The following is a 272763-nucleotide window of genomic DNA, read 5'->3' as shown; positions in this document are numbered from 1 at the left end:
CAGAGTTGCCCAAAGGACTACACCTGTAAGATGACAGAGGGAGACCTGCGCCCTGCCTTAATTGATACCCTTATTAGACTCTCCACCATGACTCCTGGCATTTGGGGAAGGACAGAGACACCAGGAAGTAGAATGAGGCGAGGTGTGTCCAGAGCTGCCTCCTGGAGAAGCTCAGAGAGCCAGATGTTCACAATTACCTTCACACCCAGAGGTAAATTTATTAGTCTGGTCTTGGACCACAGTCTAAAAATACTCTGATGCAACTAGAATATTACAGGGTCAGAGAGGGCAGCATCTCAGGTCACCAGATGAGACCAAGTTCATTCCCTTTCTCTTGTCTGGGCAATTCAATATGATTAACGTGAATATGTTTTAATTATTTTTTAGCAGAAACTTTTTAATGACAAGGTAGAGACATCCCAGCGTCTCTGTTCATAGGAAACTGTTTATTTCCCTCCTTTCTGTTAGAACTTACCTTGACACTTAGTCTAAATTTAATCTATACCTAGTGGTTGTCTATTACCTAAACTGAATTTAGCCAGCCCCATTTTTAATCTGTAATCTAAGTGACACACTAAATTGCTACCATGTCAGGCCACAGATGAGAGAAAATAAAGAAAAGGGGGCTGGAAAGGAGCCTTGCAGGGGCTGGGGAGTAGGTCAGCTAGGAAATGGTGTTTAGTCAAACTCCACAAAGGAGAAAGAAACAGTGTGCAGGTGGTCGCGGGCTTAGGGAACACCTGCGCATGAGGAGAAACACAAACGGAGGGGTCACTGACTCTGTTAAAGGGGGGATTTTAGGAGCTGCTAGTGTCAGAGCCAGGAGCCTCCTGCTCCCCGCCTCCCTTCTGGTCCGGTGTTGGCCACGTCACTGGCTTAACTAGCTCTTCTTTCTGTCCCAAACACCAGGAGCCATCGGTGGCCATGCTTCCAAACGCGAACACCACCACTATTTCTACCTTAGCTGCTCCAGGCCCCTGCAGGGTTTTGCCCAATTTTCCCCCCTCTGGCTTACCTCGTAAAGGATCCTAGGCTAGGCAAGACTGGTCAAATTAAATTCTTACTAGGGTTTAAAATAACCAGTAGTGCCAGCCCTGCCAGATCCTGCTGACTTCCCTTGTCTCTTGGAAGAGAGGATGCTTCAGATCCTTTGTCCCATTATTCACAAAAGGGACCCAAACGTGCTTCTTTGGCTCCTCCATTACAATTAGATTTTCTTAACTTGTTGAGGTGCTTCTCAAAACGCCTCCGTGACATCGCTATCACCTGGGATGTTCATTAAAATGTAGGTTCACGGGCCACACCCTACATCCACTAGCATCTCTAGGGGTGGAGTCCACTTTTCTGCATTTAACAGGTTCAGGTGATTCTTAGGTGAGGCGAGCCCTCGGCCTAGGATTTGCAATTTGGCGAACTGACGAGCTTTTCAAAATATCAATTCCTGCTCAAGGGAAAACGCTTGAGCTGAGTCCAGAAGTCGGCAGGTACCATTTGCTGGAAGCCACCAGGGGCCAGTGCTTCTACATCCATCATCTCTAATGCTCTCATAAGGTACCTGTTATACCCATTATACGGATGAGAACATTTGCCCAATTTATTAGGAGGTGGTGCGTTTACATCCAAACCAAAGTCCAGCCAGGTCCACAGTTTTGTTTTCAGCTGTCCTTCTGTGTGTTAGGCTCAGATGGCTAACCGAAACGCTATCAGTAAGATGGCAGTGGTGGAGATTGGAACAGCCATCAGTCCTGGGGATGTGCACTGTTCCTGCGCATGTCACCTGACAGGTCCTTTGCCTGGTGCTTTGGTTTTTATTAGGGTGTTTGGGAACTCCAGATTGTTTCCTAAGTGTTCTGGAATTGGTAACTCTCCAGCCCACTGTGAAAGGGCTCCTTTTTTGTCACTGGTTTCTTTGTTAGGAGGAGGAGGAGTCTGTGTTGGGGGGCCCATAGATTGGATTCAAGCGAGTCCAGGTTCTTTATCAAAAGGCCTCTTTTTGGACCCCCCAGGAGGCAGATATAGTGCTGAATTAAATGCGAATTAGTTCAGTTTGCACTCGGTTGAGTAATTCAAGCCAAAGCTGGCTTTTGGAGGGTCTAAATTATCCCGATCAGTACTGATTTTCTGCTTTATTTAAATATGTTTTGGCCAAGTCATGCTGGTAGGATTAGCCTGCAGGCCTTGCTGCCAGCTAATAAAACAGGCAAAAATAGCTGAAGGAAATAGCTGTAGCTGCAGGAGGCAGGGTCTGGATCGGAGACACTGACTCACGCTGGGCTGCAGGAAGCTGGGGCGGGGCTGGTCCAGGAAAGTAGCCCTCCCTGTTCAGGTGGTTGCCTCTCTTCCACATGGCAGTCTGAACCCCACTAGAACATCCCCAGCACTTGGTCAGTGCTCAGTAAACTCACTTTATGGAACCAGGTACATATTTAACAATACTCTTAACAAGGACCTTTCCTCCTCTTTCTGGGAGTATTAAGAGGGCTGGCATTTCCTACTCCAGGACAGATGCCTGACATAATAGAAATGCACAGCTTCTTTGTGGGGATGAACCCAATGACAAGGCAGCACACATAATGGTTTATATTTGAGCACTGGCTCTGCAGTTATGGTCCTTGTTCCAAATCCCAACTCTGCTAAACGCCAGTTGTAGGGTCTGGGATGTTACTTAGGAAATCCAAGGCTCAGGTTCCTGTGAAACATCAATGATGGTAGTATCTATTTCATAGGGCTGTTATGGGGGTTAAATGAGGGAATGCAAGGAAACTGCTTAGTGTAGAGTCTGGTACATAGTGATAATAATAATAATAATAATAATAATTCTGCTCAATAAACAGAAGCTGTTAACCCAAGGCCCACAGTTCCCCTGACAGAGGGCGGCAGTCTCCTTCCACATCTCAAATCACCACCTGGGGATCATCTCTTCTTGGGAGAGGATAAGAGGCCCCGGAGACTGGAAAGCCCAGGATGCCAGCTCCACCAGCAATAATGTTTGTTGGCAGTGTTTACCCCAGAGCACCAACCCGCCCCGTCTTTCCCTCCGTGAGGTGGGCAGAAGTGTTTGCCAGTCTGCAGAAAGCAGACTAGCTCAGGAATGCTTGGTGGTGAGAAGCAGGCTCCCTTCATGCCTCTTAATCACCTACACTCACCTAGAACAGAGATGAAACCCATCTGGGTTTTTTTTTTTTTTAAAGATTTTATTTTATTTCCTTTTTTCTCCCCAAAGCCCCCAGTACATAGTTGTATATTCTTCGTTGTGGGTCCTTCTAGTTGTGGTATGTGGGATGCTGCCTCAGCGTGGTTTTGATGAGCAGTGCCATGTCCACGCCCAGGATTCGAACCAACAAAACACTGGGCCGCCTGCAGCGGAGCGCGTGAACTTAACCACTCGGCCACGGGGCCAGCCCCTCCATCTGGGTTTTTTTTTTTCATTCAAAATCAGGAGAATTCTTAGTGCCAGCTACCCCAGTCAACACAGGTTCCAGATACGTACGTTTTTTAAATTACGTTTATTTAGCTTATGTACACATAAAAGAAATCACCCTCTGATCCCACCCAGCAGAAAACATGCACAAACCCAAGGTATACACGGAGGGAAGGGGCCCCAGCCCCAAGTTAGTGGTTGGGATGGTGCAATCCTGTTGAGTCACAAGCCCCGGTCAGGAGAGGCTGGACTGAAGGTTGGGCAGGCCGTCGTAGCCCCCGCCACTGGCCCTAAAATAAGCGAGCGCCATAGCCAAAGGTCTGTTTGATGCCCTCAAAGTAGTACCGCTGCCAGCCCTGCCGCGTCCTCTCCTCCTCAGGGGCAGGGATGCCTCGGCCCTCCATGCACAGCTCAGTCTCTCCATTCTTGTCAACGAAGGTCAAGGTGATGGTGGCAAAATGTCCTGGGGAGAGGCAGAGGGGAGGGAGGTTTCGGATCCAGGGTTTCCAGCCGGGTTTGAGACTAAGGGGAAAAGGAAAAGTTCTAGAGGGTAATGGCAATAAACAAATGTGCTTGCTTACCTTCTGGCCAAGATTTAAACCTCCACTTCATCACAATGTGTTTCTCAGGGACCTATAATAATCAGAGTAGTCAGCCTATGCCACAGATTACCACCGACCCGATCCCAGCTAGGATTAGCCATCTGCCTTTCGTACGGAGTCTGCCACCTGTGCGATTATACTGCTTATGAGGACAAAGCAGACCAGAGAGATGGGAGCTTCTGCAGTGATGTTGGCTGCAGCTTCTCCCCCTACTCCTAAGTCGGGTCTGGTCAACTGTGCCCAGCTGAAATTTCAAGCTGCAAATGGAAAGCCACAAGCCACCAATGTATATAACCCCTCTTCCACCTTTGATTTCTCTAGGAAGGACTAATTTACTCCACTAAGGGAAAAATTCTAGAAAAGCAACAGAATTCAACTCAGCATTCTTTTTTTTTTTTAAATGGAAGTATTTATTCCAAGTGCTGCTTTTTTCCCCCCTTTGGTGAGGAAAATTGGCCCTGAGCTAACACCTGTTGCCAATCTTCCTTTTTGTTTTTTTCCTCCCCAAAGCCCAGTACATAGTACGTGGGACACTGCCTCAGCATGGCTTGATGAGCAATGCTAGCTCTGCGCCCAGGATCCGAACCAGTGAACCCCAGGCCGCCAAAGCAGGGGACGTGAACTTAATCACTTGGCCACAAGGCCAGCCCCACTGCGGCATTCTTTTGAGAAACAAAAATGAGGTTTTACTAACCAAAGAGATTAAAGTCTTAGATTTTACCTACAGAGCTGAAAAAAGGAGACAAGTTACTCTTCTGACGAGAGAGGCTATATCCTGGGCCTGGGGCTGGCAGGTACTCACCAGATCAGTGAATTCCCCAGAGACATTGCCATCTACCAGGTGAAATTTCCCACCTTTGTCTGCTTCTAACATTGCAGGAGCATGAGTGAAGGCCTGAACGAGCTGTGGGGAAAAAAGGCAGTAGGGAGAAGGTGCATGCGCTCAGTGGGACCAAGGAACAAACGCCAGCTGACACCTACGTGCCTCAGCTCTCATTTCCAAAGATTACACTTTGCCCAATGACCAGGTTCAGGTTCTAGTCTGTTCCACTATAGGCCAGGCTTCGACTTGAGTAATTCTTTCTGAATCTATGATGCCATTTCTCCAGATCTATTCACTTTTCTAACAAGAACGAGTCTCAGTGGTTCCTACTTACATGACCCAAAACTAGTACAGAAGAGAAAAAAGAGCGCAAATCCACTTTGATAAGTGGGCTGAACAAAAGCGTTTTTCCTCTGCCTCTGCTGATGTGAGGAAAGCCACATGGTTCCCCTCATCAGCACTTCCTCTGCAAGCTGAGGGAAGATGCCACGACCCAAGTCCCCTGGAATGGGAGATGCCATGAGGTCTGAAGATTATACCTACCTCTTGGGTGGTCAAGACTCTATAGAGCTCCTCTGGTGATGTCAGGAAGGTTTCTCTAAGGGTGATCTTACAAGTGGGGATTTTGACACCAACAGGTCTGGTCTGGGTTTTTGAAGGAGCAGACTTATTAGCCTGTGGAAACGGCAGTGAAAACTGTCAATTTAGAGTCATGGTGATACCTCGATTAACATGGCTCTAAAGATAGACCTGCCATAATCCTCACAAACTTTTTCACCTCGAAGGCTAACTATTCCAGGGCATTGGAGGAAATTTGTGTGTATGGGTGTTTCAGTCATGGGGGAAACTTTCCCAGAAAATCCTCAATTCCCATTGAAAATCACCACTCGAGGTGAAGGAAGACTGATTCTCTTTTAAAAACCCAATGGCCAAAGCACACATCAAATCATTAGGCATTTCTGTAGGGCTCAGCCTCTCAAACAGAATTCCTATGCTTAAATAGCTGGAAGCAGCCCCGCAGCCCGAATATCCTTCACTCTGCTGACAAAAGGGCAAGAGGGCTGAAAACCAAGTGCTGAGCCTGAGCCATACAAGTTCCAGCTCCAGAAAAAACAGTTGCTCACCTTGCAAATGGGCTGAATGCCATCAATTTCCTGATAGGTGAAGTTAGTGATCTAACCCCTGATACCTTGATGAGACCTCTAGTACCAAACAACGAAATATAAACTCTCTAGTTACAGATAATACTGAAGACATACATGGCTGAAGACCATGCTGTGTTCATAACCTAACTGGTTTAAATGAAATCTGGAGTCAGACTTTGAAGTCCCCAGTGGCTTGCATTTGCTCTGGGAGTCTGTTCTAATGAATAAAAACCAGGTTAAAAATGCGTCGACAGACTCTCAAAAAAGCACCATGAACGGCTCATAGGCTGCTCTGGCTTAGAGGTTAGGGTCGGAGAGAAACAGCTGAAATGCGGAACTGAGGAGGCGGCAGTGTCTCCACTCACTTTCCGAACAGCCTCCCACCCCAGCCGAGGGAGTACCCTTTACCTTGCGCTCCTCAGTCTTCGGTGCTGGCTGCCCGGTTGGGTCTACTGAGTCTCCATTCATTGTGGGCAAAATCATGCCCTGCGTGAACTCTGAAAAGATAAATCCCGGCTCTCGGAAGTTATTTCTTAGTAGCTGATATGGGCCTTCATTATGGTTTGACCAACACGGCCATCTTAACCCAGAATGAGGTCATGACAAGGAAAGGAAGGGTCTACCTGCTTTGCGTCTTTACCTTTGGTCTATGCCAGACAGCTATCTGAGTGTGTGCTATAGAATGCAGTACCTTCGCTGGCATTATTCTAAACCTGACTCAGTCAGAAGCATTACATCTTGTTAAATGTACACGAGGTCTACTACGGATGGTGGCCAATGAATGTGGTGGCACTTCCAGTGACGTCAAGAGCGGGGCAAGATGCCCATGGATGCACATTAGCCCCCCTTCTCCACTCTGCCTTACCTCAGTGGAACGGCCAGAACTCATTACGGCACCAGAGCACTGGTTCCCACCACAAAACTATCACCTGCTCTGCTGGTTCCCTTTGATGGTCATTAAATGTACTCCAAACACCACGACCACTAGCAGACCTGGCAGGCTAGGGGAGAGCTGAGCTCACTGCTTTCTAACAAGCCCCTCAACGTCCCTGCAGGCTGCCTGTCCAGGACTGGGCTCAAGGAGCGAGTGTGGCGGTGCCAAGTCTTTAGATCAGTGCTATCCAACACAAATGTAACGGAATTTTAAACTTTCTAGTAGCCACATTAAAGAGTTTAAAAAAGATGAAATTATAGTTTTAATAATATATTTAACCCAATATTTGCAAACTGTCATTTCAATGTTATCAATATCAAAAAATTACTGAGCTACTACTTCTTTGTCTTGGGACCAAGTCTTCAAAATCCATTGTGTACTTTAGACTCATAGCACATCTCAGTTTGGACTAGCGACATTGCAAGTGCTCCACAGCCAACATATTAGACAACAGATCTCTAGATCTTTCGCTTACTCAGTTTATAGACTGACTGCGAGATGAAATGAGCCCCCTCCCCCCAAATCTTTACCCATTTGCCAAAGAAAGGACTGTCCAGCCCCTTGGCCAGAGCCTGACAGTGGAAAGCTGCCTCCTCAAGGCACAGAACTACTCAAGGGGTACCTGTTTTGAGAGTGCTGATGTAAATTCCCATGGCTTCTCTGAGAAGTTTCACCCCTTCTTCCTTCATTAAGGCCACGAGATTTGTGTCAGGCTCATCTTTGGCAAGGCTCACACTAATCTGAGTGAAAGATCAGAAGTAGGTGGTAAATAACTTGAGGGGCACCCACATTGTGGAACGTGGGTGCTGAGCAATCAGAGAACTGCTGACATTTCCAAAGGAAATGCCTGAGGGCTGGGGTATTCGTGCAATCCCCACTGAGTGTTCCTTCTCGAGTTCTCTCTGCCAAGGCAAAGGTGGCTAATGTTAGAACCCAGGCTACTAGCTAGAGCGAAGTAGTTAAATAAGCACAAGCTGCTCTGGAAGCTCCCACTGGCACCACAGACCTAGAAAATCATCTGTAAACCAGGGTTCTAAATGCTTGGGTCAAGCCTGGCTTTAATCTTGAATGACAGGTCATTTTCCTCATTTGAGAAGAAGATGTGGAAGACTCAGATGAGGCATTAAGCAGCACAAACCTCTACTTCATCCACGCTGTTTTCATCAGACAAATTGGGGATCTCCACATGTCCCTTGTACTGTACTCCAGTCTTAGAGGTACCTGTCAAAAGCAGTGCAATGTCATTAGTCTCCTCCTCGCAGGGGAAGTCTTCTCTGGAGTCCTAACTACTATTCTGCTTACAATCCTTTTGGATAACTTACCTGACCCTCTTTATTCTCAGAGAATGCCACATGCCAGATGCAACCAAACCCTCCTCACCTGCGCCCCCACCCCAAGAAATGTCTTTCCTCGTCAGATTTCTTGAGACCAACTGTGTAACTACAGTGTGGGACTTGGGACTAAGAGCGACGTGGATTCGGCAGCAGCATCAACTCTGCCAGGGAGGACTTGGGTCAACAGCCAATACAGTCAGTCCTGCTGGGATGCTTGTTTCGAAAATACAAATCTGTTCCAATGCGACTGATTTATTAGGGGACAATTTGATCATAACATGAATTTCATGTTTGCTTATATGTGATTTAATCCATGAGAAACACTAGGTGGACACAAAAAACCATACCCAGCTAAAGTGAGCTGTGTAGAAATACATGAAACGCACACACCTCAAACATTTCTCTGCCAGTGACCTCAGTTCACCATGTGTGTTATGAGCCAGGCTATCCACAAGTGACGTGGTAATGTTCCTCCTGATTTCAGGTGACCCGCCTTCCACCACTTCACAGCAACCCACAAGCCGCAACCCTTCTGACGCCTACCTCCACAAGTAAACTGCAGGTCTCTTTCAAGGTAAAGCACCACATTTATTGGATTACTTATGCATTTCTTACCATTCAACACATGTGAAACTGTGCTACCAACTTTTACATTCCTAACTTTTAAAAAATGTGTCACCGATGAAGCTTTTGCAGGGGTTGTGTTGTGTCCCTCAGCCCATCTTCCCTATAAACCTTATGATTTTTATTGAGTGATTTTGTATTTGGTGATTTTCAGGAACACATATCTCACGTTATAGCAGAAGTGACTTTATTTCAAAATTAGCTAACAAAACATTTATCTTCACTTCTCTAGGACTCAGTTTCTCGAGCTATAAAAAGAGGACTGGACAAGATGATACCTTCTCCAGACTACTAAGCTCGAGCAGTTAAAAAAAAAAAATCATGAACACATATATCTTTTTCCTTTTTTATTACCACTCACTTGAGAAGTGTTTAACGAAGCACAAATTTATTTTATGCTTTGCCCCATACATGTGCTCCTTTACTTTTAGTGCCTTTTAAAATTTAGCCTCCCAAATGTCACTGCAGTATGTGCATGGCCCTAATTCTTTGCTAATATCATCAGAGAAGGAACATTAAATTACAGGATAAAACTGCCCCCAATTCTAGTCACATACTAGCTTCATTAGCACAGCAGTCTGAACTGGAGAGAGAAAAAAAGATCAAGACCAAAATAATCCCCCTCCGCACTTTTAAATCATCCAAGAGACACAAGTAGCTAATCTGAAGATATGTCACCTTATATGTCCCAGTACAGACCAAGGCCCAATGATTCAGCGGCCCAGCTGTTTCACAGGTGGGGACTCATGAAACTCTGAGGAAAACCATTTAGTGTCCCAGAGGCACAGAAATTCCAGCATCCAATACTGCTTTCTATACGCCTCCAAAGCAGCACCAGCTATCTCCCTTGAAAAGTTCATAACCTCTCAAAAATTATCCTCCCAGCCTCCTCAACAGGTCCATCAAAACGCAGTTAACGTCTACCCTAACAGCCCACCAGACTTACCTGTCCAGTTTAGTTTGATGCTCCATTCATAAAAGAAGATAAGTTTGCCTTTGCGATTGTTAATGGATGCCTCTCCATCAAGCTTATTCACCTCTGTCACCTCACACTTGCCTTCCTCATTTTGCACCTGCACTGCCAGGAACAGCGTTTTCAGCTTATCCGTGGACCAATTTGAAGCATCCCTCTCTGTCCTGCAAAACAGAAACAAAGCTATGGACCAGCAGGCAAATGGAGGATACACTGCTTGCTCCGTGCAAGGGAATCCAAGGCTAAAGGAGGCCTGACAAATAGTTTGAAAAGAACACAAAACCCTCAGTCCCACTCTAGTATGTCCTCTCCTAGGAGACAAGGAGTCCCGGAACGTCTATAAACACAACTGCTGTCCAGAACCGTTACAAACTAAATGGGAAATTATGCTTTCCTTTCTCAGCATGATGGTGCTGGGGTCACTATCCGACACTTTCACATGGTGCCCCCATTTGACCAAGTGGGAAACTGTACACATCCTGCTAGGATCAGGAGCACAGACTGGGCCACAGAATGCAGTATTTAGCCAAAAGGTCCAGTGAGGAGTAAACCAATAATCTTGACCTGTCAAATGCAGGCTGTGCTGTAAATGCCCTTCACCTTCTGTGCCCTCCAAATGGCCATGAAAACAGTCTAAGTCCAGGGCTTCAAAACAAAAATTAGGTCAAGCACTCTGTGTATGTTAAGAGGAGGCAGGATGAGATGCTGAGAAGAAAAATCACTATGTGCCTCCCAACTTACTAACTAGTTGAGAAAACAGCAAAAAGAGGGGCAACAAAGTAAAAATACAGTAAACACGGTATGAACAAAGTTCAGTGGAGATGAAAGATAAGGAAACATTACTTCCGAAAGATTTCATGAAGGAGGCTAGGCTTTTCAAAGTGGTTAAGTTATAAAATCCATGATTGCCCGGCAACCAGGGGCACTGCCTGGAGTTACAACACAACCAACTTAACAGTTCCGGGTGAGAGGCCATGGCGTCTTCAGCATCACTGAGCTCCGAGCACCTACAGAACACGTTCCAAATCTTTGCCCTCTGGACTGAGGTAGTGGTCCCCTATGACCCACTTTTAATTTCACCCGTAAACCGCAAAATGGGAATTCCAGCCCTGTGGCCCCGAGCCTAACGCTGCAATCTCCCAACACAACCCAAGGCGGTCTGGGTCTCGCTGACTCCTCCGGCCACGTGTGGGAAGCACCTCTCGTGTTCAGGCTGGATGCAGCAGCTAGGGGGTTATGTTCTCGTATCTCTGAAACTCCTCCTCTGGAGCGCAGTCCTCTACGTTGCCCCCCGACCCCCAAACACTGAAACGGAGGCCGGGGGGTGGAGGGACCAGCGACTACAGCCCCCTGAAACAGGAAAGACCCACCCCCACCTCCGGGCAGGGCTGCCTCGGCCCCAGCTCTGTCCCGGCCGAGGTTCCAGGGACCCTGCGACCCTGGCTCGGCCGTACCGCTCCCGCGGCCTGGCCCGCTGGCCCTCACCAGTGCCAGTTGTTGACGTTGGTGGCGTCGGCCCGCTCCTCCACGATCCAGCGTGGGTCGCCCTCACCCCACTTGGCCATTGGCTCTCCTACCGCGCCGCCACCAGCTCCCGAGCAGCCACAGTCACAGCCTCAGGACCGCTTGGTCCCAGCCACCCGGCAGCGCCTGGAAACTACTAGAAGCGACCGCAGAACCTCCTGGCTTGCTTTTCCCTCCACCCCCCCCGCCCCCTCCCCGCCTTAACTTCCGGCTCCTCCTCGCTTGCACCAGGTACTTCCGTTCCACCTCGCCCGACCTTAGCTTCCGCCTGTTCTAGAGTTCCTCCAAGCTCTCTCAGGTTATCCCCAAAGGGGCCCGAAATGCAACCGCTCACGCGACCATTCTTCACCCGTAGGGACACAAAGAACACGTCCCATTGTTTCCCTGGACCCTGACTCGGCCCTGCTGAGCCTCATGGGAGTTGTAGTCTTGTTGGGTGACCCGCTGGATAACCGCAGAATGTCGCGCTAAAACTATAGGAAACGACCAGGCACGGTTCACTGGGGGTTCTGGGAGCTGTAGTCCACCATCCCCGTGGCCTGTTCGGGCAGCGCCTGACGGCAGAGGAGGAAGGAACTACAACTTCCATCAGGCCATGCGGCCTCTTACTTGACTCACATTCTTCCCCCTCCCAACCTCCCCGGGACTATCCCCTTCCGCCGGTTTTCTATGCCGCAGAGCCTGACTAGAGAGGCTGGTCCAGCGGCAGAAGTGTCTGGCGCTGTGCTGAGAGGGAGGGCTCGGTGTGGAAGAGGTGAGGGTGTCTCAGACCGCTTCGGCCGTGAATCTGGCTGAGTCCAGCCTCTCCGCATCCTGATCCTTTCGCCTGCTGTCGGAGGCGTCCGTAGACCCCCCCAGGCCTGACTCTTCTTCCAGTCGGAGCAACCGCTGGGCCGGGAGCCGGGGTACGCTCGGGGTTGGGGCTGTGAGTGAGCCTCGACGTTTGATTTTGAACGAGCATTTCCCTGGCCAGGGATCTGCCGGGCTGTGGCGACTGCCGGAGATCCGTGGCTTCCTGGACGTTCGCCCGCAGAGTCTTCCTCGTTTAACCCACATTCTTTGGTCTCCGTTCATAGCCTCACCGGTGTAGGCCTGGCTCGGAAGATGATGACAGAATCTGCATCTGACTTCTCAGCAGCTCCTTTTGGGAGTGTCCTCAAGCAGGGAGCGTGTTGGTTGTAGATTTCTTTTGCGGATGCCTCTGTTTTCCTTACTTTGTCATGTTCCTGTTATCCCCTCGGACCTGCTACCCTGTCTTGTGGGCTTTGAGTTAAACTGCTGACGATAAGGACAAGCCTCTGAAGTATTTTAAATCATGTTGAAGCACCTTTCTCGGTTACTCTTAAAATTGTACCTGGTTGCTTTATACCTTCTAGAGCCATTAAATCATTATCTCTTCGCTTGCCCAGTAAATCCGGGTTCTGATTTGGGACTAGAAGTACAAATTGGTGTCAAGTATCCACTGCTGTTGAATGGTTTTAAAAGATTCCAGAAATCGTGGATTATTGGGTGTGTTAGACCCATGGTGTGCCCAGCTGTAGATATTAACAGATATTTATCTACTGTAGTGAAATAATGACCTGCCCTAGGTGTCCCTAGAGGGAAAAATAGTTAGAACGACCGTGCAAGTCAGAGTGAAATGATCCAGGTGTCAGAAAACCTGGATAATAGGAGCAAGTAGCAAGGTGGGTGTGATACGTCATCCTTTTGTGCCTCATTTCCCTCACTGGTGAAATGGCCGTGGAATCTGCCAGGCCTACCGTACAGAGTTGTTCTGAGGATGAGAAAATGTCTTGTGAACTGGCACTTGTGCCAGCTACATGTACATGCTGTATGCACACCTTCAGTGTTTGTGATGGCCACTAGAGTTTTTGTATCAAATTAATTTTTTTAATCTTTATGATTGCTTAAAAATATTTTCTTTCTAGCTTTTCCCAAGGTACCATGACGATTTATTAATAACAGTTAATACTGAGCATTAATTTTGTGTCAGGTACTAAATATGTATTAACTGTTTTAAGCCTCACAGCAATCTTGTAATGTAGGTTTCTATCGTTAACGCCCATTTTACAGATGGGGAAACCGAGATAGAAAGATGTCAGTAAGATATCCTATACTAAAAATAACTAACATTTAGTATTTACTTTCTGCTAAGCGTTTTGTTAAGTGTTGCCTAAGTCCTATATATTCTTCACTGCAACCCTGTGAGGTAGGATATGAATTTTGCGAGGCTTAGAAGTAAAACTATTTAGCCAGTGCTCAGAATTGGAGAAACCAAGGTTTGAACTCAAGGCTGCCTGACTACAAAGTCTATGCTTCTGCCACTGTGAGGGATGATTTCGTTGTGTCTGCCAGCTTTTTTATTTGGTTTTGACTCCTTGGCATTAAATATACAAAAGGATTTTTACGCCACATCTGGTTTCAGTAGAAGTTGGTTAGTGGTGTCTGCCATGGGAAGGGATCAGACGGTAGACAATTCCCACCGTGACTTTCCCATCCCTACTTCCCCTGAAAAGAGCAGGAAGTGAAAGTCAAGTACGTTAAGGGCCGTCAGAAGCCTCCTCAGCAGGGCTGCCGACAAGCTTCTGTTGAGAGAGGCGCTATTGAAGGAAAAGCAAATTGATCCTTTAGAGTTGACAGTGTGTAGTCTTTGGAGTTATTTTTGATGTTGTGGAAGTTTTGGTACCCAGCTCTTGGCTTAAACCAGTTTCCTCTCTGATCCAGGTGGCATTGATAGTTTAGTTTGTAATTAATTCTAGGGCAAAAGTTATTTTTCAGAGTGAAATCTAATTTTAGAGTAGTTATGAGAGGGACTTGTGGTGTTTTGACTGAATCTTCATATGCTTTCATTTCTTAGCCCTGCCCTCATTTCCCAAATTTTGGCCAATGCATGTTGATAAATTAATCATGATTTGAAGATACAGGCAGAATAATTTGGCTTCTTTTAATTGCTTTCATTCTTTCAGGCATTTAACAAGCATACATGAGAGCAAGATATTTGTCAGTTTATTTCACTGTAGTATTCGTAGAACCTCGAACAGTGCCTCAGAGATGGCACTCGGTAGATACACGTTGAATGCACAAGTGCAGTTATTAGCTGTTTTGTTCATATTTTGATTGATGTTGTGTATTCAGCATGGTTCATGATGCATTCTTATAACCCTTGCTTGCCTTGCATGCTTACCTTTATACGTACCTATGCTGAATACCCCGCTCTGTTGTAGGGTCCTTCAGGAGAGGGACTGTGTCTGGCACTTTTTAAATGTCCCTTACAACCCCCGAGAGAGTGCCTTGAAGAAAGTAGGTGTCCTGGAAAGGAATGACTACTTGTGGGTAATTAGAGGATCGAAAGTATGCTTTGATCAGTTGGACACCCAAGGATCTGGTTTTATATGGCAGGTTCAGTATGTGCTTGACCTGATTCTTTTATGCATCCATTTTGTATGTAGTGGGAGTTTGTAGTGAGGGAACCTAATGATTTCAGAGCTCTTTTGGGGGGAATCCAGAAAGGGACAGACATCTGTCTTCCTCTCACTCCAGATGAATCGGACAAAGGGTGATGAGGAGGAATATTGGAACAGCTCCAAGTTCAAGGCTTTTACCTTTGATGATGAAGATGATGAGCTGTCACAGGTAGGTTTCCATGAACTGTTGCTGAAGGTCGCACCCCCCTGCACACTGCCACTCTAAAAGTCCTTCCCCTTGCGTCCTCGGAAGCCTGGCTTTGACCCTGTCTCCATTAGGCTCAGAAACGTTTGGGTCGGATCTTTAGGAGAATCGTCCTGGAGAAGAGCCCTCCGAAAAAAGCCAGAGGGACTGTAAAAACCAGCTCTCTGCCCTCTTGCTTTCCATTCTTGACATGATTCATTGCTTGCAGGTTTTTTTTTTTGATAACTCCGAATCTTTTATTATGTAATAAAATTTGTTATTTTTGAAAGATGGACTGAATCGGAAGTTTTGTCTTTATCGAGTCAATTTTACAAATGGAGAAACATTCCGTTTTGAAGAGATGGATAAACTCACTCAGGTTTACACAGCAGGTCGTTGCCAGGAGTGTGATTAGAACTAAAAAGTGGGTTTGAATCTTCCTAACTCTTTTGTCACTGGACTGCAATGTTAGCTAAAAAGCAAATTGTTTTCTTGGCAAATATCTAGCAGGCTAGGCTTTCGATTCAGAGGGTGAACTTGTTGGCCATCTTCAAGTCCCAGTTCCTCAGCCTTCTTGGTTGTCAGAGAGAGGGGTGGGAAGTGGCGATTGCCTGAGTGCCCTGCCTTATGTCCCTCTGCAGTTAAAGGAGTCCAAGCGAGCGGTCAACAGCCTTCGAGACTTTGTGGACGATGACGATGACGACGACCTGGAGAGAGTCAGCTGGGGCGGGGAACCTGTGGGAAGTAAGTAGAAGAGGCCCTAGGAGGGGATCCATATTCAGGGTTCTTGTTACTAATGAAGGCTCCACTTGTTTGTCTCCTCGGTGCTTAACAGGAAAGGGAATGAGGATAGATTGTTTTCACATGAGTGTATACCTGGACATGTAACCCCAGGAGAAGATAGACTTGGGGAGATACAGCAGTCATGCCCATATGACACTCTAGGTCTGCTGTCCTAGGGCCGATGCTGGCTGGCTGTTTCAGACTCACTTGGGGTGCATGTTAAAATTAGGTTCCTAGGCCTCACTGCAGAGACTCTGATTTAATGGGTCTCAGGGCTGGGGATGGTGGCCTCAGTGTGCAATAAGTACTGCAGGTGCTTCTAATAGGCAGTCATATTTGGGAACTACTGGCTTAATTGCTCATAACTGCCTGACAGAACCCACTTCCTTCACCACCAAGTCTCACTGTCTAGCTGTTATATAAGACACACCACTTATACCACCTTTGCAGAGTCCAACCTGATTTTGAAGAATATTTTTTGAAGTTTTTTTCATAGGAAATACTGCCACATAATTTAAAAATCAAAAAGTACTTAAGGGGCCGACCCTGTGGCCAAGTGGTTAAGTTCACACGCTCCACTTCGGCGGCCCAGGGTTTCGCTGGTTCGGATCCTGGGCGCAGACATGGCACTGCTCATTAGGCCATGCTGAGGCGGCTTCCCACATGCCACAACTAACAGGACTCACAACTAAAATATACAACTATGTACTAGGGAGATTTGGGGAGAAAAAGCAGAAAAAAGAAGATTGGCAACAGTTGTTAGCTCAGGTGCCAATGTTTTTTTTTTTTAAGGTTATAACAGTTAACATCCTTGTGAAATTACAGTTGTACATCATTATTAGTCATGTTGTAGGTACACCACTTCACCCCTAGTGCCTTCCCCCCACCCCCCTTTCCCCTGGCAACCACTGATCAGTTCTCTTTGTTTGTCCATATGTTAACTACCACCTATGAGTGGAGTCATACAGAGTTTGTCTTTCTCTGTCTGGCTTATTTCACTCAACATAATACTCTCAAGGTCTATCCATGTTGTTGTGAATGGGACGACTTTGTCCTTTTTTATGGCTGAGTAGTATTCCATTGTATATATATACCACAACTTCTTTATCCAAAGATTTTTTTGTTGTTTTTCTCCCCAAAGCCCCCCAGTACGTAGTTGCATATTCTTTGTTGTGGGTCGTTCTAGTTGTGGCATGTGGGATGCTGCTTCAGCGTGGCTTGACGGGCAGTGCCATGTCCGCGCCCAGGATTCGAACCAACGAAACACTGGGCTGCCTGCAGCGGAGCGCGCGGACTTAACCACTCGGCCACGGAGCCAGCCCCTCAGGTGCCAATCTTTAAAAAAAAATGTACTTAAGGCATAACAGTGAAAATTTCCCTTCCACACTGTCATGCATCCACTCAGTTCTCAGTCCCTACCTCCCCAAAAATAACCCTGTTGTTTGCATCCTGGGTATTTGTCTAAAGAATCTTTTTACATTTGCAAATGCATGTAAGAATATATATTCTTGGGGTCCAGCCCAGTCGCATAGTGGTTAAGTTCAGGTGCTCCGCTTCAGTGGCCCAGGGTTTGCAGGTTCAGATCCCAGGTGCAGACCTAGCACTGCTTGTCAAGCCACACTGTGGCTGCATCCCACATGAAATAGAGGAAGATTGGCATGGATATTAGTTCAGTGACAGTCTCCTTCAAGCAAAAAGAGGAAAGTTGGCAACAGATGTGAGCTCAGGACCAATCTTCCTCACCAGAAAAAAAAAAAAGAATATATATTCCTACCCCCTTTTCACAGAAGTGGCCCTCTACTTTATACCCTGCTCTTTTCACTTGCTAATACAGCTTAGAGCTGTTTCCAAATCACTGTATAAATAGCTTTCTCATTGTCTCTCCTTTTTTTAAACAGCAGCATAGTCTTACATTGTATGGACTTACCATAATTTATTTACCCAGTCCGCTGTTGATGAAGTTTAGATTGTTTCCAGCCTTTTGTTGTTTATATTGCTATCTATAATCTTATATTCTGCCCATATGTGAGTATATGAAAGGTCAGTTCTTGGAGTGGGATTTCTGGCAGAGGGGATTTGCATCCGTATTGGACAGATGTTGCCTAAGTGCCCTCCGCAGAGGTTCACTGATTTGTGCTGGCTTCACAATGTTGGAGGGCTCCTCTTCCCCCACCACTTTGCCAACACAGGCTATTATCAAACTTTGGATCTTTGTCAATCTGCTAGGGGGCCAGTGGTATCTCAGTGTACTTTTACTTTGTAATTCTCTTATTAAGAGTGAGCTTGAGCATCTTTTCATGTGTTTAATAGCCACTTGAATTTCCTCTTCTGTGATTCATTTATTCCTTTCCTTTGCCCCTTTTTCTGTTAATTAGTCTATTTGATTCTATCCTTTCTTCCCTGCCCGGATTTTTGGAGTCCCTGTTGGCCAAGGGACCAGGGCCTCTGGTGAAAAGCGTTTGAATTTGTTAGAATGCCTGTTATCCAGGGTCTATTTTGGCTGAGAATGACTGATGTGGTTCTTACTGTCTCACAGGTATCTCATGGTCCATCAAAGAGACCGCTGGTACCAGTGTGTCAAACCATGAAGGCCGCGAACAGCTAAAGAGCCGAAACAGCTTCTCCTCCTATGCACCACTACCCAAACCTACTTCTACCTACTCCCTGAGCAGCTTTTTCAGAGGTAAAGAGTGATAGTTAAAGGGACGGGGAGTCCTCCTTTTCTTTTTTCAGAAAAACACTCAGACTATAATTTTCGTTTACTCTGGAAGAAAAAGATTATTGAGGGATAAAGAATTGTCTTTGGAGCTGGCAGCGGGGATTAGGAGTGGGAGAAATGAGAGGAATTCAGAGGGCTTGCAGTAGGTTTTCTCGAACACGATGAACAAAACTGACGTTAACCCTGTGACAGGTACTGAAGAAATTTGCCTAGGGCGAAATTCCTGCCCACCCCCGTGCATTGCTGGTGGGAATGTAAAATGGTGCAGCCGCTGTGGAAGACGGTATGGCAGTTCTTCAAAAAATTAAATGTCGAATCACCATAGATCCAGTACTCCAATCTGGGTACATACCAAAGAGAATTGAAAACAGGGGCTTGAACAGATACTTATATACCAATGCCCCTAGCAGCATTATTCAGAATAGCCAAAAAGTGGAAACAACGCAAATGTCCATTGACTTATGAATGGATAAGCAAAATATACATGCAGTGGAATTTTATTCAGCCAAAAGGAAACAAAATTCTGATAGATGCTACAAGATGGATGAACCTTGAGGACTTTATGCTAAGTGAAATAAGCCAGATCCAAAAAGACAAATATCGTATGATTCCATTTCTATGGAATACCTGGAACAGTCAGATTCAGAGAGACAAGTAGAATAGTGGTTACCAGGGGCTGGGATAAGGGGGAATGGGGAGTTATTATCTAACGGGCGCGGAGTCTCAGTTTGGGATGATAAAGTTCTGGAGATGGATAATGGTGATGGTTGTACATTGTGGATATACTCAGTGCCACCAAACTGCAGACTTAAAAATGGTTAAAATGGTAAATTTTATGTTATTTATATTTTACCACAATTAAAACAAATTTCCTCCCTGCCTTTTTTTTTTCCATGGCACCTCAAATTTCTGAAGTTAAATAAAAGCGTTTTTAAGCCTTCGGTTCCCACATTTCAGAATAAGGTTCTGTATATACTACGTGGTTAACCAAGTCTGAATGGCTCTGACTTGATCTGTTCACCTCTTCCCTCATGTGTTCTCTACCTTTAGGGAGAACTAGACCTGGAAGCTTCCAGTCTCTTTCTGATGGTAGGCATCAACTCTCTTCTCCTGATTGCTGTGGGAGCTGTTCCTGATTTGGGATATGGTCTGGGGAGTCATGGGAAAGGGTGGTAATTATGATGATTAGATGAAGTTTCTTCTGAATCTACCATCAGTATTAGAGAAATTTTCTGATACTGAGTAAGGAGGATCATTCTGGCTACAGGGGCAAGGAGGGACTCCTAGGGATGCTGTGTTTGGAGAGGAACCGAGATCTCCTCTGGGCCATAAAGGTACCTTGGGAGCCCATAAGTCAAAAAATATGTGAGAAGGAAGTGGTAGAAGAAAGGAATGACAAGAAGATGATGTCCTTCTGAACCAGCTGCCTGTTCTTTTTCAGCTTTGTCGGACACACCTGCCAAAAGCTATGCTCCAGAGCTGGGGAGACCCAAGGGGGAGTATAGGGTGAGTTACGTCTTACAGCGGTGTCACACTTTACACACTGTAGAATGCTTTGATGTATGCAATCTTGTTTGATCTTCCCAACTTTTTGAGTAGGTATTATTTTAACCCCTTTTATAGATGAGAAAACTGGATTTCTAAACATTAGGGCTTACCTGTGGTCTCACAGCTAGTAAATGGTAGAACCTGGATTCAAAAATCTCTATTTTCTGATTCAGTCCTAGCCCTCTTGCCTATTATGCTGTCTTCTAAGTTTTTTTTTTTTGAGGAAAATTAGCCCTGAGCTAACATCCGCCACCAATCCTCCTCTTTTTGCTGAGGAAGATTGGCCCTGAGCTAACAGCCATGCCCATCTTCCTCTATTTTATATGTGGGACGTCTGCCACAGCATGGCTTGATAAGCAGTGTGTAGGTCCGTGTCCTGGATCCAAACCGGCCAACCCTGGGCTGCCCAATCAGAGCTTGCAAACTTAACCGCTATGCCACCAGGCTGGCCCCCGGAAGTTTTTGATCATCCCTGTGGTCTGAAAACTTGGTGGAGCTCATATTTCCATGAAGCACATAAAAAAACAAATTGATTCATGAGGAAGAAACTATATCGTAATGTCCAGAAAAGGAACATTTCTCCCTCTTTTCTTCTTTTGACAAAGCCATTAACAGAGTCCTAAATATGACTAATTGCATCTTGGGATTGAAGTCTTAAACCAGTAGGCACAGGATGACTGTTTTTGTCAGGCGGCTCATTCCCTCTTTGATCCACCTCCTGCTTATATTGTCGCTGTTGTAGTTCTTTCAGAAACTCAGAACAAGACCATCCCAGTTCTTCATTTTTTTCATCCATTCCCTCCCACAAAATGTCTCCTCTTTAGGGACTAAGACCGTGAATTTGAGGTGAGGAGCTGGCACACTGATAATTCACGTGTTGCTAATATTCCAGGATTACAGCAATGACTGGAGCCCCAGTGACACAGTGCGACGCCTCCGGAAGGGCAAGGTAAGGCCACTGGAGAGAGAATTCTTAGGGAATTTTTTTGGAAACTGGCCAGCTTGTTCCACAGGGGGGATTTCTCGGACTCTCTCTCCAGTTCTATTTATTAAATGAAGTGGCTTTCAGGAGGAAAATAAATCCGCTAAGATGGAAAGTGAGCTGCAGAATTTGTGATTCTCCAGGGTTTAGCGTTGCTTTGATCAGGTAGTAGGGAAAGAGTGATGGATGAGACGGAAAAGTACCTTTCAGAATGAGAACGATCTTTCACGTTCTGTGATCCATTGTGAGTTAACTTTTGTTTATGGTATGAGGTCAGGATTGAGGCTCATTTTCTTCCCATGTAATTCTCCATTTGTTCCAGCACTATTTGTTGAAAAGACTGTCCTTTCTCCTTGAATTACCTTGGTGCCTTTGTCAAAAATCAATTGGCCGTATATGTGTAGGTCTGTTTCTGGGCTCTTGATTCTAGTTCATTTGCTTGTCTGTCCTTACGCCATTGCCACAGCCTTAATTAAATGTAGCTTTGTAGTAAATCTTAAATTAGGTAATATGAGTCTTTCCACTTTGCTCTTCTCTTCCAAAATTGTTTTGGCTATTCTGGATCCTTTGTATTTCCATGTAAATTTTAGTAACAGCTTGTCATCGTCTGCAGAAGAGCTGCTGGGGTTTTGATTGGGATTGCTTGAATCTGTAGATCAGTTTGGGGAGAATTGACATCATGATAATTAATGGATCATAGACCTCAATGTAAGTGCTAAAACTATAAATTTCCTGGAAGAAAATATAGGTGAAAATCCTTGTGACCTTGGATTAGGCAAAGATTTATTACCTGGGACACAAAAAACATGACACAAAAAAGAAAAAATTGATAAAATGGACTTCATCAAAATTAAAAACTTTTGTTCTTTGAAAGCACTGTTAAAATGAAAAGCCCACCACCATAGCTGAGAGAAAATATTTGCAAAATAGATGTATTATAAAGGATTTTTATCTAGAATATGTAAATAATAAATTATCTTCAGTAATAAGAAGATAGACAATCCAATAAAAAATTGGCAGAAGATATGATCAGTTAAATCACAAAAAAGATACATGAATGGCCAATAAGCACTTGGAAAGATGCTCACCATTATTATTATCAAAAAAGGGTGAATTAAAACTGTGAGGTACCAGTAAACAGCCACTAGAAGGGCTAAATTTGGAAATATTGATCGTACCAAGCGTTGGGAGCGTGTGCGGAACTGGAACTCCAGTAACTGCGAGCAGGAGGGTAAAATGCTAAAAGTACTTTGGAAAATAGTCTGGCAGTTTCTTACAAGTTAAATATACCCTTAATTTCACTCGTAGACATTTACAATCTAAGATAAATGAAAACATATGTTCATACAAAGATTTGTACATAAATGTTCATAGCAGCTTTATTCATAAAAGCTCCAAAAGTGGAAACAACCCAAATACACATCAGCAGGTAAATGGATAAAGAAATTGTGGTATGTCCATACAATGGAAAACTACTTACCAGTAAATAGGCACAAACTACTAATACTCACCACAACACATAGGTTCATCTCAGAAACATAATGTTGAGTGAAAGAAGCCAGATACAAAAAAAGCAGGCAGATGTTGTATGATTCTATTTTTATGAAATTCTAGAAAAGGGGAAACTTTAGTGACTGGAAACAGATGAGTGGTTGCCAGGGCCTGTGGATGGAAGGAGGGTATTGACGTTAAAGTAGACAGGGAAGTCTGGGGCGATGGAAATGTTCTGTATCTTGATTGTGGTAGTAGTTACATGAAATTATATAATTTCAAAACTCACTGAACTGTATACTTAAATAGGGTCGATTTTACTGTATGTAAATTATACCTCATTAAAAAGAGAACAAGTAATCCTCTACCCACTGACTTGGGTAAGACTTCGTCATGACATTGGCGTCTTCTCAGGCACAGGCCGAACCAAAGAGGGTGTGGTGGGAGTCTGCTCTCACAGAGTGCTAGGGACCTAGTGTAAAAATAGACTCTCCCTGGGGTCATTTCCTTTTATTCTTGCCCATTCTTCAGTATTCACTGACAAAGGAATATAGGAAATGGCCTTCCTTGCACACTAATTCTGTTCTTATCCCGCCAGGTCTGCTCGCTAGAAAGATTCCGCTCCTTACAGGACAAGCTACAACTCCTAGAAGAGGCAGTAAGCATGCACGATGGAAACGTCATTACTGCAGTGAGTTGTGGGTTTCGTTTGTTGTTCTTTTCATTAGTTTCTGAAACTCCAATCAGAATAGACTCTAACATTTTAGGTTAAATGTCAGGTAAAGATCCTGGATTCCCTTTTGAAGTGTAGGAGTCTCGGTAATATGCATTCTAAGACTCAGTTGGCAGGATGTACATTGTGTCTTGGACTCTTGATTATGATCAAGAAGCAGTAGGTTGGCTGCTCTGTGTTCTAAAAACTAACCTGAGGGAGGAGAGATGTGAGAGCAGTCTCTCTCAGAGGGAGGTGTCTCTCGCCAGTGTGGACACGGGCATGTGGACTCCCAAGACACAGCTCAGTCCCAGATATCTATCACCTGTCTTTCCATCGCATAGAGAAATCTGTTATCTGGACCTGCAAAGATTCTCCTGAGTTGCTGACCTCAGTCTTAGACACCAGGTGCTCAGGGCAGGGCTTTGTGTTTGAAAGGTTGCACAGGGTAATTCGTTCTTTGTTCTCTTTTCCTGTAGGTTCTGATCTTCTTGAAGAGGACGCTGAGCAAAGGTGAGCATGGTTTAAAGGAATTCTTCAGTCTGCAATCTTCAGTCCTGCATTTGAGGGGAGAATGGCACGTGGCTTTCATACTAGAATTCGCCAGTGTCAAGTGTGCTTCAGAGACGGCTGGGGTGGCCTGAGACTTCAGAGTACATCACGTGTCTGAGGGCAGTCGTCATCCTTTGGTGTGATAACTACATTAACTGCAAACCCCGCCTTATTTACTGGACAGACAGATGGCTGTGTTAGTTTGAGGAAGTCAGGTGATGCTAAGTGCCTGCTGTTTGGGTTGATGAGAACTGAAAAGCTGACTCAATGGCTAAGAGTTGCCCTGAGCCATGGAGTAGGTTGATGGTGGAATGAGTCTTAGGGATGGCTACCATAAAAAAACCATTCCTAGCCTCTGATCAACTTTGAGGAGTTAACGTTTGGAATGTGTGAGGAGGGAGACCAATTTTCACTTGAGTCATAGGCTTTAATCTTTCCCCACCTAACTTCTTCCTGCCAGAGATCCTCTTCCGAGAGCTGGAGGTGCGACAGGTTGCCCTGCGACATCTCATTCACTTCCTTAAGGAAATAGGGGATCAAAAGCTGCTTTTAGACCTCTTTAGGTAAGAACTGATCATCTGGCCCGTAAAGTTTATCAAGTACTTTGTTCAAAGCCCTCCAAGGGATACAGAGAAAGAGAAGACCCTGTCCTTTTTTTCTGGAAATGGTTTTTAGACAAGATACTGAAATGTGATAGAACAACTAATAATACACCATAGGTTGTGATAAGGTTACAGTGTAGCTGGTGGTTAAGGATCGGGCTCTGCTTGGCAGGCCATGGTCTCATAGGCATCCCACATATAAAGTAGAGGAAGATGGGCACGGATTTTAGCTCAGGGCTAATCTTCCTCAAAAAAAAAAAAGAATCAGGCTCTGGAGTCAAACACACCTGCATTGAATACTGGCTCCCCTTGGTTCAAAGAGTGAGCAAGTTACCCAACCTCTCCAAGCATCAGTTTTCACATCTGTAAAATAGAGATGATGATACCTGCCCCACAGGGCCATTATGAAGATTAAAAGAGTTAATGTTGTGAAAAGCACTTGGCATAATGCCTGTTCCATAGTATTAATATTTATTAAGTATTTTCGTATAAAAGACCTAGAATGAAGGTATTTTTTATATCACTTGGTGCCCAGTGATGGCAGTGAGAAGTACAGTGAAAGAGCAGAAGAAGAAATGATAATTTTCAGTCAGGATACCCCAGGAAAGCCTCATGGAAGCAGTTAGGAATTGATTTGGGGCCAGGAGACTAGGTTGGATTCGGATAGGTGGAGAAGTAAGAGCATGTCTGCTGGGGGCTGCGGGAGTGGGGAGGGGCGGTGTCTTCTCTTGTGACTTCCTTCCCTATCTCATTCCGATCAGTGGGGACCATTTCCTACCCTTAGAGTAAAATGGATGTGTATTATGTCCTTTCTTCAATGTCAGGGAAGAGGTTGGAACCTCTCTTTAGGCTGACATGTGGCACACGGTAACTCCAGTGACTCCAGTACAGTGATGAGCTGCCCTGAAGACTCAGGTGGGGAAAGCAGGTCACCTGGTCAGGGTCAAGATTACAGATGGTTGGCCAGGAATTTGCAGAAGACGTTCATCAAGGCAGGCTATTCGCTCCCTCCCTCCCTTTCTTCCTTCCTTCCCAGTGAACAAGACTTTATTAAGCATCACCTCTATTGCCAAAGCAGTGTTGTTAATTATAGTGGTCCATTCAAAGTAAGAAGGAATCAGAAGACAAAAATCCTTGTGCTCCAAGGCCTTACTGCCTTTTGGGGTAGACAGAACACGTTGTATACTGTATGTGAAAACAAGAGAGAACAAGAGAGAAAATCTGTTTCCAAGATTGTACTGCCAGAGAAGAGTGCTTTAATCTTTCCAAAAAAGGGAAAAAACCATAAGATTACTGTGGCCTAAGGTTTTGTGGAGGCTCTGAGCCTTTCTGCCAGACGTGTTAACATGACAAAGTTATTAGTGCCCTGCAAGGCCTTCTTGTCCTTGCTTTTCGCTCAGCTAGAGAGATGAGGGGAGCAATGACATCTGATTCACCGTGTGTTTTCAAAGGGCTGCTGGTGGTAGAAAGTTTAAGAAGAGAAGGGCTTATTTTGTGTATGGAGGCAAATGAGTTTGACTTGTGTCCTCCTAGAGCAGTCATCCTCTTTTGTGAGGTTCTGCTGCCACACGTCAATAGATAAAAATGCCCTGCTGCCTTCTGCTTCCTCCCAGGTTCCTAGATAGAACAGAAGAGCTTGCGGTAAGTGTGGCCTTTGTTTCACTTGGGGACCTATTTAACTGAAATCTAAGCCAAAACCCAGGCTCCATGACCCCAGTAGGATTGAGCTATCTCCTTTCCTTTGGTATTGATTGTATCCAGAAGAGAGGGGCATCTGGGAAGCCTGAAAACTGAATCCAAAGGATGTACTGTTTTGTTTCTTTCTGTCTGCTCTTTTGATTGGGCCCATGAATAAATATTTTTTTGAATAAATGAATGAAAACTGGCCTGATAATTTGTAATTTATTTTTTAGTTTCTAGTTGTTTTCAATTCCTGGTTTATGGGAGCTTTTGGGTTTTGGCTTCTAATGCTAAAGAAAATTTTGAAGGCTAAGAGGGATAAGAAACCAGATATAGGTCAAGAAGGAAGATAGGTCCAGGTGGTGGTGTACCCAATACACATTTTGGCTGAGAGCTCACTGATCGGGTATTAAAATGGACTTTTGGCAGATTTTTACCATCATGGAATGAACTCTTGGAATACGAGAATAAATCTGAAATTTTACCAAAAATTTAATTGTATTATTGAAACTTTAGTGATCCATTTTTAAAAGTTTGACATTATAGTGCAGGCATAAGAATTTCTCAGTGCCATCAATGGCATGATTGCTGCCTGCACATTTGTGGTGATAGCAATGCTCACGCTCAGCTGGCACATTTAATAATATTGTGACCTTCTTTGCCCAGCAGAGGATAATTCAGGAGAATGTTTTTCAGTAACATTTTGTAAAAGGAACTTGTACTTCCTAATACTTGAGGCATGGTCAAATCTCAAAACTCCTTTATCTTAATCAACTGAAAATGATTGGCAATCTGTAGTAATCATTTTGAAAAACTTTTTGTTTACATTTTTAATCTCCATAGGTTTGAATCTATGAGGAATTTTCTTCATACAGCATTCTTACAAAGTTTTTTTTTAAGTTCGATTAGTGAAAACAAATGTGTTTTGGGTAACTCATTTTTATCTGAAACTTTCTTATTTTCTTTATATTCTCTATTATGTTTGAATTGAAGATGATTTATCTTGCACGTTGTATATAAATTTGGAGTTTTCCAACCTCGTAAACTTTGGAAGTGGCAAAGCTCATAGTCTGCTTTAGTTTATCCTCATAGAATATGAAGATTTCCCAAGTAGGACTTTTTCTTGAAAGACTTAATGCCAAAAAATTATAGCTCTTAAAGGTTACTTTCTTTACTATTAGGAGTGATTATATACTATATATTTTATATCAAATATTTTACAAAGATTAGATTATGATATAATGTAATCTCTGTTATTCTGTTTTCTGTTATTTACATTTTTATACACATTTCTTGGCTCTAAAAGGATATACTGTCCTTCCTAAAGCCGCTTCATTCTCTTAATATTCATATTAACTGTCAATCTGTTTATTTTTTAACTCTTGGAAAGTTTTCAATAATTATATGTAGAATTACAACTTTCACAATCATTCATTATTGCATCATTTAAACTTCAGTTCATTTTTTACTTTCAAAATACAAAGCCCATCAGATTTTCTTTTGGAGTTACATGTGGAAGCTGTAGTATTTGAATGTGAATATTTAGTCATCAACAGTGAATCAGAGTGACATGCCCTATTCGTGTTACTGGCATTGTTAATTGTTAGATATTTATAGGATCATGCTACCATTGATCATGTACGAGGTCAAGGATGCCACACATAACGTTGAAGTAGGCATTTAGCTCTTCGGCCTTTCCAAGTCTCAGACTGAAGCAAACGCTGGTTTTGATTAAATACTGAAGCTAAAGCCTAACTTCAGAGTAAAGCTGGGTGCTCTGTCTACGTAGTGCTTCACTGTAGGTCAGCGCTGTCCAGCAGAGCTTCCTACGATGGTGGGAATGGTCTATATCTGTGCTGTCCGATAGGGTAGCCACTAGTCACATGTAGCTATTGAGCACATGAAAAGTGACGAGTGAACTAAGAACCAGTGCAACTGACAGGTCATATGGCCTCTGGTAAACAAAGAGAAATTAGAAAATAAGAAGTTTCTAATTAAGAAATTTAATTAATTTAAATTTAAATATAAACAACCAAATGTAGCTATTGGCGACTGTATTATATATTGCAGTTATAGATAAACCAAAGAGTGATTTTTGCATCACTCTTTGCCCTTCCTCCATCCCCTCACCCAATCCACGCCCAGAAGGAATCTCTGATAGTGAAGAAGTTAGTTTTTAAGCATGGAAATTCTACTTACAGAGCTACCTCGCCCTTCTAAGGAGACAGAATAGCTCAAAACCTTTCTCTGTTTTTTGTAGCTATCCCATTATCGAGAGCACTTGAACATTCAGGACCCTGAGAAACGAAAAGAATTTCTTAAGACCTGCATTGGGTAAGTATGGGGGAGAAATCTTTTTAAGTATAAGTACTCTTACATGGAGGAATTAGGAGACTAAAAGAAAGTGGAATGGATAGATAGTTGAAGGGAAACGCTAACAGTGGATCATACAGCATCATTAAAGATTGTCTCATTCACTGGTTCCAAATGCTGCTCCCTAATAGAGTTTTCATTGATTGGTGACAAATTGAGAAAAATAAAGACAACATAGAGAGTTTTTTCTTTTTCTTTTTTTTTTTTTCAAGATTTTATTTTTCCTTTTTTTCCCCAGAGCCCCCGGTACATAGTTGTATATTCTTAGTTGTGGGTCCTTCTAGTTGTGGCATGTGGGACGCCACCTCAGCATGGCTTGATGAGCAGTGCCATGTCCGCGCCCAGGATGCGAACCGGTGAAACCCTGGGCTGCCACAACGGAGTGTGCAAACTTAACCACTCGGCCATGGGGCTGGCCCTGAGAGTTTTTTCTAAAGCTAAATTTATTTAATTTGAATGACTTCATTGTATCTGGGATTTTTTTCTCTCCTTTTTTGGTAGTAAAATGGGTTGTAATTTTTTTTTATCACCTTCTATACTAAAATAAAAAGTTGGCAACACTTTATATATTTTTTTCAATATTACTAATTCTTGAAACCTCAAAGTTGAAGAACCACTGATTCAGTGCAAGCTTTCATCCAGAATACAAATCCCTGTAAAAACCAGCCCCACATATTCTTCCAGTGACGGGGCGCTCTCTGCTCTTGGAAGCAGCTCATTTTATTGTTGGACAGCCTTCATTATTGGAAAGTGCGTCCTTATATTGAGCTGAAACTTGCTTCCCTGGATCTTTCCAGACCCATCTAGCGTCACCCAGTAAGTAGGGTGTGTGGCAGTAGTGCCAGGTCCACTGCTCCAGGGTCAGTGTTCTCAGTTGTTTCAGTCATTCCTCATGCGACATGATTTCTAGGCTTCACATTTACAAATTTGTCTCTGACAATACAGTCCTTAATTTTAATGTTCCAAATAACTGAGCTATGTCATATGGCCTCTAGTAAACAAAGAGAAAAGTTAGAACAGTGAAATAACTGGAACTATTGCTGTCTCCCTTTATCTCTTCTAACAAGTGGCTGTGGCTCACACTTATCTGGGACAGTATAATTGAATTTTCAGAATTCTTCCCGGAATGAGTAAAGTAGGGGAATAAGGCAGCACTTTCTAAAGGATAGATCTGTGAGCTGGGAGCTTAAAATCTGGCTTGTGTTCTGGGCCTTACCCATTGACTTACCATATGACTGTTAGGCAAGACACTGTTTGTCCCTCAACTTCTTCATCAATATGATGTACTGTTGAAGATGGGACCCTTGACATTTGTGGAGATCTTAACCAATTTACAAATGTACCACCATGCCATGTAATTTAATTTTACCTTATTGCTCTGCAATAAAAAATGGCTAACAGATGTAAGTGCCCCTTAAGGAGAGTTAAGTATTGACATTGAGCAATGACATGAACCGCAGTGCTTCCCTGGGATGTGTATGATGGACAGTTCACTAGGCCCACTCGCTAGCTAATGTGACTCATTCACCAAATGTTCCAACTCCCACAATGAGAGGACTCTAATTAATTCCTCAGCAAAATCACTAATGACTATAGGTATTTTATGGACTTTCAGGATTCCTCTTGAATTGGCAAAACCTTAAATACAAAATCCCAGCCAAAGATGTACTGTACTTTCTGCTTTCTCTCTCTCTGCCTTTCAGGGATGCTGTAAAGGTGAATTGAGATCAGATTTGTGACGCACCGTGAACCTCTTATGCTTACAGTAGTGATTTAGTTTAGTTGGGTTTGTTTCCTATTTGAGTGGAGAAAGAGGCACTAACCTTCTGGCCCTCTGTCAGTTTGCCATTTTCAGCAGAAGATTCTGCACACATTCAAGACCATTACACGCTCCTGGAACGTCAGATCATTATCGAGGTGAGACTCCTCATCTCTGCATTTTCTGCTTCAATGCCCGTGCTCAGTGCCATTCAGCATGTAGAAGACTTCTACGCTCTGCCCGTATATGTCATTTCCTGTTACAGTCCCTGAGAGCCTTTCATTTTCTCTCTCTGCATGATAGCTCCCTTCCCTCCATTGTTCTCAGGCATCCCTTTTCTTCTCATCTGCTTTTAAGTTGGAAGTATTTTCTCTTCATCCCAGAACTCTCATTTCCTTGCTACTTCTCTGGTCTTCCTCCATCTAACTTGTCATCATTTTATGAATTTTAAACTCCCCTGGGCTATGCTAGGCAATTTCTTTCTTTTTTCCTTCTTTGCCTCTAGGGTAGGGAACAACTGCTGTAGTATTAAAGGTTTCTCTCCTGCCTCTACTCCATGGACATTGTTCTTTTTTTTTCACTTGGCTTACTCCGCCACAGGCAAATGACCGACATCTAGAAGCAGCGGGACAGACTGAGATCTTCCGGAAGCACCCCCGGAAAGCTTCCATCCTCAACATGCCATTAGTGACAACGCTTTTCTACTCCTGCTTCTACCATTACACGGAGGCTGAGGTACAGGCACAGTGTGAAAGAAAGATCCTGCACACCCTCACTGCACGAGAGGAGCTTAGCTTGAAGCCAGTATTTCGATGTACTCTGTGACCAGTGGGTGCATGTAGTTCTCGGAAATCTACCTAGAATCTCCCTTGGCCCTCAGCAGGGGTGAGCCAAGAGGGGAAAAGGTTTGTGAGGGCCTGCGTGGCTTCCAGTGAGCTGGCAGACTAGCATAGCACATTCCGTCTCACCACTGCTGGTCCCATGGCAGCCTCTGTTCAAAGGTCCATAATTTCAAATGGATTCGCACCATGTAGAGAAGAACAGCAGGTGTTAGGCATCTGTAGGTACTTTTTAAAAAAATTTTTTTGAAGAAGCTTGAATTTAATGATCAATGATCATAGGTGGACATGATCCTAATGATCATAGGATTAGCATAAAATTGGGAAATACTCCATACCTATCCACTCCCGTTAAGCCGGGTTGTGGTGATATCCAGTTAGACCCAGTGGAGCTTTTCTCTTAAATTAATTTCTGGGTTTAAATGGTTACAGAGTGAAGTGTAGAATGTCTGGGTGATGGACTAGAAAATGGGAGATTGGGTGGTATTTGGGCAAGTCAGTAGCACTAAAATTCCTTCTCCACTTTCATCCTAGGGGACATTCAGCAGTCCGATCAACCTGAAGAAGACATTTAAGGTAGATATAAATGGGTCAGTGTTTGGTAACAGTAATAGTAACTACATGGAGTGGATGTTGCTTTACTGTACCTGCACAGTAAGTCCCTCGACGTTCGAGGTCCAAGGTAGAAGGGACCGAGTTCAGGGGAAGGAGAACGCCTCGGCTGGGTGGCCTGCAGCAGTGCGGGGACCGGGAATGAAGGCGTTCTTCATGACCTGAGCGATTTCTGGATTGTAAGGGGTGGAATCAACACCCGGGAGTATTTGTGCCTCTCCTCTCCAGAAGTCTTGAGCACCTCCCCCGCTTAATTTCCCCTGGTCTCTGCGTTCTAGATCCCAGACAAACAGTATGTGCTGACAGCCCTGGCTGCTCGCGCCAAGCTTCGAGCCTGGCATGATGTGGATGCCCTCTTCACCACAAAGGTGAGCCCTGGACTGTTGCGTGCTGCTCACACCACGGAGTTACCGTCTTGCTGTCCCATGCCTCACAGGAGTCTTAAGTTCCAGTTACTGCTTTACAGTTCCCCCCCTACTTTTCATTTTCCCAAATTTCAAACCTAAAGAAAAGTTGAAAGAATAGTATAATGAACAGTAATAGTCTTTATCTACTTCACTAATTTATTAATATTTTTGCCACATTTAGTTTCTCTTTTTCTATGTTTTCTCCATGTGTATAAGAAAAAGAGAAAGCAAATATGCCTTTTTCTTTGCTGAACCACTTGAAAGCAAGTTGCAGACATCATGACACTTCTCCCTTAAATACTTAAGCATTTTCTCATTCGTAACCACAATATTACTATCACTCTCAAGAAATTTAACATTAATATAGTAATATTAGATGTAGTCTATATTTAAAATAGCTCTTAGGGGCTGGCCCCGTGGCCAAGTGGTTAAGTTCACGCGCTCTGCTTCGGCAGCTCAGGGTTTCCCCAGTTCAGATCCTGGGTGCGGACATGGCACAGCTCATCAAGCCATGCTGAGGCGGCGTCCCACATGCCACAACTAGAAGGACCCACAACTAAAAAAATATATATACACAACTATGTACCAGGGGTCTTTGGGGAGAAAAAGGAAAAAAAAAATAGCTCTTTAGCGCTGTTTTGTGTTCATTTTTGTGTTTGCTGTCAGGATTTAATCAAAGATCTTGCATTACATCTGGTGATCATGTCTCTACTGATTTACATTTTAAGTATCCATTTTTCGATTATGGATTTGAGAATTTTCTGTTTTTCCATTTTGTTAGTTATGTAATTAGCTGTGTTAACTACCAGAGCAATACATGCATGCGTCAAAATGAAATACTCTATGAAAATATAGAGGAAAGACTGAAGTTCTCTTCCATTGACCACCTGCTTCTATCTCACTCCCTTCCTCAAGGGAAACGCTGTTAAAAATTTGATTGGTAGCTTTCCAGAACTTTCCTCGTGAATTTACAAATACACCTCTTTATATAAATATAAAGATGTAGAGGATAAGATTTTTCTACCCAGATAAGTTCATACTACAAGTATTACTAAGTAAATTGCTTATTTCATTTAACTGTGTTTCACAGACTTTTTTCCTGCGTTACTGCCTCCAGATCTAAGAACTTATTTCATACCTCTGACTCCTTTCTACCCCTTTAAGTTCCTTGACTTTTCTTTTTTCTTTTTCTTTTTTTTTTTTTAAGATTGGCACCTGGGCTAACAACTGTTGCCAATCTTTTTTTTTTTTTTTCCCCTGCTTTATCTCCCCAAATCCGCCCTGTACATAGTTGTATATCTTAGTTGCAGGTCCTTCTAGTTGTGGGATGTGGGATGCCGCCTCAACGTGGCCTGATGAGTGGTGCCATGTTCGCCCCCAGGATCCGAACCCTGGGCTGCTGCAGCGGAGTGCTCAAACTTAACCACTCAGCCATGGAGCCGGCCCCTCCTTGACTTTTCTGAAAAGCTCATCTCTTTTCATTTCTCTACCCACCACCTCCCATCCATCCACTCTCACCACCATGTTATTCTGCTCTGACCATAAAATGTAGGGGGACTAGCTCAGAGTGTGTCGAGTATGTCTGGCCTAGCTACTGCTGCCCCACCTTCCTTTTTCAGAACTGGCTGGGCTACACCAAGAAGAGAGCACCCATTGGCTTCCATCGAGTTGTGGAAATTTTGCATAAGAACAGTGCCCCTGTCCAGGTAATGGTTCCTAAAGAGAGTTGGGTACAGGATCCTCTTGTAGACCTAACTTTTAGTCTCTTACTGGTCAGTGATGGTAGACTTGACCTGCTCTGGTCTTATCTTAAAGGCAACATAATGGCTGTACTGGATCTTGAGATAGAAAAGGCCAGAGAGGGAAGTTCTCCTCTGCCCTGTAGAAGTAATCCTAGATGGCTCTCTCTGAGGGATGTCTACGGTGTTTAGCCCGTGTGGACCACTGACACACCGTTCAAATGACACAGAAGGAGAGCTCACTGAGAAAGGACATCAAGGAGAAATGGGCACAGCACTGGATCAGATCTAGAGTGTGCCTGCTGCTGGCATAAGGCTCTAGGATAAGGAAGAATGCACTCTTCCCTTCTCCACTGGGGGAACATGGAAACACTGCATGGAATCTACCTCATTTCCCATTGCAGAACTAATCCTGTGGTTGATGATGCGAGTTGGAGATGTCAGATTTTGAACTCTTCTGCCTTCTTCAGAAATCTTTTTCTACCTTTTAGAGCTCTGTGTTTTATGGGTCTGAGAATGATAAGTCAGAAGTACCTCTTCCCACAGATATTACAGGAGTATGTCAATCTGGTGGAAGATGTGGACACAAAGTTGAACTTAGCCACCAAGTTCAAGTGCCATGATGTCGTCATTGATGTAAGTCCCCAAGAAAGAACCCTGAATTAGACCCTCAGCAAAAAGTGGGGTTTATTCGCTGTCCTCCATCCTGAGATGCTTCCATCAGTTTTGACTTAATGGACAAAATGGTCTGGCAAGAGGTAGTTTGGAGACCAGCATGCCTGTATTATTTTCCCAGCCCTCTGGCTGATTTCTTTGCTTTTATAAATTTGTTGCACTCGGAGAATTCATAGACTGAATCAAGCCACATAAGCTCTGTAGACTTCTCTCCAGCATGAAGTTCTGCGGGAGCTTGACCCCACTTTCATTTCACTATAGCCTCCTGGCCTCTCCTTGAACCTTGGCTCAAAGTGGGAGTGACAAAAAGAAAAGGGCCTTCATAGAGAAGGCTAATGGGGGTTTGTGTTGTGTGTTTTGGTGTACAGACTTGCCGGGACCTGAAGGACCGTCAGCAGTTGTTAGCATATAGGAGTAAGGTGGATAAAGGATCTGCAGAGGAGGAGAAGATTGATGCCATTCTCCACAGCTCGGTGAGCAGCTCCAGCTTACCCTCCGGCAGTCTCAGGAGACAGTTCACAAAGTAGCATCAAGGAGACATTCCCAAGGCCTGGGTGGGATTGCAGTTAGCTGAGCCACATGGAAGTAAGGGTCTCCTGTGGGACTAAAGGTCAAAGGCACTACTTTGAGCAGGAGAAATTACTCCTGAGATGTGGGATGATATAAGGGTAATCTGGGGAGCTTGGGCTGAGACTTCACTGTAATGTTCTGATAATTGTTAAACATAGCATGTAGGAGGGACTAACTGCTGGAAGTATAGAGCGAAATGTTACAGATTCAGAATATCTAGACGGTATAGTTTCCTGGGGCTGGATATGACCTACCTGGGGGAAATAAAACAGTTTGGGTGAAATAGGTTTTAGCTATTTGGGGAACACGTCTGGCTAGTCTCTCATAGCATGAAATTGCTGAGCTTTTTGTTAATATGGAGCTTAGTTCCCCATTAGATATTTTGGGACCTACCCTAGGGTCATCTAAAGCTAGTGGGACCTGAGGAGGGCAGAACCAAAATAAATGCCCTAAATCAGGCTTGTAAGATACCGCATGGGTGTTTAATCCATCTCTGAATAATTGCTAGCTGTGAGCCTTGTTTTATTGCATTCCCTCTGCCTCTCTGTAGGGATCAGTGAAAACTGATCATTGTTTGTTCTTTCCACAGCAAATTCGATGGAAGAATTAAATGGCATTAGCTACCCTGAAAGCTGCCTCATTTCTTCCTTTCCTACCTGTGAAAGTAGAGAGTGCTCTTCTGTGGGAGAGTTCCAGCATCACATCGTTTGGGCCCGAGGTCAGCAGGCAGTACCTGCTTCCTCTTGGGACAGAAGCCAGCGCCTGGGCACAGACAGCTACAGACAGACCTTCTGTCCAAGGCCATCATCTAAGGGCCAAGACCTAAAGCTTTGACTTATGAGAAGGATTCTCTCCACCTGGTGCTCACGTGAAGGTGGGAGTGATTTCTAGATTGAGCCCATATTGGGCAAGATCTCTCTTGGTCTGAGAAACGTGACTGCTCCAGAAAATAAGTCTCCTAGACTCAGAGGTACAGGTGTCATAGGGTGGCCTCTCCATTCCCTCAGCTAATTGTGACCCTGGACTTGGTGCTGAACATTGGCAGTTTGCTCTGAATGAAGTCAGCACAGAACTGAAATGGCTCTCTCCCAGGGGCCTCAAGAAGGGCTGCCGGTGTTGCCAGGACCTGCTGGAGGCGCCCTCACCCCAGACTGCACAGAGCCCTCCCTGTTATGACAGAGATTGCCCAGACGTTGTGTTTCTTCAGCCAGCGTCCATCTGCCGCCCCAGTCTACCCTCTGTCCAAAAGCTTGATTTCCTCTCTGACCTGCACACTGAGATGGCCTTGTGTGAATGATGAGAACATCCCCCTTACCTTTTCCTCTACTTCTCCCACCCCAGACCCATAACCTTATATGGAGCTTGGATTCAGCAGTGCTGGACAGCTCTCCCTTTATGCATAAATGTCGTTATTTTACTAGGAGCTTCCAGAAGTTTCACCAGGGCTAAACTCAGCAGCATTTTTGACTCTTAGGATATTAAGATGGAGGTTTTAGTTTCACACTTGGTTTTCAAGAGAATATTCTGTAATGCTAGATTCTTGCCCTCTACCAATATTAGCCTCTCTTCTCTGTGACTGAACTGGGTTTCCTGGACACGTCTAGTCTCCTAATAAAGCTGTTTCTTCCTTGGTGCCTTCTCTTTCTCTCCTGGTTGTTCTGTGCAGAATAATGAAATAATTGCCCTGTCTCTTGGGACCACTACAAGTCTGCCTCAGTCACTGCATTCAGCAGCCTATCAACACATGTTCGGTTTTGGAGTAACTGCTTATGGGAAAGCAGGGCCGTGTGGTTAACAGAGGGAGCACTGAGCTGGGAGACTAAAGACCTGGCCTCTTGTCCCAGCTCTACCACTGTCAAGCTGTGTGACGCTGGGTGAGTCCCTTTCTCTCTGGACTCGTTATCTTCATCTGTAATAGGAGGGCGTGATTCTCTCAGAGCTTATCTATGTTCCTGTGACTGGAGTGGGTGAAGTGGTGGGAGGAAAAGAGAAGATGCTCATACGGAGGCACACGGCATGCTTTAGGGCAATGTGGTTCTCACCTGGAGGCAATTTTGCCCCCAGGAGATGTGTGTCAATGTCTGGAGACACTTTTTGTTGCACAACTGGATGGTGCCACTGGCATCTAGTGGATACAGGCAAGGGATGCTGCTAAACATCCTGCGATGCACGAGACAGCCCCTACAATGGGGAATTATCCTTCCCAAAACGTCAGGAATACCAATGCTGAGAAACACTGCTTTAAAGGAACCAGACTCCAACTTTTGCTCCTCCTCTTTGTAATCCCCTTTGCAAATTCCAGGTAACCTCACATTTCGTTCCTTTCCTGATCATCTCTCTTGCTAATAAGGAAACAGGAGCTTAATTTGCTAAGTTGTGCTAAAGTTATTGGCTCATCTTCAGAGAAACAGTTGTAACTTTATTAACTAGTCTATCAGGGTTCATTTAGAGAAGCAGATTGCTAGGAGTCAATTGTTCCCTCTCTCTCTCGCATCTGTATGTGGGATTCATTACAGGGATTTGACCTTACTCAAGTATGGCAGTTGGTTAAACAGTCTCTGGAAGGTTGTCTTCATGTCTGGCAGTAGAGCTGGAAATCCATAGGGCAGACAGTAGGGAAGGGAAGAAGGGTATAAAGTGAGGGAGAGCAGGGACAGCCTGGAGCCCATGGGAATGGACGGGAACCTGTGTCAGTGTCAGTTCTTACTGCTTGCAACCTTGATGAAAGGGGTGTCCTGCAGAAGCTAGCTGGTGGTCTTTGTCACAGAGCTCAACACCCCTGGGCCAGGAGTGTGAGAAGCTGCGGGAAGACCCAGAGGAAGGTGTCGCAGGCTCAGCTGCTACCCCAACCAACAGAGTCACCAGCAGTTAACTGAAGTGCCTGCCGACCTTGCAAGCATAACTACAAAGTGGCTGCTGTTTCACTTCCACCCTCCAGATCTTGCACAAAAATCTTTATGCATTCTCACTGGAAACATACAGGGAAGGGAATTCTGGCAAATCTAGGTCAGCCTAGCCAACTTGACATATTACAAAGCCATAACCACTGAATCCCCAGTTTTGAGAATGTGTAAGTGAAGGATGGGCCTAGGATCCATGTTGGTACAAGTTAACTGGTGCTGTGCTTGTCATGCTGACCTGGGAAGTGTTGAGCCGTTCTTTCCTTTAGAGCAGGAAACTTCACTTGCAACATTTTAGTCTAAGGAAGTGTTTGTTAGACTTGAGAACTTGCACGTGCCTCAGTTCAAGTGCTGGAGACTGCTTTTAAAGAGATTGAGAGGGTGACATAACAGCCCTCCTCTAAAAACGATTAAAGAAGGCAGACATCAAAAGTCACGTATTGTATGATTCCCTTCATATGAAATATCCAGAAAAGGTAAATCCATAGAGACAAAAGCAGATTGGTGATTGCCAGGGCCTGAGGGCAGGTGGGGAATGGGAGGACAGTAATCCCTCCTTATCCACAGTTTCGCTTTCTGAGGTTTCAGTTACTTGTGGTCAACTGAGGTCCAAAATATTAAATGGAAAATTCCAGAAATAATTTGTAAGTTTTAAATTGCTTGTCGTTCTGCGTGGCGTGATGAAATCTTGTGCTGTCCTGCTGCATCCTGCCCGGGACATGAATCATCCCTTTGTCCAGCTCCAGGCTGTACACACTACCCGCCTGTTAGTCACTAGTAGCTGTCTCGGTTATCAGATCACTGTCTCGGTAGCACAGTGCCTGTGTTCAAGTAGCACTTTACTTAATAATGACCCCCAAGTACAACAGTAGTGATGCTGGCAGTTCGCATATGCCAAAGAGAAGCTATAAAGTACTTCCTTTCAGTGAAAAGGTGAAAGTTCTCAATATGGGAAGAAAAAAATCGTTGTCTGAGGTTGCTAAGATCTACAGTAACTTTTATTACAGTGTATTGTTATAATGGTTCTATCTTATTATTAGTTGTTAGTCTCTTACTGTGCCTAATTTATAAATTAAACTTTATCATAGGTGTGTATGTATAGGAAAAAACGTAGTATATGTAGGATTCAGCACTATTCACAGTTTCAGGCATCCGCTGGAGCTCTTGGAACGTATCTCCCAAGGACAAGAGGGGACTCTTGTAAATGCTTAATTGGTGTAGGACTTCCTTTGTGGGGAATGAAAATGTTTTGGAGCTAGAGAGAGGTCGTGGTTCCACAATGTTGTGAATGTACTGAATAGTTCATTTTAATTGGCTGTGTTATGTGAATTTCACTTCAAAATTTTTTAATTTACAAAGAGGATTAGAGATGAGTAGTTTTGAATTCTATCTCAATTTCGCCATTGCTATAAAATAGATTAGTTTTGAATATCTTTGATTTCTGTTTTTCCAACTTTATTGAGGTATAATTGACAAATAAAAGTGGTTTATATTTAACCTGTCCAATGTGATGACTTGATGTGCATTGTGAACTGATTATCACAATCAAGTTAATTAACATATCCTCACCTCGCATGGTTACTTTTGTGTGTGTGGTGAGAACACTTAAGATCTACTCTCTTAGCAAGTTTCAGGTATGCGGTAGAGTATTAACTCCAGTCGTGTTGCTGTACATTAGATCCCCAGAACATATTCATCTTATTCATTGATTTCTTAAACACAAAAAGTTGGGGTTGGAAAAATAACTCCTTGAGTAGTGCTAAGATCTGTACGATATTCCAGTCTGCAAAAAGTCTAGAAATCCAGACTTTTTCTTGGGAAGAGGAGGGTCCCATACTGTCCTGATGGAGCGCTCCCGGAAGCCATGAAAGGAGTTCATGTCCTCATGTTGCGGTCAGGAAAACCTCTAGGTGGGGCTGGCCCCTTTAAGACTCAGAGACTGAAGTAATCTGGTAGCTAGGAGTCATTATGACAACTTTCTTGGGTAATTCTCCCTGGAAATGTAGATCCTACCCTCCAGGGCCAGAAGTACTGAGGAGGAGCCATCTTCTGAGTTTGGTTGGTAAGAGATATATGTAGATGAGCTTACACATCTCTGGCTTCATGTTCTTTTTCTTGTTTTTGCTGAGGAATGTTTGCCCTGAGCTAACATCTGTTGCCAATCTTCCCCTATTTTGTATGTGAGCCACCACCACAGCATGGCCACTGACAGACAAGTGGTGTGGGTCTGCCCCCAGGAACCAAACCTGGGCCACCAAAGCAGAGCCAAACTGAACCACTAGACCACTGGGGCTGGCCCTCTGGCTTCATTTTCTAAAACCTAGATGTCCCTGCCCGAGACAGGAGACCGTGATATTTAGTTTGGGGTCTTTTCTACCCTATGGGGAAACACAGTTTAGTGAAAGGGAAGAATTTCTTTGAAGTGTGATCTGAGTGAGTGTTCAGCCCTATTTCTAAAATCTAGGAGGGAATGGAAGGGAGAAGGTCCTGGCCCAGGAGCACCTGTGAAACCCATTGCTAATGCAAATGCATCAGCTGAAAAAAGTGCCCATAGCCTATGCAGAGGAACATTACTTTGGATTTTTGTTCACGTTTTTCATGAATCCAGGTTTTCCTGATTCATGGGTAGCCAGTGCTTGGGAATCCTCCAGGCCTCAAACTCAGATGGAGAAGCGGATGAGAGCCGCAGGTCAGAACTGGAAGGGGAGAGGTGCTTTAGCCCGTCATCACGAGAGCTTGTGACTTGGGCACTCACACTCTGCTGCGCAGACTCCCTCTTCTTCCAGGACAGGGAACCAAATTGATTGGTATCTGTCGCTGCAGGAGATGGTGGCTTGGAAATGGACTTGCTAAAGGACCTTGAGTCCCTGCAGTTTGAGTATGGGGTTCAAGAGGAAGACCACTGCTGGCTGTATTTGCAGGGCCGTTCTCGGGGGCTCATGATCAAGGCCTGTGCCCACGCAACCTTCTTCTGCAAGCTACTCTGTAATTTGAGGTAAGCTAGATCTCCGAGGTCAGGCAGATGGAGAAGAATCTCACTGTGGAGAATCCAAATGACTTAAACTGTTTATATTGGAGGATAACTTTGGCAGGGGGAGTGTCTTCCTACCTTTTCCAACCCACAGTCAATCATTCCTGGTCTGAAAGCACCAGGGAAATGCATAGCAGGTTCCCTTGGCTGTCGTTATGTAATAGAGCAAGCTTGCGTGATTTCCTTTCAGTGGGTGAATTGATTAAATGATCAATTCATTCATCCATTCACTCACCACTCATTGGGACCACCAGCTTGTCTTCCACAGCTACCGATGACTAGCTATTCCATAGCTATTGGCTGAAAATGGGGTTGGTTGGTTCTTTGGGGCTGAACTAATAGTGGAATTCTCCCTCAGGAAAGCCACTTGGGACACTGGGGGTCCTTATGGCCAGGTGACTTGCTTGAAACCAAGAATACTGATTGGCAGAGAAGCTCTTAGTCTGGCCCTGGCTTCTGATATCTTAGTACAATGTGGCTTCAGATACTTAAATAGGAGCCATGGGAGAGCCAGGTACCTAGGACCAGGATCCTGGATTCTAAAACTCCAGGTTACTCCTGGAGCATTTGTCCCCGCCTCAGTCAACTTGTCTCTGAATTAGATCAACTCTTAGATGGTGGGACTAGATCTGAACTGAACATGTTACAGATACAGCAAGGAGGCAGGCTGCTCACTGAGCTTGCTAAATGGCTGACTGGTAAGGATGCACAGACCTACTGGTTGCATCCCACATGGGTGGTGAGAAACTAATATGTGAAACCTCCAGGAGGCATTTTCTATTTGGAAGGATCAGGCACTGAGAGAAAACGCTCTCCTTTTAACCAAGCCTTCAATAGAATGGGGCTTGTGATGCTTATCTAGAAACTCTAAAGCTTTAAGACTCCAATTTTTACAGAAATACAGACTGTAAGATTGTCATATAACAACATAAAACAATCCCTTATGTATTCAGTGTGTGTTCACCTTGGGCCAAGGAAACAGATCCAGAACCAACAGTCAGTGAACCTCTGGAAAGAGTGGCCTCAAACCTTTGATCCTCAATTTCTCAGATCTGTTTTCCCTTATAAACCATTTACTTTTAGAAATCATAAGATTTGCAAAAAGCTAAGTTACCTAATTTCCTGGATCTGTACAGAACTGAACTAGCAAACTGGAACGAGTAGGTGTACAGTAGGAAAGGGGTGCCCTTATCCTGATAGCGATGACGCTGACAGCTGTCTGCATAGGAAACAACCCATGGAGGAACCGGCCCACAGTGTTCCCAGACGATGTCTGATAGTGGCTCTTCTCAATGACGGTCCTGAGTCAATGAAATGGTTAGATATTCAGACCTTGTGTTTAAGAAGGCAGGGAAATACACAATACATGTAACAAAAAAATGTTCATTTAAAAATGTTTTAAACAAGTATTGGTTCCTTGAAGGAGTATGCTTTACTTTCTGGAAAATTCACTCAGGCGTTGCTGGATAAGTGGCACATAATTGGAATGCCTTATCTCTGAAGTCCTTAAGGTGCCACCATGCTGCCACATGAGAAAGTTAAAGCAGAGAATGTCAGAGGTGGATGGCAAGAAGAGCTACAGGGTGTGCGTGTCCTTATGTATGTGTCTGTGTGTTCATTCCCCAGAGAATCTTTACATGAGAAGCAAACTTCCAAATGTCTCTCAACTGGATCTCTTCACACTCCTGACGATGGTGCATTAAAGGTGGGCATCATTGGAGGCGGCCGCCTTGGGAAGCAGCTGGCTCATGTACTGTTTCAGCTGGTCCCCATCCCTGCTGAAAGTCTGCGGATCTCCACTCGGAGGCCAGAGGCCCTGGGTGAGGAGCAGTGTGTGGTAGGAAGGGGGGCTTGGGTGTGCTTTTAGGTACTGACGAGGACATTTTGAAAGAGTCATTTGAAAGAGGAATCCTTGCATGCAGCATGCTCGTTCTCAGCTTGCCAGCCCTGAGACAAGCTAGAAAGATAGTTTTTTAACGTGTTCCTAAAACAATTTTCTTCTCCACTTAAATGTTTTTTTTTCCTTTTTCTCCCCAAAGCCCCCCAGTACATAGTTGTATATTCTTTGTTGTGGGTCCTTCTAGTGGTGGCATGTGGGACGCTGCCTCAGCATGGTCTGATGAGCAGTGCCATGTCCTTGCCCAGGATTCGAACCAACGAAACACTGGGCCTCCTGCAGCGGAGTGCACGAACTTAACCACTCGGCCACGGGGCCAGCCCCTCCACTTAAATGTTTTATATCCATCTCCCTCCTCTGTGCCTTTGGTGGTGAGATATCTTTCTGGGTCTTTGATACAGAGAAGCTTTCCAAACAGAGTTCAGATCTTCTAACTGGACCACTTAGCAACTGCTAGGTATTAACCAGTTCCAAACATTTAGACTTGTGTTTTTAAAAATAACATTTACTGAATTTTAAGATGCTTTGTAATGATATCATTTGTTAATCTACGGTGAGAGCGATCAGAACAGTGGTTATTTCTGGGGAGATTGAGAAGAGGCCCAAGGGAACTTTCTGAGGAGATGGAAATGTTCTATATCTTGAGAGAGGTATAAGTTACGTGGGTGTATGAATTTGTCAAAAATGAGCAAACTAGGGCCGGCCCAGTGGTGTAGAGGTTAAGTTTGCAGACTCCACTTTGGTGGCCCGGGGATCGTGGGTTCCAATCCCGGACAAGGACCTACACACTGCTCATCAAGCCATGCTGTGGTGGCATCCCACATACAAGAAATAGAGGAAGATTGGCATGGATGTTAGCTCAGGGCCAATCTTCCTCACACACAAAAAAAGAGCAAACTATATACTTCAGATCTGTGTGTTATGCTGTATGTAAATTATACTTCAATGATTTTAAAAATGTAAAATCACATATGTATATTATAGAAAATTTAGAAAATTACTCTATAGGGAAGTAAATAATAACTACCTATAATCTCCTTACCAGAATTATCATTTCCTTCCCATTTTATTCTCTGATTATGTCAGATTATATTCAGTAATTGATACTGTACAAAGTTGTTTGTGTCCTGCTTTTTTCACTTAATGTTTTATGAGCATATTCTCATATTATTTAACATTCTTCAAAATCATGATTTTAAGGTTGTATGGTATTCCAAAGTATGGCTGTATGATAATTTATGTAACTGTGACTTATGTAGTTGGACTTCCTTGTACATAGTTTTAAAAATAATATTACCAAAGAATAGGTACAGCTTTCGTAAGATATAATTTGTATATAATAAACCGCACATTTTTAAAGTGTACGCTTTGACATTTTGACACGAGTATGCACCTGTGGAACCATCAGCGCAATCAAGGTAATGAACTTATTGATCATCCCCAAGTTTCCTTGTAATTTCTCTCTCGCTACCTCCCTGCAGCCCCCCGCCCACGAAACCACTGATCTGAATTCTGTCACCACCGATTAGTTTGCGTTTTCCAGAATATTATCTAAATGGCATCAGTTTGTACTTTTTCTGATCTGACTTTTTTCACCCTGTGTAATTACTTTGAGATATATATCCACGTTGTTTCATGTTGATATTCTTTTTATTTCTGAGTATTTCATTACATGAATAATTCACAGTTTATCTATTCATCTGTTGATGGATATTCAGGTTGTTTCCAGTTTTTGACTATTATGAACATTTGCAAACAAATATTAGTGTGGACAAATGCTTTAATTTTTCTTGGGTAAACACCTGGGGGTGGAATGGCTGGTCATATGGTAGGTATACTTTAATTTTCAAAGAAACTTCTACTATAGGCTTTCAAATTGACCTCCAAAAAAGGTTGTTTAAGAATAAAATACCTTGGGATAAATTTAACCAAGGAAGTGAAAGATCTGTACAACGAAAACTACAAGACCTTCTTGAAAGAAATCGACGACGACATAAAGAGATGGAAAGACATTCCATGTACATGGATTGGAAGAATAAACATAGTTAAAATGTCCATACTACCTAAAGCAATCTACAGATTCAACGTTATCCCAATCAGAATTCCAATGTCATTCTTTACAGAAATTGAACAAAGAATCCTAAAATTCATATGGGGCAACAAAAGACCCCGAATTGCTAAAGCAATCCTGAGAAAGAAGAACAAAGCTAGAGGCATCACAATCCCTGACTTCAAAACACACTACAAAGCTACAGTAATCAAAACAGCATGGTACTGGTACAAAAACAGATGCACAGATCAATGGAACAGAATTGAAAGCCCAGAAATAAAACCACACATCTATGGACAGCTTATCTTTGACAAAGGAGCTGAGGGCATACAATGGAGAAAAGAAAGTCTCTTCAACAAATGGTGCTGAGAAAACTGGACAGCCACATGTAAATGAATGAAAATCGACCATTCTTTTTCACCATTTACTAAAATAAACTCAAAATGGATCAAAGACCTAAAGATTAGGCCTGAAACAATAAGTCTTCTGGAAGAGAATATTGGCAGTACACTCTTTGACATCAGCTTCAAAAGAATCTTTTCGGACACCATAGCCCCTCACATGAGGGAAACAATAGAAAGAATAAACAAATGGGACTTCATCAGACTAAAGAGCTTCTTCAAGGCAAGGGAAAACAGGATTGAAACAAAAAAACAGCCCACTAATTGGGAAAAAATATTCACAAGTTATTTATCCGACAAAGGGTTAATCTCCATAATATACAAAGAACTCACACAACTCAACAATAAAAAATCAAACAACCCAATTACAAAATGGGCAGGGGACATGAACAGACATTTCTCCAAAGAAGATATACGGATGGCCAATAGACACATGAAAAGATGTTCATCATCGCTAATCATCAGGGAAATGCAAATCAAAACTACACTAAGATATCACCTTACACCTGTTAGAATGGCAAAAATATCCAAAACCAAGAGTGACAAATCTTGGAGAGGCTGTGGAGAAAAGGGAACACTCACACACTGTTGGTGGGAATGCAAACTGGTGCAGCCGCTATGGAAAACAGTATGGAGATTCCTCAAAAAGTTAAGAATAGAAATACCTTATGACCCACCCATCACACTACTGGGTATCTATCCTAAGAACCTGAAATCAGCAATTCCAAAAGTTCCATGCACCCCTATGTTCATCGCAGCATTATTCACAATAGCCAAGTCATGGAACAAACCTAAGTGCCCAGCAACTGATGATTGGATAAAGAAGATGTGGTATATATATACAATGGAATACTACTCAGCCATAAAAAAGGACAAAGTCATCCCATTCACAACAACATGGATAGACCTTGAGGGTATTATGTTGAGTGAAATAAGCCAGACAGAGAAAGACGAACTCTGTATGACTCCACTCATAGGTGGTAGTTAACATATGGACAAAGAGAACTGATCGGTGGTTGCCAGAGGAAAGGGGGGTGGGGGGAGGGCACTAGGGGTGAAGTGGTGTACCTACAACATGACTAATAATGATGTACAACTGTAATTTCACAAGGATGTTAACTTTCATAACCTTAATTTAAAAAAAGGAAAAAAAAAAAAGGTTGTTTAGGTGTAAACTTTCACCAGCATTGTGTAAGAACACCTATTTCACCACATTCTTGTCAATTCTGGGAATCTCTTTTTTTAATCACGACTTTAATATACCTTTTAAACTTTTCTTGTTTTAATATATCTTTCATTGAATATTTTTATGGGCGTATTGCTATTTCATCTTTTTTGAGTTATTTTTGTCCATTTTTTCTGTTGGAGTGCCTTATTTTTCTTATTGATTTGTAAATGTTCTTTCTATATTAAGGAAACAAAAAAATCTTACCACTCAAGGCAAATTCCTTAAATCTCATCAATAGGACTAGAATATATGATATTTCAATAAAGGGCATATATTCTTTGGGAAGTAATATGTTTATTAATAAAAAGTTCCATTTTTATTTATCATGTTGTGTAAAGAAGCAAGAATTCAAAATTTTCAGCATCAGCTTCTATGCACTTTTGAGAACAACACATGAAAGAAGAATGTACGTGTTTTCTAAAGTTCCTCTTTGTCCTATTCATCTTCCAGGTTTATGAGTACCCAGACACCCTCAGCATCAAGTTTATCATGTACTCATGGTGATTAAGATAAGCACTGACCCCTCCAATGTCTAATATTCTGTTTTGCAATAACACTTACAACATATTGCCATATGTGAGTTTACATTTTTACTTTTGAAAATCCATATTGCAATAAGCACAATCAAATGATTAACTACCAATGAGTGTTTTCGTGCAACTACGTGAGTTATCTCATTTTCCTCTACATTTATAAATATCTTATTAACATTAAACTGTGTATACTTTACTGAAACTGTAAGTATATTTTCCAAACTCCTGCCAGCCTCGGCCCTAGTCTTCCACTCTTTCCCACCAACCCAAGCCAGTTAGCCATGTAACTTTGGGCAAGTCACATGACTTCTGGAAGCCTCGGTTTCCTCATCTAGAATAAAGGAATGATACTAGTCTCTGCCTCCTAAGGTCCTTGTGAGGAGTCCCTTAGATCACGTACATAAAGTACACTGTAGATTATCAGGCACATGATAAACCTTCAGTGAATTGGAACAGAAGGCTTCTTTCAGATTTTTTTTCTTCCTAAAAAAAATCTGAAAAATTCTAGCATTTGGTCTGAAAGTAAGATAATGGGGAATTACCTGGAATCTCAAGCAAGGCTGTGGTGGCCCTAGCTGCTTTAGTAATGGCTTAGGCACTGCCCTGCGGCTTTTAGAAGACATGGGCAATCTCTTCTGATGGATGTGGCGACAGACTCGAGATCAAATCCTCCTCCTCCTCTCCCCGCGGGTGCCGTTCAGGTCCGACTCAGCTCCACTGTGATCTCTGTCTTCCTTTATCCCTCCAGCTGAGTTCCGGGAACTGGGAATCCAGTGCTTTTATGATAACCCTTCTCTGGTGGTCTGGGCCGACGTCATATTCCTCTGCTGCCTGCCATCTCAGCTGCCTAAAATCTGCATGGAAATTAACAGCAGCCTTGACAAAGCCTGCATTGTGTACAGCTTTGTGGCTGCCGTCCCAATACCCAGGTATCTTGTTAGGGTGAGCATGGAACTGGCAGAACTGCTGTGTCCTCATCTCTGACTTCTGCCTGCCCCCTCCAGCCCAGCCCCTACTTCTTAGAGCGGGTCACTCCCAGGTGTGAGGTGGAAGCAGCTTCCTTGGCAGACGGACCCAGCCACCCTTTCTACTTGTGTTTTCCCCACTTCTCCACGAACAGCATTCGTGGGTGGGACATTTTCTTTGATGTGCAGATGTTTACAATGGCAATACAGCATTGCTTGCCACTACTGGAAGCTGACTTGTGTTCCCCTAGTGCATCAACGAGAAGGGAAACCACCCGTCAACAGCACGAAAAGTGATTGAGAGCATGGGTCAAATACTATTTTTGTATCCCTGGTGTCTTGCCCAGTGCCGGGCACATGGTAACATGCAATAAGTGTTTGCTAGGTGGGTGGCTGAACACTCCCGTAACAAGCAGGGCGCTCAGCGCAGACCCACACCCACGTTTGCCTCGGAGCAGGGCTGTGCTGGGGGGTCTGTAGTTGGGTTGGATGGGAAGGCAGTGGATCATGTGGTGGTTTAGTCCAGTCCTGGCCCTGCACTCCCTGTCCTGGTGGCTTTCCTTCCAGGTTGAGACTGCTACTGAACCATACCAGTATCCTGCGGCCTCACTATCAGTGTGGTGATTCTGTCAACATCTGGGGGTCCAAGAAGGACATCACAGCTGCTCTCCAGGATCCTGTGATTCTTCATGCTACCTGCCCCTACAATCCTGCTGGTAATAGCTCACCATATTTTTTGGCACTTGTTTGAAAATTACCCTCCTCTTGGACTCTTGCTATCTTATTAAATCCGTGTGTGTGTGTGTGTGTGTGTGTGTGTGTGTGTGTGTTGGGGTTGTGTGGGAAAGTACAAGCTAGATACATTCTCAGCTATTTAGTTTTGTAGGGGAACAGCTTTGGTGGCAAAAAGCAGCCTTTATTAGGGAAAGTTGAGAAGTCTGATTATCTGGACCGTTTAGGGATGAACTGGAAACAATTTAAACAGGAGGATGCAGTGTCTGGGACTAAAACGGCTTTTCCCTGCTCTACTCTTGCAGTTTTCCCTAGTCCCTTCTTATTGACAAGAATCTTTCTAGAGGTTTTTAGAGATGCTTTTGCCATTAGCGATGTCTGCAGTAGTTCTACCTGTTGTCCTGTGGTAGGGTCAACACACACTGCGTTATAAAGGGCACAAGCAGGGCTCTTGGCCTAGGAAGGAGTAGTGTTTGCTTATCCTGAGGTTCATATGACCAGCCCGTCTTGGAAAAAAGGTGGCCGTGCACTGTCTGGGTTCGTCCTGGGTTGCCCGCAAACCTTTCAGGTGGTGCTAACTGGCATTTCCTTCTCATTGCTGTGTAGGGGGAATTGTCCTCAATATCAAGTGGCTGGAGGGAGTCTTCTATGCCGCCCTGAACGTCTGCAAGGCCAGGGAAATGCCCCACTTACAAGTGCTGCAGCTTCTGAACGGACTGTTCCTCTCCGTGCACTTCGAAAGCTGTGGGAAAGACGGAGCGTCCTGCCCCAAATTTCAGTTAGTAGATTTTGTCAGCAAAGTCTACGCCAAGAACCTACCTCAGAGAAGGTAAGGTATCAGACAGCTAGCCATTCTAATTTCTCCCACTCTTGTCTTTTTTTTTTAAGATTGGCACCTGAGCTAACAACTGTTGCCAATCGTGTTTTTTTTTCCTTCTGCTTTTTCTCCCCAAATCCCCCCAGTAGATGGTTGTATATTTTAGTTGTGGTTCCTTCTAGTTGTGGCATGTGGGACACCGTCTCAGCATGGCTTGACGAGCGGTGCCATGTCCACGCCCAGGATCTGAACTGGCGAAACCCTGGGCCGCCAAAGCGGAGTACTTGAACTTAACCACTCGGCCACGGGGCCTGCCCCTGTTGTCTTAACAGATGCTTTTTTCCTTTTTCCCTTTCACATTATCTTAAAAAATTTATAAAGAGAATACATTCTTGTAAAAAATCCAACTAGTGGAAAAGTGAAAGCCCTTTTAGCCCCAAAATACTATTTCCTAGACTTTACTTCTAATGGTTTTTGTATTTTTGTCTTTTTATCTTTGCCTTTACAAGCATATATTTATATTGTCATTATATTATAATGTGTATGCAGATATGCATTTTACTTTTGTGAGGAAGATTGGTCCTGAGGAAGATTGTCGCTGAGCCAACATCTGTGCCAATCTTCCTCTATTTTGTATGTGGGACACTGCCACAGCATGGCTTGATGAGTGATGTGTAGGTCCACACCTGGGATCCAAACTCACGAACCCTGGGCTGCCAAAGTGGAGTGCACGATCTTAACCACTGTGACACTGTGTTAGTAATCATCGATGGCCTGTGACATTTTCAGTTTGGTGATTTTCCTTCCCCGATCCTTGTTCCCTTCACCTCTCTCTTGTGCTGATCTCTTTCCTGGATCCCTCTTCCTTTGGTGTGGTTTACTCCTTCACTGTGGTAGATCGTATCCTCCTCCAGTAGCTTCCTTAGAAGAGGATGCATAGGAAGCAATTTTTAAAGACTATGTCTGAAGATGTTTTTATTCTTGCCTGCTATTCTATTGAGAACATAGCCAGGGATAGAATTCTAGGTTAAAAATAATTTTCCCTCAGAATTTTAAAGGCATCGCTCATTGTCTTTCAGTGTTTAGAGCTGCTGCTGAGAAGGTGCAGTGCCATTCTAATTCTTGAATTCACCCTTTGTCTGAAACGTGTTTCTTTTCTCTCTGGAAGCTTATAGGATCTTTTCACCTCAGTATCCTGAAATTTTATGATGTGTCATGATGTGGGTCTATTTTAATTCACTGTGTTGGCCTCTTGATGGGCCTTTCCTTTTATTCTTTTTCTTTAACTTTAAACAAACTGTGAAATATAACATACACAGAAAATGCACATTCCATAAATTCATAAACTGTTTAATGAATTATTGTAAAGCAAATACTCATGTAACTGCCACCCATAGAAGAAAGGACACCAGTGGTCCTTTTGATTTTGGATCGCAAGTTCTCCAGCTGTATCTTTGATAATTTCCTCCCTTCTCATCTGTTTTCTCTATTCTCTCGTTCTGGATATGTTAGTCAAATGTTAGACCTCCTGAACCAATCCACTGATTTTCTTCCTCTCTCCTATTTTCAGTATCTTCGTCTTTTTATTGTGCTTTCTGAGAGACTTCCTCAACTATATTGTCTTTGCTCTCATATTTTGAGCATATTTTCATTTTTGCTGTATTTTGATTTTCAAAGATTTTCTTTTTTGAAGATCCAAATATTTTTTTTTTTTTTAGATTTTTAAAATTTTTTCCTTTATCTCCCTAAAGCCCCACAGTACATAGTTGTATATTCTTCGTTGTGGGTCCTTCTAGTTGTGGCATGTGGGACGCCGCCTCAGCGTGGTTAGATGAGCAGTGCCATGTCCGCGCCCAGGATTCGAACCAACGAAACACTGGGCCGCCTGCAGCGGAGCGCGCGAACTTAACCACTTGGCCACGGGGCCAGCCCCTCCAAATATTTTTTATGTGGCATCCTGTTGTCATTTCACTAGGCAATACCATCTCTTATCCCTGTGAGAATATAAATGATAGAGTTTTTCCTCTGAAGAGTTTCCTCCAAGTTGCTTTCTGATTATTTGTTTTGGTCTCTACCATTCATTTTAGAGGGTTTCTTCAAGTGTATGGAGAACCTTGACTGTTTGCTCATATTTAAGATCCTGGTTACTGAAAACTTCACTGGCAACTCAGCGTTCGCTACTGTGGTCTTTACTAGAGAGAGATTTGGTAAGCTGTTTCCTTGGGAAACCCTGAATATTGATATCTTTAAGTCTTTGGGACCCAACTTGGGTAAAGAAAGCTGTGTGTGTGTGTGGAGAAAGACAGGTGGTCTTATCACTCAGTATGTATTTTTTCACTTTATTTCTCCCCTTTTCCGCAAATTCCTGCCCTCAAGAGGCCTATGGTCCCCCTGTTCAGAGACCCTCTGTCTAACCCTCTCCAGAGAATACCACTGCTGCTGGGGAGAGGGAGGGACACTCTCTTGATTGTGCAGCGTTGGGAGTACCATTACTGGGAGGGTCTCATCTTTTTAAGATTTTTCAACCCGTCAGCCTGTTTGTAGCCCCATCTCACCCTCACTTCCAGATGTACTGGTCCACTGCGTCCCGAGTCTTGAGGGCTCTGTGATGTAAATGGACTGCGCCTTGGCTTTCCCTGTTGCTGACTCAGGATTCAGCTCCATGTCATTTTTTGGTCCATTTTCTTTCTAGCTTCCAAACTTGTTGCTCTTGTGTCCTCTCTCTTTCTCATTTTATGTTCTTTGCCTATTTTTCTTTTCGATTGTTTGCTTTTATTTATTGTTTATAGGAGGTTTTCAGGAGGAATATGTTATGTGCACTGGAAATATTTTTCATTTTATTTCTCTTTCTTTTTGGTATCTTTTGCTGTTCAGAGGATTCTAATTTTTGTAGTCAAAATTGTCAAATCACTTCTTTATGGCTTCAGGGTTTCAAGTTATGAAGACCCTCTTCATCCAAAGATATTCTATATTTTCTTCTGGTATTTTATTTTTAAAATATTTAAATAATCAATTTGGGATTTTTGATATCTTTTATTCATTTTGGAAAGCCAATTGTCCTAACACTATTTATAGAGTAGCCAATCTTTTCCTACCAATTTGAAATATGATTTTATCATTGATAAACTGCAAGATATTCATGGGTATATTTCTAGACTCTATTCTGAACTGTGGATCTATCACTCTATTCCCATACTATAATTAATTACTATACTGTCCACCTATACTTTGGCATCTGGTAGAGCAAGTCCTCTTCATTATTATTTTCCAAAATCTTAATCCTTCTCACACGTTTATTCTTTTATGTGAACTTTAAAAAAAATAACTTGAAAAATGAGGAAAGTAACAAAAGTTGGGGCTGGCCCAGTGGCATAGTGGTTTAAGTTCGCAGGTTCGGATCCCAGGTGTAGACCTATGCACTGCTCATCAAGCCATGCTATGGCAGCACCCTACATGCAAGACAGAGGAAGATTGGCACAAGCGTTAGCTCAGCAACAGTCTTCCTCAAGCAAAAAGAAGAGGATTGGGGGCTGGCTCCGTGGCACAGTGGTTAAGTTTGCATGTTCCACTTTGGCAGCCCAGGGTTTGACAGTTTGGATCCCGGGTGCAGACACGGCACTTCTTGTCAAGCCATGCTGTGGCAGGCGTCCCACGTATAAAGTAGAGGAAGATGGGCACAGATGTTAGCTCAGGGCCGGTCTTCCTCAGCAAAAAGAGGAGGATTGGCAGCAGATGTTAGCTCAGGGCTAATCTTACTCAAAAAAAAAAAAAAAAAAGAGGTGATATGGTTCTGGGTAAATATAGATGGATGCTGATGAAATATTCTTGCCAAAAAAATTGAACCTGAATTTGATCAAGTCTATACATATAATTACCTTTTTATAGGAAATTCAAGAGACAGGAAAGTGTTAAGTGACTATGAGATATAATCAGCAAAATCCAGAATGTGGGAAACTTTAGAAGACAAACAACCCAATTTCTTCAACAAATAAACAGAGAAGAAAAAAAGAGGAAGGGGACCTTATAGATTACAAAAAACTTAAAAGTCACATTAACCAAAATGCAGGTATAGACTTGGTTCCATGTTTTTCCCCTCCTGTAATTAATGTTGTAAACGACATAAGTAGATTTCCTAATGTCAAGCTTTCCTTGCATTCTTAAATAAACCCTATGTAATAATAACACTTCCAGATGTTTCCTTGAAATTTATTTAAGATATTTACATCTACACTCATGACTGAAATTGGTATGTAGTTTTCAAATTTGGTATCAACGTTGTATTAACTTTATAGAATTAGGAAGCCTTTATCATTGCATCATAGAACAGTGTAAGTAACACAGAAATTACAGATTTCTTGAAGATTTGACAGAACTTAACTGTAGATACCTCTGGCCCAAATATCTTTTGGGGGAGGTTGAAATTTGACTATCTTTTCAGTTTTTCTAGTTTATGATCTATTCAGATTTACTACTTTTTGAGTCAATTTTGGTAATTCCTAGCAAAAATATTTCATTTTTATCTGGATTTCAAATTTGATGGCATAAAGTTGTACTTATATTTTCTTTTTTTGGTGAGGAAGATTGGCCCTGAGCTGACATCCATTGCCAATCTTCTTTTTGCATGAGGAAGACTGTGCCTGAGCTAAAATCTGTGCCAAACTTTCTCTACTTTGTATGTGGGATGCTGCCACAGCATGGCTTGATGAGTGGTGTGTAGGTCCACACCCTGGGATCCGAACCCACGAACCCCAGTCTGCCAAAGTGGTGCATGCAAACTTAATGACTACACCACCAGGTCAGCCCCTGGGCTGTTGTTTTTTAACTCAAGCATTTCCATTTTTATCTTTTTTTTTTCCTGCTTTCTCTCCCCAAATCCCCCAGTACATAGTTGTATATTTTAGTTGTGGGTCCTTCTAGTTGTGGCATGTGGGACACCGCCTCAGCGTGGCCTGACGAGTGGTGCCATGTCCACACCCAGGATCTGAACCAGCAAAACCCTGGGCTGCCAAAGCAGAGCGTGAGAACTTAACCACTCAGCCACAGGGCTGGCCCCCCATTTTAATCTTTAATAATTAGTTCCTTCCTCTTTTCTTTTGCTTTATTTTGTGGTTCTTTTTCTTAGCTTCTTGAATTAAATATTTATGGCTCATAAGATTTCAGTCACATTACTATTATAAAAATAATAAGAGCTAAGAATGTTCATCTAATCTCTTTAGCTATGTGCTATTGGCCTTTGAAATAACGATTACATTGTTGGGCACAAAGTCCCTGTGTTATTCAAATTTGCTACATCTTGCTACTCAAACTACCTGGGATCCATGCCATCATCTGGGAGTTTGTTTAGAAACACAGAATCTGGGGCCCCACCCTAGATATATGGACTCAGAATCTGCATTTTTACAAGATCCCAGTGATGCGCACATTAATGTTGGAGAAATACTGCTCTACATTCTCTTTCATCAGATCTGTGAGAATGAGAGGGATGGCATATTAATATTGTCACTGTAATTGTGGTTTCTGAAATTCTCTATGTTTCTAATCATCTTTGTTTTATAAAGTTTGAAGCCATATCATCTGATGAATAAAAGTTCATAATTTTTATATCTTCTTGGTGGATTATACTTTTTAATGGTATCCCCCCTTTTTTCACTTAAACTTTTTCTTTTGAGATTCACAAGCAGTTAAGAAATACAAAGAAATCTTATGTACTCATTTATCCAGTTTCCCTCAATGGTACAAATTATATACAGATATTGTAAAGCTATAGTACAAGACCACAACCAGGACTTCGACAGTGACACAGTCGAGATATAGAACAGCTCTATCACCAAGCCATCCTGCATGCTGGCCCCTCCTCCCCAACTTGGCAACCATTCATCTGTTCTCCGTTTCTATGATTTTGTCATTTCAAGGCTGTTATTTAATGGAATCACATAGTCTGCAACCTTTTGAGATTGACCTTTTTCATTCAGTGTAATTCTCTGGAGATTCATCACAGCTGCTGTGTGCATCAATAGTTTATCCCTTTTGATTGCCAAGTAGTATCCTGGCGTGGATGCACCACAGTTTGTTTAATCATTCACCTGGTGAAGGACATCTAGGTTGTTTCCAGTTTTTGGCTATTATGAATAAAGCTATGAACATTCATGTACAGGTTATGGGGGAACATAAGTTTTCATTTCTCTGGGACAAATGCTCAGGAATGCAATTCCTGGCTCATATGGTCGTCGAATGTTTTTCATTTTTATTTTTATTTTATTTTTTGCCAATCTCCCTCCTCCCCCTCCCCCTCCTCCTCCTCCTCCTTCTTCCTCTTCTTCTTCTCCCCAAAGGCCCCCAGTACACAGTTGTGTATTCTAGTTGTAGGTCCCCCTGGTTGTGCTATGTGGGACGCCGCCTCAGCATGGCTTGATGAGTGGTCCCATGTCTGTGCCCAGGTTCTGAACTGGTGAAACCCTGGGCCACCAAAGTGGAGTGCACGAACTTAACCACTCGGTGACAGGGCCGGCCCCTGAATGTTTATTTTTTTTAGTCACTGCCAAACTGTTCCTCAGAAGTGGTTGTACCATTTAAAATTATCACTAGCAATGTATGATCCAGTTTCTCTGCATCCTCATGAGCATTTGGTGTTGTCACTTAATTTTATTTTATCATTACACCTATAGATTAATTTGTGGAGACTTGCTGTCTTTATTATGTTGAGTTTTCCCATCTATGAACACAGTATGTCTCTCCATTGATTTGCATCATCTTTGATTTATTCATCAACATTTTGTAGTTTTCAGTGTGCAAGTCCTGTACATGTTTTGTTAGATTTACACCTAAGTATTCCTTTTTGTGTGTGTGAATGGAATTACATTTTTAATTTTGGTGCCCAAGTGTTCACTGCTAATATATATAAATACAATTGATTTTTGTATGTTTATTTTGTATCCTGCAACCTTGTTGAACTCATTTATTAGTTCTAGGAGATTTTTTTGTGGATTCCTTGGGATTTTCTACATAGGCAATCATGTCATCTATAAATTGGGACAGTTTTATTTCTTCATTTCCTATCTGTATGCCTTTTCTTCCCTTTTCTTGCCTTAGTGCACTGGCTACAACTTGCAGTATTATGTTGAAAAGAGTGGTGACAGCAGAAATCCTTGCCTTACTCCTGATCTTTTTAACACTGTAACAACCCTATGTCTTAATGCTTTTTAAATTAATATTACTTAAATTATTTAAATTAACAAATTAACATTGCTCCATTTTCATTTGCATATTAACTTCTACTTCTTCCCCTATACAGTTGAACAGGGTGTCTATTTTTTTTTTAAGAGGATATCTTAAAAGAAATGAGATCTTCTCCATTCCTAATGTCCATGATCCTCTTATGTATTCTCTTCCTAAATCAAGGAAAATATACTGAAAAGGATGTGGATGTCATTATTGTAATCATTGTTTAATTATGAATTCCTCCCCAAACACACTTAGAGAAATGTACATAAGTGTGAAAACTCATCATAAGTAAAATTAAATAAACATTGAATAGTTCCAGCTGAATTTTAAATTTAACCGTGAATTTTGATTAGTTTGATAAGAAAATGAAGAACTTTTTTTCCAAGTGGAGGAAAACTTTCTTTAAAGGAAATGTTTAACAGCCTAATCAGATATATGGAACAGACAAAAAAAGTAACAGTATTTATTTATTTTTCACCCCAGGCCTTTCCCCTGGTTTGATCTGACTGCTGTGCAACTCAAGGAAACTCCCTTTGGCCAGCATCTCTCAACCAGGACTGCTCTCCAGGACCACCTTACCCAACTATATTGTGATTCATTTGGTGTCTCTCTAACCAACGAACAACGGCCAGTGGTTTGCCCAGGCTCTCCTTCCCAATAAGCGAACAGACCTCAGGAATCAGGATTTTTTCTCCCTCTACAATGGTTGTGCCCTGACCATCACAATTGACGGAGTCATGTGACTGTATGGTGTTTGCCATATGTTAGGCACTCAGGAATCAGAAATTGTACTGATGGCTCTTTAAGATGTAGAATAAAACAAGAGGTCCTTTACATTAGCATATTTGGCTATGTCTGGCTTTTGGAGGCAACCAAATGAAACTACCTAACTGGACACACTTCAGTAAGCTGCTTCCCCAGGAAAGCCTTGTTAATAAAAACCATCTCTCGTGTAAAAGCTAAATTCAAGGAGTTATAACGTCATTATTGGACAGTTTCATACTGTAGTGTCCTTCCTTTAGCAGTATGTAGCTGACAAATGATGCAGCTTGATTTTCCTCTCATTTTGGATAGAGAAGTAAAATGTGTGGTAAACATTCTTAATTGAATTAGACTCATTTCATGTTTATTTCAGCTATATATGACTGTTATTGGTACTATCTTATTTAAAGCAGTTTGCATTTGAACCATTTAAAACCATAAAACCATTTTAAAAAATAGCTGGCATTTATATTAAATGGCTAAAAAAATTTTTCAAAATATAGATCATACTCCTACAATAAGATCTATATTTTATTTCCTTATATTTTGGAAATACTTTGTCAATTATAAAAGAGTAGAAAACAACAGCAGTGAGCATCAAGTTGAGAAAGGATGACACTGACTATGCTGTCATTGAACAGAACCATTGTTTGCTAAACGCTAAAGTGCTTCTGATCAAAACCATTTACTATACATGGAAACCACCATGGTCTTAGGTTAATCATTTATGTTTGTCCTTTTTGCATAATTGCGAGCTAGGCAAACTCAATGGTGTGGTGTTGAATGGTTTGAGATAAAATTTTGTTAGTTCAATCTGGGAAAAAATTAGGTTCAACATCAAACATTAACACTTGTTATGAATGCTAATTTGAGGCGCTGTTCCTTCTCTCACTAGGAAAAGAAAAAGAAATGGATTCCTCCGAGTGTTCATGCAGGTGCAGGGCACTGGACAGGGTACAGCACTGCCCTTCTGGCTAAGGGTAGCCCTATAGTGGTTTGTAGGATTAAGAAATGAGATGGGGAAGAGGAAGTGCAGTTAAGTCTGTAAAACTAGAGAGGAACTGGCATCATTCAAGCAACAAGAAATATTTTGTAATTTGGAAAATGATAAACAGAAACCTCATTAAAATGGAGTCGAGAGGCCAAAAGGGGGAGCTCTCACACCCCACTTTGACAGCAGAGCCCAGCAGGAGGAAGAAAGACTTCCTCTTGACTGGCAAGCGGCTCCGCCAAGGACAGCCTGCCAGAGCTCAGCCAATGATAAACCACCGCACTTCGAACTCTCAATTCCTCCAGTGGACTCCTCATTTATAACAGCCCTCCCAAATTCCTCTTCGCCTGTATAAAAGGGTTTTCTCTTCCCCTTGCTGCTCCATACTTGCACATAGCCTGCCCTGGTTGCAGATCCTGAGTTGCAACTCTTTGCTGATCCCAAATAAATTCATTTTTGTGGGAGAAATAACTGGCTATCTACTTGTTTAAGGTGAACAGCAATTTCTTTTGAGCAGTCCAGTCATGGGTAGACTCTCGCCTGAATTTCATTTTATAAAGGTCTGGAAGGCACCACATAAAAAAAAAACCTATGGTCACTGGTACTTCTATAAGCCATGTTATTTGTAAGGATAAATAGAAATATAAAAACATATTTAAAAAAAATTTTCTCTGATGCCAAAAGGGAAAAAGAACTTCCCTCTCCTTTTTCTTAAAATATTTCCTTTAGAAAACTTGTAATTTAAATCCTTTTTCTCTGTTTTTGAGATTGGTGTAAATCTTTTAAAAAGCTGAATCAGCTGTCTGCCATTTTAACATCCCAGGACTACCTTCTGGTGGGCCTTGGAGCTCTCTCTGTGGAACGTGAGGACCGAGGAGGAGAGCACCTCGCCTCCCTGACCTGGAGTTTGGCCTAAGTGCCTGGCTCCAAGTAGTAACTTCCTGGTTGTCATAAAGAGATGGAGAGGTTTTATTTTTCTTTTGGACGTGGACAGTTAACACGTAAGTTATGGATTGTATCTGCCGGGCAATATAAAAGGTTGAGATCTCCTTGTCTTTGCAACTCTTCAGCAGCTTACCTGTGACGTGCATCACAGTCTGATTTCATGCTGACTCAACAATAAAACTGTTTCTTTTCCTGCCTTTGTGGAGAGGATTATCTGGGTTGGCAGGAGACTTTACCTGTAATTCTATTTCCCCAACATGTTCTTACTACCAGATACCGATACTAGAATTTATCAGGAATTCTTACAATTACCCAGAAAGAGAAATATTGCTATCTCTGTTTTAACGAGGGGCTAAATTGATACACAAAGAAAGGGAAGGTGCTGTGAACGGGTGATAGAACTAGGAGCAGGCCAGCAGTTCTGACTCTGATCCTTAATGAAGAGGAGAAAAAGAAAACCCAAAAAGACCACACTTCTTCCCCCAAGCGATTTAGTTTGATCTTTCAAGCTAAGTGAAATGGCTTTTCCCTATGGTTCAAAGTAATATAATGCTTCCTTCTCTTCAGGGGCAGTTATTTGTGGAGCATAATCCTCTAATCTGGCTTCTTTCACAAATTCAGAGAAGGTCAAGGAATCAGATTTTACCCCAGAATGACCTTTTTGCTCTAAAAATAAGCCAATATTGTCCCTATAGGGAAGGGCGATGGTGCGTCTGAATAATGGCTCTTCAATTCCCAGCAGCTCCCGAGTTTGCTGAGAAATTACCTGAAATACAAGGATAATTGTTTAATGGGACTAACCTGGAAATATAACTAAATCCAAGTTTTACTTAGTGTCCTAGGCCCCTTGAATGCTAACCCCTTTAGTTATTTCTAGGGGAAAATAAAATAATGAAATAACACATTGAAAGGCTAACTAAGCTGGCCTTATTTGATTTATTATCTTTTTAAAAGTACCATTTAAAGATGTTTCTAGGCCCTTGCATCAGATGGCCACTGAAGGGTTAATTTCTTTCTTTTCCCTCAGCAATCTGACCAACCATATGAACATATGATAATGTTCAGATTAGGAACCATGACTATCTTTGGGAAAGTTAATAAATAACTTGTCTATAAGAGGCTCAGTTAATGTGCAACTAGAAAAAAAATCATTACTCAAATAGTTACTCAGTTTCTTTGACTAAAAATAAATGCCAAACACTAAAAAGCAGACATTAAAGTTCCAGCTGTTTTATTAGCCTTGCATCCCAAAGGGAATACTAATTGAGGTCTGTAGCAATTGAGGTTTCTAAGATTTGAGATCCAAATTACTACAGGAGGCTCTTAAGAATTCTGATTTGTAATTGAGGCTGCTCAATGCTCAGCACCTTGCACCTCAACTCTCCTTTAGAATGCCCCTTACCGGAAGAGGTTATTTCACAGATTCACTGAGGTTTACATATGGTGCCCCAAGGAAGGACCTTGTAGTCATAAACACATTCAATATTAACCAAAAGAGCTATGTGCTTACTGTTGGCCGAAAGAGGCCAGTACTGTTGAATATTCAAATGTAGAAATTAAAGGTGTTATAAAGCTATTGGTTACATGTGGAATCAGGAAATATAATCTAACCATCTCTTCTCTACTTCAGTGATTCTTAAGGTACATCTGAGGTTCATCGATGGACCATAAGGGTCCTCTCATGGGCTATAAATTAATCTAAAACTGTGAGTTCTTTCTTTAGTTCTGATGAATAACAAGCAACAGACTTTATTTTTGCCTAAGACTTAAAGTAACTTACTAGCAACTTACTTGGGTTAGTAAGGATTATTCAAAATAGGTATGCATGAATGTACATGGATTGGAAGAATAAACATAGTTTAAATGTCCATTCTACCTAAAGCAATCTACAGATTCAACGCCATCCCAATCAGAATCCAAATGACATTCTTTACACAATTAGAACAAAGAATCCTAAAATTCATATGGGGCAACAAAAGACCCTGAATTTCTAAAGCATCCTGAGAAAAAAGAACAAAACGGGAGGCATCACAATCCCTGACTTCAAAACATACTACAAAGCTACAGTAATCAAAACAGCATGGTACTGGTACAAAAACAGGTGCACAGATCAATGGAACAAAATTGAAAGCCCAGAAATAAAACCACACATCTATGGACAGCTTATCTTTGACAAAGGAGCTGAGGGCATACAATGGAGAAAAGAAAATCTTTTCAACAAATGGTGCTGGGAAAACTGGAAAGCCACATGTAAAAGAATGAAAATTGACCATTCTTTTTCACCATTCACCAAGATAAACTCAAAATGGATTAAAGACCTAAAGGTGAGACCTGAAACCATAAGGCTTCTGGAAGAAAATGTAGGCAGTACACTCTTTGACATCAGTATTAAAAGGATCTTTTCGGACACCATGCCTTCTCAGAGAAGGGAAACAATAGAAAGAATAAACAAATGGGACTTCATCAGATTAAAGAGCTTCTTCAAGGCAAATGAAAACAGGATTGAAACAAAAAAACAACCCACTAACTGGGAAAAAATATTTGCAAGTCATATATCTGACAAAGGTTTAATATCCTTAATATATAAAGAACTCTCACAACTCAACCACAAAACATCAAACAACCCAATCAAAAAATGGGCTGGAGACATGAACAGACATTTCTCCAAAGAAGATATACTGATGGCCAATAGGCACATGAAAAGATGCTCATCATCGCTGATCATCAGGGAAATGCAAATCAAAACTACACTAAGATATCACCTTACACCCGTTAGAATGACAAAAATATCTAAAACTAATAGCAACAAATTTTGGAGAGGTTGTGGAGAAAAAGGAACCCTCATACACTGCTGGTGGGAATGCAAACTGGTGCAGCCACTATGGAAAACAGTATGGAGATTCCTCAAAAAACTAAAAATAGAACTACCATACGATCCAGCCATCCCACTACCGGGTATTTACCCAAAGAGCTTGAAGTCAGCAATCCCAAAAGTCCTATGCACCCCAATGTTTATTGCAGCACTGTTTACAATAGCCAAGATGTGGAAGCAACCTAAGTGCCCATGAACAGACGAATGGATAAAGAAGATGTGGTACATATATACAATGGAATACTACTCAGCTGCAAAACAGAACAAAATCATTCCATTTGCAATAACATGGATGGACCTTGAGAGAATTATTTAAGTGAAATAAGCCAGCAAGAGAAAGATAATCTGTGTATGACTCCACTCATATGAGGAATTTAAAACTATGGACCAAGAACAGTTTAGTGGATACCAGGGGAAAGGTGGGGTGGGGGGTGGGCACAAAGGGTGAAGTGGTGCACCTACAACATGACTGACAAACATTAATGTACAATTGAAATTTCACAAGATTGTAACCTATCAATAACTCAATAAAAAAAATAGGTATGCATGAGGATTATTAGAGTTTTCTAAATATTCTTTTTTCTTTTTAAAGATTGGCACCTGAACTAACATCTGTTGCCAATCTTCTCTCTTTTTTTTGGTTCTTCTTCTCCCCAGAGCCCCCAGTACATAGTTGTACATTCTAGTTGTAGGTCCTTCTGGCTCTGCTGCATGGGACACCGCCTCAGCATGGCTTGATGAGCAGTGCTAGGTCTGTGCCCAGGATCTGAACCAGCAAAACCCTGGACCACTGAAGTGGAGTGTGCAAACTTAACCACTCAGCCACGGGGCCAGCTCCCTGAGTATTCTTAATTCCACCTTCCAGGATGGTGGCCTACACTCAATGCTTGGCCTCACTGCAGAGCATCTACTTCACATGGTTTCAGGCAGATATTTGTAACACCTATAGTTTTCAAGAAGATTCTGTCATTACTATATCATCGTTGTATCTTCTGGCGATTATGGTTTTTGAAGGCTGCTATTCTTGTTCGTATTTGTAAATTACTGACGGCTTTGCTTCATCATTACTAATTTATTGCAGACTGTTTAGTTACCTTAGAGTATGTAACTATGCACATTTGCAAAGTTGGAACCTATAATTTACTTTAATTAAACCTAAAGACGTAATTGTGTGGTTTCAGTATGAATTGCCTGTCCCACTACTATTAAAGCAGGTGTACAGTTTCCTTAAAAGCTGCTTTTTGGTTCACACCACAACATGGGTCAATCTTAAATGCATTTTGCTAGGGGAAAGAAGCCAGACTCAAAGCTTCCATTTATGTGACATTCTGGAAAAGGCAAAACTACAGGGACAAAAACCAGGTTGGTCGTGGCCAGGGACTGAGGTGGAGGGATGAGCTGACTACAAAGGGGAAAACAAGGGGAATTTTAGGGTGATGGAATTGCTCTGTATGGTTCTGTGCTGGTGGATATGTGGCTCTGTGCATTTGTCAAAACCCACAGAACTGTACACCACAAAGAGTGACTTGACTTTATGCAAATTTTTTAAAAAGCCAGGATGTTTTGGGAACCCATGATGGAATATAGGCTGTGGACAAATGAATCCAACTGTATTACAAAGAAAGACATCATCTCACTGAAGGGGGCAGAGAAGAAAGGAGCTGACCTCAACAACTTTAACTTTAAAAACAGCGCTTTGTTCAGGTAGTGTAGGCTAAAGACAGAAAGAACTGTACACAGACGCTGACTCTATTTGTCAATTTGTTTCTCGTAGGGATACCTATTTATAAGTAGGGAGAGCCAGGTCTCTCACTGTCAGAAAAAGGAGTTGTAAAGAAGCAAAATGGGGTAGGAAGGATGGGAAGATTAGAATGAACCCTGTGGGGCTGGACTAGAGCCAGAGATATCAGCATGAACTCATGCTTACAGATATATGATAGAAATTTGTGTACACTTGGGTTAGTACATACATATATTTCCTACATCTTTCTGCTGAGAGTGTCTAGAAGCAGTGACATCCCAGCAGCAATAAGCACAACTGGTGCTCACTTCTTGGTTTCTTTTTTTTTTTTGAGGAAGATTAGCCCTGAGCTAACTACTGCCAATCCTCCTCTTTTTGCTGAGGAAGACTGGCCCTGAGCTAACATCCATGCCCATCTTCCTCTGCTTTATATTTGGGACGCCTACCACAGCATGGCTTGACAAGCAGTGCCATGTCCGCATCGGGGATCCGAACCAGCAAACCCCAGGCCGCCAAGAAGCGGAACGTGTGCACTTAACTGCTGTGCTACCGGGCTGGCCCCCACTTCTTGGTTTCTAAGCACAATTCTCTAATAAAAGCAACCAGGGCCCTTTGGAGACACAGATGCTTCTATGGCTGCAGCAAGCAAAGTACAAAATGAGTCTGAAGTAACGTGTAGTGCCAGAAAGCGCTAAAAAAAATAAGGGGAGCATGTCAAAGGGCACAGGAGCCAGGCTGAAAGAGCTCCCAAATGGGGGAGAAGGGACAAACACAGAGAGTTCCTTAAGAAGAGTTCCAATTAAACAGAAGGAATGAGGGAAATGGAAAATCATCATTAGGACAACTTGGTAATACTGCTCTAGGCAAGATCCACTGATGGATGCTAAAATCAGCGGGCAAAACTTTAAGGAGAAACAGGATATTTGCATAGCTTCAAACTTTCTCCCCTAAAATATTTATTACTGTGGTAGTTTTACTATACGTCCATAAACTCTTTGATGCTCCTCCCTCCAGGAGGTGGAGCTTAATCCCCCTCTCTTTGAGTATGGGCTGGACTTAGTAACTCACGTCCGGTGAACAGAATATGAAAAGGGAAGGAGTAATTTTAAAGTGAAGAAACCTGGCAGACACCACCTTAACCAAGCGATCAAAGTTAACATCTCCAGTAATAAATCAGGTTGATATCATGTACTCCCTGATGGGATGAGATGAGAAGAGCTCATCACCTCTGTGACAGTCTCCCCCAAAAAGCATAACCTCATGGGAAACATGAGACAAACTCAAATTGAGGGAAATCTACACTGTACCTCTCCACTACTCTTCAGTGTTAAGGTCATGAAACACAAAGAAAGATCAAGAAACTGTCATATATGGGAGGAGACCAAGGAAACATGGCAGCTAAATGCAAGGTGGTATCTCCAGTTGGATCTTGGGACAAAAAAAAAAAAAAAATCAATGGAAAAAATTGCAGAAATTTGAATAGAGTCTATAGTTTAGTAGTACTGTACCAATGTTAATTTCTTAGTTTTGATAAATGTACCATGGTTACATAAGATGTTAACAGTAGGGGAAGCTGGATTAAGAGCATATAGAAACTCTCTGTACTATCTTCGCAACTCTTTCGTAAAACTGAAATTATTTGAAAATTAAAACTTAAAAAAATATTTTGGGGCAAGCCCCACTGACCTAGTGGGTAAGTTCAGCACACTCCACTTTGGTGGCCTGGGTTCAGTTCCTGGGTGAGGACCTACACCATTCATTTGTCAGTGGCCATGCTGTGGTGGTGGCTCGCATACAAAAAGAGGAAGATTGGCAGTGGATGTTACCTCAGGGTGAAGCTTCCTCTGCAAAAAATATATAAAAATATTTTTGTCCAGTGATAATTGCTGACATGTTGTTATGAATTTGTGCTGTTTAAATAGTTTGCCACAAGGCAAGTCCAGTAAAATTGCTGAGATGTTATAAAGCTTATTAGGCTATATGTTGTAATATAAAATCACACATATGAAGGGGATAAGCAATTCATTTATGTTCTTCTCCAAATATTTATCACAGAGTTCTTTTGTTCTTGATGAACAGTTAAAAATATTTTCCAAGACAGAAGCTGAAGAAAGTGTAACACTGTCTTGTCTATCTTGTCCCTAGAATAGAGATTGACTTTCTCTCCCCTTTACCCAAGCTAATGCATCACTACAAATGGGAAGACAGGATGGTGGTTTCAAGGGATCCCTCGGCCAGGTGAAAAGAAGAATTAGTGTGTCTTTCCTCTTGCATGCCTCACCGGTCTCCCCTACACATTTAGCTCTTCTCTGGTCATCTCAGGATGTTGCAGGAAGGGTAATGGGAAGGGTGAATTATTTCTGCAGGTGAAGGATGAGTACTTGCAAAATTAAGAAAGTAAAAGGAAGTTGAAGAGAATAGAAATTGGCCATAAATTAACTGCAAGCCTTGTAAATGGGGTACACAGTTTGAATGGGGTTCAGTTTCTTAGCAGCATGTCCAGAATTCTGTACTCTCAAGCAGCCTGATCTTTCCCCACTCCTCCCACTCTCCCAAAGCCCACGAATGACAATATGGGAGAGTTAGCATGAACAAGGTAACTACATTGCTGAAGTGTTGCTATGGGATAAACTGTGGATGTCCTGGGTGCTATCATTAGAACGGTGGGATTAAAAATGCTTGGTACATCAGCATATTATATCGGTATATCAGCATTAAGGAAGGTACCTATGGCATACTTAAGTTCATGTATGGTCTCTAAAAAGTTACCTGTGTCATGGTGTATAATTGCTTTTTTATGTGGACCTAAGTATCAAGCAAAGCTTATCTAACATGACTTTAAATGTCTTGATCTTTATGTTATTCTAGTGACCTCAAGGAGAGGCCATTTTGTCTGGTGACCCTGATAGTAAGTATTCTGAAGTTTGCTTATTCAAACTTTTCAGGATATAAGGATAGGTCACGGGGTTCATCATTTACCCCTGAAGATTTCAGAAGACTTTTAAGATCTCTTGTTTCTTGCAAGACCAGAAAAAGCAAACTTAGAATTTTTATTATTGCATGTTGATACTGTACTTTTGGAATTAGAATGTCCAGGAAGCAAAATGAATTGGCAGACTCTTAAAAATGCTTTCTCATGATAAATAGCTGAAATTCTTGGTACTTAAATGTTGCAGGAACTTAATGTTGGACTACAAGTGACTATTTTGCTAATTCTGTTCACTATTTTTATCTAGAAAATTTAGTATACTACAAACCTAGGTAGAAATGAGAACTATAAATACACTGCATCACCTTTGAACATAAAAAGAGTAAGATACTTATCTGGTAGTAATTGGTGGCTACGTGAAGACATGGTTGGAAATACCAATTTGTAATAAGTGATCCTTTTCGACATTATATATATATATATGGAGGTTCATGTTACAAAATTGTTCATTTAGAAAGGCAATACAGTATAGTGGTTTAAAGACAGTATGGATTGGGAAGTCACACAGAATGGATGTGAATCCTGGTCTTAAACTTACTATCTGAATGACCTTGTATAAGTGGCTTCATCTTTCTGGGCCCACTTTCTCTTCTGTAAAATGGGGATTAAGTGAAATAATATATGTATGGTACCTAAAACACACTAAGCACTCAGAAAGGATAGCTATTATTAGAGTTCAAGAGATTAAGTGTTCACTTAGGACCATGTGTTTAATAATTTAAAAGAATTTCTTTATATCTTGTTGCCAGGAAAGGCCTTAGGTATTAACAAGTATACTTTTCTTATTTTCTAAATCATATGACTCATGGAATTATATGGTTCTAAGGCCTGATCGAGAGTCACCTAAGGAAAAAATTCCAGGGCCTACCCTAGACCTAATGAATCAAAATCTCTGGAATGTGGAGCCTAGGAATCTTTTAATTTCTTTTTAAATCTCACGTGATTCTGAAGACTATCCAAGTTTGAGAAACACTGAGGCAGAGCCTTTATGGGCAAGAGTATATGAATGAAAACACTGGTATGTTGGGGTGGGGGGTATTAAAGGAAAGGTTATAAATGAGATTATGTACATGAAGCTTTGTAAACTATAAAACACTATAAAGGGAGGGTGCTGTGATGTAAAGAATCATAATTATGCACTGTTGGTGCTGGAGAGATCTTAGGAAATTGAGGTCCAGAGAGGTTAATGCAACTTGTTTCAAAGTTAGGTAGCAAAGCAGGCAAAACACTTTGGGTGTTGTAAAAGTGTGAAATGGTTGTTAGAATGGGGGGGGGTGTCCCATAAAACATATGAGAGCTTGGGAAGAGACGTTATTGTGGGCTGGGAAGGTCAGGAAAGACTTCACAGGGAGATGAGAATTGAGCTGGGTCCTGAAGGATGATTAAGATTCATAGTAGTCAAACAGGGGAAGGGGGAACTGAGCAAAGACAAGGGGGAGGGATGCACAAGACAGGTTTGCGAGGGTGTAAGTTAGACCTGTGAGGCTGGAGCAGAAGATTCACAGAGAGGAGTAGTAGGGGAAAGCATGGTGGTTGGAGAAAACTCGTGGAGGGCCTTGAATACTAAACTAAGAAGTTGAGACTATGCTGTTAGCAGAGGAGATCCAAAGAATGTTTCTTAGTACATAAATAGTTGGAAGGTGAGAGTCTAAAAGCAGAGCCTTTGAATCCAAAGGGCCTATGGGCAGAGGCTAAAAGCAGGCTACTGGAATGTTCTAGGTATGAGATGATAAAGGCCTGGAACAAGTACGAGTGCAAAAAAACAGATGCTATAGGAGGAACTGACAGTTCTTGGGATCTTTGTGGGGATCAAAGGAGAGAAGAAGCAACCACTGTGAGCCTGGGGGATTGGGAGTATGATATCACCGCCAACAGAAACAGAGGCCAGGCTGGAAGAAAAGAGGTCGGTTTGAGACAGATGGTAGCACTGTCACAGTGCTCTAGAGGGAAACTTTATGCACAACTCACCTTCATGTCCTCAAAATCTGTTATCCCCATCTGAGGGAGGTTTGAACAGTTCACATAGATGAGTTTTCGGCCACTGATGAAGTTTGTGGTAAAACACTCCTGTCAGTACAATGAGAGCATCACTCAAAAGATATAAGGCAAAGAGCAAGAAGAAAAGAAAGAAAGGAAGGAAGAAAGAGAAAGGTAGGAAGGAGGGAAGGAGGGAGGGAGGGGGAAGGAAGAAGAAAGACAGAGAGAGAGAGAAGGGAGGGAGGGAGGGAATAAGTCATACTTGTCTCTGGTTCTATACCGAGAAAAATTTTAAATTTAACTTTAAATTACATTCAAATTTAATAATAATCCCTCATATATTCCATCTAAGCTCTTGGTTAAGTATCATGCTGCTCTGTAATTCTTTTCTTGGCATGATACTTGTGTCTCAATTACGCTTCTAAGGATGGGGGTACAAACCATTTCAGATCCCGTGTTGTTATCCAAGAACATAATTGGCATCACTGAAATAAAAGGATTCACCATATCTTTTTAATAAAACTATTTTTGATTAATTGGCTATTGAAATCAATACTGTTAGGTGCTCATGATATATAGGACATATTTGGGGGCAGACACTTAAGATTAATAGGACAAGTTCAAGTTAAGGGAGCTGCCACGAAAACAACTTGGTAAAGTACCAAAAAGTCTACCTTGGACGAAATCTACTTAAAAAATAGTTTTCTATGAAAAGAAGCCTATATAAATTTCTTAGTGTTTATTCAAGGATTTCAGAGAACTATAATCACTGCAAAAAATAGGCAAAACAAACAGATGTGACCCTCCATCCCTCCTACCAAATATAAATATACATCAGCAGAAAGGCCAAAATTAAAATCCAAGTCACCTCTAGCAGAGACCAGGATTTTCCCATACTCCTTCTGGAGAAGATGAGGTGAGAGCTCAGCGAAGGATAGAGGAATAAGAGGTAGAAGGATGAGACTATGTGATTTCAAAAAATGTTCCTTTTGTATACCTTGTATTGAGGGAAGCCTAGCTGGCTAATCCACTCTGCAACTTTCTCCGGGCTCCAGTCAAGATACTCAAATTGTAGCTCAATACTTCCTTTTGGCTTGGTTTCTTTGCGTCCCAGTTTCTTCAACTCTGGTGACAAATCTACAACTTTCTTTTCACAGAAGGACTCTCTCAAATCCCTCTGAGATTCTGAGGGATCTGAATATATGTCATTGTCTGTAAGTTCAAACAGTTTCTGGGGTTCTTGAGGAAACTCATAATCTGTACTCACAGAGTCTACTTCACTTACTGCAAGAGACTCTATCACAGAGTCTTTAGCAATGTTTTTAGTTTCTTTTACGGACAACTTTCTTCTTTGATGGTCAGAGTGCTCTAGCTCGCCCTTGTCTACAGAATGCTTCCATTTGATTGGTTCTGGCCCATCTTCCTTGGAAAATTCTACATATGTCTCTCTTCTAAGTAGTGGTTTGGCTGTATCTGGTAACTCTAGATCTTTCTCCTTAGTTGTCTCTGTTTGTGTCTTCTCTTGAACCTCTGGTTTGGTCTTCTGTGGTAGCACGTGACCTGTTTCCTCCGTTGATCTTTTCGTTTTTTTCCTTGGAAACTCTGGTTTAGTCCCTTCTGGTGGCTCTAGACCTTTCTCCTCAGTTGACTCTCTCAGTGTCTTGTCTGATTTGGACTTCTGTGGTGGTGCTAGTTGCGTCTCCTCAGTTGATTTTCTCTGCTTATCTTTTTGATCTGCTGGTTTAGTGTCTTGTGGGGGCTCTAGAACTTTCTCCATATTAAACTTTATTTGTGTCTCCTCTTGAATGTCTGCCTTGGTCTTTCCTGATGGTTCTAAACCTGTTTCCTCTGTTGGTTTTCTTGTTTTTTCCTCGGAAAACTCTGATTTTGTCTCTTCCAGTGGCTCTGGAACTTTCTTCTCAGTTGACTTTCTTCGTGTTTCCTCAGTAGACTTACTTGGTTTCCGGTCTGGAAATTCTGGTTTAGTCTGCTCAGATGGCTCTGCCCCTTTCTCCTTGGTTGATTTTCTTCGTGTCTCCTCTGCAATCTCTGCTTTAGTCTCTTCTGGAGGTGCTAGATCTGCATCCTCAGTCGACTTTCTTGGTTTCTCTTCTGGAAACTCTGGTTTGGGCTCCTCCAATGGCTCTGTCCTTTTCTCCTCAGGTGACTTTCTTTGTGTTTCCTCTGGAATCCCTAGTGTGGTCATCTTTGGTGGCTGGAGATCTGCCTCTTCAATTGATTTTCTCGGTTTCTCACTTGTAAGTTCAGGTTTGCTCTGCTCTAGAGGCTCAAGAACTACTTTTTCGTATCGCTTTATAAATGATTCCTCCAGAACTTCCGGTTTGGTCTCCTCTAGTAACTCTAATCTTGTCTCACTGATTGTGGCCCCTGGAACCCCAGACTCGGTTTCCTTTGGTGGCTGTAGATCTATTTCCTTAGCTGACCCTATGAGTACATCCTCTGTAAGATCTGCTTTAGCACCCTCCGGTGGCTCTAGGTCTGGCTCCTCACGCTTTTCATCCATAGGGACCTCCAAATCCTTGAAAAGCTCTTCTCCCATCTCTCTGGATGTCTCCGACTTTACCTCTTGGGGAAGCCCTGGCTCAATCTCACTAGAAAGGACTATCTCCGATTCCTTGGGAATCTCTTCCTCCGGGGTCCCGGGTGGTCTTGGTTGTGAGCGCACACTCTTAGCACTCTTTAGCGCCTCCTCTTGAAAGTTCTCTTCCTCCGTCCCTGGCTGTGGCTCCTGGTCACGTTCTTCAGGCAGCTTCGGGCCTGCCTCTGCCGCGCCGTCTGGTTCGGCATCCTCAGCCATTTTGAAAGACCCGGGCAGTTCTGGTCCCTCAAACTCCAGGTCTTCACCTGCATCCGGCTCGGAATCGTAGTCTTCAGGGACTTCGGCCATGATGTTGGCTGGCCGACGCGCCCAGACCTCCTAGCAACCCCAACTTCCGATAGCGTCTCTATGGAGACCACGATTTCCGGCCGGGTCTTCCGGCACCTTCCCCGGTTTTGTTTGTTCTTTCAAGCTCCGACTTTAAAAACCCGCGAGCAGAAGCACGCGGTAACCGTCCCCGCGCCCGGGCGCCAGCCTCCGCCGGCCGGGGCTCCCGCGACCGCTCGGGCCGGCCGCTGCCCCTTCCGGCCCGCGGGCTCCGCTCGGCTCTGCCCGGCGCGCCGCCGCCGCGCTCGCCCGCCCTTCGGCTGTTTCCGGAGCCGCTCGCGGCTGGCGGCGGAGGCGCTCCCGGCGCGGGCTGCAGATGTCGGAGCGGCGGTTGGCCGAGAGGCCGGGCCCCTGGAGCCCCGCAGTGGGCCGAGGGCCGGCGGCCGGCGGCGGGGACGGCCCGGGCGTGGAGGGGAGCCAGGCGGCCGCCTCAGGTACGCAAGGCCGGGGCGCCGGCGGGTGGGTGCCGCCCGGCCTCGGGGTCCCGCTCGCGGCGCGGGGCTCGGCCGCGCTCTGCCCGCAGCCCCGGCGGAGCGGCCCCTCCTGGGCAGCCCCTGCGCGCGCCGAGCCCCTGCCTTCGCTCCCCTCGGCCGCGACCCCTGCCCTCCCGGGGCCCTGGGCTTCGCTCGAGGTCACAGTATGCTCCGGTTTCGAAATGCCTTGGTTCCTGCCCCGCTTCCTTTCTCATGTCGGCCCAAACGGTGGCGAGTGCGCCGCTCTGCCCCTGCGCCGCCTCGGCTCCAGCACGCCCGCCCTTCGCTCCTGGGCGGCCGGCCCAACCCCTGTGCCTCGGGGCCCCCCGCTTCGGGCTCCTCACCCCCATCCCCACGTGTGTCCACGGCCCCAGCCTGTCCATGCGCCTCTCTGGCTCCATCCGGGGAGGCAGCCTCGCCTCCCTCTGTATAGACGCCCCGTCTGCTCCAGCCTCCCTGCACGCAGGCCCCCTTGCCTCGCCTCCATCCTCTTCCTCGCTGAGAGTGAGAGGGAGGAAAAGCAGGGCTGGAATAGGTCAGCCCTGGGGTCTTTTGCATGAACATAGTGGCCAGAGCAAAGGCAGGAAGTAGGGGCTGAAATAGGAACTTTGGCGACCTCTCTGCTTCTGCAGGACCCGCCTCTTGTTCAGGAGACTGTCTCCGTTTTTACCCACGCAAGTGCCTCCGTGTGGATTGCTTCAGTGTCAGGGTCCAGAGGCTGCAGGGTCCATGTGTCACACTTTGACCTTTCAGACTTCCGTATGGATCACCACATGGATCACCACACACGATGTAACTAAAAGGATGCCCTTTTGAAATACAAAAGGGTAGGGAGAGAGAACTGGTCTCGCTAAATAGCAAGCATAAATTAGTTTTCCAGGTCTGAAATTAAAAGACACCATAAAGTATAGCTGTAGACGTGGGGCCACGGCGCCTGGGCTGGAGTCTGAATCGTCAGTTTACTAATTAAGTGACCTTGGGCGAGTCATTTAACTTCTGTCTGTTTTCTCATCTGTAAAAAGTGGGTGGTAATAGGACCCGCCTGGTCAGATTGCAGGAAGGATTCCCTGAGCCACTCGCTGTCTGAGGCACTTGGTGTCTAGCCCAGGGTGCATGCTGTACTGGTGTTATCCACTATTATGAGAATAAGGTCTGTTTTTGCTCACCCGGACTCCCTGTGCTGGCAGAGGAGGTGTTCTTGCATGTGCATCCTCCTGCACAGTGACTTTCCCTGTCTTAACTTCTGTCCCAAGCGTCTCCCATCTCCTGATGCTGCTTCGTCAAACAGCTGCCCGCCCACCTTTGAATCTCTTGGCTTTTTCTTGTCTTTATGTTCTCTTACTTTAAAACATTTACCAATTTTTGTCCTTTTTTCTTATGAACTCTTATACTTTGTAGTAAATTAAAAATTGATGGTATGCATTTAGCATTATAGCGATAGAAATTGTAAGCATAATTTCTAAAAGATTAAGCAAATGAAAACTCAAAGTCTCATAAACATCTGTTCCTTGCATGTGTCAATATTTATAAATTAAAGAGTTTTTTTTTTTTACTTCTTTAGATCCTTGTTTGCTTATGGCGGACATACTCAAGCATTTAAAATAAAAAGGCCTTGAGAATAGTCCAGGCATATGTTGGAGGGGAGTGGGATTGTCTCTGAGTGTGTCTGTTCCCCTCCCCGATTCTGACTGGTTCCTGCGTTCACTTTTTCTCCTCAGGATATTGATAGAAATACTATGGTTACTTTCTTCCTCTTGCCCTTAGAAAGCAGGGTGAGTGTTGATTTCTTTTTATGTCATATAGGGGTTTGTTATTGTAGCCCAGAGCAAGCTCTTCCCCTTGAGGTACAATTTGTTGCTAATAAAATAGCCAATAAAATAGTAATGATAGCTCATGTTAATTGAAGGCTTACTCTGTGCAGAGTGTGGAAATTTACTTGTATTGTCTGACTTGATCCTGTCAACAGTCATTTTCTTCCCATTTTCCAGAAGAACACACTACAGCCAGCCGAGAGAGCTTAATTTATTTGCCCAGCTTAGCTGTGGAGTTCTTACTGTCTATTTGAAATTGTCACCTTGTTGGGATGAAGTTTACAATTGTTTATTTTTATTGGCCATTAATCGAGCATTGGTACTCCAGGGCAGGCGATGGTCTTCGCCCTCAAGGGGTTTTTAATTTGGTGAGATGGGAATACCACAGGAACAAAAATCAACAGTTCAAAACATTATATAATGGGGTGTCTTTTATTACAGTTCTTTATGTACTTAGCCCCAAGAAACCTCCTTGAGGGTAGGAACAGAATCTGTCTTGTCTGTTTATCTCCTAGAGCCCTTGATGTTGTGTTGTGGAGGTTCTGTAAATATTTGCTGGATTGTGAGACCAAGTCTCAACACAGAGACGTGGAGGAGCATCAGATGAACATGAGGAACTAGGGTTGAGATGATCAAGAATGTTCTTTGGGTTAACGCTGTGGTTCTCAACAGGGAGCGATTTTGCCTCCCCCAGGGGACATTTTGGTTGTCACAGCTCCGGCGGGGGTGGGCGGGGAGAAGGGGGGTGCTATTCCTGACATCCAGTGGGTAGAGGCCAGGGATGCTGCTAAACGTCCTGCAGTGCGCAGGATGGCCCCACAGTGAAGAATTATCTGGTCCCAAATGGCAGTCGTGCTGCTGTTGAGAGACCTTGAGTTAGAGTTAGGCGGGGTTTCCAAAGCAGAGTGGAAGTCGTGCATTTGGCTTGGCCCAGAGTTGTCTAGGCTTGGGAGTAAACTCAAAAAACTGCTTCAAATTAGGAGTTTGGTTGATTGGATCCTTCTGCCTCCTTCCTCTAGAAAATGATGCAATGAGTGAGCATTAGAGGCCTAAGACAGAATGAAATTAGAAGAGGTTTTGATCATCCTCTCTTAGAGGGAAGACAGTAATAAGAAATGGGGTTGGCCATTCAGTTGTTGTTGAGTTAAGGGGTTTGATTTTTCAGTGTATCTTATTCTTTCAAAGCAGGAATTTGTAATTGTCCAGAATAACCATAACTTGTTTTTTAAAAATATTCTCTGCAGAGAACACCTTTTGAGAGTCTTCATGTTTGTTACTTGAGGTTTTGGTGATAAAGTAAGAAAAGTGTGTATGTTCTTTTGAACTAAGCTCTCCAGTGGTCATAGTGTTCTTAGTGTTTTATGAACTGTAATTGTTTTTAATAGTCTTACTTGGGGCACCTGGGTCCTTCAGTCCCCATGAGAAGGGAGATAGTGCTCCTTATATAGTGAAACTCTTGAGGGATATATGTTGTATCACTTAAAAGCAGGGCTTTTTTTTTTTTTTTTTGAAGTTTAGGGAGCTTTGGGGAAAATAAAGGGCAATGTCTGTTACGGCTCTGAAGTCAGCAGAGCTTGGTTTGGTGTAGATGACCCTGAGAGCTATCCATGCATTTAGACGTTAAGGACTAGAAACAGGTCAGGTGAATTTGCTCATGATTCTTACGTAGGACTTAGAGCAGTGCAATAAGTTTTTCTGCAGTGATGGAAATGTTGCATATCTGTGGCTATTTCAATTTAAATTAAAACTTAAAAATTGGGGGTTACCATATTGGAACAAAAGAGTGGAAGTCTGTGCCAAGAGCCCTTATGTTTTTGGTTTTCCATGTAGTTTTATGTCAAAATGGTATAAATCTGTCTGCCTGTGGTTATTTTTTTTCTTCCTGTGGTTGTGTTTTTATGGTGTTGAGATAGCCAGTTAGTCCTGAGATAGCCAGTTACTCCTGAGATAGCCAGTTAGTCCTCTGATAATTCAAACCATAATAGTACAACCCAAGGTTTCTAATTTGAATGACCACTTAGGAGCATGTCCACTCATAAGAGCTGAGAAGAAATTGGATCACCTGGTCTCTGGATAAGGTTGGAATATAAACTTAGCCAGTTTCTTTTTAAGCCTCTTGAGCCTGTGACCACATAACTTCCTTTTGGTTCCTCTGCTCTTGAATCTGTAAGGCCAGGCTAATTATCTCTTTGCAGCCTGTTTAGTGAAGGGGAAGTCCCATGAGATCTGTTCTAGAGAACTCTGACCTGATATTCAAATACTTAGAAAAGACCTGCTTTTTGATTCTCTTTGTACAGAAAGTACAAAATTCATAGTCAATTTAAACTGTAGCGTGATTAGAATGTCTGAAACTGTATTCTGGTAACACAGAAAGAAAACTTCATATTTAAAAAATTGTTAAATATAAATAAGCCATTTTAAGAAAGTTTCTTTTCTTCCCCTTTACCTTTGCTTTAGAGGCCATCAATTATAAGTTGAGTTCTTCTGCTTTTTTTTTTTTTTTTTTTGAGGAAGATTAGCCCTGAGCTAACTGCTGCCAGTCCTCCTCTTTTCTCTGAGGAAGCCTGGCCCTGAGCTAACATCCGTGCCCATCTTCCTCTACTTTATATGTGGGATGCCTACCACAGCATGGCTTGCCAAGTTGTGCCATGTCGGCACCCGGGATCCGAACTGGCGAACCTCGGGCCGCTGAAGCAGAACGTGCGGATTTAACCGCTGCAGCACTGGGCCGGCCCCATAAATTGAGTTATTCTTGAGCTTCCATTTTCTCTTCTCCATTCATTGTTTCAAGACTGGCCATTCAGGTACCACAGTCATGATTTTTGCCACGTTAGAGAATACATTCCAGTATTATTTGGTTATTGTATTTTCTTTAAATTGACATTTAAAATTTTGATTCATTCTAAATAGTATCCATGATATTACTAGTTTGATATATCAGTTTTTCCTTATACATGTTAAAATAAATACATACCAATGCTGTGGCATCATGCCATGCTGTGATGGCGTCCCACATACTAGGTGGAGGAAGACTGGTATGGATATTAGCTCAGGAACAATCTTCCTCAAGCAAAAAGAGGAAGATTGGCAACAGATGTTAGCTCAGGGCCAATCAGTCTCACCAAAAAAAAAACCAAAAAACACCCATACCCATAAAAATAAAATAAAAAAATTCCCACATACCATCTAAATTTGCAAAATTTGTCCTGGTTTCTCCGATCTCTTCTAGGAGTACTTGTAGAATTGGTCTATATTTGGCTGACATATTAAAAGCTGTACTATAGAAAAATTGGCTTTTTCTGTATAGTCGGCTAAATTTCCCTAAATAAATTTAGGATACTAAGAAGCTGTGTTTGTATGTGTTTTCTCTCTCTTTAAAATAGGACTGCATCTTCCACACTTTATTCTTCTAGAAGTAAACTTATATATTTTTCTCCTTTTCTTACTTCCTGCCTCTCTGAATCCAGTTACAAGTTGTTTTACTAGTAGTTCTTACATAATTTAGTGTATACGTCTAACCATAAAAATCAAAAGCAATATCTCTTTTCACTTTTTTTTCCTGCATACATTCAGCTGTTAAGATGCTATGAGAAGTGGCTCTTAACAAGAAAAATGCTCACCCTAACTTGTAATAAGGGAAATGGAAATCCTAACTACTCCGGGTAGTGCAGTATCTCCCTATGTTGGTGAGGGTGTGCAGAAACAAACACTTCCATGCATTGCTGATGGAGTGTAAACTGCTACAAATGCTGTGGAGGGCAATTTTGTCAGTATGCGTCACAATTGCTCTCATTGATCCAGGAATTTATCCTATAGGTTGATTCATGTGCCTGTTTAATGACACAGGCACAAGTCTATTATGGCATTGTTTGTAATGGCAAAAGATTAGAAAGGACATAAATATCCATCAATAGGGAACTGGTTAAATAAATTATGGAATATCCAGCCAATGAAATATTAATTAGCCGTAGAAAAGAATGAGGAAACTTTTCATATACAGTTATGGAAAAGTCTCTGAGCTATAAGTGGAAAAAGCAGTGCACAGTAGTATGTCTAGTATGCTCGTTATTTGTGTTAAAAAGAATATATAATGTGTGTGTATACACACACTGTTTTTACGTGTGTAAAATATCTCTGGAAGACTACACAAAACCTAATAACATTTGTTACTTTTGGAGGTGGGGACCGAGATGGGAAGAAGTTTTCACTGTACAGTCATGTGTTGCTTAACAAGGGGGATCCATTCTGAGAAATGCAGTGTTGTGCTAACATCATAGAGTGCACTTGCACAACCTAGATGGCATAGCCTACTGCACACCTGGGCTGTATGGTACTATCATATGGGACTGTGATACACAATGATACACTCTATGGTGTGTCATTGACCGAAATGTTGTGTAGGGCATGAATTTTTTATGCTTTTTGAATTTTCAATAATGTGGATGTATTACTTATTCAGAAAAAATACACACAAAGGTGTCATGAGATTCTTCACTGTGTTTATATTGTAAGTTAGAGCCGTTCTGTACCTCTCTGTTGCCTTTCTGTTCATCAGGAATGGACCTTTTCTGTTTTTTTTACCCCAAATGAATTTTTTATGAAATACAACTTGTAAATCTCCTAAGGGATTCATTTTATGTTATTCTTTAAATCCACAACTGTCTTACATCATTTTTGTGCTAATTTCGTTTGTCTAAAAATTCAGCCTTATTGAAGTCTTTGTTAGGATCTAAGCAAAAGGACAAGTCAAAGGGATATAGGACCACTACTTAGATAAGCTGATACTGTTAGCTAATGACAGAAAGAAGGGAGTTTTTAAACTTCTGTTTTGTTTCCGTTTTATTCACTAAGGTATCTTCAAACTGAAAAAGGTAGAGAGGCAATGTAGGTTTCCGTTTTGAGTAATGGCAGACTAGGTAATTGGGATCAGTTCTCCCAATAGGGACAATTAGAAAATAATTGTCGGAATTTAAACATCTGCTTAAAGGTCCTGGAGAGCTAGCCAGGTAATGAACAATTACCAGACTATGATCCATCTAAGGACAGAAGTATAAAGACGAGGTTCAGGGACAAGAGTCCATTTTGGGGCTCCTTTCTCCTCTGAGGGCATATACTAGATACCTGAGGGGGGAGGCTGAATGGCAAGGCTGTGAAAGTGCCTCTCCAGACTAAAGCATCAGGGATAAATGCTCAGGACAATCAGGTAGTGGGAACCTTAGTGAACCCCCCCTTCCTCTGGGTTAGGACCGTGAAAGGCCACGTTCTAGAAGTAAGGGTATATTAGAAGTAGGCCATTGTAGGGACTTCAGCTCAGCTTCAGAAACATCCAAATTCATGAAATTAGATCACGGTGACCCCAGGGTGCTAGTACCCCCATGTGTGTGGAAGAAGCAAAGACAAATCTCTGAAGGATCTTTGTAGGCTTCAAATTATTTCTACAGACTCACTCTGTGAGAACAGTGTTTGGCACATATCAAAAATGACCAGGCATGTGAGAAGAGACAGTGTGAACAAAAATCAGAGGAAACAACAGACAGTAAAAATGGATCCATAGGGGACCCAGATTTTAGAGTTACCAGATATAGGCTTAAAAATAATTATATTTATTATGTTCAAGGAAATAAAAGACAAGTTTGAGAAATTTGGCAGAAAGTTGAAATTTATAGAAATAGAACCAAATAGAAATTCTGTAATTGAAAAATACAGACGAAAATTAAGAACTCAATTGAGAGGTTTAACAACAGGTTTCTACGCTGAAGGAAGAATAGTGAACTGGAAGAAAGGTCAGAAGAAAACCTCCAGAAGGAAATACGTAAAAATCCAACAAGGGAAAATTTAGGAAAGAGAGAAGAGATGTAGAGGTTATGGTGAGAAGGTCTAACATTTGTATATTTGGAGTCCTAGAAGGTGAGGAGAGCAAGAATGGGCAGAAGCAATGTTTGATGAGATAATAGCTGTGAATTTTCCTAAACGAATAGGATTTACAGATTGAAGAACCCCCATGTACCCCAAGTAGGATAAATGCAATGAAATCCATAGTAGGTACACATTAAGTTAAAACTGCTGTAAGAGAGAAAATATTAAAAGTGGCCACAGCAAAATTACAGTTGCCTTCAAAGAAATGGTAATTAGACTGATAGCTGACTTCTGCACAGAGCAGTGAAAGCTACCTTATCTTTAGAATACTGAAAGAAAATAACTACTAATATAGAATCTTTTTAAAAGAGAAAAGAGTTTTCAAGAATGGAGATGAAATAAAGATATTTTCAGGCGATTGAAAGCAGAATTTATATCACCCGGAGACCTACACTAAAGGCATAACTAAATTCTTCAGGCAGAATCGGAATGATCCCAGATGGATGGAAGATTGTGATTTAATCTCATTCATTAACGCGGATGCAAAAACTCATCACCAAAATATTCGTAGACTGAATCTGGCAATATACATGACCAAGTTGAGTTTTTCCAGGAGTGCAAATTTCCTTAACTGGATAAAGCATGCCTACAAAAAACCTACCAGCAGCAAACTGAATGGTGAAGCTTGAAAGTTTTCCTCTTGAGATTGAGAATAAGACAAGAGTACCCGCTCTTACCACTTGCTGTTCATCATTTTACTGGATATTCTAGCTAGTACAGTCACGCAAGAAAAATAAAATACATGAGGATTAGAAAGGAATTCTGTTAAATCTGTTGTTTGCAGATGATGACTCTGTACATGGAAAATCCAAAAGAATCTACAAATAAATTATTAGAATTAATATGTTTGGCCAGATTGCTGGGTACAGAGCCAATATGCAAAATTTCACTGTGCATGTATATATCAGCAATGAAGTTAAAAAAAAATATAAAAATATTATTTACCATAGAGTAAAGAAGGTTCAAACTCCTAGGAATAAGTCTCAGAAAATATATGCAAAACCTTTACGCAGAAGACTATAATACGTTATTGAGAGAAATTAGAGAATATCTAAATAAATAGAAGGATGTACCATAGTCTTAGATCAGAAGACTAGATACTGTAAAGATGTCAGTTCTCCCTAACCTGATTTAGAGATAAAATGAAGTTCCAATAAAAGTCCCAGCAGGGTTTGGGTGGGTTTTTTGGGGTGGAATTTGACAAGCTGGTTATAAAATATATGTAGAAATGAAAGACCACAAATAGCAGAGATACTCAAGTAAGAACAGGACAGAAAGATTTGCTCTATCAGGTATCAAGACTTATTTTAAAGCTTTTACAGAATAGTCTGGTAGCCCCTAGGAATAGAATAAAAGCCTGGAAACAAAATCTTTGATTTGCAACAAAGACTGTACCGTGGAGTAGAGGAGAAAGAATGGTAAATGTTACTGGGACAATTGAGTATCCTGAGAGAAAAGAAAGAAGGAAAAGAAAAAAAGCTTGATCCTTACCTCATACACCATACCCACAAAAAAATCAACTGTAGTTGGATTGTAGATCAAAATGTGAAAGACAATACAATAAGCTCCTAAAGATAATAGACAAGAATATTTTCTTGATCTCAGTGTAGGGAAAGATATCTTAAACGGGATACACAGAGACTAATAAAGGAAAAGATTGATAAATTTTGATTACATTAAAATTGAGAATTTTGGTTTGTCAAAGCACACCATTAAAAGAGAGAGGAGGTGAATCAGAGTATTTATAACACATATAATTGACAAAAATTTTGTATTCAGACTCCTATAAATAGTAAAAAGACAATCCAGCTTTTAGCTTTTGGCTCAGAGGAGGCTAAGGTGCAACTTTGTTTTTTTTTTTTTGAGGAAGATTAGTCCTGAGCTAACATCTACCACCAATCCTCCTCTTTTTGCTGAGGAAGACTGGCTCTGAGCTAACATCTGTGCCCATCTTCCTCTATATGTGGGACGCCTATCACAGCATGACTTGACAAGCAGTGAGTAGGTCCGCAGCCGGGATCCAAACCGGTGAACCCCGGGCCACCGAAGTGGAATGTGTGAACTTAACCACTGCACCACTGGACCAGCCCAAGGTGCAGCTTTCTTTGATTATCCCTAATCTGGGTTCAGCCAACGCCAGCCACCTCCACTATGCTGTGTAAGTTCAACCCCAACAAGGTCAAAGTAGTATACCTGAGGTGCACTGTTGGGAAAATAGGTGCCACATCTGTCCTGGTCCCCAAGATCAGCCCCCTGGGTCTGTCTCCAAACAAGTTGATGATAACATCGCCAAGGCAACCGTGGTTGGAAGGGTCTGAGGATTACAGTGAAATTGACCTTTCAGAACAGACAGGCCTGGATTGAGGTGGTACCTTCTGCCTCTGCCCTTATCGTCAAAGCCCTCAAGGAACCACCAAGAGACAGAGGCAGAAAAACATTAATCACAGTGGAAATACCAGTTTTGATGAGATTGTGAACATTGCTGGACAGATGTGGGAATAATCTTTAGCTGGAGAGCTCTCTGGAACAAAATCTTGGGGACTGCCCAGTCTGTGGGCTGCAATGTTGATGGCTGCCACCCTCATGACATCATAGATGACGTCAGTAGTGGTGCAGTGGAATGCGGTAGAATGACTTGAATAGGCACTTTACAAAAGAGGATTTCTAAATGGCCAAGAAACATGATAAGTCATCAGTGATATGCAAACTAAATGAGCATAAACCCACCAGAATGGCCCAAGTGAAAAATATTAAGATAACCAAGTATTGGAGAGGGTACAGAGTAATGAGAATGCTCCTCAGTGGTAACAGGAGTGCATATTTGGTACAACCCCTTTGGAAAATAGTTTGGTATTATCTACCAAAGTTTACCACTCAAATTTCTGTGACTCAGCCATTCCATTCCTAGGTTTATATCCAACATAAATGCATGCATATGTGTGCTGAGAGGCCTGTACAAGAATATTCGTAGTAGCATTATTCATAATATCTAAAAACTAGAAATAACCCAAATTTCATCAACAGTATATTGATAAGTTATGGCATATTTATGAAATATTATACCGTGATGAAAATGACCAAAGCTACGCTCAACAACATGGGTGAATCTTCCAAACATAATGTTGAGTGAAGGAAGCTAGACTTAAAACGTTCTGTATCATTTCTCTTCACATAGAGTTCAGAAAACAGGCAGAATGAAGTAGCACTGTTTAGGAATGCATATTTAGGTGACCCAACTATAAAGAAAAGCAAGGAAATGATTCCCGGAAGTTAGGATAATGGTTAATGAGGAAGGGAGGGGATAATGATGGGGATCGTCATGGGTGGGGCTTCTGGAGGGCTAGGAATGTTCTGTTTCTTGGTCAAGGTAGTAGTTATATAGGTGTTTGTTTTGTGATAATTTATTGAGCTGCACCCTTTTGTGTACTTTTCTGTATGTGTGTTATATTTCACGATAGAAAAGATTTAAAGAGGAGTCAGTGTGTAGTGTAGTTATTAAGAGTGCTAGCTTTGGATTACTTGAGCTCCTATCACTTCTGTTCCTGTTTGCTGCTCATCTTGGGCAAGTTACTTGATTTTGCTGAGCCTCAATTTATTAAACGGTAAAAAGGAAGTAATAATAGTCTCAACTTCAATGGTTATGCAATTAGTGAGAGTCAGTGAAGATTCAGTAAGATCGTGCCTACAGAATGCTTAGAAGGCAGTTCGCATATGGTAAGTGATCACCAACTCTTGGCTATAATAATAAAGATGATCAGAATGAAGACAGGATGTCTAGCTACTTTGAGTTCGGATTTCTGGACTCAGGCAAATTCTATCCAGATATTTTGGTCAGAGTTCTTGCTTAGAAGCGGTAGAAACTAATTCTGGCTGCCTTAAGCAGAAAGAGGGTTATTGGCAGGATCCGGGAGGCTCAGCACACTGTTAGAAGGCTGAGGAGGAGGCTCTAGAGGCTGAGCCCCAGCTATTGGGTCAGGGCTGTTTGGCTGCCACTGGGTGAATTCTGTTTCTTGTTTCACTCCTATTTCAAATTCCTGCTGGGAATATTTTAGGTCCTATGCTTGTTCCCTAACTTCCTAGGGCTGGAAAATGATTCTCACTTCTGTTGTGTACGATTTACAATGTCAGTACCCCCCAGGAGGAGAAGGTCGAGTATTTGAAAGACAAAAGGTTGACAGATGACTACTACCTCTGGGGTCCTGAAAGAACCTGCATGTGTAATGTTGTGCCATCTTTGAGGAGGGTCAGGGACTAGGAGTGAACCTATGTGTCAGTGATCCTAAAGGGGAAGAGAGGTCAGAAGCCAGAATCTGTAGACATTAAACTTGATACAGCTTTTCACTGAAGTTCTAGAATACATCACAGATGGTGTGTGAACACTTAGTAAAGAAAATAATGGTTGCCAGGAGCAAGCATGCACACACTAAAAACAAATTTGACCACCTAATCACTTTCCAATTGAGCCCTCTCTACTCTGCCTGAGCTATCACTATTAGGTTGTCACTGTCTCGTGAACTTCTGCAAAGGCCTCTGGTAAAATCCATCCTATGGACAGCTGCCATAGAATTCTACCAAAAAATACAACGTTGACCATGGCATTTCTCAGCTTAAAATAACTGATCCCCTGTGGGATAAAAGGCCCTTCACAGTCTTCCCTGCCGGACTGAAAGCGTCATGAGGGCCAGGAGTCTTTCTGCGTCAGCGCATTCTCTCCAGTACCTCGCCTGGGGCCCTGCACTTGTAGGAATTCACTCATACCCTGTGATGGGACCTGTGTTTCTTGGCTCTCTCCCTGCACCTTGCTATATGCACTGAACTGGTATGGTCTTTTATCAGTTTGTTTTACAATATTTATTCTTTTTTAATTTCTGTGAAATGCTTTTTAAATATTTCAAAAAATGTTTTCGTGTACAATACAATATTGTTAATTGTAGGGACAATGTTGTACAGCAGATCTCCAGAACTTATTCATCTTCTATAATTGAGACTTTATTCCCATTGATTAGCAACTCCCATTTCCTCCTGCCCCCAGCCCCTGGCGTCTGCCATTCTACTCTGTTCTGTGAGTGAGTATTTTAGATACCTCATGTAAGTGGAATCATGTGATATTTGTCTTTCTGTGACTGGCTTATTTCACTTAGCATAATGTTCTCAAGGTTCATCCATATTGTTGCATATTGCAGGATTTCCTTCTTTTTTAAGAGTATTATAATATTCCATTATATGTATATACACCGCATTTTCTTTATCCATTCATCTGTCAGTGGACATTTAGGTTGTTTCCACATCTTGGTCATTGTGACTAGTGCTGCAGTGAACACTGGAGTGCTAATATCTCTTCAAGATCCTGATTTAAATTCTTTTGGATAAATACCTAGAAGTGGGGTTGGTAGATCATATGATATTTCTATTTTTAATTTTTTGAGGAATCTCTATACTGTTTTCCATAGTGGCTGCACCGTTTTACATTCCCACCTGCAGTGTCCAAGGGTTCCAGTTTCTACACATCCTCTCCAACACTTGTCTTTGGGTTTTTTGATAATAGCCATTGTAATAGCTGGGTGTGAGGTGATATCTCATTGTGGTTTTGATTTGCATTTCCTTGTGGTTAGTGACATTGAGCATCTTTTCATATACTTGTTGGCCGTTTGTATGTTTTCTTTGGAGAAATGTCTCTTCAAGTCTTTAGCCCATATTTAATTTGGGTTAATGGGTTTTTTTGCTATTGAGTTGTAGGAATTCCTTATCTATTTTGGAAATTAACCCCATATCTGATATATGGTTGGCATATTTTCTCTCATTCCATAGGTTTCACTCTGTTGATTGTTTTCTTTCCTTTGCAGTAGTTTTTCAGTTTGATGTAGTCCTGCTTGTCTATTTTTGCTTTTGTCACCTGTACTTTTGGTGTCATATCCATAAAATCATCACTAAGGCCAGTGTTATGAAGCTTTTCCCCTTTGTTTTCTTCTAGGAGTTTTACAGTTTCAGGTCTTACGTTTTTAAATCCATTTTGAGTTGATTTTATATGATGTGAGATAAGGTCTGATTTCATTCTTTTGCATGTGGATATCCATTTTCCAACACCATTTGTTGAAGAGGCTGTCCTTTCCCGTTGTGTATTCTTGGCACCTGTCAAAGACCAGTTGACCATATATGTGTGGATTGATCTCTGGGCCCTTATTCTGTTCCATTGGCCTATTGTCTGTCTTTATGCCCGTAATATACTGTTTTAGTTACTGTAGCTTTGTAATATGTTTTGAAATCAGGAAGTATGATGTCTCCAGTTTTGTGCTTTTTTTCTTAAGATTGCTTTGGCTATTCAGGGTCTTTTGTGGTTCCACATGAATTTTAGTATTTTTTTATTTCTGTAAAAAATGTCATTGGGATTTTGATAGGGATTGCATCGAATCTGTAGATTGCTTTGGGTAATATGAGCATTTTAACAACGTTAAGTTCCAATCTATGACCGTGGGACGTCTTTCCATTTGTTTGTGTCTTCATTAATTTTTTTCATCAATGTTCTGTAGTTTTCGCTGTGGTGTTTTTTCTTATCCTTGCTCTTGCTCATTCAGTCCTGTCTGCCTGCAATGCCCTTTTCCACATGACTTGGCCAAGTCCTGCTCTTCTTTAAGACAGATTAATTGTCATCTCTTTCAGGAAACCTTTTTTGACACCTTTCTTCCCTGAATTAGTTAAGTACCTTCTGTGTTCCTGTGATGTTTAGGGCATAATTCTATTCTAAATAACACCACGTTTATATTGCAGTTGTTCATTGATGAGTTTCTTTTCCTCTGTAGGCTGACATCTTTGGGGCACAAATCATGTCTAATTTAACTCTGTATTCCCAATATGGAATGCAGTACTTGACACACAGCAGGGGCCCAGTAAAGGTCTGTTGAATGAAGCAGGCAAAGTTGTTAACTCAGGATTCCCTTTTTGATGTGGTTGCTGTGTATATAGTATATTTTGATTTTGGTAAAACATTTGGTGAAGTGATATCTGAAGGGCAGATTCAGTGGGCTGCTTAAAATGGATAAATATCATAGTTGAGTGAGGAAGATAGATTAAACTGTTTGTATGGTATGACCTCATGTTTTTAACCAAAAACAAACAAACAAAGCATAAAAGAGTTTGTTTTGGGCCAGCCCTGGTGACCTAGTGGTTAAGTTTGGTGCACTCTGCTTCTCTGGTCCGGGTTCAGTTCCCCAGGTGTGGACCTACACCACTTGTCAGTGGTTCACATACAAAATAGAGGAAGATTGGCAATAGACACTAGCTCAGAGCAAATCTTCTTCAGCAAAAAAGAGGAAGATTGGCAACAGATGTTAGCTCAAGGCGAATCTTCCCCGGGGGCGGGGGGTGGGGGGCGGTGGTGGGAAAGAAAGAGTTTGTTTTGACATGAAATATCAAAGGACTGCACATTAAAACAGTAAAGCCTCATTGTGTTTTATCTATCAGATTGGCAAAGATTGTCAGGAATAGTGTTAGGAGACTATGGCAAAATGGTCACACTTATCACTGCTACTAGAAGTGAAATTTGGAGAAAAATTGGGCAATGTGTATATGTATAAAAGTCTTAATGTGTAGACAAGACATTTCAATTTGTCCTAAGGAAATAAAGTAAAAAGAGGTTATTATATGAAAACAATGCTCTAATGCTTTAAAAATGAGGAGTGCAAATTAAGATTCAGATACTATTCCTCACATGTCAAGCTCTGTCATCAAAGGGAGGAAGCCGTAGGGAAGCAGGCACGTACGTATTGCCGATGGGAATGTAAAATGATACAATCTCTGTGGAGAGGAATTTAGCCTTAGAAATTCTACTACTAGGAATTTATCCCAAAGACACCCTGGCAAAAATATGAACTGTGCTCAAGGCATTGTAGCACAATTTGTAACATTAATAGGCTGGAGATAACCCAAATGTCCACTGGTAGGGACATCACTCTGGTGTACTGATGGTCCACCAAGGTACAGAAGAATGTGTATTTTTTCCTCTAAGAAAAGGGGTAAAATATGAATATATGTGTATATATTTGCTTATATTTTCAAAAAGAAATAATGGCAGATTAAATTAAAAAGCTGATAAAAGTGGCCATCTGTAGGAGAAGAGAAGTTAGACTTCTCTGAATATTCCCTTTAAAAAAAAGTTTTGACTTTGGAAACATGAACATGATTTATATCAATATAAATGAATAAGTAATCAATCCAAAAGAATCTCAAAAAATCAAAACAAAATGAAACAAATGAGCCTTGTGGCATAACCAGAAGTTGGTGGCAAGACCACACATGGAATTATTAATTCAAGTAGTATTTCAAGTTTTAAAACAGTAAAATTTGAGAGAATATGTCCATTAGGATATATCATAGGGATAAAAATAACTGCAAATAGATCTTAACCTCCAATTTAGTAACCATATTCTTAGTAATAATATTATTCTTTTTTTGTTTGTTTTGTTTTTGAGGAAGATTAGCCCTGACCTAACATCTGCTGCCAATCCTCCTCTTTTTGCTGAGGAAGACTGGTCCTGAGCTAACATCTGTGCCCATCTTCCTCTACTTTATATGTGGGACGCCTACCACAGCATGGTGTGCCAAGTGGTGCCATGTCTATACCCGGAATCCGAACCGGTGAAACCTCGGCCGCCGAAGCGGAGTGTGTGAACTTAACTGCTGTGCCACTGAGCCGGCCCCATAATATTATTCTTTTAAAACTATTATATTTACATTGTAGAATAAAGCAAATATGTTTTTATGTGGATATTATTAGGATCTAGGATTTTCCACAAAAGAGACCAAGAAATATAAAAATAAAATTAAATGTAGCTAAAATTCCTGAATTAGATTCAGTTTGAATTGGATTTAATCTGAATTGGAAGTATGTGGATGAATTCATGACGTGTGTGCGTGTGTATGTATGTATATTTGTGTGTGATATTTTACCTAATTGTGGACTCATGAAGAAGAACCAGTACTCTTTAGAGATGGCTGATTCCAGGTCTGGGGCAGGGCATTTATAAGGTGAGCTTGGAACTTGTCTGTAAACAAGACCACTGCGGTCACATTAAAAAGACACAGAAGCCTACTCTAAGGAGCTCCCACTGGCCAAAACTAGAAAAACTTGAAACACATAAAATATTTGTTAAAATCCACATATTTCTAACAATACTTCAAAAAATAAATAAATGGAGATTGCCGTGGTTCTCACTCAGTATTCTGAGAATTAGGAAAGACTCAAGCCTTTATCCTGCCTTTCTTTTATGAATAATACTTGATGAGGGGAAGTTATTTTTTTATACAAGAATTTAACTAATAAATATAGAAAGTGCTAGAATTAGAAAAATCATTTTCTAGCCTCTAACGAAATGCTGGATCTATTTTAGACAATGATCGTGAATGGCTGCTAAAGCCATTAGGTGACTTGGGCTGAAAACAAGAACCCAACGATCAGTCGTTACCCCATTAAAGTTGTGAGGACCACACACGATGTGCTTTCTGATGTGGTGCAGTGGGAATATTACATGCTCCGTGTCTGGAGTATTCTTGCGAGGACAAAACTGAACCAAGCCTCTAGGTCAACACTATCCAGTAGAATTTTCTTTGGTGATGAAATTGTTTCTGTGCTGTACAGTACAGTAGCCACTAGCAGCTTGTGACTATTGAGTACTTGAAATGTGCCTAGTGAGACTGAGGGACTGAATTTTACATTATGTTTAATTTTAATTAATTTAAATTTAGCCACATGTGCTAGTGGCTACTGTATCAGCCCAGCTGTAGATCTCCGACCAGTTTACAGGTAACACAGTGGACAGAAGAATCTGTTAAGGTGACACCATGAAAATGCAAGCAGCCAGATTCAGAATGTGCAAAGTCTGTAGGTCACATGATATTTTAATTTTTATTTCAACAAATATATTGTATGAAAAACAATGGAGTGAAGATTGTTATAAATTAAGAGACTTAAGATACATATAAGCTAAATTTAGTGTGTGAACCTTACTTGGATCCTGATTGAAACAAACCAGCTGTTAAAAAACAATCTGTGAAACAATTGGAGAAATTTGAACATGGGCTGGGTTTGAAACGATATTAAGGAATTGCCAGTTTTGTAGGAGTGATAATGATATTGTACCTATGTTGAAAGTCTTTTTCCTTCTTTTGTTTTTTCCTGAGGAAGATCTGCCCTGAGCTAACACCTGTGCCAGTCTTCCTCTATGTTGTATGTGGGTTGCTGCCACAGCATGGCTGCTGATGAGTGGTGTAGGTCCGCACCCAGGAACTGAACCCAGGCCGCCAAAGCAGAGCATGCTGAACTTAACCACTAGGCCACAGGGCTGGCCCTGAAAGTCTTTTTCTTTAGAGATATATTCTAAATGGATGTAATGATGTCTGGGCTTTGCTTTAGATAATGCACTGTGTATGTGGTGGTAGAGCAGGGAGGCAGAGGATGGATGAAATAAGATGTAAGATGTTGTTGAGAACATAGGTGACAGGTGCATGAGTCTTCCTTCCACTGCTAATTTTGTGTATGTTTAAAAATTTTTTAAAATAAGAAAGTTTTTACATAGTAGTAATTAATATAATTATAGTATATGAAGAATAACAAGGAAATAATTTACTCAAAATTCAGAATAGGGAGAGAGGTGATTGGGAAGGGGCGTTACACAAGGGAGTTTTAAATTTTGAAGTACTAGTAATTAACCTAGTTAGTGAGTATGCAGGTATTGGTATTATTAACATTTTTAGCTCGGTGTCTACTTTTCATGCAGTGTTTCGTATGTATGATATATTTCACAATAAAAAATAAAAAGAAAGAGAGCTTATTGTTAGGACAGAAAGCAGTCTTACAGAATCTGATTGCAGGAAGCACAGTTGGACCTCATGGGAATTAGAAAGTGGTCAGGTAGCCTCTTTGCATCTGTGTTCCTCCTGGACCCCGTGGTCCCTTGTTGCTTCTCTTTGCATGAATGCATCATTTTCCTGTCTCTGACAGTTGTCTTCTCTGCTTAGTCATCTGCTTTTGTCTGACCTAGAAAGCTTCTCGAAAATGGTAGGCTCAGTCTCTGACCCCACTGAAGCTCCTCAGACTGTTTTATTCTCTGATGCCATCTTCAGGTATTTGGGAAGAAAACTGGACTGACTTTGGGCAGGTGTTCACCCAATGAGCTATGGCCAGCATAGTGTATCATGGTCACAGGGCCTGCCCCTTCCGAGGCTGTGAACAGGGAAAGTTCTTAAGAAAGGGTTGTAGACACCTCCAGTGCAGCATCATTGTCAGTAAAGGTGGAATATTTGAAACAGCCTCCAGCTTTAACAATAGAGGCTTGGGGATTGGTTAAAGAAATTATGGTATAGCCTGTGGGATAATATGCAGCCATTTAAAATTGTGGTGTAGCCCCATGTTTACTAACCCTGAAAAGTCTTCATGAATAATGTTTGATAACATTTTGTGCATGTCCTTTCAGAAATATGAATATAAACAAATATTTATATATATTTGTACTGAACCCTACAGTAAGTGGAAACTCTGAAACATTAATGGAATAATTAGTGAAAACTGTATTTTGGAGAATCCTGAGCTAGTAAGTATCACAATCCAACTGACCAACTCATGGTACAGTATTGTCCAGTAGAACCTGTGGTCTCCATGCGCACACAAAGTTGATGGCTTTGGATAGGGAGAATACATAAATATATAGATGTATATACACCTATATATGTACACACACACATGTCAGTATATGCATAAATGTACTTCTGAAAGGATATGCGCCAAAATGTAAACAGTGGTTATCTTTGCCTAGTGGGATTGTGGTTGGTTGTGTTGTTTTTTGCTTTTTTTTTTTGGCTTATCTTTATTTCCTGAGTTTTCTACACTGAATAATGGATTATTTGTATATCAAAGTCTAGAAGGGTAACTGTAAAATGTTTTCTAATCTGTATTTAATGTGTTCTACAATGAGCAAAGCATATGTTAGTGTAATCTCAAAAAGCTAATTTGAAATAAATAATATGGAAATGTAAAGTCCTGCATTTAAGTTAAAAAGTCAATTATTTTCCAAAAATCTGTTTCAAAAATAGAGCATAGGAGAGTCTGGGCTTAGACGAAGTGTATTTTTATAAGCCCTGGAGATCTTGATTGACTTATTTAGGTCAACGGTAAGTTTTCAGTTACAAAAAACCTAGTGCCTGGTTAAGGTATTACGTCAAGAAATACTGCGTCCTTATTAAGAGATCATTGTCTCAGTGTACTCTGCATGGGTTAGGTCACATCTGACAGAGTTGTCTGTTTTAGCGTTCTTTCAGTGGGACAAAGTGAAACAACTAAATGGTCAGCATCGTCAGAGATCTAAGGGATGATTGAGAGAACTGGAGGGAAGTTCTGGTCAGGCTGGAAGGAACTTGCTGGAATGTGATAGCAGGCTGTAAATATTTGAAAGGATATTGTGGGGGCAGAGTGATCAAAGAGCAGAATTTATTAGGACACAGATTTTACTTAGGCCAACGTAGGGAAGAACTTTCTATTCTCATTATCCGTCTGTGAAAAGGGTATCTTCACTGAGTGGCAACATCTGACGATGTCTTAGACTCAGTTCCTTTGTTGAGAGGCGTAAAGAAAAGCTCACTCCTCCTGTGTTTCTCCTTGACTCTCGCACTACTGCCACACTCACAACACTTTTTTTTTTTTTTTTTTAAATGTTTTCTTTTTTTTTTTAAGATTTTATTTTTTCCTTTTTCTCCCCAAAGCCCCCCGGTACATAGTTGTGTATTCTTCGTTGTGGGTTCTTCTAGTTGTGGCATGTGGGACGCTGCCTCAGCGTGGTCTGATGAGCAGTGCCATGTCCGCGCCCAGGATTCGAACTAACGAAACACTGGGCCGCCTGCTGCGGAGTGCGCGAACTTAACCACTCGGCCACGGGGCCAGCCCCACACTCACAACACTTTTGACACCAGATGTGTGGGGTTTTTTCCCCACACCAAGCAATTCTGTGACACCAGCTGGGTTTCTACAATCTAACTCAATTTTGACACTCTCTACCTGGAGATGGCGTCAGATCCCCCAGCTTTAAGGGCTTAGTCCCACAAGTCTGCACCCCCTGCACCCCTCCTCACTTCAAAGGTCAGTTGCAATTAGTAGGTCCCCAGGTTGCCTACGACTTCTGTCCCACTTGGCTACAAATTGGAAGTTCCTGTGACCCACTCCTCCTTGGATTCGATTATTTTTTAGCTCACAGAACTCAGGGAAACACTTATTTACGTTAACCAGTTTATTAAAGGATACAGTAAAGGATGCAGATGAACAGCCAGATGAAGAGATGCAAAGGTGAGGTCTGGGAGGGTCTGGAATGCAGGAGCTTGTCTCTGTGGAGTTGGGGTGTGTCAGTGTCCCAGTGTACAGATGTGTTCACCAACCTGGAAGCTCCCCAAACCCCCATACTTTTGGGATTTTTATGGAGGCTTCATCACGTAGGCATGATCAATCCTTAACTCCATTTCTAGCCCCTCTCCCCACCTGGAGAATGGGGGGTAGGGCTGAGAATTCCAAGCTTCTAATCAGGGCTTGGTGTTTCTAGTGAGCAGCCCCCATCAGGAGCCCACCAACAGTCACCTCGTTAGAACAAATACACTGCTATCACCCACGAAATTCCAAGGGATTTAGGAACTCTGTGTCAGGAACCGGGGTCAAAGACCAAAAGATTAGAACAAAAGATGCTTCTAGTGCTCTTATCACTTAGGAATTATAAGGGTTTTAGGAGTTCTGTGCCAGGAACTGGGGGCAGAGACTAATATATGTATTTTCTATTATCTCACAAGAGGAAAATTGAGTGACATAAGCTGTAAGGTCGCTCCACCTAGAAGGGTGTGAATTGATGAAAAGAGAAAGATCTTGTTCACATACATAAAAAGAGACTAAAGTTGGATCACAGATATTTGCCTGTCATTTGCACTTTTATGTTGCTACTAACCTGAATCTTTCAGTGTTTGAGGTTGTATTTGGTATTGAGAAGTCAATTTGGGGCTTCAGTTTCTTGCTGTCTTAACTAGAAGAGGTTAAACCAGGGGTTATCTAAATACACTGAACCATATGCTTTTCTGAGTGCTCAAGGAAAGACTAAGCAAACAAACCGTAAAACTTAACAGCTCCTAATGGTTTAGAGCATGTGCCTGGGTTTGAATCCTGTCTATATCTCAGTTTTCTTAGCTGCCAATGGCTATGAAAATATCAGCCATGGGCTTGTTGTGAGCTTGGGGAACATGGCCTTCATTATGCATCTCACCTATGTACTCCTTGAAGGCATCTAACGTTTATTCAAGAAATCATTGGTGAGTGAGTGAGTAAGTAAATGAATGAAAGTAGAAAAATCCTTTACCTGACCTGGATATAGTGATGTGAGCTTATTGAGTGTAGAAGTGACACTATCCTTTGGCACTGAATCCCGGTTCGTTGCATCCTGCATCCCACTCTGCCCTCTGTGTTCTGCCTAATTTAATCATCTGCTTTTTGAGAAGTGTGATTCTTGAATTAGGAGTAATTCTTTGGGGACTTGTTTTAGAAAATGACTTATTTTTTTATGAATGAGTTATGACTGTCTGAAAATACTTAGATGTGATGACTTGGATAATTGATGTACTGGGCATCCCAGAGTATAAAGTTTGTGCCCAGAATATTTTTGAAATGAGAAAGTTGGTTGAAACTACCAGATTTTTTTAAAGGTACAAGATAATTATGATTGTGTTCCCTCTCAGATATTGAATTTTTCTTCCCCTGATTTTCTAGAGAATGAAGATCTAGAAAACACTAAGGTCACCTCTCCAGTGGCTCCTGCCTCTGATCCAGAAGCCAATTCCTCATCCTACAGGTAGGGACAGTTACTGCATTGGATGAAATGTTTCTAGAGGTTTTATCTTCTGAGATCAGAATTGATGCAAGAAGTGGGCAATGACTTTAAGGGGAAGACAAGTTGAAGTGAAGGGTATGGATGATTTTGTTGTTAATTAATCAACGCTTTAAGTGTATTTAGGAGCAATGTCAGATCTATTTCAGTTATAAAATTTTATCTTACCCTTAGAGAATAAAACTGAAACAAATAGTGCAGTGTCTTCATTTATCTTCTCCTGAAGACCAGGCTCAAATGTTAAGACATTTAAAGTAGATCCCAGGTGGACTTGCAAGAGAAAGTGTCTGGTTTCTACCCATAAAATGCATGCACATACACACACACACTCTGTCAGACACACTCACACTCCGACACACATGATTGGAGGTAGTTTTTTATTATGTAATTTTCAGATTAATTCATTATGATGACCTTCATGTTGTCATTCTTAATTTCCTTCTTTATCAATCTTGTCCACCCGTCATCATTGATATCAACGTGTATAACAGAAAGGGAACAATTGTACTGAGCCCTAGAATGAGTGGGAACCATGAAACATTAATGGAATAATTAATGAAAAACTATGTTTTGGAGAACACTAAGCTAGTGGGTATTATAGTTCAACTGACCAACTCATGGTACACTTTTGTCCAGTAGAACCTGTGGTCTCCATGCCCACACAAAATTGATGGCTGGGGTAGGGGGGAATGTTAAGATATTTTTAAAATCTGTTACTTCCTTTCAGATGACATGATCTTATATATAGAAAACCCCAAAGAATCCATAGAAAAACTATTAGAAACAATCAACAACTACAGCAAAGTAGCAGGGTATAAAATTAACATACATAAATCAGTAGCATTTCTATACACTAACAATGAACTAACAGAAAAAGAACTCAAGAACTCAATCCCATTCACAATCGCAACGAAAAGAATAAAATACCTTGGGATAAATTTAACCAAGGAAGTGAAAGATTTATACAATGAAAACTACAAGACTTTCTTGAAAGAAATTGATGACGACATAAAGAGATGGAAAGACATGCCATGCACATGGATTGGAAGAATAAAAATAGTTAAAATGTCCATACTACCTAAAGCAATCTACAGATTCAGCGCTATCCCAATCAGAATCCCAAGGACATTCTTTACAGAAATTGAACACAGAATCCTAAAATTCATATGGGGCAACAAAAGACCGTGAATTGCTAAAGCAATCCTGAGCAAGAAAAACAAAGCTGGAGGCATCACAATCCCCGATTTCAAAACATACTACAAAGCTACAGTGATCAAAACAGCATAGTACTGGTACAAAAACAGGTGCACAGATCAATGGAACAGAATTGAAAGCCCAGAGATAAAACCACACACCTATGGACAGCTAATCTTCGACAAAGGAGCGGAGGGCCTACATTGGAGAAAAGAAAGTCTCTTTAACAAATATTGCTGGGAAATCTGGACAGCCACATGCAAAAGATTGAAAATTGACCATTCTTTTTCACCACACACCAAAATAAACTCAAAATGGATCAAAGACCTAAAGATTAGGCCTGAAACAATAAGTCTTCTAGAAAAGAATATAGGCAGTACACTCTTTGACATCAGTTTCAAAAGAATCTTTTTGGACACTATAACTCCTCAGTTGAGGGAAACAATAGAAAGAATAAACAAATGGGACTTCATCAGACTAAAGAGCTTCTTCAAGGCAAGGGAAAACAGGATTGAAACAAAAAAACAGCCCACTAATTGGGAAAAAATATTTACAAGCCACTTATCCGACAAAGGGTTAATCTCCATAATATACAAAGAACTCACACAGCTTAACAACAAAAAAACAAACAACCCGATCAAAAAATGGGCAGAGGACATGAACAGACATTTCTCCAAAGAAGATATACGGATGGCCAATAGACACATGAAAAGATGTTCATCATCGCTAATCATCAGGGAAATGCAAATCAAAACTACACTAAGATATCACCTTACACCCATTAGATTGGCAAAAATATCCAAAACCAAGAGTGACAAATGTTGGAGAGGTTGTGGAGAAAAAGGAACCCTCATACACTGTTGGTGGGAATGCAAACTAGTGCAGCCACTATGGAAAACAGTATGGAGATTTCTCAAAAAGTTAAAAATAGAAATACCTTATGACCCAGCCATCTCACTACTGGGTATCTATCCTAAGAACCTGAAATCAGCAATCCCAAGAGTCCCTTGCACCCCTATGTTCATCGCAGCATTATTTACAATAGCCAAGACATGGAACCAACCTACATGCCCAGAAACTGATGATTGGATAAAGAAGATGTGGTATATATACACAATGGAATACTACTCAGCCATAAAAAAGGACAAAATTGTTCCATTCACATCAACATGGATGGACCTATAGGGTATTATGTTAAGCAAAATAAGCCAGACAGAGAAAGACGAACTCTATATGACTCCACTCATAGGTGGAAGTTAACATATAGACAAGGAGAACTGATCGGTGGTTACCAGGGAAAATGGGGGGTGGGGGGTGGGCACAAAGGGGGAAGTGGTGTACCCACAACATGACTAACAATAATGTACAACTGAAATCTCACAAGGTTGTAATCTATCATAATCTTAATAAAAAAGAAAAACCACAACGTGATACCATTTCACACCCACTAGGATGATTATAATCAAAAAGACAGATTATAACAAGTGTTGGTGATGGTGAAAAAATTGGAACGCTCATGTATTTCTGATGGGAATGTAAAATGGTGCAGCTGCTTTGGCAGTTCCTTAAAATGTTAAACATAAAGTTACTATATGGCCCAGCAATTCCACTTGTAGGTGTATACCCAAGAGAAATAAAAATATCCACATAAAAACTTGTAAAAAAAAAAAAAATCTGTTGCTTCTTGAATTCTGTTTAGAAGTTCTTTCTTTTTACCTTTATTTATGGAGTGAAGCTTTTCCCCCAGAATTCAGATGATGGAAGATCATAATGATTAATATAATTATAATATAGTTGCTGGTAATAATGTAATAGCCGTACTTTATTGAATGTTTCTCTGTTACAGTGATAAAAGAGTTACTTTTAATCAAATATTTCTATTTTCTCAATACTATATAGGTGTTAAAATGTATTCTCTCATTTAATCCTCATAGCAACCCTAATGAAATAAGTATACCTGTTGTTTTTTGTAAGATAAGGAAAATCAAATACTGAATTCAATAATTTGCCCAAATTCACACAGCTTTAGGTTTGTTCAACTCTAAAGCTTATTGTCCTAAGTAGCAATAGAAGGGTTTTGAGTTCTGTGCTTAGAGCAACTGGGTTATTATATGTGACAATCCTTATAGAAGACATGGCCTCTTCAGGGCTTTGATTATTTGAGACCATTCATGTTCTCATCAGATCCCCTGAGGAGAGCTCCTTTCTTTCTTCCTGCCACCACCCTTTCTCTGCACATGTTGATTTGAAGGATCCTTGGGGGATGGGTTTTGTCACAGAACTGTTTTTTCCTCCTAAGAGTAAATAAATTTTTTTTCTCCTCTCCAAAGCCCCAGTACGTGGTTGTATATCCTAGTTGTAAGTCGTTCCAGTTCTTCTGTGTGAGCTGCCACCACAGCATGGCAACTGACAGACAGGTCGTGTGGTTCCGTGACTGGGAAATGAACCTGGGCCGCCGAAGTCATGAGCACTGAACTTTAACCTCTAGGCCATCAGGGCTGGCTCGTAAATAAATTTTTTGAGCAAGGAGCATAGAACATTCTTAGACAAAAGGAGATTTAATTTTAAAGTTTTGTTTCTGAAATCTAGAGTGAAGAAGAAAATCCCGCGAGCGTGATGTCTAAAGTATAGTGTTTATGTTTGTGCATACTGGAAACGGAAACAGCTCTATCTCTTCTAGTGAGGCTGGCTGGCTGGCCAGACTCTCCCCTTCCTGTGGGATGGCCTCTCTGTTCCGGGTCAGCACAAACCAGAAGGCTCACTGTGGGAGTTTACCTTTACGTGGTTTATCATCAGCATCTAGTCATTTGCAATTGATCTTTCCCAAAATATCTTTCATTAATTCTTCAGAGCATAAAAGGCTAAGTGAATATTAAATTTATGTGGCTGTTGCATGTCCTCTTTAAAATTTTTTTTTTATGAGCAGAACCATATTTGTGCAGATATGCACAAAAGAAGAGACTAAATTTTAGATGCCATGTACAGTAAGGTCAGGCTAGTGGTTCAGATTAACTGTTGTATCCTCAAATTCCAAATGTTCCTCTTTTGTTCCCAAAGAAAGTTAATTTATTCATTTATTCATTCAACAAATATTTATTGGGTGTCTACTATGTATTCATTTAACAGATATTTATTGAGAGCCTACTTAGCTGGCAGTGTTCTGGGCGCGGAAGTTACCACATATGAACGGACAATCCAAGTCTCCAGTCTCATGGAGCTTATACTCTAATGGGGGAGGCGAACAGAAAACAAGCATGTGTCATATTTCATAGAATCTAGGTTGCCACCAACTGTAAGATGCACTGTTATTTTATGTGCTACTAAGAAAGGAAAAAATGGCTGAGATAGAGAGTCTAATAAGAGACTCCCCCATGGAGCTGGGACACCGAAAGCCTGCACCTTGGGTGAAAAGATAATCAAGGAAAGAAATCCCTCCACACAGAGAAGGACAGCAAGGAGATTTGAATGTCTCAACCTTGGCACAGTGTAAGAGCAGGAAGAGAAATCTCCCTGAGAATATGAACCACAAGTCTGCAGTCACCAGTTTGTTGTCTAAATTCACTCTACCAGTGTTGTCTAAACAAAACCCTTAAACAGAACTTAGGTTCAAGTTGACCTAGTTGGTAGCACTCCCGAGTACTGGCAGAAGCAAACACAAATCTCCTGGGGAAGCACTCGATGTCAGTCCAGGCCTGTGGCAGTTTTAAAACACCACCGATTTTTAATACAGCTCAAATCCCATCTTTCAGTTGTATTAAAATCTGAAAACAAATAGGCATCTTGCAATCAACAAAATATGGTACATAGTATGTAGGCAATAAGGAGCACAATGAAGAGAAGTGAAGCAGGGTGAGGGTGTAAAGAGTGCTGGGGCCAGGGAGGGTGACCTGTTTTAGATACAGACATCTGGGAAGGTACCCCAAAAGTGATGGCTGAGCAGAGCCCTGAAGGAAGGAAGTCATAAGGTAGCTAGGGGAAGAGGATTCTGAGTAGAGGTGACAGCAGGTACAAAAACCCTCAAGTGGAGAGTGCTTGAGGTGTTTGAGGAGTCTCAGCATTCAAGAGGCCACTGTGACAAGAGTGGAATAGGCAAGGTGAGATGAGGTCATTCTAGGAAATGGGGTCGGAGCGCAAAGGGCCTTATGGTTCCATATGACAGGCTTGGCTGTGGATGCTGTGCAAACAGAGGGAGTAAGACCCAGTCCTTGCCATCAAGCTCACCTTCTAATAGAGGAGACAGATAATAATAAATTGTGTCAAGAACAAAAATGGACCGTAATTTCTGTGTTTACGAGGATATGGGGGGCCAGCCCTGTGGGATAATGGTTAATTTCAGTGCAGTCCACTTCAGGGGCCTGGATTTGCAGGTTCAGATCCTGGGCGCAGACCTACACCATTTGTCAGCCATGCTGTCGCGGCAACCCACATATAAAGTGGAGGAAGACTGGCACCGATGTTAATTCAGGGCTAATCTTCCTCAAGCAAAAAAAGAGGAAGACTGATGACAGATGTTAGCTCAGAGCTAATCTTCCTCAGCAAAAAACAGAAAAAAGAAAAAGAAAACAAGGATAAATAGGCTCATAGCCTAGACCAATTTACAATTTATACAGGATTACCCAAGCAAACCCATAAAAATCCAACAGTATCCCACAGCTCTAACTTTCATAGTAACTACCTCTTGTTTGTTCTGAGGTGGGTTGGAGTGACTTGGATATTCCAAAAGTTGGCTCTGTTTTATCTGAAGAAGAGGTAATTTATAAAGTAGGAGTGAGAAACAAAGAAACTAATGAACACCAAAATAAGCCCTCTTTTTCCCCCTGTGGTTTATAGTACTGTTTTCCAGTGATTTACTCAGCTTTTCTGAGGAAACTGTGCCCTAAAGCAGTGGTTCTTAACCCTTTACACCCTCGAAAATTATTGAGGACCCCAAAGAATTTTTGTTTATGTGGGTTCTATCTATCAATGTTTACTATGTTAGAAATTAAAACTGAAAAATCAGAAAATAGTTATTGATTCATTTAAAAATAACAATAATGAACTCATTACATTAATATAAATAACATATTTTTAATGGAAAACAACTATTTTCCAAAGCAAAAATAATTTAGTGAGAAGAGAGATGTTGTAAATCTCTTTAATGTCTGGCTTAACAGAAGACAGCTGGATTCTCAGATCTGCTTTGTGCGTTCATTCTGTTGTGATATCCTGTGTCGCGTAGTCTCTGGAAAACTCCACAGTATAGTCTTGAGAAGATGAAAAGGAGAAAAAGGCAAATCATATTTTAGAGTTTTTATGGGAAAGTTTTGACTTCACAGCCTTCCCTGAAAGAGTCTTCAGGACCTCAGGGGTCCCTGGACTGTACTTTGATAACTGCTGCTTTAAAAAATCTGTGCCACCTTTTGTTGGCAACAGTTTTCCGAGAGGCCTGGGGTATTGTGCGACAGCCCTGGCACTTGACTCCCTTCTAGTCTCTCTGGGAGCCAGGAGAAATGGAAGAGGGCATAAATTATTTCCTTGCTTCTTTAAAACTAACTATTCAAATAGTTGTCTTTTAAGTGATTGGAATGGTAGATTAATGTGCTTAAAAAAGAAAAGAAAGTGATTACCTTTTTTTCTTACCCAGTGCCCTGGGAATGGTGTGCTATCAGCGATAGGGGGTGAAATGGCACCGCTGGGAGACTTTGCTCTGGGCTAATCAGTTCGCACTTCCTTTATTTTGGTGATCAATTTCTGCCTTAGGCCTCCTTCCTTTGCTTCTAACCAGTGGCTTTAGATACAGAACAGAACTGGGATTCTAACTTTCCTTTTTTGAAATTCTGTGTAGAGCAAATGGCATGGGTCCCAGAATGAGGAATGAAACCAGACCTGCAGTCCATCTTATGACGGAGTTGTGTGTTTCCCATGGTTCTTGGAGCCTGGGACCTGGCTTTGTTAGTCTCTGGGCCCTTACACACTGTCGTCGCTTTATTGTGGGCCAGTTCAGCCCTGGGCAGAGATCAGCTAAAGTGACAGTAGATCTAACTAGCAGAGGAAAACAGAGGTTGTGGGGGGTGTCTTTTGAAGGTTGCTTTATTTCTGAGTTTCTCCAGGACTGTCGTGCCTTTTAAAAGAGTCCTTTAATTGACATGCTCTATTCCTCTGAGAGGCCACAGATGGTATCTCCAGGGAGTGAGGATGCCGCTGAAGATCTGCGGAAAGCAGCCAGTGCCTTGGAGGCTCAGGCCCTGGTGGAACAGGAAGTGCTGCCTACAGACCAGGCCCAGGTCCTCAACAAGGTAAGGAGCACGTTCTCGCTCTCTCTTTGAAAAGGAGTTTGTGGCATCAGAACTTAGAGACGTACGGACAGGTTGGAAGTGAAAGCACTGTGAGGGTGGCTCGCAGAATTCTCTTTGCTCTTTAGGGGCCTCTCATTTTTGATTATTTGAAGAATGATGAGGTATATCTCCCACAGAGCCCGTCACTGTACTAGCAGCCAGTAGGCACCTATTCAGAAAATGAAGTGTTAGAATGAGTGTTTACGTGTTGTCTAAAATCCTCTTGTTGTGAGAAGCCTTAAACCATTGGACTGTGTTTTAGCCTCACTTTTCCTTGTGGTAGATCTACTCAGTATTTATGGTAAAGATGCCATGGAAAGGGTACAGATTGCAGTGTTCTCCTTGCCATGGAGGAATGGCTTGTTTGTATCCTTATTAACATATGTGTTATAATAACAAATGGTATTAGTGTCAATAAAGACAACACCAAGCATTGTAATTACATTTGTATAATACTTTATAGTTTACAAAGCATTTTTATCCACAGTACTTCATTTACTCCTGAGAACAGCCCTGTGAGATAGCTCCCACTATGTCTCCATTTTACAAATGAGGAAACTGAGGCTAAGAGCTGTTAGTGACTTTGCTAAGGCTATGCAGCTAATAAGGTGCAAACTAAATTCTTTGTTAGCCTTCTGGAGAAGGAAAGACTCATTCAAGCAAGTTAGCCAAAGTCTGATTCACCTCATTTAGCAATGGAGATAAGAACTGAAGGACTTATTCTCCAGAAATAGATGATTATGAGAGTGTAGTCTGGGAAGATTACAAAATTTATTTATTATGTCTTGTAAATATAATTATGGTCTCTTAACTGGACTGCTGTCTCACTGATGTGCTCTCCCATGTTGGCAGTAGGTGTGCATTTCTTCTTCAATTGCCTGCTCCTGAGAAGGAGCGGGACATTAAGGCACAATAGCATGAAGTAGGAGCAGTAATCTGAGTGATTTGAAGTGAAACCCACTAGGGAGAGCTTGCAGGCTCCTCCCATGGGTTAGCAAGGGCTTTGAGCATCAAGTGACATTTGTACTCTTGCATATAGGTTAGATGTCTGGCAGCAAATATACTCCTTAAATGCAAATCCCGGGTCTGATCTAAGGGGAAATTGTAATTATTTTTAGAACAATGTTAGTGGATGGGACAACCTATAGGATAAGGAAGGTGTGCCATGGGTGAGACGGAGGGGACAGAGAATGTAAACCGGTATATATATATGAACCAGTATTCTCTCTCTGCAGTGCTTGGTGAGTTGATTGACAGTGATCTGGAAGTGACCTTTGAATGGGAATTGTAGCAGAGGATGTATGGCAGAGTGGGAGCTGAGCTAACCCCGGGGGCAAGCGCTGTCATGAGAGGAGCTGCAGGGAGATACTGTGCAGGCCGAGGCGAGACCAAGGCATGGCCTGGAAATGCTGCTGATGCAGAAGTCAGCAGCAAGCCTTGAGGATGTTTGCAGATGAGGCTTTTATAAAGGGTCTGGAGTGGGAAAGTTGGAAAAGGTAGGAGAGAACAAGAAAGAAGCTTTAAACTAGGTAACATTTTGGTGGCATTAAAAAAAATTAGTAGAATTTATTGGTAACCTGTACCTGGAGGAAAGAGAAGGAATGCTGACAAGCACATTAGGCTTTGGGTTTGGAGAGTGGAGGTAATAGGGCAGGGTTGGGTAGCCTTCATTTGGAAAGAGGCTAATTGGAATCTGCCACTCTAGTATGTCCTTTAACCAGAATTCTGTTGTGCAGATGGCCAAGTATCAAGTTCCACAAAGGTCTGGGGACATCGTTATGATCCAGTCTGAGCACACGGGAGCTATAGATATTCTTTCAGCTGATTTGGAATCTGCAGATCTTCTGGGGGACCACAGGAAAGGTGAGATCTTTGGGAGTGTAGAAAATGTTTCTTTTGTTTCCAATGGGTACTTAAAGAAAGGCAGGCAGGCAGGTAGAAGGAAAGAAAGAAAGTGACTTGTGAAAGGAAGTCAAAGAAGCCAGTAGAAAGAATGTCTTTGACTGTGACGCCCTCCCGAAGCAAAATGCCAGGTGTGGCGGCATTTCCGCTTGTTTCTCATTAGTAAGCTGCCTGTCCTTTCAGTCTCCCCACCTCTGATGGCTCCTCCGTGCATCTGGACCTTTGCCAAGATGAAGGAATTCAAAAGCAAGCTGGGCAAAGAGAAGAACAGCCGTCTGGTGGTGAAGCGGGGTGAGGTGGTGACCATCCGGGTTCCTACCCATCCAGAGGGGAAGCGTGTCTGCTGGGAGTTTGCGACCGATGACTATGACATTGGCTTTGGAGTTTATTTTGACTGGACCCCTGTAACCAGCACTGACATAACTGTGCAGGTCAGTGATTCCAGTGAGGATGAGGATGAAGATGAGGAAGAGGAGGAGGAGATTGAAGGTAAATTTAATTTTAACATAATTCGCAGTTTCCTTTTCTGGCTCAACCTAGTTTCTGGTGACCACTTCCTGTGTTGTACTAGTCCTCTTCCTTAGAATGCAGGTGGGGAATCCCTTTCAGCCCTGAAGCTGAGATGAGTGATGCAGGCCAAAGTCAGACCCTCAAAGAACATTCTGGTAGGGTTGGTATCGATTCTTTTCCTTTTATTCAGTACCTGCTGTTTCCCCAGCATCTCCCTGGGGACAGGGTTGGGCCGAGGGCAGGGAGAGGGGTGGGTCAGTGCTGCTGTATGAGAGGCAGGGTTTTTCAGATCACGTATAAACCTGAGATGATTTTACATTTCTCTCTTAGTTTTGAGATATTTACATTTATTCTTGGCCTGGAAGCAAACTGGGTGATTACAGTTTGCTAAATGGATGCATTCTCTTTCCCCTCCGAGCTGTCACAGCTGGCTGACTACTGTGACCTCTTTATTTCATGCCTAGAGCAGTTTCGAAAGTAGTTTCTGTGCTCTGGGCCAGTTGTTACTTTCAGTGCCTGCTCAGGATGGCCCAGGGACATGTTTTTTTTTGTAACATAAGAATAGATTCTGGGGCTGGCCCCGTGGCTGAGTGGTTAAGTTAGCACGCTCTGCTTCAGTGGCCTGGGGTTTTGCTGGTTCAGATCCTGGGCGTGGACATGGCACTGCTCATCAAGCCATGCTGAGGCGGCGTCCCACATAGCACAGCCAGAAGGACCTACAACTAAAAGATACAACTATGTACTGGGGGGCTTTGGGGAGAAGAAGGAAAAAAAAAGGAGATTGGCAACAGATGTTAGCTCAGGTGCCAATCTTTAAAAAAAAAAAAAAAAGAGTAGGTTCTAAGCACTGGCTTTATTCTTTGGTTTTCCTATATAATCTTAAAATCAATCCCTTAACTTGCTTCCACATGAAAAAGCAGGTCTGCAGGGAAATCTTAAGGTATTTAGGGAGGAGAACCTCAGATCTTATTTGCTGCTCTTCAGGAGGCCAAGTGAAAGTTCTAGGTCACTCTGTGCAGCATGTCTCCATTTCCTGCCTCCATTAGCTGGTTCTTTCCACTGTTGAATGAAAGGATGTCAGAATCGTACTTTCTCAATATCTTTTTCTCCTTGGAAATGTTGATACTTCTGGAGCTGGCGAGTCAAAGTCCTTGTCTCTCAGTGGAGACGTCATTGGCATTTGGGGTGCCATGCTTCTTTGTTGAGCAGGTACTATCCAGGTGTTTAGCAGTCCTGGACCCTTGGGCACCAAATGCCAATATCACCCATTAGTCACTGTGATGGCCAAAAAGGCCACCAGCCATTTCCAATTCCTGTAGGAGGGCGATAGCATCCCTCCTTGGCGAAAGCCGCTAGGTCACCTGGTTCATCCTCTGACCTTCCGGTAGGACTTATTCAGTCTCTCAACTCATATTGAGACATTCTGCCATTTTGCTCACGCAGACCCTGTCCCAGTTGGAGATGTGGAGAGAGGCTCCAGGAGCTCCCTGCGAGGTCGCTATGGGGAAGTCATGCCTGTGTACCGGCGGGACAGCCACCGAGACGTGCAGGCTGGCAGCCACGACTACCCCGGTGAGGGCATCTACCTGCTCAAGTTTGACAACTCCTACTCCCTGCTGCGCAACAAGACTCTCTACTTCCACATCTACTACACGAGCTGAAGGCTGGCTGGGACGGGAGGCAGGTGGGCGTTGTGGGCTCGAGCAGGCTGCCAGCTGGGGCCTCTTGTTTTGGATAGGCGAGAGCTAAAAGTTAAGTGTGAGGCTCCTGACCCTCACGCCCTGCCTGGCATGCCTGACTGTCGCCCCCATGTAGCTTTTCCCCCTTCTTGGCTTCTACAGGCGGTGGTGTAGTACCCCTGTTCTGTGGTCCCTCACTCATGCTCTTCTTGCTTCAGACTCCAGCAAAATCCCTCTCCGAAGGAACCCATAAGGCAAGAGCCTAAAAGGAAGTCGAGTGTTGTCTTTTAAAAATAAGTTTGTTTTGGTACAAGGTGTATTATTCGAATGGCTGCTCCCTCCTCCCCCGGTGCCTTTATTGCAGACGCGTTTAGTGGCGCCCACTCTCTTCGCTTTTCAGAAGTGCTAGAAGAGGGAAAAGCACATTGTCCATGAAGGAACCCAGTCTCTTGGACGGAGGCAGCTCTGTCCAGTCTCTCACCACTGCCATATTCCCGCCTGCCGGTTCTTCGTGGTCTCTAGCACAGGCTGGGAGCCCTCACTGCCTTTGGAGGGGTGTTATCAGTCCCGATGGTTCGACTCTGCCTCTTTGCCTCCTCTCCTCCCCTTCCTAAGCCTGTCTTTGCCATTACAGCAAGAACTTCTGTGCAAGCTAAAGTGATGATCCATGTGGTCTAAGATCTTCTGGGAAGAAAAACTGCCTCCATCACTTCCTGCTTCAAGAGCTAGTGTCCCTGACCAGGGCACTGGTGGTTGACGGGGAAAGGGTGGAAATTAGGTGCTGGCTTGATCTCAGAACTCACATCTTTGAAAGTCCAGTGTTACAAAATTGTTTTTTTGTATAATCAAAGAGATGGAAGGTTAAAAAAAAAACCCAAAAACAACACTCTAGATTCCCCACCACTTTTTTTTGTCTTTAGAGTTAGAGGGTTATTTAGAAATTTGCTTTGGAACCAATTAGACTTCCACAGCTTCTGGATTTGGGTTTCTTGCATTGAGGGCGTAAAGCTTCAGGTGTGCAGAGTCTCTTCGGAAAGGTGATAATGAAGCGGCACTGTTGCTGCTGGTTGGATTTCTTCTTTGCCAGGCCAAAGCTTGCATTTCCCTGGTGATGGCCTTTCCCACTCCATTCACCCTGAAGCCCAGAGGGCCACAGGGTGCTGCAGCCAGTGGTCACCAGAGCCGCAGGGTCGGGGGTCTCAGGCAGATGGGGAGGCAGAGAAGGGACCACTGTGGTTGTCTGTACCTCCTTGTTTCTTATTCCCTGTGTCAAGTCTGTTACTGCCGTAGAATTTTGAGGAATAATTAGATTTATTTATTACTTTATTTATTTTTTTAGCACATTTCATTTTGCCTTTGGAACACTTTCCATCTGTTTCTCGGAAGGCTTCCATCTGCTCTGAGCCATTGAGACCACCTCTTCTGTGGAGTTAAACATGATGATTTTAGGCGAAGTTGGGAAGTGATCATGTTCCATTCCCGCAGGTCAGTCCTGTGATGCTTTGGGAGAGTCTGCCCCTTCTGAGATGGATCGTCCCAAACTACCCCTGCATTCCCCATGAGGAATTCTAGGTTGTGAGGAAAGCTGCCCATTCTCCCAGGATTGAGTGTGGAGGAACTGACTAGCCCATCAGAGATATCCTGTGATTCCAGGATTTCAAAGTCCTTTGCCTACTCTGAGGTGTCACCTTCTTCACGAGGTTTCCTTTGTCTCATTCCTCCCTCGTGTGGGTGCCTCACACCAAGGCTTTCCTCCCTCTATGAGCAGGAACTCACAGAGCAGGGCTCCTCCAGTAGGTCTGCAGTAGCATCTCTGTCACGAACAAAGGGCAATATGGCCTGCACCTTCCGTTCCCCTGGGTGCAAAGCCTCGAGTAGGATAGGATGTTGTGGATGGTCATAGCATCCCCCTGCTCTGAGCAGCATCGTACATCCATTGTTTTATATTTGAGTGCATTTTATAGAGGATTACACTGGCCAAAATTTATATACCTTGGAAAAAATTAGAAATTATTTTAGCGATTGTCTATTTGGGCGGTAAAAAGCAAACTTGCGTGTCATCCCGTCAGACAGCTGAGTGACCACTCTTTCACCACTGAAGTTGAATCCTGCCTTAGCTAATTGAATGAATCTTTATAAAAGAATTTTCTACTGAGCTGTTCTCCAGTTAGCTAAAGCCTTGCTTAATTTTTCTGTTTATTAACTTCTGACTTTCTCTTAAAAAGGAGCTCACAGGCCACAGCAAGCTCCGTGGGATAACACTTATTGTTTATTTTTGCCATGAGATTCTCTGTACTTATTTTCTTTGGAATCTTAGTTCTGTTGCATCAGGGAAGCCTGAGGGACTTGGTCCCATGGCCTCTGTGTGCCCCTTATTGTCTGGTCACTTTTGAAGTCTTGGACATCGTTACATTTCATTCTGTACTGGTGTTCACTAACAATCAGGGTTTCTTTGTTCAATTAGCACAAAATAGCTATTTTCACCGTCTAATTCATTCGCTATTCTCATAATAAATTTCTATAATTACTGAACTTTAGGGATAAACTATTATTTACTGAAGCACAAGTAATAATATACTGAGAATATCCCAGCCCAGCAGATCCTAAGAGGTAGTCATTTCCTTAGTCTCTCCCAGTCCAAGTTTATAGAGCCAGATAGCAAGATGAAAATCACTTGCTTTCACCCCACCCTGTTCTCTAGAGCACAAATAAACATGAACGTACAATCGAAAGAAAGCGCATCATAGTGGGAGAGAGACTAGAGTTCTCTACACAGAGTGGCTGAGCTCTTAAATTCCTTCAATTTCTTTAGTTTTGCTACTTTTTGCTGGAGATGGGGCTTTTAGAAAGGAAGACATGTTTAAAGTGTTAATTTTTTTCCAACATTTTATTATGAAAAATTTTCAGCAAACAGTAGAAGTCTATAGTAAACACCCTTAGGTATACCTAGCACATCGATTTTATAATGCTAAACTGCTAATTTTTAAACAAAGATGATTCCACAATTCTCTTGCCTTTCACAGGGGGCAAATTAGCGTATGTTCTGTGCACAGACATCAGGTGTCCTGTGTCAGAGAGCTCCTGGGTTTTAGCAGACTTGTTTCATTCAATGTGTATTATCTGGGAGGTGGTCCTCATAGAAAGGTTTCTTGGTCTCCATCTTTCAAAACTCATGCTGTGTTTCCTCCCGCCTCAGGCCATAATTTTTGCTGTTTTCTTCTTTAACTGGCATGTCAGCGTGAGGGTAATTGTGAAGCTGCTCTGGAAGGACTACAGTCTCTGTTGCTTTATGACACATCCTCAGGACTCTGAAATTAAAACTCAATCCTCAGACAATATGTAGCTTTATAATAGAAGTAAGTAGCAACTTGAAATTAGGCCATTCTTAGTTATTCTTTTCTTCATTGATTCATGCACTTTAAAAGTATTTTTATCTGTTATTTAGTAAAGAAAATCTCAGACTTTTAAAAAGTATATATTGTCCCTTATAATATGTATATGGAAGAGTTAAATCTGAAAGCTCTCTGTATTGTATTAATCACTGGGATTGAATATTATTGTAAAACTTATCATTTATAGAAAGATCTGAGTCTGTATGTCTTTTTTTCTTTTTTGCTGAGGAGGATTTTCCCTGAGCTAACATCTGTTGCCAGTCTTCCTCTGTTTTGTATGTGGATCGCTGCCACAGCATGGTTGCCAATGAGTGGTGTAGGTTTGTGCCTAGGAACTGAACCTGGGCCACTGAAGCAGAGTACGCCAAACCTAACCACTAGGCCATGGGACCGGCCCCAAGTTTGTATGTTTTTGATGAGCCCTACTCAGTCCCTCTTTGAAAGAGTTAGGTGAAACCCAAACCTACAGTCTGTATTTTGATATTTATTTTTTAAGACGACTTTTTTGCAAAAGGTTGCCTTTTACCCCCAGAGTATATGGGTCTAAGGTACAGAGTTGCGTGACCCTAATATTTACATAAAAGACAATTGTTTTAGAGGAAGGGGCATGAGTGAAACATGAGAACATGAACCTTGAGAACTCCCTTTTTAAATTGATAGTAAGGAATGAAAACAGAATAAAATGAGGGGAAGAGAGAAAAGCTATCAAATGTATCCTGGAATTTTTCTCATATCCTGATTTCGTTTAGTTATTTCATTTGCATTTCATTAGTTGGAATTGTTCTTTAAGCCAGAAGCCTCACTGGTTCTCATTGTGCTTGTCTGAGAAACCCCAAACCCACTTTGCTGTCTTTTCCAACAGTGTCGACTTTAGGGGTATTTTTGAGTAGGTCTCCTCTGCTAAGTGTAATCCTGACCTGAGCATTGATTTCATCTCTATATTCTCTGGAATTTACAAGTCTGGTGCCAAGAAAAAAGATGGTGAGATCAGAAAGAGGCTGGGAGGAGTTCCAGTTGTGTCACTGTAGCCTTGGTTGGTTATGACTATGGCCAGGAAAGGGATGAAATAGGTTAATTTTGACCAACATCACAGAAGAGCCTCAAGCCACAAGAGTATGTTTGTGAACAAGCTGTGCTCCCTGTAGGCCGACCTCCCTGTGGGGTGTAGGAATCACCATCTTCTTTAATCTGTGTGGGATGGTCATACACACAGCAGGAAATGGAAGCAAATGACACAGCGTGGTCTCTCTTTTAGAGCTTCCATTTAGAATTTCTCCTGGGTCTAAAAGGTCCACATCAGCCTCTTTAACTAGTCTCTTTCCACTTGGCCAAAAGTGTAGAACTCCTAGAAACCTGAATCTGCTAGAAAAGGGAAGAGCACCATCCCAATATAATCTCAGTGATTGAAAAGAGTTAGAAAGTGAGTTTCTGTCTGATAAAAAGGTCATTTCTTTTTTGTTGTTGTCGTTGCAAGGGGTAACTTGTTAAGGGATGTATTAACAAGAGAGCAAGTCATCGTGTGTAGGGAATGGGTGCCTAAAACCAATCACAAGCTGGGTGCTTTCCACCACCCCAGTATATCGCAAGTATCCATATGGCCGAAGTCCCAGTCTTCACCTACTTGGGATCCTATCCACACAGCTGAGAGATGGACTAGGCTCCCTCATTTCTCTGATGTCTTAATTGTGGTATTGTTTAGCCCTGGCAGCATGGTCTCCAGGGCCTCTGGTTACCTGATTAACCAGAATTAAATAATAGTGTGAGTTGAGTAGATAAGGCAATCAACCTTGGTTGGAAGTAGAGCAGGGCAGGGATTATGATTTACAGTTTCGTGTTGGGATAGCTGAGTGACTCGTGTATTACCGTGCAATTGGAACTCTTGGTAACCTTACCAAATGAGTGAAGAGGATGTGACAGTGCTGTACGGATGAGGACAACAAATTAATTGAGTTGAGTAATAAACAGAGCAAGCCGTCCATCTCTGGGCACTATAGTCTGTCACTGGCTGTAGTGCAGTTTCATTGTGAGTTTGCAGCTCCTTAGCGTTCTCTGGAGAACCCCCCAAGAGCTGGTTCCTGGTGGCCTCTTTTCGGGGAATGGGGGGAGGCACCCAGGCGGGAACTGCTTTGGCTCAGTTGGTGCCCGGTGATGGTCAGTGGCACCCCTTTGCTTTGTCTAACCTGTCCAGCACCTGTGGGCACTCCTTTAACATTGATCCAGTTATTTAGATTATGAGGCTGGGCAGGATTTGGGACCTAAAGTGTGAGAAAAACTTTGCTAAGTGTTGTGTCGCCGGATTTGAGAAATCACTTCTCCATCTGAAGTGTTGCATTGTCCCTGTCTGAACCGCGAAAGCCACATACACCCCTCCTGTTTAAATCTCTTGTCACTAAGCTAGGAAAACCCAATTGCCTAAAGCCCCCATAGTGGGGTTCATTCACAAATAGTCATTTTCTCAAAAACTAAGTCCAAAGGCAAGGCGCTGGCTTTGAAAGTATTTGTGGTTCTGGTCACTGGTTTGAACTCATGATCAGATTTCTAGCATATGTGCTTTGATTTCTTTCAGTCCCCAGGCGTGTTGACTAGAGTTAATTTCATAGCTTTTCTTCAATCTAAGAGATGAAGAAAAGGTGCCCCAGAAATCTAGAGAGACAGTCTTCTTTATTAAATTCCAGTTTTCTGTCACTTTAAGCAGGTGGTTTTGGCTTATCTAGGGGTAAAATAATATATGTGAAATGACTTCTGGGGGACAAAGTACATTTGCTGAAAGTTCTGATATAGGGTCATGATTAATCCTAAAGTTTTAGTTTGAAGTATTCTAGTATATGGGATTACAGAAGAGCCCTTAACTTACAGTCAATTTAAGGAGCTCTCTTCCTGAATTCTCTTCCTCACTCAGGTTTGAAATACCTCTGTGTAAAAATGTTCCTTGTTATTGGTTGTTGTTGTTGGTGTTTAGGTTCAGGCCAAGAATCATCTGGAAAACATTATCTTCATTCCTTCTCTTATGTCCTAAGCAGTACATTTTACTAAGAAATTCCATATTAAATACTCTAGTAAGATCCCTTTCTGAGATTATTGTCCCATAAATGAATTTGTTTTCATTTAATAAGTTGAATTATTTTCATTTAGCCATATTCAAGAGCAGATAAAGTCTGGAGAAAGCAATTTTGTGACCCATGACTCTGATGTACCCATTTTCCCTTAATAATGGGAAGTGTTTTGAAATTCCCAGAAGAAAGCTGCTTTGTAATCAAAGCAATGGATTATAAGAAAGCCAGACTTTTGGATAATTGGAATAGAGGGAGGTGCTTGAAGATTCCCTAAACTACTTTATGCCATTTACTTACATTTCTGAAAGGCCTGCTTTGGTGCCATGCACTGAGATCTATGAGTTGACTGAAAGATAATCATGTTTTCTTGGTAAATGTTTAAACAACTGACAACCACAAAGGCCTTTCCTTATTGGTCTATATCATGCACTGATGCAGACATTACAAAAATGGGTCCAGAAGGGAATATCACAGTCTTTTCTTTAAAATACAAAAGTATCCCAGCCACTCATTTATTACAGTCAACTTGTTTTACATGTCCCCCATCATGAGAAATGCTGTCAACATCTCCTATGATTTCTAAGTTAAGAGCTCTGTACCAAATGTTATTTAATCCTTATGTCCTGCTGAGTGGTTTTGCCTTTAAAATATATTTTACCACCCTGTGGCACTGAATGTGTTACTGTGATACACAGATAATCCTGAGCTATGGTTCTTTAAATAGTTCTGTTCTTGTGTTTTTATATTATGTAACAGTTTTGTGATGCTTTTGTGCATTCTTTGTCTTCTCTTCCGAGTTTTGAAATCTATCATAAATAAACTTTTTCACTATGCACCTGAAACATTTGAATTGTATCTTAATGAACCTGGTTTACATTAAAAATTTTTTATTCATCTCTCCTCTGCATTTTAGGAGGAAAGGTATTCTATAAATCTATGTGAATTATTTTATAATCTATTAAGATTATAAAAATTAACAATTAAGAAAAAATTTGGAATAAGATTAATGATAGATCTTTCATGTGCATTTAAATTTATGGCAGAGTATTATGAACTAGGAGCTGGGTTTGGCCCAAAAGCAGAAAAATTGGGTTTAGAGTGATGATTACTAAATAGAACATTATCGAGTTTTGTCAGTATTTGGTCCCCAGTGATGTTCATTTTCCAATGAACTTACTTACTCTGCTCAAATTTGGTTCCAGTACTTTGGACACCAAGGTAATCATTAAGACAGTCTGGGTGATATTAATTCAGCCTATTTTCATTTACAAAAATGACACCATTAGAGATCTTTGACATCTCTTAAAATACTGCCTCTGTACATCCCTAGAGTCTGTTACGGAATGAGAAGGCCTCACATCTGAGCAGGGAGGGATGCCGTTTATATTTTCTTTAGCGATATCTGTGGTTCTAAGATGAGCCTAGTAGATTTTTCTCTGCTTTCCTTGGCAACACATTTTAGAGGCTGACGTATAAGGAGGAAAGATTTGAAATAATTGTGAGTTAAATGAATATAATCTGCCTACTAAACTGTACCACAACCAGCAGTAAAAAGCCCAGGCAGGCTCCATGTAGCTAGGGATCTGTAATGAGTTACATTTGGGTATGCTGAAGGTAGTATGTCACTGCTAACACACAGCATACTGAAGATGATTTAACTTTTGAAAGCACTCATATGTGTCTTGTCATTGACCCTGACATAGTTCAGGATGATATAGGGCAGCCCAGACTCTGCAGCTCTTGCTATTCAGCCTGATGCTCTTCACTCATGTAGTTCTGGCTGAAACTCAGCAGCCATCTTACTTCAGGGTTTTCTCCCAAAGTAGAGCAATGCCTGCTAGTGATCTTGGAACCAAGAACTAAATAAGTTATGTTTAAAAGTTAGGAGGAGCCAATAAAATGAGTACTTACTTTGTGGACGTGTGTATGCATCTGCTTGTCTAATAAGTTTACTTTCCTTAATGCATATGTAAAATTGCTTTGGAACAAAATCCTATTATCTATTTTGCTTTTTCTCAACTATTTCTTGGCATCACCTCCTTCCTTCTTTCATCCTTCTGAAGTATTTGCCAAGACTTGCTACTTCCACTGAGTTAGAAGACTCTCCGCATCTAAATCCCAGTATCAGGCCACTCCCACTGTGGGAAGGCCTCGCTGTAGCCTCTCGCTTACCAGGATCAGGCGTCTGCTGATTGTTCTTCACAGACCTGACGACTGATGTGGAAATGAAGGACTTGACTTTTACCACTCACTTGGCCTTTAGAGAGAAGCCCCTACTAGAAAATATCCCCTAAGCAGGTGATGGTCTTGGATTGAGAGCTATAACTGGCCCCTGAAAATAAGAATTTTTTTGCAGATGAGGGAGCTGCAGAAGGGGAAGTTTTCAAAACCCTTTAGAGAAGCTTAATTATTGCTAAGCCTTGGAGCCATCTGGCCTGACCTCTAGAGGAAAGTCTATGCACTTGGGGAAATATTTGCTCCTTCATGACTTTCTAGGGCCCCTGAAAGAACAGAGAGACATTCTGGGTGGGGGGAGGTTAGCCAGCCAAGGTTGTACAGGAAGGATATCTTTCAATTTAACATGCACTTGTGGAGCAAGGCTAGTCACCTCGCTTGGTACTGGGATAACAGTGGGTCGGGAGTGCAGCCCTACAGGAGCTTGAGGGAACTCTGCTCTCATGAAAGGGAAATGCTGCATTCTCTTACTCTCTAGAGCACAACTAGGTTCCTCTGGGAGTAGAGAAGAGGGTTCTCCTCTCTCCCTTGTAGCCAGTCCCAGGGCTCTGGAGGATGGTTCCCTATGGGGAGGAGCTGAAGCCTGCAAAATCTCAGGTCTCCACGTTCCTGAACAGCAGGGCAGCTCCCCATGTTGATCAGGACTCCAGGGAGGTCGCAGGGCTAGAAACATGATAGCCTCACTCTGACTCAGAACTGCAGGCCCCACAAACCAGACAGGCTGCTCTCTCGTCAGCTGTGGTCATTCAGTGAGGCCCCAACCGCTACTCATCCCATTGTCCCCTCCTCCCCCATGCACTCCTTTTCCATCCCTCAGTTGATCATGAGCTGGTGGCTCCCCTGGGCCTGCCTTCTCTCTGCAGCTCTCCCATTTCCGTCTCCCCAGTTCCCCTCACTTCCTCCCAGCCTCAGTCCCTGAAGCTCACAAGGAGATACCAGGAAAGTTGTTGCAGGCCCTTGAGAGCAGAGGTGGTTCTGGGTTGGTTCTCTCCTTGGTTCTAAGTGAGGAAGGTGGCAAAGATGGCTTTGAGATGAGCTTGTGTTGCTGTAGACTTTGGAGAGCTCCCACGGCTTAGGTTCTAGCTTTAAAATACAATAATCTCCTTCACAAAAACATCATGAGACCAGATGGACTGTTGACCTCCTAAAGCCAGTGCAGCTGAGAACCACAAAGGTTTAGTCAGTTTCTTCCCCTGGGTGGTGCAGGTAATCAGTGTGGGGAAAGTGCAAGAACCCAGCACTTTCCAGGTGAGACACCTCAGAGGAGCCTGGAGGGTTTCTTTGGCTTAGACACACTTCTCTTATCGTGGGGAAGGACAAGTTTGTCTGCGTTTGGGGAAAACCAGATGAGAAAGGAGGACCTCAGAAATGTCACCGACTCCAAGGATCTCTGCTGAACACAGGAAAAGCCAGAGCATTTGTTCTCTACCCTTCCCATACACCCAGGGTTGATTTTCATGTTTCATTTGACATAGAAAACTCCTGTTTAACCAAAGGACCTGAACTATGAGAACTATGAGACGTATGGGGAAAATATGTAAAATGAGTTTTGTGCATTCAATGAGGGATCCTCTTTAACTGATTTTGATTTCCTTAAAATCCATTAAGCTTTTGCTAGGAGTTTTAGGCTGGCTGATGGAGCCCCAGGTTAAACAGGTTAATATTTTGCTACTGCTTAGGAGACCTGAGTTGAAGTATGTCAACTCTGAGAAGTCATCTTGGCTCAGACAGAGAGATAGGCAACAGACTTATTGAGTGGTAGAATTAGAGCTGGCCATTAAATTTTCAGGAGTAAGTGGAGGGACATACGCTCAGTAAGAGCAGGAGCCATGTGTGCCATATTCCCCATCACACAGCCACACAGCCCAGCTCCCAGCCCGTGGGAGTCCCCTGGGAGGGCTCCCTGCATGCTGGAGGCCTGAAGGGAGGGAAGTGGTAAGTCCATTACTAGCTGGAGTAGGAGAGCCACCAGATTTTCTTCTTCCGGGAAAAGTCACACTTCAGCCCCTCATTATACCTAGTTCTCTCTAGAATTATTCAGGGCAGGGGGGAGTGGTCTCAGGTTGTCTCTGTTTCTGTACTTTGTCCTAGTTGTGGATTCTTTCTAGTTCTCTCACTTCCCAGAAGTCTCTTGGGCTTCTTTCTCTGTTGCCTGGAGATGAGACTGGGAAGAGGGAGGGGGCGGGGTGTGGTAACCTCAGCAGTGACGGAAATTATTTCAGATTATTTGCGCTCCCAAAGGCACCTGCTGGTGAGAGGCAGAGCCAGCTGCTTCCTTAATCCCAGGAAAGTGGCAGCAGCAGCACCCCATCTGGCCAAGCCTAGCCTCTAAGGCTGGCCTGCTGCTCTTCGCTGATTCTGCCATCTCTCCAGGGCCAGGGAGGCACACTGCTTGGGAGAGTTGGAGCATGGCCTGAGGCGTGGGGCCGCCCTCCTTTCCCCAGAGTTCATTCTGTCTTTAAAATCCACAGGAGCTTTAATCACCTTGTTTCAAATGTCAAAATCAGGTGACAGTTCCTGATCCCCAGGCTGAGCAGATTAGCCTCATCTCAAGTAAAGCCTTCTTGAAGAGAGCCCAGGTGAGGCTTATCTAGCCAGGCAAGTGAAAGGGTCCAGATGGCAGCAGGGCAGGACAGGAGGTACCAGTGAGTCTCTCTCATCGCTGTCTCATCTACCTTCCTGTGCTTCTGCCTGGGCAAGCTTGCCCTGGGAACAGGAGTGGCCCACTTTGACCATTGTAGAGCCTGGAACCCAGGTCATCTAAGAGAGGAGAGACCACAAAGGAGCCCAGGAAGAGAGGGAAGAACTAGGTGCTCTGGGATGGGGCTGAAGAAAAGGGACTCGTGGCTGAGAAAGGCGGCTTCCATTTCAACCAGACACATCTACCTTAACTCCCCGTTTAAACCTCAGCCAGGCAGGGGGAATGAAATCTTACATATGGGACGTAAGGGTCATCTTGTTTCACTCCCAGAAGGAATCCCAATCTCCCTACAGTATTTCTGCCAAGAGGTGATCCTGGTTCTGGGTGAATACTGCCAGGCATGGGAACCCAAGGTAGACTGTTATCTTATTGGTCTCCTGAGTTAGCCTGGTCAGTAGCTGTTCACACTGCTCTCGGAGGAGTCTGCCTCCAGTTTCCAGGACCACTCACAACAGGATTTACCCTAAGTGCCTAATCCTGGGACTGGTCCAGAGAATGCTGCCCCTGAAGATGAAAGACTGGGTTGAGAGCCGACTTCCTTCTCAGTGCTGCAGTGGAACACTTAACAATGGTACCATTCCTAGCCCGGGGAACTTAGCTGGTCACAAAATGCTTTCTTTCCTGCTGCTTCTATCTGTTCTGTTCTGGATCTTGTCTGATCCTCTCAGGCAGGCTTTTGGGCTTATTTCTCTTCTTTGCCCTTATAGGTCCCAGGGGCCAGGCCTACCACAGGGTGGGCAAGTGGCTGGCTGACTTCCTGTCCCAGTCCAGAGACAGGAGGATTCCAGCAAGGAATCTTCCGGAACCCAGCTCAGCTCAGCCTTAACTGAACAGACTTGGCTTTAGTAAATTATCAAATTTCAGTGTGGGCATTCTTTGGAGTCAGATAGAGTAGAGAGGATGGGAAGAGGCGCACAGACTTCCTTATGGCGCTCTGGTGAACTTGTCAGGCATTTTAGTCTATATTCTCGCTTCATCTTCATGATTACATGACATAGATAGTAGGTAATGTTCCTGCCTACCTCTCTCCCAGCATCCTCCCACCACACCATGCCTGCATTTGACAGATGAAGGGACTGAGGCAGAAAGAGGTTCAGTAAGAAGGCAGATCCAGGGCTAGAGTTCAAGTTCAAGGGCTAGGAGTTAAAGTCTCCTGCCTTTCCAGTTAGGGCTCATTCATTTCCAGGCCTGTTCAGCCCAGCCAACTTCTGCTCCTGCACCCCCTCCCTGTTCCTGCACCAGTGGGGCACGGTTTGAGGCTAGGCTCTCAGCTCAGGGGGTGTATCCGGCTGCCGGCAGGGGTGAGACACTTGGAAGGCCTCCAAGGCTAGCAGCGACTTGTTGATGCGGCTGATGGTAGGGTAGGGAGTGAGATCCACCTTGAACCTATGGCAGAGAAACACCCATGTAAGCCAAGGTCTGCAGGGGCACAGGGAGAGTGCCCTGTGGGTGGCGAGGCAAGCACAGGGGCAGGGCTGGATGAGGTCCCAGCCCTGTCAGGCGGGGTAGCCTTCTTCCCAGGCAGCTCTCTGGGGTTGGGTAGGTCTTGTGCAGTATCATCTGGCATCTCTGTTAGCTCCTGTTCCCATTCCAAGCAATGGCTATTTAATGACAACCTGCTACATATATGGCATACTGCTGGGCGTTTATATATACAGATTATTTCTCCACTATGTCATAAGCTTCCCAGGGACAGGGAATGTGTCATACATTTCCATATGCCTAATGGTGCCTGGTGCGATGCCTTCCACAGAGAGGTTCTCATTCATGTCTTACTGAAGGGCTGATGGAGGAAAGCAGAGGTAGAGCTCATGTGGGGCAGACATACTGCATCTGGGGACAGCAGGCTTTTGGGGTGGTTTTTTCTAGGGGTAACCACCAGGTGAGCTGCCTCCTCCTAGGAGAAGGGGCTATGCGGGATCACCTGGGCTGTGCTGGGCATGGTAGGGGGCATTCCACTGATTTCTGCCCTGTCTCTTCCAGGTCAAAGTGGCCGGGGTGGCCTGGCACAGGGGGCTCCTTGGCCACTTGGGGAGAGTCCCTGCATGAGATGCTACCTCAATAGTGGAAGTCGGGGCCTGACTTGGGAGGAGGCTGGGCATTTTGAGGGGAGGAGCCAAGAGGAAGAGGGAGGGTGGTGGGGTCCTCTCTTACCTTTCAGCATTTGCCACCTGAGGCACTAAGCACAGATCAGCCATGGACACCTGAAAGAGGGTTGGGTGGATCTGCATCATGGTGTGCACTCGACTCAGACTGGGCTAGGTGTGTCCACTGGTCACAGTACTGGGGTGCCAGCCCCTGACGTTCCCATATGCTTCTGGCTCTTCCATCCATCCACGTCCCACCCCCCCCACCAACCCCAGCCCGGCCTTGTCTGGGTCTGTCCCGAGAACTGATGCCCTTCTCCCAGACCTGGCTCGTTGCCTGGACAACCAACTCTGGGTAGCCAGCGAGAGTTCAATAGTGCTTGTTAAAAACTGCTATCACAGGCCCTTAGTGAGGGCTCCCAGAAGGGACCAGTGCCTCAGGGTGGGGGGTGGGGGGCCTTGGAACCAGAATTCATATAGGACCAAGGCCTTAGCCTATAGGAGTCAAGCATACCTGACGCCTAGAATCTCAGAAATGAGAGGGAACAGAGACATCGTCTAATATAATCCCTTATCTGATGCCTGGACAACCTCTTCATCTCAGAGATGAGGTGTTCAGCTTGAATACTTCCAGGAATGAGAAACTCACTTCCTCATGAGGAGTTCCCCATGAGCTAACTTCTGCTCGGCAAAGAGAGGATAACCTTGGGTCTTGGAAGCCCCCACCCCACCTGCAGATGCCTCCTCAGGAAGCTCTCTGAGCAGCGCCTACCCTGGGTTAGAGGGAGATGGCTGAGTCTAAGTGGAAGAGACTGGCAGCCTGAGGTTGGCAGGAGGGCAGAGCTGCCATGGGCAGGCCTGGGGGGGCTTACCTCATTTCCCACACAGTACTTCCCCGCTGTGGTCTGCAGGATCTGCTCCAGAGCTGTGGGGAAGCCACAGGAATAATCTTACTCTGGGCACAGAGAAGGAAGATCTGCTTTTCTGGGCCTTACCCTCCATAGTTATGAAATGGGCGGCTATCTAAGTGACTGGCTGGGGCACGTGTGCTGGAGGGAATGTGACAGCCAGATCTGAAGAGTTGTAGGGACATGGGGACAAGATGATGTCTCCCTGGGCTCCTCAAGCCCAGCTGCCATCTCCTCCCCCAGAGGGGACAAGACATGCCACTGGCCAAGGCAGCAGCTCTTACACCGATGGGCTGGCACTTGGCTGGCCTTGGTTTCCTGGCTGGAGTGGGCAGTGAGGCAGACATCAGGCCATCCAGCTCCCAAGGGCTGTGGGCCTCAGGTACTGAGCTCCTGGAAGTGCTAGAGGTTAAGGCCAGGTTCGGATGCCGCCCAGCCCACTGCCTCCTCAGCCCTGTCCCCATTCCCTCATCCATGCCTCTCTCAGGACCAAAGAGCCTGGGAGGCTGTTTCAGATGTCCTAGGCCCTGGACTTGGGGGCCATTTCTCTAAAAGGCTACCCTGGGGCAGCTCGCCGGAGTAAGGACTCACCATTAAAGCCAAAATTGATGGCCTCCTGGGCCCAGGTCAGCTGGTTCTCCTGTCCCACTTCCTTCAGGACAGACAGGTTCTGTGCAGCCCAAGGAAAACCTGTGATTGGCTTTGGGGGCCAGGCTGAGCCTGCCAGCGCAGCCAAGCCCCTCAGGGGAGCTCAGTTCCGATGTGTCCCTGGCTGTGCACCTGTCCCACCCTGAGCTCTGTGAGCCAGCTTCCTCCTATCAGGGCCCTGAGGTTGGTGATCTCAGGCTGCCCCAGTGGTCCCTGTGGTCTGGAAGCCTGTGACTCTGGCAGAGACGTACAAGGGTCGGGGCACAGGATGCTGCCTTGGCTGTGACGGGTGTGCCACAACTCAAGGCCTATCCCTTGCATCCAAGCCTTCTCCCTTACAAGGTCTCTTGTGGGGAGAGGGAGTGTGATAAAGGACAAGGGGTGGGATGGGGCAGGCACATAGGACTGGCTTTCAAGAGATTTGGACTCTGGTTCATCCTTGCACCCCTGGAGCCATTTCATTTCTGGGCTTCACTTTCCTCATCTGTAAAATGGGGATGTCTGTCTGCTCCAACCTCCTTTGTTGAAAAAGATAAAGTGACATGGGGGTGGGGGGCACAAGTGCACAGTCAGGAGTCCTGGGCTCTGGTCCTTGCCCTGCCACTACTTAGCTGGGTGACTCTGCAAAGTCACTCCACCTTTCTGGGGCTATTTCCATATTTGCAAAATCAGGGGTTAGCAGAGCTGAATTGTTTTATTACTTATTTTTTAAAAAACAAAATCTTGAGCCAGCCCTGATGGTCTAGTGGTTAAAGTTCGGCACTCTCACCACTTTGGCGGCCCGGGTTCGCTTCCTGGTCGTGGAACCACGCCACCTATCTGTCAGCTGCTATGCTGTCGCGGCACCTCACATACAAGAACTAGAACGACTTACAGCTAGGATATACAACCATGCACTGGGGCTTTGGGGAGCAAAAAAATAAAGTAAAATAAAGTCTTGTGAGAATCCAAATCTCTGATACAGAACAGATGAAAGGGAGGCTGCTCTGGCTAAAGGCGGGAGGCCTGGCCCCATGCTGCTCAGCCTCTCCCTGCCACCTGGCCCTTTCCCACCTTGACCATCTCTGGATACGTCCTTGGAAACCCGGGGCTTCTGAGAATGCAGCTGGGGACCCAGTGGAGTAGATGATTTCTGGGATCCCTCGCCTCCTCTGCCACGTGGTCTAGATCTAAGACCCTGAGAATCCCCGTCTGCGGCCACCCCCACCCCCAAGCTGGGCACCTCGCTGTGGGCTCTCCACAGTCATGAGGCGAGTATCTGAAGGTAAGAGCGTGTGAGGGGAAAGGAGTGTGAGAGGTGTGCAAGTGCACAAGCACCACACCTGCAGAGGCTGGATGCCGCTGGCAATGAGGTCGGAAATCATGCGCACGTGGGCCCTCTTCTTTGGGTCCTGAGGCAGGAGTCGCGGAGTGGGCCGAGTCTCCTCCAGGTACTCAATGATGGCCAGCTGTCCAGAGGGGAGCAGTGAGGCACGGAGAGGGCCCGGGACCCCTGGACCGGCGGGGACAGGGCCAGCAAACTCCTCCTCCTCCTCGCCCTCCTCAGCTGGGGCCTGTGAAGCCAAGAGGCTCCCCAGGGAGCTGAGCCCTTTCTGGACCCCTGTCCTGCAGTACTTGGTTCCCCATCTGCTCATTTTCTTCACTTCCCAAAACAACCAACCCTCTCTCCCTCCCGCCTTCGCTCCCTCTGACAAATGTTTATCGTGCCCCTACTAAGTGCTAGGCCCCAGACACAGGCAAGGAAGGCTGGGAGGTCCTCTCGTTAAGGGCACCGTTCTCACGAGGGTCTCCCAGGCCCTGCACTCACTGACTGGCCAATGATGGTCCCATCAATCTTGAGGGCCGGCACCTGCTTCATGGGATTCAGTTTCTGGAATTCCTCAGAGAACTGTGGAGACAAGGCTCTGGTGGGCTCAGCAGCCTGGCCTGAGTTGGCTAAAACAGACCAGGCAAGCAGGAAGACCCCAGGCCTCTTGCCCACCTGCACCTCCCTGCCCTGGGGAAGGCCCTGGCTCCTAGGCCCAGGGGGATACCTGGGGGATCCATGCAGTAGGCCAATCAGGGGCTGCTGAGCTACAGGCTTCATCCCAATGGCCTGGCTATGTCTTTTCCCTTTATCTCACACTGTGGCCATCAAGGTGCATCCAGAGGGCCCAGGATGGGGCAAGGACCCACTCGTCACCCACCCTCCTGGGCTCAGGCACTGAGAGGCCAGGTGTGGTACGGAGCTTGGAACCTGGGCCTTTCCCATGGCTCCTCTTGCTGCACAGCCAGCCACCCTGTCCCAAAGGGAAAGCCAGCAGGTTCACCTCTCTGGGCAGAAGTCTGCAGCCCCCAGCCAGATCCCTCTCCAAGGTCTCTAACTCCCACACTGTGACCTGGAAGTGGCCTCTTTACCTGTTGTCCCCCATCCTTTATGAGGTTGATGGGTATCGTTTCATAGTCAATGCTTTTCAAGGCCAGAGCTAGGAGAGACCACAGACAGCAGGGTCGGGGGTCAGCCTCTCGCTGAACTTCCCAGGGCGACAGGAGGCTGCAGAGGGAGGCTTCTTTCTGCACACTGCTGGGTGGCCAAGGCCTGCCTCGGCCCTATCCCCTTCTCTCCAGCTTCCCTTGTCGCCGCCCGCTGCCCTACCCCAGGTCCAGGATGCTCTGCCTCTCATGCCCCTGAACCCTTAGAACCTTACTCTCCATACCCCCAGTGGGGCTCTCATGCCCCTGGGTGGTGCCATAAAGGTGTGCTTTTTGGCACACCGTGGGCTCCTTGAGGATGGCAGGGAAGTGTCCTGTTCACCTCTGCCCCCTCCAGGGCCTTAAACAGTGGTGAGCAGGGCTTGGAGACATGCACTTGTTCCCCCATGAAGGCATCTAAGGGCCAAGGGAAGGTGCTCAAGTGACCATACAGGGCGTGCACAGGCAGCTTACACTCTTTCTGTTTAGAGAAGAATCCCTTTCTAATCCATTTTCTCTGTTCTCAGAGCTGTTTACTAGATTCCAAGCTGGGCATGAGGCCCCTTTGGTAGTCTCAGAGCATTTGCTGTGATTCTCAGTGACCAGATGTCCCCTCCATCCCCTTTGAGGTCTTCCCCTGGCAAGGTGGGAGTAGAAATGCGCAGTCAACCCTAGTGGAGAAGAGCGAGTGTGTATGCATGCACACTTGTGCATTAAAATATAGTGATGGCGGTCTCAGGCAAGGGCAAAGGAGAGAGGGGAGGAGGACGAGATGTGTCACGGTCTAAAGAGAGCCTGGGGGACACGGGGCTCCTCCTCAGTGCTGGTCAGCTCCACTCTGGAGAGTGAAAGTGGACGGGGCCAAGCGGCAGAGGCCAATGCACGGAGGCCCTACAGAAATAGTGCTCATGCTGCTCAGGCTCCTGGCCCAGCCAGGGCAGAGGCTCTGGGCCCAGGGAAGGCATCTTCTTGGAACAGCGTGTCCTCTGGCACCCAAGTGCTCTTGCCCACTGATTCCAGCAAAGAGCAAGTGACTGTGGGATGGGGGAGGGTCATGGAGGATGGCTTCCCAGTTAGCGCCAGGCTCCTAGAAGCGTGCTGCCTGGGTTCGAATTTCCTTACATGCATTTGCTAGCTGTGTGGCCTTGGGTAAGTAACTTCATGAACCTTGCTGCCTCAGTTTCCTTATCTGACAGGCAGCATGATGTAGTAGTTAAGACCATGGACTCTGGAGCCAGATTAGCTGGTTCAAACTCCAGCTCTGCCTCTTACTAGCTGCATAATCTTGGGCAAGTTATTTAACCTCCTTATGCCTCAGTTTCCTCATCTGTACAACAGGGACATTGTACTATTACTGCCCTCCTAGGGTTGTTGAGGTTTAAATGGAACTATGCACATGCAAGCAGAGTTCCCCCTCAGGTGGAGCTGCTAGGACTATGACCTTTGCCAAGGGCTGGGCGAAGCCGAGGGAGGGAGGGATCAAACTAGGACGAAACCAGAGGGCCCCGTTTCTGCTTCTCCAAAGCCTCTGGGATTAACACTGGCCAGTTCTGTTTAATTGACCAGATCAAATAAGATAAGAACCGAGGGAGGCCAGCTGTTCCCTCCAGTTACCAGGGACCTGTGGAGTTTGTGAGCCTGCTTTAATCTGGTTGCTAAGGGGGTTTGGAGAGAATGTGAGAGAGGCAGTGGGCCCAAGAGAAAAACCACCCTCCCTTCCTGCGCCCCCCACTCCCCCTGCCCTGTTAGATTTCCTAGGAGCAGGTATGATTCAGGGCTGAGGGCTCCAGGAGACTGGGGTGCTGGTTGCTGGGGTGCTGCCCTGTCTGGCAGGGCCCTCCTTCTGTCCCGGGCCAGCTTTTCACCCGGGGCTCCCTCCCCACGTAGGCTCTTGGAGGAGGTACAGCTCTTACCAATTCGAACTCTCCATGAGCAGGAGCTTCGGAAATAGGAATAGAGGATAGGCTGAGGAGAGAGAGGACGAGGACGCATGTTAACCCATGCTTGGTGGGTGTTCAGCCCCAGGAGCCCAAGGAGAGGAGGCAACTGCCCCCAGACAAGGGGCTCCAAGCCAGCGTTGTTTCTTCCCATCACGCCAGGCCTACTTTCTCAGGCCTGCATCCAGGCAACTCAGGCCAGACTCAGAGCTCTCCGGGTCAGAGGCCTGGGAGTCATGTGGAGCCCCTCGGCTCCAAACTGCCATCATGCATTCCTGAGGTCTGAGGGACCCCGAATGGGGCAGCCAATGTGCAAGTGCCTTCCTTACCTTGCCAGACTCGGTCATGGTGCTGTGGTGACCCTCGGCCTCTCAGGGAATGTTTCCTCTCACCCAGCTGCAGGGCAGGGGGCGGAACCCTGAAGGCGGATCCCATGAGCCAATGGGGAAGCTGGGGCTAGACAGGCATGAGGGGACCTTTGACTCTGGAGACAGGGGATCTCTTTCCAATTTGTGGGAAGTTATTTTATGCTCCTAGTGGAGCCAGGTTTGGCGTCCTGGGCAGACAGGGTGGCCTGGTTTTGAAGCAGTAGTTCAGGTGGTGCAGTGGGCTGGGAGCTGGCAGTCCAGGGGTCTGGTCCCCGTGCAGGAACTAGCTCTGCATGACCTTGGACCAATCCCTGCCTTCTCTAGTCTTTGGCTCCCTCATCTGTAAAATAAAGGGTTGCCCTAAAATGATAGGTTAATTCCTTCCAGCAGTGGCAGAAAGACCAGGAATTCTGTTTTTGAAGCTTTGGTACTCATCTCTTTCAATTCACCACCCACCAGTCCTCCAAGCTCTCAGCTGGTCTCATAAAAATAGCTGGAGGATATGCCCATTGACTCCAAAGCTGAGGTCACAAGCTGGCAACCCAGTGTTCTGTTTGGTTTACACTGTATTTAATAATGTTTCAGTTAGTTGCCAACATTAAAAAATCAGGATGTTTTCTATACAAATCCTGTTGTCTGTTTTTTCTTTAAAAAAATCTGGAGACAGTGGACTCCGGTTCCTGAGTAGCAACAATTGATCAGAGCTGATTAAGGGCCGCCTTCAGTCAGGGCAGGCGTTCTCTGATCTGCCAGGGCCCCCACCTGGCCCATTTCTCTCATTTTTATTACCTTGAGGCCCCTGAGGCAGCTGAGTGTCTGACCTCTCCTCTAAAGTATAAGGGACTCAAAGTTAATTTCTCTGGTGCTTCTTGGGTAAACCATCATTTCAAAGCAGGACCAAGGACAGAGTTACCAGTAATTAGCACTCACGAATCTTCTGGCAGACACATTTGTATCCAGATGGATGAGGGAGAACTCAGTGGAATTTCTTAGATCAACCCTGTCTACCATCCCTCTGACTACAGACATTTCACCACAGTTCCCTCTCCCTTCTGCACCCCTGCCACACCAAGCTGCTATCTGACTCTGCTTTCACCATCCCTGAACTACCAACTCTGTCTTCTAGGCGGGCAAGGGCAAGGGCATGAGTGGGAACCTGGGCCCTCTCAAGTTGGTTCCCGAGCCTGGGTGTTCCAGTCTGTACTTTTGTGGGAAAAATGAAGATGGGCCTGGCATGGAGGGCAGGTGACAGGCAGTAGGTGTCCTTGGAAGGGGAGGAGTTGGGTGGCCACAATTGGATGTGCCCTATTGGGAGGTGCATCCCTTTCCTTACCTGGTCAGGCTGGAGGAGCTGCTGGGTCCAAGAGACGGGGACTGGTAGTGAGGGTTGGGACCACTGAAGAGCCAGGTATTAGCTTAGAATCCTTGAAGAAATGCTTTATCTAAATACTAAATGTTACACCTTTGACCTGTACTAAGAGTGACCACAGAGTCACACATGCCACTGCCCTCAAGTTTCCTCCTTATGGGCCATCAGGAGACATGATGGAGGGCAGTTTCTGCTCTTTCTCTTACTGACGATAACCATCTGAGCCATGCCACATTCCTTTTTGCAGTTGTAGAACTAAATTTTAAGTCCAAGTATCCGTCTCATCACCACTCCTGAAGGAATTTGCTTTCCAATTCAAATATGGATTCTGACCACTCTAGCAGATTTTATTTTTAAACACATGCTTTTAGAGGATTCCTAAAATCCCATTTGGGAGTGGGAGGACTATCCATTACTAAAGTGATGCTATATCCTACCTGATGTGCCTGCCACCTTCCTTGGAGCTACAACAGCAGTCCTCAAACTTTAATAAGACTCATCTGGGGCGCTTATTAAACATGCAGATTCTCGGGCCCCCGCTCCAGTGACTGATACAGCGGCTTCGAGGCGGGCCCAGAAAGCTGCCCGGGTGACTGTGATGATTTAAAGCAGCACTGCCTCCCCTCGGCCCTGGTGCTCTCTTAAAATGCAAACGACCCTAGAAGACCGTCCGTTGACTGTTAAGACCTGTTGGGCCCGCCGGCTGGGAAAGGAGCACGCAGGGCTTTGCGGAAGAGGGAAGCGAGGGCCGACCTTTGGAAGCCCTAGCAGAGGGCTTCGGAGAGGTAGGCGATGCGCGAGGTACTGCAACTGCAGCCCGCCCAGCACGCCCCACGAGGGCGCACCGCCTCGGACGCACTTTCCCCTGGCCTGCAGGCGCCCACACGAAGCGCGCAGGCGCGGGGTTGGGGGAAGCGGGGGCCGACGCGGCGCACAGCATCCTGGGAGTCGTCGGAATTGTGGGCAGCGCCGAGCGGCTCACCTTTGACCCCACCCCCCAGGGTTTCTCAGGGTTTCTAAATAGCGCCCCTCTCCCCGGATGCGTGGCACAGACCTTCCCCGCTTGCATCTCGCACTTCCAGGCCAGGCAACTTCGCCCCTGGGACTCTCCGACTTGTCGACGATCGAGGCCCAGTGAGACCCGACACGTCAGAACCTAGGCGTTCGTCTGGGTAAAGCGAGGGGCTGGACGAGAATGATGTTTGAGCTCTCGTTTAGCCCGCCCCGCCCTGCCGCCACGCCCCCACTCCCGGCGCTGCTGGGAGTTGCAGTTCCTTGAGCCCGTTTTCCCCCGTTTTTCCCCGGCGCCCGGGCCCTCGCAGCCCGTCATGCTCTGCGCCACTAGCCGCTTCCTAGCGGCGACGGCGCTCCGCGCCCAGCCCAGAGGCCGGGGCCCCGCGCTCCGCTGCCGGCGCCGGGAACTACATTTCCCAGGGCACCCCGAGCCGCCCCTTTGTGACTTCTTGACGGGGCAGCTCGGAAGACCCAGCGTGCCTGCGGGCCGGAGGGCGATCCTCAGGAGGGGAAGGATGCCGCCGGCGGTGGGCGGGGGCCTGGCAGGGTCGGAGCTGCGTGCCCGGAGGGGCCGCTGTGGGTCCCAGGCTGCTAGGGCCGTAAGTCCGGACGTGGCCGTCGAGGCTGCAGCGCGGAGCCACAAACAGCCTGCTCCGGGCTCGCGGCACTTCGAGGCGGCCGGCCGGTGGGCCCTGCTGGCCCTGGTGACGCTGCTGTCCTTCGCCACCCGCTTCCACCGTCTGGACGAGCCGCAGCACATCTGGTGAGTGACAGGAGGAACTCCGCGGGCGCCATGGCAACCGGGAGGAAGGGGACGTGCCCTCTGATTGGCCCGGGGGCACGGAGGGGGCGGGATTCACAGGAGGGGGGGCGGGGCCGCACTGGAGGGGAAACTGAGGTTTCTGGTGGCTGCCTCTGGCCAGGTGGTCTCTGAGAGGAATCTTTTTGCTGTGGTGGGTGGCAGTGGGATTCCTCAGGACCTGAGGAAGCAGACCTAATGTCTTGCAGGTTATGCTGCAGTGTCTCACCTGGTTCTCAAATTGTGTCTTTTAAAGATGCTTTGAACTTTCCAACGAGAATTGGAAATTCTTAGTACAGATATTCCTAAGCTCTGAGTTCCTAATCTGCAGGATTTCCAGGCATCAGTGGAGGGAACAAATTCCTAACTGGGTACCCTCGTTCTCGGGAGCAGGGACAACTTGTGTGTCCAAGGATGGTGACAAGAGTCCCAGGAAGCGGGTCTGGAGTCATCCTGTGAGGAGAGACTTATTTTCTTAAAGTTTTTGTTTTGTAGGACTCAGTTTCAAGAGTCAAATTTCATTAGCTAAGCTTAAAATTTTCCAGCTGGAAGGAGGAAAAGTTTTATACAATCTGATAATGGGTAATTTGTTAGGCCAACAAGTGATACCATGTTTTCTTAGTATTACCGAGGAGAAGGTTAGTGTAGGGGATGTTAGAAATGGAACTTCTTGACCAAAACTCAAGCAAGCAAGCTAACAAACCCACGGAGGGTTCTCCTACTTGGAAGTTAATAAATTAGCTTGATACTATTTCGTGAGTCCTGGCAGAAGACATGAGACTTGGAGGCCAGAGACAAAGGACTTATTACTCATGGCACAGGAAGCAGGATGAGCATCAGCATATTGGATTCAGTTCCCAGTGCCCTCCAGGTTGCACAGGGTGGCACTGTGGGCTTACGTGGATGAGTGTGTACACAGTGGGTAGCCTTGCAGCTAGGGAAAAACAAGCTTGGGGAATCTCTGTTTTACATTAAGCAGTAAGCAAGCTTACTCTTTGTCCTGGAGAGACATTACCTCATCTCTCAAAGTTGCTTGTTGCAAACACAACTCTGAGAAGTGGCTCAGGTGAAGTGCAGTCAGGGCCTTGCATTCCTGCCCCACCCAGCAACATGCTTGAAAGTGCAAGAGACTCACGGAGGACTGTCTCTCCCAACAGTCTCACCCCTGGATCCTACACTGTCTTGACTTCTAGCAAATTTTCACATGAATATGCAACTCTTTTGGCTACTCTGATTAAGCTGACTGACAGACGCAGGAGCCAAACCTATTCAGTTTGTCTCATACAGCATTTAATTAAGGCTACACTCAGTGGGACTCATAGCAGTGGGATGAGGCCAACTTGTGGTGTTAACCTCAACCATGCCATCCAGGGTTCTGGATTCAGCCGCCTGTGAATAATTGCCTGTGCGTGGGTGTGGGGAGGACCAGTAAGTCTTAAGACAGCTAGAATGTAGTCTAAGCCCAGTCTCTTATCCATTATGATCTGTGCACAGGTGTTCAGACTGACCTGTGATCTTTGGTGTCATTGCTAATAATTACAAGTCCCTTCGTTAAAAAAAAAGCAACTCCCATGCCCAATGGAAAGACATTCCATGGCCCCTTCTTCCCCTCCTAGCCTATTACCTGAAGAGGTGCAGGTCACTCCAGTTCAGGAACTTTTGTTAAATTCCATTTGGATCACCATCAGATTTGACTTAGATCACCATTACAGTGGTTTGGTTAAGCCACTTAGGCAGTGAGTATCACTGAGTAGTTGCAGCTTCAATTGCTATTGAAGGCATAACCTAAGGCCCCTAAGGTGTCAGGAGAAGTGTTTCTATCAGTCAGACCGACAGAAGGTTGTGCTGGTCTGTGTGTTTGCGCACACATGAGGGAGGTCCATGTTTGGGAGCTGGTGTTGATGGCATCAGGCAAATCCGAACAGTTCAAGACTGGCCATGTCTACATGAGTTTTTCTGATTTCGTAGTGGGATGACAGACTGCCATCAGATTGCCAGCTAGGGCTGTCACTTATTTGTATGATATGAATGTTTTGCCAGGCTGGGTGCTGGGCCTAAGGGACAAAGAGACCATGTTTCCCTTCTCTTTACATTTCCAGGAGTCTAAGATGTTCCCTTCCCAGGTGCCAGGGTTGTTTCTTTCCTTCCATTGTCATATAATCAGTATGTCCCACTCTAGTAGCTGTAACTTCACCTTTTCCCCAGTTATCCTCTACATCCAGACCTCTTTACCAAAGGCGTTGTTAGAAAATTGACAGAGACTCATTATGTCTCCCACATTGGCCCGTGTGAGCCACTGTAGGGGGACTTGACAAGCTGTGTACTCAACCAAGTGATCATTATCTTTATGCTCCAGGACCGTGTCACTCCAACAACAAAATCTAGGTGACTGAAGGAGAATTAAGTTTGAATCCCATGGGACACCCCCTCCACTCTGCCCAGGCTGATCTGGAGTTGCTGTTAGGGGAAAGAAAGACAAATCATACCCAGGAATGGTTGGGGAAGAATCTCAAATTTTCAAGATACGTTATATAACTCTCTACTCCTTTTGTCCTGATCATGACGCAGTTGGTGGCCAAGAGGAGATGAACCCTTTCTGATGATGGCTACATTAGGTGATCAAACTGCTTTACTAAAGTGTGTGAGCCAGGAGGAGGTGAGGGAAGTAGAAATCTTTTTGAGACGACTGTTTAGGGCTTGAGAATATCACATGCCTGTGGATGGCAGGGAGTGTGGAATGTCATCAAAGACCTTGACTATTGGCCCACTCTTGGGTGGTCATTGCAGAAAAAGTTACACCGTTGTCAGACTAGATGGTTTGGAAAGCCAAAAACATGACATAGTTTAGTTTCAAGGGCCACAGTGGTGCATCTAGAGTCAGATCATTGGACTGGAACAACATCGTCAACACCGTAACCAGAAAAAGTGTCAGCAGCAGTGAGGCATCACTGATAGACTGGAGAGGGAAACAAAGTCCTAATATGGTCAATTTCCTTGGAGTGGGCAGGGTCAGTGCCCTGTGTAATGTGGCTTCCTTTACTGCAAGGCGAACAGGCCAGCTTTTGGAGGTGTCACAAGTCACCACAATGCAGTGATGGCTTCTGCTTCAGAACATACAGTCCTTTACTTTGTGCCCCGTCTACCATGGTAGATGGGTTTCTGTGCCTGGGGCGTTGATGAATTCAGGTGGCAGTGGCAGTAGTCTGGGTGGAGCAGGCTTGATGAGCAGCTTGATTCCGGTCAGTCTTACCAGAATACTGCCCCTTACGATAGGCATCTACGTGAGTGAGCCAGATTGTCCCATCGGCAGGCAGCCATGACTTTTTCCCACAGTTCTTGACTCCGAAGAGGAGTTTTTAAAATTTCTCAGTATATAGTTTTACATGTGGTACCCCAGATGGCTAGGCTAGTGGCAAAAGCCCAAGAGGCAATAAAAATGTAACTTGTCTGTTTCTTAGGAGTACTGTCTAAGGCAAGAGTGATGGCTTTCAATTCAGCCCATTGGGCTGATCAACCATTTCTGCAGTCCAGAGCTCTGGCCTTCCAGAGTTGTCCCTGGGGCTGGATGACGGCTGCTGCCCAATGGACACCATCAGCTTTTAAAGTGGCCTCATGGTCAGTGAACCAGGCACAGGCATTGAGAAGAACCTCTGTGAATCACACGCCCCACTGAGCCAGCGGCTTTGCTTTAGGTAGCGGAGTGGGAGATAGTTTCTCCCAAAGAGAGTGCTGGCATCTCTTCACGTAAAATCAAGATGCCGCTAGGGCCGGGGTGGCTATCCTCTTGAATATACCATTTCCATTTGACCAGCGAGGCTTGTGGAGCCCTTCCCTTGTTATCCAGAGATTGCAAGTTGACCCACTGCAAAGTGGCAATGCCAGTCCAAAGAGTCCTAAGGCCTTCATGGGTCAGGCGCTTAATGTCAGCAAGAACTTAATGGTAGGTTAATAGCTGCCCCTTCGAAAAAGTATGTACTCGGTGCCTGCGTCCAGCAGATGGCGCTGTTACCCTGGAGAGTGGCCTCTTGCTAGCAGCCATTATGTTTTTGAAGCTGTGATTTCCCTTTCTCTTCTCAGGATTTATATTGTTTCTCCTGGACCACCTGGGAGGGGACAGGATCACCTCTCAATACGTGGCAGTCACTCACTGGGCTAATCCTCTTTGACACTTACAGGATCAGTACCAGTTAGACATTCAGCAGTGGGAGCCACAATAGTACAAGGGCCCTGCCCACAAGGTCACTACACCTTCCCTCGCCTGCTGGGAATTGGCTCAGACCCTATCAGTTGAATTTGGGCACTTTCTCCTCCTTGAACTAACGAGTCTGATAGGCCTGCGTTAGGAGCTACGATGTCAGACACCCAGAGATTATGCCATTCCTCAGTGGGGAGTGTGGGGAGTGTGGATGCAGGGGTGGGAGGAGGCTTTTTTTCTCCTTTTGCCCCTTGATAGGCGTGGCACTGCTTCCTCCCAGTGTACTCCCCTGCGTCTGATGCGCCCCCTTTTCTTTCAGTCCCCGTGCACACTATTCTGGCTCTCCCTGCAGTCCTCAGCACCTTTCGTAACCATTGTGCCTAGGAAACTCCCCCAGCCCATGGGATTGAGCAGGGTGGAGATCTGGGCCCCGTAGCCAATGGAGCCCTGAGTTTGAGTCCCTCTGCTCCCTGCAGTTCCCCAGCGTGCCAGGATGGGTGTGTGGCCTTGAGTCCCCTTTAGGGACAGGGAGACCTGGGCCCCACCTTTTATCATCTTACTCTCGAAAGCAACTGAGATTGTGGTGTTGGGATCATGGGCGAGAGAGGGAGAGAGTGGTTCTGAGGCACTAAGCAAGGCATGCTCACTTTTGGCTTGAGCACAGGTACAAGGATCTTTCAGTGTTTTCATTTTACCCACAGTTCTATGTGGATAACAAGGTTCTTACTGCTGGTGCCATTTATGTCAGCTTTGGAGAATCTTGATTCGGGAGCTGCGTCCATATTGCCTTTTGGCTGGGGCTGCTAGGTTTGCCATCCTGTTGTCATGATTACATCTCTTTCTCCTTTTGCCCAGAAGATAGTGAGCAGTAACCGAGGCAGCATTCAGCCGGTTTGTTTCACTCCTGCCTCTCTCCACTCAGCCTCATTAATAGGTGGGACGTGGAGACTCTTTCTGCCTCCCTTGCCCACCACTTGGGCAAGAGCATTCACTGCCAGATTCGAGGGAGTCTTCTCATATCCCCTAATCCAGCCTGTGGGGGCCCTTGTCCTTTCTCTTTCAGAAAGCTATGTCTTAGTGTCCTACGCTTGTCACCAAAAACTGTCAGGGTCCCGGATTTTATTTTACCTTACTTGCAAACTAATAAGTTAGCCTGTCTCGTTTATGGATGCCGGCAGAAGGCAGAGTCTTGGGTCAGAGACACGGGTCTTTATTTTTCATGGCACAGCAAGCAGGACAAGCATCAGCATGTTGGCCTCGGTTCCCCTGCCCCCCAAGTCCCATGTGATACCGTGGGTCTGGATGAATGCCTGCACATGCAGTGGGTTGCAGCACAGCGGAGAAATACTGAACTTGAGGAGTCTGCTGTTTTATAATAAGCAGTGAACAAGACAGCTCTCTGTCCCAAAGGGAGAGATGCTAACTCTTCCCTCAAGGTTCCTTGTTGCAAACAGAACCCTGAGAAATGGCCCGAGTAAAGAGCGGTCAGGACCTTGCGTTCCTGGCATACCCTCCAAGGTCTGTAGGAACAAGAGAGAGCCAGGGAGGCTGTCCCTCCCAACACAAACACGCAGTAAAAGCAGTAAAAGCCGAGAGGAAATGGAAATATCACTACTAGTTTTACTTGGGACATTTTTGCAGTAAAAACCTCATACCTCTTTGCCAGTGTTTCCAAACAGACTTCAAAACTAACTGCAAATGTTGAGACAGTTTAAATGGTGCCCAGCGTGTGTGGGAGGTTATACTCTACAGCCTTCTTCCACGTGTGTTATCTGACGTGCACCCTGACACCTCCCTGTGAGGGGGACATGGCAGATGCTATTATTGTCTTCGTGGTGTAGTGAGAGAAGAGACCCAGAGAGGGGGAGTGATTTCGCCGGGTCATGCTGTGCGTAAGTGGTGGAGCTGGCGCTGGATCTCTTCTTTCTGCAAGTCTGTTTTGTCACACTGCCTGGAAGTTATTTCCCTCTTTGACAGCACCATGCCACTCTCCTCACTTCATGTCAAACAGTGTGCTTCGCAGATGCAGAAGTAATTTACTCTTCTGCCTATCTGTTGGACCCACTGAGTGAAAAAAAGGAAGAACTCTACATTTTGGGGAAAAGCATGTTTTGTCCCTAATGTTGTAAGTTGGTAATAACTACGTATGGAAGCTGACCTGGGGTTGGATAGCCGCTAGGAAGCACCCATTCTGAGCTTCAGGGAGAGACTGACAAACAGAAATGGCCAGCCTCTGCTGGATAACTGGGCTGCTGCTGGAAAGCCCTCATGCAGGGTGTGAAAAGTTTATGTGGTTGAGTAGAAGAACAAGGTTTTTGCATTGTGTTTAAAAGCTAATGCATTAGAATCGCTTATTTACTTGCAAAATAATTTGTGCATTGAGGATAGGTTTTAGATAGGCTCTTCATAAGAAAGTCCTGAATTTTTATATACTGGTTAGTTTATTATAATAAGATGAGTGAGTTTATAGTCAGCAGGTTAATTGTCACAAGACTGATGAGCAAAAGCAGACTCCTGTGACAACCATGCTTTATTCATTTATTTATTTTCATTTATTTATTTATTTTGGTGAGGAAGATTGGCCCTGAGCTAACATCCGTTGCCAGTCTTCTTCTTTTATTGCTTGAGGAAGATTGGCCTTGGGCTAACAGCCATTGCCGGTCTTCTTCTGTCATTGCTTGAGGAAGATCAGCCCTGAGCTAACATCTGTGCCAGGCTTCCTCTATTTTGTATGTGGGATGCCTCCATGGCATGGCTGATGAGTGGAGTAGGTCTACACCCAGGATCTGAAACTGTGAACCTGGGCTGCTGAAGTGGAGCACGAGCATCTTTAACCACTTGGCCACAGGGCCAGCCCCATGACAACCATGGTTTAAAGGCTCTTACCAATCAGTAACCCACAGTGTAGTTTGTAATAGCAATAGTAATATAGTTTCTAGTAGCAAAATAGGCTCAGGGTTAGAAGTGAACAGACTTGGAAGGAAACTCTTACTACAAACCTTTCTATAGTATAGGAAAGCTCTTGTGCTTTTAAAATAAATAGAAACTCAAGATACAGAATAAGTGTAGATTTAACTTAATTTTTTTTGTTGTTGTTGAGGAAGATTGGCCCTGAGCTAACATCTGTTGCCAATCTTCCTCTTTTTGCTTCAGGAAGATTGTCCCTGAACTAACATCTGTGCCAATCCTCCTCTATTTTGTTTGTGGGATGCCACAACAGCATTGCTTGATGAGCAGTGTGTAGGTCTGTGCCCAGAATCTGAACACACAAATCCCAGGCTGCCGAAGTAGAGTGCGCAAACTTAACCACTATGCCACCAGGCTGGCCCTAACTTAAATTTTTGATAACTTGCTTGGTAAATATTTGCTGACTTTTCTTATCTATCTAAATGAAGGTTAACGACCAGCTTCATATTTTGCTTCCTCAAATCACTTGTCAAACCTTTTTTTTTAATCCAAATTTTCTCATGAATTGCTTGAAACTCATGGGCTGTGGTTTTAACAGTAACTTTACCCTTGCTTTCTTAAGGGTATGTGGGTTGTGTGATAACTTAAGGTTCTCATTTCTCTTTCTGTTTTCCCTTTAGTTGGGATGAGACTCACTTTGGAAAGATGGGAAGTTACTATATCAACCGCACTTTTTTCTTTGATGTGCACCCACCTCTGGGAAAGGTGAGCAGCATGGTGAACGGCAGCTCTCTCCTAGGGTTGGAGCCAAGTCTCAGGTTTGGATTTAATTCTTGGGCCTGTAGAAAGAATTCCCTGACGTTCCAGACAAGCTGCTTTCCTGGAAAAGTTTTGGTGTTTTTAGGAGTCCTCTGCACTCAGAAATGGAGAGAGTGTCTGTCAACTAATGGATGGATAAACAAAATGTGGTGTATCTGTACTGTGAAATTTTATTCAGCCATCAAAAAGGAATGACACCTGCTACAACATGAATGAATCTTGTAAACATTCTGCTAAGTGAAAGAAGTGAGACACAGAAGGCCACATATTATATGACTCCGTTTATATGAAATGTCCAGACTTGGCAAATCCATGGAGACAGAAACTAGATTAGTAGTTGCCAGGATCTGGGGGGAGGGAGGATTGAGGAGTGACTGCAAATGGATATGGGGTTTCTTTTTGGGGTGATGAAATGTTCTGGAATTAGGTAGTTGTGATGGTTGCACAACCTTGTGAAAATACTAAAAACCACTGAATTGTACACTTTAAAAATGGTGACTTTTATGGTATATGAATTTTATCTCAATTGAAAAAAGAAATGAGAGAAGGAATATGTTGCATAACGCAGAAATAGCTTGGGGAGCTGATAGTCTGCACCTCCTTTCCCCTCCCCGCTCCCAGCGTGCACGCTGTTTGCCTGGTACCTCTCACATGTTTTACAATTAGAAATTCTGCCAGTCAGAGTTCATTTTACTCTTTTAAAAACAAACTCCTCTGAGAAGGCTAGTGAATTAGCTGTGGCGTTCTCCCAGTCCTTTCTTCCTAACTGTAGGCTGAGATCTTTGGCATCAAGGGGACGAGAATTTGCCTGTTATGAAGTGGAGGAGGGATCTGGAGGATGGAGTAATTAGGGATGAAGGCAGCTGTGGTAATCTGTGACAGATGGACCTAGAGATGCACAAGAGCATGGGATAGGGACAGGGAGAAGGCCCTGCAAGTGGGAGGGATGGAGAGGGAAGTGGGATGGGTGGCCTATTTCAAAATTAGCTCTGGGCCCAGAGAAGGAGTAGAAAATGTTATGCCTCTACCTGTCTCCTTTAGAAGATAACAACAATAAAACTAAGAGCAATTGAACACTTAGTCTATTCTGGTCACTTTAAATACATTGTCTTATGTAATCCTCAGAGCAACCCTATGAAGTAGGTACAGTTGTAACCCCATTTTGCAGATGGGGAAACTGGGGCACGGAGAGGATAAGTAGTTTGCAGTGGGAGGAAAGCTAATAAGCGGCAGAGTCAAGGTTCAGACTGGCTTAGAGTTTGCCCCCTTAGCCATTGCACACACCGCCTTGTGAACTTGCCTTGCCCCGTATGCGGACTACATCTTTTACTACTACAGGATTAAGCTACAGAACTTGAGGAATGTTTGCATTGGGCTAGCCTGGGAACCAGATCTCTGATGGAGGAGAGTTTTCATAGGAAGCCAGCCTTGTCTTTCAGCTGGGCACTTCCTGTCCGCCTTTGGGGTCCCCTAGTGCTGAGCACAGAGCAGACATGCATGTGGGAAACACTCGCTGATTGGTTTTTACCGAAGCCTGCCCATCCTCACACCTGGCCCCTGTGTGGAGGGAGAAATGGACGCTTCTTTCTAAGGCTGCACCCCGGGAGTGTTCTGCCTGTGTGCCCACCTGACTTATTTCGTGAGGGTCCTGTGCTCTACCTGGTTGAAGGAGAGTGATGAGCAAAGTAGCTGTTATAGGTTCTGAGGCGAACCCAGTCAAAGAATCAAAAAGCCCCTTGCAGTGGCGAGTAGGAAGTTTTCTCCTGCAGAACTGAGGCCAGCACCTGCTGCTTCTCTCTGGCCCCCAGCCCTGGCCACCTGGGGGCCCCAGTCACATGGGTGCTTTGAAAAGAAAGAAAAATATGTGCACATTGTAAGAGATGTGATCAGTACAGAAGGAAGTAGAAGGCCAAAAACTACCTTTCCCCACATTCCTGTTCCTCAGAGGTAACCATGGTCACCTTTGTTAACAGTTTCCGATATATCCGCTCAGAAATTTTTTGTACAAATATAAGTGTGTATGTATTTATATACGTACACATGAACAATTTGTATATACAAATGGGATCAGACTAAACTTGTTCAGCAACTTTTGTTTTAAACATGGTATATCTTAACTTCTTCCCACATTAGCACATAAAAATGTACCCCAGTCTTTTTAATGGCTGTTTTCCATCATACAGATGTGCCATAAATTCTTTTACCCCTCTTCAATTGGCTTTTATGTTATTTCCAGTTTTTAGCCATTACCAAAGACATTGCATTGACCATCCTTGTATGTCTATCTTTTCATAGTTGTGCAGGTGTATCTAAAAGGTTCTCAGCAGCCAAACTAAAGAGTCAGAGGATATGCACATTGAAATTTCTATTAGATATTGCGAAGTTTTCCTGCAAAAATATTGTAATCATATATACTCCTACCAACAGACTGAGGGGGCTTGCTTCCCCCACACCATTGCCAGCACTGGTGTGATCATACTTTCCAAACTTTGTCAATTTGAGAGTAAAAAATGATCTATCACAGTTTTTATTTGCACGTCTTGATGAGTTAGGTTGAACATTTTCTTCATGTGTTTATTAACCATTTCTATTTTTTCTATGAATTCGCCCATTTTTCTAGTAGATTGTTCTTTTTTCAATTGATTTCAATGAGTCATTTAGTTAGGAAATTAGTTCAGGGCTTCTTTTAACTTTAAGGGAACTGCCTTTTAGTGTCTGTTAAGTGCTTGGCATAGTACCAGGTGTTACCTACAGCCTCACCTCTAACCCTCACAGCCCTCTGCAAGGAGGGTTTTATTGCCTGTAGTTCAGAGACATTGTCATCCACAACCAGAGAGCTAGTTATGGGGTACTGAGATCCAAACCATCTGTGCATTTCTTTCTACAGCCCAGCCCAGCAGCCTGGGAATTTATGCTAGCACCAGGTGGGTTTGTCCTCTGAGATCCCAGGTGGGAAGGGGCATCCATTTGATTGTCACATGTCAGTTTTAGTTCATCTAGGTATTTGGATGGCTCTGTCTTTTCAATATCTTATATTACTTTATATTAAATTAATTAAATTAACTTCTGAACCCTGGGATTCTTCTTCTAAAACAAGGCTTTATAATTTTTTGCTGCTGGAGTTTGGCTTCTATACCTTGACTTGGAACTATAGAGAGTGACCCTGTTTAGAACTACTTAAAGAAAAAAGTGGGCTGGTTAGTGGTCCAAATCCAGGCCCCCACAAGCAGTGTTGCTGGGAGGGCCTTTCCTTCCCCAGCCAGTGTATTCTGTCCTTCCACGCAGCCTAACCTGAGCCCGGGGGTCAGGCTGGGGCAGCCTGGACTGGTACAGATGCTTCCTATTTGCTGACAGTTTTTATATTTTAGCTGCTTCTGATTGCTTGTGTGGAACAGAGTATTTTACACTGTTGATGGCCAAGGAAAGACAGAAAGGAAGAAGCTGGGCCTCAAGAACGTCTTGAAGGATGCATGGCTCGCAGTCTCGGTGTATAGCTGATTTGTTCTGGTTTGGGACATTCCAAGGCTGCCCTCCTTTGCAATATTGGAAATGGGAGAAACCAGTGCCTTTTGGCATTTTTTCCATTGGGACTGTTTTCTTCCCCTCTGGGGAAATGTGTCTGTCTTTGTGCATTTCTCTTTCCCATTTTCTTCCCTTCTCCTCTTCCTGGTGTTTAGCTCCTTGGCCGCTTTTCTCCCTCCTCATTCTGACTTGTAACCCCAATTCCCTTTCAGTGGGCCCGTCTCCCAGGAATCAGCCCCTGCCCATGGCCTCCGCCATGAGCTGTCATGTTTTATTTCATAGCAAATGAAATAAGGCTGAAGGAGAGAGCTGGCCCTTCACTGGCCCTGCCCTTCCAGTTGTGGGATTTTTTCTTCCTAAGTGTTCAGTCTGCACTGTTCCCAAGAACTTGGCCTTGATACAAGGGAGGATTTGTTCCAAGCAGTGAGCTCTGTAGACAGAAGATTCTTTGCTCTGCAACAGCTGCAGGAGGAAATGTCACATTGGCAGCTCCTTCCGTGGACAGTTGTCAAGAGAAGCCAAAGTCTGGGTGCAGCTGTGGGGAAGTTCAGGGGACAGAGGAATCTCCTTACAGGTCTCTCATCTTTTTGTTTGTTCTCCTTTTCTCCTCAGATGCTGATAGGTCTTGCTGGCTACCTGAGTGGATATGATGGTACCTTTTCCTTCCAGAAGCCTGGGGACAAATATGAGCATCACAACTACATGGGAATGAGAGGAGTAAGGCTTCCTGACTTGATATAGATTGACTCAACCCTGGGGCCACACTGAGTCAGAAATGTTACAGTTGGAAGCCCTGGAGTGGTGGCAGGTGTAGATAAAGGGACTTTGGGGTGGTGGGGGAGGGGAGGAAGATTGGAGCCCCATCCTGTAGTAGAGATTCAAGTGTGGAGATTCAGAACTGGGGTGGGTAAGAAGGGAAGGGAGGCCACAGATACTACAGAGATTAGATAGATAGGAGCGAGCACACACTGTCGCCTGTTACCTGCCCCCGTGAGGCATCAGACTTCAGGTTGGAGAGCAGCCTGAGACCCAGGCAGCCAGGAGTCTCCTACAGCCCTGACTTTGGCAAGCTACCCATTCTTCCTCTCTGCGGCCAGAACTGCTTGAGCATTGCCTACCTCTAGGGCCTTTTTTTTTTTTTCCTAAGATTTCAGTATCCTACGTCCCTGTCACCAGGTTCTTGCTTCTTTCCCCATGAAGGTTTCAGGCACACACAAGGGGTTTTCCAGTCTTTTAAGGGAGGCCTTGTATTTGCTTTGAGTCCCACTACCAGCCTTGATGGAGGGTGGCAGGGCCTAAACACCCCGCTCTATTGAGACCCCATACTTGTAGCTAATGAAACCTGCAGAAACTGACTCCAACGTGGAGCTCTCAGAGAAGGCGGCATTTGCAAGCTCCTTTCCTTGAGGAGCTCAGAGCACTTGAGATAAATGCTGTGTGCTTATTTGGGCTATCATTGGATGATTTGCATGGTTGTATCATACCATATTAAACAGGGAATGTCCCCTACCCTCAAGTTCATGTTCTTAAGTGATTCTGTGTCTTCCTAATGACTTTTGAACACCACATAGCATACATAATTGGATATAGCCTGACTCACTGCGGGCTTGCTATGGAAACTGAGACAGCAAATGTAACAGCCTTGTTCCCTTTCACACTAGGACACATTGCTTTCTGTTGACAAAAAGTGACAACAGAAATGTGAGAATTTCCATTCCCCTGGGCTTGTTTGTTTACTTTTGATGAGCAGGTAGGGAGGTAGAGATATGGCTGGTGGTTCAAAACAAAACAAAACAAAACAAAACAAAACAAAAAAACAGCCCTCCAGCTGCTAAGTGTCAAACAGTCTTTTTTTTCCAAAATCAAAATACAACCTGTAGATTAAAAAGTGGTTTCTGGTGTGATTGAAGAAAAGAGCCAAGGGAGAAATGACATTAGAACTCTCTAAAATATCAAGACACCTTCAAGGAGGTCTTTTTCAACTTGTACCCACAGTTTTGGAATGGAAGGTAATGTTTATGGAACACTATCCACCTGTTAATGAAACTTTAGCTCATTTAATCTTCAGAGGAAAGCCTATGCGGTAGGAACTCTTATTTTTCACATTACATAGATGAGGAGGCTGAGATTCAGAGATGTGACTTTCTTGAGGTCACAGCTAGCAGTGATGGGGCAGTCCAACCCTGGAGTCCCCCAGTTGAAACCACTGTGCCATCCTGCCCACACCTTGCTGAACTTTGCTGATTTCATGTCAGTGCACAAGATGGTGCTCAACGGAATATAAGTGTTGTTGATTTGATGCTTTAAGAGGCACTACCCCTTTCTTATTTATAAATGGTCCAGGTGATTTTCAATCAGCAAGTCATGCCTTCATCAGGGTCCTCCATCCTTTTTTTTTTTTCCCAGAGATTTTATTTTCCTTTTTCTCCCCGAAGCCCCTTGGTACATAGTTGTATATTTTTAGTTGTGGGTCCTTCCAGTTGTGGCATGTAGGACGCTGCCTCAGCATGGCTTGATGAGTGGTGCCATGTCCGCGCCCAGGATCCGAAATGGCAAAAGCCCAGGCCACCGAGGCAGAGCGCACAAACTCAACCACTCAGCCACGGGGCCCCAGGATCTTACATCTTAAACATTAGTTTGTACTAAGTCAAGTAGGTCCCTGATGCTTAGTTTAGCAGGTTACTTGACTGCGTCTCTTTTCCTTCTGTAGTTCTGTGCTTCCCTTGGTTCCTTGCTGGTCCCCTTTGCCTACCTCACTGTACTGGAGCTGTCCAAGTCCCTCCCGGCAGCACTCCTCACGGCTGCCCTTCTCACCTTTGGTAAGTTGTCCTGTACCACCTTTCTTGGGAAATTGACTGCCACACTATAAATATAGCTGGAAATCAATATGTTCAAGGGGCCCATCTATGGGCCTGGTTCTTAAGTAACTTTAGGATTGGGTGAATGTGCTACAAATCTCATTTTATTCACTGGTTATACTTACACATATAAGTACTTGTATGTAGCAAGCCTTTATGTTATTGGAGGGGAGCGTTGGCATGGGTAATCCCAAGGAATAGATGATCTCCCACTTATCCACATTTGAGTTTGGAATGGACAACGAGATAAATTTGTGTGTTTGTGTTTGAAGGAGGCTTACAACTCTAATTATGCTTCTCTTAGGTTACCGTCAAGATTAGTTTGCATTCCTTAAAGTAATTTCAACTGAATGCAAGGCAAATGCCTCAGAAGTAGCTGGGCGGCAGGGGATAGCAAAATGGGAACTTAAAATATTTTCTGTGGGTAATCCTCACATGGATAAATGAGAGATGAGCCCTAGAAATTGATCCTGTTGCTATTCTTGTTCTTATGAAAGCGAATTCATGACCTCATAGAGCTTAACATTTAAAGAAGTCCGGACCAATTTAAGTGGGTATTTTAGGGGCAGTTCTGGCTTTGTTTTGACAGATATCTTGTGAGATTATAGGGTCTCCCTGTCGAGGACTGGTGGCTTTTTCCTCATGTGTTTAATTTCCCTTTTCAGTTATTTATCCATTCAGCATTTATTCATTTTTCATTCAACAGCTATTTTTCAAGCATCTACCCTGTGCCAGACCACTTTTTTTGGTACCAATGAGGTGCTTTGCCATCATGTAGCTTACCCACTAGTGGGGCGGACAGTAAATAAGCAAGTAAATTAATGTCTGTAATGTGGCATCTTCAGCAGTAGATGCAATGTAGGAAACAGTGTGGGATAAAAGAGAGAGTAGTGGGGATGATTCCATTCTATGTAGGGTGCTTGGTGAAGAGCTTCCTGAGCAGGTGGCCTTAAGTGGAGACCTGAGTGGAGCGAAAGATTAAGCCACACAGGGAACTGAGGGAAGAGTGTTCAGGCAGAGGGAGCAGCTTATGCGGTGTTCCTGGTGAAGGCAGCATGTGATGGATTTAAGGAGCAGCAAGAAGGCCAGTGTGGCCAGAGTGGAGGGAGGGAGGCAGCGGGTGGTGGGTAGGGGGACCATGCAGGCTCTGGTGACCGTCACAAGGAGTTTCTTAGTCTGAGTGAGATGCGAAGACATTGGAGGCTTTAAGCAGGGGCATGATGTAATGAAATTTGTTTAAAAAAAGTCACTTTGGCCTCTGTATGGTGAAGAAACTCCCAACAGAGACTCCGTGTAAAATGGTGAGGCCCTATCCCAGTGTAGGCAGTCTGTGGCAGAACTCCCTTTCTGACGGTGGAAACAAGGAGGAGCCCTCATCTCGGGACTGCTCTCTCTGACTGAATGACGTGATCCTTTCTTGGGTCAAGGGCCTGAAAGCAGTGTGAGATGCTGTTTCATATCGTTGGGCTTTGGTGTGCTCCAAAGCTGTGGCCTTCCACCTACCCCCCCGATGACTCAGTGATGACTCAGTGGCCCATCTGGTCTTGACTGCACAAATGATTACATGCAATTAGTTCAGGGGGCACCATTTCTTATTGCTGGGGTGTTTGGTTCTCAGGGGGACCCCTCTCTGGTTCCACTTTTTGACCACTGAGCTCATGTTTTTCAGACACAGGATGCCTCACTTTGTCCCAGTACATCCTCCTTGATCCCATCTTGATGTTCTTCATCATGGCTGCCATGCTGAGCATGGTCAAGTACAACTCCTGTGCCGACAGGTCAGAAACACCATTTTTGGGAAGGGGGGTCAGAAGCTGTGGCAGCTCCAGAATTTCTGTAATGGACAGGGACAGGGTGGGTGCCTCGAGGACTTGTCTTGAAGCTGAGTTTAAGGCAAGCACACTTTTTTTTTTTTTTAACTTAGATTGCCCATTTTAGATCATAAAAATAGATTTTTAAAAGTTTTCTATGCTTTTTTTTTTTGCTTTATATAAGACTAAGAAAATGTCAGTTGTCTCTTTCAAGAATATTATTATTATTTTTACAGAAGGGGTGGATTTGGGTAGGGGTTTGTAGATAGTATGGAGGGGTCCTAATGCCTTCCCCCTGCCCCATCTTATAAGCCACCTCTTGACACCAGTGCTAATTAGGAGATCCCAGAACAACCTTATCCTTCATGTTGTCTGTCCTGGAGGGGAGGGCACCAGGATTGGTACTACCTGGGAACTCTTTGTCTCCCTGCCCTTGGTGGTTGCAGCCAGTCCTGACCTAATGATGGGAATAATGTCTATATCGCTTGGCTTGAATGGTCCATACCAATCAAGAGGGTCCCTGCAGGCCCTGGTTGTTCTAAAGCTGTTCTGGAGGGCCTGATCGTCCTCCAGAATGGTCTTTTCCGGATCGTCCTCTGCCTCGGAGAGAGTAGAATAGGTCATTCAGTCTATTCAGACCAAAACAGCTGGCTCTGCCCAGGGTTTTCCAGAAGTTGGCTTTGTTTTACCATGGCCAAACTCATTATGTTATGCTAATAAAGCCTGATGCGTGACCACCAGCCCTCTCTGGCTTTGGGTTATCTTCTACCGCATCCACTTCTGCCTGCCATTTCTTGAATACATACTATGTGCCAGGTGCTGTGCTGAGAGCTGGAGGTACACAGGTACATAGGTCTTGGCTAGTGAGGAGCCGGGTGATCAGAGAATTGCAGCACAGAGTTCTGGGTGCTATAGGTATAGCAAACCTTGGAACCGACTCCTGGGGTTAGAGCCATGCTCCTCTGCTTGCTAGCTATATTACTTAACCTCTCTGTTCTTCAATCTCCTCATGTGTAAAAAGAGGGTAATAATAGGACCTACCTCATGGGGTTGTAGTGAAGGTCAGAGAGTCAGTGTGTGTAGAGTGCTTGGAACAGTGCCTGACACGTAGTAAGCACTCAGTAAATGCTGGCTTTTACCAGGCCAGAGGTGACACAAAGGAGAGGGCTGACTGAATCCAGCGGGCTTCCCTGGATTTTCCTTTTACTTCTATGTGATTGGTCACTTCTGGAGAATGAACCTCTTGCTTACTTTAAGCCCTGTGCTTAGCCAGGAAAGCTGTGGCCCCTCTCCCCAGAAGAAGGTCCTGCTCACTCCCACACTGTGCTTCCTGCAGTTTCAGGGGCTTCACTGACCACCCCCTTGGAGCCGTGCTGTGGTCCCCTGGGGTTGGGAGCCCTCGAGATGGAGGGCTCAGCCCCGCCTCTCAGGGTCAGAGAACCTCTGCCCATTCCCACTGCTGCCCTTGCTTTGGGGTTTGATTCCAGCTGCCAACTGCTCTCTATCTTGTTGGTTTGCAGGCCCTTCTCTGCCCCCTGGTGGTTCTGGCTCAGCCTGACTGGCATTAATCTGGCTGGTGCTTTAGGGGTCAAGTTTGTTGGCCTCTTTATCATCGTGCAAGTGGGGTGGAACACCATTTCAGACCTTTGGCACCTGTTTGGAGACCTCAGTCTTTCACTGGTGAGAACCCAAGTGTTTGTAGAAATGTCTTTCCTCCCTAGTATTGCTCACAGAGCTGGTGGCCTTTCTCCGCCTCTGCTGTAGGCAGTGGAGTGGCTGTGTTCGGGGCCTGAGGTGGGCTGGATCCTGCCGCCCTCTGTAGGCAGCACAAGAGCAGGAAGCGGGCCATTGCTGAGAGGCTGGAGAGGTGTAAAAAAGGGAGAGGATGGACTGACATCCTTGGAATTCTCTTGCAGTGTTCGTTTCTGTGTTGTTTTTAAAATGCTCTACAAACTACCCAGTCAGGGAATTCTGTCCACCTGGGTTCATGCCAAATATATGGCAGATACTGACTGCATGGGACCTTAGGTAAAATGGTGGGATGACTTTCTGAATTTACAACTTTCTTTTCCTGATCCAGGGTCTCCAGATTTGGAGGCCAGTAAGGGCCTTTAGGGGTTATTACACTATTGTTTATTAAGAGCTGATTTTATGCCAGGCACTATGCACAATGCTTTACCTTCATATGTCATTTACTTCTCATAACAGTCCTGTGAGGTAGGTAGTTATTACCCTTTCTTTACAAATGAGGAAACTGAGACCTCAAGAGGTAATAACTTTCCCAGGGTCATATAAATAATAAAAGGTAGATCTAGGATTCAGACTTAAGGGAGGCTGACTCCAGGCCTGAACTTCTTTGCTATAATGCATCTCCATCACCTCTGAACCAGAGTCCCAGCAAGTTCATTTTTTCATTCAGAAGATATAGACAGACCATCCACTGAGTGTGAAACACAGAATATGCAGATGAATAAAACAAAGATTCCTGCCCACTAGAGACAATGGAGAGAGAGAAATAAGTAAACAGGCAATTACAACCCAGCCAGCAAGTGCTGTGAGAGCAGAGGACGGCACCAGCCCAGTCTCAGGTGATCCAGGAGGGCTTCTGGGAGGCAGCTGAGGCCTGAAGTTAAGATAAGGAGCAGTTGTCCATGTGATGAGTGGGGCTGGCACAGTACAGGGAGCATGGGAAAGTACAAGGATTTCAGTGGGACTGGGATGTAGAGGGGACTAATGAGTGATGATGCTGGAGATGCAGGCAACGCTTTGTCAGCAGCACAGTGACAGCCTGGGGTCCTGGGTGAGGGCCTGAACAGGCAGCATTGGGCTTGCCCAAGTTCAGTCCCCTGGAGTGCTTGGGTGGTAGGGTGTTATGGAAAGGCTTAGGGTTTCCACATATTCTTCTTTCTTTTTGGCCATTAGTGTTTTAATTTTTTATGATATGACTTATTTATAAAAACTTACATATTATGCACATATAAGGTATAAGGAATGCCCAGCACCCCACCCTGGCTCTGTTTGCAGGTGACTGTGGGAAAACACCTGACTGCTCGCATCCTGTGCCTCATAGTGCTACCCCTGGCTCTCTACACGGCCACTTATGCTGTTCATTTCATGGTGCTGAATAAAAGGTACAGCAGCGTCTTCCCCGCCTCTAGCGGCTGGTCTTTTCTTATCTCTAAGCCTGTGGATAAGCCATGTGATTTCCTGGGTCTGTGGTTGGGATGATAGGAGGGAGACCCAGGTTCTTCTTCCTGTTTATTTCTTCCTATGTTCTATCTTTTGGGTATCCAGAGGACTCAGAAAGGCCAGCACGCCGACCTGAAGGAAGAGGAGAATTTCCTAATAGCCAAATTGCCCCTTACCCCTAAACAAAGTTCCCTGTGCTGAGCAGGGATGGGCCGCCGTGAGGCTGTGCAGTTGGAGCGAGGATAAGAACGCCAGCAGCAGCTCCCACTTCACAAGTGGCTACTAAGTGTCAGGAACTGTGTTCAGCATTTTGTGCTCATTATCTCATTTAATCATAACCATTTTGATTTAAAAAAATTTTTTTTTTAAAAATCTTTCAAAAAATCTTCTTTTGATTTTTTTTAAATCCTCAATTTATAAATGAGGAACTGAGGTTAAACAGAGTTAGGTACTTCTGAAGGTCACCTGGCTAGTAAGTGGCTGAGCTGGGATTTGGACCCCAGTTTCTCTGACTCCATCACTCGTGTCTGTCCCCCGATACCACAGTACCACTCTGCTTGTACCTCTTTTAAACTAACTGCACAGAGCAGGGTTTCTAGGAAATCACAGGTTCACTCCATTAACTTGGCTCTCTTCTGCTCCTCCTTTCCCCACAGTGGTCCTGGTGATGGCTTCTTCAGTTCTGCCTTCCAGGCCCGGCTTTCAGGAAACAACCTTCACAATGCTTCCATCCCTGAATGTGAGTGTCTCTTCGGCCTTTACGGAGGTAGAAAGGCAGAAGGGTTTCCTGGGAGTTCAGTTGGAAAGCATGTGTATGATAGCTTGAGTTTTTTTAGCCTGTAGATGACAAAGTGGGAGAAAGATCCAGTTTGAGTGGTATGAGCACTCAAGAGAGGAAGTCGGGACACAGGGAGTGCAGAGGAAGACGTCCTGAGCTACAAGCTCTTTGACCCTGAAGAAGAACTCTCCATTGTGGCTGTGGAAGCATCCAGGCCTGCTCTGTGGGAAGGCCAACCAGAGAGAATCTGGTGAAAGAGCAAGGCCCTTCAGGGCTCATAGTCAATTTCTACCACAGTATTCTATGACTCACATCCATTCACTTATTCACAAATAGTAACTGAGCAAGTGTTAGCCACATTGGAGGCTGTGGATGGATGCCTTCCAGAGTATGGAGTCCGGTTTAGAGGATGTCTACCTGATATGACCACGTGTGTTAAGTATATAAGGAGGGGACACAGAGCTATGAGAACCGAAGGATGTGAGAGATCACTCCTGTCAGGAGGTTGGAGGGATCAAGGGACATAGAGTAAGTTGCCTTGGACTCAGGCCCTGGAAGAATGGGTAGATTTCAACAGATGGAGAGGGAGGAGAGGGCGTATTGAGCAGCAGGGACAGCATGATCAAAGCCAAGAACTGGGCAAAACCTAAGGCACAGTGTATATACAGAGAAGTGCTGGAAATAAGGTTGAAAAGATAGGTTGGGCCCAGGTTATGAGTGTTTGAAAAGTTTGGATGAGGTGTTTGACTACATTAAACAGACAGTAGAGACCCATTGGAGGTCTTTGAGCTGGGAGGAGGCCAGAAAAGCTGTGCTGTAGGGAGATGACACTGGTCGCAAAGTATAGGATGGCTAGGGCTGGGTGGGATTGGAGGCTGGGGTGTCCTCTGGGAAGCTACTGCAGGGACTTGAGTTGGGCATGGTGGTAGCAGCCACAGGGAAAAGGAAACTGGCACATACAAGGAGATTGGACATGGAAAGAGAGGAAGAAAGATGTCACTGAGGACTTGAGCCCAGTCGCTGAAGGCTTGCCTTTCCTGGAGGCAAGCACTATGTATTTTAGCCTCCCTACTGCCTTGCATGGTGACTAGAACACAGTGGGCCTTCCAAGACCATGGAAAGAATGAGAAATAGGAAAGCCGGTGAGAAATTTGGTTTTGAAAGGCAGATACTGAGTTCTGCATTTGAGAGGTTGACTTTCGGATGCTTGGGGAAATCTGTGTAATGGAGCCAATAGGCTTGTGGCTGATGCTTTCAAAGGAGGAACCAGCTGAGTAAAGTGGTAATTAATGCTGTGGCAGTGGCTGTGATCTGTAAGGAAACTGTAGAAAGAGAAAGAGGACAGGGCTGAGGTGAGGTCACTGGGGAATGCAGGAGGAAGGGGGTAGAGGAGGAACAGTCCATGAGGCAGTGTGGAGTTGAGAAAGGGGAACAGAGAGCCTTTCAAGAAGCAAAGGTGGTCAGCAGTGTGCAGGGCTGCATATGTTGGCCTGCGTGAGAACTTAGAAAAATGGAGCTGTGGAGTTTAGCAAATTCCTACTCGTTATTTAAAATGCCTGGCTCAGCTCTGATCTCTCCCGTCAAGCCAGACTCTTCTTACTCTTTGGGCGAGAATTCATCTTACCCTGCTCTGGGCTCCCACCATGTCACACATTGTCACACCTTTGCTGGAGCGTTTGCCCACTGTGCTGTGCTCATGAGTGTGTGAAGCCGTCTTCCCCAAGACTGGGCTCTGCTGGGGCTCTAACCAGGCCTCCTCCACCTTTGGATCCACTGTGTAATTGATACAGTGTGTTGACCAAATGAATGAACAGAGGAAGACAGAGGAAGATCGCTGGTGGACCTGTTTCAGTGGAGTCGGGGATGGCTGGGCAGTCAGTTTATGGGGGCTTGAGAAGAGGGGCAGTAATAAGGAACAGAGGCTCCTCAGTAACCCAGGGCCTGCAAGAGGAGGGGATGCTCTTGGGTAAGCTATTTACTCGGGTGGTTTTGTTTTTTTAAATTTCATGTAAAAAAACCCCAAACACCATTGAATGGTTACTTCATATGGTGCTAGATTCAAAAGGCACAAAAGGATGTATAGTGAAAAGTTTATAGTCTGTTATAACATCACATCTTGGAGAGTATTCCAGATGAAGACATAAAATGCTTCTTCCTTCTTTATTCCATTGAGTGTACATATAGACTTTGACTGAAGGACAAGTTGTTGCTAATCTTTTGCTATTATAAACAATGCTTTGATAATAACATTGTTAGTACCCAGCTTCTTCTGAAGTCCTTGGGAGGGAGCGGGGCGCAGGGCATAAGTGAGACCCCGTAGTGGACTCCCTCTTGAGTAGGCTCCTTTGGAGTGAGAAGGCCACTGTGCCTGTTGCTTTAGGATCCCTGGGCCCAGTGGAGTCTGTTGGAGCGTTAGTGAGTCCTGTGGCTTCCGAGGCCCCTACCAGGCAGGGGCAGCCTCTAGCACTGTGCCAGCTCCCACCCTCCACTGTCTTCCTTCCCCCCAGACCTGGCCTATGGCTCTGTGATCACTGTGAAGAACCTGCGGATGGCCATCGGCTATCTCCACTCCCACAGGCACCTCTACCCCGAGGGCATTGGTGCCCGCCAGCAGCAGGTCAGTGAGCCTCTGTGCACCTGTACTGGAGCAGCACCAGACTGGTCGCCATGACAGAACTCACCATTCTCTTTCCTGCCTCCTGTCCTTTGCCCGCACTGTTTCTGCTGCTTGAAACATTCTTCCTCCTCCTGCACGCTTCTCTTTCTTCTGGCTAACTCCTGCTTCTTTAGGCTTCAGCTTAGGTGTCCCCTGTGACCACCATGACTCACCTCTACCTAGTGCCGGGTTAGGTGTCTCGTATGAGGGGCTTCCCCGGCACCCTTTGCAAGCCTGTGTGGCAACCGTTTTCACATCAAGTTGTGAGTGCTTCCCTCCTCCTGTCTCTTTGCTATTTGATTGCTAGCTCCTGGAAGGCTCCGCTGCCTAGCACAGTGCCTTGCATGAAGGGGATGATGAGTAGAGTGTAGTGGTTATAAACACAGACCTGACAACCAGACTAGACTGTCTGATTCCATTAGAGTATGACTCCTTAAACTTTCTGTACTTCAGTATTCTCATCTTTAAATTGGGGAAAATAAATAGTACCTCTCTCGATCCTAGGGTTGTTGTGAGAATTAAATGAGATAATACGTGTAAAGTGGACATTGAAAGGTTAGCCATGAGTGTTATCTGAATGAGTAAGCGACGCTGTATCAGTGTGCATGTTAAGGAGCTTTAGGTGTGGCTGTGGTAGATGGTACCCGAGAGAGAGAAACAGGATGTTGGAGAGGTTGGTGGGGCCAGATTGTGGAGTGGCCTCACATGTTACAGTAGATTTGACTTCATTCTGTAGATACTGGGGAGGCATTGAAGGTTATTAAGGAACGGCAAGATGCGATTAGATTTCTAGTTTGGAAAGATAGCTCCAGTAGGAGTGTGATGGATTGACAAGAGAAACAGACTGGAGGCAAGGACCCAGATAGGAGGCAATAATCATGACAGAGGATGGGGAATGGAGGCAAAGACCATGGGGATAGAGGTGGGAATTGATTCAGGAAACACTGCATAGGTCGCATGTCAGGGCCTGAGAACTGATGGATGTCAGGGATGAGCTAAGTCCAGGTGTATAGTTTGGAGGTCAAGGTGTATGTGTGATAATGCTGTGTCACCATAATCAGAAATGGAGGAGGCAGAATGGCTCTGGAGATGAGAGAGTTTCCTTTGCGTATTTTAGGTCTGGGGCTTCTCTCAGGAGAGAGGTGTGTGTGTAGCATATGGGTGTTAGTGACACAGTGGGATGGTGACATTGCCCAGAAAGGGTGTGCAGGGGGAGGAGGGCCAGTGAAGGAACCCTGAGGAGGAGCAACATGTAAGGCAGTGTTAAAGGCGCTCAGAGTGGTGCTGTAGAAGAGGCTGAGAAGGAGGGCGTGAACAGGGAGGCTGGAGGAGAGCTGGAGGGGATTCTCCAGGAGGAGGAGATGGGCAGCGGTTCAAGGGCCACAAGACCTCAGAGAAGGTGAGGACTGAGAAAGAGGCCTGTGGACGGCGACAGAGGAGCCCTGCAACTCTGACCAGGATAGTTTCCTCGGAGTGGGGAGGGCAGAAGTCTCAGAGGCAGGGAGTTGAGAAGTAATGAGGGATGAGGAAGTGGAGGGCACAGGGCAGGCTCTTGTTCTGAGAAGCTTGGAAGGGAAGTTTCTCTTCTTGCAAAATGATCAATATCTTAACTTTGCCAGAAATTTTGCTTCTCAAAACACTTCATTATTATTTCCTAGTTTCCTAGAAAGTTGACGCAGAGTATTGGGTTTTAGTATCAATTTCTCATTCTTGATTCTCCACTTATCTCTCGCTCAGCGGTTCTCAGCCCTGGCTGCACTTTAGAATCCCCTGGAGAGCTTTTAAAAAGTTCTGATGCCTCAGCTCCACCCCAGAGGTTCTGACCTAATTATCTAGGATGGGGCCCATGCAGTGTGCATTTTTGTTTTGGTTTTAAGGTCTCCGGAAGAGTCTAAGGTATAACCAGGGCAGAAAACCATAGCTAGGCCTTCCATGGCGATACCTTGCTACAGGTGTCATGTAGAAGATAAAGTTAGAGACGTGGTGACAGGAACATCTACACTATGCAAAGGGCGAGAAGGGCCAAGTTCTGAAAGGCTCTGTTAAGCTTGCAGCCCCCGTGTGGAGGCATGAAACCATGATGGTACTGTAGAGAGAGCTCACTGGGCCAAGGCATAGAAGTGTCTGGCTTTGTCATTGGCTGAGCCACTGAGCCTTTCTCAGCCGCTCTCCTCCTCTGTAAATTGAGGGGATTGGATTAAATAACCTCTAGTGGCCTTCCTTGCCCTGTCATTTAATGTCTTGTCAACAACTCTAGGTCTTGATTTTTAAATGTTTTTAAAGCATAACGTTTATAAAATAAAATTAGAAAACATAGAAAAGTATAAAAAAGAAAACAAAAGCTACACGTAATCCCAGAAGATCAATGTTTATGCACATAGTTTGATGGACAACATCCTGTTGTAATAGGATACCTATGTTCCTAGGAGACCTCATGTTATAAAAAACTCTGCTCTAAAAACAAATGTTTTAATGGGAAAAAGAGGCCATGGACTACACTCAAAATAAAGAAGTAATTTTTCTTATAGGAATTTTAATAATACTGATTTTTGTAAAAAAAAAAAAAAAGCAAAACCCAAAATACAGAGTACACGCACGAGCACCACAAAACCTTAACTTCTTTGAGCAAATCCAAGCTGGGTGGACTATATGTAGCTTTTGTTCAAGAGTGTGCACTTAATTTCTCTATGGCTCCCAAAACTTTTTAGCTTCTTGTATATTCTTAATACCATTATCCCTCTTTTTTTTCTGAAAAAACAAAAGCCGCTGAAACAAAGCAGCCACAATACATGTGTACTTCTTTTCCTAAATGCTAAGTCCAAATCTCTTTGCAAGTAAATCAGTCATGTTTTGTCCGATTGGAGTTATAAAACTCACATCGTAAGAGAAATGCCTCTATTTCTGTTGTTTCTGCGTATTTATGTACTTGTTTACATAACTGGCATAATTGTATATGTCTCTATCCTGGGAGCATTGATTGTGGTTCGCTGCCTGGGGTTGAATTCTGTCTCTCCAGCTGGTAAGCTGTGTGACCTTGAGCAAATTACTTAACCTCGGTTTCTTTGTAAGTAGGGTGAGGGTGAGCACAGTACATACGCATAAAGAGAAGATTTGCCCAGCGCTTAGAACAGTGCCCAGTGATTAGAACAGTATGTGGCGATAAATGGTAGCTATTTTTAGCGTCAGCATTTTATAAGCCTTATCCTGTGCTGGTGAAAAAAGCTCTGAAGCATTTCCTGTGGCTGTGTAGTATTCTGTCCTGTGGGCATACCATCATGTTAACTTCCTCTATTCTTGGACGTTTATACTGTTCCCAGGCTTTTGCTGTTAGATTAATTGCGGCATTACATGCATGTGCATGTGCACATACACACATATAATTTTAAAAAATAAGTGTTTACAAAATCGCCATGGGCTAAAAACTTTAGGCTTCTAGGACCAGATATTTATGGATCTTTTTAGTTTCATTTGACCACATTCTAGAAAATATAATAGCATGAATTTTTCGTTTAGAAAGTTTGAGGCATGGTCTTAATTACTTTTTAAAATGAACTCTTTGTGTGCTGGAGTCTGTTCCCCAGGGTATTGTGGTTCCTCCCTCTAGGAGGCTGGAACTTTAAAGCAAGATGCAGAGAGATACAAAGAGACAAATCAAAAAGGCTCACGTGGGAAAAGACCTTTAAATGTGGAAGGAAGGAGAGAGTTTCGCTCACTGTGCAACTTCTGAGCCCCACTGGGAAACACGGGCTCTCGGGTTGGTGGCTGGGGATTCTGAACGAGGCTTAGCAATATTGGTTTGCTGTTGATTGTCCTGTGGCCGGCTGTGCTGATAGTGATGGTGTCCTCCTCTCCTCTCCTCCTTCTCCTCATCCCCACCCAGGTCACCACCTATTTGCATAAGGACTACAACAACCTGTGGATTATCAAGAAACATAATACAAACTCAGGTAATGTGGTAGGGAACTGATGCTTCTTGTGTTGTTACCTACTTTGAGCCCTCCTTAACGTTTCTCATGCCTCCCCAAGAATGCTACTGTGATGGGCTTTCCTGAGCAGTCTTTGACAGCATCTTTACTGATCTCAGTTACCTTCAACAGTTATTTATTGAGCGCCTACTATGTTCCAAGCACTGTTGTCAGCCTAGGAGATAAGCAATGAGCAAGACAGATAAGATCTCGCTCTTGGAGCTGTCCTTTTGAAGCCAGAGAGCAGGGCCAAGGCTCAGACTTAATCCAGAAGAGGTTACCTGAACATGCTGCCAGGGGCTGGTGAGTGGCCCCAACTGAGGCTGCTGAGGGCAGCCCCATGGCAGCTGCTCTCATTGCTAATTTAGAGCATACCAAGCCTCGCAGACCTCAGCATATGGTGCAGCTCAAGTTGTCTTGAAATGCAGAGTGCTACATTCACCCCGGGACTGGGGCAGTCAGTTATAGATGTGAGGGCCTGCCAGCCCTGTGGCTGGGCTTGTCTAGGCTGGGGCCTGGGACCTCACTTGGTGCCTGCTGGTCTGCCCCTGACTGGCCGGGCAAGGCTGCTCTGAAGCACACCTCTCAGGCTCTCAGGGCTTTACCACATAGGCTATATTCGGATCTTCCTTTCTTTGGTCAGACAGCTAGCTACCTGCAAGCTGTGCCTTCTGCTGCAGCTGAGAAGAGGACAGAAAGCATCTCCTGCTCACCTTCTGAGCCCCTGCTGATTGTCCTCTGCCACAGGTATTCCCTGTGACTCCTCAGCAAACACCACCTGGCTCAGTCTGTCTCGAGTCAGCTGCTCCTAAGCCTTTATGGGGAAGTGGGCAACTGCTCATCTAAATTCACCTTCTTTGTTCCTTTCCCCAGCTCCTTTCATTGCTGTGGTTTTTAGACTAGAAATGTGGCATACACAACCACTGTCTCTGTATCCTACTTCTCAGTAATATACAGGATGACACCATTGATCAGGGTCTCTTTCTATACTTTTATAATACTGGTGTTGATTGTGTTTTGATCCAACAGGCCAAACATAGTGGTCTATCACAATGAGGGGTTGTAAGGGAAGACCCGCTTTACTTCTGAAGTCATGTGGGCATGGACCAAATCTTTCAACATCTCTGGTCTGTTATTCCATTGTGGCTTCTTGGTTAATGTGGTTACATTTCACCCACACAACTAAGGATTGGTGTGAAGGCAGATAGCTACAAGCACTTGAGAAGTGGGAACTGTATAGACTAAGGTATTTGTGTTTTTGATGGTTATAAACACCCCTCCCCCTCAAATCCATGTGAAATAAAACTTCCCTCCCCATTGACTTATGTGGTTTGTCATCTTGCTGATTAATCTTTTTAAGAGACCTTGAAAGCCAACATAGTTATGGGCATCTCTACAGCTGAGCTATCTAATTCTCTTGAGAGCCGGTGATTTGTGCTGGCAAATTTCTCTTTCCTGACCTTGAGTTTTAGCCTCTCACTGTTTGGGATGGAAATTTGCAAGGATCCTTCTGTGTTGCTATTATTACTGCTGATTCCTTTTCCATTGTCATCACCTTTCTAGATCCTGATTGGTCTTCTAGATGATACGGAAGTAGTCCTTTCATTTCATCATTTTCTTCGCCTCACACATAGCAGGTGTATGGCCAGACACAAGATAATCACTAGCAAAATGCACAAGGTTTACCATTCAGTTTTTGGGAGAGCTGGGCAACTGGTCGTTTGCATGGAGTTAATCTTTCGAAGACTGTATTTTCACTACTGAATGGAAAATCTTATTATTTGGCTTCCCAGCTTAAAAATCCTCCAGTGGGGGCTTCAGTGACTGTCAGATAAAGGCCACGTTTCCTAGCCTGGCATCCACAGTCTGGCCCCACTTGTTCACATCCTCATCTATCCCACTCTCCTTCCTGCTCCCCGACCTTAACCATACGAAACCGCTTGCCATTGATCACATGAGTTTTGTTCTTTCATATCTCTGTGCCTTTCCCCGACTAGTTCACCTGACAAGATTCTCCCCCTCCTCTAAGAGTCTTTTCAAGACACCCTTCTCTAATCCTGAGACAGTTGGGGGCCCTTTCTCTTTGGTGTCACAGTACTCTGTCGGGGCCTCTAGTACATACCACATTGTACGATAACTCTTTACCTGTAGGCCCTCAATTCATAGTAGCCTAATGAGGGAATGATTTCAGATATCAATGTTCATTTCTTCTTGGCAGATCCCCTCGACCCTTCTTTCCCAGTGGAATTTGTAAGACATGGAGACATTATTCGACTGGAACACAAAGAGTAAGTGAATTTTCTGTTTGGGATAAATGAGTGATGGGCACCAGAGGTAGGGAGTTCTTTAAAGATGGAAACAAACAAAAGTCCGATTTGCATGAGGCTCTAGTAAATGGAACCAGACTGCTGTGCTAGACATATTTAAGTTGTCCTTAGTCTTTTATTTGGCATTTTATCTCTAGGAGTGAATATGATTTGAACTTATTCATGTTTAGAGGGTGTATGATATTGAGAACCAGGCAGATCCATCGACTCTGACCCTAAACGTGGCCCTAAGGTGAATTGGCTGAAGAAAATGGATCCTAAAGATTACAGGGCTATCTTAAAGATTATGACTCCAACTTTGGAGGAACTAAGGTGATTGACAGTGGAAGGAATTGTGAAATTACTTAAATAAAAATTTATTGACTTAAAAAAAAATACTGCTGTGCTAGAATGGGAGAAGTATCTCGTGCAGCCTGATGAGATGAGCAGGCCGGCCTCTGCGGCCTCGTTTGGCCTTGGGGAACTTTGAACGTGGAAGGGACCTTTCAGTTTCCCTTTTCCTAGAGGAAAAAAGAAAAAATTTGAGTTGCCCAAAGCTGCTTCTGAAGTGGCTGCCTTTAGGAAGATGACGGAGTCTCTTTCTGAGAATATGGCAAGCTAGTTTATTTAACCAGTGTTCTCACTGAAAATATCTAAAATGCTGGAATAATATAAAAACATCTTCTTGAAAACATAAAAAAACTTACAGTAAGGAGTTACGAGACCGAAGTACCTTTCACTTACTCTAAGTGAAAGGGGGACTCCCGAGAAATAAGTGGGGCGCTGCAGCCGCTTTTGCCTTGATCCCACAATCTGGAGTTTTGACAGCCTCTTGCGAGAAGGAATTTTAAAATCAAAGCTCTAGGCTTACCCAAAGTGGTCAATTTATTAAATGATTCTTCCCCCAAATTTGGAACCCCAGAAGACTTGTGGTAAGGATAAATCTGCCCTATCCACCTGTGTCTGGGTGACGCTACTTTGGGACAGAGCAGAGTGTGTGTGGGAGGGCTTGGGCAGGGGGCGGGGTGGGTGAGGGGACCATCTCTGCCTCCTGAGAAGTTGTAACTACCAGTTGATCCTCACATGGATCTGCAGCCCAAATTCATTTCACCTGGATAGTCTCCAAATCTTCAAGCCGTGAACTTAAATGAATGTGATCACAGACCAGTAATGTTGCCTAGGTGCCTGGCTAAAAGCAAATGAAAATCCTCTTTGGGAAAGACGTTGTCATCCTTTCCCATAAGTAGTTTTTCAGTGACAGTGAATAGTACACAGTAAAAAATAACTAAGCACACAAGGAAATAGGGTACCATGTGCAAAAACGAACAGGAACAATAGCAGAAGCAGCCCTAAAAAATTTCATATACTAGAATTATCAGATACAGATTTTTTTTAAAGCAGGGGTTATATATATAGAAAAGCTATGAGCAGTGGTTTTTTCTAGTTGGTAGGATTATGGATAATTTAAATTTTTATTTTATTATTAACTTTATTTTATTAATAAAAAATTATGTATTTTATTTTTTGCAAATTTTTACAATGAAATTTACTTCTTATTATGGATAAAAGTAAGGATTATTATAAAAAGCACGAAGTAAATAAAAGCTAAATTAAACCCCCACAGATCCCCACTTTATAAAACTGGTGATGGGAATAGAAAGAATAAATGGGAGGGAGGAGGTTTCCCTATCTTAGGCATAGAGTAGAGATTACAAATTTTAAATTTCTTCTCCTCAAACCTACCTTACAAGGCAGGCAAGCTAAGTGCTTCAAAGCCACCAAACGTGTTGTCACACCTCCCCCAACCTGAAGTTAGTTAGCCCCTTTCTTGGCATGGAGTCCAGTATCTTACTGTCTGCCCCTCCTGGTTTGGGCAATTCTCCAATTCTCTGGATATTTCTTGTGAGTAAATAGGCAAGAAGTTCCTGATATGTTGGACTTAATAGCTCAGATTCTAATTGTTCTTATCCTAACAGATGATTCTGAATATCCTTGGAAAAAGAAGAAACATTGCACATCTGTTTTCTTCAGGATAATGGCGCTTCTCTCTTTTAACTTCCAGGACTTCTCGGAACTTGCACAGTCACTATCATGAGGCCCCCCTGACACGGAAGCACTATCAGGTCACTGGCTATGGCATAGTAAGTGAGCAACTGGAGTGTGAGCAGGATGTAAAAAATTGTGGGGCCTCGCCTAGGGCCTTGTGGAACACGTGGTGGAACACATTCTCCCCCAAATTCTGGAATGTTCCTAAGAATTGGAGGCTGCACAGGAACTCTCTTAACATTTGGGAACTTTTTGGCCAGGCTTGCTGTGGGAAAAGCAGCCTGTGAAGTCTGTTTGTCTCCATCTCTCTCCTCTCATAATAGCCATGCCATTTTTATATTCTGACACTTAATAAATGTCAAATATGAATACTATTTGGGTTCCTTTTAAAATCACGTTGGGCATAGAAGCCAAAGATCCACAATATGACCCCGGATGAATATATAAGTTTATTCTTTGCCAGATCCCAAATTCTCATTGGCTTTATTTTTAAGGATTACTTCCCTGATCTGCAGACGGATGTTAACCACATTGCTTTTGGATTTTTACTCCCTTGGGGTGATGCACTTAATAGAAGAAGCTCTGTGAGTCTTATGGCTTGGGGAATAATTTGAAAACAAAAACAACTGGTCGGCAACTAGACCTATGACTATGAATTACGTTCCCCTCCAGGGGCCTTGGTGCATCAGTAAACATTCTGAATTCCTTTAGACGGACTTCCCAACCCTCTTTCTATTGCTTGTCTCATAGTATGCTAGAACCAAGACTCTGAACTTCATCTTTTTCTTGTGGGCATCTCTCGAGGCGAATTAGACACAACTGTCTTAATTTCCAAATTATAATATCCAGACCAGACCTTTCTGGCTTAGATGAGTGAGTGTCCAGATGGCCAAGGCAATGGATGCAAATGGCCCAGATCTATTTCTGTGGGCTCACGATGGTGTCTTGAGTTTGGTCTACAGGCAGAAACATCTATTTAGGATTTAAACTCTAGTCCTATGAAGTAAAGAATTGGACTTCAGATTCCAGGAGTTATACTACTTTTCTTAGTTGTAACAGTGAGTGCTGGGGCAATGTGCATCACTTGGAATATTTCTATGGCCCTCTTGTTCCCTTTCCCACCTCAACATTGAGGCCAATTTGGTCTTTGACCTGTGTAATGTGGTGACATCTGAAAGGGTGCACCATCTTCCTTTTCTGACACATCTTCTCTAAAGTCGTCTTACTTTCTTTGTATTTTTTTTCTTGATTTATGTGGCAGAATGGGACAGGGGACTCAAATGATTTCTGGCGGATTGAGGTTGTAAACAGAAAATTTGGAAACCGGATCAAAGTGCTGAGAAGTCGGATTCGCTTCATCCATCTGGTCACAGGTTGTGTCCTGGGCTCTTCAGGAAAAGTCCTGCCCAAGTGGTGAGTCTCTGGGGTTTTGATGTCCCAATCGAGGCTCATGTTTTCCTTTCACGCTACAAGGAATATACCAAAGCTTCCATTTCCCAGTTGTCAATGTTCACCTCATGTTGCTTATTTTTGGTGGTAGAAGGAAGGAGAAAAGGTATCAGGTGTGTTATAGAGCACCGAGCTCCACACCTCCTTTGCTTTTTATGTGTTTTGATAGTTGAACATTCATTCATCTGGCTTGTGATAACTCTCTGGATCTATGTATCTTTCTAAAATGGGAATACTGTAAGCCAGACTACTCCCAGGATAGTCGTGGAATAGAAAAGTGTGAAATTGAAAAAAGCGCGGCCACTGGGTTGAAAAGAGAGGGGCTCCATGGATTTAAGAGCAGTTGACAGTGCTACTCTCTGGTGGGTTTCAGGTCTTCTGAGAGACATCTGTCACTTTTCACAGGGGCTGGGAGCAGTTGGAAGTTACATGCACTCCATACCTGAAGGAGACCCTCAACTCCATCTGGAATGTGGAGGACCATATCAATCCCAAATGTGAGTGAGGTCACTTCCTGGGCTGGCTCTGAAGGGAAACATTTATAAGTGACTCTTATCTTAGAAAAATAAACCTTTATAGACTCTGCTGCCACTTTGTCTTATTGTTGCCATTTTCTTCCCTTTTTAAACCTGATCTCGTCATATGAGTTGTCTCTATAGGTAGCTCCTCCTTCTTCCCGTCCACTTAACCTTCCATTCACCCTCTCCCTAAAGGGACCAATGACCTCACTCGGGGCCAGAGCTAGTGCCTGTTCTCATTTTCCTTACCTCTCACTGGATTTGACTCTTCTCCTCCTTGCTGCCTGTAGTGCAGGTCCATCTGTCTCATCTCCTTCTGGGCTCTTCTATCCCCTGCACCATAGGCACCTCCCCACCTCAAGACTTAGAGGCTTATGTCCCCACATAGAGCTCCTCCCCTCCCCACATCCAGCCAACACTTTTACAGAAGGTGACGGCCACAGCCCTTGATCTGATCCCCGTGTCTGTACTCCCAGGCTCCAAATTGACATTTCCACTTTAGTGTCATCTTCAACTCAGTGAGTCTTTGGGTTTGTTCTCTGTCCTCCTAAACTACCCCTTTCAAGCTTCTGCTTGATTTCTCCTCTCTGTGCTTCCAATTTCATTCGTTTTACCACCTAATTCACAAACCAACTAATTAATTGACTAATTAAACAACTCTTTACTGACTGTGATGGGAACCATGCGGGGCCCTGGGGATATATTGGTGAATGAGATAGACTTGTTCCCTGTCCTCACAGACCTCTGCCCAGCAGGGAAGAGCAGGGAGCCAGGACTGCAAGGAAGGGTGACTGTACCGAGAGCCTTGGCAGCAGGGGGCGGGCCTCATTGTCTGTTACCTTGTATGTATCAGAGTGCCTGATGAGTGCTTCCTGCAAGCTGGATGAGGGGTCAAGCCCTGGGCCACGCTTTCTTCTGCCTCCTCAACAGCCACCTACTTGTTAGTTGGTAGTCGGCTTGTGGGGAAGGCTGCACTCAGACTCTGGCAGCAGTGTGCACGGCCACGAGAGAGAATGTGTGATGAAAGTTTTCTCTTCTGTCATTGCTTTTTCTAGTGCCAAACATCAGCCTGGATGTGCTGCAGCCCAGTTTTCCTGAGATCTTGCTGGAGTCCCACATGGTGATGATCCGGGTACTGTGGCACCCTCCCATTTGGTGGCTTCTCTAAGAGCTCTTGGCTATCCACGAATGTGGATCACAAATCAGTAGCCATGGTATAGATCCACTGCCCCCTTGTGGAGGACTCTGAAAGTGTTTTCACTTACTGGTTGACTTGATCTTCAAAGGCATTTCCCTTATCACAGAATGATGATGATGATGATGATAACAGCGATGATACCAGGGAACACTTCCGTAGCTCTTATGTGCCAGGCACCACTCTAAGCACTGTACCTTTATTCACTTATTTGAAACTTATTACAATCCTACAGGGGTTATTGTTCCTGGTTTACAGATGAGGGAATGGAGGCACAGAGAGGGTAAGAAACTTGCCCAAGGTCACACAGCTAAATGTAAGAGGTGGATCCAGGCTTCAAAGCCAGGCTTGCAGGCTTTCAGAGTCAGTGCTAGTTACCACTACGATCCTCTGCTTTTAAGTGAGTCTCATCTGTTCAAGTGGCAGAGCCCCTGAAAATCAGAGTGCTCTTGGTTGAAGATCATAAGGCATTGACAGTTCATTCCATCATATGAAATCAGGATCAATTAGGATGAATAGTGCATTTGAGCGTGTTGTTTATGTGCAGCATAAAATCTGAACCATGAGCCCACTCCTGTTCCCAGAAAGAAGCACACTGTGTAGGGGGCGTGGTTTATTCTTTGTAGGTTCCCTAAGACTCATCATCTGTACTCTATCATTAGTAGCTGGCGGCAGTCGTTGCATCAAAGGTTTAAGACCAGTTGAGAGAGGAAATCTTTAAATTGAGAAAATTCCACCTACCAGCTGAAATTTTACCCTGTGAATTGGAGAAACTCTGCTGCAGTTTTGATGTTAGGGGGACCCTTCCCTCTGGTTTAAGGAAAGCCAGCGTTCTGCAGGAAGCACGTTTAAGGATCGCTGTGTCTGAAGCCAGGTCTGTGGTGCTCACTCTGCCCGCGGGGTGCAGAGCGGGGCGGCAGTCAGGATGTCCCCTGCTGAGCCACTGTCACGTGGACTGCCCTGCAAGTGACTGTGTAAGCAGCACTCGGTAAATACAGTTGACTTATTTCACCAGATTAAATTAAGAAATTCAAATTTTGTCATTTCTGCACATTGAGAGGTGATGAGTTGACATTAAACAGTCTCTGGGTCACTTCTTCTCTGACTCTCTGCTTGTAGCTGTCAGTGTGTCCTGATGGCGCAGCTCTTTTGAATATGTGCCTGTCAGTCAAAATATCATTCTGGGTCTCAGTAGGATTTTAAGACTAAATCTAAATAGTCTCATTTCTTCTTTCTGTCATTGTCTAAGAGGTAGAGTCAAGAAAGAAAAGGGACATAAGGGACCTTTCTTATTCAACTGATGTAGAGTAAGGATGGGGAGAAAGATCAAAATAGCCTAGATGACAGAAAACGCAGGGGAGAGGGCTTTTCTGCTTGCTGAGTGGAGGGCCTCAGTCCCGGGCGGAGAAGGCCGCTGTCCCTGGTAAGGTTAGCTGGAACAGGCTCACTCTAGATTTTATGCATAGAGAACAATGTGCATGCAGATACCTATAACGGTTTCAGATTTTTCCTCCTTTCTGTTTCTTGGTTTAGGAAAGGAGCTGGATTTCTCAGAGTTTAGTGTGGTGAATAGGATGCCCTTTTTTACAGCTCTCGCTGGAGTCCCTGAGTTTGGGACTGAACTGTGCTGGTTTAAAGGAATTGATTTCCCTCAGCAGCTGCTCTGGGGTCCAGAATGATTCCTTCTTTTTTCTGAGGCCCATCAGATGGCCATAGTGATTCAAGGGCTGTGCAGCTGGCCCCTTTGGGCCTGACACCCCCTCTGACTCTTTTGACCTTGAAGAAGCAACCCAGCCACCATTGGGAGGCCTGCAAGTGATTCCCAACCCCTCAAGAAGTTGGATTAATAGGGCACTGGGTGGTGGTTCACTGAACCAGACCTTCTGGATCTTTCTTGGGTGGTTCTCAACGGAGGGCGATTTTGCCTCCCAGCAGATATTTGGTAATGTCTGGAGTTGTTTTGGGCTGGCATAACTGAGGGGTATGGGTGCCCCTGGCATCTAGTGAGTAGAGACCAGGGATGCTAAATGTCCTACACTATACAAGACAGCCCCACGCCAGAGACTTTTCTAGCCCGGAATGTCGGTAGTGCCAAGGTGGAGAGACCCCCCTCTCCCTCAGAGCACCCCGCTCCTCCTCTCGGGAGATGCCGTCTCAGCTTGTCCTGATGAGGTGACGCCAGGCCTCGTGATTGGTATCCAGGATCCTGATCCCTTTCCTTCTTGCTTTGGCGAAGGCCTGATCTTGTGTGGAGACAGGTTGTTGGATAACCTTGGCTGCTGGATTAAAGGGGCTGAGTCTGGCTCTTCAGGCTAAAGTGTGCATTCTCAGCCGTGTGCTGTCACTCCCAGCGGGTAAAATGTGTTCTTGGAGTGCAAAAAATCCTTAACTTTTTAATGTGTAACACATAGATGTTCGTACAGTATTTAAGCAGATTTACAGTATAGCTATGGTATTACAATGTCATAGAAATGCTAGGACAAACAGTCTAAGAAGTCTTGGGAAGAGGGGAAGAATGAAAAGAAGTTGAGAAACACTAGGCTAAAGTAACTTTTTCCAAGTCCAGGAACTCATTAGAGTTTCTGGTCTTCTGTTTGAAATTGGCCTTCTGAGAGAACAAATAAGGCAGCCCTGATTTTATATCCCCTACCAACGCCCTCGACCCCCTATCCTTCTTCTGGAAGATGGGTGTATGTTCTGTGCTGATAGGAAACACTCTGTCCTTCCTCTTTCTCGCCAGCATGGAGGACTGTACCTGGTGGAAACGGAGGCTTGCTCGCGGGGAGCAGTAAGGTAGCTGTGTAAGCAGGTGGACAGTGGCTGAGGATGAGCACCTGCTGCTTCCCAGCGAGGGAGGCACAGGACGGGGTTTCTCTCAACACTTGGCCATATATCAGAGATACCTGTGCCCCGCATTTCTGCCAGCCCTCCAGATCTCGGTCGTGACTAGCTTTTCCTTGCCACCTTCCTGCAGGGGAACAATGGCCTCAAACCCAAGGACAACGAGTTTACGTCCAAACCCTGGCACTGGCCTATCAACTATCAGGTAGGGCCCAAGGCTGGAGCTCCTCCCAGGAAATGGAGCCAAGAAAGAGACCCTGAGACTTGGTGGAGATGGGTTGTGCTGGGGTGACAGGGTGCGGCCTTGCCTAGCACGGGGTGGCCAGAGACGGGGCTCTGTTTTCTGCCCTGATTCTGACCCAGCCTTCCCAGGGAGCCCGCACAGAATTTGCACATTCTGAGCATCCTGTCCAGGCTCCCGTCGGTGAAGGATAAGCAGTCTTCTGCCCCCGGCACATGTGTGGCTGGATGAGCTGGGCCCTGGATCAGCAGGTGTCCTCTGCTCCCCAGGGCCTGCGCTTCTCAGGGATCAATGACACGGACTTCCGAGTGTACCTGCTCGGCAACCCGGTGAGTGCCCCGCGCATCCCGGTTTGGGCCCTCGGGCCGTGCCTGTGGAGCCGCTTTCCTCTCACCTCCTGTTCTCCTTTCCACGCAGGTGGTTTGGTGGCTGAATCTCTTGAGCATTGCACTATACCTGCTCTCAGGGAGCATCATTGCTGTAGCCATGCAGAGAGGGGCACGTCTGCCTCCAGAGGTTGAAGGTCAGGCCTTGGTCTCCCTCCCCTGACCGTGCAGCTGGCAGGGGTCAGCACTCAGGGGGCCTGCCTGCTGAGGGGCTGTCCTTTGCCTTCACCCCCTGCTCTTTCCATTCTCCTTTGCTTTTTAAAGCTCACAGTCACCAAATGCCCAGGGCTGTGTTAAACCCTACGTCCTCCCAACAAGCCTATAGGGGAGGGATTATTACTCCTATTTTATGGATTCGAAACAAAGGCACAAAGAGGTTAAGAAACTTGTCCCAGGACATCTACTAGTAACTTACAGAGCTGCGGTTCCAGCCCGAGCAGTCTGACTTCAGAGTCTTCACTTTTCACCTCTGTGCTCTATGCAGAGCTGCCCTTCTGTTCTCTTCTGCTCCCTCCTTGTTCCATGGCCTTCTCCTCTACTGGGGTAGGGAGGAGCCCCCAGGGCATGGTCTGTGGGTTCCCATCCTATGCTGCCTCTGGTGACTTTAGCTGCCAGGCCATGGACCACAGCATCTGAGACATTCACACAGGCTCTCTTTGCCTCTGCAGCCCTTGTCTGAACAGCCTTAGTCCCAGACCCCCTCTCTCCCACCTCCATCCTCATCTCTGCCTCTCCCGTCTCACCTCACCTCACCTCTGCCCTGTCTGGCACTGCAAAGATCTGAGTGGCAGCAAAGATGTGGGGGATGGAGGGGAGGGGGGAAGCTGTCTGTAGGGTGTGCAGGATTTGGGGTTCTTTAGAGGCTGGGCTGCCTCCTGCTGTGTTTGATGCCCCTGCCATGGGTGCCAAGGCCTCACTGGGTCGGGGAGTGATCAGGCCTCTGGAGAGGCAGTTGCTCCTTTCTTCTGCCAGCTGCTGTCGGGTTGTTCAGCTTGGTTCACCTGAGGGAAGGAAGGACCAATAAGGGCATGTGGCTTATTCAAGTCACATGGAGCTGGACTAGACCCCAGGATCTCTGCCCCTCCCTGTCTGCTGACTGGGGCTGTGCTGCTTGGGCCCCAGGGCTGTCCCAGGTCCTGCTGCGAGGAGGTGGTCAGCTCCTGCTTGGCTGGATGCTCCATTACTTCCCATTTTTCCTGATGGGCCGCATCCTCTACTTCCACCATTACTTCCCAGCCATGCTTTTCTCCAGCATGTTGACAGGTCAGTGATGCCCATGTGGACTTGGGTGATAAGGGTGGGGAGGGGGAGGAGGAAGAGGCATCATGGAGCAGCCATGCTAAGAGTGAATCTCTGCTCCCCTGACCTGGGGTGGCTCCTTTCTGCTGCATCGCCAGAAGTCATCCTCTGGCAGACTGGTGCTAGGTGTCTCTCCGATTTCCGCCAGGTGTTCTGTGGGACACTCTCCTGCGGCTCTGTGCCTGGAGCCTGGCCTCCTCTTCCCTGGCCAGGGGCATCCACACGGTGGGAATCATGAGCCTGCTCCTGGGAGCTGCCTACAGGTGAGCATGCCCTACACCTTGCAGTGCTGCCTCCCACCCCCAACCCTGATGCCTCAGCCCGGAGTGTGTCTTACAATCCCCTGGGATGCTTTTAAAAGCATACTGGTGCCTGGGCCCCATCTGAGGAGCTTCTGATTCAGTTGAGCCCAGTTTGGGCTCCATTAGGCACAGTTTTCAGAGCTCCCCAGGTGACCGTAATGTGTAGCAGATGGGAGAAGCTAGGGGCTAACTCTGTGTTCTTTCCTCTTGCCCAGTATTTGTGCCATCCCAGCACACTTGGAAGGGAAGGGCGCCCCTCTTCAGTCACAGTCGCTCTCTGCCGAAACAGCTCTCTGTGGGGTGAGGGAGAGGGCGGGTAGAGGGGCGTGGCGGGGAGTGTGGTGTGGCTCAGAACTGGAAGGGGGCCCGTTGTTTGGAACCTGCTTCTCCTCTCCCCATCTTCTTGTCAATCTTGCGGATCCCCTATTGAGAATCACTGGCCTTTAGGGGCCAGGGGGCAACATAAAAGCATGAACAGGGAATGATGGCACCTGTGACCTGAGAGCGCTTCCCATTTTAACAAATACTCTGGGCCAAACAGTCCATGACCAGACCCCTGGACTCGTCTCTCTCCTGGGCCTCTTGGGAAGAGCACTTGTCTTGTTGTCATTGTCAGCATCTGCTAAGCTCTCAGACTACAGTGTGCCGAGATGGCGAACTCGGACAGACGTGGTGGTGAACAGGAATGGGTCTGGTGGGTGGAGAAGATCTGATGAGCTCCAGCAGGAGGAGCTGCGTTTCAAAGATCCATTGGGCCCCTTGCCTCCGCTGAGGCCCTGGGATGCCAATGGCCTCCTCTGGCTTCTCTCTCACAGCTTCTACCTCTTCCACCCTCTGGCTTATGGGATGGTTGGTCCCCTAGCCCAGGACCCCCGAAGTCCAATGGCAGGACTAAGGTGGCTGGAATCGTGGGACTTTTAAGGCCGCTGCCAGGACTCCAGCCTGAATCCAGGAACTTTCTGGGGACATCTAGCTGTGGAGCCAGTCCCTGGACTCTCCCAGCTGTGGAGGAAGCTGCCTGAGGAGCCTGAGGAATTCTGCTGCCTGCCAGGACCAAGCTCTGGGAGCATACCCGGAATTTAACACAACACTGGAGAGTCACGGCTCTGTCTGCCGAGATTCCACTGCTGGGGATGGCTCAGCAACAGAGGACAGCATCTCTCAGGCCCATTTCCCCGAGTGTGCAACATAAGGGAGGATGAGTGTGTGAGAGCGTGTGTGAGTGGGTGGGAGTATGAGGGTACATTTGTCCATACACCTGTGGAATATCGACCGTGGCTGTGGACAGCTGAGTGTCATAAACTCTAAGAAATAGTCCAGGGCTACAGTAGTATTTTCTGGTATTTTTTTCACACTGGATTTGGTTTGTAAGTAAGCTCCATCAAAAATTCTCTGACCTCCAAGAGGGCTACGATTGCTGACCTCACCTTGGGATATCACTGAGGGCAGAGCCCATGGGACTGGCAGAGCTGTGTGCCCTCCTTCCCACAAATAAACAAATAGAGCTGAGCACCCCGGAGCGGGAGGGCGGGTCTCCCAGCTGCTTCCCCATGTGGCTGCTGCTGGCAAGTCTCTTCTGGCAGCAGGTGGCTGGACTTCCTGCCTGCAATGTGCACAGGGGACCGGGCTCCAGGGCAAGGTGGCCGAGAACTCACCAGCCCTTGGCTCGCCCTGCTCGGCCCTTGGTTCCTCGCTCTCTGAGAATGTCACATCATGAGAGTGACGGGAGGAGTGGCGTCCTATCCTTGGCTGCTCTGTGTTCCCGGGCCCTGCGTGCCAGAGGTGGTTTCTCACTGCCCATCCCTTTCCCTTTGCATCCAGCCTGATGTGAGGATGGGACAGATGCATTCTCCTGATGGCTGGGAGAGTCTTTGGGGCCCCTTTCTTAGCACTTGAGGTAGATGTGCGGCAGAGCAGGGGTCTGTGTGGTGCTGGGCTGGGGTCCCAGTGGGGTGCTGGGGCGTGGACTGCTCCTGCCAGTCTGGGCTCATGTTCCTGTCACTTGCTAGGCATTCCCCATTTTTGCTTCTCTAGTCCTTCCCTTCTGATACTCCCTGTCACGCCATTTCATTTTCCTTTCTCTGTGTCACTGTTCTGCCAATCTCTTTTTCCCCAGAGACCCAGAGCATCTGGAAATGCATCAGCTTCTACTCTCTACCACCTTGAAGCCCAAACAAGAGGCTCAGAACTGTTCCTTTCACTTCCTCCCCAAATGAAAGGGATTAAGAAAACCCTTGGGTCAGACCCAGACCAACCCAAGGCCCGCCCTTCAGCTGGCCTCCCTCCTCCCAATGCATGACAAAATATTTATTTTGTCTCGGAGGACTGTGATGCTTCAGGGTTAATGATGAATCTCTGCCACACTGCATCTTCTCTCCTCTGTAGCCCACACCAACTCTTGACAGGGTCAGAGCTCTTTACAGCATCTTCGGGAGGCGGTTGCCACGGAGACTAGAAATTGGTCCCAGGGACAGGCTGTGCTACCTACTGGGTGGTGAGGAGGGAAGCTTCTGGCCATGCTTGGATGTTCAGACCTACCATCATTAATGTTAATAGAGGAAATGCAGCAATGTCAAAAGCAAGGCAGGTTTGTTAATTAGATCTGGGGCCTGATGACCTCCTCTCCCCGGGCTACAGTCCTTTTGACTTCCCCCAGCAGGAAGCGCTGCCTGTGTGCTGAGTCTGGGCTGCTTGCTTTAATTGCATTTCTGGAAGGGAAGGAAAGCCGGGATGGAGAAGCTCTGCTCACCCCTTCCATCCCGCCGCTTTCCCTCCCCTCCGCCCCATAGGCAGAGTTGGTTTCTTCTGAGCTGGGTGGGGGCGGCCATCTGGGTGGGCTCTCCTGCAGGTAGAATGCAGGAATCTGTGCTTGGCTCTGAGCAAAGAGCAATGGCCCACAATGACACCCAGGAGGTGGCTGATGTTCCCTTGTGCCTTCTTATTTCTTAATAGGATCTTGTTGGAAGGGAGGAGCTCTGAAGGAGACAGAAGGACTGCCACTCTGAGGGTGAGGAAGGCGAAAGCTCAGCCAGCTTTCTGCCCCTCCCGCCCTCTTAATTGGCCACCCTGGGGACCAAGGGTTCCTCTGTCTCTTCCACTGCTCTCCAAGGATGGGAGAATTTTCTGTCCACTTCCCCCTCTTCCTCCCTGCCTAGACTGGCAGACACTTCTCTGGGGACAAGGCTACATGGGTTGATGCAGCTTCCAGTGCTCAGATTCTGTTGTTGGGAGATGCTGGGGAGAGGGGCTGGTGTGGTGCTCTGAAAATGGACTCCAGCCCCCAGGACCTGGCAGAAATGTGACATGCCCCACACATGTGCTGGTGGAGAAAGAAGACATTTGTTAGCCCAACCTCCAGACAGCTTCTTGAGCCACATTTTATATTAAAAAAAAATTTCCACAGATAATCAGAGGCCATTTACTTTTGTAATAAATAGCTCTTATTTTCAATGCTGTGTTGTTCTTTTTGTACTTAATTGAATCTGACTTGCCCTCTGGCTCCCAGAAAGAAGAGGAGAATGTTTTGACTGCTAGAACCTTCCCATTGTGTCTGAGTCTGAGGCCATTCTAATCCCAGCAGAGGCCCTGGGCTGCGCAGGTGCGCCTGATCACCGGGGGGCATGGGGCCCTCCCAGGTGCGAGGTTACTTGAGTAACATTGGTTATTATTTTGATTTACTTATTCCAAAATAAGTAGGAAGCTGGACCTTACTTTTTTCTCTTTTAACCTGCCCATGCAAGTATAGAAAGGAGTGAGAGGGAGTCACAGTTGTCCCTTCTGAGACAGCTGAGTGGCCCAGCTTCGTAGCAGCGTCCCTTCTGCTTACCTGAGACTCCCGTCGTGACAGGGGTCTTCTGTTACCAGCCATGAGGTTTGGGGTCCAAAGGAGGTAAGAGCAGACTTCTGTTGGACGGTGGGGGGGAGGGGAGAGGAGTGGCACTGCACTGTGAAATTGGGGGTCTTCTGGGCTGCCTGACTCCCCCTCCCCCTCAGGACCAAGAGCAGCTGGAGGTGGGGGTGGAGAGCTCATGCAGATCTTCAGCAGGTGAGAAATGCCCAGCATAGGCAGGTTAGAAAAGGACCAAACACTTCGTGACTGGCGCGGCTTCGTTTACCAAGTCTCGACACAGCTGTGACCCTTAATCCTCGGAAGGCCCCGTGCAGTCAATGCTGTTTTTGACCCCATTCTACCCATGAGAGATTAAATTACTTGCCTAAGGTCCCATGATTAGTACATAGTAGAGCCAGGACTAGGCACCAAGTTGGCCTTTCTCTGCTTCTCCAGCTTGGTCCCGGGACTAGAAGAACCTCCCAGCACAACCTGGCCGCCCTGGGTCCCCTGGGGAGGAGGCCTGGACTCAGTTCAGGGGTGCCCAGATTCAGCATGTTCCTTTGTGCATTCTGCTTTAACACATCGACAGCTCATCTAGGGCCCGGTGTTTCCAGGTGCACCTGGACCAGCCGTTTTCTGGGAGGAAAAAAGCCCTGATTTATAGTATTTGCCAATTTCCATGGTGTAAATACTCTCACCATGGCCGTTTCCTGCTACTAACCTGGTGTCACTGAGAGATGCACGCATTTGCCTCTCACAAGCCTTCTAAGAGCCAGTGCCAGTGTACCATTGACCCAGGCCCAGGGACCTGGCTTTCTCTGAGCTGTGGAGACAGCTCTCAGTCACAGTCCATTAAAGTGAGGGAGGCAGTGGAGCATGGCGACCTAGAGGATGGGCCGGAGTCAGACCTGAGGTCAAATCCTGGCCCCACCACTTAGTAACTCTGTGACCTTGGGCTAGTTCCTTAACCTCTTTGCCTCCGTTTCCTCAACAGTAAAGCAAGGGTATAATAACAGTACCTACTTCATAGAGTTATTGTGAGGATGAAAAGAATTAATGATGCAAAGTGCCTTGCACAGTGTCTGGACGAGAATGCTCCATAAATGCCAGCTCTGTATTGTTGACGAGACATGGACCTCGATGACAGCACTGGCTCTAGACAGAGATTGATTAGAACCTCCTGCCCAAGTCCCAGGCAGATGCCAGGTGGGGAGGGGAGCTCCTGTGGCTTTCCGCAGCCCCTCAAATGTGGACTGAGACCCTCCGTCTCCTGGTTGGAATACACCACCCTGACTGCTTAGGCCCAGTCAGATTCTCAGGGCTTTTCTCCAAGCGGAGCAGAGATGAGAGTGCACTTAGCCCTCTCCTCTGGCCTCCTGCTGGCTCTGGAAGGGCAGAGTGAGTGCTGACTCCACCACTTACTAGCTAAGGCCATTAACTCCCGTTAACTTATCAGACCCCAGACCCTGTCCAAAGGAGAAAGGAGGCAAGAAGGGTCCCGGGTGTAGACTGAAGCCAGGAAGGGCAAACGGTGGAGTGGGAAGCCTTAGACGAGCCAGCTGGCCTGCACGGAGCACCAGGCATCTGGGCACTGAAAGGTAAAGGTCACTGGAGACATATGTGGCCTCTCCCCTGTGACCTGCTGTCCTGGCCGCAGGGCCCAGGATACCAAACTGGAAGTCTAGTCCCTGAGTACCCTGGCCTTCTTCCTTCAGCCCTCAGTCCCTTCGCGCTCCTACTTGGGGACCTCTCTCTATAGGACACAAGCCAGGCTGCCTTACAGTCTGCTCCTGCTCCAGCCCAGAGCCCCCAGAGATGTGTGGGGAGATGGGGAAGAGAGGAATAGGGTGTACTCCAAAATCCTGAGTCCTTGGAAGAGGGAGAACAGCTGGACGGTTTCACTGGGCTTGGCTGCGAGCGGGAAAGAAGAGTTCTGCCCGGGCCCTCAGTCCTGATTCAGGGCCAGAAGGAGAAGTTCTAGAAGGGAAGGATTCAATGCTCCACGCCTAGCACAGGGTGCGGCATGGAGCCTCAGCCTGTTCATAACCCTGAACTCCCACCTTGTATCTGTGGCACCACCGGAGGTCCAGAGACCTTGCTACCAGCCCCCTTACTGCACCACTGAGGAGACGGAAAGAGAGCAGAGGGCAGACCGAGGGGAGATAGGCTCAGAGACGTGAGATTATGAAAGATAAATGAGGGTTTTGCTCTTCCAAACATGCCCACCAGAACTGGGCTGGGGCTGGAGGAACTTTGATGCTTGAAAGAGAGAGGTTTAGGTCGAGTTGACAGGTGACCAACTTCACACGCCGGATGGCAAGCTTGAGATTCTGTTACCAGAACTTCGATTTAAAGTAATAAAGAGTACTTCTATTTAAACTTTTAAAAAAGTTTAATTGTAGCGTAGTAGAATGTTCCAGCCTAACTCCCTCCATGTCCAGGTGGTGCAGTGCTCCTGGCTGCTCCGCCTGAGGCCCCACCCACCAAGCAGACTCGGGTCAGACCTGGCGCTCACAGATGGGGTCTCAGGAGAACCCAAGCCAGGCTGGAAAGGGCCACGGTCTTGGCCCTGTCCCTAAGGCTGAGCACACGTGTGGCCCCCAGCCCAGGCCCCCAGAGCCAGAGTGAGAGCAGAGGGTCCCCCGGCCTCTGCCTAGTCACACAGGGAGGCGCCCTGGCATCCCCTGGTCCACCCTCGGGGCAGAAGGAAGGAGACCCTGTGCCAAGGGGCTGGCAAACTCATGCCTCCAGGCCGTGTCTGAGGGGCCTCTGGAGACGGGGCTCCTGCAGAGCCTGGCTGAGGCGATCACATTCAACACGCTGCCCTAACTAGCAGGCGGTAAGTTATCACCAGCTTCCACAGGGGAGGCAACTGAGGCCCAGAGAGGCTCGACGATGTCTGTTAAGCTCTAAAGCCCGTGCATTTCCCATGCCACCAGGTCGTCCCCGGCCAGAGCTGTTGCCCAAAGATGCGCGCCTTGATGGACGGGAGGGGGCGGGGGCCGCGGGTGCTTTAAAGCGCCCCAGCCGGGCGGCGCGGGGCGGGGCGCTCTCGGAGGCGCGGGGCGCAGGGCCGGCGGCCGGAGCGGGGTCCCCCGGAAGCGCCAGCTGGGCCGGCACGGCGGGGGCGCCTGCACCGAGGGCTGCGAACGAGCGGTTGCTGGACCCCGCCCGGCCGAGGCGCGGGGGCCGCACGGGGTGCGGAGGGGCCCACGTCTCCGTGGAGATGGCGCGGCACGTGCCGTGACGGTGCCCGCGCCCCGAGGGTCCCGGCCTTGCTCCCCGCGTCCCCGGGCGAGCATGGAGCGCCCCGAGCCCGAGCTGATCCGGCAGAGCTGGCGGGTGGTGAGCCGCAGCCCGCTGGAGCACGGCACCGTCCTGTTCGCCAGGTGAGGGCGGCCCGAGCGCCCCGGGGTGCGGGTGGCGGGGTGCCTCGGCAGGACTGGGTTCCAGGCTGCTGGACCGGCACCGGAGGAGGGAACACTGGCCCGCTGCCTTGGCTCCGGGGCGCCTCCAGATGTGCGCCAGAGGAGCAGGGCCAGCGACGGGTGGCGCAGCCCCTTCTCTTCCCCTGGAGGAGAGCGCGTCTTGCGAGCGAGCGCTGCACATCCCGCTCCCAACGGGGCTCGCTGGGGGCCGGCGGGGGTCCTCTCGGGCGGAGCTCCGTACACTCGGGCCAGCAAGCGCCGGTCCCCGCTGCGCCCTCTCCCCGCCGCTGTGCCTCGCGTGTGTTTGTTTCTTGGGTGTTGACTGCAGGGGTGCGCGCCGCTGCCAGTACGGGGAGATGGAGGTGCCCTGAGGGCCGGTGCGGGGAGGGTGCCGGGCGCCTGGCGGGGCTCGGGGTCTGAGCCCCAGGAGTGTGCGCTTCCAGCAACCAAAGAAAGGATAAATCTTTCCGAAGAAAGGATAAATCTTTCCGAGGAAAGGACCAGGCTAGAATCAGAGAACTGCAAGGGACGGGAGGACAGATGCCCAAGGCTCGCCCCTGGGGAGAGGGGTAAGCAGGTGCGCAGAGCGCAAGTGGGAAGGGGAGGCCGGTCTTCAACCTTGGCTGAGGGTCTCTGGGTGACCCCCTCTGCCATCACCAAAGAGCCAACGCTCCCTTTCACCGTGGTTTTTCAGGACCCCTGACTCCCTAAGCCAGCCCAGAACTTCTGAGGAGCCTTTTGCAAAACCTCCCCCGCAAACAAAAGAGGAATAAGTTCCCCATTATACAAAAACTCAGTGAGCTCTCCCAGATGTGGCTGAGGGCTTCTGCTTGTGCCTCCAGGCTTTCCTCAAGCCCTCTGTTTTCTCAGGCACCCTCTGGGGCTCTGCTACTCCCGAGCTGTATGACCTTAGGCAAGTTACTTAACCTCTCTGGGCTTCTGTTTCCTCCTCTATAAAATTGTGATAACAGTTGTACCCACTGCTTAGGATCGTGAGGAATACACGAGATAACCACGTGTAAAATACTCAATGCTCAGTTAAGTGTAAGTAGTTCTTAATATTATTACTATCATCCCTGGCTGGAGCCCCCTCAGACATGATGAGACTGGGAAGTTCTGACTCAAGAGTGGGAGGGGTGGGGAGAGAGTGAGGGGGAGAGAGAGAGAGGTGTTTTCCTCTCCCCACAGTGTAACTCCAGGCTTCCTGTCTGAGGACCCTTCCCGTCCCAGTCCACACCCCTTAACTGTTCGTGGAGGGCTACTATATGCCGGGTCCGGTGAGAGGCCTGGGACACCCAGCTCTTTCCAGGATGCCAGCAGAGGAGGCGAGAAAGGGGCGCCAGCAAAGCTGGCAAAGGGGTCAGTGCCAGGTTGGAGGGTGTGCCATAGTTTATGGCTGACACTGGCCCCGTCCCGCCCCCACGGCTGGGGCCTGCACGGGCTGGCACCCGGGCTGGCACCGGGGCTGACACCCGGGCCTCTCCCCACAGACTGTTTGACCTGGAGCCCGACCTGCTGCCCCTCTTCCAGTACAACTGCCGCCAGTTCTCCAGCCCAGAGGACTGCCTCTCCTCCCCCGAGTTCCTGGACCACATCAGGAAGGTGAGGGGAAGACCGAGCCCGGTGGCCTCTGGGGTCCAGGAGGGCGCCTTCCTGGGAGGGAATGAGGGCCTCGGGAGAGGGGGAGTCACTTCCGCCCCAGGCCCTACGTCCGTCGGGGGCGTCTGCTCCTTTCGGGCCGGGCCCAGTCGGGGGCTCCAGCCAGCCCTCTCCCAACCCCGCGCTCAGCAGCTTATCCCAGCACTGTCATTTCCCTCGGCCTTGTCCCCTGGCTTCTGTAGGTGGTGTTGGCACTGACCCACGAGGGGTCATCTGCCTGTGAGAACCAAGCTGGGATTTTCTAGGAGGCTCGTGATGCCCACAGGCCCTCAGTTTCCTCTGGTCCCAGGCAGACACCAGTGTCCAGCAGGCATGTTTAGGGCTTTGAGCCCTCAGAGGAGAGGGGCTTCCTTTACGTGTAACATTAGTAGTTTGGCCACCACGTGTTCGGCACCTACTGTATGCAGACAAAGGTTGCTTTGCATTTCTGATCCTGGGAAACTGAGGGTGCTGGTGGCCTCTCTTACGTCTGGTTGGGGTCCCTGGGTTCTGGCCTGGGGTTGTGGGAGGGGGCTTGCTCTGGCTTCTGTTTCACCTTGGCCCTGGCCTTGGCAGGTGATGCTTGTGATTGACGCTGCCGTGAGCAACGTGGAGGACCTGTCCTCGCTGGAGGAGTACCTTGCCGGCCTGGGCAGGAAGCACCGTGCGGTGGGCGTGAAGCTCAGCTCCTTCTCGGTGGGTAAAGGGAATCTTCCGCTCTCTGGCGCCCCTGACCTGAGGCCACCTCTCTCTCCCAGTCCTCCCCTATCCACCTGTTCTCTTTCCCCATTCCCACACTCTCAGATGCCCAGGCTGGGGGCCTGCATCTGTTTCTTACCTGCTGTGTGATCCTGGCCCTGCCTTGACCTCTCTGAGTCTCCAGATTTCTCCAAACCATAGAAAGTTAAGGAGCCTTTGGGATTAGCTGGTCTGCTCAGTTTTCTATTGCTGCATATAAAACCATCCCCCCCCAAAACTGGCTTAAAACCACGATTTCTGATTCCTCTGGGATCAGCAGGGTGGTTCTCCTGTTCCACGTGGTGTGGCTGGAGTCACGCATGCACTGCGCTCTGCTGGGAGCTCAGCGGGCGCTGCGACGTCCAAGACGGCCTGTCATTCTTTGGGATCTCTCTCCCTGTGGCATCTTGTCATCTGGGAGTGTCGCCACGTTTCTTTACAGGGTGGCAGCTGAGTTCCTAGAGGACAGGCCCCCGTGTGCAAGTGCTTGTCCAGCCTCTGCTTGCATCACTCTTGCTAATGCCCCATTGGCCGAAGCCGGTCACACGCGTGAGCCCAGTGTCAAGGTGGGAAGACCCTGCTCAAGGGCATGAATCCTTGAGGTGAGGTTGCTGGGGGCCACTGACACGACAGTCTACCACATAGTCCAGTCACCTTGCCGGATGGTAAGCAACTTGAGGAAGGGACTGAGTTTGTCTTGTTGTCCTCTGTCCCCAGAACCAGCACAGTGCCTGTCTTTAACGGATATTTAGTAAATATTTGTGAAATAAGTAAACCTTATTTTATTATAATAAATAATAACAAACGAGAGCCATTATTATTGTTGAAGGCTTACTGGATAGAGGCTGTGCTGGGAGCTTTTTACAGATCATCTCATTTAATCATCCCAACAATCTGATGCGTTGGGACTTTTGCTTTCCCTGATTTACGGATGAAGCAGCTGAGGCTCAGAGAGGTTACATAACTTTCTCAAGGTCACACAGCTCATAAATGGTGGAGTCAGAAAGTGAACTCAGGTTTATCTAGTTGAGAGCCTGGGCTCTTAACACCATGATTGCTGCCTTGCAGAGGAGGACTGAGGCCTGGGGGCAATGACTTTGCTTGGGCTGGGCTGGGAGGTCAGAGGCAATGCCTCGGCCACTCGTGGAGTGATCGCAAGGCTGAAAGTGGAGTGAAGGGTTCTGTTCACTATAAAGCCTCACAGTTAAGGGGAAGGTGGGCACAATGTGGTACCCAAGGATGGGGGCGCAGTCCTGCAGGAGAGCAGAAAGGCCCAGGAGTCCCTACCCCCCCCAGGCCTCAGTGTTCTCCCCCATGGAATGGAGCCTCTTTCCTGCCTTCGGGAATAACAAGGTGCCCCTTGCCTCTGCAGACGGTGGGTGAGTCCCTGCTCTACATGCTGGAGAAGTGCCTGGGCTCCGCCTTCACACCAGCCGTGCGGGCCGCCTGGAGCCGGCTCTATGGGGCCGTGGTACAGGCCATGAGTCGAGGCTGGGATGGCGAGTAAGAGGCGGCCCCTGCCCAGCGGCCTCCACCTGGCGGCCCCCGTCTGACCGTCTGCCTGTTTATCCATGTCTGCAGTAGCCCAGGCTCCCCTAGGCCTCCCTGCATCTTGGTCCTTGTCCCCTTGGCCATCCTGGAGGGGTGATGGAGCAAGGCTGGATCTCAGTTTCCCGGACCCCAGCTGCGGACAGGAGTGGATTTCCCTTCAGGAAGGGGCTTCCGGAGTTCCCCACACCCCCAATAAGCTTCTTCCCTCTGGCATCCCCTCCTCTGCCGAGGGGAGGAGCAGCGTTCTGGTGCAGAGGTGGCTGGGGCCAGGAAGGGGTGGGGCTTTGAGGGAATGGCCTCTTCTGTCGGCCGCCCTTCTCAGGTGAGCCTGGGTCAGGGGACAGTGGTTCGGCTGAGGCTGAGCTTCCGGCGTGCCCATCTGGCCTGCCTTCAATGCCTTTCTCTCCCAGGGGCATTTGCTTCTCACAAGGAAAGAGGGGGGACAGCTGTAGCCTTCCTGGTGGAATTAGAGGCTCAGGTAACCGCTGAGGAAGGAGAGGTGGCCTGATGGGGCTCATGTCGGTCTCAGGAGCCTACTTGGAGGCCACCTGACAGAATAGTTTTTCTTTGCAGTGTCTCCCTTCCCTCCGGCACTTTTGGTGGGAGCTCCCTTATTATTGCTCACAGGAACCAGCCAGGGTGGGTGGCGCTGGGGAAGGGTAAGAAGGAGGTGGCTTCATTACAGAGAGACCTGAGTTCGGTGGCTCTTGCTCACCACCCCGCTCCAGCAGGGCCTGGGTCTTCTCTCCCCTGACCCTCCTTTCTGCCTCTGCCTACACCAACTGCTGGTCCATAGCTCCTCATATACATCTTGCTGAATGATGGGGATACATTGTGAGAGATGAGTCATTAGGTGATTTCGTCCTTGTGCGAACATCATAGATTGTATTTCACAAACCTGGATGGTATAGCCTACTAGACCCCTAGCTATATGGGACTAATCTTGTGGGACCATCATAGATGCAGTCTGTCGGCCGAAATGTCGTCACATGGTGCATGACTGTATAACATCAGATGTGTGCCTATACTTAGGCTGCTGGATAGAAGAGAAAGCAGCAGAGGAAGCTCTCTGCCCTCACCCTGAGCCGTCTGCAGTTTTGTGTTTTGCTCTGTGCTGTGGTTGTATAAACTCGTGACGAATAAACCTGTTCTGTGTGCCTCTCTGACCTCCGAGACTGGTCTTTTCTTGGGTGTCCGCTTGTGGCCAGGTGAGGCTGCAGGGTGGTGGGTCTAGGGCAGGGTGGGAGGATGAGGTCAGGAGAGCCTGGGCCAGGGTGGGTGGAAAAGAAGGGTGAGACCTGGGGAAGCCAGCGGTGGAGATGGAGCTGGGAGTCTGTGGTGGAAATTGGCTGGCAGGGTACCAAACCGAGTTCCTCTTCCTCCTGGGCACACAGCTGGACTACATTACCCAGACTCCCATGCAATTAGATGGGGCACGTGACCAAGTTCTGGCCAATGGAATGTGTGGATGTGTGTGCCGCTTTCGGACCTGGCCCCCTAAAACTCCTGCATGGTCCTCTGTGCTTCATTATCCTTTGCTAGCTTGATGCAGACCTCAGAGTGATCTTGAGGACGATGTGTTGAAAGTGACAGAGCCACAGGGTGGAAGGAGCCTGGGTCCCTGAATCACTGCTTGGAGGAGACCGCCCACTAATCAGAAGTGCCTGTAGGGGGTGCCCAGGCACTTCTCCAGCATGTAGAGCAGGGATTTACCCCTTGTGAATTTACAGGAAAGAGACATTATGTTGTGTTTGTGCCATTATACATTTGGGGGTTGGTTTGTTATGACACACTCACTATTCCAGAGTCTGAAACAGTTCATTGGTCAGGGGTCTGGGAGCCCACCTGCTGATGGACAAGGTGAGACCAGGGATGGGAATGGACCAGGTACCGGGATAGTAGCAAAGGGCACCCAAGACTTGTAGGGTCTCTGAGGAAAGCCACTAGGTCCTCCCTCCTGGGAGTGGCAGGTGCCAATCCCAGGGCAGGCTTTGTAAGGAGAGTAAATGAATTAACCTGGGGTATACACTGGCGTTGAAGAGCAAGCGTGAGTGTATGTATGAGTGTGTGTGTGGTCAGGAGGAGCAGGCAGACAGTGACACCAGGGGTGTGGGGGAGGGAGCAGCATCAAGATGGGCATCTTCTGAGCAGGCTTGGGTTAACCCCCACATGCTCCTGGACCCCAAGGTGTGGGAGGAGGCTGCACTTGGGCCCACTGCTCTTGCCTTGAGGCTTTGCTTTTTCAGCCAAGACTAATGTCACTGGTGCCAGCAGGGCCTCCCTAGCTCCCGGCTGGGGCCTCATTTTTGTTAAGCTCAGATGGCCAGGCCTGCCAGGCTGTGTGACTGCAGACACTGAGTCTGGAGCATGTTAGGAATGCTTTCCCACTGTGGCACTGAAAGCATTTTTCTTGAGCCCCACAGTCTCCAGGGAGAGAGAGCCTCCTCTGCTGTGTAAGCTGATAATGGCTCAGACACAGGTGGCCATGCCAGGCCTACGGCTCCCTAAGGTTTGACACCCACTCAGGTGACCGGGTGTGACCTGGCTTTGGGAAGGCCAGACACCCTCCTCTAATGTGTCTTGAGCCATGAGTGCTTTCACTTCTCTTAAAGGCCACCCTTCTGCTTGTGCATGTGTGCATGTGTGTGTGTGTGCAAGTGTGTGTATATGGGAGGTAGTTGTTTCCTCTTCTGTTCCAGGTCTCAGCCCTGTAATCTTCTCTCTCCTGTATTCCCCCTCGTTCTGTCGGCCCACATCTCCATCTTATACAAAGAACCACCCCTCCCTCTCCCCCTTTCCCCTCCAGCTACCACTCTGTTTCTTTGCTTTCTTTGATAATAAAACTCCTCAAAAGTCTTGTCTTTCCTCGCTGTTTTCATTCCCTCACTCCTTTGAGAGAATGGGAACCTGTTTCAACCAGGCTTTCATCCCCACCCCAAATCTGTTACCATCAAGGTCACTGACAGCCTCCATCCTGCCAAATTCAGGGCCGCATCTCAGTCCTCATCTTGCTCTTCTGTTCATCAGCCCTTGGAAGACTTGATCACTCTTTCCTTTATTTTGAACTTTTTATTATGGAAAAATGTTAACATACACAAAAATCAGAACCTAGGGAATCTCCACGTGCTCTGCTCCCAGCATCAGCGACGATCCACGCGAAACCTTCCCCCCCCCACCCCCGCTTTTATTTTGCTGGAGAGTTTAAAGTAAATCCCAGACGTCATGTTCTTTACCCTATAAAGTCTTCCATATGAATTTATAGCTGATACTCTCTCACCTCTTAACTCATGTCATCACTATCCCTACCAAGATGAACAGCATCTCCTCAACATTGCCTAATGCTCAGTCCAATATTCAGATTTCCCTGATGTCTTAAAGATGTCTTTCTGCAGCTAGTTGTTTCAACTCAAGACGCAATCAAGGGCCACGCATTCCATCTGGTTGTGTCTCTTATTTTTTTTTTTTTCTGTTGAGGAAGATTGGCTCTGAGCTAATATCTGTTGCCAATCTCCCTCTATTTTATATGTGGGACGCTGCCACAGCATGGCTTGATGAGTGGTGTATAGGTCACTGTCCGTGATCTGAACCTGCAAACCCTGGGCCGCCAAAGCAGAGGGCACCAACTTAACCACTATGCCACCAGGCCAGCCCTGAGTTGTGTGTCTTAAACTTCTCGTTCTCTGCTAGCCTCTCTCCCATTCTCTCTTGTCATGGATTTCTGGGAGAAACCTGGTCATTTGTCTAATGGCACATCCAGCATTCTGCCTTGGCTGATGCTTCTTCCTGGCGTCTTTGAATTCACTCCTCTATGCCCCATATTTACTCTCAAGTGCAGTTAGAGCTGGGGGCTCCCTCCTGCTTCTCTGAGTCCCTTTCTTTCCCTGGCCTTCGGGACTCCAGGCTCTCCTGGTTTTCCTCCTTCCTCACTGCTGCTCTTTCTCAGGCTCCCTTGGGGATTCCCCTCCCCATCTCCCTTGGAATTCTTACCTCCACTTGCTCCTCCAGAGGTCTTAGCGAGTCCCCTGCTTTAACCACCACCCAGATGCTGATGACTCCAAAGTTTACGTCTCCAACCTAACTTTCCCCTGCTCAACCCCTGTGTCCAGCCACCTGCCCAGCATCCCCACGAGGCATTTCAAACGTAACATGAGCAAAATAGACTTGGTATTTTCTCCAGACTTGTTCCTTCCAGCATCCTCTGCCTCGGTAAACCAGTTTACCCAGTTGTTCCGGCTGAGGAACTGGGAGTCATCCTTACTTCCTTGCTTTCTCTCAGACCCCACATCTAATCCATCGATGAATCCTCAGATGCTATTCTGAGTTTCTCTCTCCCTCTCCACATTCACCACCCTGTCCTTGTCCGACCTACTGTATTCGTTCCTGGATGCCTCCAACAGAGCCCCAGTGGGGTTTTCTGCTTCCACCTTGTCCCCACCCAGTAGCTAGAGTGATCGCTTCAAAACCTCAGGTGTTGCCCCCCTGCTCAGAATCTTCCAGGAGCTTCTCATATCACTGGAATAAACCCTGGAGTCCTAACCATGGCCTCCAAAGCCCTTCGCCCTCAGACCTCACCTCTTCCTCTCTTTCCCTCTCTCTGCTCCAGCCACCCTGTGCTCCCCGCTGATCCCGCCCCTGTGTTTGTTCCCTCAGGCCCTCCAGATCTGCCCAGCACCCACTTTGTGCAGCTTCTGCTTCCTCCCTGGCTCATCCCCACAGAGCTTGTCCTGGACCGTCCCATCTCCAGTCCTCCTCCCCTATCCTGCTTTATTTTTGCTTCAAAGCACTTACCCCTACCGGATATCCCATTCTATACGTTTGCTTATTGCACTTTTTTTTTTTAAAGATTGGCACCTGAGCTAACAGTTGTTGCCAATCATCCTTTTTTTTTTCCTGCTTTTTCTCCCCAAATCCTCCCAGTACATAGTTGTATATTTTAGTTGTGGGACCTTCTAGTTGTGGCACCTGGGATGCCGCCCTGGCATGGCCTGACAAGGGGTGCCATGTCCGCGCCCAGGATTCGAACCAGCGAAACCCTGGGCCACTGAAGCAGAGAGCGCGAACTTAACCACTCGGCCAGGGGCCAGCCCCTGCTTATTGCACTTTTAATCTTGCAATCGAAATGGGAAGGCTGACATGAAAGCCACTTTGGGCTCTGTGTTTGGAGGAGAGAGAAGAAGAAATTCTTCCAACCATTCCTGAAGGTGATGAGGTAGCCAGAAGGGACCCCTGAGGCCCAGTGCGCGTCTCTCCAGCCCAAACAGCAGTACTTAACGGTAAGGTAAGTTGACTGTCCCAGAAGTGGTGCCAGTGCTAGGTGTTAATCCCTTATAAACCGCAAGGCAGGTGTTCATTCGGGCCTAACCTTTGCTTACCTGGCGGACACCTGATCTTTGAGCCCCCTGGAGCCAGGGAAGGACGGAGAGCTTTCCCAGCTGTGGCTTTGCACTCACTCACGGGCTCCCTGGGGGAGAGGCAGTGCGGGGTGCTGAGACCAGCTCCCCAACTCCAGGGCGTGAGGCTGGGCCTGTTTCCTTACCCCTGAGAGCATTGCTGGCTCCACGCTCCCTGCACACTGGAGTCACCTAGGGGCTTTTGTAAAACAGGGGTGCCCAGCCCCCGCCCCAGAAATTTTGGTGTGTTCGTGGATGGGGCCTGGACTTTGGGATTGTTGCCAATCTCGCAGGAGACTCGCATTTGCAGCAGGGATGGAGGACCCCAGCATCTGAGGCTTGAGAGATGCTGGGCTGCTGGTTGTCAAGGCTGGGGGACCGTCACGTGTTCAGAAAACAGCCTCTGTGGAGAAAGCCTGGAACCACCATCCCATAAGCCAGGTGCCCCGTGCCTCCCCGGGGTGTGCCACAGAGTGGACTTAGAAACACGGAGTCAGGCCAGCATGGAGGTCCCTCAGGACAGCCCTGAGCTTCCCCCAGCATGACAGCTTTGGGAAGGTGGTGGGGAGCCAGCCCTGGAGGTGCCCATAGCCTCCAGGCAGAGCCTCCTAGAGCCCAGGGCCTTCCTGCTTCCTCCCAGCCCTGTGGAGCCCAGCACGGCTCTCATTCGGGTGCTCCAGTGCCCTCTTGGGCAGAGCCCCATCAAGCTGGCGTCCTGGGCTTCCCTGGCACCAGGCCTCCCTCTTGACCTGTCCCCTGTTCTGCCCCCAGCCGAGGCATATCCGCCTGCTAGGCCACCAGGCCTCCTGCCCTGCTGAGTACAGAGAGGACTGACCGGCCCCGTCCTCCCTTCAGGACTTCACATGCGTGGGGCTGCAGCCCTCCCTCTTTAGCTTCTTTGCCCATTTGTCTGTCTATATCTCTGTCTCTGCCTGAGCCAAGTCCCCTGAAAGGTCTGCTGAACCAAGGAATGGACAGGGCCTGCGATGTGGGGGACCCTGGAGACTGCTGGCCCCTGGGAGGAGACCCTGGCAGGCAGCTGTTGTGGCGGAGTTTGTGGATCCAAGGAAAAGGCCCCTTATTCCTAGAGCAGCCATCACCCCACCCGTTTCCAGGCAGCAGGGCACAGCCGCTCCCACCCAGCCAGGGTGGCCTTCATGCTTCTCTGTCCCCTGATGCAGCCCCCATGGTTCTCATCTGACTTGACTCAGAAAATAATTGCTTTCAGGGGAGAGGGGTCAAGGGATGGGCCTGGACCCATGCCCACTGATGGACTGTGACAGCTTGCGGAGAGGGGTTTGGGGGGGTGGGCTGGCGAGCAGCTCTTGGGCAGCCTGTCCCTGAGACAGTCGTCCGTCCTCACAGGGAGCAGTGGGGAAGGAAGCCCCTCACCACACACCTCTGTGACCCCCAGCTGAATCTGCTCTGTTCAGTAATAAGCCAGAGTGGTCGACCTCATGGCCTCCTAGCCCTACTTTCTGCATGAGATACCAGCCCAGGGTCATCAGGCCTGCCAGAAGGTGGCCAGAGCCCTGGTCTCCTGGCCAGGACACATGATGTCCCCCAGGGCACAGAACTTTTCTCGTCCTTGCCACAGAGATGACAGCAGACATAACTAGCCTTTGCTTGAGGGTGTTTCTTATCCTGCCCAGGCCTGACCTGGCAGCCCCACATATGCCCCTAATGCCGAGCGTCTCCTCAACCTCCCCCAGCCCGTGTGCCATGGGCTGAGGCTGGTGCCACCCTGAGCCCTGCCTGCTGCTCTTTCTGGGGGCCTCCACCTAAAGTCTTCATCTTGTTGAGTCCAACTGCTGGTCTGGCCAGCGGCCTTCTCTTGGGGCCCAGCACTCACCCCCGGGCCTCTGCTGCCAAGGGGAGGCTCCCCTGATGACTCTCTGGGTAGCTCACGGACCAGAAAGTCCTCCCCTACCACTCATGGAGCTCTCAGAGCATCCACAGCAGAAGAATGAGGCAGATTTGCTTCCTCTCCAGCAGACCAGGCGGCACTTGCCAGGCCTTCCCCTGTGCGGCCGGGGGCCAGGGAAGGGCGAGGGGTGAGGGGATGCCGGAAGGGGCATCTCTGGCCCCAGAGCCTGATGCCATGAAGCAAGGCGTGGTCCAGTCCAGCAACCTCAGGGAGGTTCCTCCCTTAGTGGCTCTGCCTCCTTCCAGGGGCAGGGGAGGCCCTGCGGGGCCATTCTAGATGCAGAGGCACGGGCCAGCAGAGGTTGGGAGGACGTGTTTATTCAAGGCACGGTCATAGCATTAGTAACAAGAAGGTTCGGCATTCTGGCACATTCCTTTAGTGGTGGTGGCCAAGGGAAGTCCACATCCCCCACTGGAGACCCCAGAGGATGCAATGTTGCTGATAGGCACTTTGCTTCCAGAAGAGTCTGAGGAAGAGGCAGGCAGGTGTGGAGCTGCTCTAAGCCCAGTGGGGCACTTCTCGGGGGCTCTAGGCAATGCCGCGTCCTCCCCGGAGGCAACTCCCTCCAAAAAGGATCAAGTCTGGGGTCGGGGTGCTTTGGCGGACAGATGGGGGAAGGGCAGCGGGGAAGTAGGCCTGTAGGGTGTTAGGGTAGGATGGTAGTAGGTGGAGGCCAATGAGTGAGACAGGTGTGGGCTGAGAGAGCAGGCCAGAGGGGAGGTGCCAGGGGAGGGCCTGGACATGGCATGTAAGAGCCAAAGCATGCCCACACCCACCACACAGTGACCATGGGAGGCAGAGCGGCTATGGTGGGGCCTTGCCCGTTGCCCTGGGTCTCTGGAAAGACTAGTGAGTGGACTCTGGAACTTTCCAAATATTCACACCACCTTCTCTCAGAACCAGACTGTACTCAACCCAAATTCAGAGGGGGAAGCCCCCAGCTGTGCTGCCATGTCGTCCGTTGGGTCCCTTCCACAGGCTGCTGGGTGGTCTGGGGGAGGGGAGAGGAGGGACAGTGGAGGAAGCAGCAGGAACAGTCCAGTGGGGGCTGCAGAGCCTGGGGGCTGGTGCCAGCAAGTAGTGCCCCGCTAAGGAGAGCCTGCAGGCCAGCTTCTGGCAGCACTGCCCCACCACACACCATGTGCACACTCTGGGGCTGGGCTGGAGCTCTCTGCTGGATCCCTGACCACTCTGCTGTGGAAAAGACCCTTCCCCTTGTTGGCTGGTGAAATGCTAGGGCCTGGATTTATGAGGGACTGGCTGGATATAATTTCCTGCTTATTCTTAACTGGACAAGGAGTAGGAAAGACTGCCTCCTCCCCAGCTGACTCAGACTCTCTGGAAAGGTCCTTCATGCCAAAGTCTAGGCCAAACCCTGGGAGGATGGCAATGTGTGCCCCTCGAGCACTGTTTCTCATCTAGGGTGACGCTTGGAGCTTCTGGAGCTGGGATGTGGGCAAGGATGGAGCAGGGATGAGGCCCAGGTGATCTGAGCTCACAGGCACCCACGCGCCTGGGACTTGGTGGGAAATGCCCAGGTGAGGTGAGTCTGGGGCCCACCTTCAGCAGGTTAGCTGCAGGGACCCAGACCTTTGGAGGAGTGAGCTCAGAAGAGTTCTAGAGCACGCAGTCTCCATTTGATTTGGCTCGTTCTGGTCCGTGAGGCCCCAGCTGGCCCTTCTCCATGTCCTGCCCTGCTGGGCTGCCTGGTGGTCCTGGTGGGGACCTGTCCCCAGAGGCAGAGGCGTGCACGGCCCCCGCCTGTGGCAAAGGTGCTGCATGTCACCAGCATCGTTCCTACTCAGGATTCAGCTCCTCCAGGCCTCCGGTGGTGGCAGCCCTCAGAGAGCAGCTTTACTCTGCCAGAAAGGGGTCCTCCATGGAGGGTGCGGCCCCCACCTCCACACACCTCCAGCAGTGTATCTGCAATATCTGAGTCACGACCCCACTGGAGGTCACTTGAATGGTCTTCAGTCCAGGGTGTAGGGAGGCCCCAAGAGGAGAGGGAGGGTCCTACTTAGGGGCCAGGGAATGGCCAGTACCTTTAGTGGAAGCACGAGCATCTCACCCTAAGCTGCCACCCACCTTGGCCATGCTGGGGCTCAGGCCCTCAGGTGGGTGTGAGGCAATGACAGCTCTTAGTGGCCACATCTTTGACCTTGGGGGTCCTCTCATTAGGCCCTGGGGCTTGGGGAAGTATATCTGGTTTCCCATCACTCAGTGTTTTGGGATTAGCTCCCCCTCCCCATGAATTCTGCCTCTGCCCCTCCCACCTTATGGTAACCAGCCGCGGGTGCCTTCATCAAAACTCACACAGGTCCCGTTTAATGAGCCCGGAGTGACCACATCCCAGCGACCCTTGCAAGAATAGAAAGGAGAAGGGCTTCTACCCGACTCCTGAGGACATCTGATGAGGGGCAGGAGAACAGGACGGGGTTCAGTCACTTCCTCTCGGGTCTATGGTCTCAGCTGCCCCTTGCTCCAGGCGGTAGAGAAACTCTCTTTACAACCCCCAAGCAGGGCGACCTGGATGAGGCGGTCATCGGTGTCTTGTCGATGAGGCCCAGCACACACACCTTCGCTTCCTCAGACTGCAGGGGAGGGATGGGCTGGGAGTGAGGGGGAGGGGAGGGGGTCAGAGCAGCAGCAGAAGCTCCTTGGCAGAGCAGCTGGTGGAAGGGTGGCAAAGACCCCAGAAAGTCTTCGGTGGACTTCTTTTTGCTCCTGTCTTACGCACACCTTCTCCATCCTGACCCCAGGAAGGTTCCCCAGCCTTCAGTCTCTGTGCCCAGGGCTTCAGCCATCTCTCCCAAGATGTGGTGCTTGCCTGTATCCTCCATCCCATCCTGGGGTCCCTCTGCACCACCCAGCGCCTCCCGTTCTAGCCGGTCAGCAGGTCGGGGCCTCCACGCAGCTGATGGCCAGGGTGGCAGATGTCTCTGCTGGGGACTTCCCAAAGTCTGCAGGAGGTAGTGGGGAGGTCTGGGCTGCCCTCCTGCCTGGCCCTCCCCTGGCCACCACTCCCAGCTGGAGTCGCCAGGTGGAGGCCTCGGGTCCTGGTCAGTGGTACTGGCTCTGGCCCTCCAGTTCCAGCCCTTCCTGGAACTTGGCCGAGTCCAGCTCCCTCGCGAAGCCCCTCACACCACTCTCCTCTTCTCCCTCTTCCAGCTGTCTGTTCATGGTGCCGTAGGTGTGCCGGGCTGGGGAGGAGGCTGGAGTCAGGTTCATCTCAGGCTCTTGTAGCACGGTGGCCACGTACAGCTGCTCGGGACAGAGAGGGGGAGGTGGGGGTGAGGTCACATCTGGGGCAGGGCCCTGGACACACGCTTTCCCCACATGCACCACCCCTAGAGCCTCTGGCCCTCTGAGCCATGGATCCCCCCTTTCTTCCCTGGCCACCCTAGTCCTAGCCGTCCCACCCACCCAGGTGCTCTTGATCATTTAATGAGCATGTCTGAGCTCCCAGGGCTGGTTATTGCAGATGTCCTAACTCCCAGCCCACTGTTCCTTCAGCACATCTTTCACGCATTCTTGGTTCCAGAGGGAGACGGCTCAAGGCTTCCCTACTCTGGGGTCTGGAGAGACCCCCATTCCTGAGCTAGTGCACTTTCTAATACAATGTCAGAGGTGCATCCACGACAACCTCGGGCTGTGTCATTGGTTGGCCTGTGAATCAGGATTTGAAACTGAGACTGCTCTCTGAGGTCTTGGTCTTGTGACCTGTCAAACTGAGGAATGGTCCCAGGAATGCCTGGGAGGGCAGCAGAATAGAAAAACACAGAAGGACTAGGGACAGAGCTCTTCGTCATTCTTTGAAGTAGCTTTTAAACCAACTCCTTATTTTGAAAATAGGTAATTATGGGATAGAATTAAACCTTTCCTGTAAGAATTCATTTCAGTGAAACCAAGCAGCCTTCATTGATGAGGGAACACTTTTCCTACAGAAGAATCTAGACATTTGCATAATGCCAAAGTAACCCCCCTAGGTCACCTTTTGTTCATAAGGGGGAAAATGGTAACTGAACAATGGAAGAAGCCAGCTGTCATCCCCTGAATCAGGGATTCCTTTTGGCATCATTAATGGGAGTCAGTGAGATATTGTGCATCTCCTGGTCTGATGCACAGCACTGCCTGTAACGTGTTCTAGCCCCTAGTGTTGAACTCGAATCCATTGAGCCTTTGGATCTAACTTCTAGTTTTCAGGGAATACGGGAGATAGTGGAATTTGCTGTCAGTCATCATGAAGAAACAGCCAGAAAAATCCAGAAGGTGGGACATTCTGCAGACCTATTGGCTTGGTCTCTCCAATAAGTTATAACAAAGAGATGGTGCTAGGATTGAAGGGACATGCACAGGTGCCTGACTAATCTAGCACAGAGATGGGACTGCATCTTGGTTTGGACAAGCTGTGAAAGATATTTCTGGAACACTTAGGGCAATTTGAACATGGATTGGGTATTCGAAGAGGTAAGAATTCATATATAGAGAAAGATGGAGATTGTTAGCTAAAAATGCAGGTTATAAAACAGTATGCAGTATTATTTCATTTTGGCAAAAATTATGTATATATATATATATATATATATATATATATATATACCTAGAAGAATATATACTAAGGGATCCGTGGTCATCACTGGGTGGTGGAATATGGACTTTTTATTTTTTTATTTTTGCTTATCTGTTTTTTCCCCATAATGATCTACGATGTTCATATACCACTGTTGTAATAAGGAAAGATTAAAAAAATCAATTCCAGTAATTTTTTTTTAAGCTCAGGCCTGAGAGTCAGACAGACCTGGTTCAAACTTTGCTTTGCCACTTCCTTGCTTAGCAGTGTCCTGAGGTCTAAGTTTATTGACCATTTTGGGCCTCAGTTTCCCCATCTGTAAAATGACGATAAAAACACCTACTCTGTGCATTTATCATAAAGATCAAGGGCTAGAATGGCAAAGCGCTCAGGTTCCTAAGAAGATTTCAATAACCAATTGCTAACGTTATTCCAGAGGGTCCTTGTGGACGGGCCCCAGGGGAGATGCTATGTGAAGAGACCTTCCTGCTGTGAAACCTTTGTAATCTCTCCAGTACCGAAGCTCCTTCTCTCCTGCCACCTCCCAGAGACAATTTGTCCCTCTATGTAGGGTTTTTTTCACAGCGAGGCAGACCTGTGGTTCTGTGCACCGAGGGTGGGCATGTTCACCCACTGGCACATCTATCACTTTCACGCAACTCGGTCTCCTCTCCCACTGGGCCCAGCCACCCACTCCACATTTCCACCAGGCCGCAAACTGTCTTCAGTTCCCCACACACTCCAGATTCTCTCTTCTGGGACTTTGCACAGGCTGATCCTCTTCCTCGAATGTTCTTCCCCTAACCCTATTCCACCTGGCAACCCCTACTCCCTTTCCTGGAATCAGGTTAGATGTCCCCTCCTCTGGGAAGCCTTCCCTGAGTGCCAAGGCTGGCTGGCGCCCTTCTTCAGTGCTCCTCCAAGGCGCCCTGGCATTGAGGCATGGGCTGACCCTGTACCCAGCTCAGTGCACGCATCAGTGGCCCTGGATCCATGCTTGTGGCCAGGATGTGGGCAAGTGCTCGTGCCCTTCCAGGCTGAGCCATGGTGTGGGAGCCAACACCCAGCCTGCTGGACTCCTACATTCTGAGTCCGGCCTTGGCTCTTCACAGGCTGAAGGGCTCACTCATCTGGTGTGGCCTCTGCCTTACCATTTAGTGCAGACCTCCAATAGCTCCCTGCAGCTCTGTCTGCGTCGCTCTGCCTGGCACCTGTGCCCCTGGAGGCAGCCTTCGGTCCTGAGGCCGAGCCCCAGCATATCCCTGTGTCTACACGACTGAGCTCGCTGAGGCTGGGTTCACCCTGACATTTTTCTTCCTCTCTGAGGTGCTTCTAGGGACTGTCAGGGAAATCTTGTCTCTTCTCTCTTCCTGGTGCTTCAGCCAGGGCCACGGCAGCAATGTGACCTGGGCCAAGTCCTGCTGCATCAGAGGAGGGAGCCCAGGGGCCCCCATCTCCTCCCCAATACCCAGGGTGGGCACTACATGCTGGTGCCCCCAACGATGCTGCTGGAGTAACCCATCCCTGTAAGCACCCCCCTCCTGACCTGTCCCCCAGGGTGAAGGCACTGACTCACAAGGGAGGTGGGCGTGGAAGAGGTGCTGCTTGGCTCCATGTCGTACACGGTCTCCATCTCCTCCTCGGGCTGCAGCAGCGGGGAGAGACGTGAGGGTCACAGAATGGCGATGTCTGCCCTCGCACCCTCCCTCTCCACATCCAGAGCAGCCTGGACCCTGCACCTGGGCCTCTCGTTCCCCTTAAGCTCAATTTATCTTTAGTTTTTCCAGACCTGCAGCCCAGCTGACAAGGCAGAAGCCCAGGGGGACAGAGAGAGGACTGGGATGCTAAGGAGACTCTTCTGGAATGTTCCATTCCCAAGGACTGTAATAGGAGGAAGTAAGCAGGGTTGAGACTGGGGTTCAAAGATGAGCCTACTTTCACTCTAGGAAAACCTCTGACTTCAAACCTATCTTCTTTCCTCCTGGAATTTCCCCTCTATCTCAGGAATGAGATAAGGATCTAGGTCCCCTAAACCCATATGGTCTCGGGCCCCTGCCATCTTCCTTCTCTAGAATGGACACTTGGGCAACCAGATCACATGACATCATTGTACTGGGAAGACAGAGCCAGAGGCGTTGTCCACTCTGGTCCTTCACTAGCATGGCACACGGGCCAGGGGATGGAGGAGGGGGGCCAGGCAGGGAGGGCAGCGGGCACCTGTGCCCAGGGCCCCAGATACGGGGCCACTAGAAGTGAGAAGATCCTCTTCCAAGAGCCTCCCTCCTCTGACTCAGGAGGATACCAGTGCTTTAAATCAACTTTCTTTTATTTATATAAATTAATTTAAAAAGGAAACAATTCACTATTATAAATAGAAAACCTGTGTCAGTTGCCATAAGCAGAAGGTTAACTAGAAAAATAAATGTGTAACCATAAAGAATAATGTTATAGTCCACTGGAAATCATTCCAGTGTGCCTGTACAGACACTCCACGCTGGGAAATGCTGATCTAGCGCACACAGCATTATTGGCATGGCTCCCAGTGAGCGTGGATTGGCTCCCTTCTCCAGTCAGTGGCTGGGCCCCACTGCCAAAGACCTGAAAGAGTCATGGGGCCCAGAGAGCCACGCCTCCCCTCCAGACAGCCGCAAGTTCAATATCCTGGGACTTTTAAAAGTGGGATGACTATCATTCCTTCCCCAGGTCGTCATCCTTTATTACCCCCACCCTTCACTCTTTCACTCTATCTTCTCTCTCAACCCTCCACCCCTTGGAATGGTGCTCACAGCTCAGTGGCAGACAGGCTCACATCGTAGGAGGATGGGCCAGCAGCCTGGTTTTTGGAGGAGGTGTCAGAGTGGGGAAGAGGAGAGGACAGCTGTCTTCTAAATTTCCCCACCCTGTGAAGTGTGATTCTGGGGGCCAGTGCAAGGACACACTGGCATGCACACACGCACACTAAGTTTGCACACCCCATAACCAGGGAGAAAGGCAAGAACCTTTCCTCCCCCTGGTGCGGCAGGTGCCCGGGTCAGAAGGGTGCTCCAGAGCTATGTCCCCTAGGGGCCAGGGAGGACCAGCGGAGGAAAGGCAGGCTGGCAACTCACCTCATAGAGAGGTACCCTCTGAAGTTTCCCCATAAGACTGGCAAGGAAGGTAATTATTACGGCAATGACAAGAGTGGAGAGGGAAAACAAGGTGATGATGTGGAACGGACCTGCCAAGGAGAAGAAAAGGTAGTGAGTAGGAATCTGCCGCTGAGATACCACCCAGACTGAGAGATGCCTGGCGACCCCCTCAGCACCTCTGTAGGAGCTTGGAGCCTGGGACAGAGACCTTCACCCAGTTCTCCTCCTAACAGCTGGGATCAGTAAGCCTCCCACAAGGACATTAGCCATCTGTTCTATTTGACCAGTTTAGAATTTGGCATCCTGTGGATTCCAAGAAAAAAGTAATTGACTTAAACATCCATTGAGTGCCCATTAAATAAATCCTTCTTGGGGCCGGCCTTGTGGCTGAGCAGTTAAGTTTGTGTGCCTCACTTTGGCGGCCTAGGGTTCACCAGTTTGGATCCTGGGGGCAGACCTATGCACCACTCATCAAGCCATGCTGTGGCGGCATCCCACATAGAAGAACTAGAAGGACCTACAAGTAGGATACACAACTATGTACTGGGGCTTTGGGGAGAAAAAAAAAAGAGAAATATTGGCAACAAATGTCCTTCTTGCCCCTTCAGTTAACCTCCCACATCACGATCCCTGGGAAGTACCTTTGAGTTCCTTATTTATGCCACTGCCCCAAAAGACAATCTTGGACCCACACCTTTCCTTGTAAGCCCTTCTGAAGTGTGTGTGCTCTGTTATCTGTGCGAATGGTGCTGAAAAGCAATCCAGAATTTAAATATCATTTACGTTTCATTTGGGGATATTTGGAAACTTTTTTATGGCAGCAGTTTCCTAAGTAGGTAAATATTAAGAATCGGTTTTGACAGTCAGAGGTTACTGCATAATGATGCTTATCATCATGTTTTTGTAATACCAAAAAATGGTAAACAATCTCAATATCCAACACTGGAGAGCTGACGAAAACTGATAGAATTTCACGCAGCTGTTAAAAGGCATGTGCACAAACACTATTTCAATAACGCAGGAAATTGCTCAGAACATAGTGTTCGTGAAGCAGCTCAGGATACAGGACTGAATGTTATAACCTGGAGATCACAATTTTGTAACGGAACAATAAACCAATAAACTCCCGCCTGCTTTGCCTCCTCCCCCAAAACATAAGCACAGAATGAGGTCTGGGAGCAAAAGATGTCAGGGTCTGGCTGAGATGATGGGTCGTTCAAATTTTGATGGTTCAATTTTTCCTATTTTTGATAATAAACAAGTAGTCCTTTATATCTAGAAAAAAGCATGATAAAAAAATGAAGTCTGCTAGGCGGCAGGGAAAGGCTAGGGAGATGGGAAATAGGGGGCGTCGACAAATAGATAATGCACACAGATAACGGAGAGCTGACTGTTGGCAGACGCCATTGTGACAGGGAGAGTAAGAAAATGCAGACTTTCCCTTCTCCACTGCACCGAGAAGGTTAAGGTCAGGTGTCCCTGAGGGAAGGCCAGCGTGGAGGGAGGCAGAACATGGTCTAGGGGGAAGCAGGAGGACGGAGAGGTCAGTGGGAGCTTCTTGCCTCAGAGGGAATTCCAGTTGGTGGCCCGTGGGGACTGCCTCTGTGAGGGTGTCTCTGAGCTCGCCTGGGCATGGACAACAGCTTGGTGAAGCCGAGAGTAGGGGAACAGCTGGCTGCTGGGACAGACTTGGCATCCTCCTCCAGGTTTTTGGCAACCCGGCATCTTGTAGGATCCCAAAGGGAATGTCATGGGAATGGAGCCCGATAGCTAATATTTTATTTCTTGTCAGCCTTGTCAGAACGAAGGAGTATGATGTTTCTTGTCCTGAGGGTCATAAACCAAAATGCGTACGGTTTGGACCACATTGGTCCAAGCCCTCCTCTTAGCTTCAAAAGCCTGCTGGCACTCTAACAGGAGTCCTTTCCGCCTAGAGAAGCCACCGAGCTCGGCCACGCTCTAGGAGCAGCGCCTTGCTCCTCCTGGGCTTTTTCTGCTCTGACGGAGTTGTTAAGGGGTTTCTGGGGCAGCGGGGGGCAGGAAGAGGCTGGGGTGGCCGGGCAGGCTTGGCACCTACCTAATCGTAGGATGGAGAAGAACAGCATCCAGCACAGACCCAGGATCGGTGCAAACATAGCCTGGTAGACAGCAGCCATGTGGATCTGCTCGTTGAGTTTGGTGGGTGCGAAGGAGTAGTACATGTTATAGCGGTCCGTGACGTGCTTCATGCACAGGTAGAGCAGCCCTGGGGGGCCGGAAGACGGAGGCACGCTCAGTGGCTGCTTTCGCAGTTGGGACCTGTGCTGTTCCAAGGCCCCCACAGGCCTGAGGAGCCATATTCAGGTCTATTAGAGCCACAGGGGCCAAGGACAGGCTGTGGGAGCCCTGTGGTGCCAACCTCGGAGACCAGTGGATTATCTTGAGCCCCCAGAACCTATTCTGCCAGTTTAGTGAAGAGTCATTCACTCACGCATTCACTCAACAAACATCCTAGTAAACAGCCATCCAACCTGAACCCCGCTATCCTGGCCCTGGCCCTGGTCCTGGCCCCTCCCCACCCTGCTAACAATCTGTCCTGGGCTTTCTCGTGCTCCAGAAGATGGCCTGATGTTGTGGGGATCAAAAACCGCTCCCAGTCTGAGGGTGTGAAGTCCTGGGAATGCCTCAGGGATGACTCACCGAAAGGAACAATGATAGGGCAGGTAATGCTGTAAGCCATCACCACGCTGAAGACGTTCGACATCCATGCGTACTCTCGCCCAAACTGGAAGTCCATGGCCTGTCTCTGGGGCAGAAGGCGCAGGTTACCTTGGGGTGGCCTGGTCTCTTGGCTTGGCTGTTCCTGTGGCTCCTTGTTCGTCCCCTGGGAGCTGGGGAGCAGCTCAGGCCTGGAGGCAGCCTTCCTTCCAACCCTGGAGTCCAAGATGGACCCACCCTGCTGCACTGTGCCTCCCAACTTGGGTCCCTGGGTGCTTCCAACAGACACCCTTCCAGGGAAACTCTGAGGGCTGTGCTCAGGGAAGGGCCCGGCCCTCACCTGTCTGATGTGGACTCTCTCTGGCTCCGACCTCGAGAAGAAGAGGCGAGTGCTGTACAGGAAGAGAGACCCCAAGCGCAATAGATCCATGCCTGTGCCGAGGAAAGCTGCGGTGATCACGTAGTTGACGAAGAAGGCGCCATTGTCTGGCAGGAACACACACCTGGGCATGGGGGCGGGGGGAATGGAAGACAGCCACAGAAGCCAGAGCGAGAGGGAAAGGGCAGAGATGTTGGGAGGGAGGAGGAGAGAGAGAGAGAGAGGAAAGGAGCCGAGGGAGTGGGGACGAGGGGTGAGGTAGAATAAGTTTCATGTAAATATGTGCTCCCAGCCGAATTTAAGTTAACAAGCGGTCCTTTGAGCAGGGATAGTGATGGCCTACAGAAAGTGGGGATGTGTTAGGACACACATGCACTGGCCTGATCCAAAGCAGGGTGTTTGACCTGGGTCTCCAGACCATGGAGAGTCCATGAGTAGAATTTTGGGGATATGTGACCTTGAACAGGGCAAAAAAAATATCTTTATTTTCACTAAGCTCTAACTACAATTTAGCATTTCCTTCAATTCAGAATGTGGGCAACAGGGGCCGGCCTGGTGGCGCAGCACTTAAGTTTGCACATTCTGCTTTGGCGGCCCAGGGTTCATTGGTTCGGATCCCGGGCGTGGACCTATGCACGGCTCATCAAGCCATGCTGTGGTAGGCGTCCCACATATAAAGTAGAGGAAGATGGGCACGGATGTTTGCTCAGGGCCAGCCTTCCTAGGCAAAAAGAGAAGGATTGGCAGCAGATGTTAGCTCAGGGCTAATCTTCCTCAAAAAAATAAAATAAATAAATAAAACAATCCTCTCATAGTCTAAAAAAAAGGAATGTGGGCGACAAACCACAGCAGTGTCAGTCGTGGCTGTGAGTCTGTCATTGACTGAAGTCAGATGTTTTCATATCACGTTGTAGTTATTGCTGACATCTTACAATATCATTCAGGCTCATCACGACTTCAAATTGATGGTAGTCATTAGACGTGCTGCTAAATTCCACAGGATTGAAATTTTCCTGTCTGCAGACTTGTATTTTATGTAGCTGGCCAACTTCAACTGCATAGGAGTTATTCAGCCACCTAATGACGAAGCTGCCTGTTCTCACATTGGTGACCCAGGCATGTCTGTTGCTTGCCAATGCCCGCACCTACACAGTTCCCTCAGCTTCCTTGAAAAGAGAAATCTGTGAGTCTCTGGACATATTTCAGGACTCCTTCAAAAACTACCCTTTCTTGATGGCATCATGGTTGAGTCATGGACTCACAATTCTTCTCTTTCTCATACACAAACTGTGTTAAGATATTGACCGAGCCAAAGATGAATTCATTCACCCTGGGAGAAAACACCCCCAACTTATTACAGTTGTAGTTAGCAGCAGAAACCTTGGAGAATTATGCTCCTTGCCCTATAATGCTAGCTATGAAAGCTTGCATGTCATTTGTGACATTATATCTTTGAAAACTTGGGTTTTCAACATTGGTAAACCCTAAAACCAAAAAAAATCGAAATTGCTGGATGTCCAGCACGACCTGCATGTTGCCTTGTCCAAGGTCCTCCGACCCACTCCAATTTCATATTCTTCTTCTAGCTAAGTGACATCCGCTTTCGCACTGATGTCTTTAAAACAATAAAATGTAACTTTAGCTTGCCTGTATTTAAAAGGCATTGTCTCGTTATTAAATGTGTTAATAAAGATTGTTACAAGTTTGATTTTTAAAATATTTTGATAACTATATTCCAATATAATTGCTTTTCTTTGTAATCTAGGTATTTTGCATAGTTAAAGACCTCTACTCGGAGTATATATAAAACTGGCAAAATCTGAATAAGCTCTATGGATTGTATCAGTGTCAACTTCCTGGTTGTGATATTGTGCTACAGTCATGCAAGACGTTACCAGTAGAGGAAACTGGGTAGAGGGTACACAGGACATTTTGGGGGGCAATTTTCTGTGAATTTACAGTTATTGCAAAAACTTCATTCAGAGAGGGGGTCCCTGGGCTTTACCTGATTGCCAAAGGGGTCTGTGGCACAGGAAAGGTTAAAAGGCTGCCTAATGGAGTTTTGCATGCATTCATCTCTACCCATGTGAGCCGATAAAGGATACACATATCCACCTGGTATGAGCCCACAGAAGCCCCAGTGTACGTTGGGGGTGCACCTGGAACATGCTCTCTAGTACTCACTGGAACCTGATGGTAGCCTGGTCCAGATAGTAGATGTCAAAGAGCCAGCGTAAAAAGACATCCAAACTAGAAGCAAGAAGAAGGCAGGCCCTTTAGTTAATGAATTGATGAGCCAAGGCCTGGGGTTCAATTCCTCTTGGACTGGCTTCCCGCCTTCCATCCTCCCTTCCCCAATCACCAAAGACTCTTGCATCCTAACACTCTGGTTGGCCAGTCCACGCTGCCTCTCTTCCTTCTTAATGCTGGGCCACCCCTGCCCCTAACCTTTTGGCCTTTCAGCTCAAGGCCAGCAAACCTTCGCCAGCCATTTCTCCCACAGCCCTCTCTCCCTTGTCTCAGTTTCTACTGCACCTTGGCTGCGTGTTCCCCACCTTGGGCTGTCAGTTAGCTGGGAGGCATGGCTTATCGCCCCAACTGGATGATGAGCCCTTTGATGGCAGAGTTCATGGCTGACAGAGCTCGCATGATACCTAGGTCATGCTAGGCTCATGACAGGCACTGGACTGTCAGTTGAGGAATGAATTTGCAGCAACTACAGGTATGCCTATGGTATCTGAAAGGGGAGGTTCCAACTCTAGGGTGAACCTGGCTGAGCGGAGGGATAATTGGAGGTGAGGTACCTGGTCAGTCCCATAGAGGGCAGAATGACCACCATGAACACCAGAAAGACGTAGCACTTGTGCACTATGATCAGATTCTGACCTGATCTAGAAGGAAACAAAGAGAGACATGATAAGAACCAAAAGCTTAACTACAGAATGAAGAAGAAGAGAGAGACAGCTACCTGGCTTAGAAAATTGGTTTAATAGTGCAAACCAATGCCATCTCCATGGAGCACTGTGAGCTGTGCTGAGGCTGGGAGCAGCGGGAAAGAACAGCACGATCAACTAGTGATGTCTGCCCTGGGCACAGGAAGGGGAGACAGGGCACACATGTGCCATATACTTGACATCTCTGTTAAAGGGACATTACCAGAATGACTGCGGAGTTTCAATAATCAACAAAAGCCCTGTCCTGGGCCAGAGGCAAACACAGTAGGGATTTCTGTTAAGACAAAACTTCTGGCTTACTGCCTGGTAGGATGGTAGGAACTTGGTACAGGAAATAACTTTTGAGACCCACGCAGCCTTCAGGCCAAAGCAGGTCCACCTGCCTCAGGATATGATAAACGCTTTCTACCCAGTTAGCTCCCACCATGGAACTGTTAGGGCTAAGGAATGGGAAACTGCTCCCGATTGTTTAAAATGGGGGCACTGTGTGGGCTACTTGGGTGTACACTCAGACTGAGCTCATGGCTCCTCTGACGAGGTCATAGCAGCCTTCTCTTCTCTTGTTCTCCAGACAAGTCTTGCTCTCTCCCTCTCATGCTGTGCCCTCTGCCTGGAGTTCCGGGCACCGCCTGTCTCTGCCTGCAGCTCCATCCCCTCAGTGCATGGCTGCCAGCTAAGAAAGAAGGCCAAGGAGGGCTTGGTTTTGGCCCCACATCCCCTGAATGGTGGCCCCATCTCAGCATCCCTGAGGCCAGAGGCACAGAGACAACCCAGTCCCCTCTTTTGGGATGGTTTCAGCTATCAAAGCTATCCCAGGGGTCGGCCCCGTGGCTGAGCGGTTAAGTTCGTGCACTCCGCTTTGGCGGCCCAGGGTTTTGCCAGTTTGGATCCTGGGCGTGGACATGGCATTGCTCATCAGGCCATGCTGAGGCGGCGTCCCACATGCCACAACTAGAAGGACCCACAACTAAAAAAATATTCAACTATGTACTGGGGGGATTTGGGGAGAAAAAGCGAAAAAAACAAAAAAAGATTGGCAACAGTCGTTAGCTCAGGTGCCAATTTAAAAAATACGTATATATATTAAAAAAAAAAAAGCCATCCCATACCACTTCCATTCCATATGCCACATGGGAGACCTGAGCACCAGGCTGGGGCATGGGAAGGGGCTTGGTGAAGAGCAGCTCACCGGGTCCAGTGGGCCTCGAGGAAGGCAGACAGGTAGACAATCAGAGGCAATATCACCGTAAAGGCCCACAGCATCAGGGAGGGGAAGAACTGGGTCACAATTGGGTTCTGCAGGGGCAGAGCAGAGGAGGAGAGAGAGACATCAATGCAAGAAGCACTCCTTCGCCTCTGGGCCCCCTCGGCCTTCTCCCACCTTCCTGGCCTCTTCTCCTTCAGCTCAGTCCCAAGGCACGCCTGATTCCCTGAGGCTGCACAATGGGCAGCCTTTCTCACCTGCCTTCTTGGGTCATGGATCTGCCTGGCTGGGGGCAGGCAGAGACTGATACCCCAAAGTCAAGCAGCATCCCCGAGGGGTATAGGCCTTCAATGCCAAGGTCACTGTGGAGGCAGCCGGGGCTTCCCGCAGTGAGTCCACCCTAAGGCCAGAGCCAGCTGCTGTCACTCATGTCTCATACCTCAGGGAGATGACACTGCCTTTATTGTGATGTTGTGTGAGAAGCGGCGGAAATGAGGGAGGATGTGAAGGCAGAATCTCCAGGGAGCTGTGGCTGACACAGGTGGGCACAAATAAGCAGCAGAAGTGGCACGCGAGCACATGCGTGTGTGTGTGTGTGTGTTGCTGGAATAGGGATGGGGACAACATGGAAGCAGGCCCATTATAACAGCCCTGAGACTACAAAATTTAGAAATTGGCCAGTTCAGCTCCTCTGAACTCCCAGTGAGTACGAAGCATCCTCTGCCTCCAGGGATGGCTCCTGCAGGGCCAGGTACTCAGAGCCTGGAGTGGGTATGTCTGGAAGTGAGGGAAGTGGAGACAGATCTGGAGGTCCCACTTCTCTCGGAGAGCTGTGTTGGAACTTAACTCACTCTTCCCCACCCTCAACCCTATCCCTCCACTCAGGCACCCCAACTCTAGAGAATGTGGGAGAACAGAGCTGTCATACCAGCCACACCCTCTGCCGCATCTTTTGTACCTCTAGCGGGCTGTAGGGTGGCCCAACGTAAGGAAGACCTCCGAGCTCGCGTTTGACTGGACCACTCATCCCCCTCAAATACACCCCAGAACCTGCCTGCGGCTCCCCCATTCTCCCTTTCCTCTCCAGCCCCAGTCCATAAGATGGGCAATGCCCGCATTCATCCCTTTTAGAACAAAGGAAACTCTATACCACCATTTACACCACGGCCACCTCCTCCATGTTTAATTACACGGCTCTGGCACCGCGTGCCAGTGGGCCCCAATCCCATCCTCGCCTGAGTTCTTCCTTCATCTCCCTGGGGCCCCCATGCCTGGCCTGAGCCGAGGAGGCACCTGCAGCTTCTCGATGGGGCGGGTGACGTTGTACATGTCGATGGTGTTGATGATGATGGCAGGCGTGGTGAGGAAGAAGAAGAGGAAGAAGAGGAAGGTGTTGATCGCGATGAAGCGGGCCCACCAGTGGAAGCAGCGGACCGACAGGTGCTTCCTGAGGAGAGATGGAGGGGGGAGACGCACTCAGGACCTCGGGTCCCAGCACTTAGACAGAGCCCACGTGCTGTTTCCTGCATGCCAGCCGTGGACTCATGTTGTCCAGGTCTAATCCATCCCCGTGGGCCCAGACCTGCATCCAACGGCCCTGGACCGTCCCCTCAGTCACACCATTTGTAAAGGCTCTGAATATATTCCACAGGTGAGCCAGAAAATCGATCTGAGTTCTTTCCACAGGAAAACCTTTTCCCCAGGAGTTGGGTGCCTTCCACACTTGTGGTGAGGCAGGCTTGGGGTTGGGCAGAGGCTGCGGTGCTTAGGAGAGGATGTGGCCCAGCCCAGCAGTGGCCATAGGTGGGCAATGAATTGGAGAACAGGCCCTGATTCCTTTTCTGTCCTGTTGCCTTCTTCAGTCTCAGAGGAGCTCGAAGGAGAGGGGAGGGACAGAGGGGGCTTACCAAATAATGTCCTTGGGGTGTGGGGCGCGGGTGACCCTCCAGTGGTAGTTTTTGACGATGGGGGTCACCGAAGACTGCTGGGGGTGTACACCACACTGGATGTATTTGTAATCCTCCCGGACGCTGCAGAGATGGGAGGAAGAGACAGAGCTCTTGGGGTGAGGATGACTAGCTGAGGGGGTCCATGCCAGGGTCCCAGGGCTACGGTGGCTGTCCCACATCCACTTCCTGGGGATTCTTGAAGCCTTGGATATGTCTCCCAGGACATTAGAGGTGGGCAGTTCCTAAGGCCTAGTGGCTGGAGGAAAGGGGCATTAGAGGCAGGCACTGTTCAGAAAGGGAGGGGACCAGATGGTTCTCAGTTAATGTCTTTTCTCCTTAATAGCAGTGATAGCACAAAGACATGCTCTTTCTTTGAGGTTGATAGGGGAGCACTAATTTCAGCCTCCTCTTAATATCAATAGCTACCAATTATTGAGTTCTTTCTGTATGCCCGACACTGTGCTAAGTGGCGATTAATAGAATCCCAGTTGCGCAGATTACTAAATTGAGGCGCCTGAAGACACAACCAACGAGGGGCAGGGGCTGACCCTGGAGCCCAGTCTTCGGTCTTCCAATTCACGCTCGTGCTGTAATTAAGCCTCAGATCCTCTCTACCAAGTGACAGCAAGTCAGAAAATAAAGAGTATTGTCTTATTTAGGTGTACTGTTTTATATAAGACGCACACTAAACATGTTTTATAGAACACATATCCCTCCTTAACTCTCTGGGAGGTGGAAGGGAAGAGATAAGTAACCAAATCTGAAGGATAAGAAATTTGAGAGTGTAAATGACTTGCAAAATTGTACACAGTTGTTTGCAACTAAATTCTAGGCTGTTCCACTGTTCTTTTGTAGGGCTGGAGTGGGCAAGGACAGAGTGTTGTGCATGATCAGGCTCTCTCAGGGAGAGAAGGACCCCCATCATCCTCAAGAGACTGATTCTGGGGCTCTCATCTATTTGACCCAGTCCTAAGGATTCTTCCAGAACATTCCAGAGTGGACCTAATCCAGTCCCTATCAAGGTGGGGCTGCTAGAGGCTGGGGCAGAGGAGAGAGGAAGCTGTAAGGCTATGAATTGGAAGAGGCCTACAACAGGAGAGGAGAAATGGCAAGCAAGGCTTCTCTGCTCGGATTCTGTCACTTGTGGTGAGGAAAAGGGTGATGCGTAATGAGGGAGGAAAATGGATATTCTTATCCTGGAAGAGGAACCAAGAGGTCTAAGGCTACTCTGACCACCATTGTGCTGAAGCAAGGACACATGAAAGTGAGGAGTGAAGGGCCTGGGCATCTCTGGAGACAAGCCGAGCCTGGCAGCTGGGGGAGAACAGATGTGGCCATGATCTGGGAAGCAAGATGGCGGCTGCCTGTGAGGAGCATGGAGAGGTTGAGGGGAGGTCAGACTATGGCAAACTGGGGGAGGCTCTCTCTCCTCTTCCCTTTGGCTGGAATGGGGGTGAAAAAGGATGGTTTCAGAGAAGCAGAGGCCCCCTCTTGGGGCTGGACAGGGCACAGCAAGCCACTAGCCCTTGTACTCACTGGTTCATCATCCTGGCATCCTGGAAGGTGACAAAGATCAGGTCCAGACGCTTCAGCCGAACGCGGTTGAGCTCGGCATTGAACTCGTCCGTCAGCTGCTCCTCCAGCTCACTATAATATTGCTCTGCATCTACCTGGGGCGAGATGTGGCCCTCAGAGTTGATGAGGCCAGACCTCCAGGAAGGCCTCACCTGGACATGAGGCCTCTCTCCACTCAGCAGCCCCGGGGGCAGTGGGCATGAGGCCTTGCTTCCATCTCCAGCTCCCTAAGAAGCCTGGCAAAGGGCTCAGGACCCCAGGTGGGCTGCAAGATCCCAACTCTAGAATGAGAAGAGGCTAGGACTCCAAAATCAGCTCCCTGCTCTTAGATCTGGGGAAAGTGGGCATCGCAGGGGTGGAGGGGGCTTCTGGACGTGGAGTGGACTCCAGGGGAGGGACAGAATGCGTTTGCAGCATTTTCAGGAAAGGGAAAATTTTTCTGGACTGACTAGAGTCCAGTGCTGCCCTGCAGCAGATGTTCAAGTCTTGAGGCCTCCTTCAAGCCACAGTGGTTGGGTAATAAGATGGAACCCAATGCCGTCAAATGTTCCTGTCCTAGCTCTTTGAACGCCGGAGGCCTGGCAGCTTATAGCAGCCTGTTGTATTCTCCCTGGTTCTCCCATCCAAGACCAGAAGGGGGCAGGAGCAAGCCTCCCTGGGTCACTCTGGAGGTGGCCCCAAGAAAGCCTTCAGCTCCTCTATGTGTTCACCAGGGAGGCAGGATAGACGGAGAGGAAAGGAGGCGCTAGGCGCTGGAGCAGACTCGAATGGGGCCTGGGGCCCGAGGGTGTGGGCAAGGCGCACTGCCCCGATCCCTGGACAGAGCCTGGAGACCCAGTGCCCCAGCCCCTCCTCTGCCGTGTCCCCCGAGGCCCGTGCCAGTTACCTCTTTGAAGCAGGTCCAGCACTTGCAGAAGCACACGCGGGAGCAGGGGTGGACCTTGATCATCACCTTGCCTCTCTTCTTGGCCTTGGCGGTGTAGTAGAGCCGGCCTCGCATCGCATGGCGCCTGTCAGCCGGGGGGCAACGCGGAGAAGGATCTTGTGGTCAGGGGCCAGCAGAGCCATCTCCTCCCCTTATACCCCCGCCCCAGATCCAGACAGGCCCCACTGCAGCCTCACCTCTGATCATCCAATTCGATCAGGGTCCTGACGTCATAGCAGAAGTGGACTCTGGTCACTACACACCCAGGATAGGCCTCGCTGCAGCCACAAACATGGATGCTGAGCCAGCCTGTGGGGCTGCAGATGTGCCACCCCAGCCCCCGCCCAGAGCTGCAGCCCACAGGGCTGGGCGGCTCAGCTGCCCATGGTTCCTGGTTCTTAGATGGGAGAATCCATCCCTTGCTCCTAAGGCTGAACTTCAGGGTTGCTCCCCGGTAATCTGAGATTTGCCACATCCTTTTCAGATGACCCTGAACAGGGCCAGGGAGCAGAGCTGGAAATTGCTGCTCATAGAGAGATAATTAGCTCCTGGGCTACAAACTTGGGTCACAAAAGATGTCACAAGATGACCTGCTCTAGAAAACTGTGGCCCAGGAGCTCCCTGGGCTCTGTAGTTGGAGCAACGGGGGAAAGGAAAATTAGCACCCCGCCCCGCCCCATCACACCCATGCCGTGCAGGAAATCCCTTACTTCAGAAACCCTGCTCCAGCCCCAGGGCATCCCCCATTCTGCAAGCCTGATCCTGAGCCAAGTCCAGGGAAGCCACCGCCTGGGGTGTGTCTCACCCCGCTGGCCTGTGCCAACACACTGCCCACACGAGGGTCCAGGCAGGGCTCCTGGGAGGAGGCAATCAGTGCCCCAGCCCACCCAACCCACTTACTGAAAATGCTTAATGATGATTTCTGGGTCTTCGATGTCCGTAGGGACATAGGTGATCATCAGTGTCCTTGTGACCTAGGTGGGGAGGGCAAATGGAGAAAGAAGACTGTGCTCACACAGGACTCCTGGATGTCTGAGTCTTTGGGTGGCCCAGAACCTTCTGGAGTAGGCCTTCTATTCACACCAGGCTGCCTCCTGGCTGGGTAAGTCAAGTGCCAGCTTCCCTGGCCTGTGTCCCTGAGGCCAGCAGCTGCAGGTAGGCAAACCGTGTCTCTGTTATTCTCTGTACCCCCTCCCCACCCGCTGTGGGCCCCCTGCCATGGAGGCTGTGGTCAAGGAAGAGAGCCAGCAGCTGCAGATAGGCCCAGGGTGGAGGACCAGAGTTCCATGACCAGCAAGGGCCGCTCACGCTCTCTTGCTGACCACATGGCCCCACAATGATTCTGATCTCCCTGCAACTCCACTCTTCCACGAGAAGTCAGTGCCACATCACTGGGGCTGTCCCTAACGTTAGATGGGGCGGGGGAGTTGGGACCCGAGCTAGACTCTGGGGAGGGGATGGAGAAGGCCTTTCAAACTTCTGTGAATGGGAAATGTCTCTCTGAGCCATCACCTCAGGGTGGCAAAGTTGCGACACTGTGCTGCAAGAGAAGAGAGTCTTGGCAGAAGCTTCTGGTGACAGGAAGGAAGCTGAAGTAGCTGGAGTCCAGACTGGTCAGGTGTGCCACGCCCGGCAGGCCAAAGCATTCAGGGTAACCTTTCACGGGTATGTGGATTTGGGTTCTGGGGTAGGGTAAAGTGAATGGGTCCTTTAGCATGGATGGCCTTGAAGGAGCGGATCCCACTCCACTGGACCTTTGAAAGGCCGAAGACAGGAGCCAAGGATGTTCCTCTTCACTGTTTCCCTTCCCCACCAGAACGCGGACAGCCTGCACACCCCTTCCCTTGTGGTGCCCACCCAGGGCCCCTAGGCACTCATCTCTACACCCCAAAGGCGCCTGGAACACTTCAAACACCGGGACTGCCTGGGCACTCTTTTGGGTCTTGGGAGTGAGCTCAGCCCAGGCGCAGAGCAAGAAGTGGAGAAGAGTTAAAGCCCCCAGATGCAGTCCTCAACCAGTGATGGACAGGGAGTGGTGGGAAAATGCCCCTCACTGCCACCCACTAGGCTGGGACAACTGTCCGGTGCATGTTCTACTCCGATTCCCAGAGTGCTAGCGGATAAAGCACCGGTTGCCCCCAGTGGCCAGCTGTTCCTTACCGCTCCCTCTATCTGCCTGCTGGCCCACTGGCCGTGGGTCCTCTCTTCCAGTCCCACTTCCCACCCCGCTAGGGGTCCTTCCTCGGATCACCTCTCAAATCAGCAAATGCTACTCAAATCCTTGTCTCATGATCTGCGTGGGAGGTGGGGTGTGGGTAAGCCAAACCGAGACAGTATGGATGCATGGGGGCAGGAGCTGGGGTCTCTGACCTCAGAAAGACTGTGGAAGGGCAAGGAGCTTGGGTGTAGTGGGAACGGTCAAGGCTAGTCAAAATATTCACCCAGTGGTTCAGCAGGGAGCATTGATCACTTAGGATGGAGGTTGCCTACTGGTCTAGAGTTTGCTAACCCTCTAGTTTGCAGGTGGTGGGGAGGTCCAGGGGTCCTTGGGAGAGGCCAGGGCAGCAGGAGGCACCAGAGAATAGCTACTTACCAACCAGTCTGTAAGGGTTTCAGGGGTTTAACCACCAGGACTGTGGGGTGGGGGGCAGGTGCTAGGGGAGGAGGCTTGTCCTGCTCGGGGGAGACTGCACCCCACATGTGTGCAGAAGGTGCTAAGCTGGGATGCCTCTGTGCCTGGCAGTGGGATGGTCCCGGTGGGACAGGCTCTAGCTGGGAGGGAGCAGTTGAGGTAGCTCTTGTCACTTATTCACCTGGTGCCTCTTCTTGGGCACAAACCCTAAGCAGTGATGAGTCATGAAGATGAAGTTGGTGAGGAAGTATAAGAAGGAGAAGCAGCTGTGCAGCCAGAGCAAGTTACTCCTGCCAGGAACAAGACAGGAGCAGTGAGACCACGCTCTCCCCCGACAGGCCCCCCCGACCATCCTCTCCCCCCACAGTCTCCCCTGACCACCCTCTCCCCCAACAGTCTCCCCTGACCACCCTCTCCCCCCACAGTCTCCCCTGACCACCCTCTCCCACCACAGTCTCCCTCGACCACCCTCTCCCCCCACAGTCTCCCTTGACCACTCATGTCCCTCCTGGACATTCAGGTGGCTCAAGACAGTCCACCAGACACTCTGGCACCTTGGAAGGGGGTGGCGGTGGTAAGAAGCGGGTGGCCCAGTCCCACTACTAAAGGCTAACATTCGTTGAGTGCTTACTATATGCCAGACCCAGGGTGGGACCAGATGCTTTATGTACTTTTTCCCACTAGACTCTCCACCATGTGAGGGTGGTAGTCTGACTATCTTCATTTTATCCATGGGGAAACAAGGGCCAGAGTGGCAGGTGACCTGCCCAAGTCACTCCTTGCGGTGGCAGTGCTGAGAGGAGAGCCCAGAGCTGCAGGAGCGCCTCGACTCTGCACTGCTACATCGTGCACCAGTGGCCACAGCTCAGGCCCCCACCACTGCCCAGCAAGCCAGGCGGCAGGACCACCCCACCTCTGTGGTGAGGGACTCTAGGGTCATACATGGGCCCAGAGGAAGGCAGGCCCGGAGACTTGCTCTGCCTCCCCTGGGTAGGAAGAGAGGTGCTGCTTGGGCTTTGGGCTCACATGATGCTGTCCCAAGGCATCTGGCCAGGAGGACTGTTCAGAAATAGGGCTCACCTTATTTGGTGCATTAGAGGAGAGAAAGGCTGCCTTGTTCAAAATATCTCCTCACCACTGGTCCCAGGACCTGACGTTTCACCTACCATCCCCGCTCCCGCTAGAGGCTTCGATCCTCAGTTTCCTCAGAGGGGGCAAGGTGACGGGGTCTCTAAGGAACATTCTAGCTCTCTGCCAGTATGGATTCGTGGACGTGGAGGGCTCTTTGCTGCCCTGTTAAAATCTACTTCTTGGAGGGCAGGGGTAGGCCCCTTGCACCAGTGGCTGGCCCAGGAAGAAGGTCATAACCTCTGCTCTGGTGTTAGCAGCACCCCTGGGGAGGAGTTGGCTGAAAGGGGAGGTGAGAGGATGCCATGGTCCCATTCAGCTGGTTTCGGAGTTTGGGGGATTGCAGGGGTGCAGGGGCAGGGGTGGGGGGAGAGGGGGTGGGGCAGGAGTATGCAGACCCCCCTCACACCTTCTGGAACTGCTGCTTCAACTCTGTCAGGAAGTTGGCCAAGCCCAGCCAAGACACCTGGTGGGCCGGTTTGCTCAGCATGGACCAACAGGGCCACCTCTGGCTCAGTACAAATGGATTTGGCCACCAATTGGGTTGGCTGATGAACCCAGGTCATGTGGTTCCTTGGTCCCTCCACTGTAGGAATTAGGTCTGTACTTCACTCAACTATGTGAGGGTTGACCTGAACCTATTCTGTGCGCAGGGAAACAATACCTTAAAACTCTACTTGCTACAGGGTCTTTGCCTCTTGGGAGCTGGACATATTAAGCAAATAGCACCATCCTCCCAAGTCTTCAGGAGTGGCTGGTTTGGGTAGTTCCACCCGTTACAGACATGGAGACACTGAGGCACCAAGAGTCCTCCCCCACCAAGAGAATGCAAATCTTGACATTCCACTCAAGACCTGGGTTCCCCAAGAAAACAGGCCTTTCTTATCAGCAAAGCAGTGCTCATGTGGTGGATCCACACGTTGGACCTTCTCTCCCCACCAATGCCCCCAGCCAGTAGAACGAGAGGTAAGAGGATCAGGTACCTACTCTGTGGAGACATTGACAATGGTGGTCCGACCAAAGTGACTATTCGGTTCTGAAAGAGAAGAAAATTACTGACCTCCAGCCTGGCTCCTTGATTGGTGTGGGGTGCCAGAATTCAAGGTTTCTGAATGGATGCCTGGGGTCTAGAGATGCTTGTCTATGTCCTGCTCTTCCTTCTAGTTCCCTGAGCTTATCCCCAACTTCCAACAAAGACAGCAGAGGCCTTGTCTTCTCCCTGGGTCTGCCGACTGGGGCTCCTTGGCTGTGAAGCCAGACGGAGTCTTTGGCGTGGCATCCCCAGTGCACAACCGGCACACAATAGACACTGGGTAACGCTCGGTGAAGGAACCTGGGACCCCGCTGTGAGCATAATGATGAAATTAGCAACACTGTCACCAGTGGCAACAATCACAAGAACCCAAAACTCTAGAAAATGTGATGCTGCCTCATTTGGACAGAGTAAATCCTTCTGGCTAAGCGCATTAGTTCATTGGTGTAGACATCTCCAGGTTTTATGAAATGTGGCTAGAAATCCTGCATTATATGATCATTGCTAACACACTAGCTCTTAGGAGGAGAATCTGGAAAGACAGGGTCCAGAAGTTGTTTACTCCAGAGTGGTTATTTGGTGGCGTGGATATCGTGTGCTACCTCTGGCCCAGAAACCTGAGCGGTCAGGGTACAGCTGGCTGCCACCTGGGCATTTAAGGTGCTATACTACACGACCTAGTTGTACTGCCTCTGTCCATCTTTGTACTTCCAAGTGAACTACTGGCTATTATTCACTGAGCCCCTCCTATATCAAACACTGTGCCAGGCACTTCACATGCACTGTCTCCCGCGCGCCATGACAGTTGAGGAAACGGAGGCCTGGGTGGGTTGGGTTGCCAAATATAAGATGAAATAACTTGCTAGATTGGGCAAAGGTATTTTCTGGGAAGTATATGTGGGTTAAATTTGGAGAACCAAGATTTTTCTGTCCTTGAAACCCAAGCCCTCACTCACGATGTTATTTTGTCAAAAGTTCTTGCCCTGTTGTCAAAAGTGTGGGTAGACATCTTATGAGACAAATTCTGCACTTATGGTCTGCATCCATCAGAGTGAGTACAGTGAAAAATCAGGATCAGGGGTCTTGGGAGTGGCTCACATGTCATAAAAGGGCCTCCACAAATACCTGGCCAGGTGCGGCGTGTGGTCACAGATAAACATTCAGTTCCAGACTGAATTACTACTACACGCCTGCTCTGTGCTAGGCCCTGGGCAAAGTTGTGACGAAGGAGGTATCGGCTCCAGTCTCCATGTGAGAGAACTGAAGCACAGGTTGCCTAAGGTGACGTAACTAATCTTGAGAAGTGGAATTAAAATTAAGATTTCTAGACTCCGAAGACCCAAGCTCTGCCCCGCCTACTAGGCAGCCTCTTCGGTCTAGTGGCCCAGGCCCAGAGCCCCCTGAGCTCCACCTACCCAGGACGGTTCCACTGTAGTTGATGGGCAAAATGATGCCCAAGGAGGGGATGCAGAGGATGAGCACAAAGATGATGAGATGGTACTGGAACGTGATGTAGATGCGGGCATCTTCTCCACACTTGCTAATCAGATCTTCATTCCTGGAAGAGACATACAGACAAGGCCATTCCTCAGGATCCAGTGTGGCCACAGCTTAAGTCGGGGGGAGGTAGAGGAAAGGCAGAAAAGATTACCATCTTACCCGCACCTTCTGATTTTTCTTAGAAATATCGCCCTTCTCAAAAGCCTTGGTTATACCTGAATATATTACACTGAATTTCACAGGCATATCAAAGATAGAGGTTATGTTACAGGTACACATGTAGGAATCCAGAAGCACTCTTGAAATCCAGCATTCATTCGGTCTTTTATTCCTCTTCAAACATTTTGAGTGCTTGCTAGGGTGCAGGCACCCAACAAACCGCTAGTGATATCAGGATGCATCCTATCTTTTAAAAAGTTTTTAATGCCTTAAATTAAAAAGGAATACTTAAAACCACAATGAGATATCACTCTGCACTGCCAGACTGGCCAACATTAGAAAGTCAAACAATACCAAGTGTTGGCGAGGGTATGGGGCACTGGGAGCTCTCCCACACTCATGGGTACCTACTCTGGCACAGCCACTTTGGGTAACAGTTGGCATTATCTATGGAAGTTGAACATATGCACATCCTATGACCTACCAATTCCACTCCTAGGCTTATATCCAACAGAAATACACGCATACATGCATCAAGAGACATGTATAAGAATCTCATAGATGCACCATTTGTCACAGCCCCACCAAATGTCTATCGAAAGTGGAATGGACACAAGAATTGTGAGATACATACGTAGTGATACATATATAGAGATAATGAAATACTCTACAGAGATAAGATGAATGACTGGTCATAGCTGAATCTCACAAACACAACGTTGAGTGAGAGACACCAGGCACAAACTATACACACTGTATAATTCCATATACAAAGTTGGAAAACAGGCAGTATTGACCTATTGAGTTAGAAGTCAGGGGACTGGTTCCTTTTGGAGAAGGGGAGGTGACAGGGGATTGGGAGGGAGCAGGAGTTGGCAACGTCCCAGCTCTTCATGAGAATGGCAGTTGCGTAGGCTTTGCTTTGTGATAACTGATAACTGAGCTGGACATTTACTTTTTGTACCTTTTTCTGTGTGTGTGTGTTATACTTCGATAAAACAATTTTAAGGCAACACATGCTTATCACAGAAACTGGAAAATACGAAAGAGAAGAAAATCACTCACATACAATCTTATCCAACCCAAGATAATGACTATTAAGCATTTTGGTCAATTTCCTTTAGTTTCTCGTCGTTATGCTGGTTTAACTAAGTAACTATCATTTACTACGATAAACATTTTGTGTAAATGTTTTCCTGGCTGCACAAGAACAATGGCAATAGGGCCTCTGTTTACGGAGTGCTGGTTCATGCCCAGCACCATGCTGCCCGCCCTCCTCCACCAGTGGACATGCCATGCTTGACTCACCCTTGTTCTCTGGCCAGGCTTGTAGGTTGTGTGTAACCTCTCACATCCAGTTCAGGATTCAGATTTATTTTTAAACACTACAACAAAAAGCCTATCTTCAAGGTTTTCAATATCCCCATTTAGGGAATTTATAGCTCTTGGGGTTTTTTTGTTTTGTTTTGTTTTGTTTTGCTGAGGAAGATTCACCCTGAGCTAACATCTGTGCCAATCTTCCTCTATTTTGTATGTGCGTTGCTGCCACAGCATTGCTGCTGACAAATGGTGTAGGTTGGTGCTGGGGAAGTGAACCCAGGCCGCCAAAGCAGAGCACACTGAACTTAACTACTAGCCTATAGGGTCAGCCCCTTGCTTTTCATTTTTTCACTGCAAGCAGGTAAAATATTTCCTGCCTTAGACTTGAGAATTAAATCCCAACAATGGGGTGGATGAGAACCGGTGAGGAGGTTGCATGTTGGAGAGGGAGAACAGGGGAGAGTCTTGCTGCAGGCTTGGGGTGCCAAGATCTGGTCACTCAACAAAAATAGTGTGGCTGAGGCAGGGTGAGATCTGAGAGTGCCTCCAATCATGTGGAAGGAGCAGAGGGCTGGAAGAGACCAAGAACACAAAAATTTCCTTCCTGGGCCAGCACTTCCTGCTTCCCTCACTGGGCTTGTTGCTCCATTTCCACCGGAAGTCCAGGTTCTACGCAGCAGCCCATCTTACAGTTCCAAGGGAAGCCTGTACTCTGAGTCTATCCATATTCCTCTCCTCAGTTCTTCCCTCCCACCACTCTTTCAAATGCTGCCACCATGATGGTCCAGCCAATCACCTCCTACTGACAATGAATTCTCATCTCTGTCCTAATCTTTTCCCCTCCTGTACCTCTTTCTGGAGACTTCCTGTATCCATCGTCCTTCTCTCTCATCTTTGAATTAACATCTACCTCTCTCTCTACCCACTCACACTTCTTCCCCTTAAATTACAACCAGGTTCAAGTGCTCATCTGTTACTCTAAAATAAAACAAGAATCTCCTCAAGCATCCGCTCCCTGACCACCTCCCCCTCACGTTCCATCCAATATCTCTACTTCTCTCCTCCTACCCACTTCTTGAAAAAGGTGACCTTCCTTCTCTGCCTACTTCTTGGACATCTCCTTGTCCTGAGACTGCACCCCCAATGGAGACGCAAATCACCCAAGTCGACGTGCTTTTCTCAGCTCTCCTTCCATTTGACCTCCGAACGGTGGAGGCTGCTGGCCACAGCCTCTCTGTAGCCTCGCACTTGCCTGGCTTCCCTGAGCCCATGTCCTCAAGGATGCTGCCTCTTCTTCCCGCCCCAACTGTGCTCTCCCTCGGGCTTTTTTTGATCTTGCCCCCTTGGGTGACTCATCTGCTCCCAGGACTTCAGCTACCACCTCTGTGCACCCATCTCCTAAGTCTAAATCTCTAGCTCTGACCTTTCTCCTAAGTTTTAATCCTGTTTTTCTCTACAGCTTGCTGGTCAACTCACATGTTTGCCCTGGCCACATCTCATCATTTTCCCAGCTCATCATATTTCATCATCGTACCTCATCAGCATATCTCATCATCTCCCGACTAGTGGCATTACTATCCTCCCCAGAAACTAGATCTCAATGTCACCCTCTTTCTCAACCAGGTGGAAGCCAAGTGGAAACCATGACCCAGTGACTGCAGCCCTGTGACCTCCCTCCGCTGTGTCTCTTCCCCATTGTTTCCCTGGTCACCTCCACCTCTCACCTGGACACTGCTGATGCTCCTCAGCTGCTCACCTTAACTTTGGACTTTCCCAACCGCCATTCAGCCCCATACTCCTGCCTTCAAACAGAAATCATCCTGAGTTTCCTGCTCAAAGACAATAACTGACTCTCGACCACCTCTAGATCAAAGCCCAAGATCTGTGTGGCAGTCAAGGTTCCAGCTGATCCTTCCAGCCCCATCTTTTATCCCCTCTCTTGCCATGTACCCTTGCTTCTAGCTATACCAGAACATTTACCATTTCTGGACACTCCTTGCCCATCTCTGCCCCAAACCTTTGCTCACACAGTCGTTTATTTCTGATGGGCCCTACATCACAATGGTAGGAATTCTTCCCGTCCTTCAAGGCCCAGCTCAAAACTATGCTTCTCCTGAACCCACCTTGTAGGAACTAATTTCTCGCTCTCCCAAATGCCCTTTGACAGCAGTTATAACCTCCCCATTATGAATTATATGTAGCGAGTCTGTTAACCTTTGCTTCTCCAACTGGCCTGCATGGGCTTTGTGCTCTGGACCCTGGCTTCCTGGTCCCTGTTCGGTAAGTGTATTCAGCTCTCTTCCAGATGCCGCTCTCAAAGGGCACAGGATGCATAGCACAGCGCCCAGCCTTCCTCGCTTCCCAGATGATGTGTTCCCTATGGAGGGGCCTTTGGGTGGGGTGGGGGAGGGGGAAGAGGACCCTCACCCAGACACACACACAGCTGTGCACAGTGACCTCCCATTGACCTGCAGGTCCACATGTGCATACACGAACAGCTGCACACACAGATTTGCACCAATGCAGTGACCTGCATCTTTTATTTCATACTCATACACACACCACAGAGACACCTACCACACAAAGGTTTATGTTTTGCATGTCCACTACTCTCCCCAACACAGACCCTTTCTTTCCTGCCCTGTATCTACCCATTGACATGTCAGCAGACAGTGGAGAAAATCCAGGAAGCCAGCCTCAAACTATCCTAAGGGGTTCCTTTTCTCCCAGACCTGAGGATGTGGTCATCTTGGGCAGGCCCATTCGTCCCAGCTTTCCTTCCCTCTTTCCCATGCAAGGGGCTGGCTAATTTGCCATCACACCCCTGCTCATCATTCGTGAATTCACTAAGCCCAGGAACCTCCCAGGGTAACAAGCTTTAAATGTCCATATACTTTATTGGTTATTTTACAAAGGCAAAAATAGTAAATGCTTGTTGAAAGGTAAAAAGTAAAATGCCCTTGAAACTGTTGACAGGGATCGCCTCGCATAGGGGGCTGTGAGGAGGGGCATGCGAGACTGGAGGCAGACTTTCATGTTTCTCTTACAATTATTTATGTGAGTTCATGCATGTTTCAAAAATAAAAGCAAAACCAGAGAAGGTGCCAGGAAATAACAGTCTCCTCTCCACTCCCCCCACATGTGGCTGAGGTTCCTGAACCACGCACAAACTAGCTGGACCATGTCCTGGGGACTCTGATGAACGATGAAGGAAGACTGGAGGGCAAGGCCATGGGGAGTCCCCCCTCTCAGTGAGATGGGGGCTCAAACATCAGAGGCTGATGGCCCTAAGCCCAGCTTGGGATTCCCAGGGCCCAGTATACTGGTGGCTTTTTCCCCCACAGGGCCCCAGGTCCTTCATAGGGTCTAGGGGAAGAGAGATGCCCCAGTTTGGCTCATGGGGTGAGGTGGGGTCTTGAGACAATGTATGGATGCTCCCAGCAAGGCCCTTGAATGGTGGGCATAGAGGCACATGGAGGAAGAGTCCTATGAGCCTTTGCGAAGAAGCAAATTAGCAGGCCTGGTCAGGTCCCCGGGTGCAGGTGGCCTCTGAGGAGCAGTGAGGCTGCACCCTAAGGCAGGCATCGCCAGGTGAGAAAGGACCCTGGAGGACGGGCTTGCAGGATGGGTCGGGCAGGAAGGACGGGGGACAGTAGGGAGAGCCCAGGATCGTACAGGACTCTGAGGTGAGGCAGACCTGTGTGCACGAGAGTGTGAGTGTGCACATACCAGAGTGTGTGCTAGTGTGTACACACATATGTGCGTGCATGTATGCACATACACACAGGAGGGGCACAGAGCTCTGATAAAGGGCAGCTTGGCTGAAGCATCTGGCTGGTGTGGGGGAATCAGAAGAAAACAGGTGACTTGGGGTCTGGCTTTGCCAAGTGGGGCCTGGCACTAAAGAGATTCAGAAGGCGAGGCGGGCAAGGGCTGTCTCTCTGTAACCGGGTGCTGAGGCTGAGAGAGGAAGCCTGCCCTTCTGCCTGGTGGGGCTTTCCCATTTTGACAAATATGATGAAAGCAAATGGCAATGCATGAAGGACTTCTTTCTCCTGGTGTGGAGTTCAAAAAGCATTTTTATGAGCATGTGACAGTGGTCCTTTCCTGAGGGCTGCGGCAGAGAGAAAATGGGCTATGGGCTATGTCCAGTTCCCATTTCACCTACTGTAACCCCGAAGCGTCCTCTGCCTGGGCCAGGCTGTGGTGGTCAGTGGGGAGTGGAGGGCAAGATACGGAGCTCAGGCCCAGGGCCTGTCATGCAGGGCACGAGACTCCACCCCCGCCCCTGCCTCAGAGAAGGTAACGCTGCTGTCACAAGCTCAGAAAGCTCAGGCACTTACTTCATGGTGATGGTGTTGAAGAACCAGGAATAGAAGCCCTGGGGAGAAAGGAGAGAAAGTGTGAGAAAATCCAGGCTGGGCCTGTCCCACCCAGCTCTGGGGACCCAGGCGGCCGGAAGCCGAGTCTTGACGGGGCCTCCTTCCCAGGCGAGAGGCAGCGAGAAAGAGCCTGAGTCCTGGAAGGAAGCCGGCTCGGTCCAGAACCAGCGGTGACTGCTGAGGGAGATGTCTCCCCAGAAGTGAGTTGACATTCCTGCCATCCGGCATCCTCTCATAGGAAATCAGGGCTCAGAGGGTGGGCTTCGGACCGGAGGGAGAGAAGGGACTCTTTCTGGGGGGGACATTTGGTGCTTTCCATCTGTCTGGCATTGCTTCCTTCTGGGAAATGCCCCTCCCCCATGCATATGGCCCAGGGGGGCTGTCCATCAAGTAGGCATCTACCACGAGCGGTCAGTTGACCAACGGGAGCATGACCCAAGTGAGGCCAATTAAAATTCTCTTAGGGGATTGATACGGGTGTTGGGAAAGGTTTCTCTCCCTCTGGGTTCCTGCACCTCTGTAAACACCATGAAGTCAGGAGTGGCTTGGTGCTGTCTTTGATGCCACATGCAGGAGCTTGTCTGAGAAAAAAAGCCAGCTCAGAGGATAGAGGAACAGAGAGGGAATCCTGGTGGCAATGCTGGACTTCCTGGATCTAGCTGTACCTGAAGCAGCTGCTTCTCCCGGATTTCCCCACACTCAAGCCGCACATTAGCCTTTTCTTGTAACACTAGTTTGAGCTGGGCTTCTTCTCTTGCCTCTGAGGGTCCTGTTGATTGTGCCTTTTTCTTGGGGTCTTGCTGTCTGGACTTTATGGGTGGTGGGGAAAGGCAGCCTTGCCATGGGGGTGCTGGGAGGGCCTAGAGAGGGAGTCAGCTTGCAAAGAGCATACATGAGGTGGGCTGAGACCCATGGCTCTAAGGCTGCCAGATCGGGTAGCTGGTTAAATTACCCTGGCATGTTCTTCCTTCTGGGATCCTGGGGGGTTTAGCAAAATCTTGGAAAAGGCTGCAGCTCTTGATTGGCCCCATTTGGGTCACGAGCACATCACTGAACCAGCCAGGCCCCCTCAGTTGACAGTCCTAGAACCACACGGATTGGGGAAGCGGTATTTCCCAAAAGGAAGCAATGAGGGGCAGGCAAGCAAGAAACAGAAAGAAGGTCCTTGCTCCCTTCGGCATAAGGCCAACTTCTAAGTCCTGTCCCTGTGCTGGGTTGACTGACAGTAGGAATGCCCACCCGGGGAGTGTCCACCTCAAGTGGGACCATTTCCCCAGCTACGTCCTGGGGAAGAAAAATGAAGACAGATGCCAAGGTACGAGTCAGAGCAATGAAGGGGAACAGCATGATGGTGGCAGCAGGGACTGCGAAAGCCCCCAGGGAGGGGTGGCCTGCTAGACAAGAGCTGGGCTGAGAGTCTGGCCACCCCTCCCCGTGTGGAGTGTCTTTCTCCACTGCCCACCTCTGGGCAAACAGGGGGGCAATTTGCTAAGGGAGCTAGTGATTTCGTTGATGGCCCCTAAGGATTATGCACAGTAGAGGACACACGTCCCCGGGAGTCATATCCACCCCTCTCAAGACAGGTGAACAGGCATACACCACACATGGCCACACATGCCCTGGAATTCATACCGCGCAGGACTGTCCAGAAAAAGGTGGAGGTCGTGAGCAGAAGTGTGACCTACGCACCCATGAAAATTACATAGAAACAGATGTGCAAGCGCATGTGTGACTATCTCTCTTTCTCTCTCTCTCTCTCTCTCACACACACACACACACAAACACACACAGAGGGGCTGAGATGCAGATACCACTGCCCTCTTCTCCTCACCCCTGCAGGAAATGGCCACCAGCTCCCAGGAGCCAGCTCAGCCGACAAGAATGGGTGGCAGTGATCAGTTCTTTGCACCTATCTTGGTGGCCCCATCCTCCCACTCCCGCCACATGGGGTCATGACCCCTGCCCTGACTTGCACAGGTCACCATGGTGAGACCCCTTTGCTTTGCCCACACCGCTCAGCCTGGCTGTGCCCCGCCATCCTGGCTGGAGCATGGCAGGCCACCTCAGCCCACTGGCCCTCCTTGTCCAGTTTCTATACTCTTCAGTTTGACTGCCCCATCGCTGCCATAATGATTTATCTTCTCAGATGTTTTTAAAATAAAATGACCTTTTTGTCATTGTCCAAAAAGAAAAAAAACCCAACCAAGTGATGTTTCTAAAAATAAACCTGAGAGCCACCTTGCAAGGCCAGTGTGACTGTCCTTATTCTGTGGAGGAACCCCCAGGGGAAGAGCTTGCCTGAGGCTCCCTGCTCTGTTCGGGGCAGATCCCGCAGGTAAGGGGACCCAGTCTCTGGGAGGAATACGGCTCGACTCACTCAGAGCATCCAACAAATATGTATCAGATGCGAATTACACGACAGGCTGGACTGGGTGCTCGGACAATGGTGAGCAAGAGCAGGCCAGCGACTGCTCTCCCTGGGGGACCAGACACACTAGACTGATCGTGTGGGTGTATCATCACGGACTGGGTTATCAGCACTGAGGATAAGGAACGCATTTCCCATGAGTGTATAGAAAAAGATCTGGACCCCGATGAGGTGGACAGGGCTCCCTGGGGAAGTGATGCTTGAGCTGAAATCTGAACAAAGTGTGAGTCTGTTCACTCAGAGAGGGGCCAGAGGGGAGGGGGAGAGGGGAGAGCAGCTGAAAGGCCCTCTGGAGGGAAGGAGGTGGCACTTTTGAGGATCTAAATGATAGGCAATGTGGCTGGGGGTGGGGGAGTTGGGAGGAGAAAGTTGGACGACAGGTGGGCAAGAGGCCAAACTGTGAGACCATGGCAAGGCATCTGCAATGTATTCCAAGAGCATCAGAAAGCCATTAAAGGGTTACACGGGGGAATGGTTGTGTCCCTGTTCATGGGGATTGCTCTGAATGAGGTAGAGGGCAAGTGTGGACCTAAAGAAGTCAGTCGGAGGCTACCACCATCATCAAGCAAGAAACTGATGGAGGCCTGGACGGGGGGATGGTGGGAGAGGTGGAGAGAAACAAAACTGGGAAGGTGAAAAGCACACAGCTTGGGAATGAACTGGCCAGGCCTGGGGGCCTGGGCAAGAGCCAGGGGTGCAGCTGGGGGTGGTGGGAAGAGTCTGAGACCAGGGATGTAGGGGCAGGCGGATGTGGAGGGAGATCACGGCGTCCTGCGGACATATTGAATCTGAAACGCCTTTACAACGTCCACGTGGAGAGAGTTTGAAGGCCACTGGATAAATGGGGCTGGGGCCTAGAAGAAGGTTTAGCAGGAGACGGAAATTTAGGAGGGATTGGGGTAGAGGTGGCAACTGAAGCCATGAGCGTGGATGACGTTGCCCTGGAGAGAGAGAGTGAAGAGCAAGAGGGAGAGTCTGGGATCAGCGGTGGGGACGCCACGTGTTGAGGAGGAGCAAGGGGACAGAGGAGGAACAGAGAAGGCAGAAGGAAAACCCAGAGAGCACAACGTCATAGAAGCAAATAGAAGGGCTTATTCAAGAAGGGGAGGTGGTTATAGGGTCAGAAGTTTCTGAGACATTAGATGAGAACAGAGGAAAGTCCATTGGATTTCATGGCATGGGACCATAGATGACCTCGGGGGCTGTCTGGATGGAGTGGTGGGAAGTGTGGTGTGGAAGCCACATTTGAGGGGGTTGAGGAGTGAGTGGGAGGTGAGAAGATGGAGACAGCCAGCCTAGCCCACTCTCGCAGGAATTTAGTTGTGACGGGGCAGAGGAGACAGGCAGTCGTGCGGGGTGTGGCATGCAAGGGAAGTTCTCATGGCTCCCTTCCTCTGCACTCAGGTCCCCACTCAAATGCCATCTGCCCAAGACCATCCCTGACCACCATCTGTAACACTTCAGCTCCATTCCGTTGCTGTTGAGTGCCTGCCTTGTCCCTTTTTTCCTTCATGCACTTGCCACCATCCCATATGCTTCTGTCTGGGTATTTCTGACCCAGGAAGAAAGTGCCACAAAGCAGGACTTGGTCTGTTTTGTTCACTGCCCAGTCCCCAGGCCCCAGACCTGTGGCTGGCACACGGCAGGTGCTCCAGAGCAACTGGCTGAATGAACAAGCTCAAGTCGGGGAGTGGCATTCGACAGGAAAGAGAAGGAAGGAGCAGACCGGGCTCCATCAGGCGGAGCTGGGTGGTGGAAGGTTGAGCAAATCCCTGCCTGACATCTCGAATCATCTGTGTGAGTCCTTGGCTCAGAGTGGGGGTTTGGGGCAGGATTGGGGCTGCGAGAACAGTTGGAGGTTTGAGAAGAGCAGAAAATTAGTTTTAAAAATCCATTTAATGGGGCTGGCCCCGTGGCCGAGTGGTTAAGTTCGTACGCTCCGCTGCAGGCGGCCCAGTGTTTCGTTGGTTTGAATCCTGGGCTCAGACATGGCACTGCTCATCAAACCACGCTGAGGCGGTGTCCCACATGCCGCAACTGGAAGGACCCACAACTAAGAATATACAACTGCGTACCGGGGGGCTTTGGGGAGAAAAAAGAAAAAAATAAAGTCTTTAAAAGAAAAAATCCATTTAAAATATTAGAACTAGCTAACACTTACTTGGCACCCTAGGAGGTAGGTATGGTTAATATTTCCATCTCTCTGATGGGGAGACTGAGGCTTGGTAAGGCTGAGGAAGTTGTCCAAGGTCACATTGTTAGAAGTGGTTGGGCCTGGCTGACTGCCAAGCCCCTGACAATGAGCATGCTCCTTCCGGCACATGCCAGGACTGCCTGCCCAGAGCCGGGACCCAGACTCACCTTGTCCTTGTGTTCCATCTCCAGGGAAATATCCGAGGGAGACGTCTTCTCACTCTGCTCCCCATAGATCAGCGAGGTCAAGCTGCCGGCCAGGAAAGGCAGCGGGGTCGGGGGAAAAGGAGAGAAAAGGCCTCAGGGGCCTGCCTTGCTGTCTCCCCCGCACCCTGGGCCTGGGCCGAGGGCTGCAGGCCCCTCTTGCCCAGCAGCAGACACACCTCAGCTCGTTTGCTGAGCACACAGCTCTGGGTACAGACATTAATCACCCCTGTCGCCAGGTGCCTAACACATCTTGGGAGTCATGGGATCCAGAAAGTCTGAGACCTGAGAAAAATGTGGCCTCACACCCAGAGATGGCTGGCCTCCAAGTTCCCTTCGTTCAGGGAGGGCCAGAGCAGGGGCAGGGCTGGGGAACAACATGCGACCTGCTGACGAGACACCTGCTGCAGCTTGAGCACTGGGCAGAGCCGTGTCCTGGTCATGGTGGCACATTCCCCACGGGAGCAAGCCGCTCGCTAATCCTGACCCCCATCTCTCCTTACCTGTCATTGTGTATCAGCAGAGCCAGGCGCCCGTAGTCCCACGCAGCTTTCCGGAGGAAGGAGTAAACCAAAATGATGACCTGCAGGCCAAGAAAGGCGAGATGGGGCAAGAGAGCTGATGGATGCCTCCCGCTCGGCCCCTGGGCATGCAGGGCATTCCCATGGCGGAGAGCCTGTCCTTGAGGTCCCCGGGGGCTCCTTGGGGCTCCCCCACTAGGTGGCCTGCTCTGTCAGGGAACAGACTATGCCTTTTTCAACTCTGGATTCCCAGTGCCCAGCAGTTTCCTGACACAGAGTGGATGCTCAGAGTTTTTTGGATGAAGGTGCTGGTGGCATGTTTAGAGCTCTCGGACAAGAACACTCCTTGGAGAAAGCAGCAAAGGGAGAGAGGGAGGCCCAAGGGCACTGGCCTTTGGACAATGGCACATGAAAGAGAATCTTAGCAATTCTGCCCTTTCCTCCAGCCTCCTCTTCCCTGAGGCCCACCCACTCCAGCTTCCCTGGGCAGGACTGGCCTTCAGGGAGTTCCCACTGCTGTGGCTGGTGTCCAGTTGGACCACCGAAGCCTCTGCTGCATCACTGTCTGCCCACCGCAGTGCCCAGGACTCACCACCCACAAGATGCAGTTGAGGAACAGCACGGTAGGGATACCCCCGAAGGGCTGCCCCTGCAGGACCGTGTTCCGAGAATGGAAGCAGTCGGCCGCCGACATGTTCCTTGTCTTTTCCACCGTGTTCAGGTCACCCGGCAAGACAGCCATCCTGGGAGGCTCCCTGGTGAACGGAGGGGTGTCCAGGTCAGACACGAGCGCTCGCCCTCACTAGGCAAAATGCAGAAGCCTGCTGGGGAGGTGGGGGGAGGTGTGCTCAGTGCGCTTCAGACCCAGCGCCCAGTGCCAGCCTGTAACTGGTCAAGGCAGGAGGTCAGCCCTGCCACAGCCCACAGCCCTACCCTGTACGAGAACAGCTTCTTCACACTGAGGGCTGCGATGACAGGTGAGCCTGATTCCCCGGGAGCATTCTTATTTTGATCACTTCATCCCTTTACAAAAAGAGTTGTAAAATGCTCATCCAAATGGGTCTCCCTACGTCTACCTTTGTGAAGCTTTTCTTGTATATAAATAAAGAAACTTCCCAAAGGTGGGTCAGGTCTCAGAGTGAAAATATTCAGTTTGGAGGATGGAACCACTGCATTCAGGGGACGCCGCACAGATGGGGCTCGCTGACGATCACCTCTAACATCCTAGGATGCTCTGGTCCAGTTTCCAGGAAAGGCAATGGCTCCTAAGACTAAATTAAGTATGGATGTGTATGCCTGGCACACAGCAGTGACTCAGTAAACGTTACTGTCTTACCTCGAACTAACCAGGGAGATCAGCACCTGCCTGGGGACCTGAGCCAATCCAGCGAGCCTGAGCATCTTGGTAAGACTCAAATGCAGGGCTCACGGTCACTGGCATCAATGTTCTTCAGGCATGGACAAGAGTGGAAAGTGCAGGTGAAAACTGGAAGTGACAAGTAGCTGCTTGGACTTATCTACAAGGTTGTTCTGATTTCAAAAGATCACTCGTTTTGGCTCCAGCCCTCATCTCACCCTAGAAACTCTTCTCTCCAATTTGAGAAACGGAGGCTTGTTCATTCAGTCACTCAACAAACATTTGGTGAACAACTGCTTTATGCCAGACTAAGGCTGGTGATGCATCTGTGAACAAGACAAATAAAATCCCTCCCTTGTGGGATTCTAGTGGGAGGAGCAGTGCAGGGTGAGGGTGAGATTAGAGCTGTAGAGAGGGTGGTTAGGGAAGGTATCACTGAGAGGATGACATTTGAACAGAGACTTGAAGAGAGGGAGCAAACCATGTAGCTGTGGGAGGTGGGGGGAGGGGGCACTTCAGACAGAACAAAAGGCCCAGGGTGCAAGCTTGCCTGGAACATTGAGGAAGAGCCAATAGACCAATGTCACTGGACAGGGTAGAGCTAAGGGCATGGGGAGGGGAGGTTGAGCCAAGGAGTGACATGAATGACTCAGGTTTTAAAGGCATCACTTTGACCCTTGCACTGAGAATGAATGGGGGCAAGCAGAGAAGGAGACACAGAGAGGTCACTTAGGAGGAAGTTGTTACAATCCAGGCAAGAGATATGGTAGCCTGGACCAGGATGGAAGTAGTCAGATTTTGGAAATATTTTGAAGGTGGAGTCAACCAGATTTGCTGATAGATTGGATGGGGAGTGTGAAAGAGAGGAGCCCAGGACGACTCGGAGGTGTTTGGCCTGAGCAACTGGGACAACAGAGGTGCTGTTATTGGAGGGGAAAGACAGGACGTGCAGGGTGGGAAGCACAGGGTGGTGGGGAGATCGGGTGTTGGGTCTCGGACACACTAAGATGTCAAGCGGCTGGCTGGATATGTGAGTCCACAATTCAGAAGAGAGACTGGAGACGTGGCTGTGGGCATCAGCAGCCTGTGGATGACTGTTGGAGGTGCAGGACTGGATTGCTGAAGCAGCGAGTGTAGGGTGAGGTTCAAGGTCTGAGTCTTGGGATGCTCCACTACATAGAGGCTGGTAGATGAGAAGGAACCAGAAACAGAGACTGAGAAGAGCAGGCAGTGAGGAAGGAGGAACAGCAGGAGAGGGGGGTACCCTGGAAGCCAAATAAAGAAAATGTTTCCAGAAGGGAGGGACCAGTGGTGTTGATGTAGTCAGGTAAGATGAAAACCGAGAATTAGCGCAGTTAAGGCATTGTGGGGGTTATTGGTGGCCAGACTAGAAGAGGTCCAGGAAAGAACGACAGGAGAGGGACAGGAGCCAGAGGGCAGGAAAACTCTGGAAGAGTAAGGAGAGGCAGAAGTGGTTAGGATGGGGGAAATGGCAGCACAGTGTATGCTGATGGGAATGATCTGGTAGAAAATAAAAATGTGGTGATGAAGGAGAGAAGATGACTCGCTGGCGCAATGTGTGGATGGGGGCGGGGGCGGGAACTAGAGCACGGGCGGAGAACATGGCCTTCACCGAGGGCCGGAATGCTGACCCACGGGAGCAGGAGGGGAGGCAGGGGTCCTGGTGGAGCCTGGGGACGCCCTCTCCCACTGCTTGTACCTTCTCAGTAAAAGAGGAAACAAGGTCTCAGATGAGTGCACGCTGGTGCTGGCGGGCAGCCGTGGGATGTTTGAGGACAGGAAAAAAGGTAGCAACAGAAGTCCAGAGGAGTGAGCGAGTGGCTGGATTAGGGGAACGCAGTAGGCTTGGCAGGCAGCACTAAGGACCATTGAGATTCAGGGTCTTGAATGTACAATAGGAGCAGCGAGACCCCCGTGCCTTTCCCCAGCTGCATTCACATGCATGGCTGCAGGAGTGGAAGAGGCAGAAAGCCAGAGCTAATTGGGGTGGAGGTTTTCCCAAGCAGGTGTGAGAATGAGACAAGAGGGCTGACGGTATATGCAAGAGAGTAATTTTAATTATTGGCCACAGAATTTGAGCGAGGTGAGGAGAGGAAGGAGACACGAGATGGGTGAGGAACAGCGAAAGGTGCTGGAGTTCTGGGGGGTAGAAGAATTGCTGGGGACCAGAGGGTGTGAGCTGACAGACAAGAAGCGGCTGTTGGAAAACGAGCTGGGCGACACCGAGATGATGAAGAAGGGATGGCAGTTGTGGGTAGTGATAAGGTCTAGGGCATGACCATGGAGTGAGCGGCTGAGCAGGGAGGGCAAGGAACTGAGAGGACAGTGTGTCGGAAGGACCCTCTTCGGGGATATGTGGAGGTTGAAATCAGTTAGAATGAAGACAGGGAGAGTACCGAGTGACAGTGGAAACTGAACTCTTCAGAGAAGAAGGGGAGTGATCTGGGGGGAGGGGTTGATGCCTGTGAAAAAGAGGGGAGTAGGATGTCTGGGCTGACGCCTGTGGGTCCAAGATGGGGGGCTTTAGTGGACAGGAAGGAGGAAGAGTCTGGAAGTTGCAAAGAAGAGCTAGAAAGACATCCCATTTCTGGGCCAGCGGTGTTCAAGAGAAATAGAAACCACTCCGAGAGGGTGTTAAGGGTCCTGGGCTCCTGGGGAGTCTCGGGTTTCAGTTCCCAGTGAGAAACTGAGGGACTAAGGAGCTGGGGGTGCTTCTGGGCACCGTGGGCTCTGTGACACTGAACCCCGGTTCCAACACTTGCTTGCTGAGTGACCTCAAGCAAGCTACTTGTCTCCACGCCCCAGCTAACTCATCTGGAAATGGGGATGGTGTTAGCAATTAGCACCCACCTCACAGTGCTGTTAAGAGGAATAAGTGGATTGAGATTTGTCAATTGCGGAGAACCGTGCCTGGCACACAGGAAGCATCACATAGATATTTGTAAAATGGAAAGTGGATGCGGAGTTCCAGGGGGCACAGCGGAACAGTTTCAGGAGTTGGGGAGGGTTGGGAGATGGGGATGGAGAAGGGAAAAAAGGAAAAAGGAATGGCATTCAGGAGAGCAGAGGTGGCCTGGGAGCTGGAGCTCCCAGTGCTAACTGACAAAAATAGGGAGAGGGGGTATCATGAGATGAGTCCTGGAAAAAGGAAGGAGAGCACAAGAACTCGCCCTCCTACCCACCAGATCAGCATCTAACCGGATCAGGGAGTCTCCTGCCTCTTTTTAAGTTTCCCCACTTTTGCTCCCCTCTCTTTCTGCCTAGGCTGACCACCGTTTTATGACCCCAGGTCGCTGGTTACCTCATTTACACTAACATGTTCAGCCAAATGTAAACCTGTAATAGTTCACATCGAACACAGTACAGTTTAACAGTAAGCCCTCTGCCAGAGGGTCAGAGCAGCAGCAGTGGCATTTGGGGGTCTCTTGGCGGATGGGGCCGCATCTCAGCCGTCGCGGCATCCCGGTGAGCTGCGGCAGGAAGCTACAGTTCTGCGGGTGGCCACTGGGGGGAGCCCGCGCTGAGGAAGCCGGTGGAAAATGGGGGAGGGATGCGGAGCCCGCGAGGCAGAAGACCTTGGTGAGACTTCTCCTACCTGAGTCTGCGCTCAGTGAGGTTCCTAGTCACGCCTGGAGGCTCCACTCAGCTAGGGGCTGCTGCAAAAGAACAAAAGCAGTGTAGAGACCACGACACTTAGGGACCCAGGACGGCTTCGCTGGCCACATCATCCCTCAGGGCCCCTTTTCTCATTTTTAGGCTCAGGCTGCTCCTCCTTTATCACAGGCGTGTTTTGCAAATAGTTTCTCTCAGTCTGTCGCTTGTCTTTCACTTTCTTCAAGGCGTCTTTTGAAGCACCAAAGTTTTAAACTTTGACAAAGTCAAATTTATCAAATTTTTTTTTATGGATCATGCTTTTTGGTATTGTATCTAAGAAACCTTTGCCTAAGCCAAGGTCTTAAAGATTTTCTCCTGAACGTGTTATAGTTTTAGCCCTTCCATTGACGTCTATGATCCATTTTGAGTTAATGTTTGTGACCGGTGTGAAGTAAGGGTCTAAGTTTGTCTTTTCGCATGTGGCTCTCCAGTTGTCCCAGCACCATTGGTTGAACCCTCCCCTTTAAAATGAGGGGCACAGCTTAAGAAGGCCCTCTCAGGGCTGCTGGGGACTGGAACCAGGCCAAGGATGTGAAAGCACTTGGTGAACTGCTACACAACCACAGGACATGTGACTGTTGTTATAATTTGCTAAGACTCTGCGTGATGAGGGGAGAGGAGGGGTCCTGGGCTCTGAAGAGCTCTGGCTTCCATCTGACTCTAAGCAGGGTTGAGTGCTGGATGCTGCTCTTTTCTCCCTCATTCTCTGTCATTCCAAAAGCATCTCTCCCTCCTCCTCTCCCTCCCTCCCTTTCTTCCTTCCACAAAGAAGGGTTGAATACCTACCATGAGCCAGGCATCATGCCAGGCTCTGGGGGCCTGGCAGACCCCATTCCCACCTGCCCGAGGCTCCCAGACTCACTGGGGAGACATGCAAGCATGCAAGGTACACACCACCGCACACTCTGATAGCCCAATAGCCCAGGTGAAAGGAGCCATGGGAAGGGACCTCCCTGGAGCAGTCTGAGAAGGCTTCTGTGAGGGAGGGACCTCCAAGTGGAGGTGGGAGGAGGTGTGGGAATCAGCACACTGCGGTGGGGAAGCGTGGGCAGAGGGAACCGTGTTGGACTCAGAGGGGAGACTGAGCATGGCGTTTTGGGAAAGTGAAAAGGAATAGTCATGGCTAGTGTGTAGGACGGATCACTGGCTTGCCTTTCATCTGCTTATTCATTCATTCAACAAGAATTCATTGTGTATCTACTCTTGCCAGGCCCTGTGTAGACCCTGGAAGTACAAATGTGAGGTCGTTTTCAGAAAGCTCACAGGCTTTGGGATATGGGGAGAGGATCACTGTTGGGAGGCCTGGTCCAGTTGCTGTTCTGCCTGGGAGGACCCCCAGCTACAAGGTCCCAGCCTCTAAGCTCGGAGGCAAGGGGAAATGCATCTAGCAGGGTTGGGTCGGGTGCAGGCTTTCAGCTCACCTGGCTGCCCAGCCCAAAGGGGAGGTGAGGAAGAAGAAGAGAGAAGAGAGCCTCACCCCGCCCTCGCCACCCTCCTCAGCTTTGTTGGCAGCAAGTAGAGGCAGTAATGAGGGAGGCTGTTGCCGTGGAAACCTGGAGCAGCGCCCGCCTTTTGTTCTCACCCTAAACCATGCCTGGACCTTCCTTCTTTCTGGAAGGAAAGCTAGCTCTTGGGTGTGAAGGAGAGGGTCAGAAAGCTTTCCGGAGATCAAAGCACCAGCACTGGAAAGAACGAAACTTGAAAACCGAGCATGCTCAAGGAACACAGAGCAGGGGCACCAACCCGCCGGTGCAGGGGGCTTAGGGAACTCTTCCCTTTGGAGTCTGGGTTTCACAGCAGAGCACAGGGAGGCTGGTCAGGGCAGTAGGGAGCAGTGGGTTTTCTGCAGCCAGACTGTCTGGGCTTAAATCCCAGATCCACCCTTGCTAGCTGTGTGACCATGAACAGTGACTTCACCTCTCTGAGCCTCAGTTTTCAAATCTGGAAAGTGGAGGTAATAACAGCACTGTCTCCCAGGGTTGCTGTGAAGATGAAATAAGATCCTTCACATAAAGCCCTTCACACAGTGCTTGAGGAATACATGGGCTCAGTGTTCACTAGTACTGTCATCATCGTCATCAGCTTGTTTGTGAGATGGTGGAGAGGGGCCCAGACTGGACCATTCTGAGTTTCCTTCCACCTCCTCTGTTCTGGAACAGGCAAGAGGAGAGACGTGGAGTGTGGGAAGGGCTGTCCATTACCCCTCAAACTGCAGCCTGTACGTGGCTGTTGCCTCTGGTCCTCCTGTGCATGAAAAGCAAATGTCAGCCTTGCTTTGGGGCCAAGGAGGAGCAGCGAGAGACGGTGTCAATGCTGTTTGGTGAGTCAGGATTCTCCAGTCCCTTTCTCATCTGCACATCTTATCCGACGGGGGAGTGCACGGCCTTCCTCCTCTCCCCTTTCTCCCCCATCCTAACCTCCCATGGCAAAAGCTGGAGGCTTAGCAATCCTAGGCCTGGGCAAACTTTCCCTCAGCAACCGGGCAAAGGCTTTGAACAGAACTCACTTTGTCTTTATCACTCCTCTGGCCCGTCGCTCACTCCCAGGCTTCCAGACCTCGCCTGGTTTCAGCTACTGCTGTTCTAACTAGCTAGGCCACACTTTGCTCCCTGCTTTTCCTTCCAGGTGAGCTAGACATCTCAAGGCCAAGTCCTCTGTGTGAGGAGCCCAAATCCCAGAGCTAGGGTGGTCCAGGAAGACCAAGGAGGGGCCAATTTTATTAATAGTTAACATTTATTGAGCACTTACCATAGGATAAATACTTCCCATTTAAGTACTAGCTCAGTTAATCCTCACAAGTACCCTGGGGGGATGAATGAAAGAGAAAACTAAGGCCCAGAGATGTTAAATAACTTGCCTAAGGCCATAGTGCTAGAGCTGGTCCTTGAACCCAGGCAGTTGGTAACTCTCTGCTGGGCTACTTCCTGGGCCCTTTGGGTCTCTGCTGGGCTGGCAGTGCTGGGCTGGCAGTGCTGGGCTGGGGGCAGAGGAAGGGGATGCCCTCGCTCAAGCCCCATCCGGGGACAGAACATTTCCCAGCCTTCCAGGATGGTGCAGTGGAAAGTACTGTGGACTGAGCAGTCTCAGGAAAGCTGGGCTCTGGGCCATCTATGTGGCTTGGGGCAGGTGCCTTCCCTTCTCTGGGCCACAGCCTCATCCTCTGTAAGATGAGCAGTTTCAGTGGGAGGTCTCTAAGGGCCAGGCTGGACCTAGGATTCCAGATATCTCAGAGACACAGCCTGCATTTTCTGGCACTGCCCAGAGCCAACTCTGCTCCCCCCTCCCCATGAGTTCTCAGGAGCTGGTCCATCGGGCCTGCATTTTGATTTGGAGAGCAAATTGCTATAGCCATAGGCCACATCCTAGGAGAAGAAGCTGTGGGTGAGGAGACTCCACCTTCCCCTCCCAGCCCTGTCCCCCCGAGAGTGCACAGAGCCACAGCACCTGCCCCCCGCCCCCGCCATCTGGCCTTCTCAGTCTCTTCAATAATTCATCATCTTTTTGTTAACAACAGGAAAGATTATTTCCCATGGTTCTGGACCTTAAGTAAACTGGAGCTCCTGACCATGGCCACCCCTTCTTCTCTGGGTCTCTCTTCACATTCCTTCCGTGCCCTCTGCTCTCAGATCTTCCCTCCACCCTTTCCAGGACATCAGCACAGTGGCTCAGGTTCCCTCTCTCTGCTAGGGGGCAGGACACTGTGGAGGAGCAGCTAGGAAGGAGGTGTCACCCCGGTTAATGTCATCCCCCACACACCATGCCAGCTGGCCATGAATCTTTCCCTAAGTATCAGTGAGCCCTTCCTTGCTCTAAACTGCCCTTGAGTCTCAAGCACCCCATATATTCACAGCAAAAAATGGTTTGCCCAACTTTGCATATGAAGAAACTGGGTTGCCAGAGGGCTAAGAGATTTGCCTAAGGCTGGTGGATTTGGGATTAGAACTTGGGCTTTCTGGGACACGGGAATCACCTGGAAGGAGTTTACTGGATCCAGATACTCATGTCCCACTTCAGACTTGAAGAATGAGTCTCCAGTCAATTCTTATGTGCAGCCAGGATAAACACTAGCTTAAGATTCTCAGGGGTTTTTTGCAGCTAAATAAGGAATTCTAGAAGATCTGAAGGGTTTTCTGACTCTCCCTAAATAAGGAGGGAGGATGAAGAGATTTGGGGATAAAGGATAGAAGTTCAGGGCCCCTTAAATCATGTTGCAGTGGGGCAGCTCATGAGACTTTGTGCTTATATTCTCCTCTTAGGAGATCTCTCCTCCCCACTCCCTTTCCTCTGAGTCTGTGGAAAGTGGGCTAGTGATCCACAGAGGGCCACACCACCTCTCCACTGGGATCCCCAAGTTCTTGCATCTTCCCCTATGCCAGATGCCACTGGTCTGGCCACTTTCTTCATGGGGCACCATCGTGCCTTCTATCCTGACCCCATGTCTCTTAGAGCTGCTGGCCTCACACTGACTGAGTTTGAGCCACTTCTTCGTGGGCCTAGCTGGGTCTTGGTCTCAGCACTTACAGCCCCTGGGCCAGCTCAAATCCTGTTCCCCAAAGTCTTCTTCCAATGACCAGCACAGTCTGTACTTTGTCCTCACCTTCTTTAAAGAGCTGGCCTTTGCTACCACTGCCTGGCGCTATCCTCCCATCTTCCCAGGAGTGGCCAGTTGCTCAACAAATCTATGGGTTCCATGATGGCAGGGCCCATGTCTTTTTCTTATACTTTCCATAGTACTCCCACAGTGACCAGGATGCAGTAGGTCTCAATGAAAGATAGATGGTCCTTTATCCAGGGCCACACTCAGGGGCAGGAAATAATAAAATTTGGGTGACTTGCACACATTTGCATAGTGTGCAGAAAGTACCTGAGTCACTCATTTTTGCCTCCCCACGGCACATCATTGGTTACCAAATCTTGCTCCCCAAAGTCATGTCATGGAGTGGACAGAACATAAGGCTTTCGGTCAGGAGACTGGGTGTGAGTCTGGCTCTATTGTTTATTAGCTGCTACTTAACCTCTTGCTGCTCAGTTTTCCCCTCTACAAAATGGATATAATTATGTCCATCCTGCCTATGATAGAGTTTATGAGAGTTAAAGGAGATAGTGCATAGAGACATTCTTGTAAACTACCAGTACCCCAAATGCTGGTTGCTGCCTTTGCTATCTTCTTCCTAGGATTGAGGTCAGCCTTCCTCAGAAGCTCTTAAATAGCTCTCTCAGTACCCCCTGAAGTCCCAGCATGAGGTAAGTAGATTGGGATTCCATGTTGCCACCAGGCCCACTAAAGCAGCTAGGCAGCCAGCAGCTAGGACCCACAAAAGGACGCTCAGCACCATGGACAGTACCACGCAGAGCAACGCATTGCTGCTGCTTCTCTCTGCCGGCAGTCAGCCGATGCTCGTTGGTAACCCTTGTCCAATAATAAGATTTACAGCTAACACCTACTGAATGAGCTCTATGTGCCAGGTACTGTGCCAAGTCTCTTAATGCATCATCTGGGTTAACAAACCTATCAGACTGCATGTTGGATAGGGTCGACGGCCTTCAGCATCCATTTCCACCTCTTTCTAGTGTGCTTTCCTATACTTCAGAAGCTAGAAGCTTAAAACTACATTTCCAACACATCCTTGCAGCGGGGGCTCTGAATACAGATAAAGTTCCATCAATTAGAGGCACAGGAGATAGATTTATAAGGCGGAAGGGAGGAGGAGCCCATTTTTCTGATGCTTGGGCTGTGTTCTGCTGACAAGCAGTGTTGAGGAGAAGAAGGAGCTCTCTGCAGCAGATCGATGCCCAGCCTCTGGCTCCCGGGGAATGTGTGTGTGGGTGAGGGTGGGGCGAGAGGCAATCGTGGTACAGGCTGAAGAGGGTCCCTGATCCCTGGCTTACAGGTGAGGGGACATGAATTCATGGCTCCAGCAGTCCCATCCTAGCTGTGGCTGAGGACTGGTTTGTCTGGTGGGTCAGTTCTGCTCTGCTCTGCAGACTCAGATTCTAACTCTTCCGATGATTTTGTGAGCATGTAATTCTCTGTATTAAATTCTGTTTTGCTTAAAGTTTTAGAGTGGCTTTTGCTTCCTATACAAAGAACAGGTAGGTTCTGTTATTATCCCATCTTATGGATGAGGAATCTTGGGCACAGAGAGGTTAAGTGACTAGCCCAGGTCACATAGCCAGGGAGCAAATAGGACACGAGCCTGGGATATTCGACTCCCCAGCCCCCTCCTAATCACTTTGCTATATGCCACCCCCAAGGCAGAGAACAGCAATCCCAGCAAACAGGAATGAAGCCCCCAGGCTGAAGACAGAAGCTAAGTGGAGAAAAGTAAATGCTGATACAGAATTCTGGGGATGCGCTCCAGGCCCAAGTGGGCACAGCCCCTGAGAAGGCCTCAGAAGGAGAAAGGCGAAGGAGACGTGGACATTTGTGATGGGTCAGCCATAGCACTGGGCGTCTTCTTATGCTTGTCGCACTGACCATTATTTATGCCTCACAAGCAGGCTAAGAGGTAGCAGCCTAAGAGGTAGGAATCAGCATCCTCATTCCACAGGCAGGGAAACTGAGGTTCAAAGAGGTTAAGTAACTCACCTAAAGTCACACGACTGGAGCAAGAAAGAGGCGGGACTGGAATCTAAGTGTCTGGCTTCACTACATCATACGGCCTCTGAAGGCACAACGGGGGAGAGAGTTGCTTAGCCCATCCCAGGAGGGCTGTATTTCTGGGGTACAGGAAGCCAGGCTCCACTCCCGGATCTGTACCACATCTAAGGGGCTCTCTGCTAGAGGGGAGGAAAGGCTGCAGGTGGCAGAGGGAGCTGGAGAGCAGCAAGGAGAGAAGGCAGCCGTTTGGGCCAGGGCTGGGAGCTGGTGGATGGCTTCCCCTGACCCGTCTCACCTCTGGGACCCCTCTCCTTGCCAGGAAGGTTCCTTTCCTTGCCCTCCAGCCCCAGCACCCCCAACAAGGGGCCCAAGCCTTTCTGCCCATAGCCCCAAGTCAGTGAGCAGACAAAATAGTGTCCAAATGGGGCTGGAGGCAGGAGGAGAGGGAGGTGTGGGGGTGTCATGGGTGCCCAGGTCCCTGGGAGCTGGGCAGTGACTCAGGGAGACACCTGGAGGAGAGGGGCGACTCCTGCCACACTATAAAGACAAAAGGGTAAAAACAGAGGGATATAATGCTGTTACACTAGATGATCTCAATTCTAAAACAAAAAAAGAAGAAAAGAAATGGGAAAGAAAGAAAAAACCAAAATTATACCTGTAGAAAAAAAGATCAGTTACCTCTGAGTGGTGGGGCTATGTTTTGTCAGGCGTCTTTTAAAAATTTTTTCTGAATTTGAAAAACTAATAAGAGCATGTATTATTGTTTATAATTAGAAAGAGTGATATTTAGAAAGGAAGCTTGATATTTCCAGGCATCCGTACAATCAGCTTCATCTTCTATATCAAATCCTTCTGCCCTCCTCGAGAGCCCTCGCTTTGACCAGCTCCCGCTGACGCTTGTCGGTGGGGTGGGGGGAGCGGAGGGGCCCGATGGTTTCCGTGCAGGCTGCTGCTCAGAAAGAAGATCCAAGGCCTGAATCCGATGTCACCACCTCCCCTCTCCCCGCACGGGGTCCGGCTGGGCCACGTGCAGGAAGATCAAGGTGGCCACCAGGCCCCTGGGGTACTGCCCGGAAACCAGAGGCATGCTCCCTCCCCAGATCAATAACTCCTCCTGGCAGCTGTGGTAGGGTGCTGACTACAGCATCAAGACCCAGGTGCAGAGATCAGGGAAGGGGGCTCGGTGGCCCCCCCAGCACAGCTTTCACTTGGGCAAGTGGGGGGCCAGCCTGCCGTGCCACCTGCTCAGCCCCTCCCGTCCTCCCCACCCCACCCCTAATCAAGCAGTGGAAGATGGTGGCCACTGAGGCCACCACAGGCAATTTAATTGGAGGGTGGTCGAAACCTAGACTCCTATGGGGAAGAAACAAAAGAGAAACAGGGGTCAGAGAAAGAGAAACAGAGCCTCCTGGGGTGGGGACGGGGGCCTGAAATGGGCCTGGCCTCTGGATTGTCTCTGAGGCGCCTGACGGAGGGCCTGGTGTGCACTTTCTTCCAGGCTATAAAGTGTGTTCACAGCCATCATCTCACCTGACCCCCAACAGCCCTGTCGGGGCAGGGGTGATGACTGTCCCCATTCTGACAAATGAGGATACTGAGGCCCAGAGAGGGTGAGGAGCCTGTCCAGGGTCACATAGCTAGCAGTGGAAAGGCAGGGTGGGGGTGAAGGCCTGAAGCCAAGGCCTGAGCTTTTGCCTGGCTCCCTGCTCCTTCTGACATCTGAGCTCTTGGCTCCTGGCCTGTTCCACGGGGAGGCCCTCTTGGCCCCAGGGACCCCCCAAGTCTTACCTCCCCCATCTCGCTACCAGAAGTCTCAGCTCCAGCAGACAGACGGCCCCTTGTCCCCTCAAAGACCTTGGCTTTCTCTGCTCCCTCCATTCCCCTCCTTTGTGGAAAGGCCTCCTGGTCCTCCTCCAATAGGAATGCTCCACCGTCAGGCCCAGCTCAACTCTGCTTCCTCCAGGCAGCCTTCTCGGAGTACCCAGGCCTCAGCAATCTCCCTTCCCCTAACTCTTACAACCTTCACTTATTCCACCCCGAGTTCTCCACAGGGTAGTGGGTGCTGAGAAAGATGTGTCTCTCGCCTCACCAAGCTCAGTCTAGAAGGGCGTGAAAAAGGCCTTGGCTGAGAGGCAATGACAACGTACAGTGTGAGGGGAGCTGCCTTGGGGGCATGGCTCCCACACGAGGGGCGCTGAGCCCGACCTGGAGTGTCCAGGGAGCCTTCCCGGACGAGGGGGCCTAAGCCGTCCCACGGGATGTGATGGGGTCAGCTGCAGGGGCTTTCTGTTCCCCTCCTTCACTCGGCCAACAAGGCCTGCCGACTGCTCCAGCTTCATCTCACCCAATCTCCCCACATTTTCTTCCCCTGGCCTCCTTTGTTGTTCCCTCCGTGCCTGAAGGATGCCACCCTCCCTCCCACAGAAGATGGGAAGACTATGCCAGTCCTTCTGCCCAGAATGTTCCCCCTCCCACTAGTTAACTCATTCTCCCACTAGTTAATCTCAGTTCAATTTCTGCTCCCTTAGGGAAGAACTCCAGACCAGCTCAAGCCCCCACATTCCACGCTCTCGCATTCCAGGGCTCAGAGCATCTTGGGAGACAGACACAGTGTGGCAGTTAGGTGTGGGTCCCTAACGAGAACTAGGCTCCTTGGGTCCAAATCCCGCCTCTGCCATTTCCTAGCTCCATGTCTTTGGGCAAGTGTCTTGACCTCCCTGTGCCTCAGTTTCCCTATCTGTGAAATGGAGATGTCAGTAGCATCTGCCTTACTGGGTGGGGGTGAGGATTACATGACCAGTTCACATGGCACACTAGAACAGTGCCTAGCTCATAGCAATGGCTCCATACGGTTAAGTATCATTCTCTTTGTTAGTACCTGGTACATTTGATGTTTATTTACAGGATGACACAGCAAATGGCTGACTCTCCCAGTGGATGCAAACCTCCTTGATGACAGAGCCCGCGGCTGTGTTTGCTCATTATTTTCTCTGCTGTGCCGGGTAGACTTTAGTGCTTTACAAATATTTGTGGAAGAAAAGAATGATTGGCAGTGGGTCTCGCTGGCCCCTGTGATCTCAGACCCGGAGCGTTTGGGCTGGAGGGGCTCTGACAAATCCTCTAACCGAAGCCCCTCCTTCCACAGACGAGCAAAGGTTGCTGCTGGCTGACATCCCCCTGGCTCCCCATCTCACAGGGCTGGGCAGCCCCTGCACCTTCATCTCCCCGGGGAGTTCTGCTCAATCAGCAGACTGAGGGCATGGTGAAATCTTGGACCGAGGCGTCCATTTCTGTCTTGATTCAGAAAAAAATTGTGGCCCGTTGTGTTGTGGAGCAAATACATTCCCACCGCAGCTGGATGAAGCTGCAGGCTTCACTTCGACCCTGAGTTATTGCTGTAATTCCGTCTCCGTGGTAACAAGTCTGGACCAAGCCGTCAGCCAGCAAAGACTGGGCAAAGGGCTCCTCATCCGCAGGCCCCTCCCTGCTTGTCCCTGGGCTAAGATGCCAGGGGCAGTGTTCTCCCCCCAGCCTCTTCCCTGACGGACTCCTCTGCAGGATCCCCAGTGGGCCGGGAGGGGAGGGCAAGAGGGGAGATGTCACTGCAGCAGAGGCCCCCATCGGGCCCAGAGCCGGCCCAGTTAGAGCAGGGAAGAGGGTGCCCGGCTGCAGGGGCAAAAAGGCAGGCTACTGGGTGCCATCCCACCCCAGCTCCTTCTGCTGCCAGGATGGGCTCTGGTGGATGGTGCCACACACTGTGGGGTGGGGGTGGGGGGAAACAGACAGACAGACCTGAGGCTCTGTAGATAGCGGGCCGAGCCCAGCGCATGCGACCCAACCAGCTGTTGATGATTCATTGATATGTAGATGAATACCTGCTTTGTGCCAGCAACGGATGAGGAAGTGGGGAGGAAAGATAATAGCAGGTGGATCTGCCCTCAGTAGGTTGGGGGACACACAGACGGACACACACACACACACACACACACACACACACACACACGGAATGACCCGGAAAGCAGCCAATCAGAATAAAGAGTAACGGATGCTCCCTTCAGTGAAGAAAGCAAGATGCAATGAGCCCCTGCCTGTGTCTGGATTTTCTCTGGAAGGGGACCCAAGACACTTGACAGTAGCCGCCTGCTGGGAGGGGAACTAGATGGAGGCTGAGGCAGGGTCAGAAGACTTACTTTTCATTGTATTCTCTTTTCTACTTTTTGAATTTTGCGCTCTGTGCATACCTAACCAAAGCAAACCAAAAGCAAAGCCCAGGTGAAAAGCAGCTCCCCAGATGAATGCTAAAACAGGGTGTGACCTACTTCCTGCTGGGCCGGAGAGGAGGAGGGGGCAGCTCTGACCTCGAGGGCTCCTCCCCTCAGCATCTAAGAGTTCTCATCTGCCTTGGGGGGGAGGTGTGTGTGCGTGTGTGTGTTTCTGTCTGTCTGTCTATCTGTCTCTGTCCTTACACGTTTTGGGATGTGTGGATGTCCTAGGTTGAATAATGTCCCTCCCAAATTCCTGTCCACCTGGAACCACACAATATGACCTTATTTAGAAATAGGGTCTCTGCAGATAAAATTAGTTAAAATGAAGTCATCCTAGATTAGGGTGGGCCCCAAATCCAATGACGGGCGTCCTGATCAGAAGGCGACGTGGAGACACACAGAGAAGGCCGTGTGACGATGGAGGCAGAGACCGCGGCGATGCAGCTATAAGGAAGGCTAAGGTTGCCAGCAGCCCCCAGAAGCTAGCAAGGGGCCTGGCGGGATTCTCAGCCAGGGCCTGCAGAGGGAGCGTGGCCCCGCCAGCCGTGTGACGCAGCCTCCAGCCCCAGAACGATGCGAGAATAAATGTCTGTTGTTTACAGCCACTCAGTTTAGGGTAATTTGTTGCAGCTGCCCTAGGACACTAATACAATGGGTCTATACATTTGTGTTTGTGTTTTTTGAGGTGTGAGTTTTGTGTATCTGTGTATGTTTTGAGGGGCATTTGGGTGGCTTGGGAATGTGTTTGTGACCACAGTTTGGGTTGTGGGTGCCTGTGTGTGTTTGGGGTGCATGCATGTCTATGTGTTAGCGTGTGTGCACGTTGCGTTGTGTACGTCTATGCATTGTGTGTGTGTGTATTCGTGTGTTTTGCTATGTTCGTGAGCAGATGCGTATACAGTCACTGATTTCTAGGGTCTCGCTCGGCCCTAACACCCCAGATGTCCACCCTGGGGCCCGGCTGCACGGGCTGGCCTCAAGGGGATGCTGGCCAACGGCGGTGGGGACGGACTAGCATCAGGGCCAGGTGGGAGCAGCACCCCCTCTGCTCTAGGGCCCCCTGGTTCGGGGCAGGTCTACAAGGACTGTCCGCCATTGCATCCGCCCTGTCAGCAAAAGGGTCTCCAGCTCAGGAGTGTGGGGCCAGCAGGAGCCAGACCTGCTTTCAGCAGAGCAGAGTCCCCCGAGAAAGACTCGACCTCCTGTGAAGCTGAGTGGCTTCGCCCCCAGAGCAGTGGTTCTCAGACTTCGGTGCATCAGCATCACCCGGAGGGCTGGTTCAGCAGACAGCCGGGCCCAGCCCTGAATTCCTGATGCAGTCGGTCTGGGGTGGAGCTGAGGATCTGCATCTCTGAGTTCCTGCCTGATGCTGACACTGCTGGACCAGGGACCTTGCTTCGAGAATCATCACGTTAGACCATATAATGGGATGGGGCTCCTCTTCAGCCTCCTCCGCCTCCCCCAGGCCACGGTGTGGGCACCCTAGTCTTTCAGGACAGGCTCTGGAAAAGTCAGGCTGGCAGGCTCAACCCTCTTCTCTCAATCTGTCTCTCCCAGCCGCCCACCTGTCACTCATGAAATCATTTATTCAGCAAAATAATGGGTCAGACTCTGTTTCCTGTACTCAAGGCACTTACATAGTCTAGCCACAAGATTCTCGTGGGTACACAGACCTCCCAAGAAACCATGACAGGATGGCATAAGTGCACTCCAGAGGCCTGGTGAAAGGGGTGCTGGGAGCACAGAAGAGGAGCACCTGACTGGGCCATGGGAAATCCAGAAGGCTGCTTGGAGGAGGTGCTAGCCAAGGCAGCTCATAAAGGATGGCTAGCAGTCGTCACATTAGTTGAGGACTTACTGCCAGGCCCTGTGCTAAGACTCTGCAAGCAGAGGCTCTCTTAACCCTCACAACCCCAAAATGGGAATTATTGCCGCTGAAGGGAAGTTTGAGCCCAGGGAGTCTGCTTCCAGCAACCACAGTCCCAGCCTCGAGCACATATGGGGCATCTGAGCTGAAGAGGAGCTGCCTTACGGAGGCGGGAAGCAGGGGACAGTGGGGGGGCTGGAGAGGGCTGGAGAGGGCTGGGGGGGCTGGGCAGGACAGTCCAGGAGGAGACCACAGTGCACCGTGCGGAGAGGGAAGCAGGCTCAGACGGTGTTAGGCTCCCCAGAGAGAGTTCGGGTCCCCCAGATGGAAACGCACCACCTCCCACCTCCGGGGCAGCAGAGAGGGGAGGGGCACCAGGCCCCATCTGTCTAAATGGGGCAGGAGCCTCGCTGGCTGCCTTGAGGCGGGAGCTAGAGAGAGGCGGAGGTGGGGGGGGGTGGTGCTCTCTGTGAGCACAGCTGCTCCAGTGATGCGTGGGGGCCAGATGGCAGAGGCCACAGGGCTGGCTCACAGGGCTTCACAGACCTGGGGGCAGAGAGGGCCGGGAACCCGAGGGACCCGGGAGTCACAGCGCTGCTGTCGGGGGCCCTCCATTTACAGGTTTACTTGTGATGAGGGGTAGCCCTCGAGAGAGGCTGAGGGCGACCGGCACAACCTCCATGACTTACGGTGGCCCCCAGGCAGTCTCTGTGGGGCTCTAGGGGTCGCTGGCCCCCTCAACCAGAGCACAGGCCCCCCGGCCAGGGGTCAGCCTCATGATGACCTTGCTCCTGCCTCTTGGGTTGGGGGTCAGGAAAGCCACTCGGATCCATGAAGAATGAGGACTCAAATAGCAACCCGAATCCAGAGGATGGAAGCAGAGGAAATGCACTCTGGCTGCAGCAAGAGGTGTTCTAGTTAGACACAAGCAGGCACTGACCCGGGATGCTGAAGGGAGTTGTGGCTGTTTCTGGGGAAGAAGAGAGGCCTGTCCTTCTGGCTCTGACAGACTGTGTCTCTGGACAAAATATGATGGGGATTTCTCTCTCCTCTCCTTCACTAGCTCCTCCATCGAATCTCACCAATGTTTAGTTCCCTCTCTCCTTTCCTGCTGGCCTCTCCTTTCTGCCTTCTTTGTCTGAGTGGGCTGAAGCCTCCCCCAGGCTTGTCCCAGCGTAGCTGGGGGCCTTTGCGCTTGGGCACACTCGATGCAGCCCAGCCGATGTCTACTGAGCCCTACACCTGCTGGAGGTGAAAGAGCCATCGGCTCTGCCCAGGGCACTTCCAGCAGGTGGGGAGGCCACACAGCGGGACCAGTGCCTGCACCCAAGGCAGAGGAAGGGCCATGCAAGGAGAAAGGAGCAAGCCAAGGCGACAGGGCTCAGAGACCACAGCCCTGGAGGCGAGGGAAGGCTTCAGGGGGGTGGCAGGTGGGAGTTCTAGGTTGACAGAAACCAGCGAGGACAGGGGCAGAGGGGACAAATGAGTGGAGGAGGGAAGCAGAGAGCAGAATATTCCAGAAATGGAAGGTAGCTTGGCTTGGCTGCAGAGGTCAGGTGAGAAGGATCTGGAGAGATAACAGGCAGGTTGGGGCCAGACCACGAGGTCCAGAACCTCAGGCTGAATGATTTGCATTTAATTGTGTAGGCCGTAGGGAGCTATTGAAGGTTTTGGAAGAAGGGCATGACATTATTTGGGCTGGGACTAGAGGGGTTTCTAGATCTTGCTCCTATCCTAGGATCTCATGAAAGGCACCTGGCCCTGATTCTGAGCCCAAGGACTTCTCAGGGGCTCCTGAGGGGAGCAGACAACTGGCATCTTAAATGTCACTTTTTGGGTGAGGCTGGTCCTGATGACCCTATGTAATAACGCAGCTCCCCTGGCGCTCCCAGCCCCCCTTCCATTCTCTGTTTTTCCATCGCCTTGATCGCCTTCTTACAGACGTCATCCACAGCTTACGCTGTTTATTGTCTGTCCCCACCCCATTAGAAGGAAGGCCCCATGAGCGCTGGGTCCACATCTGTCTTACTTGCAGCTGAACATTCCAGGGCCTGGCACAACGCCTGGAATCCCAACAAATTCATTCATTTGTTGAATGAATCAAGAGAGAAATACCTCTCTGCATGAACCAGCATGGTCTGGTCTGTTCCCTCCCTGTCACTTCGCTCCTGGCCTCCTGAGCTTGGCAGCCCCCGAGCGGAAAACTCTGAGAAAATCAGATGGAACTCGGCTGTTCCCTGCGGCACCTCTCACCCCCACCAGGAGTCTGGGAAGAGTCAGGCTGCTCCTCCTCCCCTCCCCTGCCAAAAACACCACCCCTTTCCTTCATCTGGGAGTGGAGGCCCAACTAGGGAAAGCAAGAGGCTTGCAGGCCTGAGGCCGCTCCGCCCAGCAGCCTGGAAGAACAATGGTGATGGACTGATCAGATTCACTGCAAGCTACCCGGGGCCACCCATGCGGGCACTGCATGGGAGCTGTGAGCATTTTGCTCCTTTTTTTTTTTTTTTTTTGGTGAGGAAGATTGGCCCTAAGCTAACATCTGTGCCAATCTTCCTCTATTTTGTATGTGGGATGCCACCACAGCATGGCTTGATGAACAGTATGTAGGTCTGCACCTGGGATGCAAACCTATGAACCCTGGGCCAATAAAGCTGAGTGCACAAACGCAACTACTACACCACCGAGTTTGCCCCCATTTTGCTCCATTTTGGCCTCCCATCAACCCTATGAAATGGGTATTATCCTCCTGTTTTACAGATGGAAAAATAGAGGCTCAGAGAAGCTAACTGACATGGCCAAGGTCTCCCAGCCAGGTGAGGAGCCAGGTTTTGAACACAAGTCCATCCTACTCCAACCCAGTGCCCGTTCCTCCCTGACACACAGACTCTCTCCCACCAGGGGAGCAGCTGAGATGTGGGGTGCAGAGCTAGCCGAATTCTCTGTCCAGGGTGCCAGATCACAGGTGGTCTCTGCTGGCCTTGGGCTGCCCCTGAGCTACGGGAGCCGAGCTTTTGGCCACCTCCCAGTGATGAATGAGGACAATGATGTCACGTCTGCCGCCGGGCTTGACTTCCTGGGAGAGTGTGTGTTATCACTGTGGGCACTGCCTGTTCTGGCCTGAGGCCAGGCGTCCTCCCCTTGCTCTGAGGTGTACCATGAGGCCCGGAGTTCAAAATAGGGTTCCCTGCACCCGAGGTCCCGGCAGCTCCCAGGGACACCAAACCTACCCCGTGGGCAGGTCCAGCACCCGACATCCAGGGCTGCTCAGGGCTGGGCCACGGTTGGGGAGGCAGAAGAGCTGGAGCAAAGCCCCAGCTGTGGGGCTTGAGGTGCCTGCACTTCTGCTCCTTAGGGACTCAGTTCACCCACCTGGAAGGTGGAAACCCTCTCTCTTAGCAAACGTTACAGATTCCTTATTGCATGCAAGGAAAATGATAGAGTTTCTGTCTTCGAGGTCCTTCAAGGGCAGGTTAGAGCACAGTCACTACATAGGCAATAGGAAGCCATGGATGACTTTAGAGCAGGGGAGTGAGATGACGGCACTGTGCTTTAGGGAGGTGAGTCAGGCAGCAGAGTGCAGCTGGGGGAGAACAGCCTTTTGTAATGATTGGAATAAAGTGCATTAAGCACTCCCTGAGTGCTAGATGCTGTCGGCAGTGCTTTACAGTTGTTAACTTTAATCTGTAACCCTAGGGGACTGTTATCCCATTTTGCAGAGGAAGAGACTGACAGTACACTGAGATTACAAGGCTAGTAGGTGGTGGAGCTGGGAATTGAACCCATCTGAGCTCAACTCTCGAGCCTGAGTTCTTTGCCACGATTCGATGCTGCCTCTCGCAGTAACCAGACTGGAGGAACCAGGGTCTGGCAGGGCTGGGGCAGTGGGCGTGGCCGGAGGGACAGAAGCGAAATACTGCCCGGGGCTAAGACTCCTGGCCCCAGAGGGCTCCCACAAGACCGACCAGGAAATTTAAGGGCGATGTGAGCATCAAGCCCTGTGATCCACACAGAAAAGAACCATATCTAAGATGACTTTCATGGATGACAGCAACAACGTTCTTGGCCAACGGCCCGTACAGGATAACGTCTTCTTTCACGCAAAAGAGATCTTAGAGACGCTCTCAAACAGAAACCTTATCACAGTTATAGTTCCCTCGACTACCCCATCCTTTCTTGATTTTATTTAATAACTTATTTACTGACCTAAATAGGGAGGAAAACCTCATTTAGATGCTAACCTGGCTTTAACACCTTCTAGCTTTGGACGTCTGATCGCTGCCTGTGTCCCTTTCACGAAGGGGGAGGAGTGGCTGGGAGTCACCCAGGAGATGGAAGGAGATGGTAGGAGCAGGGGGCAGAGGCTGGAGGAGGCCCTCTTTGCACAGCTGGCCTGTGCTACCGCTGCCTGGCACGGTTCTCTCGTTTTTCCATGCACACGAGCAGCCGGTTCCCCAAGAGATCCGAGGAGGCAGCTGAGCCCAGGAAGGGCTAGCTAAGGCCCGGGGGCTTCCTGTACTGTTTCGACAAGATTACACCTGACTCCTCTGAGATGTTGAGCTACGAGATTTTAAACCAGACTATTGACATAAGTAATGCTTCAGAGGTAGAAAGAGATGGAGGGTGGATTATATTACTAAGATCCCTTCCAGCTCCAAGAGTCTATGAAGATGCCATCTGTCAGAATCCTTTCCTGAGGAGAACGTGTGGCTAGGTAGGGGACTCTCGGAAGAGCCGTGTCTGGGTGGGTTCTGGGCCTGTCCCAAACGGGTCAGCTGGCGAGAGCCACTCAGAAGCCCCAGCTGGCAGCTCAGCCTGGGGGTGTTTCTGCAGGGCAGAGGGCGTCCAGAGGATCTTCAGCTCCCTTCCGAGGCTTCAGGAGCCAGGGTCACGTGGGACAGTGTCCACTGGAAACGGGAGTGGGCCGTTCCTTGCCCCCTCTGGTCAGTTTGTAGGTTTAGGAGGGCTCAGGGAGGGCCTTCGTTCCAGCACTGACTAGACAGCCGCAGGCCATGGGCAGCGGCGGGCCACGCTCCCCAGGCTTGAGTGGGGAGCTGGTGCTGGGGGCTCAGCCCTGCTGGGTGCGGTGATGGCGAGAGCACCTACCTGGAGCAGTGCTGAGGCTTGGGGCTCAGCAGACGGCTTGTCACTGGCCCTCCCTCCTCTCGATCGGTCCTCAGGTGCTCCCGAGTGGCCCAGCCGAGTCCTAGCTCGATTCCTGACCACGAAGGTGGCTCCTCCGAGGCTCTGTGGCACAGGGACAACGAAGCACTGTCAGTGCAGGTGGGCGTGGACTCCAGGCCTCCCCCAGCTTCCCCTCGGCTCCTCCCCCAGCCCAAGCAGGCCAGGCCCCTCGCAGGTCCAACAGGCTTGTCAGCACCTTCCCACAGGCTTGCCTCAGGGAGCTCTGGTGGCGGGAGTTGGGGGGATGCATCCCAGATGCCCTCAGTCTGCCCCCCAGCTCCACATCTAGCTGCCCACCCCTGGGGTGGCTGAGCTGGAGAGCCACCCTTCATCCCAGCTGAGCAGGGGCCCAAGGGGAGGGGGAGCATGCACGGAGCACTGCTCTGGGAGTCCAAGCACTTAGGTCTGCTCCGCCTCTTCCCCCGTGGAGCCAGAGCACCCTGCTTTCCCTCACGGGGGTGGGGGGCTTCAGCCTAGATACACAGACACTGCCAGCAGGACTCAGCTGGGAAGATCAGAGGGGGAGACAACCATCAGGTGACTTCAAGTAGGACTTCAGAACCATCTTGTGTGTGTGTGGCGGGGATGGGGGGCTTGCTAAAATGCAGGTTTAAGGGCCCTATCCTAGCAAAGTGAATCCGAATGTCCAGGAAGGTGCCTGGGAATCCATATTTCAACAGGTTCCCCATGTGGATGCCCAAGGAATAAGACTTGCTGGACTACAAGTTAGGAAAGGGTCAAGAACGGCATGGATGAACCTTTGCTTGCACGGCAAGGGGTCACCAGTCCCTTTCTTCAAAGCAGCATCCTAGGAGCCCAGACTCTGCAGACAGACCAGCCAGGGGGCCCCCGGGCAGCTCGCTGAAACCTCTCTATGTCTCATCTGCCTCGTGGACGAAACGAAGATTGGAGCTGATCTCTTGGGCCCTTCCAGATTTAAAATTATGAATGTGAGAAGACATGGACCCACTGAGAAACGAATTTAAAAAGAAAGTTCAAGGCGAGGCATTTTAAATAGTATTCTCCCTTTACAACTGGTTTCTTCTTAAATATTCTTTTTAAATTCTGAAAATAACATGGTTATGGGGGAAAAAAAATCAAATCATTCAAAATAAGACACAATGAAAATTCCCCCTGCTATCCCAGACCTCTGCTCCACTCCCAGACATGAATGGTCAAGTTTCCTGCTCGTTTCCTTTACGAATTTTTCCATAAATATTGACAAATCTATATCTATGCCTGCATCCTTGTTTTAAACCCAACCAGGAACATCGTCCCGGTACCCTTTGTTTTGTTAGTTAACATACATCACACATCTACAGGTACCAACGCAGACAGATCCCTCATTCTTGTAGCAGCTCCTAGCATTCCACTGAAAAATGCACTATAATTTATGTGAATCTATGCTTGTTGATGGATGTTTAGATTGTTTCTACATTTTTTTTAAAGATTTTATTTTTCCTATTTCTCCCCAAAGCCCCCCAGTACATAGCTGTATATTCTAGTTGGGGGTCCTTCTAGCTGTGGCATGTGGGATGCCGCCTCAGCATGGCCTGACCAGCAGTGCCATGTCGGCGCCCAGGATCCAAACCGGCGAAACCCTGGGCCGCCAAAGTGGAGCACATGAACTTAACCACTCAGCCATGGCGCCGGCCCCTTTCTCTACATTTTTGGTGCACAAACAAAACAGCAATGAACATCTTTGGTTATACATCTTTGTGCACGCATGTGAGATTCGCTGTAGGAGAAATCCCTAGGGGTAAGGAGTCAAAGGTTACACGGATGTGGAACTCTGACAAATTGAACCAGTTTGCACTGCCCGGCCGTGCATGGGAGCACTGGGTACCCCCCCACCCTTGACAGCACTATGCACTATTAAATTTTAAACTTTGCCCATACGAGAGTTGAAAAATGATAGCTTGTTTCAATGTGTAATTCTTTTTTTTTTTTAAAGATTGGCACCTGAGCTAACAACTGTTGCCAATCTTCTTTTTTTTTCCTTTTCTGCTTTTTCTCCCCAAAGTGCCCCAGTACATAGTTGTATATTCTAGTTGTGAGTGCCTCTGGTTGTGCTATGTGGGACGCCGCCTCAGCGTGGCCTGACGAGTTGTGCCATGTCCATGCCCAGGATCCGAACCAGCGAAACCCCGGGCCACCAAAGCAGAGTGCACAAACTTAACCACTCAGCCATGGGGCCGGCCCGCATAATTCTAATTCTTTAGTTATCAGAAAGGGCAGACATTATTTTCATGTTTATTAACTGATGAGCCTTTATTTGTTTTTTTCTGTGAACTGTTTATATTCTATCTTACCAATTTTTTTTTTAAAGATTTTATTTTTTCCTTTTTCTCCCAAAGCTCCCCGGTACATAGTTGTGTACTTTTTGTTGTGGGTCCTTCTAGTTGTGGCATGTGGGATGCTGCCTCAGTATGGCTTGATGAGCGGCGCCATGTCCGCGCCCAGGATTCGAACCAGTGAAACCCTGGGCCGCTGAAACAGAGTGCACGAACTTAACCACTCGGCCACAGGGCCGGCCCCATCTATCTTACCAATTTTTAAGAGGTTTTTCTAAGTTAAGGCAATTAATTGTCATTTGTCTCTTTTTTACTTTTTTGATGGCACCTTTCGCTTACAGAAATTTCAGACTTTTCTACAGGCGAAAATATTTCCCACTAGAGGATCCTAAAAATACTTGCCCCTATTTTTCACTAGTATTGTTAGAGTTTTCTTTCTCTCTTTTTAATCTTTCCTTCTTTTTAATCTTTTCTTCCTGGAATTGATTTTGGTGGAAGGAGTATGGCAGGGCCCAGCTTTATTTTTTTCCCCAAGGGGCTAGACAGTTGTCCCAAAGTCACGTCTGAATAATCCATTGCCTTCCCTCACCACTGCCCTCCCTCTGGATTCAGAATCTCAATGTAACTAGAGAGTAGGATGCATGCAGAGAGCACGAGCTCTGAGACAACTGCCGATTCAAATTCCAGCTTTGCTGGATCTAGAAGTTACCAAACCTTCCTGTGCCTCAGTTTCCTTGTCTAAAACTGGGGAACACAATTGCACCATCTGATAGGGTTATTATGAGGATTAAATGAGTTATTTCAGGTCAAGGGTGTAGAAAGATGCGACTATGTGCTGTCTACAAGAGACTCACCTTAGCTGAGAGAAAGGATGGAAAAAGATATTCCATGCAAATATAAGTAAAAGAGAGCAGGGGTCGCCAAACTTAGATCAGACAAAATATAAGTCAAAAACTGCCAAAATAGGGGCCGGCCCCATGGCCGAGTGGTTAAGTTCGCGCGCTCTGCTTCGGTGGCCCAGGGTTTTGCCGTTTCGGATCCTGAGCGCAGACATGGCATCACTCATCAAGCCACGCTGAGGCAGCATCCCACATGCCACAACCAGAAGGACCCACAACTAAAAATACACAACTATATACCGGGTGGGGGGGTGCTTTGGGAGAAAAAGGAAAAATAAAATCTTTAAACACAAAAAAAAAACCAAAAAAAACTGCCAAAATAGAAAAAGGAGGATATTATATCATGTTAAAAAGGTCGACTCTCCAGGAAGATATAACAATTATAACTACATATGCACCTAACAGCAGAGCACCCACATGTATGAAGCGAACATCGACAGAATTGAAGGGATAAATGGTAACACAATAATAGTGGGAGATTCCAATAACCCACTTTCAGTAGTGGGTATAGCAACCAGACAGAAGATGAACAAGGAAAGAGACGGCTTGAATATGTTCAACACTACAGACCAACTGGACCCAACAGACATATACAGAACACTGCACCCGACAGCAGCAGAGTCCACATTCTTCTCAAGGGCACAGGGAATATTCTTCAGGACAGATCAGGGGTTAGGCCACAGGCCAGGGGCGCAGAACAGCGCCCGGCACATGGCAACTACTATCTGCTGTTGATTAATATGATCACCACTGTCTGGTCCACTTTTCTGTTCCGTTGATCTGTGAGCCAGTTCCATGATTTGACAAATACCTATTACTATGCGTCAGGCCCTGTTCTAAGCGCTGGGAACCAGGAGTGAACAGCAGTAATAAGAGCTGTTCTTGTCACCTCTGGTCAGACTCACTGCTAGTTATGTTTAGCAATTTTGCTGATATTGTAAATGTTTCCTTCCATTACATTTTAAAAGAGGCTAAGGTTTCCATATAGAAAAGCTATACATTTTGGTTTTTAATATTGTTGGCAGTCATCTTGGTATATTCTTTTATTATTTCTAATGGTTTTTTCAGTGGACTATCTTGTTTTTTTCTTCAGGTGGTCAAGCTTATCTACAATTTTAACTGTGAAATTGGTTTCCCTTTACAATTTCTATTTTCGAAATTTGTATTGGCTTGTACTTCCAGGCAACTGTGAAAGAATGAAGGTGATGGTGCTCATTTTTTTCCTTGTAGGGTATGGATATCTGTATACACACACACACACACACGCACATGCATAAAATCATGTTAAGCAATATCCATCTACTCCTATTAAATAAGAGTTAAAATTAGAGACACATGTTGAATTTTATCAAATGCCTTTTAGGCATTTTTGGCATTTATGGAGCTTTTTATTTGATTTTCCATCTCCTTTGAACTATTAGTTTGTTCAATTATATGAATAGTTCTCCTAATATTGAACCTATATTTCTGGAATATAGCCCCACTTGCTTGCAGTGTATTCATTTTTTTAACATAATGCTGTGTGGTTCTATCTGTTGCTATTAATTTATGAATTCTACACTAATATTCATAAATGAGATTTTTTTTAGTAATTTTTCTCTTTGTTGTGCTGTCTTTGTTATGTTGTGCTGGCTTCGCAGAATAATTTGGAATCTTTCTTTCTCTATGATCTGGCACAGTTGGTACAATTTAAATAATACTGGAATTCTCTCTTTCTTGAAGGTTTGATAGAAATTAAAAGCTGTTTAAACCTAGGTTTTTCAGAGGGGAGCTTTATGAAGACTGAGTTTCTTCTATGATTATTGGTCTGTTGGAGTTTTCTAGTTTTTCTGGGGTCAAACTAATGATTTATATTTTCTCAGAAAACTATCAGTTTCAGCCGGTTTTCAACTGAATTTGCAAGTGTCTGAGCACAGTATCCTTTAAGAATTCCTTCTATTTTCTCTGCATCAGTGGCTATTTTCCTCCTTTTAACGTTCAATTTTGTATATTTGGCTCATTCCTCCCCCAACCCTCGTTAGATTATCTAGACTTACAAAAATCATCCACTGACACTCGATTTTTTTCCTGGACCCTATTTACCACATACACAGCCCAGAATCAGAGGAGCTGGAATCAGGGATGAGGAAGGCAGCCGGGGAGGGGCAGCTTGACAAACACAAGTCATTCAACAAATATTTAAAAAGTGCAAGGAGCCTGCCCATATATTCCCTGGCCTCGCATACCCCACGTCTCCCCAACATCCAGTTAAACCGCCCACTCCCACCCTTCCTTCAGCACCCAGCTGTCACCTCCTCTTGGGATTTTCCTGACTTCCCCAGAAAAAGTTAGGCCTTTCCTCTGACATCCCAGATTACTTTTTTTAATTTTGAAAAATTTTAAACACAAGAAGTTTAAGAGTATAAAAGCAATGCAACGAACAAATGTTAACACGCTGTCATCTTTGCTTTAGATCTTTTTTGTTGAAAGTGTTACTGACCAATGAGAAGTCCCTTTTTTCCCTGTTAAGTTCAGCTGCTCCTCTCCCTCTCCAGAGACCCCACAAGCATGAACTGGGCACGTATTGCAAGATGTTTGCATCCATCAATCATAAATAGTACTGCCTTGTGATTTTTATTAGAATTAAATGCTCACGAATGGTATTATTCTGCAGTTTCCTTTTTTTGAAGTATTGGTTTTTTGAGATTTATTCACACTAATACAGAATGTGTGTGTACGTATATAAGCGTTCATGGAGGTATAATTTACATAAAATAAAATTCCCCAATTCTACCCATTTTAACTGCTGCAAAAATCACATTTTCAGCTGACTGTAGACACTGAGGTTGAGGCCTCTTTGTCAGGTTTCAAACGTGGCTGCCCTGGACATCCTTGGAACTGTCTCCTCACGCACACATATGAGTTTCTCCAGGTAACTGTACACCGAGAAGTGCAACTGGTCATAAGGAGGCACATTTTCAGCTTTCACTGCCATTGCCAAAACGTCCCCTGGCGCTTCGTACCGCCACAGTTGCCGCATTTCTGAAGCTGTCGTCCTTATCTGTTGACCTGCCTCCCTGCCCTTCCCCGTGAATTACCGAGGGCACGTGTGTGACGGCCACTGATAAATGGAGGGATGAGCTCACTGTCTAGCAGATGAGACAGACTGGAATGGGACAAGCGCGTTAAAAGCTGTGAGACCTCCTCTGGCTGGGATCCAGGGAAGGCTTCATGGAGGAGGTGGCCTTCCAGTTGGGCTTTGAAGGGCAGGGAGACTCTGAACAGATGAGGATGGGGATGAGGACAAGGACGGGCTGGGAGGAGGAGGTGGGTGGGACAGTCCAGGGAATTTGATTTGCCAGAGCAGCGGTTCTCAGCCGAGCGGGGGATGAGCAGGGTAGAAAAGCTGGGCACGCGTACTTTGTAAAAACCTCAGGGTGGTCTGGCACATCCCCCGTTCCATGTACGAAGAGCCTCCGAGCCTGACTGAGTGGGGTGTGAGGGAAGGGGGTGGGCCGACTGGACAAGTAGCCTAGGCCTAATCCCAGATGAGTCTTCAATGGCAGGCTCTGGGGACCAGTGAGAAGTGACCAGGTCAGAGCTGGGCTTGAAGATGACTCATTCGATGAGCAGGCAGGTAGCTGGGAGACCCGGCCCCTGGAATAAGGCCTCGGCCAGACAGCCTGCTCCTCCCACTCTTTCCCTCCTCTGCCTCTGAGAAAAGATCAGGGCCAGCTGGCCTGGGTTCCCTCCCCAGACCCGCAGAAGAGACTGAGACTCGGGCTCCTCCTGCTCCTCCACTCTGCAGCTCTGGGAGCCTGGGCCCCGGGCTTGCACATCGCTTCCCGTCCCCTGCATCCCAGCTGCTCCACGCAGGTGCCTGGGCCAAGGCCCAGAGGAGCCTCCTCAATGAAGCCTGGAGCCAGGGCCCAGCTACACTGCATCTTCTCCCGCTGCCTCGGCTCAGCTCGCCTGAACACGCTTTCAGCATGTCCCGGGGTGTGGGGTGGGGTGGGTGGGGTGGGAATCCTATCCTTCCATTTTCCCTGCTGTCCTTCAGCAGAGCCCAGCTCTGGGCACCCTGCCAGGAGTGGAGGGGAAGGGGAGAAACGCACGACCTTCACTTCCACGTCCTTTTGTCTTAAGCAACTTCAGCAAAACCACGAGCAGCAGCCAGAGCAGGAGAGCTGAGGCCGTGTCGGCCGTGCTCTGGGAGGAGGGACACGCCACTGGAATCACGCCTGGGGGCCAGTTTGGGTTCTGGACTTGTGTGTGTGTGTGTGTGTGTGTGTGGCTATTACAACCTCTCTGAGCCTCAGCATTCTCATCAATCACCTGCTCTGCCCCTCTCCTGGGGTGTGCAGAGGATTACAAAGTAATGACAAGGAGGGTGAAGTCGCTAAGTGGCACCAGGAAGCCTGTTGTTGTTCTGGTGCCTGAGAGGGTCTCTCTGAAGCCTGGCCTAGTTCGCAGCCCTGGGCACAGAGGTCCCAGCCTAGGAGGGACCCCTGGCCCAACACCAGCTTGTTTGCTGTACAAGCAACCTTGCTGTACAAGAACAGACAACCTCCCTATACCTGCCACACACACACACACCCTCTGGTTCTGAGACGACCTCTCCCTCTGCCAGGTCCTCAGGGATCTGAAGCTCTTTTGAAGGTAACAGCACAGTCCAAACAGTGTCTGGAGCCATCAACGTTGTTGGTCAGCCACTTCCACCAAAGCGTGACAAGCTAGACCAGAGCCCACTGGACAGCCCACCACTGAGCAGGTGAAGGGGCAAGCGAATGGAGAGAAGGGGGCTCCCAGTCACTAAGCACGTGCTGGGCACCTTTCTGCTTCCTCCCATTCATCCTCTCGATGGCCCTATGCCCGGGGATTATTTCACCATGTTGGGAACAGAAGATCCGCAGAGGTGCATTAGCAGGTAATGAAGCCGGTGGGAACCCAGCTCCCAGGTGTCCCCCAGGCAGTGTGTCTGTGTGTGCCTTGTCCTCCACGCTCCCATGCCCCCCACGCTCCCATGCCCCCATCAAAGCACAGTTGTTTTTCCTACGGGGCCCAGGGTGAGTGTCCAGTTGCCCCTGTGGCATTTCCAGCCTATGGCCAAACCACTGCCACTCAGACACCTGAGGTGATAAGGCCTCCACATCAAAAACCCAACAAACAGCCGTATCCCCCGCCAATTGAACACAGGTCCACCTCGTGCATCTGCATCTCCAAAGATCTCAGGACGCCTTGCTCTTTTGCCAGGACCCTGTGGCCTGAGGCCAGTTACCCTCTGGTCAGGCACAATTCTGAGACGACTCAACCAGAGTGAGGAGAAGGCTCCTGTCTCCAGGGCCACCTTCCTTGGCCACTCAGTGATGGGGAGGGCAGGCTTGGCATCCTGCTGGAAGCTGGCCTGGCCCCTCTGTCTCTGATCTTCTGAGGACACCAGAGGCCCTGACTTGGCACAAATGAGGGCCTCCAGGCACGGAGCTGTGCCGTATCTGAGCCACCCCAGCCCAGCCCTTTCAATTTCTTCTCAAGGGTGCTCGTGCAAACAGCAAAGTGGAAGGGTGGGACAAGCAGAAGGGGGAGCCCAGGATGCTTGGGGCCTAGTCCTGCTTTCCTAAGTGGGTCTGTGCTTCAGTTCCCTTTTGGAACATTACTAATCACCAGGAGGGGACAACGGAGCACAACCTCCCCCCTGCCCCTGCCTCTGCATGTTTCAGTACCAGCCCCAGGGGTGCTGGAAAGGAAGATGGCAACCTGGGTACATACTCTGCCCTAGAAACACAGGGTGTGGAGTTCTGGCCACGGGCGCTCTTCTAAAGAGCCAGGCTTGGTTGGCCCAGAGCAATCCAGAGAGATCTAGAACAAGGGCACAGCACTCCTCATGAGCAGCCCACATTCTCACCTCAGTGGCCCCAGGTTCTCATCTCAGCTCCCCCTGGAACCCTCCTTTGCATAAGCTGCACCAGCCAACTCATGGGCAAGAATGAGGAGTCTGATTTACACCACCCCTGCTGATGTGTGAGTAAGCCACAAACGCACGGCTCTCCCGGGAGAGAAGAGGAGAGAACACGGCCCCACCTCAGGCGGAACAGTGCACTACAGGCTGCTGATCTCGCTCGAAACCTACTACTTTCCCCAAGCACTTTCATCACAGCCTTTGTCAGACCCAGCCTGCCCACGGGTCTGAATGCCCTGTGGACTCCCCACGCCCTGGACACTCTGTGCAAACGGCCCCCAGCACTTTATGCCCATTATCTCTATGGTTCTTCCACCAGCTGCTCCCAGGAAGAACCAGAGTAGAGAGCCCATGGGATTCAGGAGTCAGTGGGGAGGACAGGCCTGCAGGAAGGTCCATGGGGCTGCCCGTCACCAGCATTTCATGGCGTGGAAATCCTGTTAAATGTCACAGGCAGCCAAGGAGCGGGGGAAGGCAGTCCTCAAGGGCCAAAACACAACTTGAAGTGGGTTGGGGGAACAGCCTGCCGCCCAAGCCTCGAAGGGCGCTCTAGACTGGCCATGTGGGAGAGGGGTCCTCTGTGGAGGGGTTAGCCTCATTTCCCCCGCCGAGGCCAGAAACACATGGCTTCAGTTTGGACCAGAAGCTCCAGGAAAAACGCTTCTCATCTGTAATAAACACCTGCTGGGTTTCCAAAGCCCTCCCACCCATCTGGGGAAGTGTGTTCATGCCCAGCTGTCAGGTAGGGAAACTGAGGCCCGACTGCCAGCCAAAAGGGGCTTCGCTCCAGAACCAGGGGCTTGCTCTACAAGTGGTTCTCCTCCATGACCCGGGGGCCTCTCCAAGGCCTGACTCTGCTCTGCTGGTCAGGAGAGACACACCACCGGCTTCCTGGGACCACAGGGCGGTGGCCTTCCTCCAGGAGAAAGGCTGGAAGGGACCCTTGAGGCATCCCAGCAGAAGAGCTGGACAAACAGTGGGTCCTCTGCTCCCTCTGGCATTGTACCGTCTCCCCACGGGCAGCTAGTCCTGATCTGGTTTACTGGGAGCCCCATCCCCTCCACAGGTCACCCCAGTGATCACTAGTGGTCAATATGCAGCCCAAGGCATGCGGCGGGATCCCCAGGGCTCTGTGCTCGGAGGGTGTGTCTGAAAGCAGCAACTCATGCCTCAGGCAGATGGTAACTTCCCTTCACTCAGAATAACGGGCTGGGCAGAACTACCATCCTGTGATGCTGGCAGAGAGATAACGGCAGTCCCTCAGCCCAGGGGCCCCCTCCCGGCTGTGATCACAGCTGCCAGCACCAGGGCAGGAGGGACAGCCGCTCTTGGCTCTGAGAGGCCCACAGAAATTGTGCATCCCCCATGGGAGCATGATGGGAAAGTAACCAAGTGACTTTGGCTCCCCTCTTCAAGTTGCTTCTTTTCCAAGTAACTTCAGAACATACCTTAAAGGAGGAGGAGAAAATGTTGGAGCTGTCCCCCATCACGGACACCCCCACCCCACCCATCAGAGGCACTCACAGCCTCACCTTCACAGGGCGAGAGAGAGGCTGTGAGGAGAGAGGAGGAGAGAGGAAGGGGCCTCGTCCAGTCCGCCCCCGAGGGGCCGGGGTGTCAGGAGGCCTGTGTGTAGGTAAGAGACCTGAAGCAATTGGCTGCATCCTCGGAGCCTCAGTTTCCTCACCTGCCCAAGGACGCTGGCTGGCTCCAGCTCTAAAATAAAATATTGCTCTCTCCCTGCCTCAGTTTCCCTCCAGAGAAAGGCATCTGCCCCAGGGAGAAGGAGGACAAGGTGAATCCAGGAGAAGTTTGCCTCCAGGGGCATCAGAGCCGATGCAGCACATTTCTCCTGGGGACAGGAGTGGAGGAGAGAGCAAGGATAAGGCGAGAATCACAGAGTGTGATGCCAAGAGAAGGCGGACTGGCTCCCGGCCTCTTCTCCTGTGAGACTCAGGCCGTTAAAGGAGAAAGTCAATCTCCTTGTCCCCAGTCCTCCCCACAGCAGCCTGGGAACTGCCACACGGCTTTCATCAAGGCTGCTACACAAGACTGAAGCCCAGAACCGGGCTGCCCCTCTGGCCTTCCTCTCCCGGAAGCCAGCTCTCCATCTCTCCCTGAACCCCCACAATAGCAGAGGCCCACAGCCCCCTCTGGTCAGATGAGCATTTTTCACGAGCAATTTTCTCCTGTCCCCAGACAATTCTGATCCCTCCAATGTTCACACCCATGACATCCTGGGGGCCCATGCAGAAGTTGTAACTCTATTCTCAGGGATGAGGAAAGGGGGCGCTGGGGTGGGGGGTCCACCTCAGACGGGACCAGAGGTCTAGAGAGCAAGATGGGTCACTGGCCCTCCAGAGAGCATCGGGTCAAGGCAGTGCCTACGAGGCCAGCTCTGTACGACCTGCTAGGTGACCTTGGTGATGCCACAGCACCTCTGGGCCTCAGTTTCCCCAGGCCCATCATTCAAATCCAAAGTTTCCCTCTCAAGGCCAAGGTGAGGATGGAGGCAAGAACCTTTCTTTGAAAGCATATGAGAAAAGGTGACAGGGCGGCCTGGTGGCGCAACGGTTAAGTTCGCACGTTCCGCTTTGGCAGCCCGGGGTTCTCCGGTTTGGATCCTGGGTGCGGACATGGCGCTGTTTGGCATGCCATGCTGTGGTAGGCGTCCTACATATAAAGTGGAGGAAGATGGGCATGGATGTTAGCTCAGGGCCAGGCTTCCTCAGCAAAAAAGAGGAGGGCTGGGAGTAGTTAGCTCAGGGCTAATCTTCCTCAAAAAAAGAAAAGAAAAGAAAAGGTGGCATCCTTTGCCTTTGGGGGCCCAGTAGCCCAGCCCATCCAGCACAAAATGAGACCCCCATCCAGCAGCAGCGCAGCAGTGACGCTGTCATAACTCCTAACGGGGGACTAAGCTGCGGGAGGAGAGCGCACCCCTCCCACCCCAGCCCAGAGTGGGCGGCACAGCCCCGGGGAATCCCTGGGTGGGGTGGTCCAGAAAGGCAACTCCCACCTGGCAGTCTGGCAAGCGGCCCGCAGACTCCAGGCAAACCTCCTACCCACTATCTCCCCCCACCCAGAGAAGACGGTCGACCAAGCCACGGCCCTCCCTGGTGGGTGGTTCATTCCACCCTGCCTTGGGTCCACGCTGGGGGATAGCCAGCGTGGCAAGGGAGTGTGGCGCAGTCTCCGCCACCCCCATCCCTCGCAGTCGAGGTCCCGGAAAGCAAAGAGCAAGCAGTCCTTCCCCACCCCCTTCCCGGTCCAGGACCCGGATTCTGCGCCCCTTCTCCCGGCCGGATCAATCCTGGCTCCTACCTCCCGCGAGCTCACCACATCTGCGCGCTCACCGCCACGGCCTCAGACCAGGCAAGGTGCTCAGGCCGCCGGGATGCGTAGACAAGCAACACGCTCCCTATCTGGGAGGAGACTGCCAGCCGGTCCTCCTCCTCGCAGGCCTGGTGAAGCCAGCCCCACCTGGCAAGGGACTGTCAGCAAATTCCCCTCTGCATCATCGCGGGAGTGGCATCCCAGCTCCTCCCCGGCAGGAGCCAACCTTGGCTCCGCCCCAAGGCTGCTCCTACCCGCCAAGGAACCCAGGCTGAATTAGCCTATGCAAAGATCCAGGCTCCGCCTCAAAGACTTTGTCGCTACCAGGAACCATCTGCAAATCACCATCGCAAATGCACACGGCTGCCAGTCCCTCGCTGCAGTCGATCCAGCATCCTCTGATGCTTTGGGCCTCGCTGCTGTCTTGTTACTCTCTACCCCCACTACAGCCCTCAGTGCCACTCCAAGCTCTCCTCTGAGACATGTCCGTCTTCCAAACCTCCCAACCCCGCCAGCCAAAGCAGGGAAAGGCACACAACCGCACAGAGGTAGCAGTGCTGTGCCCCGCCCAGGGACGAGCTCCTGGCATCGCCCAGTGGCTGGTAGCCAGTTCCGCCTCCTTCTTCCCCAAGGTAGGAAAGATCTACAAATTGGCCACAGCCCTGCCTGGAGGACCAAGGGACTGGGCCACAGCCCTGCATGTCTCCAGTTTCCTCAAAGTCCTGGCTACTCTCCTAGACATGATTGGTTTTGACGCTGGAGGCAGGTGCCGAGGTTTGAACCCCCCAAAATCAGCAAAGTAAAGGACAGATAAACAGCCGCTCCCACTCTCCCAGGCAGGGGCCTAGGCATGTCATCTCATAGATATTATCTAGTATGCGAAGTGCTGTAGCTAATGGGAGAGGAGGGCTGGTGAGCAGTCTGAAAGTGACTCTCTCTCTCTCTCTCTCTCTCTCTCTCTCTCTCTCTCTCTCTCGACAGTTTTGTGACAGTAAGATATTGATTGTTGCAGTCATTAGCAATATGATAAGAAGGCGAAGGCGTAGAGGAAGCAGTGTGAATACAAAGTCCTCAGATGCTGGGGGAGGGTCTAAGGGTGGCTATGCTTTCCTGGGTTGGTTCCCCATACCCTGTAGCATAGCACCCCCTCCAGGCTGCCACACCCTGGTTATGTCCCCACTCGCCGACCTTGGTTCTTCTGACCCAGCCGTCCCATGAAAGTTCAAAGTGAGCCACAAGACAGATTCTGTTAAGATCTGTCCATTTCTTTACTTACTCACCCAGTCATTCATTCACTGATTCATTCATGGGACAGGAAGGCTATTGAACATCTATTATTGGTCAATAGGGCATCAGGGATCTGGGTTCTAGCTCTGGCTCAGCTGTTAGCGTGCTGTGCAATCTTGGGTAACTCGCTTGACCTCTCTGACTTTGTTTTTCTGTCTCATCTGTGATATTGAGAGCGCTGGGCCAGTTAGGGGTCAAGGCCCTTTGGGCCCAACACTTCTATTGTCCTCTTCTAGGATAAAGGCAGGTGGGAACGAAGATAAACCAGATAAATATAAGAGTAGTGTTTAAGAACTCTAGCTGCCTGGATTCAAGTCCCAGCTGGGCCCTCTAAATATGGGGCTCAACTTCTCTGAGCTTCATTCTTTGCATACGTAAAATGGGGCAATAATAGTAATAACAACCTTAGAAGAATGGTTGTGAGGCTTAAGTGAGATATTGTATACAAAGTAGACGCTCGGTGACTATTAGTTGTGCTTGTTGTTGCTGTTGTTATGGTGCTGGCAGGAGAGAGTAAAACCTGGACAAAAGCAGCCTGTCCTTCCTTTCTCTGCTCCCTCATCCCAGAACAAGTGTGTGACTCCAGGGTGGAGGGACTAAGGGGTTTATGCGTGGAGGCAATAGCTGTTCCTTTAGAAAGGGCCTGTGTTAAGTAGAAGAACATGGTCTTTGGATCCAGCTGAACCTTGGTTCAACTCTGAGCTCTGCCTCTTACCAGCCAGGTGACTTTGTACTAGTTGCTTAACCATGCTGAGATTAAGTTCTGCATCTGTAAAATGGGTGCATTTTGCAAATAAAAGGAGTCCAACAATAGCACCTACTTCACAGAGTGGCTTTGAGTATAAAATGCATGTCAGGTGCTTAGCTCAGTTTTTCACATACAGAAGAAGCCTGGTCAATGTTAATCTCTCCCTTCCTGGAAGGTCCCAGACAGAATGCAGAGAAGAACCTAGCACTGAAATCCCCAGGCATCCGTGGCTGTGTGTCTTGTGAGGAGTTTTGGGTATTCAAGCCCAGACCCAAAGCCAGTTTCAGCACCTCTCCAACCCCCCTCGCTAAGGTGCCGTCCACCAGCTCCTTGGATGAGCCTGACCCCTGAACGTGCCCTCTGGTGGGAGCTGAGGCCCGAATGGGAGGCTGTAAGCAGGTCTTGAAAGGCCTCAAATACCAGGCTTAGGAGTTTGGACTTGACTTAGGAGGTAAAAGGAAGCCATGAAGAGTTTTGAGCAACAGCCAAGGGATAAGATTGTTGAGCCCACATCCGAGCCACTTTTACTTGGAAACAAGACCTGATGGGCATCAAGGATGTGCGATAAAGGGAGATACAGAAGAGGAGGAAGGAGAAGCCATGGAAATTCCAGTGGGCTGTACGACGCTAAAAGAGACGACCCCAATGTCCCAACGAGCTAAACACCAACCACCTGGATGAGCGTCAGGCTGGTGGAAGGTGCTAGTGAAGGTGTGTGGGGATGAATAGCTACGGCTCTGTGGCCTTGGGAGGCCTTCAAAGAAAAGCTCGTTCTGGCCTGCGGATGCTGACAACATTTTTCATGCTCTCACTCGTGTGGACTGAGGTGGGAGATCTCTGAAAGATGATGAGTGTTACTGCCTTCATGACTGCTTTGTGAACCTCCAATGTCTTGTCTGGGAACATAATCCAGAACAACAACAAAGAAACAAAAGGCCTCTGAGCAACCCAAACAGTTGGAACTGTCAAACGGTCAAGATGAGGTGCATTTTCTGCAGAGAGCACCTTGTGTCTTCAAGGAGAGCCTACCTACATTTACCTCCACACACAGTTTCAACAGATCCAGTGTGGCAGACATTGCTAAGTGCCCCTTCTATCCTTCCCTTCCCTCTTCCTTTCAGCAGTAGATATTCCAAAGTTAAAACCTGAATTCATGGTGACCCTGCTAGAGACTACATATCCCAGCATCCTTTGCAGCCAAGTGCAGCCATGGGACTAAGTTCTAGCCAATGGGATGTGAGTGGAAGTGGTATGTTTCACTTCTGGGCCCCATTCTTAAAAGGAAGCTGCCTGCTCTCCACTTTCTCTTTCCCCTTGTGTAGACTGGACCATGGACATAGGGGTGGAGGTAGGGGGCAGCTTCCATGATGTTGACAAGGACAACACCCTAAGGTTGGTCAATCAACAAGACACATTAAGAATCTGAGTTTCACAACATCCTGGAGGAGAAAAGCCCTGGACTGCTGACCACTTGGGTCACCGTGACAGCAGCTAAACCAATAGCCTAACTGAGAAGCCTAGTATCCTGATTGTCAAGCCCACAGCAGATGAGCAGGAGCATATTGGAAGGAGCGAGGGCTTATAAAAAAGCAAGCACAGTGAAACCAGAAAAGTCGAGAGCAAGAGGAGATAGAACAACCGTCAAACAAACTCAGAAGTTTGGGGCCATTTAGTTCAGGGTCACTCCAAGAGGCCTTGGGGACATCATTGTATTAAAGGGTGATGTTGGAAATATGCTCAGACAACAATCCTGAATCATTAAGAGAAGCTTAATTCTGACTGAATATTTTATTTTAAAAGGAAAACAATTATATGATATATTTAGAAAGTATTTCTGATCAAAAATGGTTAACATAAAATTTTTGTGCATAAGGGTAGCATACCTTCAGCATCCAGAACACTTGGTTACCCAAAATGATATCTCTCCTAAGGGTCAGAAGGCAGAGATTTTGATTCATTGATATTTATCTTCTCCCCCACTAGATTATAAATCTTGTTAAGGTCATATTGTACCTCTTTTTTCTTTTTATTCCTAGTATCTAGCACAGTGCCCTGACCCAATAAATACTTCTTAATGGCTATGGGGGTGAAGTCCGTGTTACATTAGATGCCAGAGCTTAGCAGGGTCCCTCTAGCTGATTTAGAATCTTGACCAGTGACATTGCCTGAGGTCCTAGACCATTTCAGCAAAGAGCTGCAGGGGCACAACCCTTACTGCCAAGAGTGCCATGAGCCCACAGTGGTCCTAGGACCTCGCCCCTGTTGTCTAGAAATCATTTCATCGAAAACACTCCCCTGAGCTCACAAAGACCTACGTGCTCAATGACGTTCATTGCAGAACTGACTGTAATTGCTAAAAACAAATGCAACTGTACGTGACCTACACAACTGTACATGGCCTACACAACTGTATGTGACGTACACAACTGTACATGCCCTTTCTGCACGGCCCAGATGAGATGTTCAGGAAAATTCAAAACGAGAGGGCAAAGGTGGGAGACCCAGGAAAGAGGCAGCTAGGTGTGCTCACTGCCTGTTTCTCATCAGTTCGGCTCCAGCGATTTTAGGCTTCGAGAGAGGAGAGCTACACTAGTGTCCCCATCGCCTCGAGGCCGGGTGCTGGGAAGGCTGCTAGGTAGGGAGTAAGGGGGCGGGGCAGCGGGTCTGGAGGGGATGGGCATGAGACTCCTCACATTTTGCTGTAGGATTCAGAATGTAAACGCATGCCACTGACAGGGACAGTATTTTCGAGGCAGAATCACATCACTATTCACACTCTAAGTGACAAACCAGATACTCTAGGGTGTTCTCTGTCCCCGAGAGCCAGATCAAGACTCTCCAAGAAAGTGGAACCGCTTCGGAGCTTGGGCTTCTGTCACCACTCTAATCTGCCTTTCTGAACAGAAGTGAATTTGATTTCCTTTGCAGAAGGTAAGGGAGCAATGTACTGGGGTGGAAAACTGTTTTTCCAGTGTCCTCTATCGAACCAGACGTAAGGTTGTGGGTTTTGAGAGAGGACAGGGCCTCAGGCGTAGGTCCAGAAACGCAGCACTGACCCCTCATTGGAAGCTAGTATTCCCCAAGTTGGTGGGTCCAGAATGGAGAAGTCAGGGCCCTATAGCCACTTGACCCTCCATGCCAGAGGATCTAGGCCTCCCCTCTACCGGTGCAGCCCTGGCCTCCCGGCCTCCCCCTCACCTCTGGCCTCAGGCTGGGGCCCCACTCACCAAAGCCCCACAAGGTAGATGCTCTTAGCTATCAGCGGCCTCTTTGACTAGTACTTCTCTCCTGGAAGACGGGAAATTCATGACTAGTGCGAGGTCACTGTCATCCAACACCCACAGACGCTACCAATTATCAATATTGGAAACTTCTGGTAGGCCAGGTCAGAAGTGGATGTTGACGACATCACAAAGGAAGCACCACTGTCGTGACGGAACTCTGGTGACATTTGACAGGGAGGGTTTCCATCCAGAATTGAGCTAAACGGAGAATTTCCAGACCGATCTGGGGGTTTGAAGGCTGAGCAGCCGCACCTCAATTCTATCTTGAGCCTGGCTGATGCCCTGTAGGATTAGGTCATTAAAGAATACTTGGGTCCTCGTGTTGACAGTTTATTGAGGTTAAGGACGCGCCCCAAGCGCATCCTCATGGGGCAGAAATATCGCTTTCCGATTGAGTTTCTTCTGGGCTACAAAATGAAGATCCCCTGTCCATGGCCAGGCTCTTGAAAGCCACTCTGTTGTACTCATTCCACTGGGAGCTGGCATCTGTTTTCAGTAATCAACTCTTTCTTTGTTGTACAACCTTTATTAACTTTGTGAAATATAAGACACATGCAGAAAAGTATATATAAAAGCCAAATGAGCACTATAGTGTATAATCACAAAGCAAACACTGGTGTGACCCCCACCTAAGTCAAGAAATAGAACATTATCACCAGACATTTCCCTGTGTTGGTTCCCAGTCACAGCCCTTTCTCTTCTACCCACCCTCCACCCAGAGGTAAGCCTATCCTGACCTAAATGGTGAGCCTTCCTTTTCTTTATACTTTTGCCATCCCTGATCAATATAACTCAGTTTGATCTGTTTTTTAAGTGGACATTAATGGAATCAGAGTCTATATGTACTTCTTGTTGGGCTTCTTTTACTCAGGTTTATATTTTTAAGATTCACCCATGTTGTAACATGCGGCTGTAGCTTATTCATTGTTATTGCTGTGTGGTGTGCCCTAAACTCTCTCTCCTCTCTGGCTGGCCTTCTGTCTCTGTGCAAGCCGAAAGTGAAGGTTAAGGAGAGTTGTATACTGCCTAGTGGACTTTTGAAGGCATGCCTGACACAAACACAGAACCCATCTACAGAGACTGGGAGAGTTCTTTTCTGTCGTTGTTCCAGGTGTTTAAAGAAATCTCTATCAAATCACTAGCCGACCACAAAGCTAATGGAACAGAGACTTCAGTGGCCATATAGACCAAAAAATGTAGATTTTACAAAATTGGTTCAGAAAAGACATTAAACAAACAAACAACTACTACTACAACAAGCAGCAACGACAAACCCTGGAGAGAGGAAGAATCTGATTCCCAGAGGTGCCACATAATAATATTCAAAATGTCTAGTTTTCAGCCAAAAATTAGGAAGCACAAACAGAAACAAGGAAGGATGGTCCATATACAAGAAAAGAGGCGATTAATAAAAATTGTTTCTGAAGAAGCCCAGACATTGGACTTCTTATAAAGATTTTAAATCAACCTTTTATATATGCTCAAAGAGCTAAAGGAAACCATGAGAATAACACCAAATAGAGAATATCAATAAAGAGATAGAAATTATAAGATAGAACTAAATAGAAATTCTGGAGTTGAAAAGTAGAATAACTGAGATGGTAAATTCACTATAGGGGCTCAAGACAGATTTGAGCAGACAGAAGAAAGAATCAGCAAACCTGAAGATAAGTCCATTGAGATTTTCCAGTCTGGGAAGAATAAGGAAAAAAAATTAAAAAAAATGCATAGAGCCTATGAGCCCTGTGGGACACCATCAAGAATACTAATATGTGCATAATGGCAGAGGCAGAGGAAAAGAGAGAGAGAAAAAGACAAAAGAGTATTGGAAGAAATAATGATCTCAAACTTCTCAAATTTGATGAAAAACATTAAACCACACATCCAAGAAACTGAATGAACTACAGGTAGCATAAACGCAAAGAGATCCACACTAAGGCACATTATAATTAAACTGTTGAAAGATAAAGAATTGAAAGCAGCAAGAAAGAAGCCACACATCATGTACAAGGAATGCTTGGTAAGATTAATAGCTGATTTATCATTAGAAACCACGGAGGCCAGAAGGCAGTGGGATGACATATTCAAGATGCTGAAAGAAAAGAAACTGTCAACCAGAAATTCAAGAGCAAAATTATCCTTCAAGAATGAAAGAGAAATTGACATTTCCAGATAAACAAAAACTGACATAGTTCACTACTGGCAGACCTATCCAATGAGCAATGCTAAAGGGAGTCCTTCATGCTGAAATGGAAGGAGAGAAGACAGTAATTCAATTCCATGTGAAGAAATAAAGAGCACTGGTAAAGGTAATTGTATGAGTAAATATAAAAGTTAGTATTAATATATTTTTGGCTTATAGCTCTTCTTTTTCCTATATGAATTAAAAGACAATTGCATAAAACAAAAATTATAAATCTATGTTGATAGGCACACAATGTATAAAGTTGTAATTTGTGACAATAGCAACATAAAGATGGATACAGAGCTATATAGGAACAAAGTTTTTGAATACAACTGAAACTAATAATTAATTGATAGTAATCTGAACTAGACTGTTATAAATTAAGATGTTAATTGTAATTCTCAGAGCAACCACTAAGAAGATAACTAAAAAATATATAGTAAAAGAAATGATGGGGAAATTAAAATGATACACTAGAAAATAAATATCTACTTAACAAAAAAGAATAGTAATCGAGAAAATAATGAGCAAAAGTGGTATATGACGACACAGGAAACAAATAGCAAAATGACAGAAGTAAGTCCTTCTTAATCAGCAATTACTTTAAATATAAATGGATTAAACTCTCTAATCAAAAGTCAGAAACTGACAGAATGAACAAAAAAATGTCCAAGTATAAGCTCACAGGAGACTCATTTTAGATCAAAAGACACAACTAAGTTCAAATTGAAAGGATGGAAAAATATATTCCACGCAAACAGTAAGCAAAGAGCTGGAGTGGCTGTACTAGTATCAGAAAAAATAGAATTTAAAACAAAATTTTTACCAGAGACAAAGAATGACATTATATAATGATAAAAAGGTCACTCCATCAAGAAGATATAAAAATATAAAACATATATGCACCTAGCAACAGAACCCTCAAAACATATGTTGCAAAAACTGACAAGATTGAAGGGGGAAATAGACAGTTTGACAATAATACCTCACTTTTGATAACGGATAGAACAACTAGGCAGAGATCGGCAAGGATATAGAAGACTACATCCTTCTATAGTGAACACTATAAACCAAGTGGACCTAACAGATGTCTATGGGACACTCCACCCAACAACAGCAGAACTCACATTCTTCTCAAGTGCACACACAACAGTCTCCAGTACAAACCATAAGTTAGGCCACAAAACAAATCTCAGTTAAGTTTAAAAAGATTGAAATTATACAAAATATCTTCTCTGACCACGATCGAATATAATTAGAATTCAATAACAGAAAGAAATCTGGAAAACTCACAAATGTACAAATTAAACAATATACCCTTATGTTACTAATGGATCAAACAATAAATCTCAAGGAAAATTAGAAAAGACTTTGAGATGAATGAAAATGAAAATATAATTACCATAATTTATGAGATGTAGTGAAAGCAGTGCTCAGAGGGGAATTTATAGCTGGAAATGCCCACATTAAAAAAGAACAAAGATCTTTAATCAATAACCTATACTTCCAACTTAAGAAACTAGAAAAAGAAGAGCAAACTAAACTCAAAGAAAGCAGAAAGAAGAAAACAATAAAGATTAGAGTGGAGATAAATGAAATAGAAAATAGAAAAACAATAGAGAGAATCAACAAATCCAAAAGTTGGTGCTTTAAAAAGAGCAACAAAGTTGACAAACGTTTAGCTAGACTGAACAAGAAAAAAAGAGGACTAAAATTGTGAAAATCAAGAATAAATGTTCTTAATGGGACAATAAATGGGACATCACCACTGACCTTAAAGAAATAAAAAAGGATTATAAGAGATTATTATGAACAAATATATGCCAACACATTAGAAAATCTAGATGAAATGGACAAATTCTTATACACACACTCTACCAAGACTGACTCCAGAAGAAATAGAAAATATGAATTAGCCAATAACAAGTAAAGAGATCAAATTAGTAGTCACAAACATCCAACAGGGCCAGCCCGGTGGTGCAGCAGTTAAGGTCACACTTTCTGATTCAGCGGCCCAGGGTTCGCCGGTTCAGATCCCAGGTGTGGACGTGGCACCATGTGGCAAGCTATGCTGTGGTAGGCATCCCACATATAAAGTAGAGGGAGATGGGCACAGATGTTGGCTCAGGGCCAGTCTTCCTCAGCAAAAACAGGAGGATTGGCAGCAGATGTTAGCTCAGGGCTAATTTTCCTCAAAAAAAAAAAAAATCCAACAGAAAATGAAACTCTTGTGCACTGTTGGTTGGATTGTAAACTGGTACACCCACTACGGAAAACAATATGGAGGATCCTCAAAAAATTAAAAATGGAACTGCCATATGATCCAGCAATTCCACTTCTGGGAATATATCCAAAGGAAATGAAAACACTAATTCGAAAAGCTATCTGCACTCCCATGTTCATAGCAGCATTATTTACAATAGCCAAGACATGGAAACAACCTAAGCGTCCATTGATGGATGACCGGATAAAGAAGTTGTGGTGTATATATACAACGGAGCACTATTCAGCCATAAAAATGAAATCTTATCATTTGCAACAACATGGATGAACCGTGAGGGCATTATGCTAAGTGAAATGAGAAAGACAAATACTGTATGATCTCATTTATATGTGGAATCTGAAAAACAAAACAAAACAAAACCCCACCAAACTCATAATAAAAGAGATCAGATTTGTAGTTACCAGAGGCAGGAGGAGGGGGGGAACTGGAGCAAGGTGGTCAAAAGGTACAGACTTCCAGCTCTAAGATAAATAAGTACCAGGGATGTAATGTACAACATGATGACTATAGTTAACACTGCTGTGTGATATATAGGAAAGTGTATAAATCCTAAGAGTTTCAACACAAGGAAAAAAATTGGTTTTGCTTTTTTTTTTAATTATATCTATATGAGATGATGAATGCCAGTTAAACTTATTGTGGTAATCATTTCACAATATATGTTAGTCAAACCATTATGCTGTACACCTTAAACTTATACAGTGATTTATGTCAATTACATCTCAATAAAGCTTGGGGGGCGGGGCGGAAACTTTCAACAATGAAAAGTGCAGGACTAGATGCCTTCACAGGTGAATTCTACCAAACATTTAGAGAAGAATTAACACCAATCCTTCCCAAACTCTTTCCAAAAACAGAAGAGGGGGCACACTTCCTAACTCATTCTATGAGGCCAGTATTACTCTGATACCAAGGTCAGACAAAGACAGCACAAGAAAAGAAAATGACAGACCAATATCCCTCATGGATATATGCAAAAATCCTCAACAAAACACTAGCAAACCAAATCCAACAGAATACTAAAAGGATTATACTCTGTGATCAAGTGGGATCTTTCCCAGTGATGCAAAGATGGTTCAATACACAAGAATCTATCAATGTAATATACCATACTAATAGATTGAAGGGAAAAAAACCACATAATCATCTCAATTGATGCAGGAAAGCATTTGACAAAATCCAACACCCTTTCATGATAAAGACATTCAACAAACTAGGAATAGAAGGGGACTTCCTCAACCTGATAAAGGATATCTATGAAAAACCAACAGCTCACATTATACTTTCCCCCTAAGATCAAGGACAAGACAAGGGTATTAGCTCCTGCCACTTCTATTCAACACTTTGTTGGAAGTTCCGTCCAGGGCGTTTAGGCAAGAAAAATATATGCAAGATATCCAGATTAGAAAGGAAGAAGTAAAACTCTGTCTGTTTGCAGATGACATGCTATTATATATAGAAAATCCTAAAGAATCCACAAAAACAACTATTAAATCTAATGAACAATTTCAGCAAAGTTGCGGTATACAAGATCCATATACAAAAAGCAACTATATTTCTATACAATGGCAATGAACAACCTGAAATTAAAATTAATAAAACAACTCCATTTACAATAGCATTGAAAAGAATAAAATACTTAGGAATAAATTTGACCAAGAAAGTACAAGATTTGTACACTGAAAACTGTAAGGCACTGTTGAAAGAAATTAAAGAAGACCTAAATAAATGGAAAGACATCCCATGTTTCTGATTTGGAAGACTGAATATTGTTAAGATGGCAATACTCCTCAAATTGGTCGACAGACTCAACAGAAGGTCTGTCAGAATCCCAGGTGACTTCTTTGTGGAAATTGACAAGCTGATTCTAAAATTCATATAGAATTGCAGGGCGCTCCAAATAGCCAACATAATCTTGAAAAAGAACAAAGTTGGAGGACTCACACTTCTCAATTTCAAAACTTACTAAAAAGCTTCAGTAATCAAAACAGTGTGGTACTGGTATAAGGATAGACACAGAGATCAATGGAATAGAATCCAGAGTCCAGAAATAAAACCAGACACCTATGGTCATTTGACTTTTGACAAGAGTGCCAAGACCATTTGATGGTAGAAAGAATGGTCTTTTCAACAAATGGTGCTGGAACAACTTGATATCCACATGCAAATATTAATTTGGACCCCTGCCTGACATCATATCAAAAAATTAACTCAAAACAGATCAGAGACCTAAATGTAAGAGCTAAAATTATAAAACTCAGAAGGAAACACAGGCGTAAATCTTTGTAACCTTGGAGTAGATGATGATTTCTCAAACTGACACCCAAAGCACAAGCACAAGAAACAAAAGCAAAAAGGGATAAACTGGATTTCATCAAAATTAAGAACTTCTGTTCATCAAAGGACACTATCAAGAGAGACACCCTACGGAATGAGATAAAATATTTACAAATCATATATCAGATAAGGGCCTTGTATCCAGGATGTACAAAGAACTCTCATAACTCAACAACAAAAAGACAAGCCAATTTAAAAAAATGAACAAAGGATTTGAATAGACATTTTTCCAAAGAAGATATCTACGTGGCCAATAAACATATGAAAAGATGCTCAACAACATTGTCATTAGGGAAACGCAAATCAAATATGACAACAACAAGTGGTGGTGAGAATGTGGAGAAACTGGCGGTGAGCTTTGTGAATATACTAAAACCACTGTGTTGTATTCTTTAAAATGGTTTAAATGGTAAATTTTATGTTATGTTCAGTTATTTTAATAAAAAAATCTACCTGAAGTGGATTTTTGTGTATATAGGAGATAGGGTCCAATCTCATTTTTTACCCTTCAATACCCATTATTCCATCATCATTTATGAAAACAAAGTATCCTTCCTGAATGCTCTGCATGGTCACCTCGCCATATGTTGTGTCCGCATACGTGGGGTCTGTTTCTGGGCTCTCTGTTCTGTTCTCTTGGCCTATTTGTCTATCCCTACAACCACCATTACTAAAACTTTGTTGTGAAATTTGAAATCTGACAGAGCATCTTCTCCTACCTTGTCCGTATACTTCAAGAGTATCTTTGGCCTTTCTTGGCTCCTTGCATTTAGAACTATCTTGTCAAGTTCTAAAAACAAACCTGGTGATACTTTGATTCAGATTGGATCAAACC

General features: G+C 47.2%; 9 protein-coding genes and 1 pseudogene across 25 annotated transcripts; 6 read left to right on the top strand and 4 right to left on the bottom strand.

The window, feature by feature from the left end:
* Positions 1-3487: 3487 nt before the first annotated feature.
* AHSA1 (activator of HSP90 ATPase activity 1) lies at positions 3488-11834 on the bottom strand. The gene is made up of 9 exons (XM_014846741.3): positions 11342-11834; positions 9830-10020; positions 8064-8146; positions 7548-7665; positions 6400-6488; positions 5390-5521; positions 4826-4927; positions 4003-4054; positions 3488-3884 (listed from the first exon to the last, which is right to left on the bottom strand). Exons 1-9 carry the CDS (start codon positions 11419-11421, stop codon positions 3712-3714), a joined length of 1020 nt encoding a protein of 339 aa, XP_014702227.1. The 5' UTR covers positions 11422-11834; the 3' UTR covers positions 3488-3711.
* An 80-nt stretch (positions 11835-11914) lies between these two features.
* VIPAS39 (VPS33B interacting protein, apical-basolateral polarity regulator, spe-39 homolog) lies at positions 11915-36710 on the top strand. Of its 4 annotated transcripts, none has more exons than XM_044774098.2 (20): positions 11915-12285; positions 14921-15013; positions 15670-15772; positions 18348-18494; positions 19581-19619; positions 19972-20036; positions 20971-21027; positions 23150-23242; positions 23743-23776; positions 24276-24378; positions 26031-26058; positions 28358-28431; positions 30312-30387; positions 30830-30964; positions 31603-31644; positions 31959-32048; positions 33707-33793; positions 34373-34462; positions 34870-34974; positions 35661-36710. In XM_044774098.2, exons 2-20 carry the CDS (start codon positions 14921-14923, stop codon positions 35679-35681), a joined length of 1482 nt encoding a protein of 493 aa, XP_044630033.2. In that variant the 5' UTR covers positions 11915-12285; the 3' UTR covers positions 35682-36710. The 4 variants fall into 4 exon arrangements, with proteins under 4 accessions (XP_044630033.2, XP_044630034.2, XP_070370222.1 ...); XM_044774099.2 differs by having other exon boundaries at positions 11998-12134; XM_070514121.1 differs by lacking the exon at positions 11915-12285 and adding an exon at positions 12661-12683.
* On the top strand, positions 35807-57507 carry NOXRED1 (NADP dependent oxidoreductase domain containing 1). Of its 3 annotated transcripts, XR_011504709.1 has the most exons (8): positions 35807-35945; positions 40795-40966; positions 42629-42822; positions 47860-48040; positions 48644-48792; positions 49415-49637; positions 51713-51832; positions 57330-57467. XR_011504709.1 is itself a non-coding variant. In XM_014840908.3 (7 exons), the coding sequence occupies exons 1-7, from the start codon at positions 35909-35911 to the stop codon at positions 57505-57507; spliced, it is 1134 nt and encodes a 377-aa protein (XP_014696394.1). In that variant the 5' UTR covers positions 35807-35908. The 3 variants fall into 3 exon arrangements, 2 of the variants coding, with proteins under 2 accessions (XP_014696394.1, XP_044630035.1); XM_014840908.3 differs by lacking the exon at positions 51713-51832 and having other exon boundaries at positions 57330-57507; XM_044774100.2 differs by lacking the exons at positions 35807-35945; positions 51713-51832 and adding an exon at positions 36815-36945 and having other exon boundaries at positions 57330-57507.
* A 131-nt stretch (positions 57508-57638) lies between these two features.
* On the bottom strand, positions 57639-72266 carry SAMD15 (sterile alpha motif domain containing 15). Its single transcript, XM_014840906.3, has 3 exons — positions 70121-72266; positions 69115-69213; positions 57639-60310 (listed from the first exon to the last, which is right to left on the bottom strand). The coding sequence occupies exons 1-3, from the start codon at positions 72029-72031 to the stop codon at positions 60074-60076; spliced, it is 2247 nt and encodes a 748-aa protein (XP_014696392.3). The 5' UTR covers positions 72032-72266; the 3' UTR covers positions 57639-60073.
* On the top strand, positions 72198-110339 carry TMED8 (transmembrane p24 trafficking protein family member 8). Of its 2 annotated transcripts, XM_044774103.2 has the most exons (7): positions 72198-72504; positions 95050-95131; positions 102507-102636; positions 104412-104538; positions 104761-105066; positions 106531-106659; positions 108106-110339. In XM_044774103.2, the coding sequence occupies exons 1-7, from the start codon at positions 72387-72389 to the stop codon at positions 108198-108200; spliced, it is 987 nt and encodes a 328-aa protein (XP_044630038.2). In that variant the 5' UTR covers positions 72198-72386; the 3' UTR covers positions 108201-110339. The 2 variants fall into 2 exon arrangements, with proteins under 2 accessions (XP_044630038.2, XP_044630039.2); XM_044774104.2 differs by lacking the exon at positions 108106-110339 and having other exon boundaries at positions 72243-72504; positions 106531-107627.
* LOC139045716 (large ribosomal subunit protein uL11 pseudogene) lies at positions 82296-83046 on the top strand (annotated as a pseudogene).
* An 8746-nt stretch (positions 110340-119085) lies between the features above and the next one.
* On the bottom strand, positions 119086-129105 carry GSTZ1 (glutathione S-transferase zeta 1). Of its 4 annotated transcripts, none has more exons than XM_014840905.3 (9): positions 128970-129105; positions 126155-126206; positions 124188-124255; positions 123598-123678; positions 123113-123238; positions 121734-121812; positions 121107-121159; positions 120302-120351; positions 119086-119533 (listed from the first exon to the last, which is right to left on the bottom strand). In XM_014840905.3, exons 1-9 carry the CDS (start codon positions 128982-128984, stop codon positions 119407-119409), a joined length of 651 nt encoding a protein of 216 aa, XP_014696391.1. In that variant the 5' UTR covers positions 128985-129105; the 3' UTR covers positions 119086-119406. The 4 variants fall into 4 exon arrangements, with proteins under 4 accessions (XP_014696391.1, XP_014696390.1, XP_044630041.1 ...); XM_014840904.3 differs by lacking the exon at positions 128970-129105 and adding an exon at positions 126508-126886; XM_044774106.2 differs by lacking the exon at positions 124188-124255 and having other exon boundaries at positions 128970-129094.
* A 138-nt stretch (positions 129106-129243) lies between these two features.
* Positions 129244-172461, top strand: POMT2 (protein O-mannosyltransferase 2). Its single transcript, XM_014840901.3, has 21 exons — positions 129244-129692; positions 137511-137595; positions 141784-141888; positions 143882-143990; positions 145699-145807; positions 147361-147520; positions 148865-148971; positions 149686-149768; positions 152315-152424; positions 156344-156410; positions 158647-158716; positions 160797-160875; positions 162042-162193; positions 162635-162726; positions 163803-163879; positions 166917-166988; positions 167294-167353; positions 167442-167547; positions 168533-168673; positions 168858-168972; positions 169827-172461. Exons 1-21 carry the CDS (start codon positions 129244-129246, stop codon positions 169930-169932), a joined length of 2454 nt encoding a protein of 817 aa, XP_014696387.2. The 3' UTR covers positions 169933-172461.
* A 226-nt stretch (positions 172462-172687) lies between these two features.
* NGB (neuroglobin) lies at positions 172688-181363 on the top strand. 2 transcript variants are annotated; one of them, XM_070514123.1, is made up of 4 exons: positions 172688-172900; positions 177762-177873; positions 178486-178605; positions 180020-181363. In XM_070514123.1, exons 1-4 carry the CDS (start codon positions 172878-172880, stop codon positions 180152-180154), a joined length of 390 nt encoding a protein of 129 aa, XP_070370224.1. In that variant the 5' UTR covers positions 172688-172877; the 3' UTR covers positions 180155-181363. The 2 variants fall into 2 exon arrangements, with proteins under 2 accessions (XP_070370224.1, XP_014696395.1); XM_014840909.3 differs by lacking the exon at positions 172688-172900 and adding an exon at positions 175872-176232.
* Positions 181364-189819: 8456 nt separating this feature from the next.
* Positions 189820-260038, bottom strand: TMEM63C (transmembrane protein 63C). Of its 7 annotated transcripts, none has more exons than XM_014840900.3 (25): positions 259792-260038; positions 247265-247405; positions 229370-229430; positions 224989-225151; positions 224379-224458; positions 223840-223921; positions 219012-219049; positions 213105-213247; positions 211640-211692; positions 209710-209818; positions 207797-207870; positions 207094-207174; positions 206858-206981; positions 205933-206066; positions 204355-204477; positions 203741-203894; positions 202433-202539; positions 201094-201180; positions 200474-200539; positions 198251-198413; positions 197893-197998; positions 197291-197458; positions 195193-195302; positions 193662-193730; positions 189820-190776 (listed from the first exon to the last, which is right to left on the bottom strand). In XM_014840900.3, exons 8-25 carry the CDS (start codon positions 213213-213215, stop codon positions 190576-190578), a joined length of 2040 nt encoding a protein of 679 aa, XP_014696386.2. In that variant the 5' UTR covers positions 213216-213247; positions 219012-219049; positions 223840-223921; positions 224379-224458; positions 224989-225151; positions 229370-229430; positions 247265-247405; positions 259792-260038; the 3' UTR covers positions 189820-190575. The 7 variants fall into 7 exon arrangements, with proteins under 7 accessions (XP_014696386.2, XP_014696385.2, XP_014696383.2 ...); XM_014840899.3 differs by having other exon boundaries at positions 211644-211692; positions 224989-225217; positions 259807-259946; XM_014840897.3 differs by having other exon boundaries at positions 211644-211692; positions 259807-259946.
* Positions 260039-272763: the final 12725 nt, after the last annotated feature.

The sequence above is a fragment of the Equus asinus genome, chromosome 7, assembly GCF_041296235.1.
Source record: "Equus asinus isolate D_3611 breed Donkey chromosome 7, EquAss-T2T_v2, whole genome shotgun sequence".
Taxonomy (NCBI): domain Eukaryota; kingdom Metazoa; phylum Chordata; class Mammalia; order Perissodactyla; family Equidae; genus Equus; species Equus asinus.
This window is presented reverse-complemented; position numbering and strand designations above follow the sequence as displayed.

Coding starts and splice junctions, on each gene's coding strand:
- AHSA1 (XM_014846741.3), bottom strand. CDS start 11,421: ATGGCCAAGTGGGGTGAGGGCGACCCACGCTGGATCGTGGAGGAGCGG. Junction 10,021..11,341: donor AACGTCAACAACTGGCACTG/GTGAGGGCCAGC, acceptor TCTGTTTTGCAG/GACAGAGAGGGATGCTTCAA. Junction 7,666..8,063: donor ACAGCGTGGATGAAGTAGAG/GTTTGTGCTGCT, acceptor TCTTTCACTCAG/ATTAGTGTGAGCCTTGCCAA.
- VIPAS39 (XM_044774098.2), top strand. CDS start 14,921: ATGAATCGGACAAAGGGTGATGAGGAGGAATATTGGAACAGCTCCAAG. Junction 18,495..19,580: donor CCTGAGCAGCTTTTTCAGAG/GTAAAGAGTGAT, acceptor CTCTACCTTTAG/GGAGAACTAGACCTGGAAGC. Junction 23,243..23,742: donor ATGGAAACGTCATTACTGCA/GTGAGTTGTGGG, acceptor CTTTTCCTGTAG/GTTCTGATCTTCTTGAAGAG.
- NOXRED1 (XM_014840908.3), top strand. CDS start 35,909: ATGAGAAGGATTCTCTCCACCTGGTGCTCACGTGAAG. Junction 40,967..42,628: donor AAGCTACTCTGTAATTTGAG/GTAAGCTAGATC, acceptor TTCATTCCCCAG/AGAATCTTTACATGAGAAGC. Junction 49,638..57,329: donor AAGAACCTACCTCAGAGAAG/GTAAGGTATCAG, acceptor TTTTCACCCCAG/GCCTTTCCCCTGGTTTGATC.
- SAMD15 (XM_014840906.3), bottom strand. CDS start 72,031: ATGGCCGAAGTCCCTGAAGACTACGATTCCGAGCCGGATGCAGGTGAA. Junction 69,214..70,120: donor TAGGCTTCCCTCAATACAAG/GTATACAAAAGG, acceptor TTGTACTGACAG/GAGTGTTTTACCACAAACTT. Junction 60,311..69,114: donor CAGATTTTGAGGACATGAAG/GTGAGTTGTGCA, acceptor CTTGTATTTCAG/GTAATTTCTCAGCAAACTCG.
- TMED8 (XM_044774103.2), top strand. CDS start 72,387: ATGTCGGAGCGGCGGTTGGCCGAGAGGCCGGGCCCCTGGAGCCCCGCA. Junction 104,539..104,760: donor TCTGGGGGACCACAGGAAAG/GTGAGATCTTTG, acceptor CTGTCCTTTCAG/TCTCCCCACCTCTGATGGCT. Junction 105,067..106,530: donor AGAGGAGGAGGAGATTGAAG/GTAAATTTAATT, acceptor TTGCTCACGCAG/ACCCTGTCCCAGTTGGAGAT.
- GSTZ1 (XM_014840904.3), bottom strand. Junction 123,239..123,597: donor GGACCATCATTGGCCAGTCA/GTGAGTGCAGGG, acceptor CCCTCTGGACAG/CTGGCCATCATTGAGTACCT. Junction 120,352..121,106: donor AGTACTGTGTGGGAAATGAG/GTAAGCCCCCCC, acceptor ACCCTCTTTCAG/GTGTCCATGGCTGATCTGTG.
- POMT2 (XM_014840901.3), top strand. CDS start 129,244: ATGCTCTGCGCCACTAGCCGCTTCCTAGCGGCGACGGCGCTCCGCGCC. Junction 149,769..152,314: donor CAATGCTTCCATCCCTGAAT/GTGAGTGTCTCT, acceptor CCTTCCCCCCAG/ACCTGGCCTATGGCTCTGTG. Junction 167,548..168,532: donor TCTGCCTCCAGAGGTTGAAG/GTCAGGCCTTGG, acceptor CTTGGGCCCCAG/GGCTGTCCCAGGTCCTGCTG.
- NGB (XM_014840909.3), top strand. CDS start 176,144: ATGGAGCGCCCCGAGCCCGAGCTGATCCGGCAGAGCTGGCGGGTGGTG. Junction 176,233..177,761: donor GGCACCGTCCTGTTCGCCAG/GTGAGGGCGGCC, acceptor CTCTCCCCACAG/ACTGTTTGACCTGGAGCCCG. Junction 178,606..180,019: donor TGAAGCTCAGCTCCTTCTCG/GTGGGTAAAGGG, acceptor TTGCCTCTGCAG/ACGGTGGGTGAGTCCCTGCT.
- TMEM63C (XM_014840899.3), bottom strand. CDS start 225,138: ATGGCTGTCTTGCCGGGTGACCTGAACACGGTGGAAAAGACAAGGAAC. Junction 204,478..205,932: donor GATGCCAGGATGATGAACCA/GTGAGTACAAGG, acceptor CCATCTCTGCAG/CGTCCGGGAGGATTACAAAT. Junction 198,414..200,473: donor CAGGCTACCATCAGGTTCCA/GTGAGTACTAGA, acceptor CCCCATGCCCAG/GTGTGTGTTCCTGCCAGACA.